The 262,533-nt window shown below is 34.4% G+C and overlaps 4 protein-coding genes and 1 non-coding gene across 7 annotated transcripts; 3 read left to right on the forward strand and 2 right to left on the reverse strand.

Annotated features, from left to right (window-relative positions):
- Positions 1-29,249: 29,249 nt before the first annotated feature.
- On the forward strand, positions 29,250-60,373 carry bdl (borderless). The gene is made up of 7 exons (XM_072537630.1): positions 29,250-29,754; positions 39,254-39,482; positions 47,517-47,798; positions 52,289-52,698; positions 55,200-55,551; positions 58,630-58,932; positions 60,137-60,373. The coding sequence occupies exons 1-7, from the start codon at positions 29,569-29,571 to the stop codon at positions 60,370-60,372; spliced, it is 1,998 nt and encodes a 665-aa protein (XP_072393731.1). The 5' UTR covers positions 29,250-29,568; the 3' UTR covers position 60,373.
- Positions 60,374-70,947: 10,574 nt separating this feature from the next.
- On the reverse strand, positions 70,948-71,019 carry TRNAG-UCC (transfer RNA glycine (anticodon UCC)). The gene has a single exon. It is a non-coding gene; the product is annotated as a tRNA-Gly (tRNA).
- A 12,564-nt stretch (positions 71,020-83,583) lies between these two features.
- Atet (ABC transporter expressed in trachea) lies at positions 83,584-204,403 on the forward strand. Of its 3 annotated transcripts, XM_072537642.1 has the most exons (11): positions 83,584-83,810; positions 138,324-138,366; positions 166,769-166,969; positions 185,982-186,296; positions 190,323-190,606; positions 191,832-192,122; positions 193,656-193,931; positions 194,173-194,415; positions 194,564-194,664; positions 194,729-194,884; positions 199,666-204,403. In XM_072537642.1, exons 3-11 carry the CDS (start codon positions 166,827-166,829, stop codon positions 200,014-200,016), a joined length of 2,160 nt encoding a protein of 719 aa, XP_072393743.1. In that variant the 5' UTR covers positions 83,584-83,810; positions 138,324-138,366; positions 166,769-166,826; the 3' UTR covers positions 200,017-204,403. The 3 variants fall into 3 exon arrangements, with proteins under 3 accessions (XP_072393743.1, XP_072393753.1, XP_072393761.1); XM_072537652.1 differs by lacking the exons at positions 83,584-83,810; positions 138,324-138,366 and adding an exon at positions 150,678-150,826; XM_072537660.1 differs by lacking the exons at positions 83,584-83,810; positions 138,324-138,366; positions 166,769-166,969 and adding an exon at positions 185,547-185,685.
- Positions 204,404-212,256: 7,853 nt separating this feature from the next.
- Positions 212,257-222,962, reverse strand: Pop2 (CCR4-NOT transcription complex subunit Pop2). The gene is made up of 6 exons (XM_072537670.1): positions 222,806-222,962; positions 222,508-222,695; positions 217,031-217,253; positions 213,575-213,851; positions 213,314-213,454; positions 212,257-212,597 (listed from the first exon to the last, which is right to left on the reverse strand). The coding sequence occupies exons 2-6, from the start codon at positions 222,617-222,619 to the stop codon at positions 212,466-212,468; spliced, it is 885 nt and encodes a 294-aa protein (XP_072393771.1). The 5' UTR covers positions 222,620-222,695; positions 222,806-222,962; the 3' UTR covers positions 212,257-212,465.
- A 214-nt stretch (positions 222,963-223,176) lies between these two features.
- Positions 223,177-253,669, forward strand: LOC140445552 (nuclear RNA export factor 1-like). Its single transcript, XM_072537661.1, has 10 exons — positions 223,177-223,226; positions 223,332-223,692; positions 223,784-223,981; positions 226,120-226,261; positions 228,617-228,804; positions 230,565-230,708; positions 235,538-235,755; positions 237,793-237,961; positions 240,570-240,874; positions 252,670-253,669. Exons 2-10 carry the CDS (start codon positions 223,504-223,506, stop codon positions 252,836-252,838), a joined length of 1,722 nt encoding a protein of 573 aa, XP_072393762.1. The 5' UTR covers positions 223,177-223,226; positions 223,332-223,503; the 3' UTR covers positions 252,839-253,669.
- The last annotated feature ends 8,864 nt before the right edge of the window (positions 253,670-262,533 follow it).

Raw genomic sequence — 262,533 nt, forward strand, 5'->3', positions numbered from 1 at the left:
GAAGAAAAAACTTTACTCTATTGGATATTCTTTCCAGATGGGCATTGGCCCACAGCTCTGTATTATTGCAAAGAGGCCGTATACTTTTTTTGGCAATATTGTTCATCAATCAAAAATTTCTGAATACTTGAAGTCTAACTAAACAAAAACATGTTTTATACAAAAATTTAGATATCAATGAGGGATAAATGAGTACACTCTTAAAAACATTCCTCCAAATGATATCCGGTTCTCATGTACGATTTTTAATTAATTGACTGATTTAAATACTCTTTAAGCATTTGGCTAGTGTATGTTCCAATTTTTGAGGCTTTTGAAGAAGCAACACTAACGTTCAGTATTGATTAACACACAAAAATAAGATTCATGTAATTTTTCATTTTGTTTGATAAGACTAATTCGTATATAGTAATTGTAGGTTCTTCAGAGGCTCAAAATTTGTACTAGCTCAAAAACGAGTACTTTAGGTGATAATTGGGGGCTCAAAAGCATTGCAGTACAGATTTGTTAAAATATTTGGCAAGAAGGTATAATACTTTCAGATACTGTCAAGGTCTTTATCACAGAAAATCTTATTTCTTTACCTTTCCCAAACTTCTATTGTAAAGGTGTAAATAAGGCCTAATTGCCATACTAATAGGATTTTGCTGTCATGTATTGCTTGAATTTTATTGTTAAAGTGCATCATTCAAGATTGTGCCGGTATAGAATACAATAACGTCGTCTGAACGTAATACATTGTCAAAACGCTAATTGGTCACAAATTAAATACCGCGATGCCATATTTTCGGCAACTCTATGTTGTTAAAGCATAAAATCGTATAGAAATATTTCGTGAAATGCTTTTGTGCCTTCGATAAAATGTTAAAATTCCAAAATACAAAAAAATTCTTGCCAATGATATTTATTACTGATAAATAAGGACGGAGACATTTTTAATAAAATTTTGCATGTTCACTAGGCACCAGATCTTTTCTAAAAGTTGACGGAATAAGAATAAAACTACCTGTATATTGATTATATCATTTCACAAAGCACACTGACGATTTAGTTGTAGAATTTTTAGTTGTAAGTGTTAAGTAGAAAAACTGACAGTTGTTACTGTGTAACTACGCTGTATAAAGCATCACATCTAAATAAAATACAATAAAATGTTGCCAGATCTCAAATGAATTTTCTTTATTTTTCCCCATAACCCAGGCGGTTATGTCACAGAGCAAGAAGCAGTGAAAAGAAAAACTGTTAACACATACCTATATTTAATCACATGGCGTACAATTGCAAACATGGGAGACATAATATATCAAAAACCTTTAAAAGAAACACTAAACAAGGTTAAGATTAAAAAAGATGAATAGAAAATTAAAATTGAAAAGACTTATATGTTTTGTACAAATCTGAATGAATGGACTTTAAAATTGTGTAAAGCATTTAATTCCTAGCTAAGCGCTTTAGCCTGCCAAAGCCATCTTCAGAGTTACAGTCTAATTTTAAAAAATGTCACTACAGGAAAGGGAGAATAAAGATGTTTTTTAAATGATAATCTCTTTTTTGTAGCAGTATTTTTTAAAATCTAGCTCCGAAGATGGCTTTGTAAGATAGGAAGTAAATGTTTTGGACACTTTAAAAGTAGGTACTTTTCTTTTCAATTCATTCACTTAAAAAAAAAGAAAAAGCAAAACCAGAAAATTAAAGAGTATGATGGTTCTTATAATAGACAATATAGTAAATAAATTACTGAAGTGTGTTGTTCTCGAGTGAAACAAAGGAATTAATAAAATTCTAGAAGAAGAATAGATAGAAACATCGCAGACAGAAATATCGCAAGATGGCTCGCAACCATAATAATATTTATCTTTAAAGGACGACAAAAACCATGGTAGAACCCTTTAGACAAAAGACAACATATAGATGGAGTAGAATATTTACTGTAAATCAAAAAACAAAAGGCCTTATTATTGACTTAAATGCCTACAGTGAAAGAATGCGTTATTAGCACTTAAAAGGGAAATTCTTCAATAACAGTTCTTCGAAGACCTCTAGCAAGCAGAATATATCCCAGAAATGACACTAAGATTGTGTTAGGTGACATGAAAGCAAGAATAGAACGAGTGCCTATAGTTTTGATGCCCACTGTAAGAAGGCATAGCGGTAATAGATTACGACTGATAAACTTAGCAGCAGCACTAAACATGAGATTTGCTAACACCTATTTTGAACACAAAAATATACATAAGGTAACCTGGACCTCTCCTCATGAAAGAACAACGAGTAAGATTGATCACACCTTAATAGATTTAAGATATAAAACAGACGTAATAAACTGCCGAAATTTTAAGCCGCAAACATAGCATTAAATCGTTAACTAGTGATCTCAACATTGAGGGCTAAACTTTCAAACGTCAGCAAAGAAAATAAAATGGATAGAAAGAATAAAAATGTGCAAAAGCTGAGAGATGCAACAATTGCAGAACGGTACTTGGATAACACCACCAACAGGCTAAAAAATCAAGAAGTAAGTGAAGAAGGCCAGAAATAAATAGACTCCTACTGGACCAGAATAAAGGAAAATATTGAAACAGCGGCAAAAGATGAAATAGGAGTAGAGCTTAAAACTAGCAGTCCGAATGGTAACCTATTAACAACAAGAAAAGAGAAAAGATTATTAAATAGATGGGTTTAACCATCATCATCATCAATGGCGCTACAACTCTTCGTGAGTCTTTGCCGCGTTTACTATCGCCTTCCATGTTTTTCGGTCCTGTGCCAGTAATTCCCATTGTCGCACTCCCATTTTCTCTAGATCTCCTTTGACTGCATCTTTCCACCTTTTTCTAGGCCACCCTACAAACCTTCTTCCCTCTGGCCTTTTCCAGAACACATTGTTTATAAGGCGATTGTCGTTACTGCGTATCACATGCCCTCCCCATCTGAGTCTATTGGCCTTTATATATCTGACTAGATTTTCTTTTCCGAATAGAGACTCTAGCTCGTTATTGTACCTGCCCCTCCATTCGTTTGTCACGCTGTCTCTGCAAGGGCCATATATCATTCGAAGAATTTTACGTTCCCACACCAGCAATTTATTTATTTCTCTTTTTGTTAGCGTCCATGTTTCGCTTTCATACGCGACTGCTGGTCGTATTATGGTCTTATATATCCGGATTTTTGTATCTCGTGAAAGAAGTTTTGACTTCATTAGATGTTGCATTGCAAAGAAAGATCTGTTTCCTGCCATTATTCTCGTTTCAACTTCTCGCTCTAATTTGTTGTCATTTGTGATTGTTGCTCCTAGATATTTAAATTCTTTAATCACTTCGAAGTTGTGATCATTTATAGTAATGTTTTGCCTTATTCGCCGTCGTTCTTGTTTTGAGACGACCATGTATTTTGTTTTGTCTTCATTTATTTTTAGACCGATGTTTAATGCAGCTTCTTCAAAGCTCGAGAAAATATCCTTAATTTCTAATGTTGATTGTGCTACTGCGTCTACGTCATCGGCAAAGGCGAGTATGATTTTTGCTCCCCGGGCAGTTATGAGTGGTTTGATTTTTGGATATATTTTTCGCATGATATGTTCTAAGGCCAGGTTAAACAACAATGGGGACAACGGATCTCCCTGTCTCAGGCCAGAATTTACGCAGAAAGCATTTGATATTTTCCCCCTATTCTAACTTGTGGAAAAGAGTTACTTACACACATTTGTGTTACCGCAGCTAGTTTCTTGGGTACGCCGAGCTCGATCATTGCCTTCCATAATGTTGCACGATTAATTGAATCATAAGCCTGTTTGAAGTCTATAAAAATCTGATGCACGTCGTGGTTATATTTCCAATACTTTTCAAGCATTTGTCTTATTGTAAATATTTGATTAATAGTCGATCTGCCAGGCCTGAAACCACACTGGTAGTCACCAACTATTTCTTCGGCGTAACAGTTTAACCGGGCACTTAATTTAGAGGAAGAAGAAAAAAACCTGGAAGGAGAAAGAGTCGAGTGAAGCGGAACAGACGAAAAGGAAGAGGATCCACAAACGATTGGTGATACTTGAAGTTACAAACGCAGTTTGAAAACTAGCTAGAAACAAATCACCCAGAATAGATAATCTTCCATCTAAACTATATAAAAAATTTCTCCCCAGTGATTGGAATATTAAAATACTTCGCACCATACACAAAAAAGGGATATTGAATGCTCTAACCACAGAGGAATTATGCTTCTAAATGTACCTTATAAAATAGTATCCACTGTGTGGAACCATATGCAGAATGAATAATAGGAATATACCAGGCTGGTTTCAGAGGTGGTAAATCGACAATTCATCAGATTGCAATCCTGACACAAATTTTCGAAAAAACACTGCAACATGGGATATATACTCAGCACATATTTATGGACTACAAGGCAGCCTACGACTCTGTAAATAGAAGAGAAATTTTCATAGCAATGAAATAGCTAGGAGTACTAGATCAGTTGCTAAATTTAACAAAACTAACTCTTGAAAAAGTTGAATATAGAGTACGAATCCAGGGAGAACTATCTGAATCTTGCTAGGGAGACCCTCTCTTCTGTACACTGTTCAATCTCGCTCTGGAAAAAGGAATACGTATGTCACAAATCACAACCACTGGTTCAATATATAACAAACCAGTGTAAATCGTTGTACATATATGCTGATGATATTATTGTTGTTGTGAAAACGAAAAACGCTGTACGAGAGGTGTTTGTAGCACTAAAAGAATCGGCTACAAAAATGGATTTAAAAATAAATACCAACAAAACGAAGTACATGAAAATACCCACGCAACCACAAATCCTACGACAACTTGTTATAGACAACGTGTGGTCAGACGTAATCAAGCGCATCCAGTACAACTGGATTCAGGGTGCTCAAGCTCGAATGCAATGGAATTATTTACGGAAGGCCTATGTTCAGCAGTAGACTCGAAACGGCTAATGTTGATGATGAAATACCCTGGATTTGATGGACTTCGTAACGAATTTTAGTTAATATGTGACCCAAACCAGCAATTCTCAGACCCATATCTTTACTGAGCCGTACTTATAAACGTTTGAAGAAACTTATTTCTAACAGAAAGCTTTGCCTAAGGAGCAATCGGAGCTGTAGTATATAACTAGGTACTACTAATACTAACAACCTGTATTGAAGCCGGCTTTCGGAATCACCTCAAAACATTCGTGGTATTTGTAAACCTCACATCAGTTTATCATACAACATGGAGAGGGCTTACATACCTTATTTTTGTAAATAATTCCTTGCGAAACAACTGCTTGATTAATCAACGAGATAATGTGTGACAGAAGATTCGAAGTTTTTATGGGTTATAAAATATAACACTTGCGACTAGAAATGTAGGTATTCATAGAAACCACAGAAGAAACTTTAACGTCAGATTTAAAAATCATTGAACAATATTTTAAAAAACTTCCTAGGAGACTGTGTCCTAGTGTTTTCAAATCAATAATAAAATGGTACATAGAAGATTAAGCCAAGAAAAAACCCTCCCAAATAATGAATATCCGAAATAACTGGTGAATTATACTAGGAGGTCTTTCCTTTAAGAAATACTTGAAAAAAGTATCTGCCAAATCGAAAAAGAGAAATAATATTATTTAAAAGCTTTATAGTAATACCTATTTCATAGTACTATGTGCATAGAACAGGAGGATACTGAACTACCAACTTTGGAAGAAATAAACAAAGCAATTCAGTCTCTAGCCAGAAATAAGTCACCCGGAGCAGACAACCTACCCGCAGAAATATTTAAATGTGGCGGTTAAACATTTGTAACCCTCCTTCACAAACTACTAATACAGGTATGGCAAGAACGCGCGTTACCAGAAGATTGGAATACTGGAATTATATGCCCCATACACAAAAAAGGAAACGTTTTTGAATGTTCCAACTTTAGAGGGATTTCCCTTCTTAATACAGCATATAAAATTGTGTCCCTGATACTTAACGAACTACTGGCACGGTATACTGACAATATAATAGGATCCTACCAAAGAGGCTTCTTGAAAAATAAATCTACCATTGATCACATATCCATCAGACAAATATTAGAAAAAACGACGGAGTACGACATAGACTGCCATTACATCTTCGCAGACAATTATATTCGGCGATGATCGAATTAGGAATACCAAAAGGATTGGTAGAATTAATTAAAATAACAATGATGAAAGTCGAATGTAAAGTGCGCGTACAAGGGGATGTTTCAAAACCATTTAAAACCAACAGGGGACTGCGCCAGGGAGATGCGCTATCATGCACGCTGTTCAACCTAGCGTTAGAAAAAGTTATGAGAGATTCGGGAATAAACTTAAAATGTACGATATATACCCGTAGTATACAAATAATGGCATACGCTGATGATATCGTCATAATTGGAAGAACCCAAAATGAAGCAGTGGAGGCTTTCGCACGTATCAAAAATGCTGCAGAAAACATCGGACTTCTGATTAACATCCAGAAAACTAAATATATGCCTTCCATATCAAGAATTAAACAAAATAACACGAGGGCAACACGAAACGATAGAAATGGTAGAAGAATTCTGCTACTTAGGATCACTGGTAGACTACAAAAATAACACATCCAACGAGATAAAAATAAGAATATGCGTGGCTAACCGCTGTTATTTTGGCCTGGGCCCTCAACTAAGAGCGAGAAGTATGTCAATAGCAACAAAGTGCAAACTTTATAAAACAATAATACGCCCAGTGCTCACATACGGATCGGAAACATGGGCAATGACGATCCGAGATGAAGAGTTACTGCGAGTCTTTGAAAGAAAAGTATTGAGGACCATATATGACGGAGTAAACGAACAGGGTATGTGGAGAAGGCGATATAACTTTGAACTCTATAGACTTTTTGGTGATGCAGATATTGTGAAGACCATCAAAATAAACCGCCTAAGGTGGGTGGGCCACGTTATGCGGATGGATGAGAGTGATCCCACTAAAATAACTATGCTAAACAGGCCGGTCGGAAGAAGAAGAAGAGGGCGACCTAAACTCAGATATCTGGACGATGTACAGGAAGATCTGAGGGAGATTGGAGTGAGGGGCTGGAGAAGACAGACACTCGATAGGGAACGATGGAAGAATGTTTTGAAACAGGCCAAGGCTCACGAAGGGCTGTAGCGCTAACTGATGATGATGTGCATGATGACGGAATGATTTAGATGCACCCCACTCCAGTGGCTTTCCGTCTTATCAGGAATAGTTCCACATAAGATCCGAAGAAAGTGTGTGCTAGTTAGAAATTATAAAAAGATTGTTAGTAGCACTTACATGTACACAAATTTATTCACGATTTAAAAAGAGATAGTCTAAAATCTAAAAATTGCTAACTTTCAGGTACCTAATATCAGACGACTGGGAGACAAACAAATGGTGGAAAATAGATAGGAATAAAGTAAAGCACGATGCATTCGTATAGTATTTCATCCAAATCAACTTGTTTCAGGATATGCTTTATGTTTCAGGATATGATTTGAATCGTAAGGCATAGATGACATTAAATGGAATTTTTACTGTATAGGATAGATGTGCTGACCTCCTAGCAAAGTGGTCTAAGATTCAGCCTCCAGATTAGACTGAAATTGTCACTTCATTGTCCAGATTCATTTTTATTTAAACTTTATAATTTATGCAATTTTCCTTAATTTGTGAAATACGCTAAATCAATAACTAACGTGTGTTCTGCATAACGTCTAGAAATGAACTTAACTGGTTTATGGCTGGTTGTATTGGAATAACATGTCTGTAGTAATGCATTGAGAACAAAGTAACAGTAAAGGCGGAGTCCCATGTATCCGATTTCCGACGACACGATGATCCGAAAGTATTGTTACTAACATGCATTCGGCTTGTCCCATGTAACGGTTGCATCTCGAAAGCGCCGAGAACTTTCCATAGATGTATCGAGCGTGGGAGAGGTCGATCCGTCAAACAACGAATTAGAGGTGGGACTACTCAAGATCATTCTAGAAAAATACTTTTGGTATAGATATGTAACAATGTTATGAGTAGAGTAGAGTTGATAAGATATTACCGCACTGTAAACTTAAAGTTGATAAATATATTTATATAAATTCGAACCGCTCGTTTTATTTAATCCCGCTACAGTATTCTCATTGGACAGAATCGAATCAGAATATTTTCGCACCTAATTTCATCCGAAATTTTTAACTCCGCATCGGACATCGGATAAAGTTGAAATTATTAACTTTTTCCGATAAAACGGATGTTTTGTAACCTGATTGTATTGCAATAATTTAACATCTGAACATTAAATTAATTAATTTTAATCGAACAAGCTATGTGCGTAAAGTTAATAAAACGCTATTATTATGTCTGCTTCTTTTAATTCGCAAAAAAAAAACAAAACGTACAAGTCGGCAAAGAAAATATTGGGTTCGGGAAATATTTAAGCAAAGAAAGCCACAAGGAGCTTTTAATAAACTATTCCAGGAAATGAATCTAAATGATGTTGATAAATATTGCAATTACCTTAGAATGCCTAATTGCTCATTTCACGAGTTATTAAGTATACATAGTTTGTTCTACGTCATCCATAATAAACTGAATCATTGAAAGCAGGAGAAGGGATTTTTTCCAATGCGGAAATAATCCCTTCTGCTGTTTTACCACGCAAAAGTGGTAAAATAGCAATTAACATCCAAACATTAAGCAAAAAATTGTCCATTGACAGTTGACAGTTTATACGGATTTTCGTATCCGACAATCGCAACCATGTGACTAGCTTCCAAACAGCAGCTACGAAAACAGACGATTTTCGGATGTCGGAAATCGGATACATGGGACTCCGCCTTAGTAAAAGATATATTTAAAAATTGACCTCACCAGTGGACGTGATAAGCAACAGTGTCAAGATGTCTGAAATGTGTAATTTGGAACAACATATAAATGAGAGTAAAGTTAATATCTACAAAACATGCATTAGACCTATTAGAACATCTTCTTTAGGTGACATCTCTAATAAAGTTTGGCGATCACTTCTGAAAACTCATTTCTATGCTGTGATTTTCCTATTAAGGTTTGGAGGTCTCATTTGTCGTATTCTAAGACCACGCCTTTTTTCTATTTTTCCATTCATTATTAGTTAAAGGAAGTTATATCTCTCGTGTCTGAATTATGTCCAAAATAAGATGTTTTTCGTTTTTTAATTTACTCGATCTAAGATTTACAAGTTCAAGATCTCCATTCATACGTCTTAAAACTTGTTAACTTCTTGAAAATGTACCAAAGAACAGATGCATCCACTGAGGTCTGAAAATGGAAACAGTAGAATAAATAATTGCCAAATGTGTCAGCATACATGAACAACGTCTACATCAACATATGAATATTGACTCCTCTACAACGATTAGAGGACAAAACCCTTCTGAGTTAGTGTAGTAAAAATAGTTAGCATAAAAGCTGACCTTTGTGCTAGCTTAATACACGTGTGTTTACACGAAGTTTAAATATTACGGTAAGTAAATAAGTATCTATAGAAACATTACTGAAAGAAACTATAGTTCTTAACATGACAACTTTAACAATTTAGGTTAGAACAGAACTGCTCATAATTCTTCTTGATCAGATTGCAGTACAGTATATCCTCAACTTGTTGGTATAATAAAAAAAATACAGTTTTACTTTTCCCAAATTGCCACCGTTATAAAACACGGCGTCAGTAAGTAGCGATTACCGAATAGTTAGAGCCAAATTAGAGAAAAACATAATAAAAATAGAAATAAATTTAGAAAAACTTGGAATATAGACAAAGATAAACTAAAATATAATACAGAACAATACAAAAGCAAGTTAAAACCCGCGAAAGTATTAAATGTAGATAAACTTAGCTTAAATGAAATCAATGAAGTCATAACAAAAGAACTATTAAATGCAAGCTCAGAAGTGGCAACTGCTAACAGAAAACGAAAATCCAAAATGTGTGTAGAATCACAAAACATGTTGAAACAAAGAAAATATCTTCTGAGACAAAACAAAAGAGACACTGCAGAATTTAAGGAACTTAATCGAGTAATAAGAAAACAGATAAAAGAGGAAAAAACATCAAAAAGACCGTATAGAACAAGTCATAGAGAAAAACCAAAGTCTCAAATGCACCAAACCGAAACTAGGAAAGAAAAACATAGTAACCATTAAAAATGAACAAGGACAACCAGAAAAAAGTAAATCTGATATAGCAAACTCAATTGGAAAGTTCTACGCCGCTCTGTATCGTTCCAGAAACGACTCCCTAACTCATCAAAGTAGAACTTGAAAAGGCAAATAACAAATGTCAAATCCGAAGTGATGCCCGAAATAAGCCACGAAGAAATAGAAAGAGTAGTAAAAGAAATAAAAAGGAATAAAGCTCCTGAAACCGATGAAATCCTAGTAGAAATACTGAAGGAAGGCGGAGAAGAAGCCATTAGATATCTAAAAATACTGTTTAATAAATATCTATTCGAAGGTCACATACCCGAACAATGGAATACTGCTAAAACAATACTAATACACAAAAAGGGAGACACCACAGACCTGAAATATATCAACGGATATCAACCAGTAGAACAAACCGGATTTAGAAAAGGGTACAGCACTTGTGACCATCTATATACTTTGAAAATCCTAATAGAAAAGACTAACGAATGCAATCTCCCATTATGTCTGACTATTATAGATTATGAAAAGCTTTTTAATAGCGTAGAACTGTGGGCAATAGAAGAAGCATTAGTCAACAACCAGATCAACTCCAGGTACAGAATATTAATACATAATATTTACGAACAAGCTGAAATGATAGTGACGTTGGGTAATGGAATCGAAACAAGACCAGTAAAAATCAACCGAGGCGTAAGACAAGGAGACAATATTTCCAAAATTATTTACAGCTGCCCTAGAAGATATCTTTAAGTTAACAGACTGGGAAAATAAGGGAATCCCTATTAATGGAAGATACTTGAACCATCTTAGATACGCAGATGATGTAGTACTAATAGCCGACATAGCGAATACGATGATTGAGGAGCTATAAACAAAATCCCTAAAAGAAGAACTGAAAATTAATTTCAGCAAAACTAAACTAATGTCAAACAAAGATGACAAACCTATGATAAACATCCAAAAGACAGAGATAGAACATGTAGAGGAATATACATATCTGAGTCAAAATGTCAAGGTAAGCAAAGGAAATTAGACTACCGAAATAAGCAGACGTGTAAAAATGGGATGGGCAGCATTCGGAAGACTCTAATACGTACTTAAAAATAAAAATATACCAAAGTGTTAAATTCCTGTATTTACATGTGGAGCTCAAACCTGGACATTCACTAAAATAAACATGGAGAAGATCAGATAAACTCAAAGAGCTCTGGAACGACAGTTGCTGGGTATCTCATTCAAAGACCATAAAACCAATGAAGAAATTCGTAATAGAACAAAAGTATAAGATGCTGTCAAACAGGCAGCTAAACTGAAATGGAAATGGGCTGGACATAACGAACGTCTTAAGGATGGTAGATGGAATAAAGAAATCGGGAATTTTTCAGCCATATGAAGCCAAAAGACCACGAGAAAGACCGCAAATGAGCTGGAGCGACGATATTAAAAGAACTGCAGGACCAATGTGGAAACGTCTTACAAAAAACAGAGATGAATGGCGAGAATTAGGAGAGGCCTATATTCGGCAATCCAAATAGAGAAAAAAGCTTTAAAAAAATCCGACCGTTTATATTATTTACTGAGTTTTCTCTTCTTCGTCTCTTGGATTTAAGTAATTTGCATTTTCTATCTTTAAGCGTATCCACCAATTTCATATGCTAACGATTCCAAGAGAAGTAATTATTCTAATATCCTATTAATTTGAATTTTTTTATAACAATAGGTACGCATTCTTATCTTTTTTTTTTAATTTACTGGTACCTATAAGGATATATTTGTTTTCTTACAGTGTAAAATTGGATATATTTCCAAAATTTCTTGTTGCATCGTGGTCGTACTTATCAGAAATAGAGAGACAAAATAAATGATGTTCGTAGGTAGATGGACATACTCGTTAAATTTAAAATTGCTGCTATTATAAACGGACAATAATTTACCGCTTCCTTTAGTTTATTTTTACTCTGAATATTGTTGCCTTTGGGATATGCGGAAAATAACCAGCGACTACCATTTGAATATCTACATACGCGAGCAGTTTGTAGAAAGTTAATTCAAGATAATTCGTTGTCGTTAGTGCATGCCATTTGACTTATTTATACAAAGAGTTCATTCATACAGTTACAATGATTTTATTATTTAAAATACATGCTTAATTATCTTCTGACGAAAAATATTGTTTATACCTCGACTTGTAAATTTGTCCTTTTTCTTTCTTCACTTCTATTTATTATTTTCTTATTTCTTTATTTTATTTAAAATCGAGACGAACAAGTTGAATTTTACTAGTCAGACAAGAATGTCAATTTTGGGACCCAAAAAAAGATTAAAAAAAATATTATCACTCCTACCACCGGTTTCCTCCTAAAACCCCCTTCGTAGGAGTGGGAACGAAAAAAATCGATTTACCAAGAATCTGTACACCGTAGAAAAAAATATTTCGAGTAAAGAATGTAGCTGAGATTATTTTCAATAAAAATGTTTATTAACACTTTTCTCGTAGAATGAACCGTTCTCTCAGAAACAACGCTTAAAGCGATCGGCGATTTTGAATGTCTGAACTCCACGGTAAAAATTCGATATCATTTGATCAGAGTTTCCTATCGACACAAATCAAAATGCGTTTTAAATGCGTTTTATTGCGACCAATTTGTGGCAATAATGTTAAAAGATTCTAAGGTTTCCAGAGCAACAACTAACATATCCACAGAGGAAGCTAAGCTACCTGAGAAAAGAAATGCCAAACGTTAAGAACGTTTCAAACAACAATAAAAGGTCAATGCGAGTTAATAGCAAAATAAAGTTAGTAGGTATCGGCATAGCTCGCAACAAAGGAAAAAAATATAATAAAATATGTGTATAAGATGGAAGGCAGTCGTATATACGTATTTCTGACTATTGGTCGTCTTCAGTACAGTGCAGCCAAGTTAGAAAGGAAATATGTTAACTTGTAAAAGGATCACTACAAGAGCAATGCGACCCATTTGTGGCAATAATGTTGCTCTGGAAACCTTAGAGTCTTCCAACATTATTGGTGTTACCGGATGATTACGTCCATCGAGCGACATCCATCCCTCTATCCCATGAAAGCGATTACGCAAAAAAATCTTTTGGGAATATTTTTCCGAACGAATCCAAGCATTTCGCCTTATCTACAAGGTTATAGGTCCATTTTTTATATTGGTTAGTAACAATTATTAGTAACAGAGTATTATTAATAACAGAGCTATTTAATAGATGTCTCCATAATAGCAAGATCCCTAAAGACTGGAACGAGAGTCTAGTAATACTCTTACACAAAAAATGGGACAAATGTGATCTACAGAATTATAGACCCATATCGTTGCTCAATCAAGTATACAAACTATTTATGAGAATTATTAACAACCGGTTAACCTACAAAATGGACAATTACCAACCGGTTGAACAGGCTGGCTTCCGCAAAGGATCATCAGACTATCTGCTGACAATGAGAACATTGATAGAGAAGGCAAATGAATACCAACTACCCGTGTTTCTTGCCTTCGATTATGAAAAGGCGTTTGATAGTATCGAGATGTGGGCCATAGAACAAGCTATTAATAATTGTAGAATAGATTCGAGATATAGGCAACTAATACATAGTATATATGAAAATGCAACTATGATAGTACAACTAGACGAAAATACAAATCCCATCCCAATTAAGAGAGGAGTGAGACAAGGAGACGTAATATTTATATAATATACGTTAAGACGTCTTCAAAACTACAAATTGGTCAACCTATGGCATTAACGTTAATGATAACAAATTAAACCACCTCAGATTCGCTGACGACATAGTGATTATAGCGAGCACATTCGAGGAACTGCAAATTATGATGGGGAACTAGCAGCCAGCTCTCAATACGTCGGCCTAAAAATGAATATGAAAAAAACAAAAATAATGACAAACACAGATGACCCCAGACGTATAACTATAAATGGCAGTGAGATAGAACAAATGCAGGAATATATCTAACTAGACTAAATCCTGAGACTTGACAAAGAGAACCAAAGTGCGGAAATTACTAGAAGAGCAAGACTAGCATAGGCAGGATTTGGAAAACTTAGTTGGATACTTAAGAACCGCAAAATACCCCAATACTTGAGGAGCAAAGTGTTCAACCAATGCATCCTTCCTATCATGACATATGGATGTCAAACCTGGACCCTAACCAAGGCAAACATGAATAAACTAGCCACAACAGAAACAACAATGGAAAGAGCAATGTTAGGTATACGACTGTCAGATAAAAAGAGGAACGACTGGGTAAGATCCAAAACAAAAGTCGAGGACATAGCAACAAAAATTGCCAAACTTAAATGGAGCTTCGCGGGCCACACTGCTAGACAAAAAGACCAACGTTGGAATACTACAATACAACATTGGAGACCTTACGAAAGTAAACGACCAAGAGGAAGACCACAGATGAGATGGGTTGATGATATTAAAAGAATCTTCTTCAAGTGTCATCTCCGCGGCGGAGGTCGGCAATCATCATAGCTATTCGGACTTTTGAGACGGCTGCTCTGAAAAGTTCATTTGATGTACATCCGTACCAATCTCTCAGGTTGCGCAGCCATGACATTCTACGCCTCCCTATGCTTCTCTTTCCTTGGATCTTTCCCTGCATAATCAGTTGGAGCAAGGTGTATTTCTCTCCACGTGTAATACGTGTAATATACGTGTATAAATTAAAAGAATAGCCGGAACAAATTGGAAATATGTTGCTCAGGATAGAAAACCGATGGAAGGAGTTGGGAGAGGCCTATGTCCAAACATGGACGACAGAAGGCTAAGAGGAAGAAGAAGAGTAACAATTATTAAAATTAAGAATTCTTAGGGTTTTTAACTTTTTTTTTACCAAGAAATTAGTGGATGAACATTTATAAATCGCCATTTCAACGCTTAAACTTGTTTTATTTGATGGTTACCCGAAATTTTGTTTAAATTGCTTTACTTTTACTGGTAGACGAAGGTGCTTAAAACGGTGCATTTTTGCATAATACATAAAATGAATGTATTGCCAAGTCTACACATAATAAACTTAATTGTTACGTCTAACGCTATATAAATGAGTTATTCCCCAAAGCATTGATTAAAAACCATGGGTGGTTTTTAATCAATGCCCAAAGGTTTCTTTTTTTCTTTAAGAATCTTATTATTTTGTAAAATTTGGTACTTGCTTGTTAATAACTTTTTGTCTCAGTGTTGTCGCAGTCGAATCTTTGTATTTTCTACTGAGGAGCTTGTAATACGATATGTGTCATCTATTATTAAAGTATGTAAGACTACATTTATGTAAATCACAGTCGAAATAAAAAAGAAAAAAAGATAAATTGAGACCTTGAAGAATCCACGATAGTATTAGATGTAGAAAAAGATCGGCGTAATGCGCATCATGCATTCTTAAAAATATTCCTTCACTTAAAATGTGTAATTCATTCATCTTAACAACCATTGGAAATTTGATTGCCCCAATTTCTGTATACTGGTGAGTTAAAAATAGTTATTTCTGTATTTGCATTTGTCATAACTCGTAATACCTGCTGAGCGCCTTAATTTTGGTAATTAATAGCCACAATATCACTTAGCAACCTCATAATTGACCTCTTATGCTGCAGGAATGCTGTAAGGTAATTAATAATTAACTTGGTCTAAGATACAGAGCGATCTAGGGAGACTTGTCTTTTTAAAAAACTGTTTTATTAATTATTTTTTTTTACAGATAAGGAAATATGTGTGGGAACATTATATTTCAGCGAAAAGATTCGTCAATAGTCTTGAAAAAGCGGAGAATAATAAATAAAAACAAAGAAGCTGCTCTCATTTTACTAAATAAACCAGATTGAGTAGCAAAGTTATTAGTAGAATGTGGTATCTGGTTACCCATATTAAAAGTAAGACTAGCTAAACAGAAAATACTACAATTCCTAAGTTATTAAACGACAAAACAAACCAACTGTTACGATAAATATACTGGCCTAACTTTTATGACTAATTATTCTGTTTTATTGTAGAAATTTCGGTGGAAGTCTAGATTCAAATTATGGTGAATTCTCCAACTTGATGTTCTCGACTATTCCAGTATATCAGGATTTCGTATATAAATACAACATTTTTATATGGAGAGTTAGTTAATACTCAAGACCCGCGCTCGCGAATTTGTACGTACGGATATAATAAATTATTGTCAGATAAGTTAATATAAATAAAGAAATAAATTAAATCCGTAAGTGTTATAAATATTGAACCTTTTAATAAATTCACAACAAATGGTGTCAGAACAGTGGAATACTTAAGATAAATTGCGAAAATAAATTACAAGTGAATATAAAATAAATTGTGAAAATGGCTACGATTTATGAGCTGACAGTGACTAATTTAAGAAGACATCTTGAAGACAGAGAATTAGCTTCTACCGGAAAAAAGGCTGAGTTAGTCCAACGACTAAAGAACGCTTTGCTAGAAGAAGGACTAGATCCAGAGACTTATATATTTGAAGATGCTGTCCTCTCGTCAATTTCGAAAGTTTCTTCTGATGTAGCCAAAGTTTCCGGCGACATCGCATCATTGGAGAACAAAGTATCCGGCGACATCGCTTCTTTAGAAAGCAAAGTTTCTAACGAGATTTCTTCTCTGGAAAGCAAAGTTTCTGCTAACATCTCTAAAGTCACTTCTGAAATATCTGCTCTTGACGATAGAGTGTCTTCGCTAAAAAACCAAGTTGCTGCCGATAAGTTGGCCTTCGAAGAAAAGATTAAAGAGATGGAAAGGAAGATGGAAGAAACAGGGACAGCAGAGAGAGGTAACAATCCGATTACAGTGGAGATAAAAGAAGACGAGACGAAATTTAAGTTGGAGACACGGCCGAAATTTGAAGGAAGTGGAGGTTCTATTCATGTCAAAGTCCCAACTTTCGACGGAAAATCATCATGGAACAACTACATGAAACAGTTCGAATCAGCCGCAAGAGCAAATGGATGGTCTGAAAAAGAAAAGGCTGTAAACCTGACTATCGCTCTTCGAGGAGATGCCTTAGATGTGCTTCAGACCATAGCCGTAGAGGAGACCGATGATTTCGAACAACTGAAGAAGAGGTTAAATATGCGATATGGCCACGAACATTTGGAGCATGTATATCAGTCACAGCTTAAAAATCGTAGACAGAAGAAAGAGGAGGCTCTTCAAGAATATGAGGTAGATATTGCCAGATTAGTACGATATGCTTATCCAACAGCTCCCGAAGACATGATGGAAAAATTGGCCGTTCAAACGTTTATTGATGGTCTTCGTGATCATGAAATGCAGAGAACACTACGATTAGCTCGTCACAAGACGCTGGTTGATGTCTTATCCGCCGCCCTCGAATACGAGTCAGCTACGCAGGCCTCTGGCGGGTACAGTAAAGTTAGGACTGTAAAAGAGGAAGGAGATGAAGATAAACTTGACCAGCTCTTTAATTTGATAAAAAGCATGACATGCAAGAAAACGAAGACCATAAAATCAAGAAACTCACCATCGGAAAAACCAGAACGAGTCGGCTTTAGGGGAGCAGCTTCGACCCGGAACTTTTCCAAAGACCCTCTTATACTAATAGCTTCTTTGAAATGTCGTGAAGATAGTGTATATGTAGATGGAGAAATAAATGGTAAAAGACATACGTTGTTGGTGGATACCGGAGCGACCAGAACCATTATACGCCCGACAGTTATAAACAGCCGAAAGAAACTGTTACCAACGAGGTTACGACTTCGGACTGCTACAGGTGAAAATGCCAACATTCATGGAGAAATCCAGGTACAATTGGGAATTGGGGCAGAAAAGTTTGTCCATACTGTTATAGTTGCTTACATCGAAGAGGATGTTATATTAGGAATGGACGTAATGAATATGCATGGATTCCAATTGGATTTTAAGAATAAGGTAATCAAAGTTGGCAACGAGGAGGTATTTCTCCATCCACATAATGACAACACTGTGCAAGCAGCCATTACAGAAGATACAGTCGTGCCTGCGAGAAGCGAAACGATCATAGTAGCGCGACTACAGGGAATTGTAGACGAAGGGAGACCTGTTATGATGGAGCCTTGGAACCACGACGATGAGGTTGGCCGTGGAATCATAATTGGAAAGGAATTGGTGACTTCGGCTAAAGAAATTCCTGTGAGACTTATCAATGTCAACGACTACCCAGTGACCATAAAGAAAGAGACAAAAGTAGGAACTTGTGTACCTGTGACATCCATAATCCGTCAGGCGACAACATCTGATAATTCCAACGATAAATTCGACCAAATGGTTGCAGTTGCAGGACAGTCTCTAAATCAGATGGAGAAAAGGAAATTAAGGGAATTTCTTCGGCAGTATCGTGATATTTTCGTACCGAAAGGAGGAAAGACGGGAAGAACTACGGTTGTTAAGCATAAAATTGATACTGGTAATGCTAAGCCAATTCGTCAAACAGCTCGACGATTACCACAGGCGAAAAGAGAGGAAGCTGAAACGATTGTTCAGGAAATGAAGAAAGACGGGGTGATAGAACCTTCTACGAGCCCATGGGTCTCTCCGGTGGTCCTGGTTAAGAAGAAAGACGGAACGACGAGGTTCTGTGTGGATTACCGTTTGCTGAACAACGTTACCAAGAAAGATAGTTATCCTCTGCCTCGGATCGATGACACATTGGACACATTGGCTGGAAGTAAATTGTTTTCTACTTTGGATTTGAAGTCTGGATACTGGCAGGTAGAAATGGACCCAGTAGATAAAGAAAAGACAGCCTTCACCACAGGATCTGGATTGTGGCAATTCAACGTTATGCCATTTGGACTCTGTAATGCTCCTGCGACATTTGAGAGGCTTATGGAAAATGTGTTGAGAGGGTTATCTTGGAAAACATGCCTGGTTTATTTAGATGACATAATCGTCTTGGGGGAGACATTCGAAGATCATTTGAGGAATTTAGAAAACGTTTTTAATCGACTTAAAGCTGCCCAATTGATGCTAAACCCCAAGAAGTGCCAGCTATTTCAAGGTAAAGTCAATTATCTGGGTCATATAGTCAGTAAAGAAGGAGTGGCCGTGGATAAGGGAAAAATCGATTCCATTAAGGAATGGCCAAAACCAACTGACAAACATCAAGTGAGAAGTTTTCTTGGACTATGTACTTACTACCGGAGGTTTATTAAGAAGTTTGCAGATATCGCTAAGCCATTAACGCGACTTACAGAGGAATCAAGAGAATACCGCTGGGATATAGACTGCCAAAATGCCTTTGAAACGTTGAAAAAGCATTTAATAACAGCACCAATTTTGGGGTATCCACTGCCAGAAGGAGAGTTCATCTTAGATACGGATGCAAGTAATGTGGGAATTGGAGGAGTGCTGTCTCAGATTCAAGGAGGACAGGAACGAGTCCTCGGATATTTTAGTAAAGTTCTTTCAAAACCAGAACGGAATTATTGCGTCACGAGAAGAGAACTTCTGGCAGTAGTGAAATCAGTAGAGCACTTCTATCAATATCTCTATGGCAGAAAGTTTCTAATCCGAACCGACCATGCCGCCCTTAAGTGGTTGATGCAGTTTAAGAATCCAGAGGGTCAGATAGCCAGGTGGATCGAACGACTCCAAGAATACGATTTTAAGATTGAGCACCGGGCCGGAGTTAGCCACAGAAACGCTGATTCTCTTTCCAGAAGGCCATGCCCAGCAGAGTGTTCCCACTGCAACAAAACGGAATCCAAGGAAGCAGCAGTGCTAAGAACGACGATTGTCAACGACGACTGGACGCCTACTAAGATAAGGGAAGAACAAGAGAGAGATCCAGTTATACAGAAAATCCGAAAATGGAAAGAGGAAAACCGTCGACCACCTTGGCAGGAAATATCAAACCTATGCTCAGTAGTTAAGACGTATTGGGCCCAGTGGGACTCATTTATCATCGAAGATGGCTTGCTCAAACGAGTCCTGGAAAATGATGACGGTTCAGAGAAGAGAAGACAGTTGGTGATCCCAAAGAGCAGAATAGCCGAAGTACTTCGTCAGTTACACGACAGTCCATCGGGAGGGCATTTTGGGGTAAAGAAAACCCTTCAGCGGATTCGGGAACGGTTTTATTGGATGAACAGTTCCGACGACGTAAAAGACTGGTGTAAGAAATGTACTATTTGTGCTACGAGTAACGGGCCTCACCGAAAAAGGAGAGCTCCTATGAGACAATATAATGTTGGAAGCCCGTTTGAAAGAATAGCTTTGGACATCGCTGGGCCATTTCCAGAAAGTGAAAATGGAGGCAAGTACATGTTGGTAGTAATGGATTACTTTACTAAGTGGGTCGAGATTTACGCACTTCCAGACCAGAAGGCCGCCACCGTTGCAGATAAGTTGATCCAAGAATATATCAGCCGATTTGGAGTGCCTTTGGAGATCCATAGTGACCAAGGCAGGAACTTCGAAAGCGATCTATTCCAAGGAATATGTGATAGACTAGGCATGAAGAAAACAAGAACTACCGCGTATCATCCGCAATCGGATGGTATGGTAGAACGAATGAATAGGACAGTTGGCAAGTATTTGACAAAGATGGTGTCCGATCATCAGCGAGACTGGGACCAATACCTTCCGTTCTTCACAATGGCCTACAGATCTGCTGTTAACGAATCAACAGGCCAGACACCAGCCAAAGTCCTATTCGGACGCGAAATGCGACTACCTTGTGATCTCGAGTTTGGATGTAAACCTGGAGAAGATGTAGCAGGTGAAGATTATGTGATCGAATTACGAAGAAGAATGGACGATGTACATGAGTTGGTCCGTTCCCACCTTCAGATCGCTAGCGACAGAATGAAGAAACGGTACGATACACAAGCCGAAAAGGGTTGCTTTAAGAAGAACGACAAAGTATGGCTGTATAATCCCAAGAAGCGAAAAGGTTGTTCTCCCAAATTGCAGCAGTTTTGGGAAGGTCCATACCTCATTATGGAGAAGATCAACGATGTCATCTACCGAATAAGCAAGATTCCGAGGGGAAAGCCGATGATAGTACACCATAACCGGTTGGCATCTTTCGAAGGTGACCACGACGTAGATGAAGAAGTGGAAGTAAACCAAGTCCAAGATGTGTCTGACCTCACGTTTGAGGAATTCATGGGTGCCTATGGAGGTACCGGTAAAGCAAGACATGGTGTTACCACTGAAGAAAAGCAAGATCTACTCGCGCTCCCCGATGACTACTCGCTGGCCCTTACCATCCCGGCCAGTATCAAAGATGCACCAGGGTTGGCATCCGTCTTTCGAAGGAAGTTTGGTCGAGTTGCAGAACTTCAATGCCAAGTGCCAGCTCCCGGTAAAACCTTGAAACTCCAAGATGCATCACGTTACCTTTTCTACCTGGTAACAAAAGACACTGCCCGTGACCAACCTACCTACCGAGATGTATGGGAAGCCTTACTTCAATTGAGAGAGCACGTACTAGAGTCCGACGTGCAAGAGTTAGCCATGCCAAAGTTGGAGTGCCGCCAATTAGATTGGAGGGTTATCCGAAATATGGTGGAGGAGATCTTCAAAGACACCGAAGTCCAGGTGTTAGTCTGTTGCAATCCGCTAAGTACCTTGTGCGGAGAGAAAACCGTCCCTTGTCATTTTTATACAACTGGAAGTTGTAAAAGAGGGTCCAGTTGCCGATACCAGCATACAGTTCCGGTTCCAGTCCCGACAAGGTTCCAGGAGGAACCATCTTTTAAGAGGGGGGCAATGTTACGATAAATATACTGGCCTAACTTTTATGACTAATTATTCTGTTTTATTGTAGAAATTTCGGTGGAAGTCTAGATTCAAATTATGGTGAATTCTCCAACTTGATGTTCTCGACTATTCCAGTATATCAGGATTTCGTATATAAATACAACATTTTTATATGGAGAGTTAGTTAATACTCAAGACCCGCGCTCGCGAATTTGTACGTACGGATATAATAAATTATTGTCAGATAAGTTAATATAAATAAAGAAATAAATTAAATCCGTAAGTGTTATAAATATTGAACCTTTTAATAAATTCACAACACAACATTTATAATTTAAAATATATAATATGTTCATATAACTTCTTCTCGCAATGGCTTAAGAAACACCAAACGAAAGATAGCCTTCCTTCCTTCTTTTGCTTTAAGTTCCATCTTCTATCGAAGATTGAAAATCAACATGGCTGTGCGGACCCTGTTAACTGCCGCTCTAAATAGTTCTACATTATTGTACTGCATTTAAACCACTCCCTCATGTTCTTAAGCCACGATATTCTTCTCTTCCCACATTTCGGATTCCTCGAATTTTGCCTTGCATAATAAGTTGCAATATTCAGTATCTCTGCTTTTTCATGGCATGGCCTAAGTACTTAAGTTTTCTTCTTTTGATAGTCAATCTTATTTCAGCTACATTTCCTATTCTTCTAATAACTTCTGCGTTTGACATTCTTTGAGTCCACGATATTCATAGGATTCTTCTGTAACACCAAAATTCAAAGGCGGCCAACTTATTCAGATGCACTTGTTTTAGTATTCTTAGACGTAGTCCTAACCTTATATCCCGACAACAAGGAAAATTTTTAAGTTTAACGAATGATGCACGTACTATTTCAATACGTGTCTTAATTTCTTTGGATTTGTCTTCATTTGATGTTATCCATATTTCCAAGTATTTGTGGGTATCCATACTCTCAATTACAGTATCTTCAACAATCAATTGGATATTTGCATCTGCTGATTTAGTCATGATCATGCATTTAGTTTTTTTTTCAAATTTATCCTTAGTCCGTATTCATGACAGCATTCGTTGAGTGTTGCATTACATTCTGTAAATCATTGTTGTCATTATTACTGAATCGTCTGCAAAACGCAATTTATTCAAAACAGTTTCTTTAAATACCGCCTAAAAACTTTACCCAAAGTTTATATCGAGCTGTTTATTTATAAAAGTTTCTCAACAAATAAAAAAATTCAACAAATTTTTTCTTCAAACGTCAAATAATGATGACATTACTTATCTAACTTGATCCTGTCAAAGTTTGATGTCTCCGCCGGCAGCAGTTTTTTTTCCCATTTCTTTACGACGGAGGGAAAAATGTTGTCATGGCAACAATATGAAACATGTCACAAAGCAACAATACAAATGTCATTAACAACAATTAAACATCATTTTTATTTATAGTAATATTAAAAGTACAATTAGTTAATGAGGCATTTTCAAAATTGAAACCGTGCAAAAATGTTCCCGACTCTTGATACGCTTTGGTAATTGTTGATGATACTGATGGTCGAGAACAACTTTCAGCAATCATTCCCGATGTTGGCGAATCATAAGGGTTTAAAATTTTTTGAGCATTATCGTTCTTATTTCTTATTGAATCCTCTATATATCCTTCGGCAACCGTGCTTGATTTCCAGCCCCCATGTCGTTTGAGGCATTCTAGATTTCCGCCTCCATCAATTAAAAGTGTTGCTGAAGTTCGTCGTAAAGAGTGACCCGTGTATGCGCTTGCATCGTTTAAATTTAAATAACTAGCTACTTTTTGGGCTACTGCGCTGATCGAAAGTATTCCCATGACGCTTCGGTAACACTTTCCATTTTGGTACTTGATAAAAAATCGGTTTTCTGTGAAATTTTCAGGCCGCAGTGATGCATACTTGTTATACAGTTTAATGTAGTTTTGACCAATTATCGTAAAAGATCTAATTTGTCGTGTTTTACTGTCTGGGATTTTGATAATTATTACATTTTCCTTATCCTCAATGTCCACAGTCTTCATTTTTACCATTTCGTCGCATCGACAGGCGCCGGTAACCCCAATTAACAAAACAATCTGAAATATTTTTATAATTTAGTAAAGTATACTACATGCTTTGCAATATAATTTTTTTTACCTTTAATCCTAAATACAACTTATCTGGCGCTTCAAACAAAAATTTATCAAACTCGTCTTTAGTGAAAACTTTAGACTTCTTTGCAGTATATCCTTCGCTTGTTTTTTTTCAGAAAGGCACGTAACTTTAAAAATTTGCTTATATCCACATTTTTCCTAATAACTAACTCGGATTTTATCATAGAGTATCGTGACCACATTGTCGAAGATTTCCATTTATTTTCATTTTCCATTATATTAAAATATGCCAGTAAAACGTCTTCGGTAACTTGCCGTACTCCTCTTGTATCGCACCACTCTTGGAAGTGCTTGTACGCTAACCGATACTTTATTCCGGACTTGGAGGGCCCCAAACGTGCTACTGCATCATTAACCGCGGACTCAATTTCGTTTAGGTTTTCCATTTTCGCACTAAATTTGCGCTTGCGGTTGCAACAACAATAAGCTGTCTTTAATAATTGCAAACAACTGTCAAACAACTGTAACCAGGGAGACGCAAATCCCACCGACGACTTAATTATTTTAATTTCAACATCTAGACGACTTTGATAGTTGTCACAGTTAATTTCGAGTAAAAATAGCGTATGAATTGTACTATTTATGGTTGAAAATTGCTACGTTTGAAGAAAAAATAGTATACTTTATTCGGCAAGAAGCGACTTTTCTTGACTTGCCCTCTATTACGCGCCTCACTTCGTTCGGCGCGTAATATCGGGTCGCGTCAAGAAAAGTCATGCTTCTCCGCCTCATAAAGTGATATACTATTTATTTAAAACTAATTTATTTTTTGATTGTAATAAGCAGATTCTGATGGTAAACTATGGGTAAATTTTTTTACCGTAACGTTGTATTTAGCATCATATTCTTTCAAATAAAATAAGATTCAGCTTGTGGGTAAAAAACAATGTGTTTCGAACGTTAAAGTTTAGGTGTTCGTCCAGTCTATTATATTCCGAAACGCAACGCCATATCAATGTGTTTATGGATATTTTCAACGGACATTTGCAATATTAAATCAAAATGGAATTGCACATTTTTGCACTGCTTGGCTCAATCCCTTATCTAGGGATATCCAGGGATATCTTTTTAAATTTGATGTCCAAACTATTAAAAAATGGCCTCGAAAAACGTTATAATCGGCCTTTTTTTCAGAATTTTTAATTGTTTATCTTTATTTGACGTTTAAAGTAATTATTTTACAAAAAAAAAAACACAAAAATAACTTTCGTCTGAGTATAACTCAAATTATTTAAAAAAGTAACTTTAAAGCAAAAAAACATTTTTTATAATTTGTTTAAACATTTTTAAATAAACAAATAATAATAAATAAAAAATAGGTTGCTATGGAAAGAGTTTATTGAAGAAGTATATATTAATCATAAACATTTATGTTTTACAATAAAAATTATCTCAAATATTATTAAAAAAAGAAATAAAAAAAAACTGAAAAAAAATTGTATAAACAAATTGGATGGTTTAATTTAAAAATTAATTATTTAAATAATACATATTCGTAATGCACGCAAAAAGTACATACAAATTAAAAAGAGAAACACCGAAATCGATAAATAAGAACCAGAGATACAGTTAACGCTCCTTCCCCTCCACCGCTCTCGCTAGTTTCACAGACGGCCGATTTTGGGGACCACATTTTAAAGATTTGGGAATGATTCCATTAAAAGGCAATATTTTTCGAATTTTGAGGAATACAACTTTAAACTATGTTCTTTCAAATGACGTTAATAAGATATCTTAATTATTATAAACAAATCTGCTATCAATTAAAAAAAAAGGACTAATTTCGTCCCAAATGGTTCTCGGATAACTCTTTTTTAAATTGTGAAAAAATGAAGGCTGTCTAAATATAAAAAAATAACTTTCTTATTTAGACAAATTTCTAACTGACCCTTAGAATCTATAGGTCTTCTTACACATCATCAATCCATCTCCTTCGTGGTCGTCCTCTGCTTCTTGTGCTCTCTCGTTTTGAAAATGTTAATCTCTTCGTGTATTCGTGATCTGACATCCCAGTTCTTTTTACACTGTCATAAGCTGCTTTGAAGTCGACGAAGAGATGGTGTGTATCTATGTTATATTCATGTGACTTTTCTAGAATCTGCCTATGTGCTTGAATTTGATGTATAGTTGACTCTCCAGCAGTAAATCCGCGTTGATATTGACCAACAATATCCTTTGTAAAATGTTTAAGTCTTTCAAACAATACATTGCCGAAGATTTTATACGCAGATGCTAACAGTGTAATGCCTCTATAGGTCTTACACTCCAGTTGATCACCCTTTTTATGCAACGGACATATTATTCCCTTTAGCCACTCTTCTGGTACCAATTCATTCTGCCATATAAGTACTATTACTTTATAGATTGCTGAAAAAGGTTGATCACTACCTTTTTTATACATTTCCGAACATATTTCATCGATTCCTGGGGCTTTATTGTCTTTGAGTTTTAGGATCGAATTCGACACAAATCTTCTCTTGCTGGGTCTTCACTGTGTAGTTGACGTTGTATATTTTGTTGATTTTCTATGTTGTACTCTCCTTCAATATCGTTTATATTTAGATGTTCGCTGAAATGTTGTGCCCATCTGTTAAGAACTGAGTTTTTATCATGTAGAATTTCACCGTTAGTGTCTTTACAAATTTTTAATCGTGGTTTAAATTCTCGACGGCTATTATTTAATGATTTGTACTATTTCCTCGTTTCATTTTTATCGAATAAACTTTCTATCTCATTGAGAATGTTCTGTTCCTATTTCCTCTTCTTACGTCGATGGATACGTTTTTCCTCTCTTCTAAGATGTCTATATTCTTCTTTTTTTGTCCGTGTACAACCTGCGTGGATGGTTTTTTGATATGCTGCGTTTTTTTTTATTTGTAACCATTTCGCACTCATGATCAAACCAATGATTTCTTTTTTCTGACTTTGTTTTGCCCCATATTTCAACCGATTTCTGTAACACAATATTTTGTATATCTACCCATAGTTGGTTAATGTGCTCTTCTTCTTTTTTATCCTTATTTCATCTTCTATTTGCTGTCTGTATACATTTGCAATGTCGGGATCTTTTAGTTTATTAATGTCGATTTTTTCTCTCCTTCTCCCGATCTCCTTTTTTAAATTGGATATTCTCTCTTTAAATCGCGCTTTAACTAAATAGTGATCACTATCTATGTTTGCTCCTTTAAAAGACCGAACATCTAATAAGTTAGAGCAGTGTCTTGCATCGATGATTATATGATCTATTTGGTTAATAGTTTCATTATCAGGAGATTTCCAAGTTCCCTTATGTATATCTCTATGGGGAAATCGTGTCCCAGCTATTACCATGTTCTTAGACATCGCAAAGTTTATAATTCTAAGACCGTTATCATTTGAGTCTACGTGTAGGCTCTCTTTTCCGATGAGGGCCGAAAATATATTATCTCTTCCGACTTTGGCATTAAAGTCTCCTGCTATTATTTTGATGTCTTTTTTTGGGCACTCATCGTACTCTCCCTCTCTTTTTCTTCCGTTGGAGCATGGATGCTAATAGATAATATTAGCGACCTTTAAGTCTTATTCGACACTTCCTATGATCAATAGCTTTGAAATCGATTACACTATGTTTGACCTTGCTGCTTACAATAAATCCGGTACTAAATTAGTGTCGGGTAGAATGTCCACTGTAGTAAATATTGCAGTTATTTTTTCCAGGATGCCTAAGCTAGTCCACCTCATTTTCTGTAAAGCAATGATATCTGCTTTGGCTTTATTCATTTTTTATATGAGCAGAGCCGTGGCTCTAGGCTGATAAAGGCTTCTCGCGTTCCACGTGCAAATTTTTAAATCATTATCCTTATTTCATTTGAGATTTCGTCGTAAATTAGACAGTCCGGTTTCTTTCTTTATAGCTCTCATAACAAAAGGTTTTGATAGGGTTGGGCAGTTAACCCAACGCCAAACCCCCTTTTCGGAGGGCCATTTATTTGACCCGCTCTCGGCAGTTCCCGACCAAACTTTCCACCCGGGCTGGATAGCGGATCTCCAGTTGGGTTGCTTGGTTTACAGGGGACACCAGCGTGAAGGTGAGAGTCGGATTTGAGTAGAAGAGGCTAATTGGAGTAAACTGGAATCAACTCCTTATTTTCGCATTCCACCCCTTTATCCCCCTTACTTTTGGATAAACAAATTAAATAACTTTTAAACTATTTGACCTATCGGTTTAAAATTTTGATCGTATTTTAGGCATTACAAGACCCAACATTTTTATTTTTATTTTATTTTTAGTCCAAAAAATCGACTGCATGAAACATATAAGTTTTGTTACAGAGGATTATACTATTCAAAAAAACTTTCATCTATTTTTTTGCTCATTTCCCTGGCCTAGGTGGCTGTTCACTTCCGGTATAACTGGAAGTGACATTTCTGTCAAAATATTTTCTTTAAGTTTATCCTAACTTGTAATCCCCACAAACCAATTTTCATAAATGTCGTGTAATCAGTTTCCGATATATAAATAGTGTAAGCTCGTCGTTAAACACTCTGTATAATCTTTGGATTGTGACATAAATATTCAGATAAGCTGTTTTTGTCTTTTTATTGTTAGTAGTAATAACTAAACTTATCTATACAGAAACCGTCATAATTATTATTGGATTTTTATAGCAAACGGCAAGACTTTGGTTCCAATTATTTTAAATATACAACAGCTTTTATTATGTGCATCTATAAATTTATTTCAGACTTTCTGCAGCTACGCCGATTTCTTTTACTTCCCCTGTTTATTGTAATTTCCATTACAAGCTGTTACTTTGATTGTTCCGAAGGTGTTTTCATGTGACAGTTTTTGCATTGACCACTATTTTTTTATTAAATCAATATAATTTGTAATTAGAATTACATATTTTTAATGTTTCGTCTTCCAGTGCCGAAATAGTTGACAAGAAAATATCGAATAACCTATATAAAATTCGAATTGGAAGTCGAAACGACAAAAATACAGTTGTTTGGTAAACAAACTTTTATATATCACTGATAAATTGTATTATATATCATGTGTGACCTCTAGATCCTTCACCGCAACCGAAGTATCAAAGACACCGACCTTGGTAGGTTGATATTATTTCATTTATCACCAATATTCCAACTAAACAAGTAACCATCATCTCAATCAATACCATTCAATAAAATCGTTAATAGCACACCGGAAATAAACCATTCTTTCCTTTCATTCCTTTCTTCTCGGTGGCTTGAATAACCCTACGTAAGTACGAACTAGGTTGGCCGCTAATTCCCGCATAGCATCGCCAGCCATTAGATTTGATTTGACTAATCTAGCCCATTTTGTAGTCGCGTAAGCAGCACACGCTTTAAGTGCCTTTGGTCTTTAAAACAACAAATCGACGGAGGTGGTCAGAGTGTAGAAAATGTATGGTGCAGTTGTTTCCGTTGTTGTGGTTTTTGTTGTCGTTTTGACAGAGTGTTACTATTTCGAAGATAACACCAGGCCGAGGTATTTGACAGCTGCAGTGGGTGATTCGGTGGTGTTTAATTGTGAGATCGATTTTCCGCAGAGTTTTCCGATACCCTACAGGCTGTATTGGAAGAGGAAGGTGAGTATTTTTGTTTATAAAACTCTGAAGGTCTTAGAAGCCTAAAACTACAATATCCATTTTATACGTATTACAAAATTATATTATTGAATATTAAAATATATTTTGTAAATAATTAAACACTATTTACAATCATTTAACTTCCACACATTATATTCAGCTTTTCTAATGCTTCCCCAACTATTTTTCTCCAAATTCCCCGTTTCGGTGATTTGTTTTCCAATTCTACTATGTTTAGTGATTTTAACCTTCATAAAGCCGTGGTCAAAAACTTACATTAAATACCGAGTGGGGTTCAAATGTACCCGAACAGTTTTGACTTATTTTATTATAATTAAGAAATATCAAAAAGGAATACATTCTGATTATAAAAATATATATTTTTTATGTGCTGTAAACATTGATAAACGATTAGAAACTTGAATATGAAATGATTATAAAATTAAGAAAAACAATTAAGACAAAAATATGTTGATGCTATGCCATTTTAAATAATAATAATATTATTATCACACTTGTTACAAACTGTTATATTTTTTGAATGTTCTACACATACGTGTTGAGTACACCGAAAACAGAACTTTCGAGATTTCCTGTCTTTACTTCTGGCGAATAAAAAATATCTCTGGTGTCTGGCAATAACAAGAAGAAGTTGTTCATTCCTTGCCTTTAATTCTGGCAAAATGATTAACCTGAATTGTTTTACATTGGAATGTAATGACTTGTCATTACAGTATATATATATATATATATATATATATATATATATATATATATATATATATATATATATATATATATACAGGCCTCGTAGGCCCCTGGCTTCTGAAAACTTGATTATTTCTCTCCATTTTTTTTGGTCCCTTGCTTTACTGCTTTAAACCATTTCTTCTTTGGACGTCCTCTTCTTTTTTTTCCATTTCTTTCTTCTTCAGTATTGTTTTAGTATTTCAATTTTCTGGCATTCGTATAATTTGACCAAGCCATCTAGCTCTTTGGGCTCGTATTTTTGCCGTAATTGCTGGTTTTCCATACATCCTCATTATTTCTTTATTTGTCCCTTTTCTCCAAATATTCTCTGCCGTCTTTATTTCTCCAAAGATTTTTCTGAGCACCTTTCTTTCCCAGAGCTCTACTTTCTTTTCTTTCTGCTGTTTCATCTTCTTCTTCTTCTTAGCCTTCTGTCGTCCATGTTTGGACATAGGCCTCTCCCAACTCCTTCCATCGGTTTTCTATCCTGAGCAACATATTTCCAATTTGTTCCGGCTATTCTTTTAATGTCATCAACCCATCTCATCTGTGGTCTTAATCTTGGTCGTTTACTTTCGGAAGGTCTCCAATGTTGTATTGTAGTATTCCAACGTTGGTCTTTTTGTCTAGCAGTGTGGCCCGCGAAGCACCATTTAAGTTTGGCAATTTTTGTTGCTATGTCCTCGACTTTTGTTTTGGATCTTACCCAGTCGTTCCTCTTTTGATCTGACAGTCGTATACCTAACATTGCTCTTTCCATTGTTCTTTCTGTTGTGGCTAGTTTATTCATGTTTGCCTTGGTTAGGGTCCAGGTTTGACATCCATATGTCATGATAGGAAGGATGCATTGGTTGAACACTTTGCTTCTCAAGTATTGGGGTATTTTGCGGTTCTTAATATCCAACTAAGTTTTCCAAATCCTGCCCATGCTAGTCTTGCTCTTCTATTAATTTCCGCACTTTGGTTCTCTTTGTCAAGTCTCAGGATTTGGCCTAGGTAGATATATTCCTGGATTTGTTCTATCTTACTGCCATTTATAGTTATACGTCTGGGGTCATCTGTGTTTGTCATTATTTTTGTTTTTTTCATATTCATTTTTAGGGCGACGTATTGGGAGCTGGCTGCTAGTCCCCCCATCATAATTTGCAGTTCCTCGAATGTGCTCGCTATAATCACTATGTCGTCAGCGAATCTGAGGTGGTTTAACTTGTTGCCATTAACGTTAATGCCATAGGTTGACCAATTTGTAGTTTTGAAGACGTCTTCTTGGGCTAGGTTGAAAAGCTTTGGCGATATTACGTCTCCTTGTCTCACTCCTCTCTTAATGGGGACGGGATTTGTATTTTCGTCTAGTTGTACTATCATAGTTGCATTTTCATATATATTATGTATTAGTTGCCTATATCTCGAATCTATTCTACAATTATTAATAGCTTGTTCTATGGACCACATCTCGATACTATCAAACGCCTTTTCATAGTCGACGAAGACGAGAAATATGGGTAGTTGGTATTCATTTGCCTTCTCTATCAATGTTCTCATTGTCAGCAGATGGTCTGATGTACTATATCCTTTGCGGAAGCCAGCCTGTTCAACCGGTTGGTAATTGTCCATTTTGTAGGTTAACCGGTTGTTAATAATTCTCATAAATAGTTTGTATACATGACTGAGCAACGATATAGGTCTATAATTCTGTAGATCACATTTGCCGGCTTTTATGTGTAAGAGTATTACTAGACTCTCGTTCCAGTCTTTAGAGATCTTGCTATTATGGAGACATCTATTAAATAGCTCTGTTAGTACAGGGATTGTTAATGTCTTGCTTGTTTTCAAGAGCTCGGCAATTATACCGTCGTGTCCTGGAGCTTTATTATTTTTTAGCTCTTTTAAAGCTGTTTCTATTTCGAATCCCTCGAATCCCTTCGAATTATTTTTCTTTTGACGTTCTCCTTTGTTGTTTTATTAGGCTGGCCTTGCGAGCTGTACAAGGATGTGAAGAAGTCTTCGACAATATTTGTTATTTTATATTTGTCCTTCTCTTACTTATTGTTGGCGTCTTTAATTTTGATAATTTTTTAAACTCCCAGTGCGGGTCTTAGACATTTTAAGCCTCTGTTGTTTTCAATGACTCGCTCTATTAAGTTCTCGTTCCATTTTTGTATATCGCGTTTTAGTTCGTTTCTAATTGTTTTATTAAGTTCTGTATTCTTAAGTATGGCGTTTAATTTGCGCTAGTAGTTGTCTTCTTTCCGTCATTAGCTGTTTAGTTTCATTGCTTATTTTGTCTTCTTTGGTCCTTGTTTTCTTTGCGACCTGTAGTCCTGCTGCGAGAAGGTTTTTATTTATGTTTTTATTAATCTCGTCAATTTGATCTTGATTATGTGAAGGATCAGATTCGAACTTATCCGCTAAGACCTCTCGGAATTGCTCTTCATTTGTTCTTAGTTTAAAGGCATCTATCCTCGTTGTTTTTTTTTTTAAATTCTTTTTCTCTCTTCTTTCATTTTAATATTTATTTTTGCTCAACTATACGATGGTCACTACCCGTTGTTACGTTGTTTATTGTTGTGACGTCTTCAAATATTCCTTTGTTGTTTGAGAGAAAATAGTCTATTTCATTTTTGGTAGTTCCGTTAGGTGCGACCCATGTTCACTTTTTGTTAAGTTTCTTTTTCTAGAAGGTATTCATAACATACATGTTTTCTTGTTCCAGGAATTCCATGAGTTTTTCTCCTCTTGTGTTTCTTGTGCCGAATCCAAAATTTCCAATCTTAGTTTCAGAGTCTTCAATCTTACTTCCAATTTTGGCGTTAAAGTTCCATTATTATTATTGTTTCATAACTACCGCAAATTAGCTGTTCTTGGCACATTTTTTTCTTTCAGTAATTAATTTAGTGACCCTATCGCTCTGCTTCCGTTCATTAATCTTTTGTGTATCTCTTTTTCTTCTTTTCCCATGTTCGTTATGGTTACTCCTAAGTATTCAAATTCTGACACTTTTTCAAAACTATAGACAGTCTCTACTCCTTTCATTTTGATATATTTGTTATATATCCTCTCATTTCCATATATTACATTTTCGTTTGGTTTATTATTAATCCGCATCTTTTCGCTTTTTCTTCAAATTTCTGGAAAACTTTCTCTAAATGTTTTTTTGTTCTCGCTAGTATCACCACATCATCCGCTTACGCTATGGACTGTTCCCTGTTATTGAAAATAGTCCTGTTTGTGCTTATATTTGATCTTCTTACAATTTGGTGTAATACTAAGTTGAATAAATTCGTAGATAGCAGATCCCCTTGTTTTAAACCTCTATTCATTGTGAACTGTTTTGAAAAGCTTCCTTTCATTGTTACTCTATTTATCATGTTCCTAAGCGCCATTCTCACTAGCCTTATACGCTTTTCTGGTATCTCTGGTGTTCTTATGGCCTCATATAGCATCCTTCGATTTAGAGAGTCATCTTCTTCTTCTTCAGTGCCTTATCCGGTCCGGATGTTGGCGATCATCAAGGCTATCATGGTTTTGTTAACTGCTCTGCGAAACAGCTCCGCTGAGGTCATCCCAAACCATTGTCGGAGATTTTTCAACCACGAGATACGACGGCGTCCCGGTCCTCTTCTGCCAAATACTTTACCCTGCATAACAAGTTGAAGAATTCGATATTTTTCTTCGTTCCGCATCACGTGCCCGAGGTCATATGCTAGAGAGTCATATGCTTGTTTAAAATCGATAAATAGCATATGTAATCCCAAGTTTTGTTCGTATCTATTATCTTGTGTTAATTTTAACATACTTATTTGATCTGTAGTCGTTCTTGATGGTCTAAAACCTCCCTGGTATTCTCCAATCACTTTGTTGTTATATTTTATCTTTTCCTAATAATTTTTGCAAGTATTTTATAGACTACTTCTAATAGTGCTATATCTCTATAGTTTTCGCACTCCGTTTTGTCTCTTTTTTTATAGATAGGACAAATAATAGCGCTATTTCATTCGACATTTCTTCCCTTTGCCAAATTATTAGTGTCAAGTGAAATATCTTTTCCTTCAATCTTTCGCCACCTTCCTTAAAAATCTCAGCTGGGATACCATTTCCTCCTGCACTTTTGTTATTTTTTTGGTCTCTTATTATTTCTTTGACTTCATTCCAAGTTGATTTCTCGTACGTCCCTTCTTCATCTTCTTGCCAATTCTCATTTCCCCCAAGTTCCTCTTGATGGTCTGTATTTAATAGATCTTCGAAATATTCCGCCCATCTCGTTTAATTTTTCTGTTGTTTTACCTAAAAGTAAGCCTTCTTTGTGTTCGCAATACTGTGAATTATTCTTTGTAGTTTCTCTGGATTTCCTAACTTCTTGGTAGAAATGATTCACCTCTTTGTTTATGTAGGCTCCTTCTATGTTTTTCAATTGCTTTTCTAGCTGTTCTCTTTTCTTTTTTCTGCAAATTCTTTTTATTTTCCTTCTTCTTGCCATATAGTTTTCGATCGCCTTTTGGGTATTTTCTTTATCTCTTTGTAGTTTTGCCCTATTTTTTCTTGCCAAAGAATTCCTTTCCAGTATTTCCATCTTTTTATATATAGCTGTCTGTATGGTCTGCCACTCTTCTTCTATGTCCTGTTTGACTGGATTCTCTAGTTTTTTTATTAATTTCTTTCTTTAGTCTATTTACAACCTGCTTCTCTTAAAAGCGCTCTAATTGGTAATTTATTCTATCTCTAACAAGTTTTGAAATTATTGGTAGTTCTTGTTTTAGTTTTGCTATTAATAGTGTCTGGTCACTGATGGTATCTGCCCCTCTGTAACTCCTGTAATCGATTATTGCCTTATCATCTTTGCGTTCAATTAGACGTGAAAATTTTTCCATCAGGAGAAGTCCATGTCACCTTATGAATGTCTTTGTGATCAAAGATTATACTAACTATCTTCATTTTGTTCTCTGTAGCAAATTCTATTAACTTTTTCTCGTTTTGACTGCTTTGTTAACTTTCTCCGACACCATGAATCCTACTCCAAAATATCTCTTGGTCCCCCCACTCTTGAACAGTGTTCTCTTTCTTATTGTTATTATTTTATTTCCCAGTTGTTTCGTTTCTTGCAGGGTAGGGATATCTATTGTATATTTTTCCATAATTTGGTCTAAGTTTTTTAAAGCTCCCTGCTCATAAGTACCTTTAACTTTTTAAGGCCCAATTATTATTATTTATTATGCCCTTGACTTGTTGCCTTTCTTTTGTGTTTATTTTTCCGTTTTACATGGTCGTATTCCTTTGTATTGCCAGTTTGGTATAATATCTCCCCGGTTGTTTTCCTTCTACTAGTTTTTTTGGCAATTTTTCTTTGGTATTTTCTTTTAGTTGTTTTTCTTCATCCAATATCCATTCTTTCCCATTCACGAACAACTTCTTATGGCCTATTTTTGTCTATTTTCCTTTACTCTTCTCTTCCTTTGCTATTTTAACTATTTTTTTCTGTATTTTTTTTTTGATATCAGATCATTATTTATGTAGATGCGATCTTTATGATCTCTTCTTCTTCTTCAGCCTTAAGTAATCCAACTTTGGACATAGGCCTCCCCCAAATCAATCCAGTGTTTTCTATTTTGCGCCATTTGCTTCCAGTTGTGTCCTCCGATCTTCTTAATGTCATCAGGAAGACCACAAATGAGATGGGCAGATGGATCTTTATGATATTTCAATTTATTTTTCGTATTTAGTATCTCAATTTTACAGTGTATTTTTCCTAATTAATTGTTGGCCCAACCCCAATAAAAGCAATCTTCTTCAATCTAAACGCTTAATTTTCCAATCTAGATTTTTCAGCATCCAAAATTTATAAGCGTTAGTGCCACCAATGTCCAGCAGATGAAAAAATATTGCCATCGACCACAAGTTAGTTTTTCTTTGAGTCGTGAACTGTTTCGCCAAATTATCTGTTCTATCCACTGCATCCTGTATTTTATTATAGTGTAATATAGTATCCGCTTTGTAATCTGTTTCTTCTCCACTTATTTTGTCATCATTATGTTCTGTCGGTAAAAGAGTAACTGCTGCATTTTTCTGTGGGACGTAAAAAACTAAGGTTTTAGTTTCCATAAAAGCAAACATGCTGGAAAAGTCTTTGTTACATCTTGCTGAAAGTAGTTCTTTTAGAGTATTTGGTTACAGTCACATTTTAACTCGCAACTTATTATCAATGTGTTCTCCTAATTTTAAATGTATGTAAAAATGTGAGTTTATTAAACCACGTTAGTGATGCTGCAGTGGGATCTTGTACTATATGGGCCTTTTTATTATCCTAAATAGAATATAGACCTCTCATATGTTCCAAATATATCATCTTGCATGTACTAATTTGGCCCCCTATGCCCTTGGCCTTATTCGTCGTGCATTCTGATAATAATTTTAGGGACCGGCTAATGTAAATATGCCGAATAAATAAAAGCAAATCGTTTGAAAGGTTGCTACAGTAAGGAGAACTCGTTTACAAAATGTTGGAAATGTGTCTGACATAGCACTTAAATTTTAAATGTGGCACCTATGCTCAGAAATGTTTATTACTCCTTTATAACAGAATTTTTGTACTTATTTTAGGAGATAAACAAATAGAAAGAAAAGGAGGTCGAAAGAGTTTTATATAATTCACTTTTACAATAAGTAAATGTGGTGTACAGGGCAAAAAGATTTGGGAAACAATAATTTAAATCATTATTAGGTATACAAGAAACCAGTATAATAGCTTGTAATATGCTAAAAAGGGCTTCAAGTAATATAAACATGTATTGTTTGTTTCGTGATAAGAGCTTTAATTATTGGAATTGGGAGAAAAGTCTAACTGAAACCGTACTCGTCTACTCCGTACTCCGTTTAGTACGTGTACTACTATCTACATACAGTGTGTAAAAGCCAAATGGAATAAATTCATTATTTAGCTTACTGTACATATTTATAAAAAATCCCGAAACACGTCAAATTTAAATTATAACTTGACATTCTTTAACGTGAAAATGCAACCCCTACCTTCAACCCCCTTAGAATGACAGGTACAACCCCCAATTTTTAAAATAGGAAATATAGGCTTGTGATATATCGTTTGAAAGGTCTTTTCATTCTCCATTCAAAAATGTTGTCGCTTTCAAGTTTATTAAGATTAATTAAGATAAAATAAATTAAAATCATGTGGTTACCGAAATTCGCTACAATACAATCAAAAACTAAAATGTAATGCAAAACGTAATAAAATGTAGAACACGAAAAAGAACTATGAATGTTAATGAAGTAGATGTTCAAAATGTTCACCGCGAACGTCTTGGCAACATCCTAATCTTAAATAAAACTGTCTTCTAACATTATTAACATAACAGGCGTGATCGACCTAATCGCAAGCGTTATTCGTTCTTTTAAGTCATTTAAATCGGGTTTAGTTTTGTACACATGGCTCTTCACATATCCCCATAAAAAGAAATCTAATAATGTAAGATCAGGTGATCGCGCTGGCCATTCAATCGATCCTCGCCTCCCTATCCACCGATTGGGAAATATTGTATCGAGGTACTGCCGGACATTAAGTTGGTAATGTGGTGGTGCTTCATCCTGCTAAAACCATATCGTATTCGCTGGAACTTGAGGGTTTCCTGGATCAGGATATAAATTGGCCAAAGTTGGAACGACATCATTTTGAAGTAGTGCCAAATAATTGTTGCCATTCAAGTTGCCCTCAATGAAAAAGGGACCAATGATATTGTTTCCTACAATCCCTGCCCAAACATTAACCTTTTGAGGGTATTGAGTGTGTTCTTCTCTCATCCAGTGAGGATTTTCCGTGGCCCAGTAGCGGCAATTTTGCCGATTAGCATGACCGTTAAGTAAAAAAGTACACTCATCAGAAAACATAACGTCTTCTAATTGAATAATATTGTTATCCAACATGTCCATCACTTGCTCACAAAAAAAAGTTCTCCTATCAAAATCGTCTTCCATGAGCTCCTGAGTAGGTATCATCTTATAGGGATGCAATTTATTTTCTTTTAATATGTTTACTATCGATGTATGGCTAGCATTGAATGTAGTGGATGCCTGTCTACTCGATGTATGTGGATTTTCCTGAAACTCAAGCAACACATCTAATTTGAGTTCATCACTCAGTGCATTGGCAGCTGCTTTTTTTATCTGCCTTACATGACCAAACTCGCGAAACTGCTTCTCTATTTTACTTATTGTTTCTTGGGATATAGGCGGTAAATTAGGAAATTTCTCATGATATAGGCGAGTTACTTCCTGTTGTGTTCGAGTGTTATCTCCGTAATCAATCATTTGTAAAACTGTTATTTTATGCATTTCCGTTAATCTAACCATTTTTCAGAATTGAATTGAACGAACTTTTTACTTAAATTAAAATACTGACAACTTAAAAAAAAACAATTTACTAATGCGTGTTAAAATAACGTTACCACGGAAATTCTTTAAAGTTTTTTAATGGTTACCATCTAAAAACCACATTGCTATGGTTTTTGTTCACTTTCTCATTAAACTGACAAATTTGACGTGTTTCGGGATTTTTTATAAATATGTACAGTAACCTAAATAATGAACTTATTCCATTTGGCTTTTACACACTGTATAATACATTATTTGATGGTTTATTTCTGGCTATTTTTATGATCTTGGTTATTTATTAAGGGATATCTTTCTTTCATGTTGTTTTATTATTATTTTATTTTTTATTAATATCTCTGTTCTTTATTTTAAGGGGAAAGTGATATACTCCTGGCAAGATGGCCAAGTCACCGAAGCAGACGAATATGTAGGAAGAATAGCTTTAGTAACCAAAATCCCTCACCGCACGTACGGAATGGGTTCTATCAATCTCACGTCTGTCAGGGAATCAGATGCCGGATGGTTCGAGTGCAGAACCCTCTTTCCTAACCGGACGCCAGCGTGGAGGAACAACGGGACGTGGTTCCACCTCACAGTCAGTGGTAAATTTAAAATTTTGGTTATTTATTTAATTGTATAATTATGTTATGGTATGAAACATCTAATGCGGCGAGTTAGACTTTCTGCTCTGGTGACGACATTTATAACTATCTTCTCTACTCCTTTATTAAATATCTCCCTAATCATCATGGCGCTACAGCCCTTCGTGAGTCTTGGCCTGCTTCAAAACATTCTTCCATCCTTCCCTATCGAGTGTCTGTCTTCTCCAGCCCCTCACTCCAATCTCCCTCAGATTTTCCTGTACATCGTCCAGATATCTGAGTTTAGGTCGTCCCCTTCTTCTTCTTCCGACCGGCCTGTTTAGCATAGTTATTTTAGTGGGATCACTCTCATCCATCCGCATAATGTGGCCCACCCACCTTAGGCGGTTTATTTTGATGGTCTTCACAATATCTGCATCACCAAAAAGTCTATAGAGTTCAAAGTGATCGCCTTCTCCACAGACCCTGTTCGTTTACTCCGCCATATATGGTCCTCAATACTTTTCTTTCAAAGACTCGCAGTAACTCTTCATCTCGGGTCGTCATTGCCCATGTTTCCGATCCGTTGCCTCCGATCTCCACGTTATTTCGAGATCCGATCTCCCTAATACTTTATTAAATAAATGAAAAATACGCGTTAAGATTTTTTTTGCAGAAAAACGGCGTCTCATATGAAAAATAGGCACGAGAGATTTTTTGTCACAAAAGAAACGAGAAATTTAATATCATTTTTTGTTTCTTCTTCTCATTGCGCCGTCTCCTTTCGAAGGTTGGCGATCCAAATGGCAATTGTAGTTTTGGAAACTGCTGCGCGAAAGATCTCTGCGGATGAGCGGTCGAACCATCTCCTCAGGTCTTTCAGCCACGAGTTCTGGCGTCTTCCTACTGATCTTTTGCCCTGTACTTTTCCTTCCAGTATAACTTGAAGTAATTCATATCTTTCGCCTCTCAGCACATGACCCAAGTATTGCATTTTCCTCTCTTTGATTATTCTTAGTAATTCTTTTTGTTTACACATGCGATGAAGTACCTCAACATTAATAACTCTTTGTACCCATGGAATCCTCAACATTCGTCTGTATATATACATCTCAAAGGCATCTATTCTTTTTTCTATTTCAGAGTCCATTGTCCAACTTTCACAGCCATACAGTAAGACAGAAAAAACGTAACATCTGATCATTCGGATTCTAAGCTGTAGACTAAGGTCTGATCTTGTAAACAATGTATTAATGTTCATGAATGTTTTCCTTGCTTGTTCGATTCTTGACAGGATTTCTTTTTTTGGATTACACTGACTATTGATATTTGTTCCCAAATATTTTATGGAATTTACCTGTTCTATTATTTGACCCTTGGCATACACCTGTACGTTTATTGGTGTCTTTGAAAATACTAAAGTTTTAGTTTTGGAAACGTTTAGATGTAAACCGAACATTTCGCTGTGGTGAACTACCGCATTTATTATATTTTGTAGTTCTTGTGCGTTGCTTGCTATTAAGACGGTATCATCAGCATATCTGATGTTGTCTATGCTGATTCCGTTAATCTTAATTCCGCCTTGGACCTCGTCTAATGCTTCTCTGAATATAGACTCCGAGTACAAATTAAAGAGTAGCGGTGATAAGACGCAACCCTGTCTCACTCCTCGTCGGATTTGTATGTCTTCGGATGTTGTGTGCTCTATTTCAATTGTTGCCGTTTGGTGCCAGTATAGTTCTGAGATCATTCGCAAGTCTTGTTCGTCAACTCCAGTTGTTCTCAGAATTTCGATCATCTTTTGATGGTTAACGCAGTCAAATGCTTTTCGATAGTCAATAAAACATGCATATACATCCACATTCATGTCTCTGCATCGTTGCGTTAACACATTTAAAGCAAAAAGAGCCTCTCGTGTTCCCAATCCGTTTCGAAATCCGAATTGAGTGTCACTCATCTGGAACTCGCACTTTTTGTAAATTCGTGTATGGATAATTCTGAGAAAAGTTTTAAGGACATGAGACATCAAGCTTAATATTCGATAATCATCGCATTGTGAGGAATTCGATTTTTTTTGGTAATGCTACGAATGTTAATTTTAGCCAGTCTGTTGGTATTTTACCTGTGTCATATATCTTATTGAATTTTTTTTGAATTTTTTGTTTGAAGTATCTCAATGGCGTTTTTTTTTAACACGTTTAGCCCCGGTGGCATCAATATGATGCCTCACTAAATAGTACTCTTGGGACAGTGAGGCATCACACTAATGCCACACTACAGTTTTGTATTCGGGACACCGTGGCATCAACTGTGCCCCCACAGCTATATAAATTACATTATAAGTTGGACAGGGTGGTCCAAGGAGCAAAATAATATTTCCTGATCGGATGTGAGACGGTTTTTACGAAAGATATGGAAATTATAAAACTTTATGAAAAAAATAAAAGATTTTATTCAGAATGTGCAATAATAATTATAATAATATAACACCTTATTATTTTAAAACAGCATTATGTGTTGAGAAAAAACAAGAAATACAATAATGTTTTTTGCATTGGTTGCACAAAAAATTAGAACGACTTGTTTTGAGCATCCTTCCGCCACAATTCATTCTTCCTTCTGAAGTAGCAAACCACACATCTGTTTTTTCTTCCTTCTACAAGCTCATGACTGACATCGGTGTTATCGTTGATATTAGTTTCAATAGCGGACATTTCACCCAGTAGTTCTATAGCGACTTCTGTTTTGAAGTCTGTTATAGTAAATTTAGTTTGTGTAACCTGTGTATATACAATATGAGCATTCACCAAGGCACTACCAAACAATAATTCTGTGGCTAATTTCCTGTACCATTTATTCCCTCCTCTCAAGTAATGTGAATAGGTTTTTTTCTGATCTGAGAGATCAATAAAGGATTTTGAATCATTGTAATCAACAATCATTTTGGGCTTTTCAATTTCTTTGCCTTTGTGTAGACGTTTCAACATTTCATCCCCATTCTTTTTACTAATCATCAAAACATCACTTTTGTCACACCATTTTAACATTACAACTTCGGAATTACTTTGTAGAGCAATTTATTAATTTTTTTTTTTAGTTTTTTCTTGACAACCTCGGGACAATTCATTTTTCAAGGTGAGTTGTACGGCTGAGCAGTGTATGAGCAAGGGTGAAGCTCGTATAATAATTATCTGTGAAGAGAGTACGACCACTATCTAACAACCCTTCCATAAGTGATAGAACAACAGATAAAGTGGCATTTTGACCGCCCTGACTATCTTTTCCACAGTAAATTTTGAGGTCATAAGTGTAGCCGTTTTCTAAGCAAAGCTTATATAATTTGATAGAAATTTGGTTTTTTTAGTTTTGATATATTGATTGAATTTCAAGCGACCACGATAAGGTACCATCGTCTCGTCAATACAGACATTTTCTCCTGGAGTAACAATTTGCTGAAATCTAGAAATAAGTTTTTGAACCAACGGACATATTTTGTGTAGCCGATCAAAATCCGGTGAGTTTGGTTGTAGCGCTGTTTCATTATTGTTGAAGTGAATATTTGAAAGTAATTACTCAAAACGATTTCTAGACATTTTGTGTCTTATATTGGTAACAAATAAGTAATTTCTGCTCCAATAGTCACGTAATCGTAGTGCTCTTAGTAATCCCATCCATATAGTTACCCCAAAGAATATTTCCATTTCTTTTCTTGTAGTTGGTATCCAACGTTTACATTTAGATTTGGCTGCAACAGGTCGAGTCGCTCCAAAGAAATAAGACAGAGAAAATCAAGATCGGTCAAATCAAAGAAAACGAATGGCAAGAATACTATAAAAAATTGCTAACCGAAGACTGCCCCGAATTCAAAGAATCAGAAATAGACGGAATAGAAATCTACACACATGACGAAATCGAATTAAGCCTAGCTGAGGTAAAAAGAATGATCAAAACTCTAAAGAACAAAAAAGCAGAAAGTCCCGGCGGAATACCAAATGAATTGATAAAAAACGGATCGGAAAAGTTATTCCGTATGATACATAAAATGTTTGAGAGAGCACTGAATGGAGAAGACTTACCGGCAGAATGGACCCAAGCATATATGACATCAATATACAAGAAAGGAAATAGAAAAAACTGAGAAAACATGCTTAGATCACATTTACACGGTTGAACAACTAATAGAAAAAAGAATGACCAAAAATAGATCCGTCCATCTGGCTTTTGTTGATCTTAAGAAGGCATATGACTCAATACCTAGAACCAAGCTATGGGAAGCAATGGAAGACATCGAAGTTCCACGAAGATTAATAAACGCGGTAAAAGCACTCTACAAGAATAACGTAGCTATCAAAACGGGCAATAGAATATGCAGTCCATTTAAGACGACAAAGGGACTACTACAGAGTTGCTCCACATCCCCCACCATGTTCAAAATATTCCTGGAAAAAACCCTGAAACCATGGAAAAGAAAGTGCAAAGGAATGGGTATACCAGTAAGGAACGAATATCTATATACGCTAAGTTTTGCCGACGACCAAATAGTGATCTTACAAGACGAGGATGACCTCAGTTTTATGATGAAAAAACTGGAGCAGGAATATACAAAGAATGGGATGGAAATAAACCTAAAGAAAACTGAATACCTAACAACGGAGAATACAGAAATAAAACAGCTGGAAATAGACGAAGGTAAACAAATCAAAGGAACAGACAAGAATAAGTATTTAGGCTTTATAATATCAAACAAAGGAACAACGGAGGAAGATATAAAAAATAGACTAGGACAAACAAGAGACTACATACGAAAATTGAACCCGGTACTATGGGATAAGAACATCAGCATGAAAACAAAGAAAAAAATATATAATACCATGACAAGAAGTATCCTTACTTATGGGTGTGAAAATTGGACAATAAATAAGAAAACCAAAAACAAAATAAGAGCAACAGAGATGGAATTCCTAAGGAGAAGCTGCAGAGTAACAAGAAGAGATAGAATAAATAACATGGAGATTAAGAGGAGAATGGGAATGAACTCCGACATAATAGACTACATCGAACAGAACAGGTTAACCTGGTACGGACATGTCAGAAGAGCAGACCAAAATCGGTGGATAAATAGAATAACAGAGTGGAGCCCGATAGGAAGAAGAAAGAGAGGCAGACCCCGAAGATCTTTCAGAGATGAAGTGGACGAAGCTATGAGTAGAAGAAACCTACAGGAAGGGGACTGGCTAAACAGGAAAAATTGGAGAAAACGGTTGAGTGAAGGAATACAGTGAAAACTGTGGAAATCCTTGTATATATATATGCAACAGGTCGGCCATTTATCTGTTGATCTGCGTATAAATTTGTTTGATCAACTATATAATCACACTATATAATCTTACACTGCAAGATTGCGTTCGTCCTGTACTTCACTGATGCCATGTAATTTTTTCAGTTTCCTAGGAATTTCTTTGGAAGAATCCGAGGTTTCTGTGTCACTGGGTATATAATCATCTGATGATCCAGAATTTGCATAAGGGTCGTCCACTTCTACGTCTTCATCTGACATAACCTCTTCGTTACATAGTACACTCATACAATAACCGTACGCAAAGAGCACCGAACAAAGAATGACTCAGAATATAACGTCAAATACTTCCGTCGCTTCATACAAGAATGAACAAGTTTGAGGCATCACGTAAATGCCACGTTGTTCAGACAAACCAATTTATAGTTCTCGGACAGCGAGGCATCAATGTGATGTCTCAAAAATGTTGTGCAATAACTCGATTGTCAAATAGTTTTTTTGGCATCCACGACTCCCGTCTTATTTACAAAAAATAAAATGCTGGCCAATGGACAAGAAAAAAAATTATAACACTGGGGTTGAACGTGTTAAAAAAAGTCAGACCAATGTCCGTATCCGGTCTAATGATGAATATTATACATTCTTAATTGTATGTCAAAAATGCTTAAAATTCACCAAATTTAATTTGCATATCGCAACCGATTTAGAGCAATAAATAAATCATCAGTTTGTAAGAAAAATTTCAACTCCCCGTATCTTGGATACGAAGCATTTACGGACATATGTTTATGAAGCAAACTCTCATTATTTTTTCATGCAAAATTACCTCCTGAATTTTATATTTATTCCTCGATGAGGTGGTTTTCTTCGCCTTTGTTAAACAGGAGATCATAATGCTGTACCATATTCCTGCTCATGTATTTATTTTTATTTTAAACCTTTCAAACAATTGTAATTCGTTACATTAGCGTTTAGAGTTTCTTTCACTTCGCTTTCTGTTTCTGTTATTTGCATTAATTGATTTTGTTATTTTTGGTTTTTCAGGAAGTTATATGAATATAACTTCCTGGAAAAATATATAAGAATATATATATATATATATGTATATATATATATATATATATATATATATATATATATATATATATATATTATAATTTATTCTCTTTCAGCCCTGAAGAAGTCAAATTAATTCTCTTTGGCGAAAACGTTCGGCGAAACAATTGATACTCATTAGAGTCCTTCTTGCAGATTTCCCCAATATTTAAGAGTTTACTATATATATATATATATATATATATATATATATATATATATATATATATATATGTACCTATGAATTATATAATTATATTTATTTAAACACAGCGGCGGCCGGCCAGGTGAAGTAGGTGAAGGTGAGGTTCACCAAAAAAATATAATTAAATTGAGACAAATAAATAAAAAATGAAAGCAACTTTATTATATCTAAATCCTGAAATCAATTATTTATTCTCTTTTAATTAATCTAAAAATTAAAAAGACAACTAGCTTTATTAGCGGTACGTACTTGGCGGTCAAATCCTGACCTGTGTCACTAGCCGTGTACTGAATCTAAGTATTCAGGAATAGGTGAATATAATTTTTGAAATGCGAAATGCATCTGCATGAGCGTTCACGGTTGCCATGGTAACGTGACGTCAGCCTATCCTTAGTGATAGCTGAGAAAACTGGTGAGTGCAGTTCCGTCTATAAATATATTATTCGTCTTCACCCACTGTTGGATGTGTATTTGGTATTCCTATTTTTCGGAAATTTCACTCAGCGACAATATTTTGAAATTTAGTCTATTATATAGATATTTTTTATATTGTATAGTGTATAGTATAGTATTTATTAGTTTAGTTTAGTCACAGTATTAATTTTATTTGTTTAGTGCACTTTATTATTACATTTCTCTGTGGTTTGTTTCGGATTTCGGATATAAAGTGTTCTCGTGGATTTCGTTTGGACAAAAATAATTTTAGACAGACATAAATCCAATTAATGACTTCTTCTTCTTCTTCCTATGCCGTCTCCATTAACGGAGGTTGGCGACCGCATTTCTAAAAGTTTCTCTGTCTTTTGCAACGTGGAATAATTCGTCTACAGTCATGTTTGTCCAGTCTCGAATATTTCGCAGCCATGATTTCCTCTTTCTACTTATTTCCTTTTTGCCATCGACTCTACCCTACATGATGACCTGCAGAAGACTATATTGAATGGTGGCTAAATTAATAACTCGGTGTGTAATATATTAGAGACTCCGTTTAGGCATTGTAAAAATGAAGATAAAAGGGATGTTCTTTTACATGGTCGACCAAATAGTATTTTAAACATCTGCGTCTGATCCAGAGTGGTCGGCTTCAATCAGCATCTGACTCAGAGTGGGCGGCTGAATCGAAACTCACCAACCCGTTTAAGCCAGGTGTTTTAATCGCCAAAAAACCCTCAATGAAATGTCAAGGTTCAGAACTAAAATACCCCAGGCAAGCAGAACGAGTCGTATCTGGTATAAGTGCCGTAAAAAACTGTTTTCAAGTTATTAGGGCCCTAAACTCTATACATTTTTTTTAACAAATTTTTAATGAGTTTTGGGCGCGACGTAGGTACCAAAACTCCTTTTGGTCCGGCAAGCTTTCCTCATCTTCACCACTTTTTTATGCCACGAGCCGCCGCTGTTTAAACAACAGTTCTTCTTGCACTATAATAATAATATAATAAAAAATCATTAATTTTAGGTGGAAATCTTCTAGCAATTCCTCCTCTCAACAAGACTGTTTTGGAAGGCGAAGAAGTCGAGTTTACTTGCCTGACCAAAGACTTCGAGATACGAGTCAAATGGTTTAAAGATGGAATCTCTCTGACGGAGTACCATGATTTAATCAATAGGTCTTGGGTGACCAAAGATAACTCTCTAATGATCCGTCCTACAGATTCTGGAGACACCGGCGAATACGAATGCGAGGCGTCCAACGCCGAAGGAGAAAGGCAGACTGCTAGGGCGTACCTTAATGTACAGTGTGAGTAACAATTAAGACTATTTTTGATGATCGATTAGTAAAATCACTACCATTTTTATTACTTACACAGACAACATTTTCAACATTCTCATTATTATAAGCTTCATCATAATTTTAATTTTCATCACATTGTAGAAAGCCTCTAAATCTCTTTTATCCTTCTCTATACAGTGTGTCTTTACCAAATAAAATAGACTAGATTAGATTACATGAGATCATTAAGACTATGCAGCCTCGCCGTACTTCGACCTATAGAGATCTTTTGTGCATACCTTAATCTTGTTAAACTTTAGGATGCCAATACCTCTTCTTCTTCAAGTGCCATCTCCGCTACGGAGTTTGGCAATCATCATTGCCTTTAAAGCTGTTGTTCTAAATAATTGGTTAGATGTGCACTGGAACCAGTCTCTTAAATTGCGCAGCCAAGAAATACGTCGTCTCCCCACGCTTCGTTTGCCATGAATCTTTCCTTGGATAATTAACTGGAGCAATCGGTACTTTTTCCCTCTCATCACATGACCAAGATATTCCAACTTTCTTCTCTTGATGGTGATCAACAGCTCCCGTTTTTTGTTCATTCTTCGAAGATTTCCACTATTTGTTACTTTGTCTGTCCAAGGTATTTTCAAAATTCTTCTGTATATCCACATTTCGAAGACCTCTAGTTTATCGGTATTGCTCTTGTTTAAAGTCCAAGTCTCTACTCCGTACAGCAGTATCGAGAAGATGTAGCCAATACTTCTGATGAAGTTGATTAGCTTCCAAGGTGACTTGTTTCCTATGTCAGAGGGCACTAGGCTATCCTCTCCTAGGAATTTTAGTCATTTGCAGAACATGGCTATGCAGCTGCGTAATGTATGTTCTACCGTTTATTTTTCGTTGTCACAGAACCGAAAGTTCTCACTATCTGATTTGCCCATTTTTTTGAGATGATATCTCAGAGGACATGACCAGTGAGAAGGCCAGTGATCATTTTTATACCTTTTTGGCTTATTTCGAGAAGGTGGTTTGTTGCAGTAGGCGACACTTTTATTAACCTTTTTGCTTGCCTTTGTCCTGGTATGTTAGACCAGTGTAATCTTATTTGATTAATAGTGATTCCCAGTGCCGGAGTTCCTCTCTGATGTGACTTTTCGATAGTCCACAGAAGGGTTCTGTACCCTGGCATGATTCTTTCCCTCAGATTTTTTTCAATCAAAATCAGGCTATTACCTACACTATCGAGGTCAAGAAAGTCAATCATGTATTTTTAAAAACTTAATTTACTAACAACTTATTGGTCCTACATTTTCGCAGAATTTTAAAAACATTCTTTTTCTGTAAATGATTTATGAAGTGGAAATGGAAACTTACCGAGGTACCGAGCGGACATAAAAGTGCATACTCAATCCCCTCACCCCTGACTGCTAGACTATCAACTATATTGTTTAAGAGAATCAAAACATTTTTGCAATATAAGGATGTGTGGTATTACCGGTATGTTGAATTCTATCAATTTTTTCAATAAATATTTCATAGTTTTCGGAAGGAAATAATTTTTTGTGCCAAACCGGGCTCTGAGATTTTTATAATTCTTATGCTAGTGGATAGCTATGTGTAGTCAATAGTCTTTTAAACATTTTTCTTTACAGTTAGATATTCCAAATAATTTTATAAAAATACTTGATTTATCGATATCCAACATTTATAAATAGATTTAACAACGGATAAATAAAGCATTGATTCCATATTCCATATACTTTACTTTCACATATTTTAAAATGACACAGACATTATAAATTTTAAAATATCGCCAACCCAATGAATAAAACATCCATTCTGTAAATATTTAAATATTCCTTGATTTTACATTGTGCTTATATACATATTTATCAACTTTGTTTTAAATTTATACTTTTTACATTATTTTTATCATGTCAAAATCAGTTTTGTCTGCCACAACTAACATAACACCAGTTTATGATAACCTTGTTTAAATTCTTCTTCTTTAGGTACCGTCTCCTCTAAGGAGGTTGGTAATCATCACAGCTATTTTCACTTTTGAGATTGCAGCTCTGAACAAGTCGTTTCGTACTTCGTTTTCCCTGTATTTTTCCCTGTATTATGGTTTGTAGCAACACATATTTATCCCCTCTCATAACGTGAGTTTTGGTCCAATAAAAAAAAATTGGAGATTTTCCTGCCAGCCACTGTTACTGAACCGGCCCATCCATCTAAAGCCATCATCATGACATGTTCACCATAAATTTTGAATAAGTCAGGTGACAACACACATCCTTGTCTAACACCTCTCTTGGTCTTGAATTGGTTTGAGAACTCCTGATCTAGTCGTACTGTTGCTATATTGGACTGGTACAGATTTTTAATAACTGTCACTGTGCATTGGTGTGTCCATTTCTATTAAAATGGACCATAGATTTGTCCAGCTTACTACATCCTAGTTTAGAATTAGATTTTTCTTACGCAATAAAATATTTTTATACATTGTCTTATCAAATTTATGAACTACTTGAACTAGTTCTTGAATTACATCGTTTTTGACATATTCTTCTTTCCCTACTCGTATATCACCATTAAGAACATCTTGTAAAACCGTGCCGTCTTCCAGGTCGTTTTCATTCGACTCACCTAAGTCATCTTCATTAATATCTGGATCATCTAATTGATCTTCACTATCGAAAAAGTGTTCAGTAATTTCTTCCAATTCTTTATCAGTGAGAACCTTCTTTCCTTTGAACTTTGGAATCATTTTGAATAAAATTGGCACTACAAATTATATTAACGTTCAAGCACAATGTATCAGTTCTGATACGTCTATTTGAGAGGGATGTGCAGTAAAAAAAAATTATTATATGAATAATGCATGACCTTGGTTTTTAAATACAAACCTTGAAGCATTTGAATCCCTCAAAAAATCAGAAAAAAACGAACGAAAATAATCACAAATGATAAAATTCTTCACTTAAGGATCACCACGTGCAACACAATTAGCGAAGACCAAAGTAGATTTACGCCTGGTAGATCTTGCACTGATAACTTGTTTATACTCCAACAATTAATAGAAAAAAGAATAGCGGTTGGTACCGAAATACATCTAGCCTTCATCGACCTAGAAAAGGCGTATGATACAGTTTTAAGACTTAAATTGTGGCAAGCTTTACAACAACTCGACATTAGTCAATACCTTTTAGGAATAACCACAGAAGTATACAGGGATAACACTACTTACCTAAAAATCGGAAATAGACTATCAGAGCCAATAAAAGTAACTAAAGGACTAGGACAAGAATGCAGTATGTCACCCGTAATGTTTAATTTATATATTGAGGCAGCCCTCCAAAATTGGAAAAAACTTTGCGGATGACCAAGTCGTGTTATCTCAAGATTCTTATGATCTAGAATTTATGATAAGCATGAATAAAACAAATTATTTAGTTATCAATTCAGATACAAAGTTTGAAGTGTTGATAGACGAGGACGTAGAAATCAAACAAGTGGGAAAATAAATATGAGTGGCAATGAGTGCACCCAAATAAAATATTTAGGTGCAGTCATTGATAAGAACGGCTAGGGAGAAGCCGAAATTAAACACCGAATTAATCAGGGACATAAAATTGTCGGATGTCTAAACTCCTTATGGTGGGATCGCAACATTTCCAAAAGAAACAAAAAAAGAATAGTTCAAACCATGGTTGAATCAGTTCTTTGTTAGTGCTCTGAAGTATGGACAATTAATGCAGACCTGAAGAAAAGATTGTTAGAGGTTGAAATGGATTATTTGAGAAGTGCTAGAACATCAAGGTTGGAAAGGAAGACCAACGAATCTATCAGAAATAACATTAATACTACAGAAACGGTTATTGACAGAATAGAAAGAAGTGGTTTAAATTGGTTTGAACACCTATTGAGAATGCCTGACGAACGTTGGCCCCAACAACTTCACAGATGGAAGCCCCCTGGAAGAAGAAAAAGAGGTAGACTGGGACAAATCACAGCACCTGGCGAAACGCCAGACCCATGACCTGTTCAAAATCTTAACCGTAAATCAATCGAATTCATCTTTGCGATCTAATTCTTACAACCTTGAATCCCAAGCGACACCCGTGCTCGCATGATTATACCAAGCGGCTATTGGTCGCGCTTAGACGAATCTAGCAGAGGAATCTGGCAAATGCCTACAACTACTTTTAATTCTCTTCGCCATAGTTTCCAATGCAAATGAATGATCGATTTTTATTATTCCAATCAACGCTTTTGAGACTCAATTCAAGTCATAGGGGCTTATAGAAACTTATGACATTTAAAGAGAAAGCGATTTACTCGATGCAATTAAGACTATATAAACAAACATTAATAGTATGTCTCATTTTTTCTTCTTTCCCTTTCATCTTCCATCTACCTACACTATAGTCTTCTTGATTATTGTAAATTACGATAATAAAATATTGAGACGAAACTTGCTATTATACTAAACATTTTTACTTATTTAGACAAAGCCAAAGTAGTATACGCCCCTCCAGAAATTCACCTACCATTCGGACGCCCCGCCCTGCTCGACTGCCACTACAGAGCAAATCCACCCCTCACCAACCTCAGGTGGGACAAAGATGGTTTTCTGTTCGATCCCTACAATATCCAAGGTGTATTTTATAGGAGAAATGGAAGTTTGTATATCAACAAAGTCGACGAATCCCATAACGGAATCTACACTTGCACCCCTTATAATGACTTAGGTTCTGCTGGAGCGTCCACCAATATGCACGTTATAGTCCAGAAGCCGCCAATTTTTGTCAAGACTCCACATAATTTGTATTTACGGAAGCTGGGCGAGAGTGTAGAGATGACTTGTGATGCTACTGACGGAGAAGATGGACATAAACCACTTATTGTGTGGTATAAGGTAAGTTATCCTTTTAAAAAACTGTCTTTTCTCCACTTAAAATGTTTTTAATACATTTTACATTGATTTTGATATCTATACCAAAACAAGCAGTAATATTGCAATTATAGAACTGTTCCTATGCCAGCTCATGTCAGTTAAGTTATACTGGCAGTTGTTAATATATGCTTGAAGGCAATTTTGAAGATTATGAATATTGGATTACCATGTCCAATCCCTGGCATTTTTTATCCAAGAGCATTTTGTTCTTTCTTTTTTTCAATCTTTCCCATCAAGTTAAATTAGTTAAATTATAATAATTTTTTGGTCAGACATAGTTTATAAATTTAGTATACAGATCGAGACAATATTAATGTCTCGATCTGTATCTAAAAACAACTAGTTTCAAAATGGTAAATTGTGTAAAGTATTTCATTTACTTGGTAGCTTTTGAGAAAAAAATCTCAAAAATCACTGATTAAGACATTTTTTCAGCAAAAAATTGCAAATAACTCGAAAAGGAAGCATTTTTCGAAAAAATAACAAGAGAGAAAAAGTATTTAATTCGATGAGATCCGTATAACAACATTTTGCTCAAAGCGATTTGGGAAATTGTTTTTTTGTTAATTTTTGTAAATTTGTTAATAACAATTTCCGGCCTAGTTGAAAAAATTAAAAAAAAAATGTATTTGAACTTAAAAAAATATATAGAATCGAATAAAAAAGGTTTGGTGCGGTAGAAAGGCATGTGTATCTTATTTTTCTGGTGCTTGTGTAAAATCCATGATGTATTGGAGATATAAATGAAAGCAATTCCAAAAGATCTTTTTTTTGCCTCGGTTAGTGGACGTCCACCGGGATAAAGATAATCTAGCTGAAGTATTTTCCTAGTTGTCCTCGTTTTGGTATCTAGTGAGTAAGTTTGTAAAAGTTTGTAAAGGATCCATAAAGTCAAAATTCTTTTGTAGAAAGTTATAAAGGATTCCTTAAGTCAAATCTGGTTCAAAATAACTTCTGTGTTCACTTTTATGCCTCATATAATGTGATTCGTATGTGAGAACTTTATTAATGAATCTTGTTACTTCGGTAGTTTTATCGTCACCTGTATTATTTGCTGAATTACTTTGTCTTCTTTTATCCTGGAGTGCAACTCCGGTTTGTGATTTTTTTTGTAAAAGTTTATCTACTCTACTATTAGAAATCTGAAAGGTTTTTAGAAAAAAATGCTTACATCCTAATTTCTATGGGTTTATCACAAAGAGGAGTGCGTCAAGGGTGCATTTTATCCCCCTATTATTTAATGTATATGCCGAACATATAATTAGAGCTTCTCTTGAAGATCGCCCTGAAGGTGCCAAAGCCAATGGAATCATCATTAATAATATAAGATATGCCGATGACACCGTAGTATTAGCAGAAATAGAAGACCAACTAAAAATATTGATGAACATATCAGAAGAAAGTCACAGGCTGGGCTTGGACATTAACTTTTCCAAAACCAAAATTCTGATATTCCACAAAAACCCCCATGAACATGTTACACCTAACATACAAATAAATGGTATCACCCTTCAGAGTTCCCACCTGGGCAGAGAACTAAATAGTCAACTAGACCACTCAAAAGAAATTAGAAGACGCATTGAAATAGCAAGATCTGGTTTCATGAATATGCGTAAAATGCTGTGTAACCCCAAGCTATCAGTCTCAATAAGATTGAGAACACTAAAGTGTTATCTGTGGTCTCTATTACTATATGGCTGTGAGACCTGGACATTAAAACAGTATGACGTCAACAAATTAAATTCATTTGAAATGTGGATGTACCGCCGAATGCTAAGAATAAGCTGGACCAGCAGAACTACGAATGAAGAACTACTGAGAGCAATGAACACACGCCCTCATCTGGTAAATACTATCAAAATTAGAAAGACGTCATATCTAGGACACATAATGCGCCATAGGGAATTTGAGCAGCTCCAGATAGTATTAGAAGGCAAGATTGAAGGTAAAAGGTGCATAGGACGAAAGAAAAAATCTTGGCTAAGAAACATCAGAGATTGGACCCACACAAAAGGAAATGAATTAATTCATCAAGCCCAGAATAGAGAGAAATTTGCCATATTGATCGCCAACCTCAACAAAGGCACTTAGGAGGGAGGATCACAAAGAGGATGGTTAGCTCACTCTTGCATTCTTTTACGTCAATCAACCTGCTAAAGTGATATATGCTGTGATTAGACCAGTTTTGCTTTAAAACTTTAGATCGTTAGAACTGATCGTTAGATCTGTAACTCAATTATCGACACCACATTGGTTAGACCAATTTTGCTCTCATAGCCTCATTTCAACTGGAGTTTGGTCTCGTTTTAAAAATTCCAGCACCTCTACCTAGGTTAGTTTCTAGTCTCACCCTTTAACAAGCTGATTAGCTCTGAATGGTACATAATCACAGTTATGAAAACTTGTATTTGTAACGCTAGTTTTTTTACATGTTAACACTTTATTCAATGCTTGCTTTGCAGAAAGATGGTACGACTATGCCAGTAGGCCGCTACTTTATCAAAGAAGGAAATTTAACAATAGTGGAGATCCAAACCCAAGACAGAGGAATTTACCAATGCTCTGCTACCAACAAGGCGGCTACAATATCGGTGGAAACGGAACTGCTAGTGGAGAATGTCCCTTCTAGTGCTCCTTATAACGTTTCAGCTACATCATCTGCTAATTCGGTACATCTAACGTGGCTTATTAGTAGGCATAGGACAAATGTAGACTTCAGCGTTTGGTACAAGAACAGAGACAGTACCGAGTGGAAAACTTATGCAGTACCTAGCACGAAGAGTATGGAAGCAACTATCACCAACTTAAATCCAGGTAAGATGCCATAATCTGTTTGTACTTACACACTCAGTCTTTGTGTGAACGTCAAACGGTTCTTAATTTCAATTTTATAGACCATTTTAGATCTGTTGGTCATTAATTTAATTTATTTCCGTCATTAGTCAGGTTAATAGTCAAATCACATTTTGTCGCCAAATCGACAAATTGAAAAAAAAACACCGTATAATTGATTATTTTGAAAAAAAAAATATTTATGAGCGTAATATGATAGACTATAGGATGCATAACATTATTATCAACAAAAATAAGCTTAGGTTATACAAAACAAGAAGAGTTTACGTCCAAGAATTGTTTGAGGATGACAGGACACAACAAGATAAAACAATGTGTTAAATCCCCATCGGTTGCAACGTTGTTGTGTGGAAGTAAGGCGGTTAATAAAAAATGAAGTACACGTGAAATTAAGAAACGTACATATTATTAACAAATTACTTATAAACATGTTTTATATTATGTGCATATCAAAATAATATTATTCACTCTTAAGATTTTGATAGTAGCTTAAATAATGTAGTGGAATATATTCGGCAATATTTAATAAATTGGCATGTTTTTCTTTTTTAATTGGTAGTGTCCCTTTATAGGCTTCTGTACGTTCAGCAAGAGTGACTTCAGTTATAGGCGTTTTAGTTGACTTTAAAGAATAAGATGACCATAGTTGAATAGTGTTGTGGAATTTTCTTAGCCGTATAGTATTTGGATCATCTGAGCTAATTTGTGTACACACTGACTGAGTTATTTTACACTTCGGATCATTCCATACTACATTTTCTGCGTTGATAGAATTTTTAAAAAAATGTTTGATACATGTAAATAACTTTAAATGGGTTTTTAACTCTAGTTTTGCAATTACATCTGTCCACTGAAACGGGATATAAACCGATGAAAGTTTTTTGTTGCGTTCTATGAGGCCAAAGTCCCTATCACAGGGCAGAAAGCTGCACCCACTAGCTAAAAACTTTTGTTTAATTTGGGTGAAGTATTGTTCTAACAGTAGTAGTCGAAGTAATGTTATGACTTTCAAATTGTTATTTTGGCCGACACATCTATCTGACCAAATAAAAAGTTTTCTTTCTTTATATAACAAGAAGTCGATCTGCCATTATTTCGTTCCACATTATCATTGTTGCAGTATTAGTCCCCACATTGTAAACAGCGCAGTTGTACGAAGAAAGTTGTCGCTGTCGTTTAGAAGATTGATGAGTAAGTTAAATTAGGGCAAAAAAGAATTTGTTGCAAATCAGTACATAAAACGACATAATTAGCATTTTCTTTTGCAATTTCAGTAACTTGTCTTAATGTTTTGTAATCTGCTTCTGCTCGCATGTGATGAATTTTACTTGCAATTTCTATTTTCTTTCTTTCACATTCATCGCTAGCAGAAAAAAGTTTGATAAACAGCTTGTCACAATATGAACAAGTATCTGATCTGGGAAGTTCAAAACTCAAGTTGAATTTACTTTTAAAAATGTCGTGGTAGGATCGTACAGAGATTTTTGTATCAGTGTACATGTTTAAAAATAATTTGTACATTTTTGAGATGCTTAAATCAGCTGGAAGGAAACTTTTAGAAGAAGCATTTCTGCTATAATGATTTTCTTGCTGCGGAAGTGACCTTATATGTTCGCCTATTTTTTCTGCATCTGTTATCATTTTTTTTGAGTTTTTTGGGACGATTAGTATGTTTGCCACGTTGATCATTTAGATTTACTCCTGCTTTCATTTTATAAACAAGGTACTGAAGTCTTCCAGCGGTTATTAAAAATATATAACATACTGTTGCTTTACATACTCTTATGCTTTCTACTGTATATTTCACTGTGCACTGACGACGAGATGTTGCTTCCCCAACCCTTCTTCTTTTTTGCTCTTGCAGCGAAAAAGACTGAGATAAAAATTTTGATTGGCCATTGTAGCTCTGTTCTCTAAACGTTTTGAATAGTTTTGCGTGATTGCCCTCTAATAACTCAACAGAACAACCCGCAGCAGACTGCTTACATTTACAAATACGCACCTAAAATAAATATTGTTTTAAAACATGAAACTAGTTTAGATTACTTTAAGTTACTTCATCTGGGCAACTTAGAACTTCTTTAGGTACTTCTCTAGACAAAACGTACGAATCACCGGCATCTCTGCGACGTTTTCTAATATTCTGCTTCCCCCTATCAATGTTAAGCTTTCGTGTTTTCTCTTTGTTAATTTGGGTAATCATTGACTTGGTTATACTAACATCAATTTTAGCTCGAAATGATAAATTGCACGATTGTAAACGTAGACTTACAAAACACGTGCAGAAAATTTGACGCGAAACACGACCCACTTTAACACATACAACCGAAAGTTGTTACACCGAAAGTTGAAAGTTGACTAATTTTCAAACTACCAAAACAGGCAAGTTAAGTCTCATAATATTCCCCACAGTCATCAGTACATTATTTTGCAGATATAGAACGTTGTTTCATGGAAAACCCACATATCAAAGTATTGGCGGTTACAACGTTGTTCCAGCATAGCATTCATTTAATATCTTATCTGTACTACCTCGTAATACCAAATATCGTTTAGTTCAATTCTGAAATTTGGTGGTACTGTAGAGGGTTTGGGTTTTCACTACACTATCATCCCAACTGGGGGTTAGGTTGACATTTCCCCCAAAAGAAAAACGTATGGTACTCTTCAACTTTATTACAAACTTCAACGTATTTACAACTGACATAGATTGTAGTTGCGACTTAAATTAAATAAGCGGCTTATAAAGCCGGTTATAATAAATATTTGTTACAATAGCATTCCTCACTTATTTGTTTATTAATTGTTTTACTCGTATCACGTTCGGCATTGACCTAATTTTAATTCGAATGCATGTAAAACAATTTGCTTTGAGTTTATTAAGATTATTCGTGTTTATTAGATTTCTTAAGATTTCTTACCAGACACTACGTAATTGACTAATATAATAGTTAATTACTGGATATCCATTGATTAACAAGAAACCTATATTCATGATTAATCCATTATTAGTCTAATAATCTTTGTTTTGTATTACAGGAACAGCTTACGAAATGATGGTCCTCTGCAAGGACGACAACGGTGACGGTTTTTTTAGCAAATCCATCTTAGTGTGGACGAAAGACTTAGAGATTGAGCCAGAAACGAGTCTAAAATCCAAATACCCTCCAGTGGGATTTCCCAGGAATGTGACAGTTCATCCGACTGATGACGGTCTATTGGTCAAATGGTTGAAACCTGAATATGGTCTTGAATTTCTTAAATGGTATATAGTAAGATGGACTAAAGACAATGATGAATACTTCTTTGGATCTGGTGATACTACCAACACATCATATTTGAGTAAGTTGTTTAGTGTTTATATTTATATTTATTTTTATGCAAAAATACTATAGTAAAAATATAATGGGACTATTTTATTGGAAGATAGTTCATTCGATTTCATGAAATCAACTTTTGCTTAAGAATACTCATCAGAAAATTCATTGCATGGGCTTTGTGTTTAAAAACACAACCACATGCAATGATGCAGTAAAATTCTCCTGTTGAGGAATAAACCAGGAAAAATCCACTAGGAAACTAAGTTCCTGTAGCTGGCTGTATACCATGTATCACAAATTTTTTTTTTATTTCAAATCCTTTATAAAAGGTATATAATAAAATACCCAAATGGGCTATATCACAATTACATTACAGAACGTTTTCGGAATGTAAATTCCATCATCAGTGTAATGAAGTATACATGCTATGAGCCACTAAAATATATGGGTGAAAATGCGTTAAATGTTGTTAATTTATAGTTATGTTACATTATATATTATTACAAATTAGAAACTTGAACATCCTAATTTGTAATAATATACAATTTGGTTAACAGGTATTGTATTTAAATAAATGCCTTCATCATTCTAAAAGTCACAATGAACTGATTAACATTTCTACTCACTACAGTTAATTTTTATTATGTAATGAATGCTAGATTTTCTTGTTCTATCATATAAAAAAATAAAATTACCACTTTTTTTGTTTCTTTAGCTATGTTGTCCTTATTTAAGTTATTTGAAATTTACAATCATTACTTTTTAATCACTATTTTCTTTTTAAAACAATATTATTGTTTTCTGTTTATATTTCCAAATACATCTTTATGTAAACAAACAACAATAAATATGATCCAATAATAAAACCATTGGTACTACTGAAATAATGACACTTGATGTAAAAATTTACTTGAAGTCAAAGAAACTTTTACCTCCAAAATATTCACGAATTTATTGACACAGAAATTGATCAATAAATTCATGAATTTCTTCGTGAATTTATTGTTGGTCTAAAGCCCGCATTAGAAACATTGAAAGAACATTATAAATATGTACTTCATGCCTTATAGTCTTGTGTGATTCACACAGATTCTTAAAAGTATAACAGTTTTTTTACTGTGGTATTTTCTGTTGTTCTGTATCATCAGTTTGCATACAGCAATGGGTGGTGCATGACGTGAAACACTTTGTAATTTTTTATACTTTAATATTTATTATAATTTTAGTAACGAGCCTCGCAGAGGGTACCGAATACGACATCCAGGTAGTCGCCCTATCCATCGACGACCAACAATCGGTGAGCGGTAAGGTGAAGGGTACATTTCCGGGATTTAAGAGCCTAAGGGCAGTAGCCACTGGAATCATTGCAGGCTTGGCGTTTCTTGTAGTAGCCTTCATCGCTGTGTTTTACATCAAGAAGAAGTGGTTCAGGGCGTATCCACAAACCTCCGTTAAAACTTAATGCGTAGTTGATTGGTGTAGCTTTTGTAAAATTAGGAAACATTGTTGAAAATTGTTTGCCACTGAAAATAGTTCGAACAATTAAATATCATAATAGGGAATAGTTTTAAAATAGATAGAAAGTAATAATACACAGTAATTAATGCAAGAACACAATAAATAACTGTGTTCTTCCCTTTATGCTTATTTTTAGTATTTTTATATACTTGCTTCATTTTGTCACTCTATAGAGCCATTACATCATTTATTATTTAATAAAACTGTAAAAATGTTCCAGTGTTAATCACATACCATTGTGTTTAACAATGTTTAAAAAAGTCCTAGTTTTATAGATACTGAAATCTTATCATTTGATTTTGGGATGTGATTAAGATTAATGACGTAATGATACTATCGTAAATCTCAAAACATCTTCCTACTTCTTCGTTGAAAGACGGGTTCAATCACAAAATAAACCCTTAATTTATAAAATCACAATAATCATAAAGTACTATATACCTACAGTCCATCTAATTTACAAACCGTTGCACGTCACCGGCGTCATAGCCCGTGACATCACATGATACCAACACGAAATATTTAGGCGGTAGGTGTGTTCTTTTTTAGAATCACTTTGCCGAGTACACTGGCATTACAGCCACTAGACATATTTTATTATATATGCGTAGAACTAATATTTAAAGATTTCTATTAATGTTAACTTAAAGAAATAGACAACAATATGTTTCATTTAATTTGTATAAATGCATTATAAAGCGTCTTTATGAAGAACATTTGTTCGGAACACACTGTAAATGTAATCGAACGAAGGTGATATTTTGGCATAAATTGGTAACACTTATTTGACAGTTGCGGTGTTGACACTTTTTGTACTTTATTATTTTAAATTTTAAAGTGAATACCTCTTGTTTTATATTTTTACCTATTTAATAAAATCTGTTCTTTTCTTTCAAAAATGTCACGTAAGAATTTAAATAGTCGTTGTAAAGAGTATAATAATAATTATGTGACCTATTTGATTTAAAATGGATTCAGGATTTTCTTATACTTTGGCAACTATGTCAACTTCGATCTCTGACGTAGATAATGACGTGCAACTGTTTGTAAATTAGATGGACTGTATATAATTTTTTACCTATATAATATAATTTAATCACGAGGTTATTTACTGTCCGGTAGAATTGGATCAGTTGTTACATTATTGCAATAATCTCATAGTTCGAATTATATTTGTGTAAGCATCTAGGTACAAAGCTACAAGTTGCAAGATAGTGGCCTTTTTGATGAATTGTATTTTTATTTGTGAGCTTATAAATTGGGGATGAGAGCTTGTGAGTTGGTAGTCTATTAGAATATTTATCTCAGCCTTTACCTAGCTTAGCGCTTATACCGTGAAAAAGATCTCATGATATTTTATGTGGTTGTATGCTCTCTAATTAGTTTTTCACGAAATTCCTCACCCAGTTATCTCTACATCTATTTCAATTGTCATGACATTTGTAGACGTAAGAGTGAAAAAAATTTGATGAATGCCTAGATGAGAGTCTTTTTGTAATATCTTATAATTACATTTCAACTGTCAAAACGCAACTATATAAAACCACTGCTTTGAAAGTTAGAGTGGCCATTATGATTAAAAAACGTGTAAAAAAAAGTTCCATAACAAAGATGCAACTGAAGAAAAAGAATGTACTCTTCCTCCTCTATCTAATTTAATATTTGTCTGTTAGTCTCCAATTCTGGGATCCGTATAACAAACTATTTTTTACTAAAGTTTCATGCATGTTTAATTTTCTTTTCTTTGTGATATTTGTATTCCATATATCTATCTAATTAGCCTTCTTCGGTCCATCTTTGGACATAGGCCTCCCCAATCCTTTTTCATTCTTCTCTGTCTGTCGCTACAGTCATCCACCTAAAGCACACGTGCTTCTTGATATCATCTGCCCATCTCATTTGGGACCTTCCTCTGCTTCGTTTATATTCCCACGGTCTCCAACCTATAAGAATTTTGTTCCATCGGTCTTCTTTTTGTCTTATATTGTGTCCGGCAAATCTCCATTTTAATTTTGCAACTTCTTGTCTAACATCCCTCACTTTTGTTTTTTCTCTTTTCCACTCGTTTCTCTTTTTATCCATTAGTCTTATGTGCAACATTTGTCTTTCCATTGCTCTTTGGATCCTTATGATTTTGTCCATGTTTGCTTTTGTAAATGTCCACGTTTGGGAACCATAAGTGGGAACAGGGAGTACGCATTGATTGTATACTTTGGTCTTAAGATGCTGTGGATATCTTTTGTTTTTAAGAATGTAGTTTAGTTTGCCAAATGCTGCCCATGCCAGTCTAACTCGTCTTTTTATCTCTGCTGTTTTATTTTCTCTGTTAAGTTTTATAGTTTGACCCCGATATATATAATCCTGAAGTTGTTCTATTTCATCTTGTCCGATCCCCATTGTGATGTCTTCATCTGTATTTGTTATGATTTTGGTCTTGCTGTAATTCATATTAAGGCCTATCTTTCCAGCTTCTACGTCCAGTTCTTTCATTATTTTAAATAATTCTTCTTTTTTATCGGTTATCAATGCGATGTCATCAGCGTACCTTAGATGGTTCAAGCGTTGTCCACAAATTTTTATACCTTTTTCTTCCCATTCTAATCTTTTAAAAATATCTTCCAGAGCCTGATTGAAAAGTTTCGGTGATATTGTGTCACCCTGTCTCACGCCTCTATTTATTTGTATTGATTTTGTTCCTTCATATACTTTAATTGTTGTTTTGGCTTCCTTATATATATTGGCTATTAGTTCCATATATCTGTGGTCAATTTTGCTGTTAATCAAAGAACTTTTTACTGCCCATTGTTCGACACTGTCGAAAGCCTTTTCAAAATCTATGAACGCTATATATAGAGGAATGTGGTATTCATTTGCTCGTTCTATAAGTATTTTCATACTTAGTAAATGGTCACTTGTGCTGAATCCCTTTCTAAAACCAGCTTGTTCTTTCGACTGGTATCCGTCGAATCTTGTCGTCAATCTATTGGTTAAAATTTTTGTTAGGAGTTTATACATTACATTGAGGAGTGTTATAGGACGGTAGTTTTTTATATCTGCTTTATCCCCTTTCTTGTGTAGGATAATGGTTACGGATTCCTTCCAGTTGTTTGGGATTCTTTTTTCTTTTAATATCTTGTTAAAAAGGGAATGTAGAGTATTAATTACTACTTTTCCACCATATTTCAGCATCTCCGCAGTTATTCCATCTTTTCCAGGCGATTTGTTGTTTTTCATTTCTTTCAATGCCTTCTTTATTTCTGATTTGCTTATTTCTGGTTGTAGCTCTGAGTTGACATTTTTTATTTTAGCCTTAAGTTGGTTTTTAATTTCTTCTGGTGGTTTCTTTTGTGTTTTATATAATTCTGAGTAGAAATGGTGGATTATATTTATGATGTGATCTTTAATATTTGTTTTTACTCCGTTTACATCTTTTATTTTGTTTATTTCACACTTACCTAATATATCTCTTTACATTGCCCTAGTTTGTTTTTGTGTACTAGATCCCAGTTTCTAATTATTTTTCCTTTCATTTCATAGTTACCGTCAATACTAATTTTTGCTCTGACCATCCTGTGATCCACTACCTGTGAATATGTTAAGAACTGTTACATCTTTAATGACATATCGTTTCGTGGACAGTATGTAGTCGATCTCATTTTTTGTGGGTCCATTAGGGCTGATCCATGTCCATTTTCGTTGGGGCTTCTTTTTGTAAAAGGAGTTCATTGCATATAGATGCTTTTCTTATAGGTAGTTCATCAAATTACCACCTCTATCATTTCTCTGACCATACCCGAAATCTCGTATTTTAGTTTCTTCTTTGTTTAGTTTTCTACCCAGTTTGGCATTGAAATCTCCAATTACTAGTGTAAGACGATTTTTATGTTCTTCCATAGCCTTTGATATATCTTCATAGAATGCAGAATATTGCTTTTTTCACTATTAGTATTCTACTTTGTATTTCTTGTTGTCCGTTTTGGTTGTGTGAAAATTTACTCCCAAGCAGTAGTAATCTTGACAGCGGTTTATTGTTCTACTATTGTTCAATGTTAGATCACTAGAGTCTCAGCCAATACAGAGATATTTGTTCTTTTGGGTGGTAAAATTAATATTAACAAAAACATTTAGTTCCTCAATAGTTTGCACTGCCAGCTCAAAATGTTACTATTATAACTTAAAGCTATCGAAAAAATCCTAATTGGAGTATTCTAAGCAATAAACATGGCGTGAGATTTTAGTCATTTTCGCAAAATAATACAACTTGTGGCAATCTTTAATTTTGGTAATATTTTTAATTAATATAATATGGGTATAAGAAAAATTTATAATTACATTCAAGAATTGTATACGTCATATTCTGACATTTGCGATTTGTGACATGGCCATATTACCAATTATCGTTATTTAAACGTAAATTCTGCAACAGACTCTAATTAAAATTTTCTCGCTAGCAGAGTACTCTTAAATATCATATTAGCGGTATCTTCGAACAATTTTCGGTGTGTCTAATACACTGTTGTACATAAAATGCTTGTTAAAATGATACGTATGTAAAAAGATTTAATCAGAAGATATTATTTGTTGCTTTGTTAAGAAAAATGTAGCAAATGAGGAACTGATAGCAAGGTTGAAGTTATTAGACGATCGTGTACAAAATTATTAGCTTAAAATTATTTTTAATATATTATTTTTGATAAATTTGTAGTTTTTTTACATGATATACACTGAAAAATCAATAAACATCTTCGTTAGAGAAGTGTTTCATGATGAAATAAACAAAATGCAAGTTACACATTGTTCGCTTAGAAATTGATAGATTTAAATAAGGAAATAAAAATATTATAAAACACAAAACAGATTGAGGTAAAACTAACTATTCAAAGTAAGGTAAATAAGACTTTGGAAATAAAAAAAAATGTTCCCTTTGTACAATACGATGGTACGCAGTTGACAGTCCGTACCTCAGCATACCCTGTAGCAACAAATATCGAAACAACACTACCACCACCTTCTACATAATAATTGTGACAAGGCTCATCATTGTATGAGATGTTTTGAGTCACAAAAGATTGTTGCTCTTGAGGATATGGTTAATCTAGTATTAAGATAACAGTTCATAAGAACCTAGTATATGTTTTCTATTCTGGTGAGAATCTTATCTTCTATTGTGTTGTGTGGAGTGTAAAAAGCTGATAATAAAGCTCACCATACTCGACTCTGAACCAATACTTAGACAAGAGATGGAAAGTTTGGTTTAGAAAAGCAAAGAAAAAAAGAGAAAACCTCAGCAAAGGTTCTATTATTTTGAACAAAAACATGGAAGAACTTTCCCACCAGAACTCCGGTGCTAGAGATCTTACAAGGCTGTTTCTGAGAAATATAAAGATGGAATTTTAGAAGAGCTGACCAGCTTGTATCACGAACGCGAGCTAGTCCTTATGCAATGTAGAAATTAGTTGAGCAGTAGCATTATTAACTTATAAGATGCCTGTAAATGCACCTCAAGCTTATTGGAAGGTGGTACTGCACAAAAGATGATGTATTTAAGAACAGCAAATATCGAAACAACACTGCCAATTCCTTCTACATAATAATTATGGCAAGGCTGATCATTGTATGAGATATTTTGAGTCACAAATGGTTGTTGCTCTTGAGGATATGGTTAATCTGGTATTAAGGTAACAGTTCATAAGTTCTAGTATGTGTTTTCCATTCTGGTGAAAATCTTATCTTCTACTGTTTGTTATGCAGTATAACAGCTTTCACGGAATGTATTAAAGCTGATAATAAAGCTCACCATACTCGACTCTGAACCAATAGTTAGACAAGAGATGGAAAGTTTGGTTCAGAAAAGTAAAGAAAAAATTGAAAACCTCACCAAAGCTTCTGCTACTTTAAACAATATCATGGAAGAACTTTTCCACCAGCACTTCAGTGCTAGAGATCTTACTAGGTTGTTCTTAAGAAATATAAAGATGCAATTTTAGAAGAGCTGACCAACTTGTATTACGTAGTAGTAATGAGTTCAGCAATACCATTATTAACTTAGAAGATGGCTGTAAATGCACCTCAAGCTTATTTGGCGGTGGTACTTGAAACTTCTACTGGTAAAAGATGATGTATTTAAGAACAGCACTTGCTACTAGATTTATTAATTTAAACACCAAAATTAACTACCGCTTTCTCACCCTAACAATCTCATAAAGTAACTTAACAAAGGACATCGCCCTCAGCAGCTTTTTTTTTGCGCACAAAAAGTTTTAGTAGTCACTCTCTCTCTCTCTCTCTCTCTCTCTCTCTCTCTCTCTCTCTCTCTCTCTCTCTCTCTCACACACACACACGTTCCGTAGTATACAATAGCAAAGTGATTCATTTAACCCAGTGTTTTGTGTTTTTATTGTTAATGGAAAGATCAAAAGTCCAAGACAATGGAAAGATCACTATGAAAGCTTGCTGACAGAGACAAGACAAGAATACCTAGCGAACTCCCCAACACAGTCAGTACATATACAAGGAGAGGAAGCGAGGGTAGACATCGAAACAGTAAGGAAGGCTGTAATGACCCTAAAGAATGGTAAATCCGCTGGACCTGAGGGAATCTATGCTGAAATGCTTAAGAATGGAACTCATAAACTATTTGAAATATTAACTTATGTGATCAATCAGTGTCTAAATGGACACCCAGTACCAGAACAATGGAGAACGGCATACATGTCCTCAATACACAAAAAGGGGGACAAAAGGAATTGTAATAATTATAGAGGCATATCGGTAACCAGCACCCTGAGCAGACTGTATGGACGAATTTTGAGAAATATGATCGAGGAAGAATATAAGCACAATGAAGAGGAAGAACAAAGCGGGTTCCGTGCAGGAAGATCGTGCACCGATAACGTATTTTGTCTTAAACAAATAATAGAAAAAAGATCGGCTAAAAATCTGGAAACTCATATTACTTTTGTAGACCAGCAAAAAGCATATGACAACATCCCCTTAACAAAACTGTGGACAACGTTGAAAAGATCTAACATCAACCACACATTGATAAATGCTGCACAAGAACTATATAGAGACTCAAAGGCGCAGATAAAAACAGGAAAATATCTAACGGAAGAATTCCTGGTTACAAAAGGCTTGCGACAGGGATGCTGTATCTCACCAACCTTATTCAAGATATATGTTGCAGCGGCATTGGAAAGATAGAAAAGAAAGGTACATAGGATGGGTATAGAGCTTAGCAATGAATGTATATATACACTCCAATTTGCTGATGACCAGGTAGTGCTAGCGACCGACAGGGAAGACATGCAGTACATGCTAAGAAAACTGATAGAAGAATATCACGACTGGGGAATGAATGTCAATACAACAAAAACCAAATATCTTTGTATTGGAAACGAGTCAGATAACATAGACCTCGAAAACGGACAACATATTTCCTGCTGTCAGAGCTATGACTACTTGGGTGTTGCCTTTGACAATACAGCAACTGATACACGGGAAATAGAAAAACGAATCACTCAAGCAAAGAAAGTCTTAGGATGTCTCAATGGTATACTGTGGAGTAAAGAGATAACGAAAGGAAGGAAATTTAATATATATGAGACCATGATTAAAACTACTCTTCTTTATGGCGCTGAAACATGGAGTATTAGTGAAAAGAACAAAAAGCGAATAGAAGCAGTAGAGATGGATGCAATGAGAAGATCTTTAGGTATTTCCAGACGAGACCGAATCAGAAATGATGTAATAAAACAACGTATGGGAATAGAAGGAAATATAACTCAAGATATAGAGAAGAAACAATTAAGGTGGTATGGGCATGTTCAACGGATGCCAGCATCAAGACTCCCCAAAAAAGTAATAGATTGGCAACCGATAGGTCGACGGAAAAGAGGAAGACCCAGATTAGAATGGCAACACGACGTAAACAAGTCCATGAGCGAAAGAAATTTAACAACAAACGACTGCGAAGATAGGAAGAGATGGTGTTTAGGTATCGGACAACGTCGAAAGACGTTCTAAACCGATGTGTATATTGTTAATAAATCGGTAATGGAAGGTGCAGTATATAATTTCATCCCCACAAGAGACAAACAACAGAATCAGTAACCTAGCCCTAAAATCCTGTACGTAAATCCAATTTGACAGGTCGTCACAAGGGTTTGAAGCCCAACAGGAAATTCGAAGATGAACATTCGCTTTTTCTTTACGAGATATGTAGATAATGTGTTTTATATATAATATAGTCTATATTATAATATAGTCTCATGAAACAGAGTTTTTGGACATATTCCTGAATAATATAAACTATAAAGAAAAGACAATAACATTTAACATGAAAAACAAAAATCGGACCGTCGAATAAACTTATAAATTGTGGCTTATTTTAATATTATATATGGCCTATTCATAACGCTATTAGGGAAATGTACACATTTTAAGATTAAAGGAGTTTAAATCAGATCCTAGTAATGGACCAGTTTCCGGCGCATCGCAGGACCTAGTGGAATCACAAGATTTTTTTTTACTAAGATCAAAGCCCTCACCGCTGTCTTCTGTATTAATACATTACAAGACTAGTATCCTTGTAGAACGCCACACGCTTGAGCCGTATAAATTACCTGGTCTGGATCCAATACTTCTACAGAAACTTCTGTATAAAAAATATTTATTCCACTACAGTCCAGCTTAGGACTTAGCTAGGACTAGCATAGAGGCTCATAAAGATAGCTTTTATACCTAACCCTGGCAAAACTGTATAGGAAAAGTCCGTGAGAACGGTAATTCTGATACTATTTGTACTAAAGACTCTAAAATAACTGCTCTATAGGCATATATTAGGGATGGCGTATTGGTTGAAAGTCAGATACATTGGGGGCAATATGCCTGTAGTGCGTTATGTTCTACGGAAGCTACTGTTTCATCTCATTTAGAGTGTGAATTACGCTCTGAAGAACCAAGAGATGATACTGGTTACATTTCTCGATTTAAAGAGAGCATTCGACAATACTTTCCGTGAAGAAATCACAGACGCAATTCGGCTGAGAATAATAGATAAGATCTATTATTCTCAGCAATAAGGATAGATAGGGCAAGTCTTATAGGGAAAATAGCTAGACTCAGCAACGAGACATAGTATCTTGAGCTATGCGGATTACGTTATGTATAAAATACAGGCTTTAACTGTAGACGGGTTCAAAATTGCAGAAGGATCGGGTGCAGCAAGTTTTACTATTGGTGGAAATGGACTCAGGCAGAGTTTTATGTAATCTTGCACTCTGAAAGGGACATCAATATGAAGGCAAAATAGCAAGAGATAAGTCACCAATCGACAGGAGAAGTATCTGACGACCGCGCAAAAGATGGAGTGACAACCTTCCATATAGATATAAATCCGCCAACGAACAAGCAGAATTGCTTATAAAGAGGAAGAAGAAGAAAAAGAATTTCAAAATGATTGTGAAATCATTAGGATAAAATAACTAACCAGAAAAAAATCGAAAGAACAAATAAGAAAGATGCATTGGCAATTAAAATTAAAAAGCATTAGCATATGTGACATACACATCGATTTAGCAATTGCTACACTGAATTGTGCAAGAAAATATTTGGGGCAAGTGTAATATTGGGAAAAGAAGAATGCCTTGATTTAGAAACCTAAGAGAATGGTTTGCTTAAAGTTATACTCAACTCGAGGATTAAAATTTGAATAATTGAGTCAACTTACATAGCGGAGATGGCACCAAGAGAAGTAGAAAGGTCGAAATGAAAATATGCAATGCAATTAGGGTAGACGATTCATAGGAATAAAGCTAAAGAAAATGATAGATCACAGCATATGAAACATTAAGTATTGATATACGAAAGAAATCATAAAATATTGGCAAGAACAACAATTTATAACAACAAGCATCCGTACTAAACATTTCCCAACTTCATCATTATCACGCATACTATAACCACAACAATCCAAACACTACATCGAGGTCGTTGACTACATATACCACCCACATATCTCCAGAACGCCGACATACGCACTGTAACGGCAACATTGCTTTCCCCCACATGCTTTGGGGAATCGAAGTCTTCGGTTCACGTGCACTTGCACCGAGAGATCCACCGTAAAGTTCACCAACCGTGCTAGCAACGCGAGAAACCCGACCCTATTGGCTTCAGTACATGTGAACCGATGAGATGTCTGAACCAGGAAGTTTTTGAACTTTGTTTAAAGAGTTTTAAGTACATCATAGGTGCAAAGGTACTTACTTATTTTGTCATTAGATGAATATTCTTTTGTATTTTTTTCTAAATAAACGTTTATAGGTATTAACAAAGCTGCCATAAATAAATAGATCTAATCCTAATATAAAAATTTAGGCAAATTAAAAGGGGCTTATGTTTTAGTTTCTTGTAACCAAAAAGATCCAAAAATGGTAAATTTGAATATATTTTATAAAATATTTTATTATGTAAATAATTATTTACATAATCGAATGTAGAAAAAAACAAAAATTTATGCGATGGCCGGGAATCGAACCCGGATCAACTGCTTGGAAGGCAACTATGCTGACCATTACACCACCATCGCACATATTGAGTAAAACTAGATCTATAGTTACAAATTTATACTTTACAATTACAATGAATTTTATAAAATTTTATTTATAATAGATATTTACCCATTTTATTTTAAAAAATATCTTCTTATTTAAAACTTCTTCTTTATAGGTCTTAATCATGAAATTCATATACAGCTTGTTTTATTGAATAACCCAACAGTTTCTAGCAACTTTTTATAAATGTGTTTTTTCTCTAAAGAAAATTCTTTGTTGTTGTTTACTAAATAAGTGTCTCAAATCTTTCTTCAAGTTTCACTAACTTCCGTATATGAAATGCTAGTTACTATAATCTGTGTGCAGTGAAGCAGTTGTTTGGAAGTTATTTTTTTTCCTTATCTGTGGGTCTTATTTTACCATTTTTGAACATAGACATAATGTGGAGTGAATTCAAACTGTTTTTTTGGGGTTTTTTGAACATTGTGACGGCGTTTGAGGTTAAAAATTTACCAAAATAGAAATATATTAATTATTAAACCTTTGCGTAGATGTACAAAACAAAATTATCAATTAAAATAATAATTATAATACTTTTTATGATTAAATATTGTTCGAATTCGCCCCGATGTGTGGGGTAAATTCGAACACAGCTTTAAAATACATGGAAATGTGATTTTAGACCTCATTTGGGTAAATTCGAACCAATTAAAGACAAAAACTAATGTTCCCTTCTCAGAGTAAGAGAAAAGAATAGCTTTGGGGAGAAATAGTTGTTGGAGGCAAAAGACACACATTTGAAATAAATCTTTGGATTAATACATAAGAAAAAAATAATAATACTCGACTCCTTGTAAAAAAACAAGGAACAAAAAACTTATTTTACGACACATTGTTTTGGTAAATTTTTTAAATGCCCATCGGTTCCTTCTGAGGTCTTTTGTTGATTACAATTTTAATATTATGTCACCGCGGTTTACTAGGGACTCATCTTTTACACCTAAATAAAAAAATATTTGTCAAACTTTTCAGATTTTTTCTGCCTCAAAAAATTAATCATAAAGAGATCAGGCTCATTGGAAACAATATTGTTGGTAGTAATTTACTCCCACATCTTCTAAAAGTTCTGTTCTGAGACATAATCCTGTTTCTATGAGCTATATGGTTTTAAAGTCTATCAGTAGGGTGCTAACCTGGCTGTAGACCCCTTCCTCCTTTATCCGCACTTAAGACCGGCAACAGTTCTATCGAGCTACTAGATCCACCCAACAAAACTGCAGGCGGAATACAGAATGGGAGAGAAAGGAATCAAAATACTCTGTTACGCAGACGACGCAATATTAATAGCCCAAGATGTAGATAAACCCTATTCATTCTACAAATTCCCAATCGTCAACATAACCACGTGTAAGCCAAACAGGGTCGTACTGATGTACGACCTATGTATCATATGATTTTTAAAAATATTTACTTTTGAAACTGTTAGTGTAAGAATTTCTTGAAATTTAATCATTATATCACAATTAAACTAAACTCTAAAAAATAACACGACCAGTAAATAACTTAACAATAACTATAACATAAATATAACACAATATAATTAACTTAAAAATCAACACCATACAATTTGAATTTAAAATGATGGCAAGTTAGGATCTGTAACATGAGAATATGTCTCGCTTACGGTAATAAATAAATTTTTATAGCCTCTTGACGAATGAGACGGCGAATATCAACACGTGCTCATGTTTACTGATGGGAATTTGGTAAACGAATATACTTTAGTCTGCAAAGACTGGTCCACAGATTTAACATAAAAGCAAAGGAATTTAATATGAAAATCTCATCTCAGAAAACTAAAACAATAGTAGTATTATTATTCTTAAGTGATGTAAGTTGAATTCTCATGTCAGGTTCGGCATCAAGTATGTTCCAGTATTTAAGTAGCTTTTGTCGACAAATAAGCTGAGAAGCCCGTTTCACACATGTATATGGTTACAAATAGTAAAAGCACCAACAATTTGCAATGATGAATTAGATGTCATTTCAATAAAAGTTTCGGATTCTCCCGTTGACACGGTGGAAGGTCGTGCAATAAAAATAAATGGGTTTTTCTTATCCACAATTCAGTTTGATATTTAACCTGCTGTTCTTTTGGAAAATACTTATCAAAAGCTTCACTCAATTCTTTCAGATGTTGAATAATTTCTTCAATAAATGCCTCTGACATTTCAACCTCTTCTTCTTCTAAAAAGCCTTTTATTGTTGGGAAACAGTCGAACTCGTTGGAGCGCATACATATTGTCCAAAAGTCTATTTTTTTCTTCAAAACAAGAATTTTTTCTTGGGCAATAAATAAATTTACTTGTTTGCCCTGGAGGGTTAATCTAAATTCATTTATTTTTGCAAAAATTTTGCAGAAATAGGCAATTTTAAGTAACCAATTAGTATACTTCCTTGAATGTTATTTAAAAAGCACGTAGCTTTCGCGAAACCCCCTCTGAATTATCCCTACGGAACCCTGGGGTTCCGCGGAACACAGTTTAAGAAACGCTGATATAGACGATACTGTGAAACAATCGATGGACGGGAAATCTTTCGAAAATTAGTTTAAAAATATACTGCCCCGATTAGAAGACAACTCCATCATCGTATTGGACAACGCATCTTATCATTCGAGAAAATTGGAAAAAATTCCAACTACTACTGCTTCTAGAAAAGCTGACATCCAAGCGAGGCTGAAATAAAAAAATATAGAGTTTGAGGACTCAGTGTTAAAAGTGCAACTGCTGGCTATCGTTAAGGAACATAAGGGACAATATAATAAATATGTCATTGATAAAATGGCAAGAAGCCCAAACAAAGTAGTGTTAAGGCTGCCCCCATATCATTGTGAGCTCAATCCGATTGAGCTCATCTGGGAAAAAGTAAAAAAATATGTAACTGTGTGATGGGTAGCTCTTTCGGGGCGACAGACTCAGTAAAACACAGGTTTGAAGTAAAAATAAATCTATTAATTTAGTATATCTACAATAAATAAAAATAAAAGGAATTCTACGTTGTATACTTATACAAGGAATAAAACTAAAACGAATTCTACTGGATCCCGTGATGAACGAAGTCCTCGGCGAACGTCTATAAAAGAAAAGAAATTAATTAGTACTACTAATAAGAAACGAAATGGGGGAAATCGATCGCGCGCAGATTTATACTCGCTTTCGCTTCAATTCAGCGAAAGCTCCGAATATGCTCGCAAACAAAATATTTAGCTGTGCAGACCCATGGCAATGTTCAATACACAATGCCGACGGGTTCCGCTTGGCTAAGGACAGAGTATAATCCTCAATACGGAAATCTCTCTGTCCCGGTTGATTCTGTGCAGATCCACGGTAATGCTCAATACGCAATACCGATGGGTTCCGCTTGGTTAGGGACAGAGTATGATCCTCAATACGGAACTCTCTCTGCTCTCTGTCCAGAATGGCTCGCAGGTTCACTACACCGGCGAGTCAGGGAGCCTAGAGCGCTAGCTACAAGACTGTCTAATTCCGCTATTCACACGCCTTAAATAGCCGTCCTGAATCCCACTACGCCGTCACGTTGTAGAAGTGGATGCGCAAATATTGACACTCCCGCGGTTCGAACTGTTAAACGATCAGAGCATCGTTACAACTGCCAAAAACACTACTTTTAAATTTGCAGATATGAAAAATATTTTTTATGATGTAATAAATAATATTAGTCCAACTACGTGGCAGAAATGTGTGCAACACGTCGAGTCCAAAATGTGGAAGTTGGACAATATGATAGAGAACCATATCGAACCCATAATAATAAATCCAGACAAAGACAGCAGTAGATGTAGCTTCTCAGAATCTGAGTAATTTAAATGGTATGTTTTTTATGCTTTGATAAACTTATGACAATGCTACTTTATTCAAAATGTTCACTTCGTTACGTATCTCTCAGTTTAAAAATCATATGATACACCTCAGTACGACCCTGTTTGGCTTTCACGTGCGTTTGTTGACAGTTAGAAATTTGTAAAATGAATGTAGTTTAGTAGAAGTTAGCTGAATATTGTGTCATTGAGATGGTAAAGACGTAAAATGTTACAGTTTTTAGGTAATATGATTAATTTTTCATGATACCTGTCTATTTAAGAAATTAATTCAGGGAAAAGCATTCATCGTAGTAAGTCACGTACCTATATTTCTATAATAGTAAGCCAAACATACAGTAAGAGGAAAGAGATTCTGAATCTGTTTTATTGTGTCATGTTTAAGTTAAATCTTTTTACAGCCGGAAAAATGAAAGATTACCCATGAAGGATCATATCAATCACTTATTTCGTATTTGCTGTCTATTTCTATAAATAACAAATGTTTGTTATTTTGATTCAATATTATATATTTTATTATTCTAAGAGAATGTACCTCTTGGGTTAAAAGAAATATCAAATAAAAAAAACTCGAGATTCCTGTTTAGCTTGTACGTAAAAATACAAAACTAATTTACACTGGCATTAATTACATAATGCGCTTGTCATCATTTTTATTACATCAATGTGAGATCAAGGACCACCAATTTAAAATCAGAAGTATAATAAGAAAATAGGTGGTATTAGCTATTACAAAATTAAATACGTAAATACTTAGAAAAAAAAAAAGATAATAGAGTACCAAAAAAAGTTTTTGGCTTACTTCAAAACATTTATATAAGCGACATGACAATGATTTATGTTAGACAGACTTGGACTGGCCATACCGGCGATTGGGAAAAATTATTGTTTCCACCCATTATACCACGTAAAAAGAATGGTAACCACATTTTGGACAAACATATCTGTACGGCATTTATAACTTAGTAAGGTAGGTAATACAAAAATAATGACCTGTGACCTAATGTACAAAATATTGCTGCAGGGACAATCTTTGATTTTCGGACAATTTTGACCCCGTTTTCGGCAATTTGATACAGTACGTATTCAATTACAATGCTTTCGGCAAATTAGCTTATATCTTGAAAAACACCTCCATTCCTGTAAACTTAAAGAAAAAGGTGCATACACATGCATACTACCAGTTTGTACTTACGTCTTGGAGACAGTAGCCCTTACCAAAAAAATCTGCTAAAAAATTAGAAACAACGCAAAGAGCAATGGAATGAATCATGCTTGGAATATCACTAAGAGAAAAGATAGGAAACACCGAGATAAGACGTAGAACGAAGATTAGGGATATTGTGGAAGAAATTACAAAAATGAAATGGCGCTGGGCATGTCACGTAGCCCGATATAATGACAACAGGTGGACACGGAGAATTCTAGAATGAAGACCAAGGACGACAACAAGAAGCATGGGAAGACCTCAAAAAAGATGGGTAGATGACGTAAGAACAGTGGCAGGCAAACAGAGGATTAGATTGGCGCAAGATAGAGAAAGATGAAAGCAATTGGGTGAGACCTACATTCAGGAGTAGATGGAAAATGGTTGACAAAGAAGAACAAAAGATACAGTACGTTATTTATAAACATAGTTTCGGATCGTTACTTAGATTACTTTTTTGCAGTGCCGTACATAAACCTCCATTCGTCGAAGTCGTTGAAAAATGTACGGCATCAATTCCAAATGATTACTAGATGCGTAAAATAATTTTTGTCAACTATTTCGTCTAAAAGTTATGGTTCTTGCAAATATAGTTATCTGTATTTGGGAATAGAAATGTTGTTTTTTTTTCGGTAAGATAATTATTTTTCTTGTACGGTGGTGCTTTTTTGACAAAATATGACTAAAAACTATCAAACTAATTCATAGCCGGTTATAATAAATAAAAAAAAACAAAAATTTGAAAATTGAACATATTTTTAAAATAACCTGTGGTGTATGTTATGTTATATTTTAAATACTGTGACTGTTATTAGTTATTTATAAGTAGACAAATAAAAATAACAAGTCGTACATTTTTAACTGATGGATAATATCCTAGCTGTTATAGTTTATTGAAATGTTATACTTTTTAGGGCTTAGCGTGCATTTCGTAAAGGACGCAATTTTGTTATTTTGCTGTTGGGAGGGTAAACATAAGCTTAAGTTTAAGTTTGTGGGATCACCAACCTTGTCACGCGGCCGCCATATTGGAAAACTGGGCTTCAAAGGGTTTTCGCACCGTATCTCGTAAACTAGCGACCCTATAGAAAATTATATATTATTTCTAGCAAATTAAATTGCCTATAACACTTTTTTCCTATTACTTTCTATCATAAAATAAAAAATAAATAAATTAGAAATAAAAATAACTAAAAATTTTGGAACAAATTTTTTTTGGGCCTTATAACTTTTTATCGTAATTTTATAAAAGAAAGACATTAGAACAATATTATAGAGAGTTTTTTAAAAAATAATTTTCACTACAAATTTGCGCTCCGAAATTGACAGAGTTCTTGAATACTCGTAATCTTGGAATAAGGGGTGCAAAGGATTTTCGCGTTGTATCTCATAAACTAGCAATCCTACATAAAATTTTATTAGAAATTATTATTTGTTGCAAATTAAATTATCTACAACTTTATTTTTATTACTTTTTAGTGTAAAATGGAGAATAAAAAAGTTATTAAGAATAATAACTAAAAATTTTTGAAAAAAATTTTTTTTGGGCCTTATAACTTTTTTTTAATCATTTTACGATCAAATGTAGACTACAAGAATCAGTAGATTGACAAGGAACCAGACTTTCATTCGTTACATTTAAGGCCCTAACCAACTTAAAGTGACTATTAAGAACCAACAAGGGAATACATAATATAGGAATACTTTTCACGCTAAGGTGCCTTTCATAGCGACTTTATTACAACACAAGACAAGCAACGGCTAGGAGGTAAATATATAACATATGGATAGACAGAGGGAACAAAGCTAGATTTATACATTCACATTACACATTCCATCCTAAATTTTTCAGTTAGTCCTTTTTAAATATCCCCAAAAAATTTGGTTTAGCCTAATATTATGACGAGAGATATATAAAATGAAATATTGACACTGAGGAAGAGGTATTTGTTCTTTGGAGCAGCATCATTATATATGCACCCGAACATCCAATGATTGATATCGTCAGTGTTACTATTATAATCGCAAAGTTCTGTTTCACTTAAATTAAATCTGTGAAGATAGGCTTTCACAGTAGCATGATTAACAAGGCATCTAGCAAACATTGAATATACTCTTCTATTGGGATGACTTCTTGCAGCAAAAGGCGCAGTAGGTAAAACAGGGTGAATTTTTGTATAAACGTTGTTACTTCTGTTACAGAAAGCATTCTATTCAATTTCCCAGTTTTCTTTTAATTCTTGTTTATGCAGCGAGACTAAATCACTTCTATTGAGCCAACTAATTTCTAATCCTTTTGAAACCGCTTCTTTAGCAAAATAATCTGCTTTGGTGTTACCCGAGATACCAGCATGTTCCTTTACCTAAATGAAAGAGACTGAATTATTTCTTTTAAGTAGCTTTAGTTGATTTTCTAACATTTTGACGATAATACTGTTTTTGTATACTTATGTGCTTATGCGAATTATCTAAATCAGACAATGCAGATTTTGAATCCGACAGGATTACTATTTGTTGATCAGACATTTTTTTTTCAATAGTCCATTAGCTTAATATATTGCAAACAGTTCTGCGGAATAAATGGAACATTGTTGGTTTAATTTAAACATAATGTGAAAATCCTATATGGCTTATCAAATTTGGCAAGTTGTTTCTGCAGTTAAATGGCGTTGTTATCATCAAAAGTAGGGAAATAAACTTTGGGTTGCGAATAAAGAATATTGAAATTAGATTGAAAGAAATTAGTTTCAGCTGGGATTTCTAAATAGTAAGAAACATTAGAAAATGCTGTAGTTAACGTTGGAGAATTTTTGTTATGCCACCATTTGTCAACTAAGTTATAGTGTATTTTTATGTATGAGAGAGTAATAAAACAATAAATTATGTATGCAAATCCCTAAACTGTTGATACGGGTGACTCAATGAAAAACAGATATTTGTCAACAAGTTTACAGAAGTATATAGGAAAACAATTTTAAATTGAGTATGACCACCAGGTATAAAGGTTGGAGCAAAATAGAATACAATAGTTGTGAGGGTTACTAATCCCTAAATAAGGTTGCCAGTGTCGGAGTGATGGAGGTTAACAGGTACTAATGAATTTGCAAGAAATGTAAGATGTTTATTTTATTGGTTATATATAACCAATAAAAGTTTAATAAGTACCTACCTATTTGCAAAATAAAGTTTAATTCTTTAGATAAAATAAAACGTTTTATTTTATCTGAAATGAGTGCATTCCACGAAGTAAGGGTTTCAACAATCAAACATTTAATTCTTTAATTCCAGGAATCTACGACAGTAATTGACTAGATAATTACCTTCTAAACTTATTCCACAGAAAATGTGATAGTGGGTTTTTCCATTTTGTAGGAAGGTCCAAGTGGCGTATTCAAAATTCTTAACAGTTCACTAAAAGTAGGTACTTCAGTTGCAAGGTGCAGTTTATTGTGTATACTAGTGTTATGGAAAATTTGGAAGTGCCGTGTAAACGCCGAAAAATTGGTCCTCTAACAGTTAATGAAAAAACATTAATATTTAATTGTTTTAAATCATTTACAGACAAACGTTTATGTGAAAGTGTTGATGAGACCGTTGAGTTAGTTAGCAGTACACTTGGTGTTGGGAAATCTACGATTTACAGAGTTATTAAAGAAGAGAAATGTGGTAGTTTTCAAATGCCACGTAATGCTCCAGGGAAACCAAAATTTCAAATAGAATATCATTTTAAAGAAGGACTTCGACGGAAAGTGCATGAATTCTTCTTTAGACAAGAATTTCCAACATTGGATAAAGTTCTTGTCTCAGTTCGAGATGATAAGGATTACCCAGAAATGAGTCGAAGTACGTTATGGAAACTTTTAAAAGAAATAGGCTTCCGCTGGAAAAAGAATCCCAGAAAGTCTATTTTATTAGAAAGAAGCGATATTGTCATATGGAGAAGACATTTTCTAAGAACCATAAAGGAAATGAGAAACCAAAAAAGAAAAATATTTTATCTTGATGAAACATGGATCAACGAGGGTCATACACCAAATAAATTTTGGCAGGATGAAACTGTTACAAGTCAAAGGCACGCTTTTGTAAATAACTTATCTACTGGTTTAAACCCACCATCAGGAAAGGGACGCAGGCTGATAATAGTACACATTGGCAGTTCAGACGGTTTTGTTGAAGGTGGTTTATTAACTTTTGAATCAACTCGTACCGGTGACTACCATGAAGACATGAACGCTGATGTCTTTCAAGAATGGTTCGAACAAATGATAGATCTTCTTCCTAAGAACTGTGTAATAGTAATGGATAATGCAAGTTATCACTCCAGACTTATAGAAGGACTGCCCACAACCAAGTGGTTAAAAAAAGACTTGCAGAATTGGCTGAGTTCAAAAAATATTACGTACCATCCCGGATCTATAAGAAAGGAACTTTATTCGTTGTGTGCCCTTCATAAAGAAAAATTTTAAAAATACGAAATTGATGAAATTGCCAAAAATCGTGGAATGACAGTACTTAGATCCCCACCATATCATTGTGAATTAAACCCGATTGAACTGGTATGGTCACAGATAAAGAGTGAAGTTTCAAGAAAAAATACCACTTTTAAAATTCATGATGTTAAACAGTTGTTTTTGGAGGCCGTAAATAATGTAAAACCTGAAAACTGGGAAAAGGCAGTAAATCACACTATTAAAGAAGAGGAAAAAATGTGGAAGCTGGACAATATTACTGATAAAATGATCGAGCCAGTTATTATAAATCTTGGTTCTGAAAGTTCATCTTCTGAATCTGATTTGGATTTGTAACAAGTAGCTGTAAGTTTTATATTAATATTTTTATTCATCTATTTAACATACCTTACACGGTTTTAAAAACTCTTTTTCTCTTTTGTAATTTTTAAAAATTAAAAAAAATGTGAATTTTTTAAAACCCTTTTTAATGTAGGCCAGTCAGTTCTAATATAGTGTGTGATAAAAGAGGTCACTTTTGTTTACATACACATAACACTTTATAACACTGAAATAATTCATTTATTTTTTACAATTATTCAAAGTAATTTTTCAATTAATCTTGAGCACGCCCATGGAGTGGTCGGAGCTACCAGTTAAAATTATGCTAATTTCTCTCTCGTTCATAAAAATAAACTATAGACACAGATATGTCAGATATTTTTTGCAATAGGTAGGTTTGGTTATTACCTTGACATTTAAGGATAAGCTTTTCAGCTAAAAAAAGACACCTTAAACGTAATGGAGATTCCATACATTCGCACATTTAAGTGCACCTAAAACCAAACCCAGAGCTTTGTACTGGATTCGGTCAAATTTTTTATGTCTAGTATTTGTAGCAGACCCATATACAAAGCAACCATAGTCAAGAATTGACCTGGTATATGCCCTATAAAACATTAGATTAACCTTAGGATCAGCGCCCCATTGGTGACGGTTAACTACCTTTAGGCTTTTTTCGCATTTAATTAAATAGTTAAATTTAATTTTAAAACAGTTTAATTAAACAATCATCAGCGTATTGTAAAATATTACCATAAAATTAATACCCCTACCATGTAGATCCATAGTATATAGATTAAACAACAGAGAGCTAAGCACAGATCCCTGCGACAAACTTCGCTCCGAAGTTGAACAGATTGATTACTCCTAGCATACTCGTTACGATAAGAACAACACAGTGTAGTGTTCGAAACCGGTCGTCACAGGTTTAATAAAATAGATTGTGAGTAGTCGAACATTTATTTCTACAACCCTATAAACTGTTTTTTTTTATTCTCCGAATTTGGCTGCCTCAGGAATATTGGATTTACATTGTCTCTGTCGCAGAAGTGTTTTAAATTTCGCTGGTTACTACAATATGATTGGGATTAATTTAGCTATTTTTAAGTATTTAAGCTTGCGATAATTTAGTTATTAGGTTCACAAATGATTATGATTACAGTTTTTGATTATGTTTAGTAAAGCGATCGTACCATAACCATAGCCTCTCTCTGATACCGCTCTTAATTGCCATGGTTTTTTTTATATTTGCCGAACCTCAAATTTTGTCAGTCCAAACCTGACTTCAGACAATACATAGAAATAACTGTCTGTTCTTAATCTGATCTTAATTGTTCTAATAAACACAACTTTTAATTCTACTACCGATTTGAAAACGGTTGTAGGATATTACACAAACTTTCTAACAGCTCGTATCTTGTGATCTCGCGATAGGTAGCATGCGATTTTCAACTGTCGGAATCTGCCTCCAACTCAAACAACAGTTGAAATGCTCCCAATATTATGTTCTCCCGATAAAAAGCAGGCGTATTTCGAACGTAAGCTACAATTTTCTCCATAATATAAATAATAAAAAGTGAGGAAGTAACATTTGGCTTTTAATGGAAGAAATTGTTAGGAAAAATATAAAAAAAAATCTTTTTTTTTGTTCTATTTTTGTATCAGCCTTCAGCCATATTGCAGATATACTAAAGAACGAGTATTGCTGATGTTATGGAACGCATAGTGGAACTGAAATGGAACTGGACAGGTCATGTAGAGATAATGCATGACTTACGATGGACGAGCAAAATTACAAATTCCAGGCCAAGAGCAGACAAACGTAGTGGAGGAAACCATCTACACGTTGAGCTGTAAGAGCACAAAATCGTATAAAATGAAGGAGTTTAAGGGAGGCCTATGTCCAGCAGTTGACGTGATAAATGAAGGCTGGATGATGATGATGAAAACCAAAAATATGCAATTAAGAGATTATTTAGAGTTCTAGTTAGCATTATGAAATGAGTTGCTTTAACAATGTCAGAAATGAGCAAATTACGAAGACAAGGTATGTTTAAAAGGACGGAAATGAGGATATTACGAAAATATTTGTATAAAACTCTAATAGGCAAATTATAGAGTGAAAACTAAGAAAAATATATAAGCTTCATACTATGTTATGTGTATTTTTAAAGAGCGTCAAACACATCTTAGGACTGTTAGGTTAACCAAGGGCAAGGAAGAACTGAAACACCCCAGAAACATCCTGTAAGTTTCCTTAGTGCCTTTGTGATTAGTGCTTGTAAATTGGCTGGCCAACTTTTTTCTAACTAGAGCTTGCAGCAGACATATTGTACTGACGTCAGATATTTGCGTTGCGCCCCACGTACATTCAAAGGAATTGTTAATGAACGTAAATAGAGGCACAAAAGAACGGATCTAAAGTCCCAATTCCTTGAACTATATATTATATTATCTGAATAATTTAATAAAACTCATAAATATAGTAAACAAAGCGATATCGCGTTATTTCCACAATTTGTATACAAAGCAATTAAATTAACAAATTTTAACTGATAAGTTAATCATTATTAGTCATATTTATCCCAAATCGGCACATTCTATGCCTCAATTGCTCTGCGGACAAAGATCGGATGAATCACACAAAGGATAGAAACGCGACCAAGAAGGAAATTAATGCCCGGAAAGCCGGCAACGTTGGACTGAACTAGCGCATTCAGCTTCATATTTGACGTACAGGGATTCTACACTCAGTTCTTTCTCGTACGTGGTAAACATTATAGATGTTTAGAACAGCTGATTGTTGACAGTTGTTCAACAATGTTAATTTCTTGAACTCTTACCTAATTTTTGTTATTTTCTGTGATTTGGTCGTATTGTTTGGTAGATGTTAAGTGCTAGTGCTGGGGGTTAGTGTCCTTATTAATGGTGAGTACTTACTGTGTGAATTTCTGGTTATAATAATTTATAAATGTACACGTTGTGTCGTTGTAGACAGCTTGACAATGGTTTTTGCTATAAACAATAGATTATTGCAAGATACTGAGTCATCATTTATATTATTTCTTCGAGACTGTTGTAGATAACAGCAATGTTTTTGTTATACTTTGTGAACACACGTTAAAAATTATTTATTATCAGTTATACTTGGCAATAAATCAAGGAAAAACAAACTACAGTCAAGTCCTTAACAAATTAAAACAAAATTAACAGAAATAATGTATATACATTCAGTTCGCATAAGTTTAAACAACAATAAGGTTCAAATAGTATAAGTAATGTATGCTTCATAGACAACTACCCTAGCAGTCAAGGAAGAACTACTTAAGTCTTTGGAAGAAGTAAATAGGGGAAGAAACGCTAGGATCAAAGATATTAAGTGAATATACGGTAATTACTTACATTAGTGAGGATAGTCGGATTAGTCTGAAATTTGGACAGTGGATTATGTTTTATTTTTTATTCATTTTTCAATCTATACATTTTTTTACGCTGAGCTATAGTTTTTCTGTATTTCCGAAATACCGAATATACTAAAGCAATTATGCATATAGATTATAGATGATAATAACAAAAATATCAAAAAAAGTTGGGACAGCTTTATGACCAGAGAACACACATGATTTTAGACAGATTATTTAGTCGTTCATCTATATATTTCAATAAGAGTAATCGAAAATTTGCCAAATATAATAGAACCATAGTACTAATTATTATCAAATGTTATAAAGTGGTTATATGCGGTTCATTTCATTACTTACATGGCCTAGGTATTTCATTTTTGTCTTTTTCACTGTGTGTACGATTTCTTTTGTTTTATTCTTTGCAATACTTTCTCATTTTCATACATAGTATAGTATGCAACATTTTATGGTAACGACACTTCTCGGACAACCCTAATTTCTATAAATCATCATCATCATCAGACACTGGCGTTACGACCCTTTAGACCCCGGGCTTAATGAACGCTATTTCAATCGTCTGTTATGGCAATTATCCTAGCTCCCAACGACCGTTTTCTTCGTTACCTAATTTTTGGCATGTTTTTACTGATATAAGTACTCTTTTTGCATATATTTCCAGATAATTGAATCTTCTGATTCTGGTCCTTTTCACCTCTGTCAAAGGATTCTTCATAGAGCTGATTGGTTTAGGCATTAGCACCTACGTTTTGGCAGTGATCCCGATTTGTCCGAGAATTTTTGTCTTCCAGCAATTTAGGATTGCTTCATTTTGTTTATTGAGTAGCCCGTGCCGTAGATTCTCTTTTTTGTTTTCTAATTTAACAAGTTTCAGGTAATCAAATGTTAAACAGGGGTGCGCCGGTAGTGGGGTGTAAGGAGGTGCAATTGCACCCCCTGTCCGGAAAGAAAATAGTTCTATATTTTATATGTATTTGTTAATAGGATGTTTAGATGCAGATGCACCTCCCTGCAAATAATTTTGGCGGCGCTCATAACACGCTTAATTACGGGCCTTATGTAATGTAAAGAGTTATTATGTAAATTCCTAATGATTTTTTCAAGAGATAAAATAAAATATGAAACTTTCATCATATAATTTTTTACCTCACTACTTAATATCGCATTGAAATTATCTAAAAATAATTCTTGAAATCATTCATTTAGGTACTATGTAATTTGATGAATAAAATATAAGAGAAAACTCATAATAATTCAAGATGAAAGAATGGTTGTTAAAATCATTTTTAGTAACGAAAGAGGTTAATTTGCCATTCAGAGCTATTATTTTACTAAATTATTCATTACGGATTCATAAACGGAGAATTATGGGGTACGACATCATAGTTTATTTATTCATAGCTGCACTTTGGTAATCGATCACTTTTTATAAACTATTTTTTGTTTGTAAAGCACATTGTAACCTCCCGTTTCTGTAAGATTTTGTCTGAAAACCTAAAAGCTTTTGCTTCGACCAAATTATGACACGTTTCTCTCTATTTAAGACTCGTCAGGTAGTTTGTCGTGGAGTGCCAGTCCTCGTCCCATCACGGTTGGCGCGTCGAAATGTGTTAGAGCTATTCCCATAGAGCGTGGAGTATCGAGGTTTTAGTTTAGTTTTGCGCGCCAGCTTTCAAACTCCTTTGAACCTTGTTGATTTACCTACGAGAAATGACGGGAAACATATCTCCTAAGGAAGATATTTCGACCTATTAACAAAAACGGAGTAGGGAGATCCAGGTGCAGGAGATCTGTAAAACTTCAGAGACTTCGATGGACTGATCATGTAGTGACAATAGAGACCGATGAACTCCTAAGTGGAGCATAGAGCTTCAGTGAAAACGCGCCATCGAGTTCTATTTTGCGCTAAGGCCTTCACCTCATTCCAAGACTTTCCTTGACCTCTCATCTCGTCCATGATGGATCTTCTCCAAGTTTGTATTGGGTAACCTCGTTTTCTTCTTCCTTTTTTGTTCGGTCAGTTGTAGTCGATCTTCGTTTCTGATGATGTTAGGCCAGAAAATACGAACAATTCGTCGTAGACATTTATTAATAAAGATCTGCAGTGTATCTGTAAGGGTTTTTGTTACTTTCCTGGCTTCACATCCGTAGAGTAGAACAGACATGACATTTGACTGGAATATGCGAATCTTCGTCCTTGTAGTATACTCGCCAGAGATCCAATCAGGGTTGAGCATGCTGAATGCTTGTTAAGCTTTTCGTATCCTCATAGGAATATCGTCCTCTTTACTACCGCTTTCTGTTATGACACTTCCAAGATACGTAAAGTTTTCCACATTTTCAATCTGCATATTGTTGATAGTAAATAGCGTATTGTTTCTTGCATTTACTCTCATGGATTTGATTTTACTAATATTGATTTTCAAACCTACTTTATTGGCTTCAGTGGAAAGTGTTTCCAATTGATCAGCCACATCTTGGAACCTTTGTCCTAACAGGCAGATATCATCAGCGTATTCCAGATCGCTCAGGCGTGTGTTAACGTCCACTGTATCCCTCTTGTGTCGGAGTCTAGTTTGGGGAGAACATAGTCTACTGCTATGTTAAAAATAAACGGAGAAAGCACGCATCCCTGTCTAACTCCAGTAAGTATGTCAAATTCGTCGCTGTTGATTCCATTGTGTGTCACGCTGCATTTCGCCTCAGTGTACAGTGACTTTATAATGGAAATTAATATAATAAGCAAGCAAGCGTAGGTAAGCAAGGAACAACCTTGCTCACCGCAATAAATAAAATTTTCACGACCATCATACTGTTACGTAAAAATATGAGTCATAGTTTTAACCTTTAAAACATGTTTTTATTCTAATATGTTGTAGAGTTTACGAGAGGCCTCGATTTACCTGAGCGACCTTCCAGAACGAATGCGAGGGAAATCCAGTTTGCCTTTACCGTTTCGCCATCGAAGGTTTTAGACTATTCGAGATAACGGCACTGGTATATAATAACGGAACTTTATTTGGAAGGGACAGTTAATTCGGACGACGCGCTCGCGATAAAATGTTACGTTCGCTTTTTAATAAATTATGTATGTTTAGTGAAAATAAATAAATATCAGTCATTGTGCTTTTTAATGAATTAAGATAAGAACAAGACATTATAAATTAAAGACTTAACAATTGATAAATTCACAACAAATGGTGTCAGAGTGAGATCGAACATAAATTAGACTTATAATAATAATACAAGTGAATATAAAATAAATTGTGAAAATGGCTACGATTTATGAGCTGACAGTGACTAATTTAAGAAGACATCTCGAAGACAGAGAATTAGCTTCTACCGGAAAAAAGGCTGAGTTAGTCCAACGACTAAAGAACGCTTTGCTAGAAGAAGGACTAGATCCAGAGACTTACATATTTGAAGATGCTGTCCTCTCGTCGATTTCGAAAGTTTCTTCTGATGTAGCCAAAGTTTCTGGTGACATAGCATCATTAGAGAACAAAGTTTCTGACGATATTTCGAAAGTTTCTTCTGATGTAGCCAAGGTTTCTGGTGATGTAGCCAAAGTTTCCGGCGACATCGCTTCGTTGGAAGACAAAGTTTCTAACGAGATTTCTTCGCTGGAAAGCAAAGTCTCTGCTAACATCTCTTCGGAAATCTCTAAAGTCACTTCTGAGATGTCTGCCCTGGACGATAGAATATCTTCATTAAAAAACCAAGTTGCTGCCGATATGTTAGCCTTCGAAGAAAAGATATGGAAAGAGATGGAAAGGAAGATGGAGGAAACAGGGACAGCAGAGATAGGTAACAATCCGATTACAGTGGAGATAAAAGAAGACGAGACGAAATGTAAGTTGGAGACACGGCCGAAATTTGAAGGAAGTGGAGGTTCTATTCATGTTAAAGTCCCAACTTTCGACGGAAAATCATCATGGAACAACTACATGAAACAGTTCGAATCAGCCGCAAGAGCGAATGGATGGTCTGAAAAAGAAAAGGCTGTAAACCTGACTATCGCTCTTCGAGGAGATGCCTTAGATGTGCTGCAGACCATAGCCGTAGAGGAGACCGATGATTTCGAACAACTCAAGAAGAGGCTAAATATGCGATATGGCCACGAACATTTGGAGCATGTATATCAGTCACAGCTTAAAAATCGTAGACAGAAGAAAGAGGAGGCTCTTCAAGAATATGAGGTAGATATTGCCAGATTAGTACGATATGCTTATCCAACAGCTCCCGAAGACATGATGGAAAAATTGGCCGTTCAAACGTTTATTGATGGTCTTCGTGATCATGAAATGCAGAGAACACTGCGATTAGCTCGTCACAAGACGCTGGTTGATGTCCTATCCGCCGCCCTCGAATACGAGTCAGCTACGCAGGCCTCTGGCGGGTACAGTAAAGTTAGGACTGTAAAAGAGGAAGGAGATGAAGATAAACTTGACCAGCTCGTTAATATGATGAAAAGTATTACATGCAAGAAAACGAAGACCATAAAATCAAGAAACTCACCATCAGGAAAACCAGAACGAGTCGGCTTTAGGGGAGCAGCTTCGACCCGGAACTTTTCCAAAGACCCTCTCATACTAATAGCTTCTTTGAAATGTCGTGAAGATAGTGTATATGTAGATGGAGACATAAATGGTAAAAAGCATACGTTGTTGGTGGATACCGGAGCGACCAGAACCATTATACGCCCGACAGTTATAAACAGCCGAAAGAAACTGTTACCAACGAGGTTACGACTTCGGGCCGCTACAGGTGAAAATGCCAACATTCATGGAGAAATCCAGGTACAATTGGGAATTGGGGCAGAAAAGTTTGTCCATACTGTTATAGTTGCTGACATCGAAGAGGATGTTATATTAGGAATGGACGTAATGAATATGCATGGATTCCAATTGGATTTTAAGAATAAGGTAATCAAAGTTGGCAACGAGGAGGTATTTCTCCATCCACATAATGACAACACTGTGCAAGCAGCCATTACAGAAGATACAGTCGTGCCTGCGAGAAGCGAAACGATCATAGTAGCGCGACTACAGGGAATTGTAGACGAAGGGAGACCTGTTATGATGGAGCCTTGGAACCACGACGATGAGGTTGGCCGTGGAATCATAATTGGAAAGGAATTGGTGACTTCGGCTAAAGAAATTCCTGTGAGACTTATCAATGTCAACGACTACCCAGTGACCATAAAGAAAGAGACAAAAGTAGGAACTTGTGTACCTGTGACATCCATAATTCGTCAGGCGACAACATCTGATAATTCCAACGACAAATTCGACCAAATGGTTGCAGTTGCAGGACAGTCTCTAAATCAGATGGAGAAAAGGAAATTAAGGGAATTTCTTCGGCAGTATCGTGATATTTTCGTACCGAAAGGAGGAAAGACGGGAAGAACTACCGTTGTTAAGCATAAAATTGATACTGGTAATGCTAAGCCAATTCGTCAAACAGCTCGACGATTACCACAGGCGAAGAGAGAGGAAGCTGAAACGATTGTTCAGGAAATGAAGAAAGACGGGGTGATAGAACCTTCTACGAGTCCATGGGTCTCTCCGGTGGTCCTGGTTAAGAAGAAAGACGGAACGACGAGGTTCTGTGTGGATTACCGTTTGCTGAACAACGTTACCAAGAAAGATAGTTATCCTCTGCCTCGGATCGATGACACATTGGACACATTGGCTGGAAGTAAATTGTTTTCTACTTTAGATTTGAAGTCTGGATACTGGCAGGTAGAAATGGACCCAGTCGATAAAGAAAAGACAGCCTTCACCACAGGATCTGGATTGTGGCAATTCAACGTTATGCCATTTGGACTTTGTAATGCTCCTGCGACATTTGAGAGGCTTATGGAAAATGTGTTGAGAGGGTTATCTTGGAAAACATGCCTGGTTTATTTAGATGACATAATCGTCTTGGGGGAGACATTCGAAGATCATTTGAGGAATTTAGAAAACGTTTTTAATCGACTTAAAGCTGCCCAATTGATGCTAAACCCCAAGAAGTGCCAGCTATTTCAAGGTAAAGTCAATTATCTGGGTCATATAGTCAGTAAAGAAGGAGTGGCCGTGGATAAGGGAAAAATCGATTCCATTAAGGAATGGCCAAAACCAACTGACAAACATCAAGTGAGAAGTTTTCTTGGACTATGTACTTACTACCGGAGGTTTATTAAGAAGTTTGCAGATATCGCTAAGCCATTAACGCGACTTACAGAGGAAGCAAGAGAATACCGCTGGGATATAGACTGCCAAAATGCCTTTGAAACGTTGAAAAAGCATTTAATAACAGCACCAATTTTGGGGTATCCACTGCCAGAAGGAGAGTTCATCTTAGATACGGATGCAAGTAACGTGGGAATTGGAGGAGTGCTGTCTCAGATTCAAGGAGGACAGGAACGAGTCCTCGGATATTTTAGTAAAGTCCTTTCAAAACCTGAGCGGAATTATTGCGTCACGAGAAGAGAACTTCTAGCAGTAGTTAAATCAGTAGAGCACTTCTACCAATACCTCTATGGCAGAAAGTTTCTAATCCGAACCGACCATGCCGCCCTCAAGTGGTTGATGCAGTTTAAGAATCCAGAGGGTCAGATAGCCAGGTGGATCGAACGACTCCAAGAATACGATTTTAAGATTGAGCACCGGGCCGGAGTTAGCCACAGAAACGCTGATTCTCTTTCCAGAAGGCCATGCCCAGCAGAGTGTTCCCACTGCAACAAAACGGAATCCAAGGAAGCAGCAGTGCTAAGAACGACGATTGTCAACGACGACTGGACGCCTACTAAGATAAGGGAAGAACAAGAGAGAGATCCAGTTATACAGAAAATCCGAAAATGGAAAGAGGAAAACCGTCGACCACCTTGGCAGGAAATATCAAACCTATGCTCAGTAGTTAAGACGTATTGGGCCCAGTGGGACTCATTTATCATCGAAGATGGCTTGCTTAAACGAGTCCTGGAAAATGATGACGGTTCAGAGAAGAGAAGACAGTTGGTGATCCCAAAGAGCAGAATAGCCGAAGTACTTCGTCAGTTACACGACAGTCCATCGGGAGGGCATTTTGGTGTAAGGAAAACCCTTCAGCGAATTCGGGAACGGTTTTATTGGATGAACAGTTCCGACGACGTAAAAGACTGGTGTAAGAAATGTACTATTTGTGCTACGAGTAACGGGCCTCACCGGAAAAGGAGAGCTCCTATGAGACAATATAATGTTGGAAGCCCGTTTGAAAGAATAGCTTTGGACATTGCAGGGCCATTTCCAGAAAGTGAAAATGGGGGCAAGTACATGTTGGTAGTAATGGATTACTTCACTAAGTGGGTCGAGATTTACGCACTTCCAGACCAGAAGGCCGCCACCGTTGCAGATAAGTTGATCCAAGAATATATCAGCCGATTTGGAGTGCCTTTGGAGATCCATAGTGACCAAGGCAGGAACTTCGAAAGTGATCTATTCCAAGGAATATGTGATAGACTAGGCATGAAGAAAACAAGAACTACCGCGTATCATCCGCAATCGGATGGTATGGTAGAACGAATGAATAGGACAGTTGGCAAGTATTTGACAAAGATGGTGTCCGATCATCAGCGAGACTGGGACCAATACCTTCCGTTCTTCACAATGGCCTACAGATCTGCTGTTAACGAATCAACGGGCCAGACACCAGCCAGAGTCCTATTCGGACGCGAAATGCGACTACCTTGTGATCTAGAATTTGGGTGTCGACCTGGAGAAGATGTAGCAGGTGAAGATTATGTGATCGAATTACGAAGAAGAATGGACGATGTACATGAGTTGGTCCGTTCCCACCTTCAGATCGCTAGCGACCGAATGAAGAAACGGTACGATACACAAGCCGAAAAGGGTTGCTTTAAGAAGAACGACAAAGTATGGCTGTATAATCCCAAGAAGCGAAAAGGTTGTTCTCCCAAATTGCAGCAGTTTTGGGAAGGTCCATACCTCATCATGGAGAAGATCAACGATGTCATCTACCGAATAAGCAAGATTCCGAGGGGAAAGCCGATGATAGTACACCATAACCGGTTGGCATCTTTCGAAGGTGACCACGACGTAGATGAAGAAGTGGAAGTAAACCAAGTCCAAGATGTGTTTGACCTCACGTTTGAGGAATTCATGGGTGCCTATGGAGGTACCGGTAAAGCGAGACATGGTGTTACCACTGAAGAAAAGCAAGATCTACTCGCGCTCCCCGATGACTACTCGCTGGCCCTTACCATCCCGGCCAGTATCAAAGAGGCACTAGGGTTGGCATCCGTCTTTCGAAGGAAGTTCGGTCGAGTTGCAGAACTTCAATGCCAAGTGCCAGCTCCCGGTAAAACCTTGAAACTCCAAGATGCATCACGTTACCTTTTCTACCTGGTAACAAAAGACACTGCCCGTGACCAACCTACCTACCGAGATGTATGGGAAGCCTTACTTCAATTGAGAGGGCACGTACTAGAGTCCGACGTGCAAAAGTTAGCCATGCCAAAGTTGGAGTGCCGCCAATTAGATTGGAGGGTTATCCGAAATATGGTGGAGGAGATCTTTAAAGACACCGAAGTCCAGGTGTTAGTCTGTTGCAATCCGCATAGTTACTGGTGCGGAGAGAAAACCGTCCCTTGTCATTTTTATACAACTGGAAGTTGTAAAAGAGGGTCCAGTTGCCGATACCAGCATACCGTTCCAGTTCTAGTCCCAACAAGGTTCCAGGAGGAACCATCTTTTGAGAGGGGGGCAATGTTACGTAAAAATATGAGTCATAGTTTTAACCTTTAAAACATGTTTTTATTCTAATATGTTGTAGAGTTTACGAGAGGCCTCGATTTACCTGAGCGACCTTCCAGAACGAATGCGAGGGAAATCCAGTTTGCCTTTACCGTTTCGCCATCGAAGGTTTTAGACTATTCGAGATAACGGCACTGGTATATAATAACGGAACTTTATTTGGAAGGGACAGTTAATTCGGACGACGCGCTCGCGATAAAATGTTACGTTCGCTTTTTAATAAATTATGTATGTTTAGTGAAAATAAATAAATATCAGTCATTGTGCTTTTTAATGAATTAAGATAAGAACAAGACATTATAAATTAAAGACTTAACAATTAATAAATTCACAACAATACTTAAAAGATTAACAAACAAAATTGAATTTAGAGATGGTCAAGCAGGCTTTAGACCAGAATTCTCCTGCATAGACCACAATAATACTGTGAGGGTAATAATGGAACAATCGGTTGAATGGAACACACCCCTATACATGGTTTTTTGTTGACTTCGAGCGTGCCTTTGGCAGCTTATCTCATGCGCTTTATGGAAAATTTTAGAGCTAAGAAACATCCCGCATAAAATAATTTCCATTATAAAGAGAATGGAGACCGAAAGATTGTTAAAAAGAGCCCTAGATAGTAACATGCAGGGCGCAAGACCAAAAGGAAGTTCCACAGAAAAGGTGGGAAGATGAAGTGGCAGCGGATGTGCAAAAATTTGCTAGATGTGAGAACCTGGAGAAGATCGGCCCGGGACCGGCAAGATTGGAAGCATAGTTTGGATGAGGTGAAGGCTCGATTTGAGCTCTAGCGCCATTGAAGAGAGAGACTGAAATCGCCGCGCTTTCCAAAGATTGCCAATTCTGCCCTATATAACGGCGCGTCAACTGGCAAGATTGAAGCGAGAAGCGCTTCCACGCGCCTTTGTATCAGGTCTTTTACCAAATTTCCCACTACGGAATGGACAGTACACCATTTATCTTCTATGTATCTCTGACGTACGTACCGAACGCTTTTTCTTCTCGTCTTAGATTATTCAGTCAAGACAATAAGTCTACCCAGACGTGTCGTTCCTTGTACCTTCCCTTCCATAATCAATCTAAGTAATGCATATATACTGCGCGGCACAAGTTAGGGATATTGTCAATATAATATAATGGTACTTCATTCTGCATCAATTATTTGTATGTAAACTATAAAAAAAATTTTATAGTTTTTAAAAAACATGAAAAATATTGACAAAGCACTTGTACAGCCATTTGAAAATGACCTTTGTTCTCTCAAATGGGATAAACAAAAAATATAATTGTTAAAAAATTACTTGACCGATTGTGCTCATCTTTCGTAAATATAGTAACTACATAAAAACTCACATTATGAAATATGCTTAAAGTGTTTTTATTGTTTATTTTAATAATTATAAACAATTGAGAAACATGCTTACTTTCGGGTTTAATTTGCAATAACTTTTTTGTTTATAAACATTTTTTAATTTAGGAAATCTCATTTTAAAGAGAAAGTATTTTCAAGAAAGTCGTCCGTTGAACGTTTTTATCTACATATAATGCGTAGTTTTTTTCACAATATTGAAATGAATGAAAATACAGTAAAACCTCGATATAACGGACTACTTGGGGGAACGGGGTGTCCGTTAAAGCCGAAAGTCCGTTATATAAAAATATGCTGTTATATCCAGGGTCACCTTCTCTAGCCCAGGGTCATCTTCTTTAGATCTACTTCTAGCCCTTGTAAAACATCTTCCTCAGCTACATGTTCTCCTGCATTATTATGTACTGTCCTACAGAAATCAGTAACTTCCAACCCTTCTAAATCTATGCATCTTGGCCATCAAACAAATTCTTCCAACCATTTTTTAATGTTTGCTCTTTCACCTCCTCCCATTCTGCAGACAAATTAAAAATTGTTGATCTTAAATTGTAAGCCCTTAAGTTTTGCAAGCTACGCTGTCCTCTTGGATATTCAGCATTATCTCCATCGTTTCTCCATATATTCTCCATCTACAGATTGATGACAACGTAACAATCAAAGGAAAGGTTAAATTCAAATACCTGGGGTTCATAATCACGAAAAAGGCAACAACAGAGGAAGAAATTACACAAAGATTAGGACAAACAAGAACAGCAATCCGACAACTTAACTCAGTATGGTGGGATAGACACCTAAATATGAAGACAAAAACGCAGATTTATAAAACATTAGTGCGAAGTATTATGACATATGGGGCCGAAAATTGGATCATAAACAAGAAAAACAGCAGTAAGATAATAGCAACAGAGATGGAATGCCTGCGAAGATGCTGCAGAGTAACAAGAATGGATAGGAGAAGTAATGACGAAATAAAGCAAAGAACATCAATAGAAACAGACATACTAACATATATAGAACAAAAAAGACTAAAGTGGTATGGACATGTAAGAAGAGCTAGCGACAGCAGATGGATAAAAAGAATAACCGAATGGAGCCCCATAGGAAGGAGGAAAAGAGGACGACCCCGAAAATCCTGGAGGAACGAAGTAGACGACGCCATGAGTAAGAGAGGACTAAACAATGGAGAATGGAACAACAGAGAGAGATGGAAACGGTTGAGCGAGGGAAGGCAGTGAATACTGTAGAATCCCTAAATATATATATATATATATATATATATATATATATATATATATATCTCCATCGTGCAATACAACCATTACTTTGTCTAAAAACTTGCGATGCATGGGTTGAATAAGTGATGAAGCTAAAGTTGCCATCTTCTGAACGTAGAATATTTTCAGAGGGTTGAGCAGGGTCGTTGTCTAAAAGCAATAAACATTTCACCTCTGCTGGCGGTATTCCCAATTTCTTCTCTTGAAATTTTCTCACTGAAGGTACAAATTCTTTGAAAAACCAATTTTTGAAAATATCTAGAAATGTCTCCTCTTATGCTAAATTTTATTGAAATTTTTTGTAAAATACAGTGGTATAGGACGGTTTAAGCATGTATAATATTAATAGTACGATTTATTTTTTTTCTACATTTGACCGGATTTTTTGTCCGTTATATCCGAAGTCCGTTAAATAGGGGTTCGTTATATCGAGGTTTTACTGTAGTCCTTTTTTTGCTTAAATGTCATGGCGCAGTAAAAGTTTCGATAACCACGAGATAATACGGCCTTTCTATTGACTTCCCTCAGATATTCCAGATAAAAAATAGCGCCCATTAATTTTTCTATTTTTCAAGTGATTTTTCGGCTTTGTTTCATGGAGTAATAAACTAAAAACAACTTGATAAATTTAATTTAATGTAAGTATTTATTTCTCTGAATAATAAAATCAGAAACATAGTGTTAATTGTTGATGTAGATATGTGACTTAATTGATTTATACAGTTGTATAATTGTTGTATTATTGTTTATTAAATATTTAGCTAGTTATTATAGTTAATATTAAAGTTTTCTAATTTTAATAGTAATTATGATCTTACATATTATGTTCTCATTCTGTGTATTATCTCTAAATTCTTTATTCTGTCGTCCATTCTGTTCTGTACATTCTCTTAGCAGATTGTTTTTTTGTCCTGTCCAAGCAGTATAGCAATGTTGAAAATTGTGCGAATTGTTGACGTCACTGTTCCAAAGTACCTTCTTTCATTCGTTGAATTTCTATTCTACAAGTAATGAGATATAAAGAAATATATTTCTCATTACAAGAAGTTTGAGTTGAAGTTAGTGTTGTAACGTAACTTGCCCGGAAGGGATGTTGGGGGTTAGAGGGCTTTTAGACGAGGATACAGTATGCGAGATACAGAATTTGCGATGGTTGCTGTATCGTATTATTCACAGGCATGCTCGTCAGTATGAAAACAGTAGCAGTGCAGTGCGGTTATAGTTTTAAATTATGGATGTAGAAGAGTGTATTATGCTGTGGCACATATTAAATAAAAAGAAAAAGAAACTGAAAAGACGACGTAATTTGTGGGTTCATCCTATTGTAGAATTAAGAGAAACCAAGGGAACGTATAATTTGCTGTATCAAGATTTATTGCAAGATCCATCGAAGTTTTTTAATTATTTTTGAATGTCTGTGGAGTCGTTTGAAGAACTACATAAAATTTTGGAAACTCAATTGAGTAAAAAAGACACAACTATGCGTAAAAGTATTTCATCAAAAGAACGGCTTTCTATGACTTTAAGTTAAAGTTAAAGTCTATGACTTAAATTTAAAATAAATCTGTGTATTTATCTCCAATTTGTAAATTATTTACCTCGCCCTAAATAAAAAATGACCATATTCCTTTCACAATAATGTAGTTTTATATTCGTTAAATAATCAAAATTCCAATTAGCAAACTTTTAAAACTAAACTGTATAGGTATGAAACAAAATACCTATGTATTTATAATAAAAACATGTTTATTTCTTTCATTTTGCTGTACTGCAGTCATGGCCTCAAAATTGTCGCACATTTGCTTAGAAATTTCGACCCAGCACTGCTGCTTCTTATTTCTATTGCAGTAATCTGGCGATGCTGTATCCCATAGACAGGGATTTGATTGTACCAAACAAATAAATTTGTCATTATCAAATACAGCACGCTCCATTATTTAACTATATTCAGAAAACACCTTCTTTTTTTCGTTGCTCATTCACAATTATTCGACAGAAAATCGCGCGTCTATGGAATGTGGTGCAAAAGTATTCGTGTCTGAAAGCGTTCATTTAACGTAATGTTTCTTCTGTATCTGGCATACGCATTCAGTCGTCGGCGACAGGAAGGTCCGAGATACTGAATTCGGTATCTCGCATACTGTATCCGTCGCGCGTCCCGTGTGAAAAGCTCCATTTGAGTCTATGTAATATCTGCGTCTCGGATACGCGTATCTCGGATACAGTATCTTCGTCTGAAAGACCTCTTAATAGAGAAAAGAGAATTCCAGGTGCAAGTATGTTCACCTTGCATATCGGCGCTCAGGTGTTTTGAAGTACACAACTGTAAACTTTGGGACATGGGTCTATAGATCTAGGATGGGGTATATTTAGATAAAAAATTGGGAATTGAAACGTACCAATGGAAATGACAGAATTTTGGTACTAAAAGAGTGGGCAAAAATAAACTATTTCTTCTGGCGAGGGACGAGGAAAATTCGACACATGATCTATGAGAAAATTGGTTTAAGAAAGACTCCAAAAGAATGACAAATATGCTAAAACTTTTTAAGATAACCAAAATGCATACATACTCAAAAAGAAAAACAAACACACTTACCTTATATTGTTATTCTACATTCCTGTCAGAATGGTTTGAAATTGATGAAAGGTTTGTAAGTTGGACAGTAGAAAGCTATGTTCTCTAGTGAGTGATCCAGCTTGGTTTAAATTACAAATGCAGCTTATTATGGAATAGTTTATTTTTCTGTCACTTAGTTAAATCATTTTTTATTAATACAAAAAATGTAATGATTCATAAAATACATCCCTAATACGAAATTGAAGTATTTCAATTATTAATTAACCATATGCTTGTAGATAAGTATACCTTACAAAAGTCCCCTAACAATTCTAATTTAAACTTGTAACAAAAACTTCAGTTCTATTGATTGAAATATGACGCATTCGCCAATAACTATAGGTCTTGATGGCTAACAGGACATGGTGACTCATGTTGTCGTGAAATCGAAATCTCGAGGGGTAACTTAATTATATGTTTATCTCTCAATTTATAAAACCCCTATTGTTAGCAAAGTTCCGTGTATTGTTATTATTATTGATGCAATGGGTATTACTTGTCATGGATTGGTCAGCAGAAGATATTTATATTTTAGACCACAATTTGACACTAACATTACTAAATAAACATACGAACTTCCACTGCCTTTTAAAGACTACATTGGTCATTATATCGCTATTGACTGGAATACTACAAAAATATATTAAACTATGGATAACTCATAACAATTCTATAGTCCAACAAGCTATCTAAGAGACTCATTAATATTCAGCTCAGCGTAGTGCTAGTATTAGAATTGTGAAATTACATAAACAATTTTAATATATATATATATATATATATATATATATATATATATATATATATATATATATATATATATATATTCGGTTTTTATAACGTCTTACGACGTTGTCCGACTCGCAAACGCCACTGTATTCTGTCTTGAGTTAGGTCTTCGTCCAGATTTCGAGCGCTAATCGCTTTCCTAACTCCCAGGGTCCAGCTCTGTGGTGGTCTTCCTCGTTTCCTCTTCTCTGGGGGTTGCCACATCATCGTTTTTTTAGGCAATCTTTCGTCCCCCATTCGGCTCACATGCCCATACCATATGAGCTGTTTTCTCTCAATATCCTCAACTATAGTGCCCTCTATACCCATTTGTTGTTTTATCACTTCATTCCGTATTCTGTCGGCTCTTGATATTCTCATCGATCTTCTGATGCCATCCATTTCCGTGGCTTCGACCTTTTTCTTATATTTTTCGGTTATTCTCCATGTCTCAGCTCCATAAAGTAGGCTAGTTTTAACCATTGTCTCATAGATGTTCCATTTTATTTTCTTTGATAATTCTTTACTCCATAGAATTCCGTTCAAACATGCTATAGCTCTTCGTGCTTGTACAATTCGATGTTCTATTTCTCGTTCGTCTTTTCCACTACGGTCGAAGATGACGCCCAGGTATTTATATTCGTTGCATGGATTTATTTTTTGATTGTCATCGATATCGAGTTGTTCTGCTTCAGCTCCAATTGAGAGGTATTTTGTCTTTTCTAAATTGATATTTAATCCCCATTTCTGGTATTCTTCAATTAGTTTTCTAAGCATGTATTCCATGTCATCTTTGTCATTTGAGATTACCACCTGATCATCTGCAAACTGTAAAGTATATATGTAATCCTGATCGTTCAATTATATACCCATTCCTTTGACTTTCCTTTTCCATTGTTTTAGAGCTGCAGAGATATAAATCTTAAATAGAGTCGGAGAGATACAACATCCTTGTCTGAGACCCTTAGTAACTGCAAATTTTTCAGCTAAGAGGTTTCCGAATTTCATTTGGGAGTTTGAACCATAATATAGATCTTTGAGAGCACTAACCAATGTTTGATGTATGTTTGATGTGCCCAGGACTTCCCATAGTTTATTTAGCGGGACTGTGTCATATGCGTTCTCAAGATCTACAAAAGTCATATGTAACTCTCTATTTGTCACAATTTTCTTTTCTATAATTTGTTTAAGACAGAAGATGTTATCTGTACATGAACGAACTGCTCTAAATCCTCCTTGTTCTTCGTCTTCAGACGATTGATAATCTTCCTCTATCAGGTCCCGTAGTATTCGACCGTATAGTCGACTCATTGAACTTGTGACCGATATCCCTCTATAGTTTTTACAATTTCTCCTGTCACCTTTTTTATATATTGGGGTCATATATGCTGTTTTCCATTTATCTGGTGTTGGATGTCCATTAATATATTCGTTAAATATCACCGTGATCATTCTGTGTAATTTCTCTGAGCCATTCTTTATTAATTCCGTAGTTACTCCCTCTGGTCCACTTGCTTTCCCATTCTTCATCTGTTCAACTGTTCTCATTTAATAGATGTTTGTAATAATGTGTCCAATCCTCGGGATTTATGGGATTTAGAATCACTTTCTCGTTAATCGGCTTCTTAACAGAGTTTATAAACTTCCACGCCTCAGTGCATTGTCGTCCTCCAATATAAGATTCTATCTCTCTGCACCTTCTATCCCATATCTTATTTTTGGAGGTCATAATTATCTTTCTAGTTTTCTTCTTCATTTCATTGTATCGGTCTTTGTCTGCGTCATCTTTTGTATTCAACCACTTATGGTATAATCTTTTCTTTTCTGTTACCGCATTTCCGACGTCATTCCACCAAAGCTTGTTACTAATTTTATTTTGTTTGATTCCTAAGACCTCCTGTGCTGTTTGATGAATACTTGATATTATGTTCTCATATATGCATTTGGTATTTGTTAGTGTTTCGTCAAGTTTGGAGTCCATTCGAGTCTTATATAGTGTGCGGGTGCTCTCATGAATTAGACTGGACAGATTGTATTGAGGAAGATCAATTCTTTCTAAAAGTTGTTCGTCTTAGCTTGATGAGACACTGTCCTTTAATCTATATCTACAATTTTAATTAAACAATTAAAAAGAAAAGAGAAACCCCAGACGAATACTTACAGTACAAAACAATCCCGTCGAATGGAAAAGAGAAGCAAAATACGAAGGAGTCACAATGGATCAAGGACTAATCTTCATGCAACATGTGGACCAAACCATCCTAAAAACAACCACAGCCAGAGCAGCAATAAGAGGACTCATAGGTAAAAAAAGCAAATTAGGACTAAAAACAAAAATAAGACTGATTAACAGCATCATAGTTTCAATAATAACATATGCATCTCTCATATGGGGACACATAAGTAAATGAAACAAAAAGAGGATACAGGTAGCACATAATAACAGCCTCAGAGAAGCGGTAAATATACCCCGATACGTTTCTGAACGTTTCCCGTTCAGAGAACTGAAACAAGTAAGGGTGACAGACATGATGAAAGAAAAAGCCTGAACAAAGTTTGCTGAGCTAAAGAACTACCAAAGCCCGATACTGTGAGAGATAATAAGATATGATGAGTTCCATCAATGGAAGCACAAAAGACCAAACCAGCAAATCCTGGCCAACATATAAAGTCTAGAAAATCGTAGCTCTATTAACAGAAGACAACCCAGCACATAGCACTGGCAATTTTTATAATGACTAATAATATTACTTTTCAGAAATCTTTAAAAAAAAAATACAAAAAACTTAAAAAACGACTTCGGCCACCAAAAAAAAATTACAAAACTACTAACAAAAACGCGAAAGCCTACTAAAAAAATTAACAAAAAACTCTAAACCCCGGCACGAGAGGCCCACGCCCTCGAGAGGCCCACGCCCTCGAGAGGCCCACGCCCTCGAGAGGCCCACATCCTTTCAAATTCGATGATAAGTCAACAGAGATAGCAGGAAAAGAGCTCCTTACGCTAACCTGCTTTGTTCGGGATAGGGATATCGTAATGGAGATCTTGTACCCAGGACTTCCACACGACAAGCACTTTGCTGATAATTGTGCCCTTTTCGCGCATCAGAGTACGATGCCCAATGAATTGCAACACCCGAGTGTCATTCTTAAGGGGTGTACAATTCTCACAAGCTGGGTTAAATTAAATTGCTTGCTTGCTTCCCTTGTTTAGGGAATTTCACACCTCAGAGCAATAGCACCCCGCTGAGCTGAATATTTAGCTGAGTTTAGTTGCTTTTCCTATAACGATCAGGAACACAAGGCACAGTAAAAATTGGTAGGTCCATAAATTGATCTGAAGATCTACGGATATTGCAAATTGTTTCAGTCGGCAAATTCACTTCAGACTATAAATTATTTAAAATGAAGTCCCAGTATATATGTGTCTGTAAAGTTAGCATATCCACTTTATAAGGTAGAATTCGGACCAACAAGATCTGAATACGGTTCGCTTTTTGACCGATATCTGAAAAAAGCGAGCCAGAAGGAATTGATTACTTATTTTATTGTCGAAGTTTTATACCAAAAAACAATTTATTGCTGCAACCGTTTCCGTGAAACAATAATTATGCTAACTTTCTATATATTTACTAGTATTGACAGATATCTAACACAAAATTTTACGTTGTTTATTTTTAATGCTTATCTCAAGACCTAGACATTTTATTATGTGTTGTGCTAGGTCTTGTATGTGTTTAATTTTATTTTTTGGTACTTAAAAGCGAGTTAGGGTTATCCAAAGATAGCGTTATATCATTTATTAAGAATTTATTTTATTTATTGTATTACAGAAGATAATGTTTTTGCTTCTTCTAAAAAAGCCTATTAGCACTTAAAAGAAAAAAATAACACGATCACTAAATAAATTCAAAATCTTACTAAAACTCTCTGGTAAAACTATGGAGCCGACTGTTCATTCAATGTTTATAAAAGTTTCCTTCAGTCCAAAATAGACTACGGTTTTGTAGTATATTTATCAGAAACTAGAGAGTTACCGTCACGAATTCCTGTTAGAATAATCCAATTCGAAATAACATACTTATCCACGGTTCGTTTTAAAAACTTAATATACTGAGAATAGGAATATGAAAGCCATTCGTCGAAGAGTTAGGTAAACTCTTACGATACCAAATACCTATTTTCCAGCTCTTTCCATCATTTTTAAATATTCTCATAAAATACGGTACTTCCTACGTCTTAATACAATAGTCATTGACCTACAAATTTACCAAATTGTCTAACTTCTACCGTATATACACAGACCCATCTAAAACAGCCACTGGAGTTGGGACAGCGGGCGTTACTGCAAACTTACCGACTTGAGTATAAACTACAATTCTAAAGCAGTATAATATATACTGGTGAACTATTTATATCCCATCTATCAATATCTTGCTCATATTAACTCCAGCAACAGATCCAATCCTCTTATAATTACCGACTCTTATAGCTCCAATAAAACCATTAAACAACTTTTCACGACACATTCAATTGCTCTTGTAATTGAAAAAGAACTGGATTTTAAAAGAATTTATATGGGTGATGGATTCGACCGTTACTTAAACTTTAGTTTTTAAAACTTCCACAAAATTTATTATAATATCTTATTACTACAGCTGTTTAGGCAGAGTGCCTTTCTCAAGTGATCTATTTTTGATATGTTTTTACACTTAGTAGTCTTTAACTGAATAGGTTGAGGAGGGGAGAACTGTTTGTCTCAAGTTGGTCATTCAGAATTATATGTCTGTATTTTTTAATTTGTTAATTTCCATAGATTCTAACAAAGATAGCTTAAGGCCTTTATTTTGAATACTCAGAATTTGAAATTTGTCATTAAAAGAAAGATTATGGTCTGGAAGGTGAAGTGCGTACGTAAAATCTGTTTTTCTATTCTTGAAGGCCCTTTAATGTACTGCTATACGTTTGTTAAGAGTTCTATCAGTTTGACCGATGTAAGTTTATGGGCAGGCGCCACATTTAATGGCCAATTTATATGAGTTCTTTCACGCATTGGACTCCAATGAAATGAAGCAGCATATCGCATATATTTTATTTGTATCTAACATTATCTTTATTAACTTGATTAAAAAAAAATTAATTAATATATACGAAATATAGTTACAACTTATCGGATTAAGCAACGCATTACATTACAAGTCAATATAGCGTTACGCAACCCATAATTTATCGTTATTTTCCACCAGTACCGCGTATTCTTTCTAATAGTTTTCCGTAAAGCCACGCGACTGTGTTGTTATGTGTAATCTTTGATAATGTTGCGAGTATCTTACCTGAGTAGAATATCGGAGTTGAATACTACAACCTTGATGTAGAAGGTTTTAACACAAAGGTAGGACAAATCAAGTTATTCAACTTAATAAATCATTTTAATAATTTTGAATATGACTGCAAGGTAAAGTTACAAAGTTCATTCTTATCTTTCCTCTAGTCATTGCATTGTATGTATAGGTATATATGTTTATATCGGAAAAGTAGTACGACCATGAATTTAGATAGACTATATAGTTTACTAGAAATTTTTTGGTTGATGAAAATCCTGAATTTAGTTTAATCAATCTCTGACCTCCGTGTCAGAGATTGGTTAAACCAAAATTATCCCTGCAAGTTAATAGGTCGAAGGGCTGCTATAGAGTGGTCACCTAAATCTCCAGAATTAAAACCGCTCGACTTTTTTTATCGGGATATTTAAAATCTGAGATTAAGAGTTATTGTAATTATAAAATAATACAGGGTGTGGTGAGATATTAGAATTCATAAATAATCTTATCATAAATAATATTGTTCTAATTAAAATTATTTTGAATTGGAAAATTGGGGTACACGTAATTAATAAAGTGTGTTAATTTCAAAATATCTGAGTTGCACTCCAAATTCAACTTGGCACGATCAGCAATATTGATTGTTATTGTGAACTAAATAATGGGCATCAAAGCGCCACGGGTCGATGCTATATAATCGTAAACAGACCAGCAGTCGGTTATTATTCTTTCAGTCATTACTCGTATTTCAGTTCAGTCGTGTTCTGTAATTTGATACGTAAACATTCATAATAAATAGGTTATGTTATCGATACGCTCTATAATATAATATATTAATTAAACTTTCCAACAATTAAGATGTAGTTGTTTATGAAGTATCGCCAATCTATTTAGAGATTGATATGGTGGCGATAAGAGAGATGATAAGATTACAAAAGAAATATCTTCTCTTTGTTATTTTATATTATACAAGGCAAATGTAATGACATCATCATCATCAGTGGTGCTACAGCTCTAGGTGAGCCTTGACCTTCCCCAGTCTATTTCGCCAGTCGTTTCTGTTCATCGCTAACCGTTGCCAATTTGCCGCACCGATTTTCCTTGCGTCCTCGTCCACACCGTCCCTCCATCTCAGTCGTGGTCTGCCTCTACTCCTATTTCCCACTGGGACCGATAATAGAGTTCGTCTGGGTGGGTAATTTTCATTTGCTCTTGACACATGTCCAGCCCATCTAAGCCTACCTATTTTTATGAAGGATATTACATCTCTACCATTTACTATTTTTTTATACTTCTCGTACAATTCGAAATTATATTGCCTTCTCCAAATACCATTCTCACAGAATGCGCCCATTATTCTTCTTAGTATCTTCCTTTCGAAGACGAGCAGAAGATTTGCGTCTGTTTTGGAGATGGTCCATGTTTCTGACCCATATGTCAGCACTGGTAGGATGAGTGTTCTATATATTATTAGTTTGGTTTTCTGGCTTAAATTTCTGTTTTTTAGCTGCTTGCTTAGTCCAAAATAACATTTGTTTGCTAGCAGTACCCTCCGTTTTACTTCTTCAGATGTGTCATTGACAGATGTGTCAAATGTAAGGACAGTCAATTTTAAATAACGATTAATTAACAACGGAATTTGGCATCAAAGAAAAAACAATATGTTTGAACACAGATTTTCAAGACCTTGATACCTAACGCCATTTGAAAACATTTGAAGAATATTTTGAGTAGAGAGTGGATTAATCTGATGTTTATGACATCAGCGCTAATAAGTGTCCCCGTCCAGTTAAAAGTTATCGTGTTTGGGCATTTCGTTCAAATATGATATATTCAGAAGAACTGATAAATAAACACATAGATATTTGTGCAATCAAAGAAACCAAGAAGAAAGGTAAAGGCCAAAGAGACTATAACCAATATTTTCTAGCATAAGGTGGAGTGAAAAAAGAAGAACGAGCACGAGCAGGTGTAGGTGTACTTGTCCATAAAAAATTTAACGACAACATAAATAACTGCCGTAATATCTCCGAACGGATAATACATATGAACATCACAATGGACTACCAAAAATGTCATATCTATCTACAGCCCCGAGGACTGTAAACCTAAGGAGGAACGGGAGGCATTCTAGGAACAATTGCAAACCATCCTAGATGAAATACCTCATAAAGAACCCTTAATTCTTGTGGGTGACTTTAATGCTCGAATCGGAAATGAAATAGTTCCAGGAGTAAAACAAAGATTTAATGAAAACCATGTCCACAAATCTGTGATTGATTTTATAGTCACTAATAGAAAAATCCACCCAAAGCAGATCCTAGATATCAGAACTTTAAACTCAGCAGACACAGGGAGTGAACACAAATTAATTCTAGCAAAAATAAGAATGAAAATAACACCAAAACATTTTCTACAGGAAATCACCGAGGAAAAATTCAATGTAGAATCACTGTGGAACGACTCTACAAGAGAAATGTACCAAAGGAGGCTAGCACAGAAGATACAGCTGAACAAATAGACGACATCGAAGATATAAACGCGAGCTGGGAGAAAATTAAAAACAACATTAAAGAAGCAGCAACAGAAGCTTTAGGAAAACGCAATGTTATACTGAACAAAAGAAACAACAACAATACACCATGGTTCAGAAAAGAAATAAAAGAGAAATGTAAAGAGAAACGAGAGGCCTACTCGAAGTACAAAACATCAAATAATCCAGAATCCCAAGAACCTATAGAAGAATACGAAATTAAACAAAGCAGTTGGTAACACGAACAAAAAATGAATACTTGGAACAGTTTACAAAAAGAATGGAAAGCGACTTATACGGAACACAAAAACAATTATGGAGATTCCTAAGAAACCAACGGAAAGAAATGGCAGAATTGTAGGAACACAATAACATACCAGCAAACGAATGGGAAAGATACCTGACGGAACTGTTTAGAGAAAAGGAAAATAATAATCAACACAATAATGTACCTGAATTAAGACACGAAATATAAATCAAATTTTCAGGAAGTAGAGATAGCCATAAATTCACTCAAAAATAGAAAGTCACCAGGACCAGACGGAATAACCAATGAGCTTCTAAAACACGGAGGAGAAGGTATAACCCTAGAGATGACAAAACTTATGCAAAAACTAATATTGCACTGCAAGATACCAGACGCATGGAGAAACAGCATAATGATACCAATGTTCAAGAAAGGAGATAAAGAAGATCCCAATAATTATAGAGGTATAAATCTACTGAAGACAGGCACTTGGCTTACCACAAAAGACCTAACCAACAAAATCAATCAACTAACAACTTTATCAGGTGCACAACAACGATTCAGATCCGGAAGATCCTGGGTAAACGCCGTATTTGTACTAAAACAAATCACAGAAATGGCCTTCTTCTTCTTCTAATGGCGCTACAACCCTTTGTGAGTCTTGGCCTGCTTAACAATGTTCTTCCATTCTGCCTTGTCGGATACTTTCCTTCGCCACTGCCTGATGTTCATGGTGTTAAGATCCCTCTCTACGTCGTCTATCCATCTTTTACGGGGCCTTCCTCTTGTTCTGTTTCCTTGGGGCTTTCATCTCTGGACTACTTTTACAGCTCGATTATCTGGCATTCTTTCTATGTGACCAAGCCAGTTTAGTCTTTGTGACTTTCACAGAAAAGGCCATCGAGTATAATAAACCAGCATATCTATGTTTTATAGACCTCACAAAGGCTTTCGATCGCATCCAAGTCGAAGACGTCTTACACCTACTGTATAAAAGAAACATAACAATCAATATTATACAAACAATCGAAAACATCGACTTCCATAATCGAATACAGGCAAAGGTAAATGGAAAACTAACACATTGTATACCAGTACAAAGCAGAGTCAGATAGGGTGACTCGTTAAGCCCACTTCTCCTTAATATAATAATAATGGACGAAATAATACAAGCAGTACGTAAAGGTTATGGTTACAGAATGGGAACAAAGAAATCCAAATATTATGTTATGCAGACGACGCCGCATTAATCGCCGAGACAGAAGACGAGCTCCAAAGATTAACACACATCTTCAATACAACAGCCAAGATATACAATATGATAATATCAGCAGAAAAAACCAAATGTTTGACAACATCTAAATACCCACTACGATGTAAAATCGCAATTGATGGGAAAATAATAAAGCAGGAAGCAAGGTTTAGATATCTGGGAATAGATATAACTAGTTACGGAGATGTTGAAGAAGAAGTACGACAAAAAAGCTTAAAAGCAAGTAAAGCGGCAGGATCTCTTATTGACATAATCTGGAAGAACAAATACCTAAGACAAGACATAAAAACAAGAATCTATAAAGCAGAAATTAGACCTATATTAACATACACGGCGGGGACAAGACCTGGCACATCTAAAACGAGATGACTACTAGAAACAACAGAGATGAAAATACTCCGACGAATATCAGGGAAAAGTCTGTTGGATAGGGAGAGAAGCAAAAACATAAGAAGAGCCTGCAATATAGAAAACATAAATGGATGGGTGACAAAACGGAAACAGGAGTGGAACGAACACATTAGTAGAATGGTAAAGGATAGGATAGTACGAATAGCACGAGATAAGTCACCAAATAGTCGAAGAAGTATTGGCACACCAAGAAAAAGATGGTGCAATATTTTAAACAATTTAGGAGGCTAATATTAAAGAAGAAACAGGCTTTAAAGCCTACATACAAGAAGGAAGATGTTCTAATATGTCTCATTTCTGAAATATTAAGGTCGGATCCTTTTCAAGTTCTCGGGAAGAATCGCATTGAGAAACTCGACGTTTCGGCACCCATTTTGGAACCATTATCAAGAGGGATATGGTTCCGTTCGAGTTCGGAGTCTCAACCTGCTTACTCCCCTCACTCGTGACGTACCAGTATCTTGTTCTACTCTATAGAAATACGAAAACCGTCAAACGGCACTGAGCTTTCAATCTGCCTACTCCTCAGTGTCAGGTACAAAAATGTAATTAGTAATTGTGATATTTGGAAGATAGCGAGATCAGCGAAAAGACGTGTTTCTCTGTTTTATCGACAACGAAAAAGCGTTTGATCGAGTAAAACAAACAGAACTCATAGAAACCCTAGCAACATGATATACACCATAACACTGTAGCACTTATTAAGAAACTATATTGGGATCAAATGGCGTCGATCAAAATAGACAATGGTCTGACAGCAGAATTGCCAATAAAAAGAGGAGTTCGTCAGGGCTGTGTACTTTCTCCACTGTTATTCAATATATATGCATAACAGCATATATAAGATACGCAGACGACACCGTCATTATTGCGGACAGTGCTCAGGGTTTACAACGACTTTTGAATGTCATAACCAGAGAGGGACATAGCTTGGGACTAAATATAAACACAAATAAAACAAGATTAATGGCTGTTACACGTGCACCAAATGTCGACATTAATATTTGTATATATAACAAACATATAGAACCAGTACAAAGATTCCAGTACCTTGAACACGAGGTCGAAATACGTGCTCGTATAGAATATGCTAGGTCCGCATTTCAATGAATGAAAAAATTCCTAATAAACTCTACGTTATCGTTGGATATCCGATACCAATTTGTAAAAAAGTTTATTTATTCCATATTGCTATACGGAGTGGAAACATGGACTCTCGGAATTACAAGTATGAGGCGTATAGAAGCCTTTGAGATGTGGGTTTTTCGAAGGATGCTGAAGATCTCTTGGACAGAGCAGCACGTGACCAACAACGAGGTGCTAAGAAGAATGGGTACTGAGAGAGAACTCCTAAATATTGTAAAAAACAGAAAAACGAGTTATCTAAGACATATTTACAGAGGAGAAAAATACAACTTCCTACGACTTATAATGGAAGGGAAAGTGGAAGGAAGAAGAGGTCCAGGAAGAAGAAAATGCTCCTGGTTGAAGAATGTAAGAGACTGGACAGGCATGGACACACATTCGATACTAAGAACAGCTCAAGATAGAGAGCAATTTGCTGTAGTTATAGCCAACCTTCAGTAATGGAGAAGGCACCTTAAGAAGAAGATATTTGTAATTGAGTGATTTTTTGAGTTAAATAAGGTTAGTTAAACCACGTCGTGCTTCACTTAATCTATGAACCCAGAGACATTATCATTTAACAGTGCATTTGAAGACTGTAGCATTAAATGTGCATGACGCTCTTGTACATAAACACCCTATTAGTACTGTTCATAGTATAGTTTCTATGTGTTCAACCATGACCAGAGTTTAAGTAGCAACCATTTATAGACTTTTGAAATAACTTAAACAAGAACTTGCTACACAAGAAACGAAGACGTCAACAAGAAGAAAACCACAGGAAATAGACGATATTTTAAAATAAACTATTCGAAAAAAGTGCATTCCATTTATTTAAATAAAAATATAAAATAAATACTTACTTTAGATAAACTTACAGCAGATATTAATAAAATGAAGGAACATTGCCAAACAGATACTACTACTTAGCAAGAAAGAGTCTATTACAAGGTCAATATCAAACAAACATAATAAAATTAAAATGTATTTACTTAACAAAATACAAATAAGGACGAAAATACTCACAACTAAAAATAATATAACTATATAATGTTTCTATTTTATATATTTAAATTTATTAAAAGACTCTTCAATTTTTATTTTTACGTGGTAACCTATAACCATTTATTTTTATATAGGTCTCACGTTTTAAAAACTTAGACAAATAAATACTTACTTTATATAATAGGTGTAAAACAGGTATCTGTTTTTTTTTTTCATAAAAGAATTTGGACCGCGTCATTTAAGCGGAATTTACACGAAATTATACACAAACATAACCCGAAAATAGTTTTTATTGTTTCTGATTTAGTCGAAAGCAATATAAGAGAAATATAAAATATGCATAATTTAGATATTTGACAGTTTATTTTTTTCTAATAATGTTTTTAATGTAATAGGCACGTTATATGCTATTTAATGTAGGTAATTACTAATAATTTAGGTTCAATCAGCAACACAAAACAAAATATACCTAACAGAACTAATTAATAATAAAAAATGCAACTTTCTTGGCAAACAGCATCGCCCTTACAATACCGTGTAGAGTGTAGACTTTATGACCGCTCGAATTCGCTTGGGTATTAACTCTACTAAGAATCTGCACTGTTGAAGGGTAAATCCATTCCAAATCTGTTCCAAACCAGGTGTCTGTTTGATTTTATGCGATGCTATTTCAATGACATTTAGGTCAGGACTGTTAGAAGGTCAAAAAAAGGACGCTTGTATTGTGAGTTCCAAACCAGTTTTTTGTAGTTCTGGCCATATATCAGGCCACTCCGTCCTGCTGAAAAATATAATTCTATTTTCAATTATTTGTTGATATTTCGTAGCATTTACGGTGCTCTCAATAAATTCAAAACATCCTAACACTGAAACTGCCATGCAGCCCTAAACCATCACTCTTTTAAGAAATTTTATGCTCTATTGCAAACCATTTATCTATATTTATCAATTTTCAATAGCTTCCATTGTAAACACATTCTTTGGGAAATAAAGATCATTATAAAGTCATTAGGAGAAGCGAATCCGTTTTAATCCCCATTGCCCATGCAAAGCAAACATGTCTCTTTGTCTATTTGGGTACTGGCCATTAGACCAAAAACTTCTTCTTCTTCCTACTTTATAAATAGGCAAAATGCCTGTTTTACTTCGGTTTTTAGCCTCAATTGACGTTGTCTGACCATCTTTTCCTCGGTCGTCCTACCATCACCAAAAACTTGTTGGCAAAAACTATGAAAGCTCCGTTATATTTGATTTATTTACAAGCGGATGAAAGTACCTACATCATGGAGCGGTTGCCAGTATCTGACGTGAATTTCAAACAGGGTACGACTCTTAGTGTGCAAGTAAACCGTGTGGTGTTAAATGTATTGAACTATTATCTGAACTTAAAAAGTGGTGACGGCTTGACTATTACTGTTTAAAAAAAGTTTGGAAAATGTGCGGTGTGTGTTATCGCAAAATTTATGACTTCCGCGAAGAGGCCCAGCAAGGCGAACTGAAACTGATATATAAAAAAGGAAGAAACACAGTTTCCAGTCCAATTCACGTGAAAATACTTACGATGGGGGAGTGAAATCTCGAATAAGAAAAATTGTCCATGATTTTTTTTTAAATCTTGGTCTTGGATTAAAGTGGGTGCTTCAGTCAAAAAGGAATGGAGAGACACGATGAAGAAACCAGGAGATGCCTTCATAAAAGTGCTTCCTACTGTACTGAAAGCTCCAACCCAAAGAGGTCCTCGGTTTGTTCTTCTTCATGCTGGAAGCAAAACTGGTTTTGTGGCATTGGCCGAATTAACTTTCTTGGCCAAAAAGGGAACCGCTAATTCTTCTTCTTCATGTGCCGAGCTCGATTATCGAGCGTTGGCTATCAAATTGGCTATAGTAATTTTGTTGACGGCAGCTCGGAAAAGAGATGCAGAGGATCTGTTAAACCAGTCTCTCAGGTTTCTAAGCCATGACGTTTTTCTTCGACCTGGCCCTCTTCTTCCGTCTACCTTGCCTTGTATTATTAAATGGAGTATTTTATATCTCTCTGGGTGGCGCATAACATGGCCAAAATATTCAAGTTAATACTCAATATTCTTTTTTAAATTTCTGTTGCTATGTTTTCATTTCTTCTCTCGTATATTCTTCCTCTTTCTTTCACTAGCACGTGCATCGGGATACACCCGGTAATACTGTTCTGTATGCACACGCCACCCTCAATAAACTCCAGACAGGCGCAGCGTAGAGGACGATCGATTGCTCAACAGAATGAAGGGCCTTCCTCTTCTCAGTTTTGGACCCTCCGATGTTGGGTATGATCCCCCCAACGCGGCGGATATCATCGCAGCTCTTTGAGTCACCGCTTTTACGTGCTCCCCCCACTTTCCGTTTTGACTCAAGTCACCCCTAAATACCTCACGCATTTCTTTGGAACCCATTCTCTTTCCTGTACATTCGAATGTTATCCCGTCCCTTTTCCTTGGTCCCTTGAGAATTATAGCCTCGGTCTTACCCGCAGCCAGTTATAGCACATGCATGTCCATCCATTCCTCGACTTGGTTGCATGTACGCTGTGCACCAAAAATAAGGTCCTTCCTGTCCCGCGCCATTACCAGAATAGCGAGGTCGTCCGCAAAAGCGAAAGGGGTTACACCCTCTCCGTATTGTTGGCTCACAACCCCGTCATATGCCAAGTTCCACAGTGTGGGTCCTAGGACCGACCTCTGCGGCACTCCAGCCGTCACGTCAACCACTACTCCATTTTCTACCACAATTTTCCTCTCTGAGAAATAGTCGGAGACCAAATTCATCAAGTACCTCGGACACCTTCTCTCTCGTAGAGCCTTCATTACCTCTTTACATTTTAATGTTTTGAAAGCATTCCGAACGTCAAACAACAGTAGGATTGCCTAGTGCTCCTGTTCTTTCTGAAACCGTACTGACTGGATGACAGCCCGCCTGACTCTTGAATCACTGTGTCGATTCGCCCTCTTAGGAGCCTCTCGTATAATTTACCTATGCACGACAGGAGGCAAACAGGTCGATACTTGTCTTCCCCCTTTGGGAGTAGCACTATCCTCGAGATCTTCCAATTTTCCAGAAATCGCAAATTTCGAGTTTCAAGCAGTACATTCATGTCTTCCAAAAGCCACGTCATGCGTTTCACCGCTTCTGGTGGTATTCCATCGAGTCCTGGGGCGTTTCGTGTCTTTAGGGCACACAATACTTGGTTGAGTTCGTCTACGGTAAAAGGTACAGCTCGCTCAGCTTCGAAGTCCCACTGCACTCCATGCCAACGGCCGGGTGGAAGCAGCTTTCGGGTAACCTCAAGCTTCCTGTCCAGTGGCATCTCATACAGAGGGGACAGCTTGAAATGCTTCATTACGATTTTGTACCCTTGACCCCAAATGTCCTCATCCAACTTGTCACACAGTTCTCTCCAGTGCCTCTTCTTCTCGACTCGGATCTTTCTGTTCAGTTCCTTCTTTCGCGCATTGTATTCCTTAAAAATACTGCCAATCTGTGTCTGGGAGTGATCGCTATTCTAAAATATGTCTTCCCTGGACACTTTTTCTTCCTATTGTTCTGAAGCTATTTCCTTGGGACTTAACTTAATACAATTTACTGTTTTTATTGGTAATAAGCCACAATTTTACTTAAGTTTTTTAATAAGTTTACTTTGAAATAATTTCGTTTTTCACTTTATAAATCGAAATGTAGATAGAGACAATCCTAAAATCTAAGCTAAGTTCGCAATTTTTATGAAAAACGTCTTTTTGTTATGCACTTTGATACTCAATCCTTACATAATTTTTAATAAGACAACCTATATATAAGCTATCATAACTTAATAAAACTTTTTATTTATAAAATTATTCTTTAATATAAGAATTAAGAAAAACAAATTAGTCTACATTTAATAATAATTTCTACCGTCCGTCTTATTGTTTGAATTGTAACAAGATTTGTAGCCTAAAAATAGAACAAGTATGCCATTCTCAACTCTTCATGTACATGTATTAAATTATATCCTAATTGAATTTGATTGAGACCTTTAAACAATTTGGCCACTACTGCAACAATGCTTAACGCCAGGTAAAGCTGCATATAATTTCTTGTACTTGTGAGACTTCTGGAAGTGAATAATAAGTACGAACTAATAAAAAAATGGAATTCTTCTGGTACAAACATTATCACAAACTAGATTTAAACTGGGAGTGCCGGGTAGTTATGGTGTTAAATGTAAGTCTAAATGATCTTCCCCACCATTAAAAAAAAACAGCATTTTCTGATCTTCTACATGTCTACGCTAAAGCTTTTCCTAAGTCTTCTCCTCATTCTTTTATTTTATAGTCTTCACTGAATAACTCGTTTGGGATTTTACTTTCATCCATTGTCTGGTGATTTCATCCATTCAAGAATTTCACTTGGGCCAAGAACTTCTCAAAATTTGGACTCAAAAACTCCGTTTTTTGGCTAGTTCTAATACTTATTCGTCTTAGTCCCTTGTGGCATCTAAATCATCATGCCATTGTAGTGGCATTTTTAATGAAACTAATACGTTCTGTTTTCGCTTGTCAATATTTTTTTAGCACTATTCTTTTGCTTCGATACATTCTGATAATAACAAGTGTTCTTTAGCCGGTGAATCTATTTTATTTAGGATATTTCTTTGTAATATATGGTAATAACTTGAATTATTATTTTTAAAACCGATTCCTGATCCATTATATCAAAAATTTCATCTGTCATCCAAGGCTTCACTTTTTTATCTGATCTGATGTCGAATTTAACCGATTTGTGACGTCATATTGTATTTTGGATGGTTTTACACCTATCTTCATTTGAAGTAATGCCGAGTAACTCACCTAATTATCTCCGAAAGTTATAATGGAATGTCTGTTAACTGTTATATTTGCGTTAAATATGGAAAATGTACAGTAAATATTCATAAATTTAGAAATTATACTTTTTCGCCGACAAAGCAAACAAATGGTGTTGAAAAATGCCCATTTAAATTAACTGTTCTTCTATTGTGTATACTATTTAATAATTTATACAGTGGGAAATTCATTATTTCACATAAACGGTGGAAAAGCCTAGTTGCGTGTCTCTTATCAGATTTGTCACATAATTATAATACTTACTCTATTGTGATAGGCAACCATGTCGACGTTAGATTTAATATCAAGAAAAGAAAGCGACAATTTTTATGGGATCTTTTCCGTAATTCAAAATTTGAGACACCTACTGCAACTTATAATGCATATTAAAATCATGGGCCAAAATAATGTAGAACGCCATATAATTAGCTAGCTTTGCAATTTGCGAGAATTGAGTGTTGTCAATGACATTGTTCCGCAACATTGTCTAATTAAAGTTGATCAGCAGTTTAGACCCAGAAGCTCAATGCATTAAGAAAAATAATTATTGGTCTCTTTTTCGTGGACTTCGTGGGTCAATCCAAGTAATTATTTTTAATTACATTTTAATTTAGAAATTGAATTATTCGAAATTTTCAAACCATAACAATATCCCAAACGACAATATTTGGCTGCAACAAGATGGTGCAAGATAATGCTATGGTGAGGCAATAACTACCTAAATATTGCGATTCCCAGAAGATGGGTTGGAAAGCGTGGTTTTCTCGAATGGCCTCATAGATTACTCTACATGAATCCTTTAGACAATTTTCTGGCTAACTTTGGCTACTTAAAAAGCATCGTTTATGAAATAAAATCTGCCAATACTCAGGAATTAAAAGATAGGGTTAACCCAGAGATAAGAAGGATTGAGCAGTAGATGTCGCAAAATGTATGGCAAAATAAATCTGCTGTAGTCACCTTTTTTGATTTTGTAAAATTCCTAACTTTTCTACCACTCAAATATTGACATAACTGTAACATGAATTTGTTTTCAGCTGCTGTAGATTTTCTGTGCTATGATTTCAATAAATCTTTTACTGCACCAGGTTCGTTAAATTTTCTACTAATTTATTGACAGTTAATACTATTACTATTGTATTATTGACTATTTATTGACATTATTTATGATACTGTTAGGATATAAATGATTGAAGATTCAAATTAAACTAGTTTATTCGTCTAAATGTATTATTTTAACTTCGGTGAAGATAAGGTAAATGTATCAATAACTCAATACAGCAAAGCAAAAAATATACACGGTATGCTATTTTAAATAAGAACATTTATTAGATTTCAAGAAAAAAGAAGGATCTGACAACAATGTAAATACTACCATAATATCGACCGCATGGGAAGACCCTAAAGTAAGGACTCTCTCTGTTCTAGAAGCGCTAATGTAACAGCACCGCGTTAGCGTCGGTCCAACCGTACAATGGCACTATCATGGAGTAAATTATACGAACGACATTTCCGTTTGTATAATTTACTCCATGGTAGTGCCATTGTCCGTTTGGGCCGACGCTAACGCGACGACATTGACGCTCGTATTACAGACTCCTTACACACCAAAATCTATTAAAATCGTACCGGCCGTTTCCGAGATCATTCAGGCGTTCCATACATGAAACTCACTCTGAGTAGCATCTTGATCCAAATGTTTCCTCAGACGTTATCATGCTGCTTCATCAAAACATATATTTATTTAATTTAAAATTTATATTTTGAATCCAGCTTCTAATAATTGCAGAAGATAATGATTTCAGATTAATGTAATTGTTTCTTAAAACAAACGTTACAATGTAATCGTTAATGTTAAAAGATGCTCTTTATTGAATTATAAATAAACCTAGTATTGAACAAACACAAACTTTTTTACACTATTACATTTTCTATTTTCAATTCCTGGTTGATTCCTAGAACATGATAACGATTTTCTTTGTCAATACGATCTTAACACGACATTAAGAAACTTCTAAGATGTGATAATTGGCACATAAATGATCGCTAACAAATATAATTAACCTATGCACTTGTTTGTATCGAAACAACGTACCTATTAGCGGAATTAATCATATTTTTCAGAATCGGACAAATAAACAAAAGAGACTGCAACCATGCTTTGTGCGAAGTCAGTGAATGAAACTGTTTTTATCTAAAATGGAATTAATATAATAAAGTTGCGGATAGTTACGGTTTTGGCTCTGCAAAAACAATGTGTTAATGTCCTCATTGTTGTTATTCAGACTGCGTACACAAAGCGTATAAAATATGAAATTTTGAAACTTTTACATATATAAAATGTTTCTGCAAATCGAGATCAAGCATACATACTCGGTTCGCTAATCCCAGTCCAAAATGCCTAGTAAATTTAGCAATTATTTTTTGCTAGGTTTTTTAAATTTTGACTTCGACTGGGAGTTTCTGTAAGTTATTATACAACCAGGTACAAGTGTCCATAGAAAAAACCAATGAATTTAATATTGACACGTTCCATCTCTTTGTGGACTTTAAGTCAGCGTATGATAGCGTCCTAAGAGGTAAATTGTACGAAGCCATGAATGAACTTAACATTCCCCATAAATTAATAAGGCTCGTAAAAACAACTATGAGTAAAGTGATCTGCAGAGTGCAAATACAAGGCGATATGTCACAAGCGTTTGAAACATATGCAGGGTTACGGCAGGGAGACGCGCTGGCGTGCCTTCTCTTTAATATAGCCTTAGAAAAGACTATGTCGAGATACTAAGAGATGCCGAGTTACACAATAGGGGAACAATCTTTAATAAATCAACGCAGATTATGGCTTACGCTGACGATCTGGATTTGATCGCACGTACTACACGAGGACTTAAAGAGATGACTTCCACCTACTTGACAGCCGCACAAAATATGGGCCTTAAAATAAACGAGGAAAAAACCAAAATGTTAGCATCTATTCCAAATAACAGAGATAGAGCTAGAAACGCCGAAGAAAACTTCAGTATAGACCAATATAATTTTAAGGTAGTAAATAAGTTTACATATTTGGGTTCTCTCATAACAAACGATAATGACACATCTGAAGAAGTAAAACGGAGGGTACTGCTAGCAAACAAATGTTATTTTGGACTAAGCAAGCAGCTAAAAAACAGAAATTTAAGCCAGAAAACCAAACTAATAATATATAGAACACTCATCCTACCAGTGCTGACATATGGGTCAGAAACATGGACCATCTCCAAAACAGACGCAAATCTTCTGCTCGTCTTCGAAAGGAAGATACTAAGAAGAATAATGGGCGCATTCTGTGAGAATGGTATTTGGAGAAGGCGATATAATTTCGAATTGTACGAGAAGTATAAAAAAATAGTAAATGGTAGAGATGTAATATCCTTCATAATAAAAATAGGTAGGCTTAGATGGGCTGGACATGTGTCAAGAGCAAATGAAAATTACCCACCCAGACGAACTCTATTATCGGTCCCAGTGGGAAATAGGAGTAGAGGCAGACCACGACTGAGATGGAGGGACGGTGTGGACGAGGACGCAAGGAAAATCGGCGCGGCAAATTGGCAACGGTTGGCGATGAACAGAAACGACTGGCGAAATAGACTGGGGAAGGTCAAGGCTCAACTAGAGCTGTAGCACCACTGATGATGATGATGACAAGTGTCCATAACCAATATTAGTTGTATCTTGAAGGTAAACATTATTCACATGAAGTTTATTTAGACATGAATAAAACTGCTTCAATTTAAACAAAATGTTCATTTTAGACATTTTTTAGCCATTTATAGGTTAGTATTTATAAATATGGTAAAAATTAGCAGAGATAATTAAACTGCTGAGCTACTACAGGAAATAACTCTGGAATGGGCAGCAAATGCAATAGCGTGATATTTTTAAAGGTTATATACATATCAGCTTAAAAAAGAAGAGCCTTTAATCAATTCTGCCTCTTCTTAGATGTGGCGCAGAGACACTCTAACAAGGACATCTGCACGGAAATTACGAGTGACGCAATGTAGAATGGAAAGATCATTGTTAGGCATAACTTTGAGAGATTGGGTTAGAAACGAAGAAATTCGTAGAAGAAGTGGAGTAGAGGATATTATAGAACAAATAGCGAAAATTAAATGGAAGTGGGCAGGACACGTCGCTAGAGTGAAAGACAATAGATGGACCAACAAAATCTGGAAGTGGAGATTGAGAGCGAATAGAACTGGAAACAGGGTTCCTCTAAAGTTTTGGGACAAAAAAAGGGGAAACAGGGAAAAGCGACAGGAAGGCTTCTTGCTAACAGTCTGTGGATAAATGAAGGTAGTGCTTCGGAAGTGATGCTCGACCTTAAGGCGGCCATTCCGCTTCCAGAACACTGGATGACAGAGGAGGGTTTGTTTTAGCAGGTAGGCATTAGGCGTAGCCTCGACGACGAGATGGAGTTTTAAAGTACCTTGGGACCTATCGCCGGGACTATGAAGAACTAATCCTGTACTAAGGCAGTACCTGTCAGTCAGGCGGCGTGCTAGACTGAAATGTCTTTTGAAGATTTCCCTTTATAAAGACGAAAAAAAGGTAAATACTGTAAATCCATATGTTAAAAATCGGTCACTATAAGTTAGTGAACACCACAATTTGATTCCATACAACGCATTTCAAACAACGTACCAGCTAAATTAATTTTTAATTCAAAGCTTAATATGTTATTGAATATTTAATAAGACCATCATTTGCAAAAGTAATTAATTGCAGCTTTTTATACATGTTTATCGTTTTGATGTTCCCATCATAATTACAACAATAATTATGAAGCTCGTTATTGAATTGATTTTAATAATCAAGTAATCGTAATACACCCACAAAAAATAGATAGATTTCTGAACTTAGAACTTAGTTAGATAATTTTAATAGTCAACCAATTATATTGAATCGCACAACCAATGTTTACTATTTTTTATATCGTTTAATGAATAAAGTGTAAAGTCTTAAAAGTACCAGATTTTTTGTATAAACGAAATTAAATATTTCCGACTGTTATAAGCAGAGAACACATATTATTCAGCTTTTATATATCGTTTTTGAATTTTGATCATTTTGTTCTTGCTACTAGTAAACAAAGTACAAACAAGTACCCTGTTGGTCAGGGGCGTGCGGTGAAAATTTAAACAAGGGAAGCAATTTATAAAAAAATTGTAAAAACTCACCTATGAAGAGATGGACCGATGCTTAGGAGGAACCAAAGTGACACAAGCTTGGAAATTCATAAAAAGTATTAGAAAAGAAAGAAAAGATGAGGGAAATATAAACCTGATTCAAAATAAAAAGTGGGAAAAATATTACGAAACGCTATTAACAGAAAGTAGGCACGAATTTATGGAAAGACCTGACCATATCTCAGAATTTATGGAAAGACCTGACCATATCTCAATGACAGAAAACTCAGAGATGCATAAGATAAACAAAGAAGAACTGAAAAAAGAATTGAAACAAATGAAAAATGGAAAAACACCCGGGCCTGGAGACATTCCCATCGAGTTGGTGAAACATGGACCGGATGCTCTTTTGGAAAGCTTAGTGAATATTTTTAATAAATGCTTAATTGAAGGCCAAACGATTCCAGACGATTGGAATTTGACCCAAATTAGCCCCATTTATAAAAAGGGAGAGAGAAAAGAATGCGGAAATTATAGAGGCATTTACGTAACTAGCTCGCTGGGAAGGTTATATGGTCGTATATTGAAAAGAAGAATAGAAGAGGAGTATAAAGAAATTGAAGAACAAAGCGGCTTCAGAGCAGGAATTTCGTGCGTGGACAACACATTTACCCTTCAACAAGTAATTGAAAAACGCACAGCTCGAAACCTCCCTACGCATCTGGTATTTATAGATCTGGAGAAGGCTTATGATACAGTTCCTTTAAAACTCTTATTTAGTGTCTTGACGAAAACGGACCTTAGTAAAACATATCTAAAAGCAATACTGAACATCTATAAATGTCCTCAAAACACTGTAAAAACAGGAAATACTTTCTCAAGGGTATTTACAGTAACGAAAGGCTTGAGACAAGGATGTTGTCTTTCCCCCACCCTATTCAAAATATATATCCAAGAAGCACTGCACCAGTGGAGAGAAAAATGTGCGGGAATGGGGTTGAAGCTTAACAACCATTATCTGACAACGCTGTTCTTTGCAAATGATCAAGTACTAATTGCAAGCTGTGAAGAAGATGCAGATTATATGCTTAGAAAGCTCAAAGATGAATACGAAAAATGGGGGATGAGTATGAATATGTCTAAAACAGAATATATGCGAATAGGCAGTGAAGACGAAGACCTGGATTTGGAAATTAGACAAATGAAAAGGTGCTACGAATACAAATATTTGGAAAGTATTATCTGCAGTAAAGGAACAACGGAACGAGATATAGACTATAGAGTGCAACAAGGCAGGAAGAGTGTTCAAATTCTGAATTCGATACTTTGGTCCAACAAAGCTACTATGCGAACTAAAATGACTATCTACAAAGTAATTGTAGAGCCCATTCTTACATATGGAGCAGAATGTTGGCAAATGACAGTAAAAGGAAAGAAAAAAGTTGACACGGTTAAAATGGACTACCTGAGAAGAGCTTGCCCTATATCAAGAGTAGAACGTATACCTAATTCTGAAATTAGAAGAAAAACAGATAGAGTACATACAACTTCTGAAAGAATAGAAACTAGACAGCTAATATGGTATGGACACGTACAGAGGATGGACGACAACAGATGGCCAAAAAGAGCTATGGAATACAATCCAAGTAATAGAAGGAAACGAGGAAGACCAGCCAAGTCTTGGATACAAGGTGTTATGGAAACCATGAAAGACAGAGTCATTGATGAAGACACCTGGAGAGATAGAAAAAGATGGCGATCGAAATGCGGGAAGCGGCAGAAGCTGTAGAATCCCCGCTTATATATATATATATATATATATATATATAAACTATATATATATATACTACTATATATAAACTATATATATATATATATATATATATATATATATATATATATATATATATATAAACTCACCTATTTATAATGTAATTCAATTCTTCTACCATTTTTCGCAAACTCTTCTATAACTTCGTTGTAAAAACTTGGAATGTAGTTATCATTTTGGCAAATTATAATAATGATTCGTCTTTTTTATTACATATATACAGCGATTTTCGCTACTTCTATTGCATGGAATATTTTTGGTTATGGCATTACCTCATTTATACCTTTGAGATATGAAAAATATTTATTTCACCAGTGTTGCTTCATTCATTTGCTTATGATCGTGCCATCTCAACCGTAAAATTATACAAATTATATCAGTTTTGCTTTATTATATAGTATAAATTGTATCTATTGTTACGTCAATTCTATTTAAAGGCAATATAATGGTAACTTTATGTAAACATTAATAGGCTGAATGTAAATGTGCAAGGTAAATTGGAATAAGTGGTGGTTTATGTGAAGCAGAGCAGGTAGTGGTTGGATCATTATGCAGGTGATTTATCAAACATGATTTTTTCTCTTTTGTCTAAGCAGGACAGGCTTCGTGAATTAGGCATTTCCACCAGCCATCCATCCATCCAATGGCTCTACAGTCCAAGTCGGGCCTTGTCCTCCTTCAGTAGGCTTCTCCAATTGACCTTCGACCTTGACATTTTTCCAGTACCCAATTTGTTTCTAATTCTTGTAATAGATAGCGACAAGAAAAATTGTATGTTCGTGATTATTTCTCGAAGAAAACCAACATATTGCATCATATATATATATATATATATATATATATATATATATATATATATATATATATATATATATATTGCATCATGTATAAAATATTCATATATTCAGAAATCATATTTATGTACAGAGATTTTATTATTGATTGGTTGAGATATAGAATAGTTCTAGAATACTCAGAATTCGACAGAATCCGAGAATACATAGAAAGATACGGTGTTGTCAACAGTTTTTTAATTTTGATGAACGCAGCCCGTATTTGTTCAAAGCTTGAACGAATTTCTTCTAAATATTGGTTAGTTTTATTGACAATAGTTCCAAGATATTTGTACCGAGAAACTGGCTCGATGACCTATCCGTTCAAATTAACAGATTTTCTTAAAATAGTGAAAAGACTTATAAAACACACGGCTAAGCATGTAAATACTCTCTTTCACCTTGGACCTATATTTATAACGATTTTCTTGTATTTCTATGAATTTTGTTTTGAAAATTTACGAAATGAATGGCCATAATAAACTATTTCTAGCACGATAGTTTGCGGCATGGATCTTCTGCACGGGTATTAAAAATAATGTAGCATAGCTTCGAATAGAAAGTTCGCGTGTGAACCGTAAGATTAATATAAAATGCATTGTGGACAAAATTCAGTAATGGTTCAATATAGGAAGTGATTATTCCGTATTGATTTTCACGTTAAATGTTTAATATGAAAATTCTCAACCAACAAAAGCTAATTTTTATATACAGTGTGTAAAAGCCAAATGGAATAAATTCATTATTTAGATTACTGTACATATTTATAAAAAATCCCGAAACACGTCAAATTTAAATTATAACTTGACATTCTTTAACGTGAAAATGCAACCCCTACCTTCAACCCCCTTATAGAATGACAGATACAACCCCCAATTTTTAAAATAGAAGTATAGGCTTGTGATATATCGTTTGAAAGGTCTTTTCATCCTCCATTCAAAAATGTTGTCGCTTTCAAGTTTATTAAGATTAATTAAGATAAAATAAATTAAAATCATGTGGTTACCGAAATTCGCTACAATACAATTAAAAACTAAAATGTAATGCAAAACGTAATAAAATGTAGAACACGAAAAAGATCTATGAATGTTAATGAAGTAGATGTTCAAAATGTTCACCGCGAACGTCTTGGCAACATCCTAATCTCAAATAAAACTGTCTTCTAACATTATTTAACATAACAGGCGTGATCGACCTAATCGCAAGCGTTATTCGTTCTTTTAAGTCATTTAAATCAAAAGGTTTAGTTTTGTACACATGGCTCTTCACATATCCCCATAAAAAGAAATCTAATAATGTAAGATCAGGTGATCGCGCTGGCCATTCAATCGATCCTCGCCTCCCTATCCACCGATTGGGAAATATTGTATCGAGGTACTGCCGGACATTAAGTTGGTAATGTGGTGGTGCTCCATCCTGCTGAAACCATATCGTATTCGCTGGAACTTGAGGGTTTCCTGGATCAGGATATAAATTTGCCAATGTTGGAATGACATCATTTTGAAGTAGTGCCAAGTAATTGTTGCCATTCAAGTTGCCCTCAATGAAAAAGGGACCAATGATATTGTTTCCTACAATCCCTGCCCAAACATTAACCTTTTGAGGGTATTGAGTGTGTTCTTCTCTCATCCAGTGAGGATTTTCCGTGGCCAAGTAGCGGCAATTTTGCCGATTAGCATGACCGTTAAGTGAAAAAGTACACTCATCAGAAAACATAACGTCTTCTAATTGGATAATATTGTTATCCAACATGTCCATCATTTGCTCACAAAAAAAAGTTCTCCTATCAAAATCGTCTTCCATGAGCTCCTGAGTAGGTATCATCTTATAGGGATGCAATTTATTTTTTTTTAATATGTTTACTATCGATGTATGGCTAGCATTGAATGTAGTGGATGCCTGTCTACTCGATGTATGTGGATTTTCCTGAAACTCAAGCAACACATCTAATTTGAGTTCATCACTCAGTGCATTGGCAGCTGCTTTTTTTATTTGCCTTACATGACCAAACTCGCGAAACTGCTTCTCTATTTTGCTTATTGTTCCTTGGGATATAGGCGGTAAATTAGGAAATTTCTCATGAAATAGGCGAGTTACTTCCTGTTGTGTTCGGGTGTTATCTCCATAACCAATCATTTGTATAACTGTTATTTTATGCATTTCCGTTAATCTAACCATTTTTCAGAATTTAATTGAACGAACTTTTTACTTAAATTAAAATACTGACAACTTAAATAAAACAATTTACTAATGCGTGTTAAAATAACGTTGCCACGGAAATTCTTTAAAGTTTTTTAATGGTTACCATCTAAAAACCACATTGCTATGGTTTTTGTTCACTTTCTCATTATCAAGACCTAAACGGGAAATAAGTTTTGAGTATATTTTAGCGAATTTCGGTAACCACATGATTTTAATTTATTTTATCTTAATTAATCTTAATAAACTTTAAAGCGACAACATTTTTGAATGGAGAATGAAAAGACCTTTCAAACGATATATCACAAGCCTATACTTCCTATTTTAAAAATTGGGGGTTGTACCTGTCATTCTAAGGGGGTTGAAGGTAGGGGTTGCATTTTCACGTTAAAGAATGTCAAGTTATAATTTATATTTGACGTGTTTCGGGATTTTTTATAAATATGTACAGTAACCTAAATAATGAATTTATTCCATTTGGCTTTTACACACTGTATATATATATATATATATATATATATATATATATATATATATATATATATATATATATATATATATATATATATATATATATAATTATAATAAAATGGACAATACTCAAAGTTAATTGAAAAAGGACCTCCTAAAACTGATGAGCAAATATCAATAGGACAAAAAAGTTTCCCCCAAACCAATGCGAATTAATTTGTAGCAGCGGAGTCATGATGGAAAAATCGCAACGGAATTCATAGCGGAATCGTGAATGACCCAATACCAAAAACGAATATATTCGCATCATATTAGTCACGTCTAGTATCGGAAACGTTGAGTGAAAAAACAAATAACATTATATTCTTGATTATCAATTTTAATTGTTAAAAAAAATGTATTCCTCGTCAGATAAAGAAGAATCACTCGCAATGTTTGCACTAGACGACGAAAATTTGAGCTAAAGTAGCTACTAGCTTTTTTCTGAAAATACCGACATTGATCATTTTATGATTACACTTTATAGGAAAAGAAGAAAATGGGTTCACGATATCAACCTAGAAAGAAGAGAATATGACGAATTCCATGCGTTAATGCCAGAATTACGAAGAGATGAAAAAAGGTTCTATATTTATTTTAGAATCCCAATAAATTGTTTAGATGAACTTTTGCATTTTATAGAAAATGATATACGAAAATCAGATACAAATTATCGAGAAGCGATTTCCCCTGAAGAGCGATTGGCCATTACATTGGGGTGAGAACAAGAAAAATAATAAACTATTTTAAAAGTAAATATAATTTAATATTTTTAATCAACATATAATAATAAAATTCGTTTCTCCTCAAAACATTGAGCCATAGCATCAGTCCTTGTTCCATGATGACATGCGCAATTTTCATTTTTGTTTCTATTTGTCTTCTAGGAAAGAAAGTTTTTATCGCACATGCGTGAGCCAAAAAAAGTTGATCGATTGCATGAAAAGTGACTTTTTTTTTGCTTTCAAAATAATTATCATTTCTTTCACAGATGTGGATGGTCCAGAATGGCGTTTTTTCTTTGCTTTGGTGGTAACGGGAGTTTTACGCTTAGAAGTAACTCTAGGACCACCACTTGATTTAGGTGTAACTGCGCTGAGGGTTGAACCTGAATGATATCGGTGTTCGATGTTCCTGGATTGTTTGATTGAGTGTTTTGTGCTCTGCCAATGTGATTGTTGTGCTCTGCCAATTTCTTTCTCAAAAGACTCTACATTTGTCAATTCTGTATATTCTGGTACTCGGACATCGCTAACGTTAGATGTGGTTTTTGCAAAACTTAAGAATGGTTTGAACGCTTCCATCTGATCTGCCCATATCCATTTTTTCGTAGAATTTGCCGCCTGTCCAGTTTTAGTTTTGCTGGTTCTGATATTCTTGGCCTAAGTATGTCGCAAATTTCTCCAATTCTTCTTTATCTCATCCCCTAAAAAAATTGTTGTTAGATATCTGGCAACCGGAGATTCATTCTATATAATTGGCCATAGTTTTAGAGTTGGTTTCTCGACTGTAAGTGCAATAGTTGTAGAAGTTTGTGAAGCAATATGTAGAAATTTCCAATTAACATATTTACCCGAACCAACTACAGAAATATGGAAAAAAACTGAAGAAGGCTTTAAAAATATTTGGCAATTTCCAAATTGTATTGGTAGCATCGATGGCATGGATGTTTTAATAAGTATCTGCACTTGGAGATCTAGATTGATTTGTAGAACATTCCTCTAATTGAAGAAGCTCTTGTTCCATGATGACTTGCGCAATTTTCATTTTTGTTTCTATTTGTCTTCTAGGAAAGAAAGTTTTTATCGCACATGCGTGAGCCAAAAAAAGTTGATCGATTGCATGAAAAGTGACTTTTTTTGCTTTCAAAATAATTATCATTTCTTTCACAGATGTGGATGGTCCAGAATGGCGTTTTCTCTTTGCTTTGGTGGTAACGGGAGTTACCTCAGAAGTAACTCTAGGACCACCACTTGATTTAGGTGTAACTGTTGAGGGTTGAACCTGGATGATATCGGTGTTCGATGTTCCCTCTGCCAATGTGATGATTGAGATGATTGTGCTCTGCCAATTTCTTTCTCAAAAGACTTTACATTTGTCAATTCTGTATATTCTGGTACACGGACATCGCTAACGTTAGATGTGATTTTTGCAAAACTTAAGAATGGTATGAATGCTTCCATCTGATCTGCCCATATCCATTTTTTCGTAGAATTTGCCGCCTGTCCAGTTTTAGTTTTGCTGGTTCTGATATTCTTGGCATAAGTATGTCGCAAATTTCTCCATTTCTTCTTTATCTCATCCCCTAAAAAAAATGTTGTTAGATATCTGGCAACCGGAGATTCATTCTATATAATTGGCCATAGTTTTAGAGTTGGTTTCTCGACTGTAAGTGCAATAGTTGTAGAAGTTTGTGAAGCAATATGTAGAAATTTGCAATTAACATATTTATCCGAACCAACTACAGAAATATGGAAAAAAACTGAAGAAGGCTTTAGAAATATTTGGCAATTTCCAGCATCGTAGCATCGATGGCAAGCATATTACTATAAAATGTCCAGACAAAACTGGAGCTAATCACTGTGTTAATTAAAACAGTTTTCAATAGTATTATTGGCTATTGTTTGAGCAAATTATAAATTTATTATGGTTGATATTGGTGGTTTTGGTAAAAATAGTGATGGTGGAATTTTCGAAGTATCCAACATACGAAGAAGATTTGAAACAAATTCAATGAATGTGCCTGAGCCATAAAATCTTCCTGGACAATTTCAACCTTCTCCTCATGTCATAATCAAAGACGAAGCATTTGCTCTAAAATCATATCTGTTGAGGCCCTTTCCATACAGCCAAAGTAAAACAGATATTTTCAAAGAAAATTATAATGTACGGCTCTGTAGAGCGAGAAGAGTTGTAGAAAATGCTTTCGGTATGTTAGCACAAAAATGGCATATATTCTACAGACCAATCGAAACAAAAGTTGACACTACTATTCAAATTGTGAAAACTGCAGGTATCTTACATAATTTTCTACAAACAAAAAAATGTTATGATGGATTCATCGAACTTTTAGAGCCAGTAGATCCCGAAGTTAGAGCGTTTCTAGATTTTGATAATGACCCAAGGAGATCTACAAGACTAGCATTTTCAGTCCGAGACAGAATTCAATATACATACCATTTTCGCCTATTTCTTCTCCTATTTTACTCCAAACCTTATCCTTTTTTCGAATATTCTTGTAATCTTCATGGGAAAAATCATAAATAATGAGGTATTGTCGAACTAATTCAATCAATTTCTCCATTTCGTTGGAAATGGAGAAATTGATTGAGTTAGTCGCAAACGTGGTCGATGGCGAACTAAAATTTCGGATGAATATTTACGCAGACAAATCGTTCTTACATCGGTAAAATGCGTGCGAGTCTGAACTTGTCAATTTAGCATAGTTAAAATAATTTGACGAAGACATCGGGTTCATAAAACACGACAAAAAACAAGAATGGATAACGCAAGAGATCATGGACCTCATGGGCGTAAGACGAAAACATAAAACAAGCCCAATAGAATACAAGCGAATCAACAAAATCATTAGAAAAAAGTGCAGGGAGGCGAAAGAAAACTGGATGTCAACAAAATGCCTAGAAATCGAACAACTTCAGGAAAAATAGGACACCTTTAATATTCATAAAAAAGTAAAAGAAATCCACAAGGAAACTAAGTTCCTGTAGTTGGCTGTATACCATATAATAAAAAATTTTCCAATAAAATCCTTTATAAAAAGGTATATAAAAAACCCAGTCGGGCTATGTTAAAAAGACAAAACGTTTTCGGAATAAGTATTCCATCATCAGTGTCAATATATTACATGAATGTAGCCACTAAATATGAGGGTAAAAACCCTTTAAAAATTAATATATGAAGTTTAGTTTACATTATGTCGTGTTTACAAATAGGATGGTAAAGTTACCGTTGGATTGGTAACATGGCGACATATGACTCTACATTAAGTTGCAAGTCCTGAGACGGTATGTCTACGAGGACTTTATTAAAGCAACTGTTGACAGGTAGACACAAAAAGAGACAAGCAACAATATTAAAAAATGATAACAAAATAATTATGGGTACAGAAGACAAACTCGAGAGATGCAAAGAATACATAAAAACTCTTTTTGACGACGATAGACCTTGTTCTCCACCATCCACAGATAATCGAATAAATGAAAAAGGCCCAGAAATAGCCAAAGAAGAAGTGATTCACGCAGTAAAATCTCAGAAAGATGGAAAAGCCACCGGTCCAGATAATATCAATGTCGAAATACTAAAACTAATTGCAGATAACGAAAGTAAAAGCCTAGATTTAATAACAGCACTATTCAATAAGATATATGACACAGGTAAAATACCAACAGACTGGCTAAAATCAACATTCGTAGCATTACCAAAAAATCGAATTCCTCACAATGCGATGATTATCGAATATTAAGCTTGATGTCTCATGTCCTTAAAACTTTTCTCAGAATTATCCATACACGAATTTACGAGAAGTGCGAGTTCCAGATGAGTGACACTCAATTCGGATTTCGAAACGGATTGGGAACACGAGAGGCTCTTTTTGCTTTAAATGTGTTAACGCAACGATGCAGAGACATGAATGTAGATGTATATGCATGTTTTATTGACTATCGAAAAGCATTTGACTGCGATAACCATCAAAAGCTGATCGAAATTCTGAGAACAACTGGAGTTGACGAATAAGACTTGCGAATTATCTCAGAACTATACTGGCACCAAACGGCAACAATTAAAATAGAGCACACAACATTCGAAGACATACAAATCCGACGAGGAGTGAGACAGGGTTGCGTCTTATCACCGCTACTGTTTAATTTGTATTCGGAGTCTATATTCAGAGAAGCATTAGACGAGGTCCAAGGCGGAATTAAGATTAACGGAATCAGCATAGATAACATCAGATATGCTGATGATACTGTCTTAATACCAAGCAACGCACAAGAACTACAAAATATAATAAATGCGGTAGTTCACTACAGCGAAATGTTCGGTTTACATCTAAACGTTTTCAAAACTAAAACTTTAGTATTTTCAGACACCAATAAACGTACAGGTTTATGCCAAGGGTCAAATAATAGAACAGGTAAATTCCATAAAAAATTTGGGAGCAAATATCAATAGTCAGTGTAATCCAAAAAAAGAAATCCTATCAAGAATCGAACAAGCAAGGAAAACATTCAGAATGATCAGATGTTACGTTTTTTCTGTCTTACTGTATGGCTGTGAAAGTTGGACAATGGACTCTGAAATAGAAAAAAGAATAGATGACTTTGAGATGTATACATATATAGACGAATGTTGAGAATTTCATGGGTACAAAGAGTTACTAATGTTGAGGTACTTCATCGCATGTGTAAACAAAAAGAATTACTAAGAATAATCAAAGAGAGGAAAATGCAATACTTAGGCAAAAGATCAGTAGGAAGACGCCAGAACTCGTGGCTGAAAGACCTGACGAGATGGTTCGACCGCTCATCCGCAGAAATCTTTCGCGCAGCAGTTTCCAGAACTACAATTGCCGTTTGGATCGCCAACCTTCGAAGGGAAACGGCGTCATGAGAAGAAGAAGAAAATAATTTGATGCGAATCCGCAACAGGTACGAATAATTCGCGTTGGTTTGGGGCAACCTAAATTCCGCAATTCATATTTCAACCGGAAAATGGGGAGATTGTCTAAGAACTTGATTAACATATTCCAAATCTTTAAATTCTATTTTCTGCTTTTGTTGTTACACCAGATGCCAGTAAAACAGAGCAAAGGTCAATAATACTACGCTTTGTGTCTTACACCAATGAGATTGCGGAGATCAACTGCAATTTTTTAAGATGTATCGAAATTGATGATCAACAGACCGCGGTTTATATAAAAAAAAATAATAACAGCAATATTAATATTATAATGTAACATACAGGGAAATGGAAAATTTCCATTGACGATATTCGTGGTCAGAGATATGTCAACGAAGCAAACTTGAAGGGGAAACATGCAAAACAAAAATCCATTATATATTTTAAAATTTATAATCTTAAATTTTACCAATGTCAACATTATATATAAATCCAAAAACTATCCAAATAATAAGTATATTTTGTCAATTTATCATCAGCAATTTTTTTCGGTACTTTCTCAACCTATTTAACGGGCATACTTAACCTTCCAATTGCCCTTTGCCTGACAAGTACTTATTCTTTTGTTAAACAATTTAGTCTTGTACGTTAAGTGCATAAATGAGCGAATAAGTGAATAATTATTGGCAATTGACCAAAGATTGTTATCTGGAAACAAACAAAACAGGTATTATTAGTTAATTCAAAGAATTAGTACAATGCTGTAGTTTAGTAAAACATGGTGTTTAGATACAGTAATACTCATCATTGTAATTATTGTGTATAAATGTCTTAGAGATGCTACCCATTCCCATCATATTCTTGTTAATTTGTTTATTCTGAGCTACTTTTATCTGCCTTGACAGCATATTCTAAGTATATTCTTGAACGTATTCTGCATTGGTTCTGTCATTCATTTTCAGACTTTTTCCTTAGTTGTTCTCATCATTAGTACTAGCTGCTAGTGCTAGTAGTAATAGTATCTGTAGGGAAATGATGAGGTAGCTGTTTCGATGATTTAAAAGTAAATATTTGTAAAAATATATTCTCACCTTCCTACAGTTGGTACATAAAAAATAGATAGAACTCTCGAAGGACCCGCGACCAATAGGTCGCAAAATTGCGGATTATTAATAGTGTAGTAAATAGTAAAATTAAAAATAGAATAATTAAAATGAGATTTCATAATGAGAAATATTTTTATTTCATTATTTACATTAATAAATAGCAGTATCGATATTGCCAACAAATAACCCTTTGAGTGATAATAAAAAACATAAATGTTCTTAAAATACAGAACTGTTCATATTAATTGTTCTTAAAACTAAATAAATGCGATTTATAGAGCAAAAAAGTTTAGTTGTAAATCCGGCAACCCTGTAATTTGTCGGACCGGCTTTTACGAAATATTGGCACAAAAACTATCGATTTCTTGTGTATTAATTGTAATAGCAGGTACTTACATATTTTATGCACGAACACTGAATTTAACTGAGGTAACTATTTAATAAAAATAAAGTTAATTGAAATCTGCTTTTATTTGAGAATCGTGAAAAGGATTTACTTGTTTCTAGTTGAAAAGCCAAAGGGGGAGTTTTGACTAGCGTGCTTCTACTTTAGAAGACAAAGACCAAGTGACTTAAGAGTAGTTTGTTTTGAATGTTGAATGTAAAAAACTGACAGGCGCAGGAGATATGAAACAGCCTGAAGAAGGCATATTGTGCTGATCATAGTTCTTTAATTTAGTGAGATGGGAAATTGAATTATAATTGTTTAGTTATTGAACGAACTATTGTAGAAAATACAGTTAACTTTCTACTACAGTATCATTAGCGAATTTAAGATGGTTCAATTATGTTCTGTTGATGCAGATGATTGGTGAAAAACCTCTTAACCAACTTTTTTCCTGATAGTTGGATTGCGCGGAGCGGATTAATCCAATAGACTCCAAAGTCGCCATATTTAACTCCTCTTGATTTTTTATGGAGTGTTTAAAAAATGAAGGGTATAAAACGAAACAGCAAAATAATTCAAAGAACATGAAAGGTTTGAAATGTATTAAATAACTCAGGGAGTTATTGAAAAATTCAAAAATAGTTCATATTTCGTATATTTCATTGTATTATATATAGCTGACGGTCGTCAATTTAAACATTTTTTTTTAATTTGATTATACTGTTATCTCATATTTATTATTCAAATATTTGGCACTATAAAAAAGCAATGACTAAAAAACTATTCATACTGTTGGATATAAAATTAAAATACTTTTCAAATGATGACTCACATAACATGCATTCCTTAAAAAAAGCATTGGTCACCTCAGCAATTTTATAACAATGGCATAACAAATCGAATTTGAAATATAGTCAAATTAGAAACGATGGGTTTCAGCTGTTTCATTTGCACTGTACTATATTCCTATTGGTGTCCTAATCTTGGTTTAGTTAGTTTCTTGGATAATTCGTTTTTAGGCATCTGTTCCACAACATAATGGAAGGCAAAATATAAGGCAGAAGAGTCAAGGAAGAAGAAGAACTACTGGGTTAAATAACTTAAGACATTAGTTTAGTCTTACATACAACCAACTATTTAGACCAGCTACAAATAACGGTAATACTACCATATTGATCTCCAACCTCAGCTCCGTCTGAGAGGTGAAGTGAGACCTGAAGAAGAATTTCTTTAGCTACTTTCTGTATGATTTTCTTACATGTTTACTATTCTTCATTTACATTTTCGCAAATTTGGAAGTCTTCCAATTTTTCGCTTATGTTCTTCTTGTATTTTTGATTTGCTATCTGAATTTTGCCATGTTCCTTTATATATGATATTTGAAAGCATTCGCTAACAACGACCATATTAGTAAAACAGCTAGGTTTATCCACCTAATGCCATCATCCTTAATGTATTTATTTATTCATTTATTTATTTATTTATTAACGGGATACCACCTAATTTAATATATACACAAAGTATTACAAGTATTATCTAGTGATACAATAATTATAAAGATATAGTAAATATGTATGAAAAGAATTGGCGATGCAGCTATATAGAAAAAAAAACAAATATTAAAATTATATAAAGCACATAGCAAATATAAATCACATAAAATTACAATTTTTTTTTTTAAACACATTCTACAGACATTTTCCGAAGCGCACAGCAACAAATCAAAGTCTATTCTATTTCCATTTAGAATGATTCTACTCAGTGGAGAATGCCTACCAAAGTTAGAGCGATGAAATTTAATTGCAAAATTATGAGATGTTTTAGTAACTCTAGAGGGAACATTAAAGTCAATTAGAGACAGTAGATCATTGCAATTAATTTTTGAATTCAGTAGTTTATGAAGAAACAAAACATCAGCATACATCCGTCTGGAAGATAGCCTAGGAAGGTTTAATGTATTTCTAATTTCTGAGTAGGAATGGTCGCTTAAAGGTTTGTGTAATTTAAAACTTAAGTACCTAATGAATTTATTTTGGACTTTTTCAAGCTTGGCTATATGGATTTCATAAGTGGGTGACCAAACGACTGAGCAATACTCAAGAACAGATCTAACTAGGGAAATGTAAATCAGTCTGATGGAATTAATGTTATGCAAACATCTAGAGGTTCTAATAATGAAGCCTAACATTTTAAATGCCTGGTTATTCACATAATCAAAATGAGCGCAAAAATTTAGTTTGGAATCTAATTGAACACCTAGATCTCTTACAGTTGAGATAGCCTTCAGTGGTTCTTCAGCTAATTTGTAATTATAAGAGAGGTTGTTAATTCTTCTACAGAAACTAATAAAGTGACATTTTCCAACATTAATGCTCATTTGGTTCCAATTGCACCATGCCATAATTTTGTTAATATCAATTTGGAGTTTTTCACAATCTGAGACGTCTTCGATAATTCTATAGATTTTTAAATCATCAGCAAATAGCAAAAATTTAGAGTTAATTTGAGATTTAATGTCATTAACAAATATATTAAAAAGGAAAGGCCCTAAGTGGCTTCCTTGTGGAACACCAGATGTTACGGAGATCTCACTAGATTGAAAGTGTTTACCTATATTAGGTTGGCAATGCTGTTCTTTACCAACCTTTGTTTATAATTCATGATTTGTCTTATTCTTATCACTAAATCATGAACAGAACAATTATCATCGTAGAAGAAATACAGCAAAACTAGCTTATTTAGTACGGACATTTACAGATAATGATAGACTATCGCCTTCTTATTGTGCCATCTTCTAACGAAGGTTGGCGGTCACTTCTTTAAACGCATCCCTATCTTTTGCAACGTAAAATTTCTGTTCAACACTGAGGTTAGTCCAATCTCTGATATTCCTCAGCCAAGATTTTTTTCTTTATTTCTAAGCCTTTTCTTCCCTCTACTGTTCCTTGTGTTCATAAGCGTCCAACTTGTCTTAACATTTCTTCGTTTGAGACTTTTGCAGTCCAAGGAATTTTTATAATAGATCCTTTTCGAGATATTTCAATTCTGGTCTTTATCTCCTCATCTTGATATAACTGTGAGTTTATAATTGCTCCGAGGTAGTTATACTTGTCGACCCTCTCTAACAGTTTACTCTCCAATGTCAGATGTATGTTGTCAACAGGGCTTTTCGAGATCACCATGTGTTTGGTTTTATCTATATTCATTGTTAGTCCCATCTTTTTGCTTTCTCTGTTAATGATTTCTATAAGAATTTGTAAATCTTCTATATTTTCTGCCATGATTGCAGTATCGTCTGCAAATCTTGTTATTAATAATGCTCCCTCCAATCCTTACACCTTCAGTTCGTTCCACATTAAATAATTGTGGCAACAGCACACATCCCTGTCAGACTCCTTTTTTAATTTCTACTGGATTTGTTTGTTCACTATCTTCCGTCCTTACGACCGCTGTTTGATTGTAATGTAGATTTTTGATTAAATTACTATCCTTGGGATCTAGGTGTATGTGTTTCAATGCATGTATGAGATTACCGTATTGAACTCTGTCCCAATTTTTTGGGATTGGTTTTTCACCATCACTCTGTTTATCGAAAACCCAATGCCATGCCAATGGTCATCATCCACCTTCACAAATTATTCAGTCATTAGTATCCTTGAATCTAGATTAATACACCTTTACGATGATGCAATTAAACCCGCTCTCTAGTTTAAAACAAGCCCTCATCCAAAACTGTTTCCGCGAAAATCACATCAATAGGAGCATCGACAGATATCAATCTCCAACTCAATCTCAACCCAATGACTCAGACCCTCATCAAACGAAAGCTTTTCTTTCTTACTGACAAAATTGACAAAATTCTTAAATCAAGAGAAATAAAGATATTTGCCCCCCAACAAAACTTAAATTTCTTGTCTGATCAATTAAAGACAACATTCCGAATGAACAATATGGAGTTTATGGCATTCCTTGTGCAGACTGCCACCGATGCTATATAGTCCAAACAAATCGTAGAATCCAAAATAGGATTTATGAACATTCCATTTCTGTTCGGAATTCCGATTTAATTTCAGCTCAGGTCAACACTATCTTCATAAAGGTGACAAAATTGATTTTGAAAACTCCTGAACCATAGCCCAAATCCGCTTCTATAAAACATAGAAATTGAAAAAAGGCCAAATTGTCTCAATAAAAGAGATGACGGCATCCGGTTACCTTCGACATAGAGACCTCTTAAAGAGAAAATATCGCCCGCTCGATACTCTAATCAAAATCACGTCGCGCCAACCTCCACCCAAACCACGTCACCATCGACGGTATCAATGAACCGTCCGCTGTTCCCAATAGCTGTAATGCAGTGATTAGTAATCATTGTAGAAGCGTCTGGGGGCGCGAGAGACTAAGACCTTAGAAGCCCTGAAGAAGACATCAAAGAGAATGTCGAAAACTAGACGCAGTGATAATCGACATGGTTCAATTTGAATCCGGAAGCCTGTTGAGTTTAATATTATTATTTATTTATTTATTTATTTATTTATTTATTTATTTATTGAGATGTTCTTGTTGCATGAGTAGTATACTTTTTCTATCTTATAATAAAACTCCTCTTTATTTTTATCCTCGTTAATGTTGTCAACATTCTGTGAAAAATAAAAAATTGTAAATGTTGTATTTTATTGAGATTTTATAAAAGCTTTAACATATTTTCTATTTTGTTTCAGAAAAATGACTCCTAACCATCCTAGTTAAAATTGATGTGAAAAAGTAAGTAAACTGAACATATTTTTAGCATATTTTTCCACTTTCATAACTTATGTAGGTTTTGAACAAGTGTTTGACAGCATCAAAACACTTTAACATATTAAACTTATAGATAATTAATTAATTGATTGATTAACTTTTTCAAATTTTTACCACCTGCTCCAATCATTATGTTAAGTTTGCTTATACTCCTTCCAATGGGTTTCATACTTGCCCCCTTGAGGTAATCTTTCTGCTATAATTCGTTGAATATACCTTAATAATCTCAAGTTTTGCAGCCAGTGTGGTGGTTTCCTCTACAGCCATTCTTAGTATGTTGAATGTACTATAGTCTTCCTATGTTTTGTGATTTGACATACGGTGTGAGTTTTTATTGCATTCCTTCTCTATTTTCCCCATTAATTATCTGTCTCAAAATATTTTTGATGACTCCATATCTCCAGCTTCTTCGCTTGGATTTTATTCAGCATTGTATTGTTAGAAATACCCATAGATTTATTTTGTTTGAAATCTAATCTAATAAAGTTCTTGTGAATTATGTGAATAAATTCTCCTGTTCGTTCTCTTGGCATTTGCCCCTCTTTAATTTTTTTTGCTCACTCATCACTTCATACATGATCTCATTTCCTCCAATAGCTCCATAGCATTTATTGTTTTTCTATTTGATCCGCCTACAAAGAGAGTGGTTGAACCCATTAAATGTTCATTACAACGTTGTTCTCTTTCCAGACCAATATTCTACCGTCAAATGGATGTAAAGGGAAACTTAATTCGTCAGAAAAGAGGCAATGTCTTCATTGACTGTGTTCCATCGCGTAACGATATCTGCATGTGCCCTTCCAGTAGCTATTAATTATTGGGATTTGAATGGTAACTGGCATTGTCCATAACTGTAATGAAATTCATTGCTCATTCATTGCATTCATTTTATTACTCCCTCATACATAAAGATGAATCGAAGTTTCAAATCGTCCTTATGATGAAGCTAATTCTGATAGACAAATATTTTAAGATGGCAAATAAATTTATGTCAATCAATTGTTTGTTTTATATTTATATACCCAATTGTTATCAAATCATTAATATTAATAATAATAATCTAAAAAAATAAATTCTAATGTGGAGACTAATCCCATTAATTACCCATAACAATACAGTGTCTCGTATCAAAGCCTTATCTAAAATCTTCTTATTTTCATTCAACATTGTTGTTTAAGTTGCTGATATGATTTAATTACAATATCTGCTTCACGAACTAGATGTAACGAGATGATAAGCGACCCCAGCAGCGTTTGATAAAACAATGGTTATATTTTTTTCTGTAATATCCAATGCAATCATTTTTAAAAATACAGTGCTCCACAAATAAGTGAAGTACATATTTTTTTGAGAAATTATAACTTTTGTGGGAAAGTTGTTTTGGAATTTTAATAACAATAATCTTAAAAAACAAATGCAGGATAATTTGTCCTCCAATTCTATCTGAAAATATTTTTCATGCGCAAAGTGAGTAACTTGACCACAAAACTATGAAATATTTCTATTCAATGGTATCATAGAAAAATAAAAAGCTTTTATTTTATAGTACTCGTCAGCTATGAAGGAACAGCATATTCTTATTTTTTTGTCTGTGCCTAAATATTAATAGAATAGCTCAATAAAAATAAGAAACAATTGATATTGTAGTGTTTGTTTTAATTTATTTACAGTCAGTAACACTAAAACACAATTAATTTATAACATTCATTTACTTACCCGTAAAAATTTATATTTTCAACTAACTTATTTGAATTTTTATCGCTCTTTAGAATAGAAATTTCTCGGCGTCACTAGAGCGCCGCCAGAACACATGTAACTTGAATCGTCAATTGATTATGTTCCATCAGGGGCGTAGTAAGGCTATCGTAACACAATTTTTATTGATATTGAATATTATTCTGGTAAATGTCCCCGAACCGACATCGTATCTATTGAAACGAGTAACAAAACAATTTTTATTCGCTAAAGGCATCAAAAAAAAGTTTTTGTTGAGGGAAAAAATGAGAAAATGAACTGAAAAAATGAATTAAGAATGAACAACAGTTGAGGTAAGAAAAGTTTACTTCTCATTTAATGTACGTTTTATGCTGCGTGTTAATCATTTCACTTTCTAGACCTCGCTTCATCTGTAGAGGAGGTAACTTTCATATAAAGCAGAATGCAAAGATTGGAAGTTTATTGACGGCTTTTCTTCTTTATTAAGTGTCAATAAGTGATGTTGTCCAGGAATAGTGCCAAAGATTCGTTTCAGGAGCTAGATATTCGAGATATATATCCTAGGTATGCGATCGTCCTCATTTTGATTAATGTTCACAGTTTTCTGTTTTTTTTTTTTTCATTCTTTTATTTTTGTCATTTGTGACGGATTCACCCAGTATATTCTGAGTCTGAGTCATCATCATCATCATCTGTACCAGCTTGTTTCCTTATGTCATAGTCCCGTCTTAAATTTGGACGTCTTGTTGGTCTCTTGACGCCTCTTGGATACCACAGTGTAATTCTAGTGGACCATCTATTGTCAGTTCGTCTCGCTAAATGTCACGCCCACTGCATTTTAAAGATTTAATTCTGTGTTATACATCAGTGACCTTGGTTTTCTTTGGTAGTACACACTAATCAAATGCTTTTTTCTTCATGTGGAGTGTCATCTTCGATTTGAATATAACTGCATTTCTACCAAAAGATGCCCAAGCCAGTTTCATTCTTTTGTTGATTTCTGGGAGTAAGGAGCCAGATGTATATATTAATTGTCCCAGGTATACAAGTGCCTCGTCTACTATCTCAAGTGCAGTGTTTTTTATTATTACATCTTGGACATACACTAGCTTGTTGTACATGGTTTTTGTTTTTGTCAAGTTAATTTTTAGGTCTACTTCACTGCTGCATTTAGGTCGCTTATAAGTTCTTGTAGTTCTACAGGATTATTAGCAATCAGAAAGATGTCGTCTGCAAATTTTAGATTGCTGAGGTATTCTTCATCAATGGGTAGACCTTTGTTCTACCACTTCATTTTACTGAATATATTTTCTAGGGTTGTAGTGAAGAGTTTGGTGATATTGCGTCTCCTTGTCGGACACCTTTGGTACTAGGAAATTTTGGAGTATTTTCATAAATTTTTACCTTAGATTTTGCTTGTCCGTATATATTTGCTAAAGTCTCTATGTATGGTTTGACAATGTCTTGGTTGCTAAAAGCTTCTCTTACTGCCTTGGGATATATGAAAAAGATAGCCTTCTCGAAATCTAGCTCTACTCATTAGTTAAGTGTATGGATATGATCCAGGGTACTCTATCCACTTCTGAAGCCAGCCTGTTCTCTTGACTATGCAGCATCTAATGCATATGTTAATCTGTTGTTGATGATCTTTGTGAATGTCTTGCATATAACTGGTAGTAGACTTACAGCTCTGTAGTTTTTGGTATCCTCTTTGCTACCTTTCTTATGAACGAGAATTTTGTTTGTAAATATGCCTGCTAAGATTTTCCAGGTTTTGTTTGCCAGCGTATTTAAGCATTTCCTCTGTTATGCAATATATTATTATTCCATCCCGAAGCATATAAAATGGGATATGCTTAGATTATCCGAATTACGACAAACGTGAAGAACAAATAATGGTACTTTCGTGGGGAAACCTATTATATATTGTAGAGGAGTGTCTTTTAATGGTGGCGTTTATGGTAAATAAAAAACTTGAAATTTACTTGAAGATCCTTTTTGTGTGGGGGATCATCCTCCATTCTGGGTTTGGTTTTACAGTTTCTGGTGTGACTTCGCTGTTTCCCCTACTTTTCTCCATTCCGCTCTCTTTGACTGCCCTTTCTATATTTCTTAATTTCCATACTCCTTAAGTCTTCTTCCACTTCCACAGTCTCCATCTCAGTTTAGGTCTGCCTCTGGTTCTTTTATCTGGTGGTTACCATTCTGTTATAACTCTTAACTAATCGCTCTTCTCTCTTCTCATTTTGTGTCCATACCATCTAATTCTGTGTGCTTTTATTGCTCTAACTATGTTCTCTTGACCCAACCATTCTTGTATTTCGTGATTCATCCATTGTCTTGGATCCTCTTCGTTTTCCTCTGTGGTTCCAGTATTTTTTCTGATAATCTTCCTCTCTTCTTCTTCTTCTAACTGCTCTTCTTCTCTTGCTAATAATATGTAAATGTTTCTGCAGCATATACTAATATTGGTCTTATGGTCATTTTGTAGATTTTCATTTTTGTGTTTCAGCTTATGTTCTTATCTCTAAACATTTTTTTATTTATATAAAAAGATGTATTTCCCGCTTGAATTCTTCTATTTATATCTACACTTTAATTTCTTCTGTTCACTAGTACTCCCAAATATTTGAATGTTTTAACCTCTTCCAGTCTTCAGCAGTGGACTCAAAAAGGGCTAATAATGATGAAGGCTCGATTTAGGTTGTAGTGCCAGTGGAAAGAGATTATGCCTTTATCATCACTGTACATCTATGTACTTGTATTTTAGACACGTGAAATTTAAAACCATATAACATCAGTTTAATGCTAATTCTCAATTCTATGTATCATGAGCACATCAACAAAACAAAAATGTAAGAATTCGATTAATTTTCACTTGTGTAGTTTGTTTGTTGACAGAATATCCAAGTAACAATTTTCTTTAAGTTATTGCTAGTTTGGTCAGGATCTGCCGACATATTACATATTAATGTTTCATGTAAAAGTACGACTTGGTATTTGTTTCAACTATTTTTTACGTATCTTAAAATAGTGTGTGTATGTAGTGAAATGTTCAAAATTTATAAGAATTGGCTAATTTTTACTTTATTAAAATTTTTTCTTATTATAACCGATGAAAGATCTTACAGTGAATACTCACACAACGTAATTAATAACGAATTAGCTAGTCACGGTTATTTCTGTTGGTGAGTTGTCATTTAATGTAGCCTCAATGTCGCTATCTGGTTAATTCTCCATTACGAATAAATACTTCGGATCTGCGCTAATAGAAATGGGTCTTACATTTTTATACTGATCATAAATAATCCAAAAATCAGTCATAAATCCTTATACAGTGTGTCCCAAGAATCTACATGCAAATGTAGGAAATGCTTAGCTCACATATGACACCAATAATTATTCTTTATAACATGCTGTAATATGTTCAGATTTTTTTTGGCAATTTCACACTTTTTGTTGTGAACATTCATTTTGTGCGATTTGTATTATTTGTTGTTCATGAATTTGTGAGGTAAGAATATCAAAGGATTAAGGGTGGCCGCACACAGAAAGAGCAAAACTGTTTTAGTCAAAAACGTTTTTGTTTGAAACGAAAACGTTTTTGTTTCCACAAGAAACATTTTGTTTTCAAGAGAAACAAAATGTTTGCACAAACCATACTGCAATCAGTTTTATTAAAGATGTCGACAGATAACGACGAAATTGCACTAGTTTTCTGGCAGTGGTTCCTCCTACAGGACGAAAAAACCCAAAATAAAAGACAATTTTGGGTGCATCCTATAAATGAGAAAAGAATCTGGCCTCAATCAGTACAATTAATTTTTCTGCGTCCACTTCCATGATACACACAATATAAACAAGCAAAATATCGCTGTTTCCACATGTGCTTCTTGTTGACTACTCGAGCGGTTTTAAGAAGGGAATTCCAAAAACACGTTGCACCTGCGTACATTGAAATGTTTCGACACAAACCGACGATCCGGTAATCAACATCAAACAGACTGTCTGAAACTAAATGAGCCTAAACATGCTTTAGACACACGACTAATCAGTGTGCGTCAGCTCATTTCATTTATATGGAAACATCAGCATCAGACTCGTTTAGTCAAAAACGTTTTTGACTAAAACAGTTTTGCTCTTTCTGTGTGCGGCCACCCTAAGATATTTACTATGAATGTTCATATTTTAAGGTTATGTTATAGTTTGAATAAACCTTTAATTGCTGTATTTCAAGATATTTTGTTGTTGTTTTTATCGGGGTTATTTTAAAATTTAGCAATAAATGATTAAATTTATTTACAAAGTTTTAAAATTTTTAAATCAATGTTTTAATCTTTTTGAAGTGAGTGATTTTATTTCCTAAAAGACTAAATATATTTTTCTTGTAGTTTTAATAGATAATATCAGTTTTTTTGTCATAACTGAACAATTCAGGAATACTGGATATCTTCAACACATGTTTAGTAGCCATTATATGCCCAGATCTAAAAACTTAACTCAAAAACTATTACAACATTAAAAAACATTTTTTTAAACACTCATTATGGCAATTTGAAAGGAATAAAATATTAATTTAAATATTTTTTAACTTAACATTAATAAATTCAATAATTTCTTGATTTATTTTGAAGTAACCCTGATAAAAACAACAACAAAATACCTTGAAATTCGGTAAAAAATAATTCAAGTTTTAATAAAACAATAACATAACCTTAAAATATGAACATTCATTGTAAATAACTTGATCCTTTGATATTCTTACCACACAAATTCACGAACAACAAATAATACCAATCGCACAGAATGAATTTTCATAACCAAAAGTCCTTATTTATTCTTCAAACAATTAAAAAAAAACAATATTTCCAACTTCTTATGAGACAAATACACACAAATTAGAAATGTTTGGAAAGGTTTCTAAAATACCCCGCCCATTGTGACGTCAGACTTACGAGTCAATTGAAATTTTTATGCTTTTTATTTATTTCCTTGTAATTTTAGATGCTATTTATCAGTTATTTCTTTAAATACGTCAATAATTGTTACATTATTTATTGCCAAGACAGAAGATAATTTAAAATTCATTATCAATGTTACAACAACCATATCTATAATACATACGCAACCGATATAGTTTACTACGTAATTTCAACTGTAATTTATTTATGTAGGATTTTATCATTCCTTTTTAAGCAGGCAATATTTCCTCGATTAAATTTATTATAACTTTATTTTATTTTATAATTACAACTAGAATAATAGACCTCTAGAAATGGCACCCTCAATGTAATTCTTTTATTTTAATTCCTCCTCCTCAGTCCTAATCCCTTTTGGGATGTGGTGACACCATCAGGCCTTTACAGTTTTTGCACGATTTCTCTCCATCCTTCTATATCCTGTGCTTGTTGTTAGGCTTTATGTAACCCTTGGTTAATCAGTATTTTTATTTGATCTACCCAACGGCTTGGAGATCTTCCCCTAGGTCTCTTTCCTTCAACTCTACCCTCGACTATCAGTTTTTCCATCGTACCTGTTCTTCTAGCAATGTGTCCAAAATACTACATACTCTGTTGTATTTGTTTGAGCAATCTATCTTTTACTTTAAGTTGTTCTAATATCGATACGTTAGTGCGATGATCAATCCAGAATATTTTCAACATGCGGCGGTATACCCACATTTCAAAAGCGTCCAGTTTATTTTTATCCGCTTTCTTTAAGGTCCACGTTTTGGATGCATATGTTGCTATGGGAAAAATGAGCGCCCTTACCAGCCTTAGTTTTGTGTGTATTGTTATGCTAGAATTTTTACAAATTGCTACCAGTTTCATCATAGCTGTTCTAGCAATAGTCAACCTTCTACGTATCTCTATGTCACACCCTCCGTCATTTGTTATTAGGGACCCCAAGTATATGAAACTATTTACTACTTCAAAGACCCCAATTTCTTTAATGTGTTGAAGATTATTCCGAGCTCTGTCTACTATCATGATCTTTGTCTTACTCCTATGTAGCCATACGTTTTGCTTTTTTCCTCCAGACGTCTCATTATGTCTTCCATTTCTTCTTGATTTGCCGCGATTATTAAAGTGTCATCTGCATATCTCAAGTTATTGATTTTTTGACCTCCTACTGATATTCCGCCCTTCCATCCGTCTAGTACCTTTCGCATGTGTTCGCTGTAGATATTAAACAGAGTTGGCGAGATTATGCATCCCTGCCTGACACCTGCCTCTGTTCTGAAATGATCGGAATGGGTGTTGTTTATTTTTACTGTGTACTTATTATTTTCATATAGACTTCTGATTAGTTGAATTAAGTGGTGGGGTGTTCCCATTTCCGCTAGTATGAACCATAGCTGCTGCCATTTGACTTTATCGAAAGCTTTTCTGTAATCCACAAAGCACATAATCATAGGAGTATTGAATTCACGAGTTTTTTCGGTTAGCTGTCTGACATTAAGGATGTGTTCTCTTGTGCCTTTTCCTGGGAAAAATCCCGCTTGTTCTTCTGATATCTGAGGCAATAGAAAAGCTTTTAGTCTTTCATGTATTACATGAAGTAGAACCTTGCTTGCATGGGATATTAGGATTACCGTTCTGTAGTTGCTGCAATCTAGTGGAGTTCCTTTTTTGAATATAGGGATGAAAGTGGATGTTGTCCAGTCGTTGGGCCACTCTCCGGTTTCCCAAATCTTTTTGCAGATCATATGCATAACATTTACTCCGACATCTCCAGTCTCTTTTAATACTTCTGCGGTGATCTGGTCTGCGGCAGGAGATTTTCTATTTTTCAACTTTTTGATTGCCTTTTGTACCTCTGACTTTAGAATGTTTGGTTCTCTCTCTGCAGTGAACTCGTCGTGATTTGCATTCTGGGAATCAGCTGCATATAGACTTTGACAATATTTTCTCCATACCTCCGCAATCGCTTTCTCGTCATTTATAATATGTTGGTTTTGATCCATTATTGTTTGTGTGATTGGTTTAAATTCCCTGGATAGATATCGGACTTTGTTATATAGCTCATGGGATTCATACCGATTTGCATGTCTCTCTAGTTCTTCGCATTCTTCATTTATATGTTTATTTTTATTATCTCTACATGCTCTTTTAATTTCTCTATTTAACCTTCTTAATTCGTTTTTGTTGTCAAAGGGTTAAGGTGTTGACATCTCAGAAATCATGTGCCGTTACAAGTGTAAGGACAAATTTTAAAGACATATTTAAAAGCGATATACCAATTTCTTTAAAACGTAAAACATTTGACCAATCTCTGTTGCTTGTGACATGACATGACATGACATGACCGATGGTGCCGAAACTTTGACATTGACAGCAACAACTGCTAAAACGCACAGAGGAAAATGGAAAGGTCAATGCTGAGTATATCGCTTTGTGACCGAGTTAGAAATGAAGATTTAAGACGAAGAACAGGAGTTACCGATGTAATTTCCCGAATTGCTACACTGAAATGGAACTGGGCCAGACACGTCGCCCTAATCAATGATGAAAGGTGGACGAAGAGATTGCTTGAGTGGAGGACGAGGTTAGACAAAAGAAGTAAAGGAATACCCCCTACTCGTTGAACTGACGATCTCAAGAAAATGTCAAGAAATTTAATAAAAAGTGCTCAAAATAGAGCATAATGGACAAAAATGAGGGAGGCCTATGTCCAGCAGCGGACACAAAGGGCTGGGTGCTGATGAGGATGATGAGGTAGAATGTAGATATTTATTGTAATTAAAAGATCAATAATAAATCACTTCGCTGTTCTTTAGTTCATAGATAATCTTTACTGTTCAATAAAAAAAATATAAAAATAGAACCTGAATTATCCAAATACTTGTGTGGCGTGTAGAAAGGATATACTTTTTTACCCTCTTGCTGAATCTGACAGTACCTAGTCTTCCTCTCCAGGTCGGTTTAGAACCCTTTCACCTCAGCAAAAAAACACAGAATAGTGATAAAATACTAAAATCAATGTTTTAAATTTTTTATACTTAATGAGAAATTACCGGATTACGCAAATTATTTATTACAAAGTAGTTTATTGCTATATATATAAAATAACTTTTTCATTGGTTTGTATAAAATTTGTACGGCATTTCGTCATATTGTGTTTAAAAATAATAGAAATTTTTGAGGTATTTAAATAGTTAATTATAGATATTCTATATGTAGAATGTGAGTAAAAAATGAGTTTGTCTACGAAAAGAAAAAAATTAATTTCTAGTCTATTATTAGGACAACGTTTTGGACATAATTGCCACGTTTCATCTATTTTAGTGTATGGTCTAACCAATACGAGATAAAAAATACAGGGACTTTCTTGACTATTATAATTAATCTATTAGTGGTCCAATTATTATAACCATGTACAATAGTCCAGGCGGTATATGTTTAAAAAAACGATTTTTGGGTGTGAAGCATATAATCGCAGTTTTTGCATAAATCGCTCCAAAATATCACTATAAATGATAATTTCAGTATGCGTGAGTTGTAAAATTTAAACTTAACTTTTTATTAAACGAAATTTAAAAAAAATTCAAAAACATAGATTTTTCCTCTTTTTTTCGCATATATCTCAAGAACTATTAGTTTTAGAATAATTGTGTATCGGACATAATATAGGTTTTATAAAAATAATATATATACGAATGTATTTTTTCAAGCTACGAAACATGGACTATAGATATTTTGAAACTGGAATGTGAGAACACTACATAAACCAGGAACTTCTGCAATAACTAAAAAGATATAAGCTCATGATTACTGCCCTTCAGGAGACAAGATGGCTGGGGAAAGGTGTCAGGGACACTAAATAGTGGCTAGGAACAAGGAAGCAAAGAATGTGGAGTTACATTTGTGGTGGATAATGATTTTAAGTCAAAAATCATAGACTTCCAGGCAGACAGTGAAAGGAGATGCAAGTTAAGCATTTGCACCCACTTCTTCAACCTAACAATGATAAACATTTACTGTCCAACAGAAGAACAAGAACAACATACAATGGAAAGCTTTTACTTACAGCTGGAGATAGTATATGACAATGCGCCCAAAAATGACATCAATATTATAATGGGTGATATGAATGCTAAAACAGGCAAGGAGCCGCAGTTCTACGACACAAGAGGAAAACACCCACTACACAATGAAACAAGCGAGAATGGGGAGTTTTTTATAAATTTTACCACCAGTAAAAACATGGTTAAAAGTTCCACATGCTTCCCACATAAAGAGGCATACACAAAATGACATGGATTTCACCAGATGGAACTACAACCAATCAAATCGACCATGTGCTGATAGACAAAAGGGCAGCCAGTAGTATCTCAGATGTGAGAACACGACGAGGATCATGCTGTGGATCAGATCATCTTTTACTCCAAACCAAATTTAGATGCAGAGTTAACAAAGAAAGAAACAAAAGACAACAAAGAACAAACAAACTGAACCTGGAAAAACTGAAGATTCAGTTGGAAAAATGATAGGAAAGTACTGGGGAGAATACTAAGACCTGTAATGGAAAACTGAATCTTCAGAAGGCGATACAACAACGAGCTTTATCAACTTTATAAGGAAACACCACTGTCAGACTTATGATAATACAAAGATTGCAATGGGCCGGACATGTGATAAGAATGGGAGAGGATAGGCTACCAAAAAGAGCACTGAATGCTAGAATGTAGGGAAAGAGACCGGTTGGAAAGCCAAGACAGCGCTGGGAAGACACAGTAAACCCTAAAAGCTCTTTTAGGAGTCTGTGTATGGAGAAGATCAGCTACAGACAAGCTAGGGTTGAGGCAAAAAATAAACGAGACCAGGGGTCCATTTGGGCTGTAGGGAAAAATACTAAAAAACACAAAAACAGTAAAAAAACATTTCTTTTGTGAGTTTATTTTCTAGACTAACATTAACCCTTTCTTTACCAGACCTAATAAGCGACGCAGTGCCACCGTTCCGAGGGTTTTTGAAGTGCCAGCAGTACCAGCGACGTATATATATGGTTGCTCATTAAATGCAAAGAAAAACTCAGAAAATGCTCTTTAATGTTCAAAAAAATATAAAACGAAAGTATTTTTAATAACTAACTATAAACTAAATATGGAATGAATACGAAAGTAGTCATTAGAATTGTTCCTGGGTATGGTAAATGCCAAAGCAAGGATGTGCGCAGAGACTCCCTTCACATGTACCTTGATTCGCGCCGTTTTGTACTTAATTAATTGCCACGTATAAGGCCATTTTCACTTCATGTACGTATTGTCGAAAGCCTTCCGTTCTCATTTTTTTCTTCTTTTAATTACGCCTATTTGGATATCTCAATTTATTCTCAAGTTAGTGGTCTAACTAATGCTATTTCGATATTTAAAGATAGATTTATGTATAATACACCACAATATTTCTACATCTAAAAACGTTCCAATCTTACTCCTCTATTCCTATATTATTTTTTACTTATCTGAACTTTTGAAATTACTCTACATATCTTATCTCAACGATCTTACACCAGCCTTGTGTTATTTTTCTTTGTTCGCGGCACCAGACGCATTGAAGGGCTGATTGCGGTGGTGGTAGCAAGTTTTTTGGTAAAAAAAAATTTTTTTTAGTGCGAAACTCGTGGTTTTTTACTGTAAGTGATAGTTTAAATAAATACTGTTTTAAGATAAAGTATGTGGTTGATTTCCATATAAAAAAAGAGAGCTGTAAGTATGCAATGTTCATTATTTTCTTTTAATATGCTTCTTTTTGCCTTCTAGAATATTTATAACAAGGTTTGTGTATATTTATAACAAACCACAATTTTGCCATCAAAATAATTAGTCGAACATTTTTTAGATATAACAAAATCGTTTTATTTATACAGTGTGTAAAATCCAAATGGAATAAATTCATTATTTAGGTTACTGTACATATGTATAAAAAATCCCGAAACACGTCAAATTTAAATTATAACTTGACATTCTTTAACGTGAAAATGCAACCCCTACCTTCAATCCCCTTAGAATGACAGGTACAACCCCCAATTTTTAAAATAGGAAGTATAGGCTTGTGATATATCATTTGAAAGGTCTTTTCATTCTACATTCAAAAATGTTGTCGCTTTCAAGTTTATTAAGATTAATTAAGATAAAATAAATTAAAATCATGTGGTTACCGAAATTCGCTACAATACAATCAAAAACTAAAATGTAATGCAAAACGTAATAAAATGTAAAACACGAAAAAGAACTATGAATGTTAATGAAGTAGATGTTCAAAATGTTCACCGCGAACGTCTTGGCAACATCCTAATCTCAAATAAAACTGTCTTCTAACATTATTTAACATAACAGGCGTGATCGACCTAATCGCAAGCGTTATTCGTTCTTTTAAGTCATTTAAATCAGAAGGTTTAGTTTTGTACACATGGCTCTTCACATATCCCCATAAAAAGAAATCTAATAATGTAAGATCAGGTGATCGCGCTGGCCATTCAATCGATCCTCGCCTCTCTATCCACCGATTGGGAAATATTGTATCGAGGTACTGCCGAACATTAAGTTGGTAATGTGGTGGTGCTCCATCCTACTGAAACCATATCGTAATCACCTGGAACTTGAGGGTTTCCTGGATCAGGATATAAATTTGCCAACGTTGGAATGACATAATTTTGAAGTAGTGCCAAATAATTGTTGCCATTCAAGTTGGCCCAGTAGCGGCAATTTTGCCGATTGGCATGTACGTTAAGTGAAAAAGTACACTCATCAGAAAACATAACGTCTTCTAATTGGATAATATTGTTATCCAACATGTCCATCATTTGCTCACAAAAAAAAGTTCTCCTATCAAAATCGTCTTCCATGAGCTCCTGAGTAGGTATCATCTTATAGGGATGCAATTTATTTTCTTTTAATATGTTTACTATCGATGTATGGCTAGCATTGAATGTAGTGGATGCCTGTCTACTCGATGTATGTGGATTTTCCTGAAACTGAAGCATCACATCTAATTTGAGTTCATCACTCAGTGCATTGGCAGCTGCTTTTTTTATCTGCCTTACATGACCAATATTTTAGTTATTGTTCCTTGGGATATAGGCGGTAAATTAGGAAATTTGTCATGACAAAGGCGAGTTACTTCCTGTTGTGTTCGGGTGTTATCTCCGTAACCAATCATTTGTAAAACTGTTATTTTATGCATTTTCGTTAATCTAACCATTTTTCAGAATTGAATTGAACGAAGTTTTTACTTAAATTAAAATACTGACAACTTAAATAAAACAATTTACTAATGCGTGTTAAAATAACGTTGCCACGGAAGTTCTTTAAAGTTTTTTAATGGTTACCATCTAAAAACCACATTGCTATGGTTTTTGTTCACTTTCTCATTAACGAGACCTAAACGGGAAATAAGTTTTGAGTAAATTTTAGCGAATTTCGGTAACCACATGATTTTAATTTATTTTATCTTAATTAATCTTAATAAACTTGAAAGCGACAACATTTTTGAATGGAGAATGAAAAGACCTTTCAAACGATATATCACAAGCTTATACTTCCTAATTTAAAAATTGGGGGTTGTACCTGTCATTCTAAGGGGGTTGAAGGTAGGGGTTGGATTTTCACGTTAAAGAATGTCAAGTTATAATTTAAATTTGACGTGTTTCGGGATTTTTTATAAATATGTACAGTAACCTAAATAATGAATTTATTCCATTTGGCTTTTACACACTGTAATCGAAACGTCAAATAAGGTAAATAGTATGTTTATATGAGATTTACCGATAATTGATTGTAATATTTTTAACTAACTAAAATTTGTCGTTCTCAAAAATGATTATGTTTAAAAATTTCAGAAATAAAATCATAAGTAGTGTAGTTATGTAAGTAAGTTCATTACAAACAATAACCCTGAATATTATAATGTTCCTAAACTCCAAATAGTAGTAGAAGAAATACCAAAGCCCATAAGAGACGAAATTGAAGAAATGATAAAAGATGTGACAAATCAAAAAGCTCCGGGGAGAGCATCATTGTGGCAGATAAATTAAAATATGGAGGACAGACTTTAAGAAATCAACTTCGTAAGCTAATACTAGAAGTGTGGGATGCCGAATAAATGCCCCAAGAATGGAAAAGTTCATTATAATTTCTATACACAAAAAGGGAGATATAACTTAATGCACAAACTATAGAGAAATTTCCTTGTTAGGGGTAATACATAAGATGCTCGCCATACTAATTAGAACACCAGAGAAGATTTCACAAAGTAAGGTCAACAACCGATCAAATTTTTATGCTAAAATAAATCCTGATCAATTGCTATGAATACAAAATGTCAACACAAGTACTTTTCATTAATTACAAAACCGCCTACGGTAAAATAGACAGAAAGAAATTAATGGAAATGCTAAAAGAAATTCCAAATACCAGAAAAATAGTAGGTAAGTTTGGTAAAAATGACAATTAGAAAAACCATTTGTGCTGTGGAATGCAACGGTACAGTCTCAGGAGGATATTAGGATCTTAATATCTAATTTAATATCTTATTCTGATAGGATCTTATCAATACTTCAGTCTAAAAAAGGTATAGTAAATTTTATTCAAGTTTATGCTCCTACGGCAGATAAAGATGACGACGATATCGAACTATTTTACCATGATTTGGAACAAGTCTTAAAATCAATGAAGAAACATCACACTACAGTAGTAATGGGCGACTTCAATGCCAAAGTTGGCCAGGGAAGAGTGGATGGATATGTGGGGGAATATGGTCTAGGAAATAGAAATGAACGTGGTGACCGTTTGATACAATTTTGCCAGACGGAAGAATTTGTAATAGCTAATACACTTTTTAAGCTACCAAAAAGAAGATTGTATACATGGAAATCTCCCGGTGATACAACGAATAGAATAATCCGTAATCAAATTGACTTTGTCCTCATTAGACAAAGATTCCGTACTTCTATACTGTCTGCCAAAACTTACCCTGGAGCAGATATTGGTTCAGACCATAACCCCATAGTAGTCACATTACGAACCAAATTGAAACTGGTTAAAAAACCCACACAAAGTAGAATTGATATTAAGAGATTAAGGGAACCACAAACAAAGGAACAAACTGTAAAAACTCTTAAGTACTGAAAATCTACGTAATGCCCAAGAACTGAATAAAAGTAGTTATAACATCGATCAGAAATGGCAAAATATAAAAGTAGCAATAATTAAAACAGCAAATGAAAACTTAAAAGCAAATAAAAGAAAACATAAAGACTGGATGACTGAAGAAATACTACTATTAATGAATGGAAGAAAATCATTCAAAACAAAAAATCCAATTAAATATAATGAAACTGATCGATTAATTAAAAAGAGAATAAAAGAAGCTAAGGAGAGAATGTTACATGAGCAGTGCCAAGAACTAGAAGAAATTGAGAAAAAATATGACTTTTTTAACATGCATAAAAGAATTAGAGAATTAACAGGACTGAGAAAAACACTTCAAACTAGGCAACTAAGAGATGAAAGTGGTGCACTTATAACAGATATAAACAAAAAAATGCAGAGATGGACACAATATATAGCACAACTTTTTGAAGACAAAGAGAGAACAGAAGCACCAAAAGAATTTAAGGATGATACTGGGCCTGACATTATACGAGAAGAAATTGAATATGCAATGAAACAAGCTAAAGGTAGTAAAACTCCCGGGCCTGATGAAGTTTATATCGAATTACTCAAAATTGTGAATACTGAATCTATTGATCTTCTTTTGGATCTATTCAATACCATATATAGAACAGGTATAATACCTAAAGAATGGCTCCAATCAACATTCATACTGCTACCCAAAAAAGCCAATGCAAAGGAGTGCAATGAACATCGCACCATAGCCTTAATGAGTCATGTCTTGAAATTATTTTTAAAAGTAATTCACAATAGAATACATAAGAAATTAGATGAAGGCATCAGTAATACACAAATGGGATTTAGGAAAGGACTGGGAACACGAGAGTAAGTGTTCTTTCGCAGAGGTTTTTTTTTATAGCCCTTTTTCTATCCGAATTGTCGAATAAAGGCCTCTCCCATTTCTCGCCATTCATTCCTGTTGTGTGCTAGGCGTTTCCACATTGGTCCTGCGACTCTTTTGATATCGTCGCTCCAGCGCATTTGAGGTCTTCCTCTTGGTCTCTTCGCATCGTACGGTCGCCAGTTTCCGACTTCTTTGTTCCATCTACCATCTTCGAGACGTTCGTTGTGTCCAGCCCATTTCCATTTTAATTTAGCTGCTTGTTTCGCGGCGTCCTTTATTTTTGTTTTGTTCGCAGAGATGCTTAGATATAAATCAGGAAGTATATGTCTGTTTCATTGATTTTGAGAAGGCATTTGACAGAGTGCAGCATAATCGGCTTAAAGAAATTTTATTAAATAAAAACATAGACAGTAGAGACATTAGAATCATATGTAACCTCTATTGGAACCAAAGAGCAAAAGTGAAAGTTGAAAATGAACTGACCGAGGATATACAGATTCGCCGTGGGGTCCGCCAAGGGTGTATTTTATCACCCTTGTTATTCAATTTATACAGTGAAGCCAATTTATAATCTCAGAATTAGCGCTTACCGAGGTCAGTGAGTCAACGGTGAGCCACTTAATAACATAAGATATGCTGACGACACCGTCCTTCTGGCAGGAATAGTAGAAGAACTGCAACACCTTGCTGAACAACTAAATATATATTGCCACGATTATGGACTAAAAATAAATTTGAAGAAAACCAAGTTCATGGTATTTACAAAAGCACAAAATATCAAAGTTAAGCTAGTACTAGATAATACAGAAATTGAACAAATATCTTCTTACAAAAACCTTGGAGCATGGATCACAGAAGATACTGATAAGACAAAAGAAATAAGATGCCGCATTGAAATTGCACGGTCAATTTTTAATAGAATGAGAAAACTTTTTTGTAATCGCGATATCAATATATCGCTCCGAATAAGAATGCTTCGATGTTATATTTTCTCTACCCTTTTGTATGGGGTTGAAGCTTGGACACTTAAAAAATCCAACATTAAAAACCTAGAAGCATTCGAAATGTGGTGTTACCGACGTATTTTGAAAATATCATGGATGGATCGTAAAACAAACGAACAAGTTCTCGAACAACTAGGAAAACAATGCGAAGTTTTAAATTCTACGTACTTTTAAATACGAACTACTAAGGAATATAATGCAGGGTAAAATCAAAGGCAGAAGAAGCGTAGGAAGACGTAAAATCTCGTGGCTACGCAATCTCCGTGAATGGTTTGGATGCAGTTCAATTGAACTATTCAGGCGCGTAACCAACAAAATTATAATTGCCAGAATGATTTCCAATCTCCGATAGGAGCGGAACTTGAAGAAGAAGAAGAAGTCTCAGGAGAATTCTAAGTGAAAAAAGGTGTTCACCAAATAGACTCGTTGTCGTAGAATGACGTCGTGGATGTACGTAGGTACCCTTATTGATCAGACATGTAAGGAAGAAACTGAAATCAACCTGAGATTGACCAAGAGCAACAGATGTGCTAGGGCCACTAACAAAATAATTAAGACCAAGGATATATCTCGTAATGCAAAAACATACTATAAAAACTATAATTAGACCCACAATGCTATACGCTGCCGAGACATGGACTATGAACAAAACCATACAGAACGGATTGGAAACATGGAAAAGAAAGGTACTTCACAGAATGTTTGGTGGAAAAGTAGTAGAGGGAGAATGGAGAAGACGAACTAATGTAGAAGTGTACCAATTTTATGCTAACCATACAATAACAAAAGTAGTGAAAATACGTAGACTAGAATAGCTAGTACATCTAGAAAGACTGCAAGGTAGTAGACAAGTCAAGAATATTGGTTGCAGAGTACGTCGGGGCAAAAAGGGAGGAAGACCAAGCAAAAAATGGAAAGATGTAGTGTTGGAAGATGTCAGGGAGATGGAAAAATAAGAGATTGGAAGCTGACAGCTAAGAACAGAAAACGATGGAAATTATCCATCCAGCAATGGGCCTAAAAGGCCTGTTAACGCTATATATACATACATACATATATATTTCTGCTGTGGTAGCATTTTCTCTATTGAGATATTTACTTTTGTACTTTTTGTTTCACGATGGAACATTGGCTGTAGGTTTCTAGCGATAACACAAAAAAGTCGCAAATTGATGAAAGTTTACTATACATTTTGTGTTTACTGATTTAGTAGGATGTTAGATTTGTAACTTAAATGTTTGTATATGTTTTAAACATTATCATTAAAAAATATACGCGAAATAAATACTTGTGCACGTGGAAAACACACTTATGTTTTTTAATACATTGAACATTGAACACTCGATATTCTAATGATTTATAGATATACAGACAACAAAAACACTAGACTTGTTTACGATGGTTTTTAAAAATTATAATACCATATCCACGATTTTTCTGGATTAGTACAAATATTGTTATTTAGACTCCTTCTTTCCAGCTTTTGTGATACAGGTTGTTTCATTAAAGATTATGAATAAAGATTTGTCCTTTTTATTTACCTGATGTGTTTGGTGATTTATTGTTTGGGTTTTCTTTTTGTTGTTATTCCGTTTAGATTTGTGTTACTTTTTCAAGGTGTATTCTTCTGGGATTTGTTTGGCAGTGTGGATGATCTTATTTAGCATTGATGGTGGTATGTCAAAGAAGAAGAAGAAGAAGAAGAGGGGACCGTTGTTGGTAAGACCAGTTATTTTTTATTTATTTATATTTCCGAAAGATAAAAGGTTACTTTTTAGCATAGATTGAGCTCTGATGTTTTGGCCACAAGTGGTTTTAAGTGTGTAATTACTAGTCAGAGGGAATAGTCATCTACAAGTGATCGGAATGTGTAAAATTCGATGAATTGTCGCCGAGGATAAGTCGTGGTGTTTGTACTTTACTAATTTATTAGCTTTTACACTTCGTTTCCACGCCACAGATGGAACTTCAGAAAAGCTAACACACCTACTTTCTCTAGTAATCTTAACAGATTCTTAGGGTGGATCTTAAGTTCTTAGAGGACAAAAAGTATATTCCTGGATGGTCTAAGTCTAAAACTTAGATTTAAAAAAAATCGCGTAGAGAAACCTAGTCCCTGCTGTGAAAGTTCAGATACAGCAACCCACCCAGGAGTCAAACCAACATTGTGACATCAAAGCAAGGACGTCAGAAATGCCTCTGGAAAGTAATAACGACATTGATGAAGCGGTAGAACCATTTACTAAAACATAATAAGAAGCAGTTAACACCAACAACACCGTAAGTAAACTAACAACATGAATTACCTAATGAAATAAAAGAAAAATCGCAGAAAAACCAAGGCTAAGGAAAATATGGCAAAGAACATATGTTTCCAGGATAAAACTAGACTAGTTCAATCTACAGTACGGCTGAAAGTTCTGTTAAATGCTCATACATATAAAAGTATTCAGTATAACCTGAAAAATGTATCAGGAACGGTAATCACAGAGTACTCACTTTGGACGGTAACACGGAAGTTAAATGGAGCGCGGTTTTTGCCAATTACCTTGTGGAAATGTTCCAGACATATCAACTTAGTAGGCTTGGAAAAATTCACTGCTAAACAAGATCATTAGAAAATAAAAAAAGAACTGAACCTAAAAAATTCTCCCTGGATATGACTTGAAGACTCTCGAAATTCTGAAAAATTCTCCAAAAAAGGTGTACTTAGTACTTGGCACAGATATTTAATGCAATGATAAGAATTAGCTACTATCCCCTATTGTAAAAAAATACATATATTATCGTTATTCATAAGCGAGACAAGCCTACGGAATACCTTATGGATCTATTAGTCTACTGCTACCATTTAAAGGGGTGAGTTTTTGAGAAATGAGTGAATTTGTCCCTATGCACTGTGCATTTGGTTAAATTCTATGCAATTTTCGTACATATACATTTACAGAAAAGATGTTCAGAATTAAATTTCCTATTTCCTACATTCAAAAATAATTTTTTTAACAAAAATATAATCAAAAAACACGCGGTTTTTATTTTTTTTGCCCCATAACTTATTTCCACGGGGGTATAGGTATAGGCATTGCTTTATGGAAAAACACTTTTATTCCTTGTCTTCAAAATGACGTTTGGGAAAAGTATTTAGGATTTACAATATCGCAGATACCATTTTTCAAAGTTCGCCACTTACACCATTTTTTGGCCATTTTCCCTATTTTTTCTCAAATATTGTTCTAAAACTCTTTTCTACGCAGTTTTAGGTATATGTAGAGGTACACTTCCCGTCATATAAAACTGGTACACTTTTTTTCCCAATGTAAACCTGGGTTCAGACTGGATACAGTGGTTCGTGAATTAATTCGCTGTTGCCATCACAGATAACGGAATTGCACTAAATCTAATTAAAAAAAATAAAGTTATTATTAGATAGGTATTATTTTTATCATTAACAATAAAAAACCGTATTTAATAAATTTAATAACCAGAGATAGGGTTCAGCTAATATCCAAAATATTTGAAGGATCTTTAAACCTAGATTATTGGCACAGGGAACATTGGAACGCATCTACTGTATCTAATTTTTTACTTCAATGACCTAGCGAACACGAACTATATTTTGTATCAATAAGTTTAGTCACAGGCCAACTACGAAAATTAATTTATTATTTATTATATGAAAGATAACATTACCAAAACTAACATTATACTTTATCCTACGTAGATTATAAAGTGACAGATCCAATACCTCAGTGTAATGTTTTATTATAATAATTTAAAGTTATGTCTAGATTGATTTTATCTATTACTATATTTGAATTGAAATATTTTCATAAATTATAATAAAACACAAATCAAGGTATGAGTACTTAATTGAGATAATGAAAAATTACAAAATTAATATGAGAATTTTTTAGGTTGCATGTTTAGACAAATTTAATGTGACTGACTGATCGAGAATGCTCGATGTTTTAGTTTTTAGAATACTCAAAACTGGCGGTCTGTCACACAGCCCTGCTTTTAGCTGATTTCATATAATATTTTCGTTGAACTGGCAACAGTGCCCTAGAAATTAGAATGATACATGTGACAAGATCAACTTACACAACTTGAAAAACATGATTTTCGGTAATAAGAGTTGTACCAGTTTTTTATGACGCGAACGGTACATGTGATTGAAAAAAAAATCAATTCCCCTTAAAATTTTATTTTACATGTATTACTAAAAAAATCTTATTTTCTGGACTTTAAAATAGTCTATTGTAGAATATTGTAGAAATAATAACGGTAACCAAGATATGGCTCGTCAAATTATGATACTTGCAACGATTTGTATATTACCTAAATGTACCAGGACAGGATACTCCAGTCGCAGTCGTCACAGACGAAAATGCCACTGAACCTCTAAAAATCACAATAACAAGCTGAATTTTTCTAAGAATCTCAATTTTGAGACCTCAAAAAAGATGCAACAAAGTTTGCCACTCCTACCCTCATGTTTCCCCTAAAACCGCCTCTAGTAGGGGGGGGGGGGGGCGGAAAACATCGATTTACCAAGAATCTTTACGCTGCAGAAAAGAAATGTAGCGGAGATAATGTGTTGAACTAAACTTCATCCATTTTACATATTCCCAATTGTCAACAGAAGCACGTGAAAGCTAAACAGGGTCGTACTGATGTGTATCATATGATTTTTAAAAATATTTACTTTTGAAACTATTAGTGTAAGAATTTCTTGAAATTTAATCATTAAATCACAATTAAACTAAACTCTAAAAAATAACACGACTAGTAAATAACTTTAACATAAATATAACACTATATTAACTTATATACAATACAATATATTAACTTAAAAATCAGCACGATACAATTTGAGTTTAAACATGCTGGCAAGTTTGGATCTGTAACATGAGAATCCGTCTGGCTTAAGGCAATAAATTATATTTAATAGCCTCTTGACGAATGAGACGGCGAATATCAACACGTGCGTTTGTTGACATATGGGAATTTGCTAAACGAATGAACTTTAAAATGTTTATTAATATTTCTGTAGAATGAACCGTTTACTCAAAAGCAACGCTTGAAGCGACCGGCGATTTTAAATGCATTACGCGTGCAAAATCAATTTTTTAAATAAAATTTATATCAACTCGACGGTAAAAATTCGATAGCTTTTGATCAGAGTGTCCTATCGACAAAAACTAAAATGGGTTTTAAAGATGAAGAGTGCAGCTTTCGTACGCAATTTTTACATTTCGTAAATAGCAAAAATCGTTAAAAGTAGAAAAAATTGAAGAACTGTATCTTGGTTAAAATTATTTCTAGAGCCTTCTACAGTAGACCATTTTAAAGGTAATTATTTTTCTTTCTACTGTGAATCCTAAAGACTTCTACCAAATGGCATTGTAAAGAGAAGGGCTAAAAATGTTTTTTCTGTAAAGCAATGCCTATAGCTATACCCCTGTGGAAAAAAGTTATAGAAAAAAAAAAGAAAAATCGCCTGTGTTTCTCTTTTTTTTTTGCTTGCAAAAAAATTTGATAACTTCGTAATAACATTAGTTACAAAATATGAAATTAAATACGTTATTTAGTAGAATTCACACAAGACTGGCAATTCTGGGAAGATCCGGTGATAGATAGATCTGATATTTTCACTTTTTAGGTTTGACAGCCGTAGATGTTCATTCATCATATTTATGTTTCTTTACCTTCTTTCAAGGCGGTCATTCTTCTTCTTAAAATGCCTATCCGTTCCGGATGTTGGCGATCATCACGGCTATCTTTACTTTGTTTATTGCAGCGCGGAACAGTTCAGTGGTAGTCGTGTTATACCACTTTCGTAAATTTTGAAGCCAGGAAATGCGTCTTCTTTTCTGCGGCCTAAGAGAGGTCCTCTCTTGCCATTTACCTTCCCTTGGAGAATCAGCTGGAGAAGGCCGTAACGTTCTTGATTTCTCATTACTCATTTCTCTCAGAATTTCACATTCTTTCCCCATTCTACGCAGGACATCCACATTAGTAACTCTGTTAACCCAGGGTATACGTAAGATGTGCCTATAACACCCCATTTCGAAAGCTTCGAGCCGACTCATAGATGCTACAGTCAGTGTCCATGCTTCCATTCTGTAGAGCAGAACTGTGAATATGTAGCAGTTCAATAGACGGCATTTTGTTTTTAATGATATGTCTCGACTGTTGAAAATGGTTCAACATTGGCTATTTAAATTGGTGCCTAGATATGTATATTGCTCGACTCATTCGATATTCTGTTGGTTGATTGTAAGTTGAGCATTTAGTATTGGTTTTTTACTAATTGTCATAAATTTGGTTTTCTTTATGTTAAGAGCTAGTCCGTATCTGTTGCTGACTTCTGTTATGCGATTTGTTAATATCTGTAAGTCATTCAGATTATCGGCAAAAACTATAGTGCCATCTGCATATCTAATGTTATTCAACCATTCACCGTTTATTAGTATTCCTTTCGCACAACCGTCTAAAGCTTCCTTAAATACCCATTCAGAATAAATAGTGAACAACAATGGAAACAAAATACAGCCCTGTCGTACTCCACGTTCTATTGCAATTTTATCTGTTAACTGGTCTTCTATTTTGATTTTGGCCGTTTGATTGTAGTAAATGTTTCTGATAATTCTAAGATCTTTGTTGTCAATTCCAATTTCTTGCATTAGAGTCATTAATTTGTCATGTTTTACTCTGTCAAATGCCTTCTGGTAATCTATAAAGCATACGTATATGTCACAATTCACATCCCTGCATCTCTGAAATAGCACCTGTAGGTACAGCAAAAAGGGCCTCCCGTGTTCCCAGAGCATCACGAAATCCGAATTGTGTTCTTGTTATTTGTTCCTCACATTTTGTATATATTCTTTTGTGAATGACCTTTAGAAATGTTTTAAGTAAATGGCTCATAAGGCTTATAATTCTATAGTCTTCGCATTTTCTCGCATTGGGTTTTTTTGCAAGATTTATAAAAGTTGACACTAACCATTTTTGGGGAACTATGCCTGTATCATATATATTGTTAAATATATTTGTCAGCCATTTTATGCCATCATAGTCCATAAGTTTTAAGAATTCTGAGTGAAAATTATCAGGGCCTACTGCTTTACCATCTTTGGTGCTTTTGATGGCATATTTTACTTCTTCGACTGTAAATGGTGGTCCAGATTCGCAATTGGTGTTTGTTGTAATACCAGTGTTACTTCGTATATCTTCAAAAGTTTTTTCCACGTATTTAATCCAAATATCCCCTTTATGCTCTATTTCCAGTACTATGTTTCCCTCTATCTCTGTACACTTCGAGCTAACCAATTTTCTTTTGTTATTTTAATAGCCCTTTTTATTTCGTTATTTATGTTGTTGTAGTAATTCTTATTATCTTTAGCGTTTCTTCTGTCTTCCATCATACATAGAATCTCCTCTGTCATACATTCCTTTTTATTTGTTCTTTCAGGTTTTAAGTATTTCTCTGTTATTTCTTGACTTACTTTGTGCAAATTTTCTAGTTCTACATATGTGTTATCTGTTTCTGTACGAGCCCATGGTTTTTCTGTACGAGCCCACGTTTTTTCTTTTAGGCGTTTTTGTACCTTTTCCTTTACTGTTTTATTTTTCAGTTGGTTAATATCGTACTTCATAATTTTTGGTCTTTGAACTTTCTTTAAACTAAGTTTCATTTTGGCGATAAGTGGATTGTGGTCCGAATTTATGTCGGATCCCGGGTACGCTTTAACATACGTTATAGAGTTTCTAAATCGTTTGTTAATAAGAATATAGTCTATTTGATTTCGTTTCGTAATCAAATAATAGATTTTCGCGGTCATTAATAGATGTGTATACCCTCGGGCGACTTACGAACACTCGGGCCAGAGGCCCTCGTTGTTGTAAGACAGTCGACATCGAGCGTAAACATCTATTTAATGCCCTTGGTACATAAATAACTATTAACATCCCTTCTATTTAAATAGTAAAGAACAGTGCTGATTATAGTTGTGTCAGGCGCTTTATCTTAAACTTCAATTGGCTATATCTCTAAAGCTACAGTTTTATATAAACAATTTTTTCTTTAATTGTTATATTTTCAAAAATTGGTTTTCGAAAAAATGCTGATTTTTAAGGAATTAAAAACGAATAAAATGTAAACATATATTTTTCAAAAAATGCGCGTTCTAAACCGTCTATACTTTTTGAGCTTGTAGGAGATATACGTTTAATTTTAATTTGAACAATAAAAATAATATTACTTATACTGCACGTTTTTTTTTTCGTGTCATTTCACTTTTTTTAATCGAAATGATTTTTAATACAGATCATTTTAAAGGTTTTTTCAGGCCTTTTAAAATGGGTCCCATGAGTTTTTATCGAAAAATAGTTCAATTTTCAGATATTTCATCTGACATACATCGAGTATAGTACCCCAAAAATAAAAAGTCATCTTCAAGCAATTATAAATCGCTTACTATTGTACTCAGAATACTCAATAAAAATCCAATCTTTGTTTTTATAAGCTTTATTTTTGTTCAATATACATTTTTCAATAAAACGTTTTTGAGTTATTCGTAAAAAATCATTAGAAACATGTTTTTTTTTCGAAAAGTATATATTATACTTTTTTAGTGCGAATAATTCAAAAAGTATTGATTTAGCGAAAAAAATTTTTTGTTTAAAATTTGATTCTTTATTAACTCGCTGGGTTATTTTGAGTGCAAAAATTTCAACTTCCCGAGATGGGGTGTCAACCACCCGAGGGTAGAAGCACACGTCGACACCATATAACTTATATTTTTGAGTAATTTCCTACCAACTTTAAAAATTTCACACAAATCGGTGCAGTTATAAAAAATTTACAGTGAAAATGCCACAGTAACTGCAATATTCATAATACTTCGTTCACACAATAATGATTTAAATGCATGATGCGCGCATTCTTTTCGTTTCTAACAAAACTTTTACATTGCTTGTATTTAGCAACTAAACTGCTTGTATTCGAGACGAGACGAATCTCTTTCTCCGAATGATAATTTTATCGATTTGTTTATTTTGGAAAGAAACAACTGGGAATTCCGATCCAGAATTAAATATTAATGCACTTTCATCGTTTACTACGATTTGTAGGCCTAAAACTTAACGGACAATGATCCTATATTGTCTTATTTAATTATTCGTAATGTAGAGGGATATTTCAAACAGTAACGATCTAGTAAACCAATAGCGTTACCTCCACCTCCGACAAAAGTTTTCCATTTTTTCTTCTAGCAAATTACATTTAACACAAGACGAAACCCTTTCCCGGAATAGTTATTTTATCGATTTGTTTATTTTAGAAAGGAAACACCAACTAGGAATTCCGATCCAGAATTAAACATTCATGTACTTTCATCGTTTACTACGATTTGTAGGCCGTAAATTAATCGGATAATGATCTCCATTAGCTTGTTTAATTCTTCATAATGTTTAGAAAGTATCTTTACCTCGATATTTGCGATTATGTAAGTTTATTACGAAATGCAAATTTAAGGTGGATTGCCTTATCACGCCTTTCAATTAAGTCCCGGGCTAATATTCAAAGGTAACAGTCTTCAAATATCACCTAACATTTGCGCTAAATCGGGTCATTAGTTAACAAGCATAAAATAAGAAATAGTACTGGTAGGAGAAGTACTGTTAAAGGAAAACAATGGCTTAGTAAATAATATTCGGAATTTGTTCAGACGAACGTTGAAACGGATTTAAGTTATGTGATGAAGGGTGATTGAACGCGCAGATTTTTTAACCAGTAGATGTCTATTAAACTATTAAACAGTGAATATTCTTACGTAGCGTGAGGTGAGCAGTTTATGTACGCCGTGATCCTGTGTTAGTCTACGATCAACACACTAAACCATCGTGATTTTTCAATTGTGTGTAGCAGGAGAATTACTGAGGAAAAGCTAGTTGAAGCTGTTTGGTGTAGAAATGTCTTATATTGCACAAGTGATAGTTTCATTTGGGCATGAGTGCGATAAACTGTGTTTTATTTTTCATACTACCCCGGCAGGCCGTTCAAACCCCGTGACTTCAAACGAAATCGTTCAAATGACGCTGAACGTTCTGGTCTACCAAATTCGACAGTTGGTGCTGCATTGGTTCATTGTTGATAAAAACCTACACATGAAATATTCTGTCTCAAATAGATCTCAATGACCTCAATCAGGGATTTACATACAAATCTTTAGCACAGCTTCTGCGTAACTTATTGCTATAAGAAGAGTCCTTCATACAAGAGCTTTGTGCATAGCAGGGTCAAATAAAAATTCTATTTTCCTTAAGATTTAGTACTAAATACCTGATTAATCAAATATCAGTTTATTTGCGTGTAATTTACTCATTTATTAAAAATGTTTGTAAATAAAACTTTTGTTTTTAATTTTTTATTTATTTACTAAGAAAAAATATTATTCCTTAGTTACACTGACAGATAACGAAATATACAATGTGCTTTTTGGTTTGCAATATTTGAACAATAAACGTATTAATATTTAACTTTCCTGCCAAATGACGAAATGTGGCAACAAATGCCATACTTTTTATTTGTTAAATAATTTTATTTATTTAACTCTTTTGTTGCAGACTGACGAACATCATCTTCGTTGCCACCGTGTGAGGTATCTATGACAAAGCGCAAAAGATGGCGGACGATTCGAAATGTATAAAGATAAATGTTCCTCTTGATCCCGATGACACGAACCAAGCAGTTGCCTACACCAAGACTGTTCACGCTCCTCCGCTTCTAAAAGAAACCGAATCTCTCAATAATGCTTCTGTTTTAAGGTAAGAATATGAACTTAAAAGGCGCAGAAAAAGGCAACATTTCCAGTCATATTAAAGATATTCATGGTATGTCCCGGTTAAAAAAAATGACAAATATTCTGTTATACAGATATAACAATTATTTGTTTCTTTGCTGAAGCAATTTAAATGCCTATTGACGATAAAAATTATTTTATATATAAAGTTATTTACTAAACATGGTTTTCAGCGGAGACATCCTTGTAAAAAAGTCAGTCAAAATTTTACAAAGGTTGTGAACAATCAATATTTATCGCAGGAACCTCGAAATAATCTCGGAAATCCCCAAATATTACGTCTATGCTATAGTACGAATAAGTTGCTTGTCTAGATCCAGTAAGAGATTTAACTAAAAAACTTTACAATGAAGTAAAAGCTTCTACACTTCGTTCAATTTCAAGATAAGGTCAAGGTAGACAGATTTAGACAAGTGATCGGTGGGTGTGTCGTGTCGGCGCAGCTTGTCATTGGTTAGAACTTAATTTCTAACCAATGCCAAGTTGCGGCGATACGACACTCCCACGAATCACGGGTCTGAATCTGTTTACTTCGAGCTTATCTTGAAATTGGATGAAGTATAGTGTAATTGGTATATGGTTAATAAAATATTAAATTGAAAATCCAAATGGATTACAATTGTTCAAATTATTAAGAATTAGGTCCTTACAAAATATTTTTTAACTCTGAACTAGGTGTATTAAAAAATTATCATTGTCTCAGTCTGGAAGGGTACACGTAAACTCATCACCATTTACCATAAATACCCTCGTACATAGTACAAACTCATCACCGCCATAAAAGTAGGGTTTTCAAAATAGACCCTAAGAGATTGGTAAACTGATCACTGTCCTACCTGCACCCCGGATCAGGTATAGACCATAAAATCCCAGCAAACGGCTAGTTTTTGGTGATTTCACAGAATAATCCAAATCCAGATGTCTTAAATGCAAGTGCAATTTATTGGTTTTTATTTGGGAATTCCACAAAATTCTATTGATAGCTACCTAAAATCATGCGAAAAGAAAAATTTCTCTTCATTTGCCCTTGTTTCTTTAACATGGATAGTGAACTGCTAATTGATTACGTCCTGAGCCAATGTAGACAAAAAATGATGGTTATCAATAATTTCAAATTTCAATTGCGAAAACTCTAAAAAAATCGAATTGCCTTTTGTGGACTTGTGCGACGGAAGGGTGTAAGGCTAAATGTCATACAACTGGTGAGTAGAAATTTTATACCGTTTTTGTTTAGTTGTTTCGCACTGGTTTTCGCGAATCAACCTGATCAAACAGAAAAAAATCAGCGTAATTAAGTTCTTTAAGTTAACTGTATAAGATGTTTCTTGTAGGCAAGGCATAATATTACTTTGTTGCTGTAGATTACCTGTTCTGATATTACATTTTGAGATTTCTAATTAAATTGTTAAAGTCACATTGTTATATGTATATATATATATATATATATATATATATATATATATATATATATACAGGGTATCCAATTAAGTCGGCACCATATGTGAAACCTTTTTATTTTTAGTTTTATGAATTTTGTTATATAAAATAATTATGTTACATAAAAAATTTTGAATGATCTAAAACCTAGAATACAATGATCAGATATTAAATTTTTTTTAGTTGTATACGCGGTTTGTCAAAAAAATGAATTTTGGGTATTCTCAAGCCTTAATAAAATTCATGTTGTTTAACGAACCGCGTAAATGACTGAAGAATACTAATATCTGATTCTGATGATTAAAATTCTAGATCATTCAGAACTAAAGAATAAATTTTTTTTCATAAAACTAAAAATAAAAATTTTTTCCATATGGTACCGACTTAATTGGACTTCTTATATACATATACTGAAAAAGCGATAAACGCTTGTAGTCAACGCTGATCAGTTTCACTACAAAACACAACTACATATTTGGGTGTGCAGCCGAAGATAGGATAAAGAAGTACTCTTTTTTGTCTACCAATCTTTCGCAAATCTTTATTTGCATCATCAGGGTGCTACAATAAACAAAATTAGTACAAATTACAGAATAAAAATTATTTTGTATCTTACACTAATTGAGGTTAGTTGTTATGATGTTTATAAAATGAAATGAACAACTCATCTGACTCCTAAAAATAATGGCGAAAACTAACCAAAAAATGTAAAAAAAATTGCTTTTAAAAGCACTCTAATTGCGGGATCTTTGTACAAGTCATTGAAAGATATAGTACAGGAAACTGTATTTAAGTATTTTGATGCATTCTGTCGTAATAAATGCATTGCTGATTACTTCAAATTTAAAAATTTCCGCCAATGAAGCCAAAAACTGTAAAGCTTTGCGAGTGTAAAAAATTAAGTTTCCTTCGACTTCAATGCACTAATAGCACACTCAAGTTTTTAGCTTTTCCTATTTTTCAGATATTTTATATTTACCAACTGTCCAAAATCGTCTTATTATTTTCAAGATAGTCAAATAACGCCAAAACAGTAAGACTTAGACCGAATGTATGCTTAACAAATTATATTGTGAATTCAATGAGAAATATAAAAATGCAATGAAAATCAAATAACGAAGTTGGGACTACTTCCAATATAAACAAAAATAGCACCTATTGACAAATATTTTCATTTTAAAGTTCACTATCGAAATCCTATGCAACTAAATTTTTAGATCTCAAAACCATTTAGATTGGCAGATACGTCTAATAGGCCACACCGTGAGATATATTAATATCTCAGTTAAATTTTAAAGCAACTTGCTTAAAATAATTTCTGAATTTATTAAATTATCACATAAACGAGAAGTATAACAGGTAAGAAGCAATATTTCGCATTAGAAACCAGGCAAAAATCCCGGTGATGAGTTTACCTATCTGCGGTGATGAGTTTACCAATCTCCAAAGGATGCCGGTGATCAGTTTACTATATCTCCGAGGGTCTAATAATTTTATGGGGGGCTATATAGTGATGAGTTCGTACACGTCCGTCTGGAAACCTTAACAAGTTTTTTATTTTTGTTTTACGTTATTTATATCCGAAAATAAACCGGTTGACTTGTAATTTTTTCTTTTTATCTGTAAAAGTATCAGAGGAAAAGTGTTACAGAATAGACTATTTTTAGATGAAAAGTTGTCTAAAAGTACTATTATTAACATTTTTTAAATGTTTTCCATTAGATTAGGTCCAAAAATAAGCCACTATTTGTTTAAAACTGCTTCACTTCATAAAAAGATGTGTGCACCTAATCATTCGCCAATTTAAAGTAAATAAAGCAGCCATGTATATTTGTTTGAGCACGTGACAATTACATTTCTGTTTTATATTACTTTATGTTTAAAAATAAACCGCTGGCACATAACTGAAGCTTTTTATATGAAAAAATAGGACGCAAAACGTGTCGGTGTTTTTATAAATCGATTTTGGCGTTAAAAAGGGCGCACTGATACGTTTAAAGGCCGATTGTTATGTCGATCTCTCGTTTTTTTTTAATAGGATGGAGGTAGCAGGTGATGTCTTGTTGGGAAAGGTTTCATTATTCCTGTAAAATAGGGTTTTTTTATCAGTAAATGAAAAGAATTCCTTGAATAAGTTTTTTTTAGTAAATCGATATCTTATGCGCGTTTATGAGTGTTATAAAATAAGTAATATCAAGATCGCGGGAAAATCAGTTTGTATAAAGTTCAAAGCTGTGTTCTATGTTTGCTATTCTAGCCCTAACAACTAAATGCTTATTGAATAATTAAAAAACGAGATTAACAATATATTAAAATCTATTATTAATAATATAATATTGTTTTGAAGCTTCTTCTTCTTGTAGTTCCTTCTCCTATCGGAGGTTGGCTATCATCATAGCTATCCGTACCTTATTGGCGGCTGCTCTAAAAAAATCTACTGAGCTGCAACTATACCACTCTCTTAGGTTTCTCAGCCAGGAAATTCTTCGTCTTCCTATGGAACTTTTACCCTTGATTTTACCTTGCATTATGAACCTTAATATCTCATATTTCGCACCTCTGGTAATGTGGCCTAAATATTCCAGCTTTCTTGTTTTGATGTTCTTTACGACCTCGCAATCCTTTTGTAGCCTTCTTAACACTTCTGCGTTTTTCGCAAACTCGTTGGGTCGATGGTATTTTCAAAATCCTTCTATAGCACCACATCTCAAATGATTCCAACTTCTTTATATCATCCACTTTTAGTGTCCAGCTTTCCATTCCATACAACAAAGTCAAGAACACGTAGCATCTTAAGGCTCTTATCCTCAGATCCAGAGGAAGGTCTCGATTGACAAACATTGTTTTCATTTTTATAAATGCTTGTCTTGCAATTTCAATACGTGTCCTTATTTCTCTACCTTGGTCATTGTTTTCATTTACCCAGGTTCCCAGAGATTTGTAGTTATTCACTCTTTCTACTTGTTTTCCCTCGATATCTAGCCTTCCTACTGTATGCTTAGAAATAATCATGAACTTGGTTTTCTTAACGTTCATTTGTAGTCCATATTTGATACTGACTTGATGTAATCTATTTATTAAGCGTTGCAATGCTTCTAGACTTAAAAATAGCTTCGCTGTACAGATTGAATAACAATGGGGACAATGGGATATATTTCGACTATCCACATTCTTTTCTTTTAACAGTTTGACGAGTTTCTGATATCGTATTCTATCAAAACCCTTTTGATAATCTATTTTTGAAGCTATTTTCTTGCAATTATTATTTTTTGATTGCGAATAAGAAACAATTTAACCTTCCACGGTTGGCGCGCGGGTAAAATCTCCGCACCAATCTAAACTTCGCAATTTTTCAAAAACTACTCACCCTTACTTGCAATTTGGAGCCATATTTGGGGCAACAACCACCGGGTCATTTGGTTGTATGTAATTCTCCATCGGAAGTGGTAAAGAGATTATGTGAGCCTCTTAAAGAAACATAAGCATACCAATATTCTTGCTTCATGATTACAAACTTACATTTCTAGGAACATGTCGCAAAAATAAGAAGGTATTACCCCATGATTTTTCTAAACCCATAAGCAAGCCAATTCGATCTAGCATGTTTGCTTTTCATGATGATATTAATTTGGTGTCCTATATACCAAAAATAAATAAAAACGTAGTCCTCCTGTCTAGTTTACATCATGACGATACAATTGATGAGGATTCGTGAAACCCGAAATAATTATTGACTACAATTCTACAAAGGGGGGAGTTGACACAGTAGGCATGTTATGTGCTGCCTACGACAATGTAGCTGGTATAAACTCCATGGTTATTTTCTATTGTAATAATAATGAGATTCGTTTACCACGAAGCCAGTTTTTGCACAATTTAGCATTCGCTCTGATAGAACCGCAGCTTAACGTTCGTGCTTGTCGAGCAAATATACCACGTATCATGTTAGCGAGAATAAAGGAAATCATTAAGGTAGATCCTGTAAATCACCCTCTATATGTTCCAGAAAATGGTAGAGGCAGATGTAGCTTTTGCGACAGAATAAAAAGCAGACCCACCAGTCGCAAATGCAAAAAATGTGTGGTGAATACACTGTCTATGCTTGCCCAGATTGTTTCGAAGATATTTGTTTTGAATAGAATGTGTTTTCTTCTATTCTCAATAGAAAATAAGAATGTATTGTCTTAGTAAACATTAACATTTTTATATTCTAATCAGTTGTTGCGATTTTCAATAAATTTTTTCCCAATATTACATATTTTGAAATTTTATAACAGTTTACTTAGAATAAATACTCTAACTATACTTTATCATTTTCAAATAGTTGATTAACATGTACTTAAATCATTTCCGAAGTCAGTATAGGTTTAACAAAAATATATGCGGATAAATACTCGGCGGCCCGCGCGCCAGTCGCATAGTCCAGATTATAAGCACCACCCGCAATGTCCAGACGATAAGCGCCAGCCGTGAAAGGTTAAATTGTGGCTTATTCCCAATAAAAAATAGTAGTAATTGTATTAATAATATAATATTGAAATGGCTTGGATTCTATAAAATTTGAATTACAGTGTTGGCGGAAAATATTGCATAATAGTGTGGCAACTAAATGTTTGGTCAATTCAAGAAATTATTATTTTATTCTAATATGGGGTTACATCGTCACGCATATTTACAACGGCAGCAATCCTGTCTGGCATTGTTCTTCCTAAGCAATTGACACAAGTCAGTGTCAGTGTTTTTTATTTTATTTTTTTATTCTCCCAATAAACACATTAAAAATGTTAGTGCATATACACTTAATTTTTTGTGCAAGTTAATGTTTTTTACTTGTTTTATCAACAAACGTTTCATTCATATGCAAGTCTGACGGAAATTTTCAATTAAATGACACAGACAGATAGATGTTTGTTTGCTATCTGTTTTGATTATAATGTTTTGATGATATGGTAATTTGATACCATATGTAATGTATACCATTACAAGTATCAATTGTTTAATTCCGGTAAGGTACTTTTTCAATTTAGTGCAAGATCAATGCAAAGTTATATTGTTTTTTTGTTACCAATAATTAATGTTAATTTGTTTTTTTTTTGTTCTATTTTTGTTATCATAGTAAATACACCAAAGTCTAAAAGTGTCTAAAGTTGTCTAAAAGTTTCCTTTTTGAGCTTTAATAATGCATTTAATAACATACTATAACATGAAAAAAATGTGAAAAGGCGTTATAAAAAGTACTTTGAGTAAAATCTTAAACTATGTTAACAATTGACGATAAATAATTAAACAATTGAAGGGTGCCAAATCATAGCGTTGTAATTCGAGCTGCCACTCGAGCTGAAATATGTTTTATATAATTAAACCGTTGTATGTGCTAACCTTCACTTGTACTCTCGAAACCAAAGCTCTGAGATGCCCCCACCTTTAATACTGAGAAAGAGAAAGTCATAACTCATAACGCTCTAAGTGCCTTATCAGTTGGAACCACAATTGCTACAATCAGTCTACGCAAAATGGCAGTATGGCAAAAGTACTTGAGTGTTTGATTGTATGTAGCATCAAAAAAACGTGTTTTAAATACATTAAAATGGAAAACAAACTACATATTAGAAAAGCCAATAAAAACAGAGGACATATATAAATACATAAATAAGATTTTTTCTTATTTCAGATTCGGATTTTTCCTTCATCGAGATTAAGACCTTTCTGCATTTCCTAATCTCTTCAGAGCTTTAGAAAGCATTATTTTAGAAATAAATAATTATACTAAGATTTCGTCACTTAGGTCAAAATCGAGCTAGTTCGCGAGGGGAAGGTACGTCTTCATCCTTGAAGTGCCACACCAAATGTCCTTCCCTTAGAAAATTATTAACCCTCCTAAAAAATTACCAGTGACACCTCACCACTTTCTCTAAATCGGAAAATTATTAGCTAGCAAATAGGACCAACTTTCTATCCCATTGAAATCTATAAATTTAGGAAGAGGCCTAAAATTTATAAGAGAAAGTATGGTGTGTCTAATTGAAGATGCTTTCAAATCCCGCAAATATTCCCCTCGGTGTAAAGTATTTTCAAGAAAGTCGTCTGTTGAAAGTTTTCATCTACAATTCGTAGTTTTTCACAAGATTTAAATGAATGAAGAAGTCTTTTTTTGCTTATATGTACATAAAAAACATGACGTAGTAAAAATTTCGATACTCACGGCATGGTACGCCTGTTTTATTGACTTCTCCCAGATATTTCAGTTGAAAAATGGCGCCCAGTAATTTTTAGATTTGTAAGTGCTTTCTCGGCTTCGATTCCTGGGGTAACATCCTTGTTATTCCAATTTTCAAATGTTAATAATATTCCAAAGTTACCTAGTTTCCTAGTTACCACAATGCCGTCGTCTTCCAATAAAAATATCCAACACTTTATCATACACCTATACCTCAATTAATTTTTCCACTACATAAAAATATTGACCGCCTTCTGACTAATTCATTTTCTCTACCTTTACTTCCCCCTGGGCAAAAAATCTTCCTTCAATAGACTCCTCACTCACCATCTTTAACAAACATGAATCTTCTAACATTCTTATAAAAAAAAACATTTTTAGAAAGTATACAAAAAAAATCATATGATTTAATTCTCTATACCGATGCTTCTAAAACTACCACTTGTGTTGGCTGTGCTTTCTTCTTCTTATAGTGCCGTGCATCTATAGTGCGTTGGCGAATTATCTTAAGGCCAGACGTCTGTTTTTTGAGGCATGCAAAATATCGCCAGTGTTATTTATGCCTGTCTAGTTCTTTATGTTCCGTAGCCACGACATTTGTTTTCGACCTACTCCTCTCTTGCCTTCAATCTTTCCCTGGATGATTAGTAGAGGGATTGCGTATTTTTTTCCTCTCAGAATATGGCCGAGGTATCCAATTTTTCGTACCTTGATCAAATTGAGTAGTTCTCTTTCAGTATTTGCCTTTCTTAAGACTTCCTCGTTTCTCACTGACCTCGGTTTTTCGGTGTTTTCTCACCTCGTTGGCTGTGCAGTAACCTCTAAACATGAACTTGTAAGATCATCTCGGTGACCCTTAACATGCAGATTTTACACAGGTGAACTATATAGTATTCTGTTGGCTTTTAAATGTCTCTCCCATCAAAACAAACATATTGCCATTTGTTCAGATTCTCTTAAACTACCCATTCAGTCAATACAATTTTCACTAGCCACACATTCGTTCAAAACATTCGTGACGTATACCAAAATCTCTCTGCTCATAATGTAACAGTCTCTCTCATATAGCTGTATTCTCATACTGGAATCTGGTAATGAAAGAGCAGATCATTTTGATAAAGAAGCTCCCAACCATAGTACTGGAGTCACCCCAATTCAACTAGCTAACGATCTCAAACTCGTTTTCAAAAAGTCAGTAGTGGATACTTGGCAAAACTTATGGCAATAGAGCAAAACAACTCTTCTTGAAATCCAATCGTTCATTGGTCATTTCTCCCTGGACTTCCTAACTAGAAGAGATGCATCGATTATTAGAAGACTCAGAATCAACCACACCAAACTTACCCATGCTTTCCTGATGTCCTCTGAAACTCGTCTAACCTGCCACAGTTGCAATGTTTACTTGCGAACACATCCTCACCGACTGCAAACAATTCACCAACCTGTATAAAGCACTGGACTTGAAACCTTCTCTTAAGGGAAGTGCTCAATAACCCTACAGAGATCACAAAAACTATACAGTTTCTAAAAACCGCTGAACTCTACCACAAAATTTAACCTAATAGATATTAGTTAAAGTGATATAATTATTATTTGTTTTCATTATTTATTATATACTTAATATTATTGTTCCTGTACCAATGGCCATAGATGTCGAGGTACTGTATGTAAATAAAAAAAATATTTTAAAGGAATATGGATCAACGATTTCTAAAAGTATATCGTTGGTTAGAGAGTTCGCATCAATCTCTAGACCCTCTGATAAAACACTACATATAATTCTTAAAATAAAAAAGTTTTACTAAAAACAATCGCTATGTCTACTATAAAAAATATTATTCATATGTTTGATAAAAAAGACATCAATCAAACAACAAATCACTTTGTTAATAATTTGATCAGATTATTTAAAACAAAAAATGATACTTGAACTGAAATTCTTGATTAAAGTTAATCTTTTTTATACTACTTCAGATTTTATTAAAATAACACACCTGGGTATATAAACCAATCCAGATAACTTTAGAAGTGGATTGGATTAAGAAAAAATTAATTTTTCTCTTAAATTTATTGATGAATTTTTTTTTCAACTGTAGTCTTAGGTTTACTGCTTGAAAAATACTAGCTACTAAGCTAGAAATATAAATAATTACAATCAGTTGGCGATCCATAAGAAGATGATGGTGCTTAGTGTTAGGCAAGTAATTTAAATTTAAATTAATGCTTATTGTGATCTGAATGATAATACAAATATATTCTAACTAAGGGATTAACTCGTGTTGTCCTCGAAAATGTGTGCTGGAAACAGTTACCTGTTTGTCCTACATATGTTGTCCATAATTGTCTTATTTGCTCAAAATGCCTTGTTGACGCAAAGCTTGAAAATTGCAAACTACAGCATTCTAAAAACAACATACATTATAAATTATAAAAAAAGCAAATTATTCTATTTTATTTTTGCACTATTTTCCTCATATCCTTAGGCTCCCGGCAATTTTCGATTATTCTTTACATCACCCTTCCAATCTTCTGCTTTTAATTTTTTCAAGTTTTCTTTAACGTTGTCCCATCTTTTCTCAATATTCAGGATTCAGATTCACCTATTTGTGTTGGTTTGATTACAATCTTGTAAATTCTTATTTTTGTTTTTCTTGACACGAATTAGTATAATATTTCGTTAATTTTTTTCATTTTGTTTTATAATTTTGGCCTTTATTTTCTGTATATATAACAGGCGAGTCTTCTAGCTGGCGCCGTTTCCCACATCTAATTTCTAGCGTTTTCTCTCTAAGCAATTTCAATTGTTAAACCTTTGTAGGTCACTGCATCATTCACATATCTCTATGACCGTCTTGGTCTATGGCGGAATCCATTTTTCTATCTTTTTTGGCCATCTATTTCCAGGCATTCTCTGCAGGTGTCCATACCATTTTAGTCTTTTGGCTGCAATTATGTATGTCTATTATGTTTAGCTCAATTTCCATTTCTCTCCTATCTTCGTTCCTCATCCTATCATGTCTAGTGAGCTGGCAACATCGTCTCCAAAAGTTCATTTCCATGGCTTTAATTTTTAATTTCCTTTGATTCGTTTCACAGAGATCAGTGCAGCAGAACCCAATACTTTCTATTATTCTATTCCTCATCCTATCATGTCTAGTGAGCTGGCAACATCGTCTCCAAAAGTTCATTTCCATGGCTTTAATTTTTAATTTCCTTTCATTCATTTCACAGAGATCAGTGCAGCAGAACCCAATACTTTCTATTATTGTTTTATAAATTCTTCTTTTATTTTCTTTTGTTTTTTTATTGTTCTACAAAAGTTCGTGTAATTGTCTTGCTTCACCAATTATGGAATGTGTTTCTTCGTTACTCCCTGCTATTGATCTTATTTGGACTCACAAGTATTTGAAGGGTTCAGTTTTATTATATATATTTTCATTTTATAGTCCCCAAGGTTGGGGGTTCAATGTGTAGGTTTTCTGGTTTTTCTCCTGAAACTAAGTACTCGTTTTTTTGTATATTAATTATGAGGCCCCATCTGGTTTACTCCTCTTCCAGTTTTCTAAGAATATATAGTCTATATCGCTCTCGTCTTCAGCTAAAATGGCTTGGTCATCAGTGAAGTGTATCGTGTAAAATCTCTAGTCTTCGATAAGAGTGTCCATATTGTAGCACTTTCTTCTCCACACTGAGAGTGCCTCATTCAGATATATTTTGAAGAATATAAGTGCTATACAGCAACCTGGCTTTAGTCACTTACTAATAGGAATTTCTCTAGTTAATTTGTTTCCAGTTTTAATGTTTACCGTCTTATTTTCTAAAGTTCTTGTATTGCTTTTATATATTTTTTTGTTGATTCCTTGTTTTTTTATTGCTACTCAGAACATTTAAAGTGGTACACTATCGTATGCCTCTGTCAGATGTAAAAGGACTATATGAGTTGAAAGGTTGTGGGCTAATCTTTTTTTAATACCCTGATTTAGAGGAATGATGCTACTCATACAGGATCGTCCTGCACGAACGCCATTTTCTTCTCCCACATCTGTTATTTCTGTTTCAATTTTATTTTTTACTATATTTCTATAGAGTCTTCAAAGTGAGTTTATGACACCTGTAGTTTGAACATGTCATAAATCATCACCATAATAGAATATGGTGAAAACATGCGGTAGTAATTCTCGTACTAGTTGAGGGCTGTGTTTTAGTAATTCGTTCGGTATACCTTGTGGCCCGCATGCTTTTCGATATTTTAGATTTCGTATTACATCTTCAATTTCCTGTGCTTTATCGTATTTCACTTCATATGTTATTATAATGGTGTTCGGGAATTGCGGTCTTGTTTTAGTTATAAGTTGTGAGTAATGTTGTAACATTTTTTTTATAATTAAAATATTAAACAATTTTTAATCCCTTTACCCCTGTTGCTGAGACGCCCATGGCCGTATTTGCAAATATTTACGCGGGTGGTCTTGTTTACCATTGTTAAATTTTATTGGAACCTATCGACTTCTCAGAGTATGGAAGAATCTACTTATCAAAAGAGGCCGAAGTAGTATACTTTATGGTAGGGCTAGGTTAATCCTTTTCGGTTCCAGGCGGTTTCTTTTTGATAAATTTAGTAAACATCGTAGTAAAGCACTTTACAGTATTTTTCTGAGAGAACGTAATTCAGAAGGTTTTATCTCTTCTCACGTTTCTTCGCGTTACTTCCTATGTTCGTTAGAGCCTTTTTATCTTCCTAGAAATGGATACAGTCTGGCCTGTCGTTTTTAAGTGGGAGTTATCCCACCTTTTTTTTTTGGGAAGCTTGTGAAATTTTGAGAGGAAGAATATCACTTCTGAGAGGGCAGTCTTTGAATAAGGACGCTTGCTTATCTTACCGTTCTCTGTGAATGTTTTCTTTAAGTGTGTATACACTCAAATATTTGAGTTTCTTAATCTAATACCATATTAGATTAAATATGGATATAAAGTACCATTATTTTAATTAACTTCAGTGCTTGATACTAGTAAAGTATAATAAAGTTCAGTGAAGTAGTGCAGCAGTCATCGAGATTTCATTGTAAGTTATTGTAATCATATCACCCAATCCTGGACGAATCAGCTTTAGTTGATTTTTTTTTCTATCAGGTTCTTCTCGCTGATAACTTAAACTGTGCATGATATTATTATATTGTATTTGTAAAGGTATTTCTTAATGATAATACTGTTTATTTCTGTATGTATACCACCATTTATTAATTGATGGTGCATTTTTTTATTTGTGTTTACATTCAGATTTAAAATCATCAGATTTATCCAAATTTAATCGTGGTGTTGAATATATTGTTTTGTTTTATCAATGAATTTTATTTCTCAACTCCTAATAAGTTTCCTGATAAAATAATACCTCTGAATATTTGCTTATTACATTAAATTATTATTATACCTTCGACCAGAAGAAAGATCAGGCTGATTATGTTTCGTACGTAAGTAGGTGGACGGAGTCCACCTAATATATTTATTAGTTGTTTATGTAGTGTGTTGACAAGATTTATTTAATAATTAACTGTTGATATCTTTCCTTGGACTTGGTCTCAGAACCTAAATATCTTTCCTTATCTCTTTTCGTTTCTAGGGTTTCTTAATTTTTCGCTTGAACCCCAAAAGGTTAAGTGGCGCCCTTTTTCTATCTTATCTTTGGTAATTTTACCCATCTATCTTTTTGTTTATTTCTGTATCTTTTCTATTATATCTTATACTGTCCTATCTTTACTTATTTCGTCTGTGGGACCCATTCCTGGTTCCAAAATCTGGTTTCGAACCCACGACTCTCTCTCCACCAACCATCTGGCTGCCGTCCGCAGTGTCTCCATTGGTGACCTTTTTAGCACCATCCAAAAGAGGTTTCCGAGGTTACAATGTTAGATACAAGATCATTATTAATTTAATTAATTAATTAATTAATTCTATTCTACTTGTTGTATAAGCATATATAATTGCTTGGGCATCTAGATCTTCAGATCTAACACCTTTCGATGTTTCCTGTGGGGCTTTATCAAAAGCTTAGTTTATAATTTATAGCGTAGCAGAAAATATGAGATTATGAATGATAATGAATTATTACCAATGAAGATGATAATATGATAAATAATATTATGTCTTTCGAACTGTTTAAAAATGCTTTAGAAAAGTCTTCGACTACGATCATAAATTTACGCATATATTTTCGATGCATATTAAATCACCCTGTCACATTTAGATACTATTACACTGTGAGTCATGATCGAAAGTACGATATTTACCGATATATTAGTTTTAATTGTTCATAAATACTATGTAGGCTGATCATTTGTTTCCTAATCTTCGACCTTCACCTCTGCTCTCGATGTCAATTTTTACGAGGTGTGTGAATCAGTGTAGAAAATGATTCACAACTGGACTGTGAAAGATGATCAAACGCTTGATTGAGTTGACTTATCGGACTATTATTCTGTCTAACTATGATGGAATGTTCAGGAATTCACGCTATCGAAGAACACTCGGAGGTGGATTATTTCGGCTAAAATATCTTATCATTATGGACAAGGATTTTTCTTTGATACTGTGGAAACATTATTTATCAATTTTACAGGAAATAATCCGAAGGTTATCTCTCATTTTATTTTTTGTCAACAATGCTATTATAGTTGCCTCCATATTTCTATCGCCCATCGAAAAAAGTGGCCCATGGCGGTATAAATGTTTTAAGAAATTCGAGTAGCCGCTGTCCAGGGACGTATCGCGATATTGGTTATTTTACCGTCAAAAATTTATTGATGTAAGTATTAAATCATAAAATAACAATATGTAATATGTATATAGCCAAGGAACAGAGAAATGTGATTTTGAAAAAAAAAATAAAAGAATATTTTTCTTTGTTTTATCAAAATGCCACCCTGTCGGAAAAAAACTACATAGATGATACATCGGCATTTTCTATTAGCGTTTAACGATGAAGTCACATAAATAAAACTGCGGAAGTATTTTAAATTTAAGAAAATAATATTGTTTCAACAATAGTTGAAAGTTGTTTTAGAAAGAGACATCAATTCGAACAGTAACATTTACAGAGATTCATATACATCTTACTTCTATTAAATATTAATTTTTAATCAGAGGAGTAATTTAATCAAAAAACTCGCGAACAGATTCCAGCTTTTGTCCCAGAAGTCGTATTTAAACTGGAAAAAAAGAAACCTCAGATTTCTTAAGTTCTACAAAATTTCTGAAGGGAATTGTGTTCTGGTGAAAATAAGACAGGTGGTATATTTTCGACGGAATAACTAAAATTGAATTTTTACAATACGAAACAACTGGGAGCTGTTTCTGAGAAAGACTGGGACCTATTATATTGGAGAATTTACAGGGTGTTCTAATTTGGGAATTTACTGGATTTCGAAACCTCGGGAGGGTTATCTCGACAATGTATTTAAATAATTTTCTATTTTTAACAATGGATGAAAAACAAAAAAAAAATAAATGAAGAAATTCTTATATGACAAAAGAACAGATCCTTATATGTATAACAAAAGAGGAAATTTAATATAACATATTAATACGTGGAATAGCCGAACATATAATACGATGTTATACTAATAATAATTGATCTCGGGGTTTTTAGAGTCTCATAGAGTACACATAGAGTACTCCTTGAGTGAGCAAGTATCCACGATCTGTCCATTTTACTTATTGATTCGAATACGGCTCTTTGAATGATTGAATTATTTTGGCAACATCTGGGTCTTTCAATTGTTCCACTCTGGTCTCATATGCCGACCGATGAGGCAAGTCAATTTGCACTTCACATTCATTGTGTTCCATGGTGGCCTAGAAAGTGTATCGGCTGCCATGTTACGTTTGCCTGGTAGATAATCGATGGTTAAGTCATAATTTTGGACCAATAGTGACCATCTTGCCAACCTTCCTGTGGGAGATTTCAGGCTTAGCAGCCACCTTAAGGGTTGGTGATCAATCTGCAGGGTTATTTTCGTGTCTTCTGTATAACCTCTAAAATTTTTTAAGGCCCATACAACAACTAATGCTTCTCTTTATAATGTGGAATAGTTGCGTTCGGCAATGGTTAGAAGTCTGCTAGCGTATTCTATGAGATGCTTGTCATCGATATCTCCTTATAGTAACACTGCTCCTAATGCATAACCACTAGTGTCAGGTGTCAGTATGAATGATATACGGCCAGTTTTCATCGGCTTGCCGTAAAATTGGAGCGGTAATCCATAACTTCTTAAGCGTTTCGAAAGAGTTCTCTTCCACTTCCGTCCATTTCAATGGCTTATTTTTCCTAGTTAAATCACTCAAGGGTCTGGATATGTCCGCAAAATTATTTATAAACCGACAGAACCAACTAGCCGTCTGAAGGAAAGATCGTACCTTAATGTTTGTCGGCGGTAACCCTTCCGACAACAGCGGTTTTATCCGGATCAACAGAAATTCCTTGCGGAGTGATCAAATGTCCCAAATATTTTACTTTTTCGCGAGCAAACACGCACTTTTTCCGATTTGCCCGAGGATTAAACTGATCTATTCTATCGAACACTAATTTTAGGTCGTGTAAATGTTAGTCAAAAGAGCTAGATAACACGATAAGATCGTCTAGATAACTTAAAAAAATCACTATATTACTAAGACCACGGCGAAAACGTCTTTGAGTCATGAGTCAGCCTCCACGACTTTAACTTGGTGATACCCCGATCGTAAGTCGATGGTAGGCCTATAAAATGTTCGCTTCGCGGCGTGTAATAAATCGTCCATACGCGGTAACGGATACGAGTCACTAGTAGTCACGGCGTTTAAATGTTGATAGTCCACGCAAAGTCTCGTACAGCCATCTTTTTTTGCCTTTAATGCCTTCCTCCAAGAGTTTATCTAACTCGTCTTTCAGTACCTCTTTCTTGACAGGTGACATTCGGTATGGTGGCAGTGCAGTTGGTGCCCTATTCACAGTATTAATGCGATGCTCTGAATAAGCTGTAGGTTCTCCCCCCATTCTGAAGGTATTCTTTCTACAAAACAGTCAAAACACACAGTCCATCTGGTCAGTCCATCAGTCCATAACAGTTGACTGGTCAACAGTCCATCAGTCCATAACACACTGGTCCATCTTACAGGATGGATCTCGAGATGCCACATGTTGGAGTTTGAAAATCATATTACGGCTCTCTCTCAAGAGGCGCAGCTTCAGGGGTTGGTTTGTTACAATGTGTTGAATAACACGAAAAATGGAAGATCGTATACCTGACAATCTTTTGAAAGAAAGAAAATCTTTTGAAGAGAAATTTTTTCGTCCTGAAAGACTTCTTTAGTTCACATGAACAGGTTCAATTAACCATATATTACAAATTTATCCTTGCTTTCTTTGCCATTTAGATTTATTCTTAAAAGGGTCAACATGATATCGATGCACAAGCTGCCTTACCAGTTTAGAGTAGCTTATTTATTGTCGGTAATACTTGCCACATCACGATACTTTCCCTTGCTTTCTGCCGTATTTTTTAGGGTATACTTTCCTAAGGCGTACCTACTACACCCTACGGTCTCGCCACTGCTTGGTCGAGAGCTTTGTTCCATATATTCGCAGCTAATCTTTATAACTGAAGCTAATCTTCATATCACTATCCGCCACATGTAACCTCGCTGGCAGCCTACAGGTCAGTCTACAAATTAAAGTCTTAACAGCGTTATTATTATATAATAGCTCGCTGCTACAGGATAACAAATCTCTCTAAGATACGTTAATCCTAGAATCAGCTATTTTGCGTTTTATCGACAATGTCTCACCTTGCTGTTGACCCAAAGATATAGGAAGATAAGATTGATGTCGTGTAAAAGGATGTGTTTAGCGGGATAAGGAATGCAATAGAGTTGTGTTTAGTAAAGAGTCTTCATTTTTTTATGGACTTGTGATGGACGTAGAAGAGGTTTTACACTTTACACTTTTTACGCTTTAAGCGTTTTTGGCACACTTTTTAATGTGACAAGGTGTCTGTGCATGCTAATCGATTAAAAATTTTCTTTCAGAAGAAATCTGAAATAAAAAGCCAAAGCTTATTCACAAGTTTTGTTTACCTAAACATGCGTTGACAATGGCTTGAACTTGTCTTGCTAATTCAGGATATGACTTAATCCAAGCACTTAGTTTGGACATTGCGATATATACAAATTAACGAAGTCACGGGTTACATAATAAAATTACACAATAAATTTACTTAAAAATTTACCTCAATATACACGTTTACACTGTTTGAGGCGAAAGCCATAAATGACACCAATGTAAATTTAGGAGACTCATACAACTACTTATTCCTAAAAGCTTCATCGACACTTACGTCCCTTTCAGATTTCGGAAAAACCCGTCCCATTAAGTGTGTATGTATGTTTCATTTTGTTTGTTTATTAGGATCGTTAACTGTTTACCTAAAACCTATTACTACAATTTCAAGTACCCCTAAAATGATTCAAAAAACATAGCTTTTATTCCTCGAGGAATTTGAAAGAACAATTTCGAGAAAGGGTTAACTCATCCAAAAAATATTGCCATTATCCATTTTTTTATATAAAAATATACAGATATGTATACGCATTTCTTGTAAAAATATGAAATGTATGCCAGATATGCAAAAAATGCATTTTGTATATATTCCAGTCTCTAGTAACATGGAATTGCAGGCATATCATAAAGAAACATATATAATTGTGTTTCTGTCAACGGCCAAAGCCCCCGGTAATGTCTTCAAGGTCGTGTCAAATTAAACGAACAATTTATTAATATTAACCAATCTAATGTAATGACCGCAAAAAGCAAACAATTCTCACAACTATAAACTAGATCTCTATACTTAAATCGTCGTCGCTACCACTTGACAGTATTAAGTGAGACATCAGAGCAACGTGAAAAGTCTCAAAAAAAAAAAATTAAAAAATTCTACAAATATATTTTTGATGACCGCTCCATTTGACTGAAATCGTGTTTGTGTCTTAATTTTTTTAAGGTAGGTGCTAGGTAGGCAGAACACAAACTAAATCCATTGTTCTATAAAACACCGAGATATTTGGACCAAATACATGACTTATTTCTCTACAATCTGAGGCTGATTCGTTCCCAGCTGAATATCCTGTGACTGGAGTGTCTAAAAAATATAACTTGTGTTTTATTGGGATTCAAAGTGATTTCTCATCTTCTGCACCATCGTTTTACACTGTCATGGTGACACTGTGGACTTTATACATAGAATCTATCAATAACGCAAATATAAATTATATTACTAATAATTTCTTTCTTTTTCAGTGGCTCCCAAACCAACATATACAATGGTTCTTCACCAATAACCATCAGCGGAGGGGGTGCGCTCCGTAAGGTCCCCAACAGCAGTCCGAGCAACCATAAGAGGCCAATGATTGCCCTCACACATCTACCCAAAAGGCCGCCCGTGGATATTACCTTCACAGATCTCTCCTACTCGGTTTCCGAAGGAAGGAAAAGAGGTTATAAAACGATATTGAAATGCATCAGTGGAAAATGCAAGTCGGGGGAGTTGACGGCCATTATGGGACCATCAGGTGCCGGGAAGAGTACCATTATGAATATTTTAGCTGGCTACAAGTAGGTACTTTTTAAATTTTTATTTATTTGTTTATGAATATTTTCAGCTTTACGTAAGATGGTTCTGTTTTCTTTTGCGTAAATACATATTAACCAGCATTTGTCAAATTAGGATATTATTTATGCTATGAATTAAATCGTCTATTAATGGTCTTCTACTAACATTTTCTTAGATTTAAGATAAATGATTTAAACTTAAACTTACATAAATGACTAAAAATTGTTACTGTTTCTTGTTGGTCATTTGTAGCCAACCATCCATCTTACACTGTTCTTTTCTCTTCTACATATATTATAAGTCTGTATTTTACCAAAATTTTCTTTTCGGTACGAAATATACACGCTCTCCTACTCTCTTTTGCTGCTTGATGTGTATTGACTTTTATTTTTTCATAAATTCCTTCAAAAGTATTCCTGATTCCATGCTTCGTGGACAGTTTACTTGACAATCTCAATTAAAGTTATTAAATATTAAAGTTATTACAAATCATGAATGTGTTGCTTGTGTGAGTCCATTTCAAAAGGTAAAAGAAATAATAAATTAGACTTACTCACAATCAATTTAATTTAACTATCCAGACGACCGGTTTCGCTTTCTACAATATGCAAAGCATCTTCAGGTCTCGATGCAAAGTTAAATAAATGCTGAAATAATAAACCCATATTAGGGTGTTGTCTAATAAAAATAAACAAAGATAGATGATATAAATTATATAAATTACAGTAATTATGCCAATATTACATGTCTGTGGTTTTTCAAAATGAATAAAATGTTTAAGCAGACAAGGTAATACCCACAAATTGGTAAAATAGTCTATTAAACTGTAATAAATTAATGAATGAACAAATAAATAAAACATTACTTACATGCCGGTACTCTATTAATTGATGGTTGAAAGAACATGTTTCAAACTATCCTGTATTGTTGATTGGAGAACTCAAGTCTGCTATTGTAATTGTTTGACAGTAAACAGGGAAGTTCTTGAGGAGACAGATTTTATCCAATGAAGTAGAGATAGGTGTAATGTAATTGTTTGTTTGATGAAAGTAATATTCTATACCATTAAGTTATTTAAAAGTTATTTATATTTATGCTAGAGATATATTTATGAAATGTGTGTTATTTATTGAGATTTTTATTTTTGAAGGTGACAGTTGTGAGACAATGAATGAGCATAGATGTACAAATTGTGTGGGTGTGCAATTCTATCAACTTGTAATATTGAAATTTGATAATTACAAATTAAATTAAAAAAATTAGTACCGATCATAACTCCCTATCCATTGTCAATTTTGACTTAACCATTGACAATTTTGACTTACGAATAGGGAATAAACCAATTCATTTTTGGAGTAAATTTTTATTTATTTAGACGAAAAAAGACCTAACCTTGCATGGAGAGCTACCCCAAATTTTATTATTCTAGCCTTTATGGGGTAGTAAATAGTAAAGCAAATTTAAAATCGTGACTGAATCCAACCTTAGCCGCCATCTTAAATTTAAAGGCGTAAAGGATATTTAGCAAAGACTGTTTTTGCTCAATATCTCTAGGTTCGTTCCTGTTTATGACTTGCTGCTGATGACCACTTCTAGGGTTCTTTAATCGCTTGTAATTAGGACCTTAAATGTTGATTGTAGCACAAAAAAATTAAGGTTATGGAGAAAAGTGCATATCTGTTCAACATGTTCGCAAATGGTAGAGAATTCAGTGAAGAACGAACGGAAATTCACGATGAAGATCGGAGGGGAAGGCTTTCAGTTTTAGAATTGGAAAAGTTGAAAGATATTGCTTGAAGATCTTAGGTTCACTATTAACGACCTTGCTTGGCGTATTCCTGAGACTCCCCACACCACAATTCATAAGATATTAACAGAAAATTGGGCTATCGCAAAGTGTGTGCGCGGTCGGTATGGCGACTGCTTACAGAAAATCACAAACAGCAACGTGTGTGTTCAGCAGTTTTTGCAACAATGTGAAGATAACAAGGAAGAATTTTTGGATTCCAATTACGTGAATGGTGCTACTCAACTTCGTCGAAGCCGAAGAAGTGTAAACAAACGCAGTCTGCTGAGAAAGTTGTGGCAACCGGCAAATTGGGACAGGAAAGGCCTGTTAATTGACTTTTTTGCCTCATGGAACAACAGTTAACTCTGACAGATATTGCTAGACATTAAAAAGACTGAAACGTGCGGTCATTAACCGACGAGGACGACTGTCCAGTGATGTGAGGCTTGTCCATTGACAATGCTAACCTCATGTTTCATAATCAAACTGAACAACTGAGAATTTTTGGCTGGATTGTTGTCCCCACCCGCCCCCCCCCCCTCCTACAGACCTAGCACCAAGTGATTATCACTTATTTAGAAAATTAAGGGAATACTTGGGTGGTTTACGGCTTTCAGTACCGATAATGAAGTTAAGGAAGAGGTTACTCGATTCCTCAAAGGATTGGCGGTAAAATTCTATAACATGGGGATAAAAAAGTTGGAGTATAGTCTGTAAAAGCGTTTGGACAGAAACGGTGATTATGTAGAAAAATAGCGTAAATTTTAAGTTTGAAAATGATGTATAACGCTAAGAACAAAAATAAAGCTGTCTGTATTTAAAATTCATGGAAACCTTGTAACGTAACTTGTTTGGATGGGAAGTGGGGGATGGAAAGAGAAGCAGCAGAAAATCCAGGTACAATTTAGTTTAGCTTGCAAACCGGCGCTCAAGGATTTGAAGGACAACGATGAGCTTTGGGACGTGTGTATATAGATTTGGAACGGTGGTATATTTAAAAAAATTGGGAATTGAAATGTACTAATGAAAATGAGAGAATTTGGTACTAAACGAAAGGGGAAAAATAAAGAGCGCCACCTAGTCCTTTGTCGAGGGACGAGGAAAACTCGACACTTGACGTATCAGAAGATTGGCTTAAGGAGGATAAAAAAATAGGCTAAACTTAAAAAACCAATATACATACGTAGTCAAAAAAAAATAACCACACTTACCTTATAATTTCTCTCTGATTTACCTTCTTATTAGTTACCAGAAGAGTCTGTTGTCTACGGGAACCAATAGGTAAAAGAGACGATTTTAGTTTTCATTGTCCAAAAAGTCTGTGTGGGGTTAGTCAGGACTAGGAATTATTACTAAGGGTTGGTTAAGGTAAAGATTTTAAATTGAGGATGGAAATTATATGAATGATATGTCGAAAAATATAATATAATTTTTGGCATGTGAAAAATTAAACAAAGCTTATACTCTCTTATCTTTTTTTTTTTTGGAAAAAAAACCTTTTTTATAATGGTTAGCAAAATATTTCCAATTATATGATGTAAAAACAATAAATAATAAAATAAAAAAGTAAAAAACGGAGATAAAGGTATTACCAATGCTGTTTATAATCTCCCAATAAATCTAATCTAACTTTTTATGCCAAAGTTAGATTTACCGAAATTATGCCAAAGGTCACAATTCAACCCCCGTAGCATTTTATTGCGTGTACATAGAGAATTGATGGTGCCACTAGATGAAAGACATTCGATTCTATTTTAGGGTAGTAGGTAAATGAAAAGCCCTGGAATATTATAGTAGTTGATTGTAATAATAAATTACAAAAATAGCCTATTAAATGCTACTGAATCGATATTTCTGTCTAAAAAAGTATCGACATTATTATGCAATAATAACCAGGCCATAAACAGTTTTGTATTTTAGAAATTGAAGCAGAGGTGTACTGTCGATAAGGGGACTTCTCAAGGCTCATTTTGAGCGTAAAATAAAAAAATATTAAAGAATTGAACGCCAAATACAAGATTTCTCAGAAATTAATGTCTACATTTTTGATACTCAACTATAGCATATCTATATTATCCATAATATCAAAAAACAGAGAAATAATAGATTGACTTGATTTAGAAAAATATTAGAAGAAAGGGGGCTTGAAACCTACATTTTATTGCCAATAAATATCACTATATCAACTCTATCCTATGACATTCTTCCCTCTATAGTTTGATACATTTTACCTTTCCAGAACGTCAAATCTGAGTGGGCAGGTTATGATCAACGGCAAAGAGCGCAATCTGCGGCGCTTCAGGAAGATGTCCTGTTACATCATGCAGGACGACTGCCTCTCCCCACATCTCACCGTCAAAGAGGCCATGATGGTTTCAGCGAATCTCAAATTAGGAAAGACTGTCACGCTGTCCGAGAAGAAAGTTGTGATCAACGAAATTATTGAAAATTTAGGACTTCAAACTTGCATCGATATAAACTCTTCCAATTTATCGGGGGGTCAACGGAAACGTTTGTCAATAGGTAAGTCTACTACTAAATATAAACCCTCATCCATTAAAAACAATTAAGTTGCCTGCCTTTTCTTTTTATTTTCATTATCTTCATTTGATACAAATATTCTTCCCTGACTGATCAGACTTAAGTAATCGTGGTGGGTGCATAGTAAAGTATTGTTATGCCAAGCTCTTGCTACGCCCTGATCGAACATGTAGACATTCGAACAAACTATACGGCTATCCGTCGGGAAAATTCTACTGGCTTCTGAGAGCGCTATGATACATGCTTCGCGACGATTCGATCCACTGCTGTCTAACGTCGCCGAGAAACTTTCAGTCAGTGAGTTCCGTAACGACTGAAGCGGCTATAGACTGTACGGTTAAGTAAATAAATGTTATAAATTAATTGTGTTTTTAGTGTTAGTGTAGACTTTAAATAAATTAAAATAAACATTAACAGTATTTTATTCATGTTTCATCCATTATCACATTCTAGCCCAGAAACTCATATTTATTATGCTGAAACAGTTCAGCAAACAACTCTCTGAATTCTAATCAAGCTATTGTTCTGATCAACTGTATGCCAATGCAGCATCTACTTAGAACATAGCTTTCCCATTGACAAATGTCATGCAAAATAGTGAATGCTGTCTTTGATATCTTCAATTTTTCTGCTATCTCACGAAATTTCAATTTAAGATCGACCAAAACGATTTAACATACTTTGTTCTGTCGAATTTAACCGACCAAATCTTTTAGCATCATTTGCGTCTATGTATTTGAAGTCAACGTACCAACTCTTAACAGTTCCCTCGGGAAACAATGGTTTATCAACACAAGAAATCCAAATGTTTTTATTGTTTAAGAAAATTACAAAACAAGCATTACTTAAACCATTATAACTTGTGAACTAACTGTCCGATTTAACCCACTTCTATATACTTTCGGTTTACTTGCTAAATCATTTATGCATTTGTTTGTTATATGTAGCCTTATCTATATTCCAGTGTACATTAACGACTTATGAGATTTATTGTCAGAGAGCACTTTCCTCCAAACTTAGAGGTCTTTTAATATTGATTTTAGATAAATAAACTTATATTCTTAACCATTCTCATTATAGTTAATTGATACTAATCATTATGTGGCTAAGTTTAGGATTGGGGTCCCCTGAACATCAGCTCTTTCTTAGATTTTCCAACGCTTCAAAGTATTTCTTATTTTATAACACATACTTGTTTTTATTTTAGGTTTGGAATTAGTAAATAACCCACCAGTGATGTTTTTCGACGAACCAACGAGTGGTCTGGACAGTTCATCATGTTTCCAGTGCCTCTGCCTACTCAAGTCACTCGCACGAGGAGGTCGAACAATAATATGTACTATACATCAACCATCAGCTAGGTTATTTGAAATGTTCGATCATCTTTACATGATGGCGGAAGGACAGTGCATTTATAGAGGACCTGTGCTAGGATTGGTGCCATTTTTGTCCAGCATGGGCTTGAATTGTCCCAGTTATCATAATCCTGCTGATTACGGTAAGTTGAAACGTTTTTTATGTACACAAAAGGTATTTTATTCCTAATTATTTTGGAAAAAAATATATTTTCACTATCAGCGGAAAAGTCTTCTTTTTCTTCTTCTGTTTATATAGACATGACTCTGTCTGTTTTTCAATGTGCCTTCAGTCGTTCCATAGTTTTCGTGGTTTTCCTACTGATCGTCTTCCTATTGAGGAACCGTCTTTTGTCGTCTTTACTACTCTATTTGTTTTCATTCGGCTTATATGATCGTTCCATTCTACTCTTCTATTTCTTCCCAGTTCTCGATGTTCTCCACCTTGCATCTACGTCGGATATCTGTACTTCCAGCTCTGTCCCATAGTGTCTTACCATCAATTTTTCTAAGTGTTTTCATCTCTGCTGTTTCTAACATCCTTTTTGTCTTCTCTGTGTCAGGTCTTGTTTCTGCCGTTTATGTAATTATTGGTCTGATGACTGTTTCGTCAATTCTGCCTGTCATTTCTTTCCCGATATTTTTATTTGTCCATATTGTTTCATTCCGGCAGCCCCTACGGCTCTGTTTGGTCTATTCACTTGATCTTCCACTTTAGTTTCAAGCTTTTCGTAGCTAGATAATGTGATGTCTAGATATTTAAACTCCATCACTTGTTCTATTATCACCCATTTGGTATTCTTTTTTAGTTTTTACTTTTTTTATTATTTCATTCATAATCAGGATGAACAATAGAGGACTCAGGGAATCAGGTTGTTTTGGTAAATATTTTCAATCGTTTTGATTATTCCTAGAGGTATCTCTCTTGCGTACAGTAACTGGATAACGTCTTTTAATTTGACCTGGTCAAATCCCTTCTTAAGGTCCACGAAACTTGGATATGCCGGTTTGTTGTATTCTAATGATTTCTCTCGCACTTGCCTCATTATAAATATAGCGTCGGTGTATCATCTTCCCGATCTAAAACCTTGTTGTTCTTCTGCTAATGTTATAATTTCATTCAGTTTATTTGTTATCACTTTGGTTGTTAATTTTAGGGCTGTGTTTAATAAATTAATTTAGTAATCCTCTGTAATTTTCCAGGTCCTATTTGTCTCCTTTTTTTAAAGAGAGGTATTAGGATGCTTGATTTCCATTCTTGAGGAATTCTGTTTTATTCTATTATTTTTTGGATTAGTTTTAATAGTTTTTTGGTCAGATCTGGTCCTCCGTACTTTAGGAGTTCGTTCGGTATTCTGTCCTCTCCTGGTAATTTTCTATTTTTTAATTTCCTTAATGCTTCCTCTACCTCTTCCTCCTCAATATTTATTTCTTCGTATGACTTCGGAAAGCTATATCTAGAAATTTTGGTAGTCCTCTTAATAGGACTAAAAAACTGCTTTGTATATGAACATTTTTGGATTGAATCAATTGTACCTTGATTTACAATTAGAAACTTCAATCTACCAAATGTTCTTTTCACCACTGAATTTGGGTATAGTACTTTTCTTCCAGCATTACTCATCAACCTACTTTTAAATATATATACATAATACACCTATATTCTTCTATTTTAGTTATGGAGGTAGCATGTGGAGAGCATGGTGACTACGTTCAGAAACTGGTGGTGGCAGTAAACGCGGGCCGTTGCACCAAATTTGCCACTCCAGATCATAGAAGTAGTAAGATAGTTTCCAATGATATTGCTAAAGAAGCTAACGGGAAAAACTCCTCGGGAGACGTAATATCTGTGCCAAATGGTTCTGTTAAGCCTACTACCCCCACAACGCCAGTCACTTGCACAACGTCACTTTTAGATTCTGCGGAGAATCTGTCACCAACGGAAAAGAATGGTAAGAATTTTCTAACATGTATTATTTATTAATTATCGTATTATTTTATTGTTATATCTCGCTATACTTATACCTGAGCTTATATGTTTGATTTTGACAATAAAAAAGGTTTTTTAACGATTGTTAAAATTTTGTAGAGTTTACTATGATAAAATTCTATTGACTCTATTTTAACTACCATTTTTGATCTATGTATTCTTTAAAAATAGTCATGACTTAAAAAGACACGATATATTTGCAGGTTTTTCGACGACAGGTCTCCAACAGTTCACAATATTGCTCAAAAGAAGTATGTACATGATTCTAATGGACAAAACGCTAACTAGGATGAGACTGGTGTCCCACTTTGTGATAGGATGCCTTATAGGCCTAATTTACTATGATATAGGACAAGACGCTGCCAAAGTTACCAGTAACGCAGGGTGCCTCTTCTTCTGCGTAATGTTTATGATGTACACAGCTATGATGCCCACAATTTTAACATGTAAGTCTCAATTATATTATTGATATAACCTATTTTCAATGTATTCTACTAATTTTAAATGTATGTAAAAATGTGAGTTTGATGAACTACGTTATGAAAGTAGTGATCCTGAGTGGTATCTTGTACTAATAGGATAACTGTTTTTCAGTTCCTTTGGAAATGTCAGTTACCGTAAGGGAGCACCTGAATTATTGGTACTCGCTCAAAGCGTACTATATGGCTAAAACATTGGCGGACATACCATTTCAGGTAAGGGAATCATATACTGTAATTTTATTTTCCGTTTATGCTTTTATTTTTGCTTTTGTTTTAGGTGGTCATGACGTTGTGCTATATAATAGGTGTTTACTTTATAACGTCCCAACCGTTAGATGTAACTAGATTTGGGATGATATTGTTAGTTACAGTGTTAACTGCCCTTGTATCTCAAAGCTTCGGATTGCTCATAGGTGCTGCTTTCAATATTGAGGTAAGTTTAACAAAAATAGCTAAAAATGTCTGCTTATTTACTGTACTTTATAATATTAAGCAAATATATATACAAAGAACAAATACAATTCAGAAAATAATTTCATTTAAAGATTTTGTTCATAATTTCTCGTACTGAGTAGGGGGTACAGCACACCTCATTTATGGTAAGGTGCGCGAAATGACATACGTCCGCCTGGATTTACCGGACTACTCCGACTGACGAAACGATCAGAAGCTCACGATTTCTTCAAAGTGTTAGGTTGTGTTAACTTCTATAGATGATTATTCTATAGATAGATTCACAAGTGATTATAGTACAAGACACAATACTTAATATATTAACATCGGAAGTTACAAAAACAATCAATAAGACAAAGCCACGAAAGGCCTCAGGTGCAGATGAGATATATGTAGAGATGATAAAACTTATCAATGAAGAAAATCTTCAGTCCTTAACACTACTATTTAACAAAATATATACCACTAAAATCTTCCCAAAAGACTGCCTTAGATCGACATTTATACACACTACAAATAGATGATCACAGTTCAAATTAATTAGCCTGATGAGCCATTTTCTGAAAATTTTACTTAAGCACATCAACGTATATACAGAGAATGCGAAAGAAATCTGAGCGACAATCAATTTGGATTTCGTATGGGGCTTGGTACGAGGAAGGCATTATTTGGCCTCCAGATATTACTACAAAAATGCCGAGATTAACGAAAGACGTGTTTCTCTGTTTTATCGACTACGAAAAAGCTTTTGATCGAGTAAAACACACAGAGCTCATAGAAACCCTAACACAACATGGTATAGACCATAACACGGTGGCCCTTATTAAAAACCTATATTGGGATCAAATGGCGTCGGTTAAAATAGACAATCGTATGGCAGCAGAAATGTCAATAAAAAGAGGAGTTCGCCAGGGCTGTGTACTTTCTCCACTATCATTTATTATATATATTTTCCGAAAAGATCTTCCAAAATTCCCTCGAAAATATTGAATAAGGAATAAAAATCAACGGAGAGTATGTAAACAACTTAAGATAGGCAGACGACACCGTCATTATTTCGGACAGTGCTGAGGGCTTGGAACGACTTTTGAATGTCATAACCAGAGAGGGAGCTAGCTTGGGGCTTAATATAAACACAAATAAAACAAAAGTAATGGCCGTTATACGTGCACCAAACGCCGACATTAATATTCATATCTACAACAAACAGATAGAACCCGTACAAAAATTCCAGTATCTTGGTTGCTGGATAACAAACGATCTTAACTACGAAGTTGAAATACGTGCTCTTATAAGAGTATGCCGCTTTTCAAAGAATGAAAATAAATATTGTGAAAACCAGAAAAACGAGTTATCTAAGACATATTTACAGAGAAGAACAGCTCAAGATAGAGAGCAATTTGCTGTAGTTATAGCCAACCTTCAGTAATTGAGAGGGCACCTTAAGAAGAAGAATCTTCTATTCAAACTTACGCCCGCTACTGTTTCATTGACACGATTTACTTATCCAATACAGCTAAATTGGATCCTTTTAAAATCTGCGCGACGAAACTTCATCGTAATTAGCATTATGTCGGTACGCTTTCCCAGTGGGCTTAATATGTTCTGTCTGCTGTCTGTGTCTAAACCGTAACGGCAACTGGAAGTGTCTACACAGCCAAAGGTCAATAAGTACGAAAGATTTAACTTTTATATGTGGAAAAGAAACAAAAAATAATTGTATTTTTAACAATAATTCTCTGCGCTAGACCGTGGCCTCTATATCAGGCGATATTTATCATTTCATGAGTCTTCTCCAGGTGTGCAAGGCTCTGTCGGGAATAACGGATTAGGAACAAACAAAACAGTCTCAGTCAAACGGAAACTATTGAGAGTATTTGCAAAAATCTTCTAAGTCGCAGTATGAAGAGGTCTACAATGCCAAAAGACCCCTTTAAAATCTACAATCTGCAAGCTTATTTTGAACTAATCACAAACCTAACATCAAAGCTTGCATCAGATCCTTCAAAATACCTGTGATAACAACATCGCTAAACTAAAAAAGAAAAATTAAGTATAAAATGGATTTATAAATGTTCAGAACGTTTTCAATCCAATTGGAACTATCCCTATAACGAGGTCAGATGACCCTTAAAGTAACAAACATTGTAATTATTAGGATACTATAGTAGAAACTACAGTTAGAATGCAGTGTTGGTCTTACGGCGCGCAGCGATGCCGCTCATGTTGGCACTTTGGTAGGTGTGTGGTAGTTTGGCGATAGACTGAGAAATCAGGACCGTGCGTCCTTCGTTTCAAAGATCTTTACTCATTAATTTAATTGAGTTAAATAAGAGAATATATACAAAAAAAAGTATATATTTTGGCAAGTAGTTTACCCTATAAAATACATAAGAATATCATAACTGAAATGTACTGTACGTACAGTACTAAAAAAAAAACAAATGAGCAATAAATATGAGATATTCCTCGTTAATTAATACTAATCGCAATCCATATCTAAATCGTCCTCCTTCTCTGAATCATCTCCTATATTAATTATCACCGGTTCAATATCTTCCTGCAAATTGTCCACCACAATAATTTTTTCTTCTACTTTTTTGACGTGGTTCACATAATTATGCCACTGCTCTTTAGATACGCATTGGTAAGCTTCTTTTATCAACCTTTCTACCGCCTTTTCTTTAAAATCGACGTTGTTTGAAGCCACATACCTTTTGACTTGACTCCTCACTATCTTAATCGGGTTCAGCTCGCAATGGTAAGGCGGCAGTCTCAAAATCTTAACGCCATATTTTTCCGCAATTGTTTCAATTTTGTACTTGTCCTACTCGTCTCTAAATGCGGCCGCAGTATCCAGTAATTAACTTTTTAGGTAATCTTCCTCGAAGAAAATGTTCTTTCGATTGACCAATCCTTGATTTGCCTTTTGTTCCTCAATTTTTTCTGAAAATCAAATTTGCGGGAGTGGTATGACGCGTTATCCAAAACGACAACGTTTTCTTTGTCTTTTGGCAAGTTTGGAATTAACGCCTTCTCAAATCATTCTTCATATAGATCCCCGTCCATTTCGTCGTGGTAATCAGCGGTTCCCTTCTTGGCCCAGAAAGTTAATTCGGCCCATGGCACAAAATCAGTTTCGCTTCCAGCATGAAGGAGAATAAACCGAGGAATTCTTTGGGTTGGAGCTTTCAGTCCAGTAGAGAGCTCTTTTATGAAGACATCTCGTGGATTCTTGATCGCTGTGTCCCTCCATTCCCTTTTGACTTAAGCACCGACGTTAGTCCAAGACTCATCGGTAATAACAAAGTTTACAGTATCCTTCTTCTTCAATGTTTTTATTTGTCTGAGGTGTCCCCAGGATATGATATCTTTTCTTTCTATCATTATCGAATCTCGTCTCTTTTACCATATTCAAAACCTATGTCATTTAGTAGCCTACGAAATGTGGTTTTTGAAAAAGCTGGTAGGTCCTCTGTTTATTATGCTGTCGACGGTTGGTGGTATGTTTTCCAAAAAAAAAATCATGAACAATTTTCCTTATTCGAGATTTCACTCCCTCATCGTAAGTATTCTCACGTGAATTGGACTGGTAACTGTTTTTTTTTTCCTTTTTTGAACCGTTTTTGCCTTGCTGGGCCTCTTCGTGGATGTCATAAATTTTACGAACACTCACATTGCACATTTATGAACCTTTTTCCACAGTAATAGTCAAGCTGTCACAATTTGCACACTAAGAGTCATACCCTGTTTGAAATTCACGACAGATACTGGCAACGACTCCATGGTGTAGGTACTTTCATCCGCTTGCGAAAATGAAATAGAACTAACTGAGCTTTCGACAAAGAGACACGTTTGTTTTGCGTGGACAATGGGGATTAAAACTAATTCGCTTCTCTTAATGACTTTATAATGATCTTTATTTATGTAAATTAAGGGTCATCTGACCTCGATATATGTCTAGTTCTAATTACTATACAGACATTTTTCTCTGATGTTGGTCTGATAGGATTGAAAACGTCTGAAAATTCATAAATTCATTTTGAATGATTTTTAAAATTTTTAATAAATTTTATACCATTTTATTCAAGAAGTTTTTACTTCATAGTAAGTTCTTTTGTCTTAAATATTCTTCAACAAGGTAACATTTACTTTTACATAAAGATATATTCATAAAATATTGCACTCTCGATGCAATACTGAATTATCAGTGAAACACAACGAGTAGTAATGCCAGCGGAAAATAATTATTAGGCAGCAGGTGCAGGTTCTTTCAAAGTTAAATAGTTAGCGGAGAAGAGGCCACATCTTTATTTGACAAATTCTACGATTATTATATTTTCAAATTGAATGTAAAAGTATATTCGTCCAATCACACAAATTGCGTGAATAGCAGAAGCGTGGATTCAAGAGACATGACATTTTATATTTCAACTTACAAAATAATTAAAAAATTATCTGATACACTGATATCTTTCTATAGTACACAATCTTGACCCAATTAATTAAATAATGTTTTATATTATTTGTGATAGTGTGAACTTAACTTCTTGTTTCATAATAAATTAAGGTCCTTAGCGAATGATAAGGAGAAAACAGCGCAAACGACCTCGTACGACATTAAATTATGAGTCATAAATGGTTGAGTAATGTACTTAGGTCAGCACATTATTATTGGTGTTATAATGTAAATTACTTCCTGGGGTTTTATGTTCTAAGGATAAAGCAAATATTTTATAATCAGCTATCACGTTTTTTCAGGGAGGTGTATTCCTCGGACCAATTTCCACCATTCCCATGGTGCTCTTCTCAGGCTTCTTCACCAACCTGAACGACATTCCCTTCTACCTGAGATGGCTGCCATATCTAAGTTACCTGAAATACGGCTTCGAAGCGTGCATGATCGCCATCTACGGCTTGGATAGACCGAAGCTGACATGCAACATCGAGTACTGCCACTTCAAGTACCCCAAGAAGTTCTTGGAGCAGATGTCAATGAAGGACGACATGGTCAGCTATTTCATCGACGTCGGGGTACTGGGGGGACTGTTCATCTTTCTTAGGGTGATCGCATACTTTATGCTTCGCATTAAATTGATGCAAAATCGGTAAAATTTTCTTTTTCTAAAGAATTTAGGTATTAGGATGGGACTTTGAGGTTAATAAGCACTTGTCACATAGATACTTTATTGCCTCTTTTGAAAACCTCACATATACCGCCCCAGAACGATGTATAACCTGCAGGGCTGATGTAGCGATAAAGACAAGTTATTGAATTAAACTAGACATTTTCTAGATCTATAATAGGTAAAAGCTCGTTTGGAAAGTTTAAATATTATATGGCAATAAAGTAACTATGTTTTACTGACCAATTAAGTCTTGTTTATTTCTGTATGTACTGGAACAGTATTCCGTACCAATAGCGATGGAAATAAAATTTATAACTGCATTTTTAATATTACAATTTTGTATTCCTAAATGTTTTCTTCAACTCGTACCTTTTCGACAACACATCATTAGCATTAAGGGCAGTATTTAGCTGTTTTAAGTTGTTGTATTGCATCTAGTGAGTATACTCTGTTTTTTTAGACGTATTATTGTGTTTATTACAAAATAAGCAGTATATAATTAAGAATTACATACAAAGTGGTAATTTAGTGGAAATACTGTAAGGAATACTAATGGGTCGGCTACATCTATCAATCAACTATTGTCTAGCTGGTGCTAAGCTTAAAAGATTTAGTAAGAATTTTGATGAAATCAAAACACATTTATAAAAAAGTTATTTTAAGCTTAATGTTAGATTTTTCTGATCTATATAAATAGGTTGGCTTGTAGATAATATAGTAGATGTGTTTGCTGTTCCCCGTTGTAATACTAATAGCATCATTTAATTTTGGAAACTTTGATTTAGATTTTTAGAAAGTGTAAAAAAATAGTAAAAATCTACATTTAATTCCAAAATATTTGTCTCCAGACTGTAAAAAGTAGAAATCTCCATATTGTAGGCAACACTAATTACTTTTGATAATTTGCCCTTACTGATGGTTTGTCAGGGCTTTTATAACAGTTCTCACTTATGTTGGATTATGGATAATTTCCTACCTCTCTAATTATGGCTCAAAAGACAGAGTATACTTATTATTCCTGGGATAAGAGTATAAGTTAGTAATTCCAGTGATATGTCGAGATTTTTGCCCATCTAGTTTCATGTAAACCAAAAATGTCACAGTTTTATACGAAATCAATGTATTTATATTATTTTAGATCAATTTTTTATTATTTGTTAGGGTAGGTAGTAACACAAGTATTTCAAAGGAGCTGGTGATCTTATATGTTATAATTATGTAGGAATATGGTATACATATTTGTTACAATTCGTTATATTTTGGTGCGAAAATCAGGCAGATGGTGTAACAGAGATCAGAAATGTAAGTTGATAAGTACTTTGCAAAGAATTAGAAAAACAAAGTAAGGGAATGCTTCCCTTATTAATTAGTTTCCATATTATGAAAACCAAAAGTTCTGTCACTGCTACATTATCTGATACATATCTACTTCGGATTTTTAAACTTATGTAGAAATATTATATATCAAGATATGACGAATATTTAGTGGTTTGATATTTAATAAACTTGCAATTCTTTTAAACCATGTTCAGACCAAAAGTCATTTTACAGAACATTTTTATGACAGAAGAGGTATTGTTTAATTCCCCGATCATTTAAGAAATATTTTTTCAAGATCAATGAAAGTGTGGTTTATTATTTATCTGTGCAACACTTTTTTAAATTCTCTTTTACTGAAAATAAACCATAAAGTGATTAAGGAATGTGAAAATAACTAGAAAACCCCCTCTCAAAAACTATTTCAAAGTCAGTAAAGTTAATTTTAAGAATATATCCTTTAATGCAGCGTTTCCCAAAGTTTTTTGGTCGAGAAGCACTATTCAGGACAGAAATTCTGTAGGAAGCACTTACCATGTTGCACCTAAAATCTATATAGGTTCCACAGAGAACGAGAGATATTAAGATATTAGTTGGGGGAGCAGATGAGTGTGGAACTCGTTAAAGATAGCTTCAGGTATGTCCAAGTCTTCAGTTCTTCTCTAAATTATGTGATTAGTGGAAAGCTATCCAGATTCATTTTTATTTTTCACCGATTCTGCCCAAAAAATTAATTTCTTCCTATACGCTTGTATTTTATCATTGGCGTTAAAGACAGTTATTGTCTTTCCCTGAAGTGAGAGACTTCATTGACCTTGTTAAAAGTCTCTGTTAAATATACTAATTTAATTAACCAATGGTCGTTACACAATCGATCAACCAAGGCAAAATTACCGTCAATTAGGAATGTTCCAAATTCAGCTATCATTTCAGAGAGCCTAGATAAACATTTGCCGCGAGAAACGCACCTTACTTCCGTATGAAGAAGTAAAGACGAATATATACTGCCCATGTCATCGCACATCACTCTAAACAGCCTTGTATTCAGTGGTCGTGATTTGATAAAATTAATTATCTTCACGGTTTCGTCCAAGACTACTTTTAAAGGAAGGCGGCATTTTTTTTCACAGCGAGGCTATGGCGGTGGCCACTGCTGCATTTCTTAGCTTCTTCCTTTATTCTTGAAATGACACCCGACGTTTTTCCAGTCATCGCCTTCGCGTCGTCTGTGCACACATCGACGCAGATATCCCAGGCAATGCTATTCTCTGTGAAAAAGCTTTCTATTAACTTAAAAATTTCGGCACCGGTTTTGTTAGTTGTCAATGGTTTGCCAAAAAGTAGATCCTCTTGAAAAGACTCCTAGTGCTCGTATTGCACAAATGTTATTAAAATTGCCAACCCAGCTACATCTGGAGAAAGTAAGGTAGCTTTCACATCCTCTGCCAAGTCTCCGATGATAGATTAATTTCCAATAAAAATAAGTTTGTGGTCACCTATTTCTGATTTTTAATATTACTGCATAATTTAATTATCATCATCTTGTAATTTCAATTTGACATGTTATCTCACTGTTGCTTTCAGCCATCAATATAGAGGAGCACCTGTAAATGCTTCGCGGAGCACTCGGTGCTCCGAGGAGCACAGTTTGAGAAACGCTGCTTTAATGGAACAGACTTTATGGACCAAAGATTCAACTATTTATTTGTTTGGATCATATCAGCCACTGGTACTTTTGTAAAGTGACGAATACAGGATGTTCCAATTCGGGAAAATACCATCCTGTTTAAACATGGTTTTACAGAATTGTAACAGTGATAAATATTTATTCTGTAGGTTTTTTTTAATGTAGAACCCGAACGGCAGAATGGTTAGTCTTTATAAATTGTGATAGATAAACGATAACTTTTTATTTTCTAATGTGTTGTATTCCCTGTGATGAATTGTGTGATTGTGTGGTGACGTGCAAAAAGCTGCGCCATTGTAAAGAATTGTATCTATTCCAATTGATATTTTAAACATACATTAATTTCTTTGTATTATATATTTAGTTATTCACTTCTGAATACACAGTGAAATTTTAAACCTAACCTAACTTAACCCAGCTACTTTATAATAAAACATACATTTGTAATAATGTTCATGATATATTTCACAAATTTTATTGCCAAGCCTTGATTAGTTGGTCCACAGCAGTATATATTTATTACACACAAAATACTCCTATAATAAATATGTGGGTAATAACTTACCCACGAGAAGAACGTTTTAAATTTTATATGATTATTTACAAATATTTTTCTCAAATTATTTTTTGATGGAAATTTATATTTCTTTTGTTATAAATATATTTAATTAATAGTAAATACATATATTTGTTATTTTTTTACTGAATAAATATATATAATTATATTGATCATTGAATACTTTCTATTATTTTTTTCCAGCAATCCAAAATTTTAAATGAATCAGTTAAAAGTTTTCTCAGTAACAGGTCTGTCGGTAAATTTTTGTTATTTTAATATTTAAAGATTTTTCTTCTACCCTACATAAAAATTTTTTTCATCGACATCTTATTCGTAATTATGGATTGAATTTTTTAAACTATTTTTTATTGAGGTCAGTTGAATTCATCTCCAGTTGAATTTTTATTATTTTTCATACATTTTGGAACTCAGATAGGATTTCTTCCATAATTACAAATTTTCACTATTTGACCTTGTGTATTAGTTTTTCATTTAGGTGACTTTTCATTAGCAGGTTTCCATTTTTTATAGTATTTTACTTCACGCTAGGTTTTCAATCCATTTTTCCAATTTTAATACTTTTTGCCCTCTTTCACGTACGTGCATGTAACTGCATGTAAATTTGCATAATTTTTAACACTATACAATAAGAAGATAGATCTTCTTTCATTCCAAACTCTCAGTTTTTAATATTTTTATCAATTTTTATTATTAGAAACATTGGCCGATACAATCTATCACCGATGTGTGAAAAAATAAAAACAAAAGATACACAATATAACGACAGATTTAAATAAAATAACAGAACTTAAATAAAATAAATTTAATTTAAGTAAAATAAAATAAAATTAAATGGAATCAAATCGTATCGAATTTGATTCCATTCAATTTAAAATAAGTTTAAAAGCAACGCTCATTGGGTAGTCGATAAGAAAGCTATGCTTTTGGTTATTTCCGGAGTGCCACATCCCGTTTTTTTTTAATATTACACTACATCTTTGGAACAATTTACGATATTTTCTCTTTAACACCATATAAGGTTTCTACTTTAACTACACCTTTTTAATTTTTGAACTTTTCTAGTAGTTTTTGAGATATGTGACTTACCATCACCAAAACAACACCGTACGAGACTTCTAATTTAAGTACAACTCGGATTTCAACGTTTTTTCATTTACTTGATTGATATATTGGTCAATGTTCAAAATTTGACAGCAACATCACCCAAGTCTTCTTTTTCATTCTAATTTCTTATTTTTTATTAGTTTTTTCACTTATTTCACAGCAAAATCAAATAGGCTACCTTCGCACATGTGTATTTAGTTTCATGGCCTTTGTCGTAACCCGATTTTTTCATCCAGATAACTAATTCACTTTTAGATGTTCATGAATTTGTAATATTTAATGACAACACCACATAGGGATTCTTTTTCCACAACAAACTCCCAATTTTCGATTTTTACCAACAGGTTTTTCTTGAAAGGTTCTTAAAATTTCACACTAACATAGTATAAAATATTTCTAAGGTTAAAACTCTCATTTTTCCATCTATTGTATTATTTTTTTTCACTGTTTAACTTTTGTTTTAAGATTTTATTTTAACAACACAAAAATTTACTATTTTCTAAAGATTTTTGAAATTTTTACATAAAGCTGTTTCCTTCACTACGAATTGGTTTATTATCATTATTTTCTTAACATTTCGTACTAACAGCGCATAAAAATTCTTCTTTTTTCCTAGGAAAAATCCTAATTTTAGAATTTTTTTTAAGTTTTTTGACTTCACTGATTCAATTGATTTCATCTTATTGAATGAGTTTAATAACATTTCATACTAACACTACGTAAGGTCCCATTCTCAGTATTTGACCTTTTGAAGCGAAGCTTTGATGCTGGTGTTGTATTAATTTTGCTCTACAGTAAAATGTAGAGCAGATCGTCACGACACGAAAACGTCACTACTATTTATAGTGACGTTGTATTAATTTTTTAACATTAGTTATTAATAAATTCATTTCAAACGACTCAAATTTTATTTTTAAACATCTTGTTTAGCTTATAACAACTAAATTTATTATTAAATGATATTTATTTATATTTTATTTAGTCTGATGTTAACGGGTCTGTCAGAAGTAAACAATGTATGCATGGCAACAATGCAGACGAAATATAAAACATAACTTTGTTGATATGTTAGTAGGTGGCGTTGGAAGCAAACATAATAATTTATTAAATTATTCTAATATAACTAACTCATTTTGTTTAAAATATAAATAATAAATAAATAATTAAACTTTATTCAACTTCAAAAATATTATTTCAATTTTAAAAATACAGAAACATATTCATCTGTATGCAAATTGTCATTGTTTTTTCAATACATAAACTTTTTCTTTTATCCGTTAGTTGAGTTTGCACCCATTTTTTTGTTGAAGATCGGATGAAGGTTGATTACTCCTACTTTTAGTTTAGATCTAGATGTAGATCTACAGGAGTAGATCTAGATTTTTAAGGATGATAGTCATCATTATTTATAAAAAAGTTTTTTTTTTCAATATATGGCATATCATATCAGCATAAAAACAATATAACAATGAAATATCACAGATAAAAATCTTTATCAGCATTATGAAATTGATGTATGTTTATTAACTTACTTTGAAAGCAATCATAGATGATATAAAATCAAAAAAATTTACCAAATCATTTTTTTAATGGATAAACTTTACCAAACCGTTATTATGTATTTTATTTTTATTTTTGTACTATTATGCTATTTTAATGTTTCGTTCCGTAGTAAAGACAGACTCAGATTTTAATCAACTTAGTGTAATCTAACTGACATCGCAAATATGGACTCTACTGAAGTAGTTGTTTGCAAAATATGTATAGTATGGAATAGACGATTAGTCTTGACTTAAAATAGTTTCGCTTGCAGTTTTTTCAATGCTATATATGCCTTTAATTGCCTTTATATATGAACTCATCATTGGAAATATTTTTTAATTAATCAGTTTTATTTTTGTGTGAGACATCTATTGGCGCGACTTGGATAGTAACATCGGCTTGTTGTATGTCGTGAGTACAAACGGTACGATCTCTGTAAAGTATACTTGACCTGTTCGCAAAAGAACTTTATTGCATGGTGAAAACAACACTACTCGCTTTAAATTAATATTTTGTTAAAAATTCTATTTACACAAAGCTTCCTGTATTTGTTTTTCGAACAAATCTACAAGTCGGAAAAATGAAAGATTACCCATAAACGATCATATCAATCACTTAATTTGTATTGGCTGTCTTTTTCTATAACAAACATTTGTTATTTATAGAAAAAGACAGCAAATACAAAATAAGTGATTAATATGATCGTTTATGGGTAATCTTTCATTTTTCCGACTGCAATTCACATCATTACTTTATACAAGCTGACAGCTGTCATGTTTTAAATTATAGACTGCAGCTAAAATTTTTTAAACACCAAATTTAACATGTAGGAAATTATAATGTTTTTTCTCTAGAAACAGGCTCTTCTACACCGACCATAGCAAAAGTTTTGTAGAAGCTGCCTTACTGCGCTGAAGGTTTTCCTGTAGGACCCTGATTGGTCGCCTCTCCGCTCATGTCCTTTATACTTTTGTTTGTATACCTAACCACTCATTTCTGACTACACTTCCGGGCACTCTTTCTTCCTTGTTCATGTGAGACACATCAGTGCCTCATAAAGTACCAAGACTAATCCTCAGAAGGAATCTTTGAGGCATCGCTTAGGCAACCCTTTTCACCCTGTAGTATGCATCCCATAAGCACGTTGTAGTTTAGCTGTATGGTGATTTGCCGATTGAACATGGTGTAGGTGTGTATGTGAATTTTGGGTTTGCGGGCGTTGTGTATGCGAGTGCGTGTTACATTCAATCTACAAATCTTACAGTTAATGACATCTGTGAATCCTATATGATGTTCTTAGTTGACAGCGAGTGTTTATTTGGTTATACCTTATGCACAACTGTCTTATTGTCCTGTACATCCATAGAACGTTCTTTATGAGCCATTGGGACGCAGCGTCTCGGAAATGAAATCCACCAAGTATGTTGGAGTTTGGAGTACTGGAGAGTATCAGTCTCAGACCGGTACAAAAATATCTTAAATATCTTATTATATCTAACTATAATCGCAGATGATCACAAATATATTGAAATATCCAGTTTTAAGTACATTTTGACACTAAAAATTTTCATTAGGTTGAAATAAAAACTTGAGTCTGTTTTTATATAAGACAAATCAATAATTTTTTTATACCAATGCTGAGATTTGTAATTTATAGTATTCATATTATTTGTCGTGGATTTATTCCAATGTATGTATTTATGTACATAGTAAATACGAAAATAATCCATTTTTTACTACATAATGGTTGTTTTATTCTTCCCTTAATAAGAACTATATAATCTCAAAACTTGATCCATATAAAGCTAATTCCAAATAGATGACACCTTTTGCATTCCAAAATACGGAAGCCAAAACCATGCCAGTTACTATTTGCGTTTTGGATCTCTTTGGATGGCTTTTCCTGCTACCGTCCGCTCAGATATCTGCGGATTTGAGTTCGGATGGATTCATATTTCATTTAAGAATAATGATCTGAATCGTCGGGCGACGAAAATTATGAATATATTAGTTTTTGAGGACTTTTTTACCTAATCGAGACTTCTACTGAATTTCGGCGAAGGGAGCGTTCAGCAATATTTCTGTCTATAATCGTTTTCACCGTTCTTGGCGTGTGCGTGTAAAAACACTTGCAATAAGTTGTTTCATCTGTCTTTCCTTGTCTAAGCTCGATTCGTTTACCTCCTCCAGTGGCGGAGCAAAATGTAGCATGTCAAACGAAATAATAGTTATAAAAGAAAATTATAAAGTATTTTTCATTAAATTTCTAATAACGGAATATACGTATAAATTGCGAAGAAGTATTTTTCTAGCTTGCAGTACAATAGGACAGGATATAACGAAAAGTACATTTTATAAGGATTTTGAAATATACCCAAAAAAGTGTTAATTATTTAACCCACTTTAATTAAAAAATGATACAGATTTTTTAAGTGTTAAGCACTGTAGCGAATTCTGAACTGTTGCAACGTACTGACCTTGATTAATTAGCTAATCAGTCAGCGTCTTCACTGGAACTGTCTTCATTATTGGAATCTTCGTCGTGAATTAATTTTTCAGTATGGTTAACACAACTCGCCCACACTGCAGGTGTTGCCTCAGCTAATGCATCGCCCCAAACTTTTTTCACTGTTTCATCTCCACGTCCATGTTCTCCAATATGACGATCATAGTATTGTTTAGAAATACCGCAGACCAACTCAATCGGATTATATTGACAGTGATATGGAGGCAATCTCAAAACCTGATGCCCATGTTCTTGGAGTAGCTCGTCTATAACGTACCTGGTATTTTGTGGTTTATTCTGGCGACAAAGACTCAATAGCTTTGTCTTGCCCGAATCGTCGTCAAAAATTGTTTTTTTCGCTCGTAACCATTCTTGTAAGTCCGATTTTTTCCAACTGGCATTCGGTAACTTTTCTATTAAAGAGCTATGGTATGAGGCATTATCCATATTAATTAGAGATGGTTCCTCCAACATTGGTATCAGCTTTTCGGAGACCCTTTTTAAAAGACTCTTTATCCATAGAATCATGATAGTCTGCACTCTTCGTTTTCGTAGAAAACAGTAATCCAGCATCTTTAACAAATCCTTGCCTACTTCCGGCATGTAAAACAACAAAGCATTTACCTGTATTTTCGTGTCCTTTTCTGATGCTTTTCACACAGTCATCTTGCCAAGTACGTTTATATGCCCCTTTTAGGAATATCCATGTTTCATCTAAAAAAACGAACTGAAGTGGGCTCGGACTTAAAAAATTTCTCATATAATGCCTCAAAAAATACAGTCGTTTGGAGACAATACATGGTTTCTCACATAGCACTCGTCTACTATTTTCTAGTTTGTATGAAAACCCACAATTTTTCATAAGACGCCACAAACTTGTATCAGAACCGTCATAGAGATGCTTGTTTCTTAATTGTGTATTTAGAACTTTAATTGTAACGTGCTCTCCTTTTGCTTTCATGCCACACAGTACATTTCTAATCTCTTCTTTTATAGTATCGCTGACATCATTAGTCTTTTTTTTTTGTACATTACGTGACTCTCCTGGTGTAGTAAGAGCTGCCCCTGTCTTGTATTCACTCTTTATTCTTGTCACTGTACGAAGACTGATTTTCAAAGCGTCCGCTACTCGTTCATGTACCGATGATAACGAAAGCAAAGGTCCGTTGTTTTCTTTTTCTTTTTTAAAATACTCCAATAAATGAACTACACATTGTCGCATTTCTCCCGTTATCGTTTTTCCCGGCATTTTTTTTATTAAATAGAACAATTTGTTATTCACAACAAAAAATAATAAGTAAAACTGTTCGGAACAAATTCCAACAATGACTGACTAAAATCTACTAAAACAACATAAAATATCAATGGTAATTGCTACAATTATAAACCTATTAGCCAGCTCATTCAAGAACAATGCCACAAGTCATTATTGCAATGGGTATCGGAAGAGAGAGAGTTAATTTATAATAAACAGGAATTTTTAAGGTGTCGAGAGTATTATTTTATGTAATGGAATTCCACACAGTAAGAGCTCAAACTATTAATTAATTAAAAACTGTTTACTTATAAAAACTATTTCATCAGCTACTTCAAACCTGCACAGATCAGGGTAACATGTTAAAAAAAAACACGTCACTGCCAGCTATCTGTATTCGTAAAGAGGCCGAACTTATCACCGACACCGTATCGGCCAAACGCATCGGTGTTATTGCTACAATACTGGGAGACGTGAGTGGTCTCTTCATTCCCTTCTCATCGCAGTTTATCATGACGCACAATTGAATTACGCATCTGTGTATCAGAGAGAGACGAATATTAAAAATTCCGTAGTAGCTTATTTCAGGCACACGCCAAGAACGATGAAAACGAGTATATACACCTTTATTAAAATCAATTTCTTAACCGTTGTTTCACGCGGAACAGAGTCAAAATAATAATTATCAAGCTTTGTTTGATAAGTTTAATTGTTAATTATCAAGATTTCTTATCGGCGACATCTGTATGACAGGCCCAGTAGCTATTGGATGATGTATCATATCTACAACTTGCATAGACATCTGTCTACCTGTACATCTAAAAAACAAACAAATAGACAACAACAAACAGACAAACAAAGAAATTAACAGACTGACCATGTCAGCAACGAGCAGTGAGACAACATCTTTTGCAGTTGTTCGAACCGTCTCTCTCTAGCGCATTGAAACTTCCCACTCGATATACTTACTTAATGTAATATAGAGACATAGAACTATATAATATAACTAACAACAACTATAATTAACTAACAACAACAAAAATAGTATTGTCACTTAGGTCTACAGACTGCTCGGTATATGTTAATATATACGTCTATCAATGAACGTACACATTTATTTAAATAAAGTACTGACTAGGATACAGTGTAGGACGCGAATAACAACAAACTCACCGGCACACTTAACCGGCCACCTTGTAGTTCCTTCAATTTGTAGAAATTGTCAATATTAGAAAATATTTTATGAAAGGTACGGTGAAAACTACCTAAAACTACGGAAAAGCAAGCTATAATATTATTGAAAAAAGTCGTTTATCCAGGGATGCTAAGCAAATTAAAAATCTCCGAATAAAATTCAAACAAACATAATTTTTAAAATCATAGTCTCATTAAAAAAAATATGAGTATTAATAATGGATGTTGCCACCTTTGTTCCTTAGGACTTCTCGGTGCCGGTCCCAAAAGTGTTTAATTGCGTTAAGATCGGGACTGGGTACCTTTGACCGGTCAAGTTAATACAAATTTTATTTAAAAAAATTGATTTCACGCTCATAACTAAAATCGCCGGTCGCTTCAAGCGTTATTTCTGAGTGAACGGTTCATTCTACAGAAAAGATGCTAGTAAACTATTGTGAATACTGTATAGCTTTTTCATAGACAGGAGAGTCTAGGTCATCCACAGTTCCGTTTTATGCGCCGCACCATTATGAGTCGCAGGATGCCATACTTCTCGCCCCGCATCACATGTCCGAGATACTGTAGCTTTCTTTCTTTAATTGTAAGTTCAACTTCCTTCTCTTTACCTATTCTTCTCAGTACTTCATTGTTCGTAACTCTATCTACCCAGGAAACCCTCATAATTCTTCTATAGGTTCACATTTCAAAGGCGTTAAGTCGTCTCATTGTGTCTAGATATAGATAGTCTGTTAAAGACCTTTAATGCTGCAAGGCATCTATGGACTGTTTGATACAGAAATTGTTCTTCGTGAAGCGATAGTATTGATATGTATTCACTTCTTATGAATGTATTTAGTATTGTTTCAGCTAGTTAAGCTAACAGGTCAATACGTATTTGGTTCCTCGGAAGGACGTTAAGGATAAAACAGACCTTAATCTGTTGCAACTTTTTTGGCATGTGATTTAAGATGAAATCCATCTTGAATCACCTTGTATATCTAACTACCACATGATTTTAACATTTTCTACTTCCAAACATCTTATAAAAACACTATATAAGATTTATTGTTTTATTAAATAACTAATTTTAGTTTTTTTTTCAAAAAGTATGGGTTTAAAAACTTAATTTTAAAAATAAAAAAACCTAAAATCTATCACGACAACATAGTCCAATACGAATTCATATATTTTGTTGAAGAAACGGGTCACATTAGTGTTTTCCACTTTAGCTTTAGTAATTTTATGAGACAGACGACCAGTAAGTTTCATGAAGAGTTTGTGGTATCTCCGTTGTCGTTCGAGTAGTTGTTGGCAGTTCCGTTTACTGCGAAAGAGGTGCCGAGACCGTAGAGATGGCCCGAGAATTTGGAGTCGTCTATGGTGTCTTCGAAGAACATCTGAAAGAAGAAATTATCTAATTACTAAAGTGATGATTTTTACCAGATTCAAAAATTTAATTCGTCATTAAAAGAATGATTATGGTCTAGAAGATGAAGTGCGTATGTAGAATCTGCTTTTCTATTATTGAAAGCCCTTTTATGTTCCGCGATACGTTTGTTAAAAGTTCTATCAGTTTGACCGATGTAAGTTTTTGGGCAGTTGCCACTATACACCCCTGTGTAACTGCTTTTTCTTTTTTTTTTGTTTTTAATATATTTGCCCAAGTTGATTGTTCTAAAAGCTGGTGTTATTCCTTTCTTTTTTATGTGTTATTTTTGTTGATACCTTGCGTGACATATTTTAAATCTGCATTTTTTTCTTTTTTAACATGTTTTGTTTATTGTCATAATTACTATAATTTTAACCGTTATAATATTGACGTGTCTAAGCATATTTCGTCGATAGCTGTTGATAGATATATCTATATATCTACTAAAAACATGAAAAACAACATTTTTAAAGCTATACTACAATGAAAACAACATGCCTTTCACAGTTTATAAAAGCAAAATTTGAAAGCAAACTTGGATCTTGTAGGTGTGGAATCATATTAGAAAAGCATCAGAGACAACAGAACTAAAAAATCTCTAGATAGTTAATATAAAAACAGAATTTTCTCAATTATCACCAATATTTGTTGGATGGGAGGCATTAAGACAATAACAAATATTACCTCTTTCATCTTGAAAAATGCCATTCCTGTCAGAAGAGAATCCGAACCTGCTTGATGTTGTGGTCCAATCCTTTCAAGTTCTAGCTGTTCTGCCACTTCTTGTAATCCTCCTTTAAGATTTTTGCACGATTTCATAAGGTACTGAAAGAGAAAGTGAGCTTTTAGCAAAAAGTGATACAGACTAGCTATCAGAATAAGTTTAAAGTTAAATAAACGACTAGATTAAGAAACTAAAATGCCAAAAATATTAATTCAGCTTACCTTTACATCATATATGGTAGGAAAATATAATTTTAACAAATCGAAGAATTCTGTTTCGTCTTGAGGTAAGTTGTTGTCCGTTAACAGTTTTATCAGGTAGCCAAAATCGTAACCAGAATGGAAGGATAGCCATTTTATATTTTCCACCAGGACAATACCAGATGACATAAGCAATTCCGCAAATTCGAGAGGTTCAATACCTTCATCCTCATGTTTCTTAAACTGAATTCCAGAATTTTGCAGGAGGTCTATACTATCCTGTGCATACATGTCTTCTCTGAAACATTTAATATGTTGATATAAAGTTGAATGCTCGAATAAGTGAACTTTGATAAAATGAAAAGCAGATATCGAGCACAGTTTTATTAATTAAATCTTGCCCAAGTACTTTCGCTCCCTAGAGCATCTTCAGGTGCATTTCGTCAATTTTAGGCTATGCAACAATTGCAGAATGTCATAAACATAAAATTGTACATAACACTACACTAAACAAGGACAAACAGTTTAAAATTATTTAAAAAATAGTCGAAGCTACATTCTGGTCGGCAACAGGAGAGAGAATCTCTCTCTTCGACTATTTTTTAAATAATTTTAAACTGTTTGTCCTTGTTTAGTGTAGTGTTATGTACAATTTTATGTTTATGCCATTCTGCGATTGTTGGATGGCCCAAACTTGACGAAATGCCCGTGAAGATGCTCTAGGAAGCGAAAGTACTTGGGCAAGATTTAATTAATAAAACTGTGCTCGATATCTGCCTTTCATTTTATGAAAGTTCATTTAATATGTTGTTTATATATGGTTTTATGTATACATTACACATAACACAATCCAGTTGCCATTTTGGTGCTGGAAAAGTCAAAATTGAATGTAAATAAGTTTGATGACCTATTTCAAAAATGATTCAAATCTGCAACTTTATTAGAAGGCGGATGAACTGCACATTTTGCCTTGAAATTACCATTAAATATACAAATCAATGAAATACCAGATTGCACTATCGCCAAAAATAGTGCAATGACGAAGATTTTACAGGTATGCAAATTCGATGTTTGGGACAAATGTACATTGGCCCACAATTCTGGTCAGCACTGGACAGAACTTTGAAAGATACTCGTAACAATCAAAAACATTTTTGGTGAAACTATGATTCTATTGTCAGACTGTTCCTTATTTAATATTTATTCTCCAATTAACTGCTGCGGACGAACTAAAGACATGCCTAACATCACCCAATTTGTGGCGGCACGTAAAGACGCTCCAATTGACAACTAACATGCAAGTGTTTTTGCAACAAGATCAAAGAGCCATTGTGTTTTCGAAGCAGTTGTTAGATATTGGAAATGGTAAAGTCGCTATTGACATCTCGACCGAATTCATTTCATTACCCAGAGGTTTCTGTTACTTAACAAGACTCGAAACATTATTTGAGGTTTGACATGTGATACATTTGACACATTATTTAATTCTAAGGCGGTACGAAGTTTGCCGGATCAGCTAGTACATATATAAAAAAGAGAAAAGACATTATATATAAAAAATACATTTGTTACTAATCACCAAATAATTTGCTTTGTTACGACTTTCTAGCAAGTGGGCGTCCAGAACAATCTCGCTGAAGGCTCCAAGAAAAGTCATATGGTCATTCCAGCTTCCTTGATAACAAGTTTCCATGATATTAACACCTTGATAGAATATTTCTTCCTGTTCTTCACTGGCCACCTAAATTCTATATAAATTAATCAAAGTGACCATTAAGATAGTGAACTTTACTGCCGATGTTACAGATTACAACTAGGGCGGCTCTCGGTTTGATCACTGCTATTGTGCTTCCCTTTGTGACTTAAAGCTCCTCATCCAGACATGAGCCGTGAGCTTCCACAACCTTGAGGAGGGTTCTTTTTTACAGACTGATGCTTTTGGTTTTTCCTCTCTGAGTTCTAGATACCAAATCCTTGTGAGGGTAGAGAGGGGAGGGAGATACTCAAGACATGCAGTTTTCTTTTCTTTGATAGCCCAATTATTTTCCTTACCCCGGACAGGGGAAGATTGGTTTTTTGTGGTTTCCCAGTTTCACTACTCAACGATACCTGTCCGTCCCTGAGAAAATAGCCGCAACTATTTACTCAGCTGAATCGGCAAGTCCCGAAACCGTCTAGCGAACGCCTACGAGGCCTGGCCGTTGGTCACTAGAGAAGACGGTTTTCGTCTTTGCCGATTCAGACTCGCACACATTCACACTCAAACACATCCACACACACAACACTCACATTAACATGACAGTGAAAGGGGTCCTCTTTCTGCTACCGAAGTATCGCTGGGGTCGGAAGGGTCTGTCTAGGCGACTGACGGAACTAAAGTAACATCGAAATGGTAGCGTTCGTCACTATCAGGCTAGCATAGACACACACAGTGGGCTATCTGTGGCAGGCCGCCTCTCGAAAGCTGACGAGGCCTGGCCGTTAACGAAAACACCCAATGACAAAATTTTATTGTAATACACTAGTTTTGAAGTTGGATGTAGACGTAAAAACGGCTGCAAGAACAATAGTAGCTAGAGACAAGGTCCTGTCGCATTTAGCTCAAAACACACACTACATTTCTGGAAAGAACATCACATCCACACAAGCCTCGCGCCTCTGATTCAAGTAGTGACTCCATCTAAACAACCTACAAGATGCTCCACCACAAACACCACTGCCACAGTTGTGTTTTTCGGACTGTTTTGCTTTCGACGACAACAAAAAACACATTCAAAGCTAGCCTGAAGAGGATCTAAAGATCCTAAACTGGTACAAGCATGTTCATCCTTTTCGTAATAAAAAATTCCCTTACCTATCCTGCAAAGTGAACATTGAGTCCGTCCGTTTTCTTCTGGACAGAACCGACAAGCCCATACGACTCAAATAATTATCAAGCCTACAGTGTTGTCTATCACCCTCACAATCTTTTGATTGTTAGTCAGTAAGTTGGCTGTGAATTTGGTTGAATGTCTCTTAATTAACTCTTTGATTTGTCTTTGTCATGGTGCATTTTTCCACCATTCCAAAGACTTCTCTTGCATCCATTTATCAATAGGAAAATATATTAAGTAGTAGAATATACCAAGTAATGAAATTAGGGTTCCCAATATCTGAAGATTCGGCAGGTATCATAATTTTTGGTTTTACGATCATGGAGATTTCTAAATAATTAAAACTACAGCTGCTACAAAAAAAAAGAAAGACATGTTTGCAATCAGTGCATTCAAATTATTTAAAATTCTGTATTACTTCTCCTGTACCAAAATGTTTTTTCACTTTATTCCGCTGTGTAACTATTAGACAATTTAGAGTTTATTGGATGCGTTAACCTGCTAAAGTTATAAAAAGTCTGTGTTTATTTATTTTATACGATGTGATGAAGTACATCAGAAACTGTATGACTATATATTAAAAGAGTTAATTCAATTTACATACTGAAGGTTAAATTTGAAGTTGAACTGCCATGTAGTATAGGCACCACCTGGAGTTTTTCCGTTATCATCAAGAAACGTCAGTCCAAGCTGTATTATCCTCAATAAATCTACATTGCACCTCAGCATTTGGTATTGGTAATCTGCAGAACTTCTAAATTCTCCAATAGGCCTTGCAACTACACCAGGAAATTCTGTGTCCATAGCAACATACTGATATTTTTGTACTGAAAAGAAAAAATTAAATTAGAAAAATAAATATGGACAAACACATCAGTTGTTATAATAAGATAAAAGTACAGAATACATGAAATACATTTTAGACATAAATATAAGTGATGGATTCAACTATTACTTGATGGAAATTCATTTTATCTATAAATAAAACGCTGAAAACTTTTATTTTCAAAACTTCCACGAAATTTATTATAACTTTTTAATAACTACAGCTGTTACCGAGGGAGTTACACTTCACCTATTTTTTTAACATATTTGTTAATATTATGAGCTGTTTTTTAAGCAGTCAGTGTTTTTAATGTTTGCTGAACTTGAAGTCCTGGAGGGTTATAGAAGATTTCAGAGATCAGTTGTCTTTACAAGCTGATCTTAATCGTTTATACAATTAAAGTGTGTTCTATCATGGTCTTCATTTAAATGTTAAGTGTTGTTATATCAGTTTTACCCGAAAGGTGAATACAATTGGTACAACTTATTTGATTGATGAGAAACCTCTTAAATATATCTCTTCCATTAAAGACTTAGGAGTTACTTTAGATGAAAGGCTTTCCCTGGCGGAGCATATTAACTTAATATCCATAAAGGCTTCTAAATTACTTGGTTTTGTCACAATAAATTTTAAGTATTTTTCAATTAATGAAACTAGGTTAGTTTACTGTTGCCCGTAAGATCCATCTTGGAATATTGTTACCCTACTTTGAATGTCATATTGTTATTATTATACTAATAACGAGCGACTATTATGGTTACCACCACTTGGTTATCACTGTTTTTATTTTTAAAATTATAAATATTCATATTGACTGCTCTTGCCTGCCGAATGAAATCAGATTTAATCTTCCATATTTAAGTTTGCGCCATGTAACTAATTTTAATATCCCCCTTCATCTAACATCATATGGTAGTAACAATATGTTACACTGATATTTGAGATTGTTGAATAACTCAGATGTAGACCTATTTAACACCAGTTTGAGTCAACTTATGAGGTCTCATGTAATTTCATAAGTTTTTTATTTCTGTATTATTGTAATTTTACTGTTATTGTGACAGTGGATTCTTGATCAAATCGCAGAAGTTCCTAATTTTTTAAATGGTATTTTGTTTACTGACGAAGCTACCTGTGGACGACACTGTAAACGAAATTTCCATAACAATCGCTAATGCGAATTACAATTAATGCAACAACTAACAGGTGAATATTCCCGCATGTTCCAGAATCCACAAGGTCCTGGCTAAGGATGGTATTGCGAATCAGGTCGGCCTCTTGAAGAAAGAGGACGAAACGTATGTAGAAACCCTGGAGGAAAGCTTAATAATGCTCACCAAGGTACATTTTCCCAGCTCATCCATTGACAATATTCCTTCGGTAGAGGTAGCTCATCCCAGAAGGCCTACTAAGGCGGACTGGAAATTAGCTACCGACATCACGAGACCGGAAAAAGTCAGGTGGGCCATCAATAAATTCCAGCCATACAAATCACCTGGAATGGACGGGATTTATCCAGCCTTGCTACAGAAGGGGCAGGATGTGATCATCCCGCATCTAACAAAGATCTTCAAAGCTAGTTTGGCATGGAGATATATTCCAACCGCATGGCGAAGGGTGAAAGTCACATATATCCCCAAGGTTGGTAGGGTAATGGACCAGACCCCCAAGTCATACAGACCAATAAGTCTATCCTCTTTCCTAGCAAAAACGCTGGAAAGATTGATAGACAGGTATATTAGGGACGACGTGCTGATGGATAATCCACTTAGCGATCGCCAATATGCATACCAGCCAGGAAAGTCAACTGACTTGGCGCTGGATGATCTTAACAGACTACTCTCAAAGTCGCTAGATGACAAGGAGATAGCGGTGGCGACGTTTCTGGACGTGGAGGGAGCGTTTAATAACGTCTCCTTCGAGTCTGTAACGGACGCGCTTAAAAGAAGAGGAGTTCCTGCCTTCATATGCGAGTGGACAAAGGCGACCTTAACAAACAGGATCATTGTGTCCTCGTTAGGTGAAGCCACTATTGAAGCGAAGGCAGGAAGCGGCTGCCCACAAGGAGGAGTTTTATCCCCATTACTGTGAGCTACGCTTATGGACGACCTACTTAATACACTGTCCAGGAAGGGTTTTTACTGTCTGGGTTATGCGGACGATTTGGTAATTGTAGTCCGAGGACGCTTTACCAAAATAATTTCGGAGAGACTTCAAGTCGCTCTGAGGATGGTGGACAGCTGGTGTGAGGAAGAAGGCCTGAAGGTTAACCCTAAAAAAACATCTGTTGTTCCCTTCACCAGAAAAAGAGCACTGCAAGGCTTACAGCCACTAGTGCTCAAGGGAGTAGAAATCCCATTCACAAGTCAGGCCAAGTACTTAGGTGTAATATTCGACCAGAGGCTGACATGGAATGCACACATTCAGAAAGTCACACAGAAGGCCACTATGGCCCTGAACACATGTAGACAAATGTGTGATAAGAATTGGGGGTTAAATCCTAAAATGAACCTCTGGTTGTACACAAGGGTTATAAGGCCCATGATAACTTATGGTTCAGTGGCGTGGTGGAACAAAACGCAACAGTCCGGGGCGATTCGATTGCTCAGTAGCACACAAAGGCTTGCATGCTTGAGTGTTACAGGAGCCATGAGAACAGCCCCAACGGACGCGATAGAAGTTCTGCTAAACCTACCGCCTCTGCATATATACATACAGAGTGAAGCTAGATCAACAGTACATCGGTTGATCCAAGGCCAAGCTCCAATAAGTATGATGCAGGGAGCTGATAACTTAAGGCTATACCAGGACATAAAGGCAGACCCCGTTCTAGGAATGCCTGTAGACCGAATGGTTACGAGGTATAGTTTTAACAAAAATTTTCAAATTATAATACCAAAAAGAGAGGATTGGGAAACTGGTCCTCCGCTAACAGCAAACTCAATATGGTATACGGACGGCTCCAAAACGGATACAGGTACGGGGGCTGGAATATATGGCATAAAACCAAGGACGGAAGTCCGGGTATGTCTAGGAACATACGCGACCGTATTTCAAGCCGAATTAGCTGCTATACACAGGTGCGCTATGGAACTAATCGGCCGAAATGTAGATAACGACTCCATCGTTATCTATTCGGATAGTCAAGCGGCTCTAAAGGCTCTCAGTTCGGTACAGGTCGATTCATGGCTGGTATGGAACTGTTTGGATGTCCTCTCTCAGGTGGGAAGTCAAAACAGGTTGACACTTGCCTGGGTGCCGGGACATAAGGGTCATCGTGGCAACGAGAAGGCCGATGAATTGGCCCGAGAAGGCGCATCTACACCACTGGTTGGTCCGGAACCCTTCTTTGGAATCGCAAATACGATAAAAAGGGCAGCCATACACAAATGGGTGCAACAGAAGTCTCTTGAGTGGTGGAACAACTCACCAGGACAGAGGCAGGCCAAACAGTTCATCAAAGGACATTCGTCTAAATTTACAGCAGACTTACTTTCGCACAGACGCAGGACTGTCAGAATGATAGTGGGTCTGCTCACTGGGCACTGTAGACTCAATAGACACCTGAGTCTCATAGGCCTGACAGAAGAGGACACCTGTCGTTTCTGTCTGGAAGAAGAGGAAACCGCTCTACACGTTCTGTGCCATTGCGAAGGTCTCGCACGAATGTGGTTTCTAGAACTCGGAGAGGAAAAACCGGAAGCACCAGGCTACATGAAAAGGCCACTATCAAGGCTGTTGAGTCTCATTAAGAGGACCAAGCTAGATGAAGTGCTTTAAAATAAGGGGGAAACACAATAGATCTGCAAAGGTCGCAGTGTATAAGGCTCTATTGGCCGCCCCATTTTCTACATTCTACATTCAACAGGTGAATATTACCGTAGTTTGCTATAGGTCGAGTTACCTATTCTTTTTGAAGAAATTAGTGGAGTTTCTGCCTCGTAATGAGACAATCAATGCAGCGTCTTATTGTGAGACATTGAAAAATCTGCGTCGTGCAATCCAGAACAAAAGACGTGGCAAGTTGAGTAAGGGTATCGTTTTGCTGCATGACAATGCCCGTCCATATGTGGCTAATCAGACCAAAGATCTCATCAAATCATTTAAATGGGAAACTCTAGATCATCCTCCATACAGCCCTGATCTGGCGCCCAGCAACTACCATTTGTTCCAGCACTTGAAGAAACACCTGGGCGGTCAGCGTCTTCAAGACGATAACGAAGACAAAAACTTTGTGATGCTGGGGTTAACAAGTCAGGCGGCAGAATTTTATAAGGAGGGTATTCAAAAACTTGTGCCACGTTATGACAAGTGCCTCAATATTCACGGAAATTATGTAGAAAAGTAGATTAAGGTACAGGCTTTCATGTAAAAATAAAATTATTGCCATATCTTTGCACGTCTTTTTTTAATTCCAAAACGGTACTTACTTAAAAAACATGTCTCGAATATTATATGATTTTTAAAAATATTTACTTTTGAAACTATTAGTGTAAGAATTTCTTGAAATTTAATCACTGTGAGCAAAATTTAATGTTCCATTGAAGGAAAATGTGCTAAAACTAAATATTCATTAACTGAGAGATACATAACAAAGTAAACATTTTGAATAAAAAAACAATACGCTACAATTTGAATTTAAATAGAATGGCAAGTTTGGATCTGTAACATGAGAATCCGTCTGGCTTAAGGCAATAAATTATATTTAATAGCGCCTTGGTGAATGAGAGGGTGAATATCAACATGTGCTCATGTTTACAGATGGGAATTTGCTAAATGAATAATCATTATATCATAAACTTAAATGATCACATGTATGATTCATTTCATTTTTTATTAGCTGGAGTATAGTGTTCATGGAATTCTGGCAAAAAACATACAAAAAATAGAAGATGGCTGTGTAGTTACATTTAACAAATAAATATAACTTTTTAGAATATTATCCAGTTCCCAATGAAATAGTATGCAAGAATATTTGACAAAATAACTGTCAGATATAGTATTTCAAGAAGAATCTAATTGAGAGAAAACATCTTAACCTCTGGCTTATTGTTAAGCATATAATGTAAAGAACTAACAGGGGGAGAAAACACACAAGTAATAGTAAAAATACATTACATAGTATTGTTCTAATGGAATCCATAGAAAATATCTTCAAAAATAATAGACATTGGCAAAACACAGCTAAAAACGAAGATTGAAGTCAAATCCCAATAAAATAAAAACAGTGAATACCTTGTTGGTGCTTATATTACCTATTTGTCTGATGGTTCTGAATTCATCCTCCAGGTTATGGGCCCAAACATCTCTAATGCCACAGTCTTCATTATTAGGATGTGGTATGCTACCTAGAGTAGCTGCTGGCATATTTCTTCCAATTTTCTTAAGTTATTATCAAATGAGACTTTAGAAAACATTCAGTACTCCTGTTTCCACACTTCACCTAAAACATAATATTTTCCATAAGAAAAAGTGTTTTTTTGTGAATAACCTAAAATTTATTATTGTTCTAATCCAACTGAGCTGATATAAATATATGTACAAACAACCTACTTATTTTTGTCATTCTATGGTGAAAATGGAGTAATCTATTGTTATTTTTTATTTGAAAAACATGAGAATTTCTCAATTTTAATAATTTTGACAACTTTCAAGTGTGTCATCTGGAACTAGAAGTCATCTACAGGCAGGGCAATTTTAGATGAATACAATATGTAGTTTTATTTTGAATGTTTTTGAGAAATTAAGAATGTTCAACGGCTATGAATTTTATAAGCTTACTAAATTTTTTATACGGGAAATACGTACTTTTCTTATCATACTTTAAGAGTTTTATTTTATAAATTTAAAAATATCAATTGATAATTACTCAAAAATATGCCTGACACGACACTACATAACATTCTTTGGTTGGTGGTAGTTGTACAATAGAACCAACATAAAAATCAATAACAAGAAGTTTGATTAATGAATTGTATGAGTGTTTATTTCATATGTATATTCTTATTCTTATAAACATTTTAAGTTCAAGTAATTTTTTGTTATATAAAAATATTTTCCTAATTCAAATATTTTTTAGTTCAATATTCATGTGTTTTCACATAGTGAAAAGTAGTGCCCTCTTCCAGTCGTAGTCGTTAATAAAAACCAATAATAATAAATGATTTGAAACTTGAAAACTGAAGTATTCACCATTGAATTATTTGTAAATTTTAAATATTTTTGATAAGTAAATATTAGAATTTATTATAATGGATAAAAAAAATAAGATGGAAACCCAGGAATTAATGAACCAACGAATTGAACAAGTTGAACAACTGAATTTTATTAGGTATAAAATACCAGATCCCCAGCATGTTTTGATTACAGATTCATGTATAGGGGTTTTACCTAAACATAGAGGTTTGCTTAAGGACGTTAACTATTGGCATAAATTCATGGTAAGTGTAAAACAAGCATAGACAGTACAAGCTGCAAAATTGAAATTTCAAAAATTATTGAAAAAATGTTAACCATTGTAATTTTTTTCAGGTTAGAAATATTGGGAATGCAAAACGAGATCAAGTTCTAATTGCAATTTTGGATCATGTTTTTCCATTCGATCTAATTCCAGTGTTGTATTGGGTAGAAGACGACTATGCCAATTTTGTTGGTCGAAATTGTGGCCCAGCTATAGAGAAACTATGCAGTGGCAACTTAGTTGTGCCCAATCCTAAAAGTACAACACCAGTATGTATGCAGTTTAGTATTATAGTATATGCGGTATATAGTTTAATATAAAAACTATAAACTAAAAGTAGTGGTAATTACTTAAGTACATGAGTCAGGCTAGTTGGATTAGTCAGAAATTTGAACAGTGGATTGTGGTTTACTTTTTCTTCACTTTATAATCCATACATTTTTATTTTTCCAATATGTATTTGATATATTTTTACGCAGTACTAAAGACATATTGAAAACCTTATTCTGTGACAAACTTTTTTATGTTGCAAATATATTTCAAAGCAGTTTTGGATAGTGTTTTGAAGATAAATATCTTGTAGAGACCACAGTCCATTACTTTTATTTCTGCAAAGCTTCTTTCCCCTCTATCTACTGTCACAGATAATGTTAAGAAAATTTATATGGCAATTACCAAATTTGGGAGTACCTAGATATATGAGGTTATTGGTGAATAGTTTAGTTTTCATTTCAGGGGAATTATATGGTACAAAAATATTTTCAAAATCTTTATATTTTGCACACCTAATTGATTTATGTATTTTAACACATTGGCTGCCACCATAAGAGTATTAGTATAATATTTATTCATACAAATGGTTAATAATACAATGTAGGTTTACATTCTTACAAATTTTTTTGAAAAAAATAACAAGATCACGGGTGATCCTAATGGCACTGCACTAACATATTACACATGTATGTGCCACTAGTATCACCAGTGATTGTGAACAACTTAATGCTTTTTAGTGAAACATGTCACACAGTAAAATTTTTCACAAACATTGCAAAATGTAGAAACAAGTTTGGGTTTCTTTTAAGCTTCTTTACTGCGTTTTGTTGCAACTGTTTCAGTGTAACATTGGTTACAACATTTTCTCTTCTTCCTATTGCTTGTAGTTTTGGAGTCAACTGTAACAAGCATATGCTTTACAGTAGCAATAGCAAAGAATATAGACGCTTATAGAAGAGCAGTTCAAATGGGCGTTTTTTGTTTGCAATTATTATTCGCCTTTTTATTTCCTCAGATGTGTTATTATTGGGGTTAACCGATGTCCCTAGATATATGAACTCTTTGACTGCTTCGACCTCATTTTTCATTAATTAAAATGTAAGCAGAAACATTTGAGGTTATGTAAAATAAATACTGTAATATTTTGTTTATCCCCATAAATATTCAAGCAACAAGATTTTAAAACGAATAAATTACATATACCTACTTCATATAATTTCAAATTCGCAAAAAAAACTGCTAATTTCATAGAAAAACTTGATAATGAATGCCACTAATCGTTTCTACAAAGCCCTATTATCAACTGTCGTTAGTCGTTACAAGCTATTTACGACATTATCGCGCCTAACAAAATAACATAAGCTAGCTACGGGTTCCTAGTGTGCCACAGTAAAACTATGTGAGCGTCCTTACAGTGTCGACCGTTATAATAATTCTGAAAGTTAAATACGCACAAGTATAACACCGGTGATCCTAATGGCACAATTATTTAGTTAGGATCGCCGGTGATCTTTGTGGCAGCCAATGTGTTAGGGAATTATATAGGTTGTTGAGAAAATAAAACAATGTATCATGTTGCTTTATTTGTTTGAATGTTTCTTCCAATTTTGACAAGGCAGTGTCCAATATAACAAAGTAAAAATTAATTTTAAATTGATCAGATGGATTTTTTTAACCTTATCTTTATGCTTCTAGTCAAATAAATGTTTTTTTTTGTTCAGGGCCCAAGTGGAAATGAATGGTCATAATTGATATCTTCAGCAATTTTTTGTCTTCTTCTAAGTTGGGTTACTTATAAGTTAGCCAAAGCTAATTAAAAAAAAAGGGATGGGTTCTGTTCCCATGAGAATATCCTACCACTTTACTTACTTCATAGTCAAAACTAATTAAATTTTGAGAGTGTATTATATAAGTTAAACACTTGAATGAAGTAGTTTCTGGGAACTTATGACTATTCTAATCCAAACATAATTTATTATGGGTCAGGGTGAAATTAATATTTTTGAAGATGAAGTCAGGGCCATAAAAACTGTTGTAATCTAATATTTTTTGGTACAGGCTGAAGGAAATTTTTAATTTAAGAGAAATTGACATGCCACAATCTATTAAAACATGTATAAATGTTCTTTTTTAGTTCAGGTTAAGTATTATGCTGAGATTTGCATCAATATCGGACTTAAAAATAGATGTACAAAGGAATCTAAGATTTGTACTGAACAGGAGATGGACGGACTCTCGCAATGTTCTCGATTTAACAAATTTCCATGAAGATGAAGGTATGCTTCTTTTATATACTACACCCACATTAAAAAAACAACAAATTTTTGATCCATTATAAATTTTAAAAAATCGATTTTTTTTACATTTTTTGATACTCTAGGCCTTTAAAAATAACATATAACAATATATTTACGAAAATTTCAAAATACAAATTTATATATGTATATATATATATATATATATATATATATATATATATATATATATATATATATATATTAATATATATTGTTAAGATTTGCTCAAATGTACTTGATTTTATCTTTATAAGAATCTGGTCTCTACTTACGCTTATCTTTATAAAACAAATCAAAACTCAATAATATATCTCAGGTCTCTTTTACTATTTAAAACAATAAACGTGGCTTCAAAGTACTTTAGAATAGTTGTTATTTAGGAAAAAGATAAAAAATAGGAAAATGAATTTATAGACAAACAATTATAAACGTAAAAACGAAGGTTATTTATTTTTAAAATATATCACTATTAAATATTACGATAATTATATAAATTATACCATACACGATAATTAAAAAAAAATTAAATCACTCATCTATCAAATCAAGCATCCACTAATTATCAATAAATATTAGATATAATTATGTCCAAATCAAAGACCTTTTATTTTAATTTTTATAAATCAAAAACAAAATCAAAATTTATCCATTAATTGACTTCTCTAATTAATAAGAAACAAGTTTAAAACACAAATAATTAACAACAAATCTTAATATATGGTCGTAGTCTAATGTCTTTGTAAAAAAAATGAACAAACTAAAACTTTTTTTTTTCGTTTCAAAAAATGCTTACTCCACTTAATGCTGCTTTGATTGTGACCTGAATAAATCGCACGTCCTTTCCTGATTCTCCAAATATGCCTGCTCTATGTTCTATCAACTGTGGTTAATAAACTAAAACAGTTTATGAAAATTGCCGTAATCTCTGCTCAAATTCTTTACTCCAAGCTCCTAACTCAAAGATACAATCTGCTTCCTCCCATACCAAGAAAAGATATCTGTTTCTACTTACAGTAATTACTCTCGTTCTTGTTGGCTTCGTTTCTGCTTACCACATTTGCATACTATTTTCAACACAAACACCAAAGAACACCACTATTTATTTTTTTTCTCCTTCCTAACCAATCCGAACCTCAGCCCCTCTCAAACGCATCTCCAACTTATTTGTGTCAATTCATTTTTTGGTTTTTCCAAAAATTACCTGACATATTAAACACAACAAACTTAAAAGGCCTTGGTTTTCTATATTTATTAAAAGAACAAAATAATATGATTCAGGTCGAAAATCGGGTCGAAGAAATATTATTTACTAATATTTTTTCATTTTATTGACATGACAGCCGTGAACTATTGGTTATTAGCCAAAAGAGCGAAGAAGTTTGATTTACCTCTTTTGGATACCAAACTAGCAATAGCCGATGCTCTATGCAAAGCCGGAAAACCAATTAAACAGAACAGATTAGGAAGACCGTCAAGTAGTAGCATTCGGCAGATGTACGAGAACAAACGAAAAAAGGGACCCACCAAAGAAATACCCCAAGAAGACATCCGTAAAGATGGGCTTGATCATTTTCCGTATTGGTATGAGAGCACTAGGTCAAGATGCAATTTTCCAGGCTGTACAGGGAAAACATATATAGTGTGCACAAAATTCACAATACCGTTGTGTATTAATAAAGAAAGAAACTGTTATTTGCAGTTTCATACTGTATAGTGTATACTGTAGCTTCAAAATAGTTTGACTTTAATATTACATTGTTGCATGATGTTCCATATTTGGCACCAAAAAGTTTTTTTGTCAATAAAGATTTTTTCAATATTTTTACGTAAAAATAGAATTAAAATTCTTATCTGAGAATTTATTTTTGACAAAACACAAAAATTCTTGCGGTGAAGGGTTAATAATTTTGATTTCTCTTTTCAAAATTTTTACTTCTTGAAAAATTAAAACATGATCCTCATTGATCTCCCCAGGCTCACATGCTCTGCCCAGGCACACAATTTAAAATTTCTCTCGATATCACTCTTATGAGAAGTTAATCTAAGAGATAGGTTCTACACGGTATAGATTAAATAGCATTATATCTTTTCATACTTTGCAGTAGAGTCTTTGTTTTGGTGTAAAGACTGTTTAAAGTTTTAGTATTTTTAGTGGCAATCTTAATTTCTGTATTTTGCTTAAGCAATTTAATTAATTTCAGTGCTAAAGTTGGTATATATGGTAGTATAACATAGTTTAACTGCATAGCTCTTTGTGTTGTCTACTTGATAAAATATTTCTTGGGACTGTTCACCACTGCTTTTAAAACCAGCTGTATTTATTGTATTTTTTAGATCTCATAGAATTTACTCCTCTGTTTCAACCGAAGATTATGTATTTTGTACTGCGCATATCAAAACAGCTGAATAAACCTGTGAGGACATTAATACTGCGGAATAATAGAATCAAAGTACTGGATCCTTTGAAAGTTTTAGTCTCTCCGCCAAATAGTGTTAAATGTATTAATCTTAGCAATAATTTGGTAAGTGTCAAATGATTACAATACATATAATTAACATTATAGGTAAAAAGAAATAAGAATAAGACTTACAATCAATTTATTCTACAACCAACGACCGGTTTCGCATACTGGAATTTGCTATGCATCTTCAGGTCAACGGGGCATGGTAAACTAAGTGCTAAAAATATAATAACAATTATTAGGATGCTGTCTGGTACATAATATACAGCAATTATGCCAATATTATATGTGCGTAGTTTTTCTACGCTTAAGCCTCTAAAGACTTGGCTTAGAAATAGAACTTCGGGGGAAAGTTAAATCACTGAACTTTTATTTACCACTCGTTGCCGGCTGTTACTGACAATTCGTGAGAAAAATTTTAATACCGAGTAAAAAAATATTTCACTGAGTTGTAGCCTAATATGCCTAATTATAGAAATAACTATTCTTAAATTATACTCGTATTATGTTTTTTGTTGAATAAATTGATTTAAATAAAATGCTGTTTACACTTCTTCTTAAGGTTCCTTCTTCATTACGGAAGGGTGGCTATAACTACAGCAAATTGCTCTCTATCTTGAGCTGTTCTTAATATCGAATGTGTGTCCATGCCTGTCCAGTATCTTACATTCTTCAGCCAGGAGCATTTTCTTCGTCCTGGACCTCTTTTTCCTTGTACTTTCTCTTTCATTATGAGTCGTAGAAAGTTATATTTTTCTCCTATATAAATATATCCTAGATAACTCGTTTTTCCGTTGTTTACAAAATTTAGGAGTTCTTTCTCAGTCCTCATACTTCTCAGCACCTCGTTATTGGTCACGTGCTCTGTCCACGAAATCTTCAGCATCCTTCGAAAAACACACATTTCAAAGGCTTCTGTACGCCTCATACGTGTAATTCCGAGAGTCCATGTTTCCACGCCGTATAGCAATGAGGAATAAATGAATGTTTTTACAAATTGATATAGGATATCCAACGATAAGATAGAGTTTATTAGGAATGTTTAATACATTCATTAATGTTTACACTTACATTGAGTTATTGCATTTAAATTACTTAACTTTGGTTTATACTTATTTATTCTTGGTTTGTTCTTGATTTTGTAGCCATAGAATAGGTGGGTTTAAATTAATTGTCTTTAAATACCTAGTTTAAATTGATGTCCTTGATTTTTCATTATTTATATTTTAATAATTTTCCTTTGGCTTAATATCTTCTACACTTGATTTTACTGTCATAGAGTATGTGGGTTTAATTTTTTTTTTAAGTTTAAGATCTTAATGTTGTACCCTTGTTTACACCCGTAGTGTATTTTGGTTTTAATAACTTCTCATTGTTTTAATATATCGCCTAAAATAATTATTGAAAAAATTGTTCCTTTACATGAGGCACACATATCAATCGTAAAGGTGCAAAAATCTAAATCCTATATTAAAATCACCCTTAAGACCCATGACCCCCCCCATTGAAAGGTGCAAAAATGTAAATCCTATGTCAAAATCACCCCCAAGACCCATGACCCCCCCCCCCCGACAAAAATTTCTGCATCCGCCACTGAGCCTATTGTGGATTTTGTTTGAAATTCTACTAAATAACAGTTGATTATATAATTAAGAGATTCTGGGAGAGATTCTACAATGGGACAGATTCTCGAGTGCATAAAATAATGATCGGAGAATGAGGTATGAAGGAAAGATGAAAAATAGGATCTTTTTGTAGCAGTCCCATACTTTTACTTATTCGAATGTTTCCGTGAATGACTCTTACATATTTTCTTTTAGATCGATGATATGGATTCTCTACAGCATATAAAAGACCTAAATCTAACATTATTATATCTGGAAGGCAATCCTTTATGTAGCAAATATGGACCCGAGGAATATTATTTCAATATCATGAAAAATCTTAAATATCTTACACATTTGGTAAGTTTCGTTATATTTACATCTATACTAAGTTGAGTGTTTGTATACTTAATATAAAACAAAATTAATATTCTTCGTTACAGAATCTGCAGATGAACTAGTTCTAATCTTTTATGAGTCACCCTGTATGATCACTCATGTCACACATTATTCACAGTTTAACCAAGAGGTATCATATACGTTTGTTGATGATACAATTTTAAATTGAAGAAAATTTATTAGGGTCAAATAAGGATAATCTAAATGTTTATTTGTACTGCCAGATTCCTTTAACTAGATAGGTACTGTCCTTTTATTTCGATTTTCTCTCTCAATCCCATATGTATTTTAAAACAATCTGAGTTTTCAATAAAGATAGGCGAGAGAGTATGTGAGTCCTTTACGTTGAAAATAAATAAGTAGCCCATTTAGGATCAAAGGTCAAGACAGCTCGCATGCGTCGCAAGAAAAACAAAAGGAAGTCTCTTTCCAGTTCGCCCGCCAGAAATAAAAGGAGTGTAGTTGGAAATTTTTGTATTTTTATTTTTTATGGAGCTATGTTATGGTTTTTTTAATTTCTGATTTATCTCTTGTTATTAAGATGACACGAAAAAACACAAAAAAGAAATAGATTCCCCCAGAAAACAACGGCCTGCATGATGATACACCATCCAGACATATAGAAGACTTGCAAGACGAAATAGAATGTGAAGATCAAGCAAACGATTGCATAACTAAGAGCTAAAAGATAAAAGAAGACAGCTGACGGAAAAATACGGCTCCGACTACACAGCAATGAAGGAATTAAATTAAATTATCCACCAGTCAATCCGAAAAAACGTAAGAGAAAACAATACAAGAGAAATAACTATAATAATTCAATAAAACAAAAGTTTTAAAGTTTTGAGGCGAAATACGAACAACATGGTAACAAAAATATGTACATAATAAGAAACAAAGGTGGAAACATTACTACGGATTAAACAAATATATGAAATGCATAGGTCGGTCAGATAGCTAAGCGGGCTGGGCGGCCGGCTTCTCATTCGCTTCAATGCGAGTGGTTCAATGGATGTGGGTTCGGTCCCCAGCTCGGTGTACAGAAAAATAACCTAAAATACCGGGTATATAATATATAAATATATATATATATATATATATATATATATATATATATATATATATATATATATATATATATATATATATATATATATATTATGAGAGCATAGACGAAAGATCAGCCCCTGCTCAAAATTACAAACCAGGGATCAGAATTAACGCCAGAAATAACTCAATACGGCACTTAAAGAAGATTAACATGAAAAAAAGCTGAAATTTTCTTAATGTATACTTCAAAGTATCCAGTGACCAGTGAAGTGTTAACAAGGTCTATCAGTGTATCAGAGGTATATAAATCCTTTTACAAGGGCGACATCGAAAAATTAGGAAAAACGTTGAAATGAGTGTATCGTCGCTAAAGGATAATATTTTGATGAATAAATAATAATTTTTGCAAGAAAATGTTGTTTTACTAGTTAGGGCCGGGACTTATTGGTCGACGGGTTATATTAACGGAAAAACTCCAGACTTTTGAGAAGTCCCGAGAAAACTTATTTCTTTGGACTAATATTGTAGCAATATAATTTGCCTACCATGTTGGGTGTCACTTGTAACAATATATAATTGCTTATAAGGGGTTGAAAGGGGGAACTGAACAATTATTGGGCTGGAGATAGGGTAAGCAAATAAACTGAAACGTTTGAGAACCGGCTACTCGTATTTTGGTTGGAGAGCTGGGTCGTGGATAAAGGTTTCTTTATTTGAGAGACTGGAGGGTTAACTAGAAAAAAAATCAAAATAATACTTACAAAGATTTCCTGGGCAACAATACACAAAAAGATTCCTAAACTTTTTAAAATGGACGCCGTTTAAAAAAATCCTCTTGCTGGTTAGAGACTAAAGGCTTTTCTTTCTTTGGAATTGGATACAAAACAAACACACTGTCCCACACAAACTTCAATTGATCTGATATGACCCATGGAGACACAAAATGGACAAATCTTGGGGAGGTCAAACATCGAATTGGGCTTCAGGTTATCCTGATGATAACAATATGTATTCTTCAAACTATTCACTATCTGAATTCCCGATGTTACCGCTACTCTAACGAATTTTCTATAACAAATTCGTTATGACTTTAACAATTAAATCAACTGCTCTCGCAAAAGATCCACCGAAGAGTGATCTCATCTTCAAAAATCATTCTCTTCCCCGCATCACTTTCCCACCAACCTAAGTGGAAATATTCATATTTATTTGATTCAGTGTTTTAATACACTGCGCGTCACGAAAAAGAAGCCACCTAGAATTTTTCAATAACTTTAAGTTTATACAATTTATTCTATTCTAACTAAATTCTCACAATGCAGAAACACTTTTAGGGTTTAAGGCATCGACAAACGGTGCAGACAGGTCAATTAAGGGTAATAAGTTTGCAGAATTGATATCAGTTTTACGACTTCGGATAATGCACGTGTTGTTTGTACCTTTTTTTTGGAATATGGCTATTCTGTTTTTCAAAAGCCTTTCACTAGTGTACAGTTGTTCGAAGAGTAAACTTGTGCAATTTTTAAATTTAAAACTATGGCTGAGAGATTTGTTGGATCTGTTCAAATTGTTACTTTGATTAATAATGGGATGAGTCAAAGAGAAGTGGCCAGACAGCTTGGAGTCAGTCGTTGTATGGTCCAAAAAATTTACCAACGATTCGTAGAGACTGGAACTCACGAACGACGACCAGGATCAGGCCCGAGAAGTATCACGACGGCCAGAGAAGACCGTTCTTTACAACGCACTTCTTTGCAAAATCGGTTCTTTACGGCTAGATCAATCCAAAACCGTTTTAAAAATGCTCACGGGTGGACTTTAAGCACTTCTACCGTGAGAAGAAGGTTGAGGGAATTTGGTCTAAGGGCTCGCTGTCCAGCAACAGGACCTTTGTTAACACCAGCACATCGACAACGCCGACTACAGTTTGCTAGAGACCACAAGCATTGGACGATAGAAGATCAAAACATACAGAAGACGTGGGGAACGATATGCTGCTTGTGTTCGACGAGTACGTGTTGCTTTTGGAGGAGGTATGGTAATGTTTTGGGCAGGCATTTCATTCGAGGGCCGTACTGATCTCGTATTTATTGATAGAGGAGCGTTGAATGCACACCGATACATTACCGAAATTCTAGACGAGCATGTAATGCCTTTTGCTGGGTTTGTCGGCGAAAACTTTATTTTTATGCAAGACAACGCGCGGCCACACGTAGCTAGGATGGTAACACAATATCTGGAAACTGTCGGTGTGCCAAAAATGAACTGGCCGGCTCAAAATCCAGATTTTAACCTGATTGAAAATGTTTGGGACCAACTCAAACGAAGGGTAAGAATCAGAATACCTGCTCCAATGAATCGTGAGCAGCTTCGGTTGGTGCTCATGAAAGAATGGGAAGCTTTTCCTCAAAACGACATCCAGAATTTGATCAATTCAATGCCAAATCGAATGAGGAGTGTAATTCACAATAGAGGTGGTAATACACAGTATTAAAAATCACGACTTAATTGTAATTTTATGAAGAAAACAGAAAAAATGTACAATGTTAATTTTTTTTATTTTTCAATAAAATCATTATTTTGGAAGTTATTTTTAGACATTTGTTATTTAAAAAATGATTGCATACTGCTTTAGAACATATTCTTAAACATTACACAAACATCTAATGACAATCACTTTGTGGTATGATTCGTAAAAATTAAAAAATGGCAAAAATTTTAGGTGGCCTCTTTTTCGTAACGCTCAGTGTATATACCGGGTAAAACGAAAATGCTATAATAGATAAACGAAAAAGATAATTGAAAGCAGGATTTTAATTTTTTTTAACTGAAAAACTCATTTAATTACCCTAGTTACCCATCTTCATCAAATAACAAATACAAAACTGGCTCAGTTTAGCTTGTATTAATTTTTGTTAATATAATTATATTAAGTAACTTTTATGTTTAAATCAAGCATATTAATAAGGTAAGATGAAAAGACAGCCAAGATTTGATTTCACGTACAAAGCTGTATCTGTTTATACGTATTTCGCCCTAATAGGGCTCGTCAGAACAGCTATTCATAGGCGTTCTCAACGTGAAAAATAAATCTTTTCTGTCTTTTAAGAAGCAACACTAAAATGGCTTCGAAATGGACGCAATAGCCACATCTGATAACAAATCCGTAAAATAGTTTCGAAACACAATTCACATTTCTGCCTTAATCTGAGCCTTCTAAAAATTGCAAGACAAAGCAGACGTTGATAAAGATGTTAATAGAGACATGGGGAATCTAAAATTTGCATTCCACGACATGTCTCCTCAGCTATTGCGTCCATTTCGAAGCCATTTTAGTGTTGCTTCTTAAAAGACAGAAAAGATGTATTTTTCACGTTGAGAACGCCTATGAATAGCTGTTCTGACGAGCCCTATTAGGGCGAAATACGTATAAACAGATACATAGACGCTTTGTTCGTGAAATCAAATCTTGACTGTCTTTTCATTTTATTCCGATCTACTCTGTATGAGTACAAGAAACCAATTCGCTAATGATTTCTGCTTAGTTGAGGAGACATGTCGTGGAATGCAAATTTTAGATTCCCCATGTCTCTATTAACATCTTTATCAACGTCTGCTTTGACTTGCAATTTTTAGAAGGCTCAGATTAAGGCAGAAATCTGAATTGTGTTTCGAAAGTATTTTACGGATTTTTTAATAAGGTAAGTTTTGACTTAATTTAGATAGTTTTTGTTTTTTAGGATGGACTTCTTCTGAGAAAAGACGGTTTTCCTATCAGCAGACGACATTATATGTGCGATCTGGGAGCGGTAGATTTTGTTAATCAGTTCATTGAGTATTATTTTTACCTTTACGATCTACAGGATCGCAACATATTGAAATTGGCGTACCACAAAGATGCAATGTTTAGTCTTACCGCTTCCTACATTACGGACCAGGTCTCGTCGAGAAGTACCAGGTAATACTCTAGCTTTATCTAAATTTCTGTAATATAAAGTTTTTTTTTTTTTTCGATATCAGTGACTTCTTGAATAATCGGTTGTTTAGAAAGATAAATGGGGCTATAATTTTTGCCTCTTCAAAATCTATTTTACGACTTAGTGAAAATCGGTTAGTGCGGGAATGAAGCTGGAATTTCGAATTAAAACAGTTCCTAGATTTTATTGTGGTTTCGTCTTTTAATTTGACCTTTATAATATTGTAGAATGACGCCACAGGGAATTCCGTAAACATGAAATGATTTTTTTTCCATATTTTACTATATAGTCCAGTCGTCAGAGACGAAAAGTCACTGAACTTCTAAAAATCATACGAACAAGCTGAATTTTGCCGAAAATATCAATTTTGCAACTCCAAACAAGATGCAAAAAACTTTAACAGGTTTACCCCCGGGCTTCCCACTAAAAACCTCCTCGTCGTGGGGTAAAAACGTAAAAAATCGATTTACCAAGAATCTGTATGCCATAAAAAAAATTTTTTCAGATAAAAAATGTAGGTAAGATAATTTCGATCACAAATGTTTATTAGCACTTTTTGTGTAAAATCTGTTTCTCTCAGAAACAACGCTTGAAGTGATGGGTGATTTGAATGTGTTACACGCGCGAAATCAATGTTCAATAAAATTTGTATCAGCTCGACGGTAAAAATTCAATATCTTCTGATCAGATTGTTCTATCCACAAAAATCAAGATGAATTTTGAAGGTGAATAGTGCAGCGTTCGTATGCAATTTTTGTATTTTGTGAGCTCAGTTTTTATAAAGCTGTTAAATAAATAAATGTTGCGCGATTGTTGCATTTTTGGGGTTTGCATTTTGCACTATGCACATTGCTAAAGAATAATTTTCAAAACCTATACCATGAAATTTTAATTTTGAGTTTTGGCAACAAATGTGAGGCATTTGAAATATGCAACAAAAATGTTTAAAATAGTCCATGGTGCCAAGTTGAAAAAAGTGCATCTGGCAACCAATTGAAATACGTCCATTACTAATATTTTACCAATTTCATTTTATTAGTCCTAATTTTTGAAAAAATATGTCAGTGGTCGAATACGACCGCCGGGGCCCAGGCGACATACTTATTCCCGTGGTGCCAAGGGGTCGGTAGGGCGGTCGTTCTGTTCATGATGAGACTTGTCGAGCAATATTCTGCTGAGTGGTTGTTTTGACCAATATTTTATCAGTAGAGGTTTGATTGTTAGTAAGACAAGTAAGTTGATTGTGCTCGTGTTATTTTTAGAGCTAGATAATATTAAAAACAATTATTATTTCTTGAAATAATATGGAAAGAAGCGGTAAAATAATGGTTGGTATGGTTTTGGAAAGCAATGAACGTTTAGGTAAGATATAATTTTCATATTTTCATATCATATTTTCAGATATAAATAACTGCATAGGATTATTGTTTAAAGTACGTACCTACACAATAAGATAATATTCTGAATATATATATATATATATATATATATATATATATATATATATATATATATATAATATATATGTACAAAAATTGTAGACGAAAACTGCACCCTTCCCTTTTAAAAAGCAATTTTTGTCGATAGGACGCTCTAATCAAAAGATATCGAATTTTACCGTCAAGTTAATACAAATTTTATTTAACATTGATTTCGTGCGCGTAAGTGACATTCAAAATCGCCGATCGCTTCAAGCGGTATTTCTGAGAGAACGGTTCATTCCACACAAAAAGTGCTAAAAAACATTTTTGTTTAAAATTATCTCAGCTACATTTTTTACAGTACAGGTTCTTGGTAAATCGATTTTTTGCGTTTGTACCCCCTATGAGGTGGGGTTTAGAGTGAAGCCCGGGAGTAAAAGTGGTTAAACTTTTTTGCATATTTTTTGGGGTCTCAAAATTGATATTTTTGGCAACATTTGGCAAAAGCTTGTTCGTATGATTTTTAGGGCTCAAATCTCTGACGACTGAACTATGTCTATGAGACTATGTATAATCTATTATATTTTTTCGTTTCAGAATGCCTAAATACTTATCTTTATCTAGAAACATACAAAAAATGGCAAACTTCAGTCAGTGTCACAACAATTTAATTAGGGGAAATCAACAAATAGTAAATGTACTTAAAAACCTGCCTCAATGCGAACACTATCGTCCGTCCTTCGGTGTAGAATTAATGCATTATACAGTAAGTAGAAAAATATTGCCAAGCTATGTATAACGTTCCTATTAGTGATCATTGAGTCGATTTATATTCTTCCTCTCTCTTGGCAGAGATTTTTCTTTCATCTAAAACCTTACGATGATTGAAAAATTATAAATTTAATCAAAAAACTTTTGAGCTATCTTATACAAAGTAATCCTGATTTCAAATTGAAATTGAATTGTTTGCACATGTAGCATTTTTAAATAAATACATAAGGTAAAGTATCACATTTGTAGCACATGACTCATTTTCTAATGATTTTTTATAGGCCGGTAAAATTGGACGTTTACCGTTTAAAAAAAAATATTTTTGTTCCGACAAAAGGAGGAAATCTAATTATAATTTAATAAACAAATAAGTGGATTATTGTAGAATCTGTTTAATCTCTTAAAAATTGACAGAAACATTCTTCTGACTGTTCACAGAATATGCGTTGAGATAGAAGAGATTTAATTTTACATGAAATCAATTTCAATGATTTGACTGGTCTATTTTTAAACTGTTTAACTGTTTTGGCAAAGATTTGGGTTCTAAGGGAAATGTAACGTTGTCAGCGTGTATGATTCAACTTAAAGTTATCTGCAATGTTGTAGTTTATATCTTTCTCTAACGGTAGATAATATCTGCGATCAACAACGTCCTCGCAAATTACGGCGATGTAACTGGCAACAACGCCATTGTTGGTATGAAGTTGGAAGTTGGAATGAAGTATGCCAAAAAAAAAAGACTTTTTACAAAATCCCCGTTTACATTAAATATTTACAAGAAATTTTATTCGCTGTCTGAAGTGGAAGTTTCGGAATCGTCATTCAGATTAATAATTAATGGTTGGATGGTGATTTCCATTATCCTATCAGTTTCCCACATTTTTGATTCCTCTTTTTTAACGTGCTCAATTGCCTTTTGCCAATTGTGTGCTGTTACATTTTGAACTGCTTCATAAAAACTCTGCTTGACATCAGCAATTTTAAAAGTCGTATTGTTTCTTGCCACTCCTCTCTTGATTTGGGGCCTAAATCAACTCAATTGGGCTAAACTCACAATGGTAAGGTGGCTGACGTAAAACATAATGTTCTTTGCTTGCCACCATTTCGTCTATAACATATCTCTCAGCTGGCTTATTGGCCTTTACTAATGTAGTAATTGAGCTTTAACGATATCTTCTGTAAAAGCTATGCCGTAGGGGATTTATCAATACGTCTACTGTGTTATGAAGCGTTGTCCATATTTATTACAGATTTTTTTTTGCTAATTCTGGCAGAATATTTCGAAAGCAGTTTTAAAACACATCAGAATTCATATCTGCATGGTAATCAATCGCCATCCTTTTTTGATTCAAAGACCAACAAACCATTATTTGCTACAAATCGATCCTCTGATCCAATATGTAATATAATTAGACGTTTTCCTTTACCAGAAGGAGCTTTTAACCTTGTTGACAGACCTTCCAAGAAAATCCTGATTATTTTTTAAATGAAAACCGCACGCCTTTGACTCGTCATTTCCTTTGTCCTCAAACCCGCAAAGATCAACATTGAAAATATGAGTCACTTTATACAATTCCGGTACTGTGATATATCTAGTTGTAAAAAATATTTTGCAGGTAAATATAAAATAAAAATATGTTAAAAAATCTTCTAAAAAATGTTAAAAAAGTCTTGTTTCATTGAAACCATTGAGTTAGAATCTATGGAGAAGTTATGAGCATATTAAAGTGTGTATTAAAAACGCGGTAGGTAGGCGTGGCTAACGATGATACCAATATGGCGGTGGGATCATGGCCGGACTCAATAATATTAAAACGACTATAAAAATATGACTAGTTATTCAGGAGATTTAATCATAATCTAAAAAAGTGCAATACATTTTTAATAAACTATGATTTATTTATCCCGCGGTAAACACTAAAAACACAATATATTATACATAAAGATAAATTAATACAGTCAAATACTATTAATTTATTCTCTGAAGTACGGGCCATTACTTTGTTAACATATTTGTATACTAACCTTATTATATAGAACGTTATTCCTGAAGATTTTTTATTAACATTGCTTCAGCTACTGCAACTACGTTGAGAACAAGAAACCGTTATTATGCACTATCACAATATATATTATTACAGTCTCTATAAAAGTATTATAAAACTAAAAATATTCGAAAAACAACAAACGTAAACAAACATATACGATCTGTCAAAAGTGTCAAAACAATCTTAACAATATGGCCGAAATAAGGTCGTTTTTAGTCACGTGATGCCCTCTCCATAGATTCTAACTCGAAGATTGAAACAGTAAAATTTCCAGTGCACATGAATTATATCAAAAGGATTTACTGTTAATAACTTCTAATTAATTATAATTCATATATTTTCATTACTAGGGCAATTTACTTTCGTACTTCTAATGCTGTACAGTAGAATGAACCATTGGTTGTTGAGTGTCTATCGATAATCCAAAACAGTCGCAAAATATATTATACTTTACAATTAATATTATTGCATTGTCATCCAGTCCTGAACTGTATTTAAAATTTCAAGTCTAGCTCATCGAGAAGTTGGTTTAAATCAGATTATTTTTTTCTACAGAACACCAGTGCAGTTGTGTCGGTCTCCGGCGTATTTAAAGAAAGTGCCGAAACTCTATTAGACTCAGAACAACTCTTCGGCTTCCGAAGAACATTTGTGTTGACGATCAAATCAGATGGCGGATGCGTCATAATCAATGAATTGATGCATATCCATAATGCTTTCACCTGGCAAGTAGTAGATAGTTTCAAGCATCCCCGGAGTGCTGTACAGACCATCGAGTTTCCACGATCGGAAAGTGACAACCAGAAAGCGATCAACGCATTCAAACGTATTACTACTTTAAATACGAAATATGCCAGGAGGTAAGTGAGCATATTCTTTTATTTTGTCCAGTAAATACTTTGTGTCATACAAGATCTACGTCAGTGATACCAAAGAATATAGACGCTTATAGAAGAATTGTTCACTGTTATTTTTGAGAGTTAGCAAAAAGTGGGACATAGATAAAGAAAAGTGGGACGAGTGGAACGCACGTGTTGCACGTGGTACCACTAAGGAGCGGTCATGTCAGCTGTGGCCTGTGGCTCTACCATTGCTTCTAAAATATGAAAGAGTGGGGCAATAAATGCAACTTTAGATATTTTTTAATGTAGATGCCGCGTGGTCGCAGAATAGGATTAAATTTTTGCGTTTTATAAAATTTTTTAAAGAAAATAATATTATTTTACCTTTTAATAAATTAATCTTTTTAGAAAAATTATTATGATTCAAAGTTTTAATTGAAATATGTACAAATCTTAAGTATAAATCAGTTTAAGACTATATTGTAATAATTTCACCAATATTCATTCATTGTGAAAATTATGTTTTAGATACTACTAGTTGTTATTTTAAAACAAGATTAAATAGTACTCATACAGCGTAAAAACTTTCACATATAGGTACTATTCATTAAAATGCACTGTTAAAGTTTATTTTGTTATTTCAAAAATAAATCAGGAATGCTTTTTGTTGTTATTGAAAAATTATGGATGAAATGGAAGTTTGGAAGTTTTGGCGAAATGGAAAATTTCATAATTTAGTAAAAAGTTTCATTGAATACTTTTTTTTTAAATTGAAATTTTTTAAAAATGTTTCGTTAATTTCTGGGCAGAAAAACAGTATAATAAAAAGTTATGTGACGGTTTTTCGTTGTGTTGGAACAAACCAATTTTTAATTCAAAGTTATACAATTAAAAAAATAAATACTTTGAATATTGTAAATATCATACATTTTTAAGTTTTAAAATTAAAAATTTAAATTGACAATAAAGATTTTATTGTGAAAACGCAAAAAAAAGACAACAAAAAATAGTTTGCAAATCAATGGCATCGAAATTTGTTTCGGCGTAGATGCAAAGTTACCCGTTCGTACTCCTTTCCCACTTCCCCCTAACTACATATTTCATTATGAAATTTTCATGATAGTTTTAAGCCGACAGCCACGGCACCACGCTGTGAGTTTATGCAGCCACCCTCTTAAACCGTAACCAAATCGCCCATTTGAACTGCGCTTCTATAAGCGTCTATATTCTTTGGTGATACTCAACCTGCGGCCCGCGGGCCGCATGCGCCCCTCGGGCGTTTTTTATGTGGCCCGAAGGCTAACTAAGAATTTTTGACTTTATCTACATTTGAATTTATAAAATCTTAAAATTTAAAAAATACTATTATATTAGATATTTTTGTAATTCATTATAAATAGTTATTTAACCAACAAGTGTATTAATAAGGGCTATTAACAATTAGCGAGCGCGTTAATGTTCGAGATTGTTAATCGCCATTTTAATTCACGAGTTCGTTACAAAATTTTTCCGTCGACCGTACTTTTCAGAAATAAAAATATCTTAGTTTAAATTTTTATTTACTTAACGATAAGTAATGACATACAATGACAGACAGCCTACTTACAGCGGCTACTTCATTTTAAATAATTTTTTAGTGGCAATATAAATAGGTATATGTTTGGTTGCCTACACCACAGGTCACTGCCAATCACAGAGCGTTAAATGTGGTTAAATTAATTTATACAAGAAATATATATTTTGTGTTGCCTATAATAAAATCGTTCATTAATAGAAAATCATTCATTAATAGGGCTCATTAATCAACGATTTTGAGGGTGTTAAAATTAATCATAAATGGACGGTCGACGGAAAAATATTAAAAATTCCCTAATCAAAAAAGTCTAATTTATAATATAAAAAGATGTCGATTTGGAACCAGTTCAATTATTATATGAACATGTCAATTTCATTCAGCGCTTCCGTTTACGCACGTATCGTCTTTTTCAAATTTTGTCAAGTGAAGTGTTTCTTTTACTTATAATAATTTTAATTATAGTTGATTTGCCGGGAATTTAAAACAGTGACAATGGCTGGCGTGTCCTCAAAATCAAAACGTAAAATATCTGACGAAAACAGACTATTTCAAGACAATTGGGAAGATGAATATTTTGTTGTACGTAACAAACACGGTTCAGCAACTTGTTTGATTTGTCGAGAGAGTATTATATTAAAGAAGTATAATATTATGAGACACTATAATAGAAAACACAAGATGTTTAGCGATAGTTTCCCAGTCGGCTCTGCATTGCGAAGAGAAAAACTATGCGTCTTGAAAAGGTCGTTACAGCAGCAGAAAAATATAATGGCAGTTTCAATGTCATAAGATGTATCAGTGACGGGAGCGTCCTACGAAATTTGCTATTTATTAGGAAAACACATGAAGCCATTTACTGACGCTGAGATTGTAAAGGAATGTTTTATAAATGCTTCAAATGTTTTATTTGAGAAGTTCAGCAATAAAACAGATAATATCACAAATTAGACAACTACAACTCTCAGATTCCACGTGCGTCAGGCGAATTGAAGATATTTCGAAACATATTTTTAATCATATCATCGACGACTTGAAGAATTGTAAATCTTTAGCATTTAATTCAAGCACTGATGTTTTATCAACTTCACAATGTTCTCTTTTTGTACGGTACTGTACTGAAGATTATGGAATTCGTAAAGATTTTCTCAAATTTCATCCGATGAAAGGTCATACCAAAGGAAGTGATTACATTGATGTTATTTGTACGTTTTTGGAAAAAAATAGCATTGACGTTAAAAAGTTGGTATTGGTATGTGTATGCACAGATGGATGTCCGTCTATGATAGGAAATAATATTGGGTTTATTTCTCTTGTGAAAAAAAAATATGATATAAATAATTTGTTAACATTTCACTGTATCATACATCAAGATGATACAGTGAATATGATGCAAGTCTTTGAAATGCCGCCTCTTAAATATGATTGAAATTTAACTTTCATTTTTATTAAGAGGGTATGCGCAAAATCTTGATCCGATGCTACTTAAGTGCATTTTTTATCAAATCCTGAGAAAACTAATTAATATTTTTGAAAACTTTAAATGCAGAATGAAATATTTCATTATTACCCAGAGCCTAAATTCCCTTAGAATAAATAAAAAGTTTTTTTTGAATGAAATATTTGAAATTAAAAGACACAATAAATTTTCTCTGTCCTTTCACCTCTGTAACTTATTAAAATAGACATAGAAATTTTCAGGGACTTTCTGCCCTCGGTAATAATGTAATCTTTCACTCTGCGTTTAAATTTTTCAAAAATACTTATTAGTTTTCTCAGAATTCGAAAAAACCAATGCATTTTTATCCTGGCTCGCTTTTTGATCCTGGCTTGAACTTCATTTTCAGCTGGAAATGCAATACATATATAAACTTTTCTGCAATTGCATTAAATTTTAATTTGGTCATTAGCCATATTCTCTGTAACTTTTCGTTTTGTCTATAGTTTCTGACAACATTTTTAAACAGCCTGACATTTTTTTGTTATTTTACTCATTATACCGCCCCCTTTGTGATACCGCCTGATGCGACAGCAACACCGTATCATAGCACGGCACGGCCCTGCACCCCTGTAACTTAATAAAATAAACATTATAGAAGTTTTTTGGGACTTTTGGCCATCGGTAATAATGTAATATTTTATTCTGAGTTTTAAATTTTTCCAAAATTCTTATTAGTTTTCCAAGGATTAGAAAAATTAATGCATTTAAAAAGTATTTAACCGAAATTTTGCGCAAGTATTATACATTTTTGAAAATAATATATATATATATATATATATATATATATATATATATATATATATATATATATATATATATATAAATTTTCGTTTCGGTGGGTTGGAGTCAATAAAGGGGTTGTTCTAGAAGACTATTTTTTATATCTCAAGCTTTCAAATGTTATTATATATATATATATATATATATATATATATATATATATATATATATATATGTATATATATATATATATATATATATATATATATATATATATGTATTTATACTACTTCACCTAGATTGCGGCCCGCAAGCTGTGGCAATAGCTACTATGTGGCCCAGGGAAAAAAAAGTTGAGTATCGCTGATCTACGTGAATCGATTATTGTTGAAAGGATTCAAGCGACATTTTAAAAGTTTTGAGAAAAACGCAAAAAACTATTCTAAGCTAGACTAACTTATTTTTGATAATTTGTTTTTGAGTAAACCTAATCAAATATTGAATAGTAGTTATATTATAGTAGAACAAGATCATTTTTTCTTTTTGTTTTTGAATAATTGTTATTTTTGTACATGTCACCTAGCCCCTTTCAACAACTTATAGAAAAATAAAACTTTTTTTTTTCTAGAAATAATGTTTATTTAGCAAAAACTCAATCAAAATGGAAGGATATATAGTCCTTTTCCATCATATTGATAGCACATTATGTACGCAAATCCTCAACAGGTCAAAAAACCATAGGCGTCACCCTATACTTGTTTTGAAATAAATAAAAAAATTAATATTTTAAGATGCCGTCAACAATTCATTATCTTTTAAAAAATCTTCTGTAAAATAAGTGTCCACTAATCTCACTATACCTTTTTTGTGCGTAAAAAACGTCGGTATATATGCCACACGATTATTGTTAATTATACACGGGTGATTAACGAGAGAATTCAATGTTTCACGAAATAAATTAATGTAAACAGTAATTTAAAAGTGATTATTGTTTTCTATACAAGTTATCGCCTGACACAAAAAGAATACCTTCTTTTTTATTTACCTGGAATTATCTGAAATTACCTGGAATTACTGATAAGGCTTCACTAATGATAGTTTAAGTAGTTTTTATGCCACATTACAGCTTATGCCAATAATATAAATTAGAAATTGTTTGCATCTTCCATTTAGTTTGTAGATGTACATTGTTCATGTCTTACCTACCTACGTTTTTGGTGTCGATATTTTGTTATTTGCATTTAAAAATGACGTCGACAACAGATTTTATCCCGGTTTTATTTAGTTTTATTTGGTTTTAAAGGTGTCTTCAGTCTAAGAGAAAAAAATATAATATTAAATGTACACGATGCACTTGTACATCAACGCCCTTTAAGTAATGTTCGTGAAATCGTTAACATGTGTTCAAATATGACAGGGATTGAAAGAAAAGAAAAGTTGCTAAAAGAAAGAAAAGGAGGAACTGTTTCGCAAGTTTTAGGAAACATAGTGAATTCGGTTTCGCTAGGTAGAAATCGTTTGATTTCTCTTTTTGTTTTTAGATGGCGTAGTTACGTCCGTATATAGTTATTTTGATAACTATTGTCTAGGACGGGAGAGATTTTTGTTTTGGTTCAGAGCAGTGACTATACCGTTCTGACGAGACCTAAAGAGGTCGAAATACGTATAAGCGGTTGTCGCTGCCCTATATCAAAACAAAAATCTAATACCGTCATTATGTTTTATTACTTACTTCGTTTGGAGTACCAGAAACTGAGTTCACTTCGAATTTTTACCAGGATGAACGGCATGTGGAATGCAATTTTAGATTCCCTTGCCGAATAATTTATCCAGCTTTTTGTTTCGCAAGTTTTAGGAAACACAGTGGTAAAAATTTGAATTCGGTTTCGCTAGGTAGAAATCGTTTGATTTCCCTTTTTGTTTTTAGATGGCGTAGTTACGTCCGTATATAGTTATTTTGATAACTATTGTCTAGGACGGGAGAGATTTTTGTTTTGGTTCAGAGCAGTGACTATACCGTTCTGACGAGACCTAAAGAGGTCGAAATACGTATAAGCGGTTGTCGCTGCCCTGCATCAAAACAAAAATCTAATACCGTCATTATGTTTTATTACTTACTTCGTTTGGAGTACCAGAAACTGAGTTCACTACGAATTTTGACCAGGATGAACGGCACGTGGAATGCAATTTTAGATTCCCTTGCCGAGTAATTTATCCAGCTGTTTGTTTCGCAAGTTTTAGGAAACATAGTGGTAAAAATTTGAATTCGGTTTCACTAGGTAGAAATCGTTTGATTTCTCTTTTTGTTTCTTAAAATATTTCAGGTAATAATCATACTTTATATAGGAATCTGGGTGTTTTTCTTTAAAAAGCTGATGCATAAACTTGACGTCCAATCGTGCATCTAGATATGACAGGTTTACCAGAGTAATGTGTATGTTTAAGAGGGAACGATTCAACATGTTGCCTTATTAAAATATTGTTTTCTTCGGGAATTGCATGAACCTTCACATTGTGGCCCCTTTTGTCACATGGTGTTTGGTTATTTGATAACAAATTTTTTATTCGTTTTACTCTCTTTTTGGAAACACTATTTAAGCTAAGAAATGCTTTTTGACAAACACGTACCCTCATGTTATCAACAAGAATAAAATGGAAATGACTACATGATTTTTTCATTATTTCATTTTCAGTGGTCTTTTTTCTCTTTCTACCAACACTACGTTTTTCTAGAAGTCCTTGTAGATATAAATCCTGCTCATCTTTTGTATTTAATATGTAAAATTTGTCGAATATTTCATTTCTGTCGTCCTCTTTTATTTTAGTGAAACATTTTAAGGGACATCTAAAAAACCATACGATGCAGATAGGAAGTTATACTATAAATCCTCAATTTAGAAGAGTGATTTCATAGTTTAAACGCCGAATATCCTCAAATTTAAATGTACACAGCGGCCCTCGAAAACTACCCGTTTTCTAAATTGCAATTTGCGTTTTCTCATAAGAAATTACAGAATATATAAAGTAGTATATTTATTTGTGCTTCTCTATAGAGACTTGACCAGAAGTTGTCGTACAGTGTAGCCAATTCTTGTTCACAAGTAGTAATTATGGTCATACAAAACCTGTATTCTTCCACGCAGCGATTATTAAGAAATACGCAAACTTCGCAGGTTAAAAATTATAAAAAAAAGCGGTGCCCGATATAATTTTGTCCTGACTATAATTAATAATTAAAAAATGACTTTGTTTTAGTTGTAACAAATTTTGTAAAAAAAATTTCGATCCGGCAGATATTATTTTAGATTTTTTGGATCATTCGAAACGTAAAATACGTTTTGTAATTTTTCTATTATGTTGATGGTTTTCGAGTTATAAACAATTTAATACTAAAAAAGCGAAAACTGACGATTTTTAAGGCTAAAAAAGACAAGTAAAAAATATTATTTCTGTAATTGTCAAGTACATAAATTTTCAAGTTTAAACCTTCTTCTATCAGGTTCTGATACAATTTTTTGCCATGTTTGATTCTATAATATATTTTTTTATTGACGTGACAACGTCTTAAATTAGGTTGTGGCTCGGAGTCATTTAAGAAAAAGTGTAACGCCCGCTCACGTCTGTTACAGTGAGTCACCGAACGAGAGAGAGGCCCGCCGGACCGGCGAATGCCTTGCGTCTCTCTCCCACTCAAACATGATCGGTCCGCTGCGCGCGGCACTAGAGAATTAGGTGCGTTGAATCGCTAAAGTTGAAAATCGTTGAAAGTATCGTCAGCTGTGTCTGTAGTGAAAATGTGGGAACCACCAGTATCAGATATAATTTTAGGAAATTACCTAGGGACCTATATTCTTTTATAATATTGCTATGGATTTATCCACTTAATATTGAGCAATGATTGTAAACATTCTTTATAGTTTAAACTTCAATGAAAATTATTAACTGTGTCTAAAGACATATATGATATGAGGTATTTTACACAAGAGTATTAAGTATAATGAATATACATAAAAACATAATTTTGTTTTCTTAGGATTTAACATTTTGTCAGCACATTATCTCAAATTCACACTTAAATCAATATGTTTTTACTATTAGGTCTGTTGAATGTTTGTTCTTTACACAAAATTTAGTCTATACTTCATATTTATTAAAGGCGGTAAAATATACATTACAATTCAGTTGTTTATAAACCACTTTCAAAGCATAAAGAACCTTTTAAGCTTTGTTTATATTATTTTGTGTATATTAATTGAGTTAAACAGTCAATTTATGGATATTTCAAGGTGACAATCTAAAAAAAGCTGATTCTAGTATACCGATTCTTCTGTGTGGTGATTTTAACAAAAACGTAAAGTCAGGCAACTCGTTTCTAAATTTCATGAAATGTACGTATAATCTTGATTGCGTATCAAACGTTTCTAAGTCAACTACGTTAAAAGGAACAACCATCGACTTGACTTTCGCAAGACACATTACAGCAGAAACACTTCCTTTCATTTCATATTTCTCCTATCATCGTCCTATCCTCAACAAAATCACTCAAATAGAAATTAGTTAAGTTTAAGTTTACATGTACAATGTTTTAGTAAACAAAATATATTTCTATAGTTAAAATTTGTGCAATTCTTATTTTCATTCAATTCCTTGTTCCTATTGTGCAATTTAATAATATTCATATCAATAAATATTCTACCGAGAAAAAGACGTTGTCACGTAAAATCTTCGCCCGTAAAACCGACTTTACAGGCAACCGATTTTTTTTATTAATAAGGAATTGTTTTTTATCGGGAAGGGCTATCGGGCTGCATTAACAATTAAAAAACAATGTTTCAAAATGAAATATAAGTCCAAAATACTTATCAAAAAACTGATTAAATAAGGTTTTCTCTTGAATTTAGGTACTTCGTAATTTCAAAATGATATTTTTTAAATGTTTTTAAGCCTTGAAAATCGTCATCTTCCGTTATTTTTTCAGTTTTAAATTGTTTATAACTCGAAAACGATACATCTGAAGACCTTTTTTGTTTCTAATGATCCACAAAATCTAAAATATCTTCCCGGGACAATTTTTTTTATTTATTCAAGTTATTTTTTAATTCATCATCATCTTGGCTCGACAATCCTCTGTGGATCTTGGCCTGCTCTAAGATTCGTCGCCATTCTGTTCGGTTTCTGGCAACATGTTGCCATCTTCTGATTTTTAATATCCTTAAGTCGGTTTCAACTTCATCTAACCACCTAATTCGCGGTCGGCCTTTGCTTCTTCTTCCTACAGGTGTTCCTGTGGTTAGCTTTTTAGCAATCGTATTTTCTGGCATTCGTATTATGTGTCCAGCCCATCTAAGTCGCTGTGTTTTAATGAACGTTATGACATCTGGCTCATCAAAGAGCCGATACAATTCAAAATTATATCTTCTGCGCCACTGCCCTGGGTCGTTTATAGCTCCAAATATTTTGCGGAGTATTTTACGCTCAAATATTCCCAAAAGTCTTTCATCTTTCTGCGTTAGAGTCCATGTTTCTGCTCCATATGTGAGGACCGGCCTCAGCAATGTTTTGTATATAATAACTTTAGTTCTTCTTTGAATGTTTCTTGAGTGGAAATGCTTTTGGAGTCCATAGTATGCCCTATTTGTAAGATTTATTCGTCTTTTGATTTCTTCGCTTGTTTTAATTTTTTTTTTATTATTTTATTATTTTTTAATTACTAATTAATAATTATTATCAGAACAAAATTATATCGGACACACAGTGCAGATCGATCTTATATCGTATCTTTAGGCTATCTATAGGCTATTATAAATGCTTTAATATACTTACAGGAAAACTTACTTATAGGGAAAACTTTTGTATTGGCAATAAATGAATCATCATCATCAACTAGCCTCTAACGTCCACTGCTGAATATAGGCCTCTCGCATGCTTTTCCACTTGGTCGCAACTTAAAAATGAATGGCCTCGAATAGGAAATACATGTGTAATAGTTTCAAACATGTGTAAACCATGGACAAGCAAGTACAAAAATTTCATAAAAACATAGTTTTTATTTTGTCCGGCACATCCGTCGCTTATTAGGATAAGATTCTTTGTCGTCACCTCATTAGATCGTAAATATTGGAACAATAATGAAGCTACTTCATTTTGTTTTCTTCCACTTTTCTTTCAATGGTTTCATCGTAAGAGAGCATAGTTGCAGTATTATTTCCATCATTGTTCACACCAAATACGTATAACCATAGCTGTCTAGCATAGAATACTGCTTTGGTACGTATATGTGGCATTGGAAGGTTTTGCATATAGTCAAAAGACAAGCAATTGTAGTTCTCTGAATCATCACGTGCTTATAATTTATATTTTCTTTTTTGTTCATAAAATTTCTCAGCTTTCCGTAAGTGGAGTTCTTTCTCAATATTTAATTTCCGCACGTCTTCTGGATTGTCACAACTAGCTAATAGTTTACTTTGATACCGATCGCAAGTACCACTTGTATCACTTCTCGTTGAGCCAAATTTAAGGTTAAATTCGGTATGGAATATTTTCCAATATATTTTATAACCGGGATGTTCTGCTATGAATATTTTATACATCTTTTTCACAGATAGCGTCTCTGGAAGATAGTAGGTATTCGGACTGTCGGTTTTTAAAAGATTTGATATGGCTCTTAATCAAAGCCAATCTATTTTCTGCCGTTTTATTTGTTCGGTTTGAATTCTTACCTCGTTTATCCTTTGATGCTGATCCACCATTAAAGACATGTTTTTGTAGCCTTCGAACTCTTGCATATGTTATTCCATGAAGACCGCAAAAAGCCTTTACACATACTGGCTCTTCTCTTTTTTCCAACCTTATTTTATAATTATAGGCAGCAGAATTTTGGTCTTTGAGCGTTTGCGGAACATTACCTTGGCTTGGCGCATCATTTTCTTCTTCTGTTAGTAAAACATCCCTAATTTCAGCGTTTTTTCGGCTTCTTCTTTGCTTTGAAATGTGATAAGACATTCGCCCTAGAATGAAATATACTTTTTAATATTTTATTTGTTTAAATAAAGCGATTAATTTTACCTGCCAAATAACTATCTTGCTCGTTTTTAGCTTCCAAAGCATAAAAGTGATCGAAAACTCGAGATTTCTGTTCATCAATAGTTTTAGAATAACATTGAAACCGTGAACATCTAAAAGGAATATAAATGTTTCACTCATCATTTTACAATTAATATGTGTAACGTACCTGTAATTGGGACCAATTTGTACTTGTGCATTTTCTATGCCCTTATAATTAACATGTTTTTGTCCCTTCACTCTTGCCTGTTTTATCTCTGTACGTCTCAGCACCTTTCTTTTCCTTTTTAATGGCACATTTTCATTTGAACTTTGTCGTTCGAGTTCATTGTTACTTGTATTTATTATAAAACTCATTTTACTAAATTGGTTTATGGTGTTTACTAATAAAATTACACAATACAACTATTCGAAGGAACGTTAACCTATAAAAACCTACTCACAGCCAAGCGATAAAGTTTCCTGCAAAAACACCAATAGTCATTAACAACTGTGGTTTTTGCAGGAAATTGCTCTTCACAAAAATGGAGTTTATGCGAAATCGCCTATATTTTTGTCGCTTATATCTTGGACTACTCTGGTTTTAATGGAATTTTCTTACGCAAGGAACGTAGGTAATTAGTCCTTCAATCCATAGATGGCGTAAGTCCATTTCCGAAAAAAACTGACATATGGGTTTTTGCCAAGAACGCCTCAATTGATTGTAATGATATTTATATTTTTAACTAAAAAATTTGACGTTTCGATTTCCACTCCGGAAATTGTTCTCAAAAAAGATTTTTTAATAATTTTGTTAAAAAGAGTGTATAACCGCCAAAGGTGTTGAAGCGGTTTTCATAAAATTTACCCCGTTCGTATAAATTTGCCAGCTTATTTTTGATAATGCACTGCCTAAGTTCTCACTCTTATTTTAAACATATGTCGCTTTTTTCCTCTAGACTTAATGTTTTGTTTTAGGTGTTTGGAAGATCGTCAGTATAATATGAAAATGGCCTTATTATTGTTTGTAGACCTTTATAAACGAAATCAAATTCCCGCAGATGGTTTTACAAACACAGGAAAAAACAGTACATATGCAGAAGTTGGGAACGACCAGAACAACCAAAATAAGAAGATGAGGGTGTAAATAAGTGTACCAAAAATGTTCATGCAACAAAATATAACTTTATGTGGTTTGATTTAAGTCGAAACATCGTGTATTTTCAGTATACTATAAGGCCATGGTACATGTTCGTCGGAAGACTTATTTTCGTAGATATTTTTGACTATTTTTAAAAATTTAAACCCTTCATTCTTTGTTAAAGAAAATACTAACCTGAGTCTAGTTATGCCTACCCAATATTTAATGTGCAAACCAACAACCGTATTATAAGATCATAAAAACCTGCTTAAAATGGTATGGGATTGTCCATTTTCTAACAATAGTAGAAGTATTCACAAATACATTGTCTCATTCATGATTATAAAAGTCATTTAGGTAACAGTAATAAAAATAAATAGTCTCTTCTAAATACTCTATTGTTGTCTAATGACCACAGTGAGATCGGGTTAAAAAAAATTACCTGAATACGACCATTCAACTTGGAAATTCCTTAAATTCTTCGACCTTATCAGAGGGAACTGTTAAATATAATTTTTGGGTGTAATTATTAATTAATTGCGAAGGAAAATAAAGACGTTAACGTTTTGTTATATGACAAAACTTCGGAGACAATATTATGTTAATATTCTGGTACTCCAGAGGGCGCTCACACTCTTCATATGTTCTGATACCCTAATGTAATTATCTTAGTTTTTAAGATGTAGGTATTTAGACAGAAAAGTTAAAGAAAATAGTCCATTTGTAATTTCTTCCTTAATTGTTTTTTATTTTGTATAATACATAAGGTAGTTCTAGAATTAATATTTTTATAAAATATGTGGGTTGAAGTAATATTGAAATAAAATATTTCATTTATATTGTGTATATATTATTTACAACTTTTTCCAGCAATCCATAAACTAATAGTACTTATATGGCAGAGTGAATTGGTACCACAAGAGTGATTAAAGGGAATAATATGTCCGTTGCATAAAAAGGGTGATCAACTCGAGTGTAAGAACTATAGAGGCATTACTCTGTTAGCATCTGCGTATATAATATTCGGCAATGTATTGTTTGAAATACTTAAACATTTTACAAAGGATATTGTTGGACAATATCAATGCCGATTAACTGCTGAAAAGTCAACTACACATTAAATTCAAGCACATAGACAGATTCTAGAAAAGTCACTAGAATATAACATAGATACACACCATCTCTTCGTCGACTTCGAAGCAGACTATGACAGTGTAAAAAAAACTGCATAATGGTAGACTTTGGGATCCCACCTAAGTTAGTTAAGTTGACCCAACTAACAATTCAAAACGTAAGCTCATGCATTAGAATTGAAGGAGAAAACTCTACGTTCTTTGACAATAATGATCTAAGACAGGGGGACGCGCTGGCGTGTCTCCTCTTTAATATTGCCTTGGAATAGGCAATCAGACAATTAAATATTAGAATGAATGGAACTATTTTTAATAGATCGACGCCAATTCTCGCTTTCGCTGACGATATAGTTATAGTGGGCAGAAGTATGAGAGACATGGTGCAGTGTTTTACAAGGCTTGCGGACGCGGCAAGTGAATTAGGATTTGTGGTAAAGGAGGAAAAAACCAAATATATGATGGTTTCTAAGAACCCCCGAAATATCCAACAGAGAACAGATCCAAGCGACGAAATAAAAAGACGCATAGCAATAGCAAACAGAACTGTTCACGGTCTCCAGAAACATTTAAAAAAATAAAAATATACAACGTGCAGTAAAGCTCAATATATACAAGACCTTAATAAGACCGGTTTTGATATATGGGGCTTAAACGTGGACCTTATCTCAAAATGATGAAAGACTTCTTGGTATTTTTAAGAGAAAAATCCTTGGAAATATTTTTGGGGCCGTAAATGAAAATGGGCTATGGCGTCGAAGGTACAACTTTGAACTATATCAGTTATACACCGATACAGATATTGTGAAATTCGTTAAAGTGCAGATACTTAGATGAGCTGGACACATTGCTAGGATGTCAACATTTTCAAAACCAGAGGGCACAAGAAGCAGAGGACGACCACGAAGGAGATGGATTGATGATGTGGAAGAAGACCTACATATTCTAAGGGACAGAAGATGGAAGAAAGTTGCCAGGAATCGACAGGAGTGGTGACTTCTTTGTGAGCAGGCCAAAATCGACAACGGATTGTCGAGTCACGTATGATATATTATTTACAAACCATTCTAAACAATTTAGAAATGAGAAAATTTCACCAAGAAACTAATTAATGGACCCAAAATGAATTCAAGTTTACCGTATCAGCTCCCAGACTTGAAAATTGCAGCCCTAGCATAAAAATGATATATTGCAACGGGTTTAATAAAACGAGCCGTTCTAATTTATGTATAATAAATATATTTATAAGCTTACAGTACAATAATATCCTATCCACTAACTAACTAATATCAGCGCGGCTTTTATATATACAAATACGGGGTTCCAGAATTTTCTAGAATATTCTATCTCTATCGTCTCTATTATGAACGTCTCGCTGGCCTGCAGCGAGAACGTCTCGCTGGCCAGTATATCCTGCAGATGCTCGTCTCGATTATTCTGGTCTACGCGTCATCATTCTAAGAGATGTAACCGTTATATAAGTTACGTCGAAATTAGCTTTCTCGTTACGCTGCTTCCCTCTTAGATCTGAGCCTCCCGATCAGCAACTCTATAGGTAGGCCCAGGATGGCGGAATCTACAGGACTCTCCAGCTCTGCATAAACCCCAACAGTCTACTGACTTTCAAGGTCACGACCTCTTTGGTTTAATGCAACACAGTAATTCGTACGCCGGTTTCTCGGATGATCACTTCAAGCATGCTTCTCACAATCTTCCAATCCAAATTTTCTAGTGCATGGCCTATCTTTGGTATAGCCAAATGTTTGATGTCAAAATTGCACATAATTTTCTTTAAATTAGTTAGAGCTAGTCATATTTCCTTGTAGCTTGCCCTGTCTGTATAAGACTCCTTGGTCACCATATATAGCAAAGATCGAGGACCATTTTCTAATCGCAGTACACTTCCAACTTTAGGCTGATGATTTTTCATTTCATCTAAGCGACTGAACTTCTTATTGAATACGGACGAGATTCCTTTATCTCGAGGTCTTGTCAACAGAGTGGGCTAGAGAGGCGTTTTTCGGAAGAGTAAAAAGACCCTGTTGATCTTCTGTGGTCTCGCCGAATCTGGCACTCTTTCTTTCTGCGTAATTTAACATAAATTCCTTAAAAGTTGGTAGCCGGTCATCTTTGATCTCATGTTAAAGGGATCGTGCTTCTTCTGTTTAATTTGAGCTAGCATGTGGTGCCAGATGATTTATGTGAACAACTTTTGGTGTACCTTTTAGCAACTTAGTTCGGTATATTACGACACTTATTCTCTTTTTAATTTCATACGGACCTTCCCATTGTTTGATTAAAGCCAAACAAGATCACTTACTTCAAAGTTTTCATTCTTGAATTGAGAATCATATTGATCTTTGATTCTGTCACTGGCTAACTAGATGTGTTGTCGGGCAAGTTCATAGTTGATTCTTAACTTCAGGCGGTTGACATATCCTTTCTTCGGAAGTTCTGCAGCCAAACTCTAGGTTGCAGGGCAAACGAACTTCACGACCCAACATCAGGCAGGCTGGAGTCTGGCCTGTAGTTTCATTCACGGCCGAGCGGTAGGCCATTAGAATAAATCAATCTGCTGGTCCCAATCTCTCTAATATTTGAATATAACTTTAGACATATGTTTACCCATCGTTTGGTTCATACTCTCGATCATCCTTTACTTTTAGGTACAATCAATTGAAGTCCACAACGAAACTATATTCCTGTAGCTGGCTGTATACCATGTATCATAAAAAATTTATTTATAAATTCATTTATAAAAGGTATATATTAAAACACCCTAACGGGCTACATCACAGAACGTTTTCGTAATTAATATTCCATCATCAGTGTTATCTGAATTTACATGTTTTGAGTCACTAAATACTTGGGTAAAAACCCTTTAAATGTTTTTAAATTAAATTTGAGTTATATTATTTTATTTTATATACTATGATATTTGTTACCTGCAACAACAATTTTTAAATAATTTTTTTTAATCAATTAAAGCTTTGATTCTGTACCATCATCGTTCTCAAAGGTTCTATAAACAAGATCGTCTTTTAGTACCAGGCAATTCTATTGGCTCCAGTAGGACTTGAATTCTGGACTACATACACTAATGTCTTGCCAAGAAGGTCTCCCACCTCGACGGATCCAATCCAATACTCTTTTTATACATGAATCATATGCTTGGGTGTCTTGTAGCTGTTGAGACTGCCATTGATCATTAATGACGGTGGTTCGTTTCACGGGACAAAGTTATTCCTCTAATTTACGACTGATTATAATTTGCACTGCATGGCCGTGTTGACAGAGCATCAGCATTTGAATGAACTTTTCCAGCACAGTGTTCGATCAGTTCTAGCTTTCGGACTGTTGTATTATTGTCTTCAATTTACGACGAATGTAACCTACGTTGCCACCATTCCAACATCTGCGCTCGCGTCTCTTTAGCATCGTGTTACGAACTATTTTCCGTATGATTTTCTCCAGACCTTTATCGTTTTGTTCGTCGCCTTCTTCAGAGGTTCGTACTCGATAGCTCCGTGAAGCTTGACTAGCTGTTTCATTTTCCAAGGCAATGGCGAGCGCTTCATCTAAAACTTTCGGCCTTGCTAGTCGTAAAGCTTTCTGTAGTTCACTGTCTCTCAACCCATTGACGAAGGTATATACAGCAATTTCTTCCAATATGCTGTCTGGTGCCTCCGGTAAGCCAACCGCACTATACGAGCAACATCTTCTTCAAACTCTTGCAAATTCTACTTCTTAGTTGTGCTTTGTAGACTTGTTAGAAAAAAACAGGTGTTACAGGTGACGCTATTAAAAGAATTACACCGCTGAAATGGAACTAGACAGGACATGTTGCCAGAGTCAGAAATGGAAGATGGACCAAAAAAATATTGGAATGGAAACCTAAACACGATGTTTATCGTAATAGAGAACGTCCTCCAACAAGGTGTCCGGTCGACATCGAGCGCATACAGCACAACTCGATTCAAAGTGCTCAAAATCTGATGAAATGGAATTATTTACGGGAGTTCTATGTTCAGCAGTGGACTCTAAACGGCTTCTTCTTCTTCTTCTTAGTCGTTAACCTGATGCAGGTATCGTGATATCATGAAGCTATTAGCTAAATTTCCCAATGTTCCTCCAAGTTGTTCTATCTTCTGTCATTCTAGCACATTCTGACAATGGAGCGCCAATGGTAGCAACAATATGGTCCGTGTATCGTGTGGGAGATCTACCTCTACTTCTTTTGCCTTCTACTTTTCCCTGGATGGTAAGTTTTTCAAGACCATTTCTTCGAAGGACATGTCCAAAATAGCTTATTATTTGTTCTGATATTTGTGTTCTTAGTCTTTTCTTTATGTTTAGCTGGTCCAGTATGGATTCATTTGTTCTTCGGGCCACCCATGGTATTCTCAGCATTCGTCTCCAGCAGTACATCTCAAATACATCTATGTTCTTTTTGTCTTTCTCAGTAAGGGTCCAGCATTCCGATGCATAAGTAAAAACTGGAAAAACTAGACTTCTCACTAGTCTCATTTTTGTATCGGTAGTTATTTCATGGCTTTTCCAAATTTTTGTTAATTTTGCCATAGCGCTTTTTGCGATTGCTGACCGCCGCTTTATTTCTTCAGTACAGCCTCCTTTGTTGGTTATTAATGAGCCCAGGTACACAAATTTATCTACAACAGAGATATTGTTTATCATGACCAGATGATTTTGATTGTTGTTAGCTCTGTCAATTATCATGATTCTCGTTTTATCTCTGTTTATTTTAAGGCCCATCGTTAAGCTTACGTCTTCTATCCGTTGTAGCAGGTGAATCAATTCAGCTTCAGAACTGGCGAGGATAGTAGTAAAAATTAGTCTAAACGGCTAATGATGATGAATAGGTAATACAAATAGAAAAATTACTAGAATTACGCAGAATTCGTCAAAAATTATATTTTAGAATCTCGTATCATCTGTGAAACACGAAAATTTCAATCTGGGATGAAAAAAACAATACTTAAAGAAGGGAAAAGACATAATATCCATAAATAATTCTGTTTTGTTTGAGATATGTTATAACCTCAACATTTTATACATCATGACATCATACCATTATGGTGTACTTATAGATGTCTTAAAATAATGCAACCTACTGGATTTGTACAGCAAAGTGTATACAGAAGTAAGTTATCTATCCTATATAAATATAGAAGTGTAAATAGATAGAAGTGACAGTATCCGACTACTGGAATATTTTAGTTTTCAAATTATTTCCGGGAAACTATGATATGTTAAATAATGCGGAAAATATAGTAGTAGATTCACCCACATGTTTGTGCTTATGAACAAATATATAAGTTTTGTAAATATGTTGAGAAATGACGAGATTAATTTATAGAAACAAATATTTGCAATGTGTATAAATTATATTTTTTTAATTTTTAAATAAACTAAATAAACCTAAATATCTCAAGCGAAGTTGGTATAAGAAAAATATTTGACGGAGAATGTAAAAGGAATGAACAAAATTTGGGGCACACATAAGTTTAATTTGGAAATAGTTGGCAACCAATAAAAAAAGTCGTCCGTGTCTGTCTGAGACTATGAGTATGAGATGGTTAGTACTCCACGCAGAACAGACTAGATGGGGAACTTCTCATTTCTGACACGGTGCCTCCCTTAGTTTACTAGTGGACCTCTATGAGTATATAGGCCAAGCGTTAATAAGGTATGAACAACTGCGTGTCAATTGAAAGCTTGACATTGACTGCTGACTTGCAGCTGTCACTTAGTCACTATCTGTTTGTTTGTCATGAATAAACATAACATATACACACTTATGTACAGCACTTATTCGCCAAAATAAACCATACCGAAAGCGGAAAAGACGAGAGGGAAGAGGAACCACAGACGATTCTTGAAGATAAGAACCTAGCCAGAATCAAATCACCCGGAATAGATAATGTCCCAGCTGAACTATATAATGAAGGTGGCCACGATACCATAATAGCACTAAAGCAGCTCATAAGAGAAATATGGACACAGAAATCCCATCCCAGTTATTGGAATATTGGAATACTTTGCACCATATACAAACAGATGTTTTTGAATGCTCTAACACTCTAACCTCAGAGGAATTACGCTTCTAAATGCAACGTATAAAATATTTTTGACAATACTATAGCACCGATATATAGGAAAATACCAGGCTTTTAAAACAAATAACGGACTGCGCCAGGGAGACCCTCTCCTCTGTGTGCTGATACTATCTGTAATATACTGATATGATCTGGCTATGGAACAAGTAATACGTATGTCACAAATCACAACCACCGGTTCAGTATGTATATAAAGAATCAGTGCAAATCCTTGCCTATTGCAAAGCTATTGCCTTGCAAATCAACTTTTTAATAATAAACACTATTGTAAAAAGGCTTTTTTCTTTTCTCCACATTTTGTCTTCACATCCTCTCTAAACTATGGCGTTTTTTTTTTATATGTTAGTGTTCGTTACTTTCCTCTCTCCAAGTGATTCTGTTGGTCCGTTAATTATGTTATTTTTGCGTTTTTCCCAACTTTCCCCGATGTTATCGTTTTCTAATAGTTCACTAGCGGACCAACTCAACATCGAGTTTTTTAAATGAAATTTTTAAACAAACAAATGAAACAATATAAGCAAGAATATACATAACATTCATCAATAATAATGCAAGTAAAAAGTGTATTAAATATCACGAAATATTTCGTCGAAAACAATGTTTTTTGTTACAATGTTATCATTTAGCAGTTAATTTTGCATGCTGATCACGAATCCGGTGTCAGATTTGCTCTATCTTGACGTTTTATGCACGTTTCGGGTCACTTCCGGTGTCGTATCGCAACCGGAAGTACATATTTAGATTCGTCTCGACGAGACCTTTTGATCCATATATACATTGTGGGGTCTAAAACTTAAAGTAAATTTTAACTTCCGGTCATCTCAAAACCGGAAGTGAATTTTTGTACCAAAAGTATATCTTGAGAATCTCATACGTAATACTAATAATATTCCGAAAAAATATTTTAATTATCTAATATGGTTTTTGAGTAAAGTGGTGGACAAGAAAAGGGCTTAGCGTTTTAGTATATAAGATTCCCAGCAATCTTTTCCGAGATCCTTTTTTTGTATAGGTATTTCGTAGATTCCGTATTTAGTCCGTCGACTCCGATTTTTGTTTATGTTGGCGTCACTCTCTTGGGTGTGAAGTATTTCATGAACGCTACCGACATCTCTGCAGAGATGCATATCTCTGTTGGTTATAACATAATCTTATCATAAATCTTTGTCCACGGGTATTATTGATGAATATTTGTGTTGGTCTTTATGGTAAAAAATGTGTTCTAAAAAATTCTAAGTTCTTTAGTCGTGCAGAGGTTTATCATCAGTTCTCCACTTTCCTTTTTAACATTCAAATTATATTTTTGCTTATTTCCGGATATTACTTGAGTGCCTATTCTAGCGTTAAAATTCCCCAATATTATCATCTTCCATCTGACTTGATGTAATCATCATCATCATTGGTGCTACAGCCTATAAAAGAGTCTCGACCTTCCCAAGTCTATTACGCCAGTCAGACTTGATGTAATACTTGTTGTAATTCGTCATAATATTGTTTGAGGCTTGTTATTTTCTGGGCCGTATACTCAGATGATGTTCAGGTCTTCCTTCTCCATTCTTATCTTTGCTGTTACAATCCTCTCTGATATGTATTGATACTGATGTGAGTTTGCTACCTTTGCTGTATTAGTAAGGCTACCTCTTCTTTGTCCCTGTTTTCTTTTACGACTCCACTGTAGATTAGTATGTATTCGCCTAATTTTGGTTGTCCTTTTCCTTTCTTTTTTGTTTCCTGTAGAGCACAAATTATATATTGATGATGATTTCAAATCAATGTTTTCCACCCTAAACAACCTAGATCAAATGCTAAAAACTGAAGAAACTTTCTCGAATAACAATAATTTACACTTCCAACCAAATTAGTGTGACCATTAGTTATTATGGTATGACGTAAAAAATGTTAAGCGAAAAGTAAGTCAGAAAGGCACGTAAATATCACCATCGCAGTACAACAAAAAAAAACGAAATTATCTAAGATGAAGAGGACTTATTCATATATGTGAGTAATTACAAACATAAGTGAAAGATCTTTACCAAAACGGAGAGTTTTCAGTTGCTTAAATTGCAATTTATTACATGTAATTCCTTTATGAACTGCAGCGACCAGTTGTAACCGCCATTTATTGGACATTTGCTCTTCACTTCATTTTTGTTTGTGATTAGTGAACTTCTAATTGTATGGATTCCCTCCATGTTTGAGGACCTTGAATCAGATCTTCACCCGAGCCTTTATTATTTTTCATTCTTTTCATTACTTCCCTACTTATTGTAGGTTTAACGCTGGTAATTCTGTCTGGTAATTCTGTCGCGTTAATGGCATCTTAACTAAGTCTTCTTTAACTTATGTTAAGGAATTCTTCAAAATAAATAGCCAATCACTAAACCATTTTATAAATAAACCATAAACATTGGATCTTTCCTGATCTTTTTTACTC

Source organism: Diabrotica undecimpunctata, chromosome 1 (genome assembly GCF_040954645.1).
Source record: "Diabrotica undecimpunctata isolate CICGRU chromosome 1, icDiaUnde3, whole genome shotgun sequence".
Taxonomy (NCBI): Eukaryota; Metazoa; Arthropoda; class Insecta; order Coleoptera; family Chrysomelidae; genus Diabrotica; species Diabrotica undecimpunctata.

What these genes read in the sequence shown, in the direction of transcription:
- LOC140445552 (XM_072537661.1), top strand. Translation starts at nt 223,504, where the DNA reads ATGGATAAAAAAAATAAGATGGAAACCCAGGAATTAATGAACCAACGA. An exon ending in AAATTTCCATGAAGATGAAG is followed by an intron (nt 226,262 to 228,616) that starts GTATGCTTCTTT and finishes TGTATTTTTTAG; the next exon opens with ATCTCATAGAATTTACTCCT. An exon ending in TAGAATTAATGCATTATACA is followed by an intron (nt 237,962 to 240,569) that starts GTAAGTAGAAAA and finishes TTTTTTCTACAG; the next exon opens with AACACCAGTGCAGTTGTGTC.
- Pop2 (XM_072537670.1), bottom strand. Translation starts at nt 222,619, where the DNA reads ATGCCAGCAGCTACTCTAGGTAGCATACCACATCCTAATAATGAAGAC. An exon ending in AACTTCAAATTTAACCTTCA is followed by an intron (nt 213,852 to 217,030) that starts GTATGTAAATTG and finishes TAAATGTTTCAG; the next exon opens with AGAAGACATGTATGCACAGG. An exon ending in CTACCATATATGATGTAAAG is followed by an intron (nt 213,455 to 213,574) that starts GTAAGCTGAATT and finishes TTTCTCTTTCAG; the next exon opens with TACCTTATGAAATCGTGCAA.
- bdl (XM_072537630.1), top strand. Translation starts at nt 29,569, where the DNA reads ATGTATGGTGCAGTTGTTTCCGTTGTTGTGGTTTTTGTTGTCGTTTTG. An exon ending in GGCGTACCTTAATGTACAGT is followed by an intron (nt 47,799 to 52,288) that starts GTGAGTAACAAT and finishes TTACTTATTTAG; the next exon opens with ACAAAGCCAAAGTAGTATAC. An exon ending in CACTTATTGTGTGGTATAAG is followed by an intron (nt 52,699 to 55,199) that starts GTAAGTTATCCT and finishes CTTGCTTTGCAG; the next exon opens with AAAGATGGTACGACTATGCC.
- Atet (XM_072537642.1), top strand. Translation starts at nt 166,827, where the DNA reads ATGGCGGACGATTCGAAATGTATAAAGATAAATGTTCCTCTTGATCCC. An exon ending in GTCACCAACGGAAAAGAATG is followed by an intron (nt 193,932 to 194,172) that starts GTAAGAATTTTC and finishes ATATATTTGCAG; the next exon opens with GTTTTTCGACGACAGGTCTC. An exon ending in GTGCTGCTTTCAATATTGAG is followed by an intron (nt 194,885 to 199,665) that starts GTAAGTTTAACA and finishes ACGTTTTTTCAG; the next exon opens with GGAGGTGTATTCCTCGGACC.